This window comes from Microcebus murinus, chromosome 12 (assembly GCF_040939455.1).
Source record: "Microcebus murinus isolate Inina chromosome 12, M.murinus_Inina_mat1.0, whole genome shotgun sequence".
Classification (NCBI taxonomy): Eukaryota; Metazoa; Chordata; class Mammalia; order Primates; family Cheirogaleidae; genus Microcebus; species Microcebus murinus.
In genome coordinates this window covers 8616815-8905172 of record NC_134115.1, presented here as the reverse complement: position 1 = coordinate 8905172, position 288358 = coordinate 8616815, and the positions used below count along the sequence as shown (strand labels likewise).

Here is a 288358-nt window from a genome sequence, read left to right as displayed (position 1 = left end):
TTAATAGTTTTTGTAAAATTCAGATTGATTTCTATAACTCATAATTTAAAATAAAGATTTGAGGATAAAAATCCATTAAGACAGAAATGTTTCACAGGGACAAATCTATGAAGCTTCTTAAAAATAATTGTCAAAGAATGTTATGTTGAAGGAAATTTTCTGCTTATGGCTGTTTATCTGAATATTTAATAATCAACCAAGAGTATCAATGAGTTTAACATTATGCAGAAAACCGGAATATCACATGAGCTCCATCGCTGACTCTGTCCTGTGATTGCTAGATTTGACCAATGGGTCTCTTTGAAAGATTGTTACTGTGTTATTTGTACTGAGGTTCAAATAATTTTGTCAGCTACAGAAAAAATGGATTTTAATTCTTCAATCTGAATTTTAATATTGGAGTCAAAATGTCCACAGGAACTGAAGTTCCTAGGTTAGCTGTTTAGCTGTTTTGTCTCAGATACTAAACCCGAGTCAGAACCCAGATAATGGCATTCAGAGTCTGGTGGAAGAACCGTCTCTGCCAACCGTGCCAACAATAGTCCTAGGGTTCATGGATGGAGAAACTGCAGCTCGCAGCAGAGAGTAACAGCTAAAGAAATTTGAAGGGGTGGACTGGGTATGCTTCTTTTACCCAGGTCAGCCTCAGGTGTCCGGATAAAAGGTTCTGGGTGGACATTCTTAATTTCCCCTCCGGGGTGCAAATATTTCACCTGAAGTTGGAAATGTTAGAAACGCCAAGGGAGGAACACACAAGGCCGGGATAGATGAAAAGAAATTTATTTTAACGTCTGCATACAGACAGGCTGAAATGGCGGGCATCTAGGGCTTTTATGGTTGGGTTTAGGCGGCCTCTCAAAGGGGTGGAGCTGATTTAAATGGAAAATTTCCATGGAGTCTCCCACCAGCCTCTGGGTTCAGCCTGACAGGCATAGTGATTGTTAATTCTTGAAAAATGATGTTGACAGAGATGACACTTCAGTTGAATAACAATAAAATGATTAACTACCTCCGAATTGACATTAACTAGAAGTAAATGAACTATCACCAAGACTGACATACACACTAGCATTAAAATTGACCACAGTCACCAGGATATTTTCTGTGTTTTTATTTCCATTTATTTATACCAAGGGAGGCCCACTGGTGGTCTGGGACTAAACAGACTGATCTTTACTCACTTTGTTTTGTTGTTAAGCCTGACACATTCTTTGGTAAAACAAAAATAATTAGGCAGGTAACATTTTTGGTTCTTAGTTAACTAACAGGCTGTGCCAGTACATTTAGGTTAACGACCTGCCCCAGGCACATTAGGCAACAGCCATTCTAATGCAAGAGTATTGAAAGTATACTTCTTACTCCCTAATTTCATTATTCTAAAATAAAAGAGTCTCTGTCTTTGACTTTCTTTGTAATGTCGCTTTAGTTGCAGGATCAACTGTAAGAAGTCTGATTTAAATCTTCATCCACAGGGAAGCTGTTGCTCAGTGAACCCCTCATCCTGCCCACGCACTTTCTCTTTCATGTAAAATCCACAGACTACTTTGCCAAACACTCGGACAAGGAGTTTTGCAAAGCTGGACAGCAGGACTGTGTGGAACAGACTGTCCAGGTGTTCAGTGTTAACTTTTCTTAGTTTTCACATTCACTGTGAATGGTGTGATTATGATTTCTACCTTATGCACTGAACAAGTCACTGGCAAACGATCAAACATAAATTGGTATGTACAGGAGCATCGACGCTTTTCTTCTTCCTGCACGAGCTATGTTCTAAACAATCTGAAAACAGAGACATAAATTATTTAGCAAAACGTTGTTCTCGCTCATCCCTCCTGATGCCCAGACGCCCAAGCGCCCCCTTGTCCTGGAGCAGATAAGGGCAGCGCCCAGAAGCTGCCGCAGGAACTGCAGCTCCTGGGGACATGTATTGATAATTAATTTTATCAATCGCTGTGCACAGACTTTTTTCTGATTTAAGCTCGATCCGCAGGACACACCACCACAAGCTACACCAGTTTTACTTACATTTATTAAGGGGGAAGAGAAATAGAGAGAAAGTAAGAGAAAAGCACCGCAGGGGAAGAACACAAAAGAGTAATCATGCCCCTAGGATCCCATTACCAGCACCGGAGGCTAATCATCACTGGCGAGTCTCCACACCGAGGCTTATCACCGCAGGCAGTCGCCTCACGGGAGGCTAATCACCGCGGGCAGTCTCAGGCAGCAGTGAGGGCAACACGACGCTGGGATGTCCAGCAGGTAGGCAGCGCCGAGAGGTGGGATAGGAAAATGGCGGCCCCTAGAGCGCTTTTCTATCCTGTTTATATAGGGGTTTGAACAAAGGCTTTGGCGCCAAAAAGGCGTATGCTCTGGTCACGTGAGGTCCCGGATCTGGCCAGGAGCCCTGGCCTATAGTGACTGGTCTCACACAACGCTTCTGGGCTTGAGCCTAGGATAAACATTCCTGCACAGCCGGGGACAAACAGCCTAGGCAGTCCGGCACAGACATTCCCAGGCACACAGCTCAGAGCTGTCAATTCCCATTTCCTCAAGAAGTGGCCAGCTTCTCCAGGGAATGGGTGCTTGCCTTGAGCCTTATATACTTATATGACCCCAAGCAGGCCTTAATATTCTGGACCTCAGTACAGGACGGCAGGGACCGAGTCCCGCCCGGAGCTGCGTTCCCTGCGAAGGGTTCCCCGAGAACGGAGAGAGCCCACCGGGACTGAAACACCAGCCGGACGCAATCGTGCCACGGCGCAGGGTGGCGGCCCCTCCAGAAAGTCTCTCTTCTCCCGGGACTGTGGTTTCTCGCGTGCGGGTTAAGGGTACAGGGCCGGGGTGACGTCCGGTCCCTGCCAGCTCTCTAGTTCCGGTCCCAGGGCCCTTCCGGGAGGTCCCGAGCACGTCACCGCCGTCACCGCCACGCTCGACGCCCTGCCGCACGGCGCCGTGGTTTCACGGGAGCCCCCTCACTGCCGGCGACCGGGGAGGGAAGATGTGCAGGGTGAGCACTTTAGACGAGCAAACTTCGTGGAGGCCATCATGCTTGTGGACATTCTAATGGTGCTGGTGAAATTGAAAATGCCCTGTAAACAAAGGAAACTCATGCAATGGCGACTAATCCAGGGTCTGAAAGAGGCCCTCGCGTTGTTGTTAAACGTGAGCCGTGTTTCTTGTACGAATATAGCTGTTTACACATCGACAAAGTGAGCAAGCGTCCTCATTGGCATCGGAGCTAATGAAGTGGAGATTATATTCTGCAGACACATTGATCCCTTTCTCTGTTCTCTCCCAGGGATTTCCGGGAAACACAAATGCAGACAGCGTGGTGCACTGTAGACTCCAGCCTCCCATCGAAGCCAGGTTCCTGCGCTTCCTCCCTGTAGCCTGGAACCCTAAGGGCAGAATTGGGATGCGGGCGGGGTGTGCATACAGTAAGTGGTGCTGATTCCCCGTGGGAAGTCTCCGTCGGCTGAGATGTTGGAAGAGCCAAACTGTAAAAGCCAACGCTGGCATGAGTTGTTGAACTTGACTTTTTCTGGCTGGGGTTGATTTCTCACGACGACTCAGTTACAGCACTATGTGCCATTCAGACCTGTGTTATTTAGCTATGCTATTGCCAATGAGTCCTTTTCTTATTCACCGTTCTAGCTTCACTTGTGATTAGGCTGAACGGTGTATTTGCCAGGTTTGCAGATCAAATACAGTTGAATATTGGCAGTTTCACATGGATTAACTTAGAGCTATATTGTTCTCTGTAGGAACAACACAAAGCAAGTGGATGTTTTTAGTAAAACAAAATAAATCGTGACTGGAGAAAATAAGCACATTTTATTATCTCCCTTCTAAAATTTTACTTGTGCTTGATTAGATTTTGGGACATGGAAAATTTTCATAACTCATGAGACAGTCGAAGTTCCGTGTTGCCCCGGTGGTGTTCCTCCCTTTCCACACGCCTTTGATTCTCCAGCGCTGTCGCATGTGCGTGTCGTGGTCGCTGGCGTCACTGGCGCCAGCTCTGCAGCCCCCTTGCCAAGGCCTCGGCGTGAGTGGCTTGCGCTTCTCTGCCCGTGTTCCAGTGAGCCGCGTGCTGCTCTGGCTGACGATGGCAGCACTGACGGGCGCCAGTCCCAGCGCCACACCTGCAGGGCCTTGCTCTTTCCCGCTGCTCTCCTCCACGTCCTGCGCCCGCGAGCTGAGCACGCCTGAGCTACTTCGTTTCACTAACATGGAGAGAGACACCTGCTTTACATGGGCTGAAGCTATTTCATTAATGCATATTGATTGGGAATTGTTTTATCTTCTTTAAAAATTGATTGTTTTATCATTATGAAATATCGTTATTTATCTCTAATATGCCTCTTGCCTGTTAGTCTACATTCGCTGATGACAGGAGTGTATAGCTATGCCAGCTTTCTTTTGGTTAGTGTTTGCATGGAATATCTTTTTCTATTCTTTATTTTCAGACTTTCTGTGTCTTTAAGAACTCTCTCTTTATTTCTTAAGTCCAATCTGGATATCATTGAGTTTTAGTTAGTATATTTAGTCCATTTATATTAAATGCAATTCCTGATATATTTGAAATTATAGCTCTTTACTCTTTGTTTCATATTTGGCTCACCCTTTCTTTTATTTATTTATTATTATTTTTTGAGACAGAGTCTCGCTCTGTTGCCCGGGCTAGAGTGCTGTGGCATCAGCCTAGCTCACAGCAACCTCAGACTCCTGGGCTCAAGAAATCCTTCTGCCTCAGCCTCCTGAGTAGTTGGGACTACAGGCATGCACCACCATGACCGACTAATTATTTTTTTCTATATTTTGAGTTATCTAGCTAATTTCTTTCTACTTTTTAGTAGAAACGGGGTCTCGCTCTTGCTCAGGCTGGTCTCGAACTCCTGAGCTCAAACAATCTGCCCACCTCGGCCTCCAGAGTGCTAGCTAGGATTGGCCTCCCAGAGTGCTAGGATTACAGGCGTGAGCCACCGTGCCCGGCCCCTACCTTTTCTATATTACTTTTTTTTCCGTCCTTTCTTCTTTTCTTTTGGGTTAATCCAGTTTTATTTTTCCAGTTTTTCCATTATTGTTTGCTATTTTAATTTTACATTCTCCTGGAGACTTCAAAGTGCACCATCAACTGGTGCTTTTATCCCTTTCCAAACAACACTAGGATTTAAGTTATATCAGTTTAAACCCCTCCTACCTGATGTGCTATGTTGACATACATTTTAGTTTCATATACACACATTTGTGTATATATACTTTTAAATGATAAAATTTAATATGATAATTTTTTATAGTCAGTAGTTCACTTGAATTTACCCACATATTTACCTTCTCTGCATTTTGATATGCTAGAAAAACGCCTTTTAGTACTTTTCTTGGCATAGTTTACATATAACACATTTTCATGGTTTTTGTATGCTTGGGAAATGTCTTTGTTTTATAATTATTTTTGAAGGCTATTTCAGCTTGCTGTAGAATACTGTTTACAATTATTTTCTTTCAGCCTTTTAAAAATGGCATTCCATTGTTTTCATAATTTCTGTTAAGGAATCAACAGACAACTGATTTTTATTCTGTTAAGGAAGTGTATCTTTTTCTTCTGGTTATTTTAAAGATATTTTTGTTCTTTGATTTTTAACAGTTTTACTTTGATGTGGCTATTTTAGTTTCCATTGAACTTATCCTCTTTGGATTTCACTAAATTTCCTTTTTCTATGAATTGATAAATTATCAGTTTGGAAAATTCGCCACTATTATTTCTTCAAATATTGCCTCTGCTTCTCATTCCTTTTCCTTCTTTCGGAAACTTCAGTACATCTATCTGAGATGTTGGCATCTTATTTTCTTCCCCTCTGTTTCTCCCTCCCTCTCCTCTTCCATCCTTTCCTCTGCTTGCGCTGCAGCCTGGATAACATGTACTGCTTTGTGGTCTGTTTTACTAATTTGATCTCTTGCTGTAACCAATCACAACTGGTTGTTAAATACAACAAATGAGTCATTAATTTCAGGTATTGCAATTTTCAGTTTGGGGATTTCTATTGATAGATTCTAGTGAAATTCTCCATCTTGTTATCTATTTTCTTGAAAATGTTAATCACATTCATTTTAAGGATTATTAGCTAATTTCAATGTCTAGATTATTTCTAGCTCTTTTCTATTGTTTGTTTTTTCTCTTGTTCCTGTTTTCAATATCTTGATACTCTTAGTTGCATTCCAAACATTTTGTACAAAAATCTGTGGAGGCTAGAGAGGACAAAATGGTCCTCCAAGAATCGCCATCCCAGCCTGCAATGGGCTCCCAGATGAGGCACAGATCTTAATTCAAGTAAGGGTGTAGCTGATTCAGGCAGGGTCTCCGTCTCTCATAGGCGGGTTTGTATCTCACATCTGCAGTACGGTGGTTCTTCAGTCCCAACTGCAATTTGAGGGTTTTCATCAGAACTTGTCTCTGACAATCCCTGAATTCCACTCTGTGACTCCTAATGACCACGAGTCTGCAGAGACCTGTGCCTCGTGGCCCAGCCTCTCAGCTGTCCTGCCACTTTCCGCTGGGCTTCCTGCTCGCTTGCTCACGGCTCCTCCGGAACCGACAAATGCTTCCAGGGTAAAAGCAGGAGGAAGTGTTCTGAGCTTATCTCCTTTCTAAGATCTTGACATTATCAAGTCCCAGCTGCCTTGGTAGCTCTTCAATACTTTCAAGAAGATTATTTAAACCTCATTTGAGGTTTAAATATTTTCTACTTGTCCTTAGTGAGAAGTTTCAGTCTTCTGCAGGTTTGCCTGTCCTAACTGAAAGTATAACTACATTTATTTTCATGTCATGGAAATGCATTGAGGAAAACAGAGTGTTTACAATATGTATATAATTTCTTCATATAATATGTGTCTTAACATATTATATGAAGTGTGTACTTAATATTATATAAATTATATATAATATATAATAAATTAATATTATATAAACAGTATACTTAATATTTTGAAAATTATCTTGGTACAAAACGCTGAAGTGCTAATTAAATTTCAATAGACATTTAAAAAGAAATAAATAGAAACTCAAAATAAGAAGAAAAAGTCAATCCATGTCTATCAGTAATAAGTTAGAGAACTGGAATGTGAACCAGTTCACAGTGGATTCCAGATGTGTGAGTGACTATTTTATGATACATCTTTACCAGGAGAATGTGAGAAGAGGGAAGAAAAGAAAAGGAGGAGAAAAGTCAAGCATGACAATTGAGAGGGGAGATCAAGGCCTTCCCTGAAATGTAGAACCAAGGCCCGTTTTCCCTGTGTTACTGTCCCCAGAAGGAAAGAACATATATGAGTGAACAAAGGCAAATATTTCCTCGGAAAGCTTTGCATCTTTGTGGATTGGAAAATTGAATATTATTAAGTTATCATCTTCCCCAAATTGATCTATAGAATCCCAATAGACCTATCCCAATCTATTATTACACTAAAACTAACCAACATCACTAGCTGTTAGAGAAATACAAATAAAATCACAATGAGAAACCACTTTACACTTACCAGAATGGCTAAAATTAAAAAAGATGAAAACACCAAGTGTTTAGTAAAGATATGGAACTCTCAAATATTGCTGGTGAGAACATGGAAATATTACTACCACTTTGGAAAACAATTTGACATTCTTCTAAGTTAAATACACACTTACTAAATAACTCAGCAACTCTGCTCCCATGTATTTACTCTTTACTCAGGAGAAATGAACGCACAGGTCAGCACAAAGGTGTGTGCACGAATGTTCACAGCTACTTTGTTTATAAGAGCCAAAACTTGGAAACAGTTCAAATGTCTATCAACAGGTAAATGCATAAACAAACTGTCATGCAGTTGAATACTCTGTAGTAATAAGAAAGAAAAGACTGTGGATAAATGCAGCAGCATGCATACATCTCAGAAACAGTACATCATAACTGCCTGCTTTGCTTATTAAATATGCACATCCCTGGGTCTCACCCACAGAAATCCTGATTCATGGTTTGGTCCAGTCTCCTGTTCTAAAGTCTCCAATTGATGCCTCCTAGTTGATTTAAATGAGGGTGGTTCACAGAGCATTTTAGGAAAATTTCTGTGGATTAGTGGCTTTTTCTTTTTTAAGTTCTCAGTGTTTCCTCCTCATGGAGTCTTGCTTTTTCAATTATCATTTCCCTCTGAGGGTTGATATGTCTCCCATGGGAAGAGATGCAAAGCAGGATTGGGAAGAGACAAGCCCCTTTGGAACTACAGTGAGTAATGAGAAGTCAGAGTTAAGAGTACATTTTGGGTGTGAAACATGTAAAGGTAAAAATATGGTTCAAGGAAATAGCAACTCAAGAAATAAACTATTTCTGCTTTGGCTTTTCAGAGATTTCACACTTCTCAGGAGTGTAAAAAGTAAGTAGACTACTTCCCTATCCATTCTTAGAAGTCATTCTGGGCCAAATGTCTATTTACAGAAGCATCACTGGGAATGTGGCAGAAATAATCCTATTTCAGAATATATATACTGTTTTTTATACTGTATGCTGCTGAAAAGTAATTCATTGCCATATACATTTTTATCTTCTGCTTAGCACTTGGAAGGCTTTCTGTGAATACTAACTGCATGAATAAGGACATAACACATTTTAGCAAAATTACTTCTGACACAGTTCTTCCCAGACATGTGAATGTTTTCTATGACAAAGTTCTTTTTTTTTTTTTTTTTTTTTTTTTTTTTTTTTTTTGAGACAGAGTCTTGCTTTATTGCCTAGGCTAGAGTGAGTGCCGTGGCGTCAGCCTAGCTCACAGCAACCTCAAACTCCTGGGCTCAAGCGATCCTTCTGTCTCAGCCTCCCAAGTAGCTGGGACTACAGGCATGTGCCACAATGCCCGGCTAATTTTTTCTATATATATTAGTTGGCCAATTAGTTTCTTTCTATTTATAGTAGAGACGGGGTCTCGCTCTTGCTCAGGCTGGTTTCGAACTCCTGACCTCGAGCAATCCGCCCGCCTCGGCCTCCCAGAGAGCTAGGATTACAGGCGTGAGCCACCGCGCCCGGCCTATGACAAAGTTCTTTATCTTACAAGAATCAGTGTGTGGGTACCTTGTGAACACATCTGTCCTTAGCTCCTTTCCAATATTCTTGGAGGAAACGATCACATGATAATTGTACCGATAACATTCAAGTATCATTTCTAAACTCTTGTTCTTCTCTAACATGAGAAATGAAGTAGACAGACTTCTAAGTAAGATTTAGGTCACCAGTGACTGAAGTGAGTCAGCTCAGCAACAAGCTGGCAGAGAAGGAGCTGTGTGATTTGAGCAGAGGTGGGGGACCTGCTGCTTCCAGGCCACATGTGGCCCTCCAGGTCCCCAAGTGCGGCTCCTCGACCGAATCCAAACTTCACAGAACAAATCCTTTTTATTACATTTGAAATTTGGATTTAGTCAAAAGGCCACACTCAAGAATAAAGAAGGGCTTTTGGACTACCATACAAGGGTCCACATTGTTAATATTGATAAGAGATTCAGTAGTCAAACTGTAACTTTCATTAATAAAACTAGTAATTATAAACTAAATTCATTTAAAATTAGACAAGCACTTTCTACTTTAAACCAAGAGCTGAGTTTTCCCCATTCATTTTGGATGACAGGTCCCATATTCTGAAAATGTTGAGGAACTTTGGATTCTTTTTATAAACATAATAAGTGACCTCAATTTTTCAGTATCTCACAACATTTCCTATTTATACAATTGAATTTCACACAAAGGAATTTTTTTGCTAAAGGCTTCTGATAAAAGATTATATTAAATGTGATACTGAATAGTATTGTTTTATTTTAGAGTTTCATTCAAATACATATTGTAGTAGATTACTTACATTGATTATAGCTATAAGAAGTTTTGTTTGCTATTACAAGTGCTTTTAAAATGTTAAAAATATGACTTTTGTGGTCAAGTGGGGGGAAGGTTCACCTTTAGAATTACTTCTAAGCACTAAGACTTGAAATTTTGCTTCCCCCTGGGAAGATCGTATTCAAGAGAGACTCCTGGCAGTCTCCCTCACCAGCCCTCAGAGAGCAAGCTGCTGCTTACTTGCGGACTAAATGCTCTCCATCCCAGCCATCGTTTTTGTTTAGTTTCATATTTTTTATGTATTGACTTCACAAATCATAGTGGAGTATTTTATGCTCTTTTTTAAAGCTTGAATTTGTTATTTATCAAATTTTTCTATCTAAAAATACACATAATGAGTTAAAAGCATATAATTGTTAAATTTCTAGTTAAAAGCATTAACAATCACAATGGAGAGAAAATCAAGGCATTATCTAGAGAACAAAAGAGTTTCAAGGTCATTGTTTATGTCTCTTTTACTTGGTAAGCTTTTAACTATTCTATTTTCCTGAAGGAAACATTCCAGGAAATATACTTCATATGCCTTAGAAGATCAATACTGCTATTGCAGAATAATAGTAGTTGAAAACAGAATGAGAAAAGAAAAATAGGTTGAAATAATCTAGGCAAAACCATTTTAGGAAAAAATTTTCTTAGTCAACTAAAAAAAAGAAGGTGACAACAAAGACACAATGAAAACATAGCAATCATGGCATTGCCAAAATGTGAAAGTCTAAAGACCATATGAGTCTCTCAACAGATGCAGGAAAATCATTTGACAAAATCCAGCACACTTTTATGATAAAACTTCTAACATAATAGGCATAGATGGGTCATACCTTAAAATTATTAAAGCCATATATGATAAACCCACAGCAAATATCATACTGAATGGGGAAAAATTGAAAACATTCCTTCTTAGAACTGGAACCAGACAAGCTTGTCCACTATCTCCTCTTGTATTCAACATAGTGCTGGAAGTCCTTGTTAGAGCAATCAGACAGGAGAGAGGAATTAAGGGTGTTCAAATGGGGGCAGAAGAGGTCAAATTCTCACTCTTTGCTGATGATATGATATTATATCTAGAAAATCCCAGGGATTCAACCAAGAGACTCCTGGGATTGATAAATGAGTTCAGTAAAGTCTCAGGATACAAAATTGATGCCCACAAATCAGTGACATTCATATACGCCAATAACAGTCAAGCTGAAAATCAAAGATGCAACACCTTTCACAATAGCATCAAAGAAAATTAAATATTTAGGAATATATTTAATGAAGGAGGTAAGAGATCTATATAGGGACAACTACGAAACACTGAGAAAAGAAATTGTAGAAGATGTAAACAAATGGAAAACCTTACCATCCTCATGGATTGGCAGAATCAATATTGTTACAATGTCCATACTACATAAAGTGATCTACAGAATTAATGCAATCCTTATCAAAATACTGATTATTCTTTGCAGATCTAGAAAAAATAATTCTATGCTTCGTATAGAACCAGAGAAGACCTAGTATAGCCAAAGCAATCTTAAGCAAAAAGAACAAATTGGGAGGCATCAGTCTACCAGATTTCAAGCTTTACTACAAGGCTATAGTAACCAAAACAGTATGGTATTGGCTCAAGGACAGAGATATAGACCTTTGGAACAGGACTGAGAACCCAGATATAAAACCATCCTCATTATTGTCATCTAATCTTTGGCAAAGCAGACAAAAATATACATTGGGGAAAAGAATCCTTATTCAATAAATGGTGCTGGGAAAACTGGATAGCCACATGCAGAAGATTGACATCAGCTAGTCAGCTTCAAAGAGTTCTATAATTTATTGGTTTTTCATGTAACTTCATTTATTACATGAATATATTTTTCAAAGGATAATGGCATCTTTTTCTTCTTTCTTTTGAGAAAGATAAGAAAATGTTCTGGATAATATTAATTCATTTGTATGTCTATTGTTTGGTCTACAATTGATTTTGATGAATGTTCTTTTTTTTATCAGCTAATTTTTTCCATTTTTGGTAGAGATGGGGTCTTGCTCTTGCTCAGGCTGGTCTTGAACTCCTGAGCTCAAACACTCCTCCCGCCTTGGCCTCCCAGAGTGCTAGGATTACAGGCTTGAGCCACTGCTCCCAGTGACAAATGTTGTTTTATATTATTAATAAAATACAACTTGTTTTTTTTTTTTTTTTTTTTTTTTTTTTTTTTTTTTTTTTTTCTTTTTTTTTTTTTTTCTTTTTATCGAACCACTTGTATTGACAACAACTTGTTTTTTTGATCTGCTGAGTGTATGTGACATTTATAGTGAAATCACAGGACCCCTTCAGAAAGCTGAGAGAACGTGGCAGTGCTGTAGTTCTGACAGCTGCAGCAGGAAGATCCAAAATAGTGTCGTTAAGATCATGCTGTCTCGACAAAGCATCCAAGAAAACCAAGCACGGGTCAGTCTGGGGCAGTCAGGGTTCTCCAGAGAAACAGAACCAACAGGATGTGTTTCTCCAGGGAAACAGAAAGAGAGAGAGAGTTATTTTAAGGAACTGGCTCACCCGATCGCAGGGGCTGGCAAGTCTGAAAAATGCAGGCAGATTGCAGATTCCCTGAGACTAATGGAAGAGTTGATGTTGCAGCTTGAGTTCAAAGTCAGTTGGGAGGCAGAATTTCTTCTTCCTTAGAGAACCTATAGTTGTTTTTGTTTCCCCCTCTCAAGGCCTTTGATTGGATGAGGCCCACCTATATTATGGAGGTTAATATGCTTTAATCAAAGTCTACTGATTTATTGTTAATTACCTCTAAAAAGTACCTGCACAACAACATCTAGACGGGCATTTGACCAAAAAATGGGCATGGTGGCCTAGACAAGCTCAAACATCACTGTACCTGTTAGCAGTAAAATTAGCCAAGGGTTAAGAAAAATATTACATAACAACTTATTTAAAACACAGAATATATGCCTTATTATTATAATATGTGCTTTATTCTAGAGACCAGAGAAGCATTCTAGACTATGGAACTGAAGGGTAGAAATATATGAACTTAAACTATCATAAAAGAAATACATGTTCATTTAAGAAATCCAAACAAGGCTGGGCACAGTGGCTCATACCAGTAGTTCCAGAGCTTTGGGAGGCTGAGGCAGGAGGATCACTTTGAGGCCAGGATATGGAGGTTGCAGTGAACTATGGTATGACACAGCAAGACCCTGTCATTATTTTAAAAAAAATGCAAACAAAAAGTATTTTAAGTCATTACTCCCCAATTTCACACCTTAGTGTGAGATTCTAACATCTTTCAATATCCATATGTGTATTATGTACATATATAATATGTTTACGATTATGTGCAGTTTTTGTTTTTATAAAATGGGATCATACTAATATTTTCTGTAACTTGATTTTTTGGCTCATATCATAGACTGCTTTATGTGTTACTACATCCACACTGATAAACCTATAAGCATATTCTGGACTATCTAGATGCTCATGAAATAATTATTCTTTTTTATAGAATGATGAAAAGAAATTGAATTGATCATTTTATTGTTTTCTATGTTTATGCACATAGGAACACGCATGCTCATGTGAAAAGGAACTGCCCATGTTTTCCGTCCAGGACATGAACCAGAAACTCTCAGGCCAAAAACCAAAGGACCAAAAACCCAAGGAAACTGGGTTTTTGCCTCTTTTTATTCTAAGGTTTTTATAAATTTCTCTCGTGGACTTATAATAGGTTGTATGAGCGTCCCAGTCAGGTTTCAGGAAGGCTGAAAAAACACAAGAGTTGTGACTTTTATAAGAATAACCAGGTAAAGACTAACACCAACATGACAGAGTCAGCAACCTCAAGCACTACACGCTGAGTGGCGTCACTGAATAGCGACGAAACAGCCATCTCTCGTCTCTTTAATCTGTTGGTGTTTGCTTCAGTGTGATGACAGTGACAGTCTGATCACTTTAAGACATTCGCTTCCTCTGAGGGAGGAAAGAAGACCACATGCAGGTTATTAGGAACTATGTATGTTGTATTTTCCTTCCCCCACATTAAACTTCTGTTCTGGAGGTGACTGTTAGCTTCTAGAATATCAGAATGACAGCAAAATTTTGTGCATAAAAGCAAGAAAATTCTGCCACTGTCAATACAAGCAATTCTTTCACTAAGTAAGAAGTCTTCAAATTTTTTCCCTTTCCCAACTCACTAGGTTGAACCATATAAAACTACAAAAAATATTCAATCATTGTTCTGGACCAGAAGCAACATCAATTTCATCTGGTCCAAAGTCACACACCTATAAAAGAATAAAGGGTTAACATCAAATAGACACGTCTATTTTACACACCACTTGAGAAAATCTGCCTAGAGCAGAACTTTCTCGAGACAACCGACCGGCCGCCAGTCTGAGGCCGACCGACGCGCGCTGCAGCGCCGCAGCGAGTGCCGCACACGGGAGTCCGCGGGACGTCCCCGATGCCAGCCCGAGGGCCGCGGGCACGAGCCTGTTCTCGCGGCCGCGCGCCCGCCGAGAAGGGCTTCCCCGCAGGCTGAGTCGGCACTTGCTAACCGCCAGGCGGGCCGCTGGGGGCGCAGCCCTGCGGGGGCGAGCTCTGCCCTGGGGGGTGTCTGGCCCCCGTGCCCGCCTGTGACCCTGGGCGTCACCTGGGCCAGTTCCCGCCCGGGTCGGATTCCTTCCCGCGGAGACGCCCGGCGACTCCCGGAGTGTCCCGCCGTCCCGCGGCTCCGAGTCACCGCGTGCGTCCCCGCCGCGCCGGGCCGCAGGCCGCCCGCCCGCCGCCACGCGAGGTCCCCCCCTGCGGGAGAAGCGCGGCCGCCACGCGAGGTCCCCCCCCCCGCGGGAGGAGCGCGGCCGCCACGCGAGGTCCCCCCCCCCCGCGGGAGGAGCGCGGCCGCCACGCGAGGTCCCCCCCTGCGGGAGGAGCGCGGCCGCCACGCGAGGTCCCCCCCCTGCGGGAGGAGCGCGGCCGCCACGCGAGGTCCCCCCCTGCGGGAGGAGCGCGGTCGGGACGCGAGGTCCCCCCCCTGCGGGAGGAGCGCGGCCGCCACGCGAGGTCCCCCCCCTGCGGGAGGAGCGCGGCCGCCACGCGAGGTCCCCCCCTGCGGGAGGAGCGCGGTCGGGACGCGAGGTCCCCCCCTGCGGGAGGAGCGCGGCCGCCACGCGAGGTCCCCCCCCCGCGGGAGGAGCGCGGCCGCCACGACCGCGGGGTCGGCAGAAACCGGTGCGGCCCTCGCCAGGTGTGGGCGCTGAGCGGCGCAGGTCCACCGGGAGGCGGGCGGGCTCGCCCTGCGCTGGTCGGAACCGAGCTTCCGTCGGCGAAGGAAGGGGGCGCTGTCGCGGCGCGACCCTGAGGCTGTCCTAGGGGGCCGGCCAGCTCCCCGCAGCCCGCTCCCCCCAGGTGTGTCCCCATCCCAGGTGCCAGTGGCGACAGCGCCGTGCTCCCCGCGCCGTGCTCCCGCCTCCCGGGCCTGCCCGTCAAGGTCGGAGGAGACGGTCGAAGGTCAACACCACCCCCCCCCCCCCCCCCCCGCAGAGCTGGGGGAGCGGGCTCGGGCCGCACCTGTGCCGGGCAAGCGCCCGCGGCCGCCGCCTCCCCGTGGAGATGCCGCTCGCGGCGCGGCCGGCCTGCAGCCCGGGCCACGCGGGGGCGCTCGGCGGACTTCGCTCGGCCCTCGCCCAGGGGGCGCCGCTGGGGGGGGGGGGGAATGCCGGCCGGGCCCCCACGGAGCCGGCGCGGCGCGGCTCTGCCCGGGGCGTGTAGACACGGCTTCAGCGAGTGAGGACAAGGAGGAAGAGACCCAAGATGCCGACACGGATCGACTTGGTTTATTTACACATTTTGACCTTTGTCACCTGTTATTTTTCTATCGTTTGTAGCCCTAGAACAATAACCAGCAGCCCCGAGAGGACCTGAAACATACGAAGAAACAGACAAAGCGATTTAGGACGAGTCTGTTCTCCGGGAGAATCCGACAAGCTACACCCGACCCGGGTTCCCGCGTTCACACCTGCCATTCGTCGGGCGGCCGCTAGGGGTCAGCAGAGCGCCGCGTCTGGCCGAGCCGCTGTCTGCGCCTGCGCGGGCCGGGACGTCTGATTCTTGTTTTTACACGCAGGCCAGCAAGGCTTTGGGATGGCTCCTTCTCATGACATGTCATCCTGCGTGTGTTAATAATTTCAGCATAGCTGCTTCTTTATTTTGTCACTTGCTTTCTCCCACGGGTAAGAATATCACATGAGAAGCGGCTGACAGGACTGCTGGCGAAGTTTCTTTCCCCAGGTTCATCCTCTGTCCGCTCAGACCTCAGCCCGAATCACGTGGAGCAGGTGCATGCCGTGGCTGCACCTCCAGAGCTCTGCTCTCAGAAAACAGGGTTTTATAAATCGAGATTATTTCCCCCAAAATTTAACATGAATTTTAATGGAAAATTTTTCTCTGTGGCCTAAGTATAAAACTGATGAGGAAGAAAATCAAATATATGTAATTGTCCCGGTATCTAATTCCATTGCCTATGAAACATTCATTCACTCAGAAAACATGGACCAAGGGTCTACTTTGAGCAACAGGGATTAAAAGAAATCACAATAGATCTAGCACGAATTGGAAATCAGTTAATAAAAAAAAAATTATCTTTTTTTGAAAAAACAGATTTATTGAGGTATAATCTACATACCATAACATTCACCCATTTGAAGTATAAACCATCACCACAATACAGTTTTAGAACATTTTTATTACTCCCAAAAAGATCCCCTAGGCCCATTTGCACCCAACTGCTTTTTAAATTAAGTTGTTGCAGGAAGATGCACTTGCAGAGAATTATTTAATACTTAATTTGTTTAGTGGGAAAAACAAGTTTTTCTTCCCTTTGGGAATGTGTCTGCAGGTTACCTACCCGAATTTCGTCCCCAGCCTTTCATCACAAACCGTCTGCCCTAACCATCACATTTCTCTCGTTGTCCCCGCAGCATGAAGGGTCTTTGCTCACGCGGGTCCCTGGCCTCCCGCCCTCCTCGGTCGGTTCACTCACCCAGCTCTTTCCATCCTTGAGGCCGCAGCGCAGACCATGGAGCCCCGGACTACGCAGGTGCCGGCGCCCTGCTTCACAGCCGGAGGTATGAAATCTGTTTTGTGGAACCCGGATGTATTTAATTTCTTTGCGATTTAGCTTTGAAGCTTTGACACTGAGCTGGCCAGATGACACTCTGTCTCCGGCATTCCCGAGCTCCTGGGCTCAATTCAACAAATCCGAGTTGATTGACAGATTGACTGCAGAACAGCAGAAGGAAAATGGGGGAAAGGGGGAGTGGTTGACACTGCTAAATTGCAGTCAAGGTAATTTTAAAATTAGAGGGACAAATCGGCCAGGCCTGGTGGCTCATGTCTGTAATCCTAGCACTTTCACAGACAGAAGCAGGAGGATCACTTGAGGCCGGAAGCTGGAAACCAGCTTGGGCAATGTCCCCGACCCCCGAGCTGCCTCCCTCGCCAACATGGCCCGGAGTGTGTAGAGCCGGCCTGTAGTCCCAGCTACTAGGGAGGCTGAGGCAAGAGGATGGCTTGAGCCCAGGGCTTGGAGGTTGCAGTGAGGAATGATGATGCCACTGCTCTCCAGGCTGAGTGACGGAGCAAGACTGTGTCTCAAAAAAAAAAAAGGCAAATCAATCCTGTGTGCCTAGTGACCTTCTAAAATAGAAAGGAGAGAGGAAGGAAATGAAGTGCTTTCAGGGACTGTTTGCCAAGCTAATTTTGCATACAGTAATTTCCATACTTCCAGCAAATTTGCAGATGAGATAACTGAGGCTCAGAGAAGCTAAGAAACATGACCAAGAACACACAACTCTAAATGAAGTCAGCATCCAAACTCAGGTCTATCTGAACTCAGAGGCCCAGTGTTTTCCGCACCTACCCCTGGGAGAGAACTCCTGGGAGTTCGTGCCTGGTTTCCTCCATGCGCCTTTGCTGATTTGGCTCTGCGACTTTTTCCTGTAATAAGTGTCAGCCATGAGTGTGAGTACGTGCCCAGTCCTGTGAGCACTCCTGGCAAATCATTAAACCTAGGTTGGTCTTGGGGACGCTAACACAGTGACAGAATGGGAAGCACAGTGTGTTTGAAGAGTGGCAAGGTTTAACGGGAATGTAAAGCACTTGGAAGAAAAGGCTGGAAAAATAGACCGAGGTCGTTTTATGAATAGCCTTACTTGCTATCATCTTTCTGTTTTTTATTTCAGACTTATCCCATTTGGGTTAAACACATTTTGCGTGATTTTAATTCTTTTAAATATGGTAAGTTTTCTTCCCATGAAGTGACCCAGGGTATGCTCTCTCTTATTGAGTGTTCCACGTTCACTGAGAAGAATGTGAACTCTGTTTTTGTTGGGTGGAGCGTTCTACAAATGTCAGTTCCATCTAGTTGATTGATGGTTTTGTTCAGTTCTTCTATATCCTGCTGATTTTCAGTCAACTTGATCTATCAATTACTAAGAGAAGAGTTTTGACGTCTCCCACTTTAATTGTGAATTTAACAATTTTCCTTTCAGTTGTATCATTTTTTTGCTTCATCTGTTTTGAAGCTCTCTTGTTAGGAGCATACACATTAGGACTGTTATATCTTCTTGGTGAATTGTCTATTTTATTAAAGTAATTACTTTATAAATGAGGTCAAAACTGAAGACTTTTTGTTTTGTCCCTGGCAAACTCTTTTTGGCTATATCTCTCCAGTAGTTTCCTTCACCTGGTCTGGAATTCCTGAGAAAGAGTTGACACACGTCGCCAGGGGGAAGGGCATAGAGAAACAAGAATTGTTCACAGCGTGTGGCTGCAGCACATTCTTCCACTGGACTCCCAAAATACTAAGCTTTTTATGTAGGTATTACATGTCTCGATCATCTGCCACCCTGTATTGCCATTTTGGTTTACATACTCATCACCACCTCCATTGGTGTTAGAGGCAAGGACCCTCAAAGACCCTCAACTCCCCTATGACTCGTCCTACGCACGGACTTCGCCCTGGAAAATTCCAGCTATAGCTCCAAGAAGAATGCATTCCATGACGTGCTGACCACGGGATGCTCCAGGGAGTGCTGACTGCAATTGTTCCCGACCACCTGCCAGGTTGGAGTTGAGTAAGCAGTCAAAAACAGGATACCGGGCCGGGCGCGGTGGCTCACGCCTGTAATCCTAGCTCTCTGGGAGGCCGAGGCGGGCGGATTGCTCGAGGTCAGGAGTTCGAAACCAGCCTGAGCAAGAGCAAGACCCCGTCTCTACTATAAATAGAAAGAAACTAATTGGCCAACTAATATATATAGAAAAAATTAGCCGGGCATGGTGGCGCATGCCTGTAGTCCCAGCTACTTGGGAGGCTGAGACAGAAGGATTGCTTGAGCCCAGGAGTTTGAGGTTGCTGTGAGCTAGGCTGACGCCACGGCACTCACTCTAGCCTAGGCAACAAAGCCAGACTCTGTCTCAAAACAAAAAACAAAAAACAAAAAAAACCAGGATACCGATAAGACGCTGATTGGGGCTGATTAACCCAGACCCAAGCCTCATCATCGCCCCACTCTATTTTTTTGTTTCTACTTCCTTGTTTCTGTATGCTTATAAAACCTACTAAGACTCTAAGTAAAGCAGACCTTGACAACCATTTGCTTGGTCTCGTTCCTTTCTCTCGCCCATCTCTTTCAGGCAAGGTCCCCCTTGACCCCTGCGAGTAACAGAAGGTCCCATGGGTCGGGACAAGTGGCGCCCAACGTGGGGCCCGAGGTACGGACCTTTGTCGGATGATGCCGTGGTGCGCTCTTCGGCCGAAGGAAACCCTACAGAGACCCTCGTTCTGCTGCTCACAGAGTCAACGGTCTGGTGAGTAAATTTTTACATTGTCACCCCATCGAGATGGGCCATTCATTGTCTAAAGAGGCCGTTTTTATCAAGGATCTCAAGGCCTCACTCAGAGAGAGAGGAATTAGAGTTAAGAAAAAGGATCTAGTAAAGTTTTTTGTGTTCATTGATCATGCTTGTCCTTGGTTTATTGTTGGTGGACCTGAGATTCACCCACACAAATGGCAGAAGGTAGGCAGAGATTTAAACAATTTACTTCTGAATCAAGGCCCAGATGCCGTCCCTGTATATGTTTTCTCGTACTGGGGACTAATCAGAGATATTGTTGAGGGGGCAGATTCAGACCCCAATAAGAAGCAGCTACTCTCCGTAGCGGAATTTTGCCTCCTACCCGTGTTGCGGTCCGCTTCGAGAACGTCGTTAGAGGCGGCCAAAGGGTCGACTCCCCCTAATAATCCTGAGAGACCAACATGCCCTTACCCTTGCTCCTCGGTTTGTATTAATATGCCCCCTCAGGACCCCTCGGCTGAGCTCCAGACATCTAGGGACGAGCCCCTGATTAGTAGGCCAGACACCAAGACCCTCTATCCTCACTTACCCGAGGGTACAGCTCCTCATGCATTTAATTACCCGGTGTTCAAGAAACAACCCCTCCAAGAGTCCCTCGACCCCGCAGAAGAGGCAACCCTCGGAGAGGAAGCGGCCCGATATCACGATCCCGAATGGCCTCCTCCTTACGTGCCCCAAATTTGTGCACCTTCGTTAATGCCTCCCCTTACAATGCCCTTACTTTTGTGTGCCAAAGAAGACTTAAGTCAAAGGGTTATGCAATTAAAGGATGTCTTACAACTTCAAAAAGAGTTTGCCCAGCTTTCCAAAGACTTGTCCTCCCTCCAAGATACGCTTAAAGATTCGGTCTTCATTAGCCACCCACATCATGAGACTGCCCAGTCATACGCCACCTTAAATAAAAAATCCTTAAAGTCCTCCCATAAAGCCCTAGCATTCCCGGTAGTTACCAGGTCTAATAGGCAAGGAGACCTTGCCGCCCCTTCTTCTAGCCAGTCCCCGCCCCAAGATTCAGATAATGAGGATACAGAAGAGAGAGAAAGGGAAAGTGAAGGTGATGACCACCCGGAGGAGGCAGTCCCGGGGCCCACTGCAGAGCCCACTGAGTTCCGCAGACTAAAACTTAAGACTTTAAAAGAATTAAATTCTGCTGTTAGGACGTATGGGCCCAATGCACCCTTTACCTACTCCCTCCTAGAGGCAGCCTCAGGGGGCGGCTACCTGCTCCCCGGAGAATGGGTCAAACTAGTACAGGCGGTCCTTTCTCGCGGACAGTTCCTCTCATGGAAGGCCGACTTTCTCAACCGCTGTCAGGCCACGGCTGCTAATAATTTAAAAAACCCCAATTCTGCATCTTGGACTCTTGAAAAACTTAGTGGACAAGGAAAGTTTGCCACTGAACAGCGCCAAAGGGGACTCCCGATCGGGCTTCTGTCTCAGACCGCCACAGCCGCCTTCGGCGCTTGGCGAACACTTCCCTCTACGGGATCTGTCCTTACTCCCCTGACAAAAATCACCCAGGGAGCTCAAGAGGGTTTTAGTGAATTTTTGGGCAGGCTTTTAGAGTCTGCTGAACGAACCCTCGGACACGAAGATGAGAATAATAGGCTTATTAAACAATTAGCCTATGAAAATGCCAACAGCACCTGTAGGGCCATCCTCAGGGGCAAACTCAAAAATAAAGACCTTAATGACATGATTAGAATGTGTAATGATGTTGACCCCTTCGCCCATAAGGTATCGCAGGCCGTACAGCTTGCGGTTGGGGCCGCCATCCAAGGGACCACGGCACAGAGGGACTGGTTTAAATGCGGTCAACCAGGGCACTTTGCGAGACAGTGTCTCTTAGCCACCTCCTCTGCTGCCCCTAACCTCAGTGGACCACCAGGCAGGCCAACTCAGCCCCCCTCCCTCTGTCCTCGCTGCAAGAGGGGATACCATTGGGCTAGTGAGTGCCACTCTAAGACCGATGCCCTTGGAAATCCCTTGCCCCTCCTTTCGGGAAACGGCCTGAGGGGCCAGCCCCGGGCCCCTCGCCCTATTCAATTTCAGCCGGCCTCAGGGAACAGCCGACAAGAGGATCCCCATCCCCTAGACTCCTCCGAGCAACCACAGGGAGCGCAGGAGTGGACTTGTGTGCCTCCTCCGACACAATATTAAGACCTGAGGATGGTGTTCAAATTTTGTCTACTGGCTCCTTTGGACCCCCCCCCCCCGGGCTAACATGTTCTTTTTTATTCTGGGCCGAGCCTCCTCCACTCTTGCAGGGCTCATAGTCCACCCCTCCATAGTAGATAGTGACTTTACAGGGGAGATTAACATCTTAGCCAGTGCACTTACCGGCTCTGTGTATGTCTCTAAGGGACAGCGCTTAGCTCAGGCACTACCCTTGCCCCTTAATACATCCTTCCCAGCCATCGCCTCTAACCGAGGTGCTTCCTGCCCTGGCTCTTCTGATCTCTATTGGGTCCAAGCTGTCACCAAAGAACGGCCTACCCTGCGGCTAAAATTAGATGGTAAACTTTTTGAAGGCCTTCTTGATTCAGGCGCCGATTCCACGGTTATTGCCCAAGATGCCTGGCCCGATTCATGGCCACTGCAGCCTTCCCTTACGCACTTGCAAGGTATAGGACAGTCTAGAGATACTCTCCAGAGCTCAAAAATTTTGACATGGGAAGACTCTGAGGGAAACAGAGGTACTACTCAACCCTTTGTAGTCCCAAACCTACCCGTTAACTTATGGGGGTGTGATATCCTTGCACAAATGAATGTCATTATGTGCAGCCCCAATGAAGTTGTAGCCAGCCAAATGCTTAAACAGGGATTCCTCCCAGGACAGGGTTTAGGCAAAGAGGGTCAGGGACTAAGAGCACCCCTAACCACCCTCCCTAAGTCAGACAGATCAGGACTAGGGTTCAAAGACCATTTTTCGTAAGGGCCATTGATCCCCCTGCACTTCAGGCAGATAAAATCACTTGGAAGAGTGACTCACCTGTCTGGATCGATCAGTGGCCTCTCCCGTCTAACAAGCTAGCCGCAGCTACAGTGTTAGTGCAGGAACAATTAGCTGCTGGACACATAGAGCCCTCTACTTCACCATGGAACACCCCTATTTTCATCATCCAAAAAAGGACTGGCAAATGGCGGCTGCTACAAGACTTACGGGCTGTTAACCAAACAATGGTTCCCATGGGGGCACTCCAGCCTGGTTTGCCTTCGCCCGTAGCCATCCCCAAAGGCTACTATAAAATAGTCATTGACCTAAAAGACTGCTTCTTCTCCATACCCTTGCACCCAGATGACTGCAAACGCTTCGTGTTCAGTCTCCCAGTAGTAAACTGTATAGGACCCTCTCCGTGCTTTCAATGGCGATTATTGCCTCAAGGCATGGCCAACAGCCCTACCCTTTGCCAAAAATATGTAGCTCAGACAATTGATTCTTTTAGAATTCAACATCCTCAGCTATATATAATTCATTATATGGATGACATTCTTTTTGCCGGAGCCGACGAGGCAACCTTACATCAAGTTACCATGCAGGTTGTCTCGGCCTTACAAGCTTGAGGCCTCCGCCTGTCCCCCGAAAAGATTCAGGTCTGCCCCCCTCACCTGTTCCTAGGTTTTGAATTATTCCCCAACAAGGTCCTCTCCCAAAAAGTACAGATCAGAAAAGATTCTCTTCAATGCCTTAATGATTTTCAGCGCCTTCTAGGCGACATTAATTGGCTTCGCCCATATTTAAAACTCACCACAGGACAGTTAAAACCCCTATTTGACATCCTGCAGGGAGATGCCCATCCAACCTCTCCCCGTTCCCTAACTAAAGAAGGGCAGCAAGCGCTTAGTTTGGTTGAGCAGGCCATAAATGCCCAGGCCATTGGCTACTTCTCCCCCAACTCCCCCTTGTACTTCATTGTCCTTCCTACCCCCTTTTCCTCCACGGGACTCTTTTGGCAGGGCAAGCCTCTCTTTGGGGTTCACCTGTCGGCTTCCCCCCATAAAGTCCTCCCACCTACCCTTACTTAGTAGCTAAGATTATTCACTTGGGGCGAGAAAACTCCCTTAAACTCTTTGGAAAGGATCCAGATATCATAATACTCCCTTACAATGCTTCTCAAATTCGGTGGCTAATACAGAATGATGATGACTGGGCAGTTAACTGTACATCTTTCCAGGGCAAACTAGATAATCATTACCCCCCTGATAAACTAATTCAGTTCCTCTATCGGACACCTGTAATATTTCCCAAAAAAACCAGAGTCTCCCCCATTCCAGGAGCCGTCTTAGTCTTTACCGATGGATCCTCCTCAGGCACCGCGGCCTATAGCATTAATGGCCAGGTCCACAGTTTTCCCACTGGGTTCTCCTCTGCTCAACTCGTTGAGTTAGCAGCCTTAGTCGTGGTCTTCAAAAACGTAGATCAGTCGCCATTTAACTTGTATACTGATAGTTCTTATGTTGCTCATGCTGTCGCCACTTTGGAAACTGTGCCTCATATTCGGCCCTCCAACAATACCACTCAGATGTTCCAGCAACTACAAAGACTCATTCACTTCCGTTCTGCGCCCTTTTTTATAGGTCATATTCGCGCCCACACTGGCCTTCCTGGGCCTCTAGTCGCTGGAAATAATCTTGTTGATCAGGCAACCCGCATTGCAGGCACAGTCCACACTATCACTGTTGACCCTGTTTGCGCTGCACGCCAAGCTCATAATTTACACCATCTCAATGCCCATTACCTCAGGCTTAAATTCTCTATTACTAGAGAACAAGCCAGAGAAATCGTCCGCCAATGCAGGGCCTGTTTCACCCTTCTCCCTGAGCCACACCTAGGAGTCAACCCTCGCGGCCTGATCCCTGGAGAGCTCTGGCAAATGGATGTCACTCACTACCCCCCTTTTGGAAAGCTTAAATATGTACATGTCTCTGTGGACACTTGCAGTGGATTTATCTTTGCTTCCCTACAAATAGGTGAAGCCACCCGCCACGTTATTAGTCATATTATAGCCTGTCTCACCTCCCTCTCTCAGCCTAAAGTTATTAAGACTGACAATGGCCCGGGATATGTCAGCTCCAAATTCAAAAGCTTTTGTGCTCAGCTAGGCGTTAAGCATAGTACAGGCATTCCATATAACCCTCAGGGCCAAGGTATTATAGAGAGAGCTCATCAGACGTTAAAAAATACGCTCTCCAAAGTACAATCGGGAGGAGGAATTTTGTACCCTTTGACAGGTAATTCCAAAACCCTGCTTAATCATGCCTTGTTCATTTTAAATTTTCTCACCTTTGACACCACCGGTAAAACAGCTGCCGACCGCCTTTGGCACCCATCCACCACAGATACTTATGCACAGGCCTTATGGAAGGAGCCGCTTACAGGCAAATGGCTGGGGCCTGACCCTGTCCTCATATGGGGAAAAGGACATGCCTGCATCTACGATACCCAGGCAGGAAACGCCAGATGGCTACCAGAGAGAGCGATTAAGTTATATAACCCACCCAGGGAATCCCCTGAGAAGAATTCTTAATTCTGTTCTCTTCCAGAAATTCAATGACTCCCCGAGAAAAGGCGCTGCCCCTCCTGTGCCTGATTCTAGTCGTGATCAAGAGCACCATCACAACCAACATCCATCAGATCTACAACTATACATGGCAGGTAATTAATGAGGCAGGAGACGTTGTTAATTCCTCCTCACGTCTCTCCGCCGTTATACCATGGGATCCATTAGAAACTGACCTATGCGTATTAGCTCTTGGGGCTAAAGACCCTGCGTGGGGCCTTCCCGCACTTTTCGCCCTTCAGCCAGCTCCTCCAACGGCTGACTCCTCCCCAGGCCTTTGCTCCTCGGGAGCCGGACGCTCTGCGACGAGATATAAAGATTTTTATGTTTGCCCGGGGGCCCATCGACCTCGTACCAACAACTACCAATGTGGTTACGCCCCTGACTTCTTTTGTGCTTCCTGGGGCTGTGAGACCACCGGTGATGCCTACTGGAATCCCTCCTCTTCCTGGGATTATATCACCATCAAAAAGCAGTTTCCCGGTCAAGCTCCTTCGTCCCCTTACGCCCCACAACCACCCACTGACCCTCAGTGTAACAACCAATGGTGCAACCCCCTGTTAATTTCATTCACCGAAGCTGGAAAAAAGGCTTCTTGGGATCAGTCCAGGGGATTTGAATGGGGGCTTAGACTTTACATATCTGGAAAAGACATTGGTCTCACATTTAAAATCAAATTAATTAAAAGCCTCCCCAGAGGTCCTACGGTCGCAATAGGTCCTAACCACGACCTACACCCACCTCGACCTCACGGTCCCTCCAGGGGCCTACCCTCCTCCCCAGCTGTGTCCCCTTTTCCGTTTAGCACCTCCCTATACCGACCTACCCTGCCCGAGGGGCCCCCCTCCTCTGCAGAACTAATTCTCACCTTAGTCAACGCCTCTGTCAGGACCATCCGAGAGGCCAACAATTCAGAATATCAGGAGTGTTGGGTATGCTACTCCCCCGGCCTCCCTTCTATGAGGGTGTCGCTACATTTGGTAAACTATTATTTACTAATGACACCAGCAAACTCAGATGGGGCCTGGAGACCCATGATGGCCTGACACTCAGCCAAGTCACAGGCCTAGGCCTTTGCCTTCTTAGCCCAAGAATGCTTCCCCCCGCACCCTTAGAAAAAATATGTAATCAGTCAATTACTGTCGACTCCACCTTTCAGTATATTCAGGCACCTAACACCTCTTATTTTGCTTGTTCTTCCGGTCTTACCCCGTATGTAGTCACTGCAACGTTTCTTGAGCATAGAGAATATTGTGTGTTAGTCATGCTTTTCCCCAGACTCACTGTACATCCTGCTGACGAATTGCTCAAATTTTGGGAGCGCGGCACCACAATGCCCCGGGAAAAAAGGGAGCCCATCACGACCATAACACTCGCAGTTGTTCTAGGCCTTGGTGCCACAGGGGCTGGAACAGGCATAGCCTCTCTAGTCACCTCCAACCAGCAATACCTGCAGCTCTCTGCTGCCATCGATAACGACCTCCGAGAGCTACAGCAGGGCCTAAAATATCTCAAAGAATCCCTCGCTTCGCTTTCTGAGGTAGTGTTGCAAAATAGAAGAGGTCTAGACTTAGTGTTCCTCCAAGAGGGAGGTTTGTGCACAGCACTTAAAGAGGAATGTTGCTTTTACGCAGACAAAACAGGTCTGGTAGAAGATAGCATTGAGAGAGTTAGAGCCTAGAAGATAGAAAAAAACGGAGAGAACAAAATGAGGCATGGTATCAAAATTGGTTTTCTACATCCCCCTGGCTATCCACATTGCTTCCCAGTGTCTTAGGGCCGCTTGTAGGCTTTCTGTTGCTCCTCACCTTTTGGACTTGGGCTTTCAAAAAACTAACTAATTTTGTCAAGTCACAGGTAGACGCAGCCACACAAAAATCGGTCTCCGTGTTTTACCAACGGCTAGAACAAAGAGGCTCCAAAGAAGACCTCCGTAGAGAGTCTCCCAGTACACCCACTGAAGGTCTAAATTTCTCAGACCTTGCCTCAGACATGGAACGCAGTTGGTTCCAAAGGCTGTGGAGACGCCCATGACGGGATTATCGCGATGCCGCGTACCAGGTGCACACCCCGCCAGCAGTGAGGTAACTCCATGACGGGAATATTGTAGGTCTTGTAGGTCCATGCCCGGGGGCACACTTCATAATCAGAAGTGCCGGAGCAGGATGCCACCTACATAGCCTAAGACAGAGGCCTCACCTTCACATTAACCGCCAGATCTTATATTTGGGGTGCTGGTCACGGAAGCACATTGCGTAGCCTAAGACAGGCTCTCCACCAAATTATATAAACCTCCCTCATATTAATAAAGAGAGGGGGAGATGTTAGAGGCAAGGACCCTCAAAGACCCTCAACTCCCCTATGACTCGTCCTACGCACGGACTTCACCCTGGAAAATTCCAGCTATAGCTCCGAGAAGAATGCATTCCATGACGTGCTGACCACGGGATGCTCCAGGGAGTGCTGACTGCAATTGTTCCCCACCACCTGCCAGGTTGGAGTTGAGTAAGCAGTCAAAAACAGGATACCGATAAGACGCTGATTGGGGCTGATTAACCCAGACCCAAGCCTCATCATCGCCCCACTCTATTTTTTTGTTTCTACTTCCTTGTTTCTGTATGCTTATAAAACCTACTAAGAATCTAAGTAAAGCAGACCTTGGCAACCATTTGCTTGGTCTCGTTCCTTTCTCTCGCCCATCTCTTTCAGGCAAGGTCCCCCTTGACCCCCGCGAGTAACAGAAGGTCCCGCGGGTCGCGACACATTGGATTCTTAGTCCTCATTTCCAGCAGAGTGTTTAGCACACAGTAGGTACTCCATAAGCACTTGAAATTAATGTGCAGTGCTTGCAGTTTACTCATAGCCCTGTGAGGAAGGCATAGCAGGTATTTTGCCCATAAGGAAGATTAGGAAACATAGATTCCAAGTTTAACTGGCTTGCTGTGGTCACACATCTACTTGTTGACAGGCCAGGACTAATTCAGGCCTCTACCATATACTATGATCCTGTTCAGTTTCCATATTTCACATCCGAAGCAAGTGACACCCAAAGGTGCTTGATGAATTACCTAAAGTCACATCATTAGCATTCACGACAGCATCAGGCAGTATGTGGACCAGAGCCCATGCTGCCTGCTTCTTCAATGTAGTCCCCGGATGTCTTGCTATTGTCTCAGGTAGACCCTCAGCCTGGGAGGGTGATCTAGTGCTTACAGAGACACACACAATAAATAGAAGAGTTCTCCTCTCATCCCCAAGTAAATGTAATGTGGAAATGGACTTGTTAGGGGAAGATGTGATTTCAACTTCAATTTTCGTTTTCACCTTTGTGTTCTAGATGTTGGAAATGTCTCAGTCTTGCAGCCTGAACACACACATGCAAGTCCACTCTGGTGACAGACCATACCATACCATTGTATGTAGTGGACAAAGGTGAATGGTACCCCCTTCTAAGGGGTCTGTCTTGAGTCTTGGCTGGGTGTCTATCGGTAAGAGCTTGAAGCATAACGCCTGGCTTTTAGTGAGTTCTTGGTAAATATTAGTCAATTATCAGCCCAATCCCCATTTCTATCCACAAATATGTTCAAGTTGGCTAAGGATGGCCAGATACAACCTCCTATTGTCAAGCTGGCAGTTAGGGCACATGTAATGGAATATACCCCCAATTTATGAGGACCTGGTTATCATAGGCACCATTATATAGTACTTAAGAGCAGGAACTCAATCAGTTTCAAATCCCTCTTATGCTTGCCTAGATGTGCAGCCTTGAGCAAGTCTATTACCTAGCTCTCTGTTTAGTTTCATCATTGGTAAAATGAGAGAAAATAATTAGTCATTACAGAGTCATTGGATTACATGTATAGATGTATGTAAAATTTTGGTAATAGTGCCTACCACATTGTAAATGTTAGCTGCTGTTTGGCCAGGTACAGTGGCTGACACCTGTAATCCTAGAACTTTGGGAAGCTGAGGCAGGAGGATCACTTGAGGCCAGGAGTTTGAGACCAGCCTGGGCAACATGGTGAGATCCCGTCTCTACAAAAATATTTTTAAAAATTAGCTGGGCATGGTGGTATATGCTTGTAGTCTTAGCTACTTGGGAGGCTGAGGCAGAAGGATCACTTGAGCCCTGGAGTTTGAGGTTGCAGTGAGATATGATCATACCACTATACTCCAGCTTGGGAGACAGAGTGAGACCCTGTCTCTAAAAAAATTAATTAAAAAAAATATTTTTACAACTACCATGAGACCCAACAATTGCCCTCCTCACCACTTATCCCAGAGAAATGAAGACCTATATGTTCACACAACAACCTATACACACATGTCAAGAGCTGTTTTATTCATAATAACCCCAAACTGGAAAAACCCAAATGTCCTTCAGTGGGTGAATGATTAAACAGATGGTGATACATCCATTTATTGTTGAATACTACTCAGCAACAAGAAAGGAATGAACTCTTTATAAACACAGCAACCTGTATGAGTCTCCAAAGAATTATGCTCAGTGAGAAAAATAAATCTTAACAGGTTACATATTATATGGTTCCATTTATATAACATTCTTGAAATGATAAAGTTATAGAAATAGAGAACAGATTAGTGGTTGTCATGGCTTAAGAAGGAAGTGGGAGTGGAAGGGAACTCAATGTGCCTGCAAAAGGACAACTGAGGGATCCTTGCCATGAAAGTGTTCTATGTCTTGATTGTATCAATGTCAAATGTCCTGGCTGTGATGCTGTACTATAGTGTCGTAAGATGTAACCATTGAGAGAAACCAGGTAAAGGTTATACAGAATCTTCATTATTTCTTACAACTGCCTATGAATCTACAATTAACCCAAAAAGCTTAAATTTTTAAAAGAAGAATGGGGCCAGATGTGGTGGCACACACCTGTGGTCCCAGCTACTCAGGAGACTGAGGCAGGAGGGTTGTTTGGGCCCAGGAATTCAAGGCTGCGGTGAGCTATGACTGCACCAGTGTACTCCAGCCTGGGGTGACAGAGCGAGACCCTGTCTCAAAACAAAAGCAAAAACAAAAATAAAAACAAAAACAAAAAATCATGTGGGAAACCATGGAAGAAAAAAGAAGCCAGGAAGTTGTGAAATGTGTTTCTTTTCCTGTATTGTCAAAATCCTGGAATCAAAAGATCAGTAAATTCTATATATGCTAGCACAAAAATACACACTGAGCAAGAGGTGTCTGCTGTATTGAAATTGCTTGGTTTGGAAGGTCCAGGGCAAAATAGGTCAGTTTGAACCCAAATATTTATATTTTTTCCCTTATGAAACCCCATTAAAATGATACTAAAAGGCTAAAAAAGGCAGAAATCTATAAGGGCAAAGAGAAAAGAAATGACCCTGGATGAGATATTTCAACAAAATTTTTTGTTGAAGCTTGAAAGCAGATGGCCAAATGGTACCTGATTTAGCTGACCTGAAAGGGCTGACTCCCACGAGGTGGTGAGGGAATTTGATAAGAACCAAGATGACTCCCACCACAGACCCCAGGAAGCCTTAGGAAATGAGACATCAAGTTTTTCTGAAAATAAGAGTGTGGAGTGGGGATGAAGGTAGGAGACTTAGTTGAGGTTTTATAAGGAGCAATTAGACTATCAGATCTCATCCCCAACCTGTGCATCCAGGCACACCTGATGGTAGACAGAACATGCCAAACTGAGTTCCTACATCCTGGACAGGGATTACTAACATTTGAGAAAAGCCTCCAATATACCAGATGGAGATCAAAAGGAGTAAATAGAAAAAGAGGGAGGGAAAGAGCAAGGGAGAGAGAACGTATGGAGCAGGAGAAAACTTTTTAAAAATCTCAGACCTTCAGAGACATACTATAATAGATCTTGCATTTATGAAATACGAACAGGGGGCTACAAAACAGAAACACTGAGGAAAAGAACATTTTGGAAATTAAAAATATGATATTTTTAAATTTTTAAATAGCACAGTTGGAAGAGTAGAAGATGAAGTTGAGGAAATCACTTAGAAGGTAGAACAAAAAGACAAATAAGTGGAAAATGGGAGAAAGAAGATTAAAGATTCAATCCAGGAGACCTCAATTCCAAATAAGAGGATTTATAGTTGCCCCTGCCCCACATGCACATGCATTTTCTTCATAGGCCCTTTCTTAGAACGCTTCGGGAGGATGTTTCACTAAAAGAAAGGCAAAAACCAAGAAAAAGAAAGTCATAGTGTTTGGGAAATAGGGCGCAACACAGAAATCTGTATCCCAGAATAATGGCAAGAGAAGTCGCAGGATGATGGCTATACCAGAGGGCTAGAGAGCAACCAGGGCAGAATGGAAGTGGGTATAGGGTATGCCTATTCCCTCGGGAAGCAGGTATACCCAAGGTATAGGGAAGAAAGTGAGGAAGAAACCCATAGGAAACTGAGCAAGCAACAACCAACTGGAAGGAAGACAGGAACTCCATGGATAAAAAGAAATGGCACAAACAAAGGAAAGTGCACAGTAACTAGTATACTATTGGACTCAGCTGGGAATATTTACTGCCATAATAACAAACAATGTATAATACTGATTAAACTGAAAGGAAGATATAAATATATTGTAAAGAGAGGGAGGGGATAATACATGTAGGACCTGGGAGGATGAGCCTCATCTTCCATAGTAGGAAGACTATAGTTAACAATTAAATCTGAAAAGAAAAGAAGCGGCAGTATATACATGTTATTTAGAAATTTGGAGATAGCTATTGTTGATAGTTTCCTTCAGGAGAATATGAATCAATAATGAGGAAGGCTAAAGTGAGGATCTGCTCATTTTTTTGATATAAACTTTGTAAAATTATATGACTTGTTAAATGGTTTTTATTTCGAAATATTTTAAGTGTAACAAGAAGTTTCAAAAATATTAGAGTTCTCATGTACCATTCACCTTATTTCCCCCAATGATAACATCTTATACAACCATAGGTCATTATCAAAACCAGACAACTGACACTCCTATAATACTATTAACTCTACTTTTAAAATCATGTTCACATATTATTTTCTTTTGAATAAATGTTTAAAAAGGAAGGTCCAAAGCGTACTCCACTCTTAAATGTATTAGTATAAAGCTGTACATATCACTTTTATAATAAAAAACTCCTTATATCTGGATTATGTCTGCTTTGTGTTATTCATATTTCTTCCTTTTTCTTATTCTCTCATCCTCTCTTTTTTTGTGCTAGACTTAAAGTTTTCTCTTTTATTGGTCTTTTATCTTATCAATCAACTCTAGCAGGCTTTTAGCTTCCTATAGAAACATTTTCTGTTTTTATTTTTATTCATTACTGTTCCTATCTTTGTAGAGGGATATTGTGTGGTTCTTTTCCCTAGTTTCTTGAGTTAAAATCCTATTTGTTTTCAGTCTTGTATCAGGCAAAGTTCTAGAAGGCAACTGGTTTGTTTGAAGAGTTTATTAAAAGAACTACTTAAAAGGTGCAGGCAGGCTATGGGAAGCCTTTACCACTCATAGGCCTGAGGGAGAAAAGCAACTATGGCCGCGAACTGGGTAGTTTGGAAGAGTAGACACCTGACCTCTACTCCTCTCTCCCTCTGGCCAGCTGCCGGCACCGACGCTGGAAGGAAGGCCTGCGAGTTCTTTGATGCTGTCCATTGGGCCATTTTCTCTGGGTACCAGGCGGCATGGACCAGGGGGCAAAGTGAATGTGAAAAGACGAGGAAAAGGACCTCAGCACGCTGTTTTCTAATACAGGTGACTGGCCCTGGGCTTGCTCCTGAGGGACCCCGCAGCGCCCGGCCACTGCAGACAGGCGCGTGGCCCTGGCCTGCAGCGCTTCCCCCACGCACACCCCGCGTAGATTTGGCTGCCTGGGCTCCCCCTTCCAGCTGCAGTGCCCTCCCTGGCCACCACGCACCGTTTGCTGACGGGACCCGGCGGGTGGGAGTGGGCGTCGGTGGAGAATCCACGGAAAGCGGTGGTTCCCAGCTGGATTCGGATCGCGTTTCCGAGTAACTCTCTGGTGTTACCTTCTCGAGGTGTCCTTTGTGAGGATTGTTCCCTGTGACGCTTGTCGTGGTTTTCCTCGGCCCTTCTGTAGGAAGGACGAGCAAGTTTGCAGAAGAAGGTACGCGGAAAGCAGGGAAGTTTGCTGCCACTTGACTCCAAAAGAGGAGTCATCCTCTTTGCAGTGGCAGCCAAGGTCTGGAAGCAGCGCCCTGGCAGGGGGCGGTGGCGGTGACCACGGCCTGGCCTGCGGGGTCAGCTGTACGTTGTCCCATCTGGGACTGGAAACTGGAGGGAAAGTGGTGCTCCCTTGTCTGAGAGCAACTCAGGAGCTGCCTGCAAAGGCGCGGGGGTGAGGGATGGAGAAAGCTAAGGGCTCCTGGATTGCTTGGTTCATCCAGTTTGGAGAGCCATGTTTTCCTTTTGTGATATTTATGTGCTTACTGGTGGGGAATGCTTTAACATCTATAAAACTTTCATGCATATGATCTCCATTTTGAGATCAGTCCCCCCTTATTCATGGGGCGTGCATTCCAAGACTCCCAGTGGATACCCGAAACCGTGGATAATACCCCCCCCATTTATACAGTGCAATGGTAACGTACAAATAAAAATGCTCTCTATATTTAAGGTTTCCTTATAGTTGATTTGTTTGCATCAGAATTCTAACTATTTCCATGTGTTGCATTAGGTTGATAATGACTTTTTGTTTGAAATGGGGCCTTGCTTTGTTGCCTAGGCTGGTCTCAATCTCCTGGGCTCAAGCTTCCCTCCACCTCCTGCCTCAGCCTCCCCAGTAGCTGGAACTACAGGTAGATAATATCTTTTAAGTCAGCTTTCATCTAAAACAGATCCCCCTTTTTTCATGTCCTTTATTTGATAAAGAAATCAGGCCATTTGTTTATAAAGTTTTTCAAATTCTAGGTTTGGTCAATTGTACGGTCATCTTGTTGTTGGATTTATTGCCTGTCTGAGGCATTTCCTGTAATTTTCCTATAAAATGGTGGTTCAATCTAGAAGCTTGATTAGATTCAGGTTAAATTTCTAAGCAGGAATACTTCATAAGGAGTGTTGGATTCTTCTTATTTTTTCACATCAGGATGCACATCTTGTTCCATTTTTATTGATTGATAAGTATTTCAGGTGGTGTCATCCTTTCATCTAATTTATTAGCTGAAATTATTCTGTGAAGAACTTTCCTTATCAACCTTGGTTATCACAAAATACAGATAGAAATTTCATGTAGAACAACAGAACCAATACTGATTATTATAACCATATTATGACAAAATTTTATTACACAAGGCTACTGTGTTTCAAGATATGTGGCTTGTCGTGGCCCATTTACAGGACGGAGGATGAACACAAAACACAAACACAGAACACAAAGAAAAACACGGACACACATACAGATGGTTGACTTGAGTCCCAATACACCGGGTCAGTTTTATTTTTATATTCTAAAAAGTTAAAGTCAGTTCCTTGTATGTAACCACCCAGGCATTTCAGCAATGGCCATGAATTCCAGAATACGTAGCCTTAGGGAAGCAGATATCCCCTGGCTCAGAATTTCCAGGTAGTTGCTATAGGCAGCGGGCATAGATCACAGACCGAGATTAGCAAGGATGAGCAAGGTAGCCACAAGGGGCATTTCTCATCCCCAGCTTCTCATAGGGTGACCCCTAAGATCTTAGACTGATCCCTGGAGGCTGTGCCTGGCTTAGGTCACCCCTCCCTTAAGGGGTCTTACCCATCATTGACTAACCAGCCATCTTATGGGGCTCAAGCAGCAATCACAGGAAAAATATGTTTATCGTGTGGCCTCCAGACCCCCATTGCCGTGGGGCTGGACAGCTCTTGCTTACTTTACAGCTCAGGTCCTTTGTTATGCCTCTAGGCAACAGCCTTGTTTGTCACAGAGAACTTGTCCAGAGCACATTGCTTTTAAATGCTCTGGGCAGAACCTGTACATTACTCACTAAATTTAATTCTTAAACTAGGAAAATATATGTCAGTCCCCTACAGTGGCTGAATCTGTGGTTTACCTAATCTGTGAAGTAAAAAATGATGGGAAACTTTTTGAAATTAGAAAAACAAAAACACAACAACTCTATTTTATGTACATGTTTTAGGAAATCCTTTGTTTACCTTGATTATCACATTTTGCACAATGAACAGTCACAGTTTGCTGGTGAACAGGGCCCAGGTTTATTGTTTCCCTTATTACCATATTCCTACTGTTCTTATGCTGAGCCTACTTTAAAAAGACATCCATTTAATACTATGGAGTTGTAATTTATTATCTTGGACACTCAAAGTCTGTAAGAATTAAAACACTCCTAAAAGGGATAGAATAGGATTGAACAAAGAATTTTCTTGGCATAAATAGTACAAATGTTTTATTTGTTTACAAACTGTCCCAATATCTCCTTTGAACTCAGGCAAGAGGGATCCTGTGCTGAGCCTTGACACCCCGTCACGTTTTATACACCCCAACACCAAGTTGCTTTGTTACAGGTATGCACTGCTTCTATCTTTCAGGAGCCGGCACCCATTGCTGGCGCAGCATGACCCAAAGCCCTAAACACCTTCTCTTATGTGTAACACTGTTCACCAAGAGAGTGATTTTCCACGTCTCTTGACCTATGCTCTCAAAACACACGGGGACTGCGTCTGAAGGCCATAGGAATTTGTGGGCTGTGTGCTGCTGTCAAAGCAGACACTGTTCCAATTAGAGGAAAGGTTTGAGAGGAGGAAGCACTTCACTTAGGGAAGAAAAAAAACATAATTAACTTGCCAAATGCTTACACTTGGATAGCACAAATGCAATAGGCTCTTGCTTACACGAAATACTGGTATGACCAGCACTAATTTTCTTGCTTCTTTTCACATTCCAATTCTGATTCCAGAGGTACTTAAAATTACTATGATATTTGCCACAGTTGCACAGGACAGCTGAGAAGCATTTTGCAATACTGAATGACACATAACAATTCTTAAATTTGTGTGTGTACAGAGCTAGATATAACAAGCATCAATGCTGTCAGTACAGAATAAATTATATGCACATTTTGATTATAACAACATAGTAATTTTGCTGAAATGAAGGCCAAGAAAAATTTAATGCAACATGTATGCCTTTATTTTATTCCTCATCCCCAAATCGTTAGCTCATCATTAGAACATTAGACATGTGCAACCATCACACTCAATCACCTAGACATTTTGCCTTTTTTTCTTTTGAGACGGGGTCAGTCTCGAACTCTTGGTCTGAAGTGATCCTCTCACTTCAGCCTCCTGGTATCTGGGACTACAGGTAAACGCCACCACACTGGCTCCAATTTTTACCTTGGAAAAATAGAGCTTTAAACCAATTTTAAAAGTTTAATGTTATAAAGTCACGTGTATCAAGCTGGGAAGATAGAAAATATTATATCTGACTTTTAGTTCAATTTGTAACTTAAATGCCTGGACATAGGGTATTTGGGCCCTTCTTTGCTTTTTTGCTCTGGGCTCTGAACTACTCTAATGGTATAATTTTAAATACTAAGGACCTCAATATTTTTGAAGGCTTACTTGTTTATTACTTTTCTCCCTGGGATCTTTAGACTGTTAAGGCCTATAACTATTAAAACTATTTTCTCTCTCTAGGGTATATGTGATATTTCACTTTCTTTTCACCTGAATGCTATCACTGTTTTGGATTTATCAAGTTTTTGGTCTTAAAAATATTCGACAATGTGGTCAAGAGACCAAATGACTTTATGCATGAGACATTGTAATGAGGAATTTTCCCATAGAAAGGTGACTAGATTTGAGGAGATTATCTAGTCAGTATAAGGATATCTCTGGATTTGTACAGTATAGATTTTACTATGTAGTCTTTCTTAATAAAGTTCCTAATAGATCTGGAAAGGACAAGAAAGAGTAACATCTGCTGCAATACTCTACTTACATGTAGGACAAATGAGGATCTGGGAGATAGGTGACTTGCCCAAACCACAAACTGATTTGGGCGGTATCAGGTAGAACAATGAATCCTTGTCCATAAAGCTCTGTTTAGAATTGTTTTTTCATCTTAATGCAAATTCCGTAGAAAGAAAGGAATGCACACCTGGAAAAACTGAGCTATTTGTAAATACTTTGAATATGAAAGAAGAGAGTAGTTTAAAATGTAAACTGTATCCTTATCATTATCATCAGAATCAGAATCACTCAGTTAATGGTGGCACTTTATTAGTGTGAATAAGGTTGGTATCAAAAGACAAAATGTAGGGAAGTCACCACACCCAAATAAATGATGTGCAGAATTTCCAAGTCATGCTTCTCTGTTTCACTTTCATATTCCTTGAGCTTTTGTCTCATTCTAAGTAACACTTCTATGGAAAATTTTGACTATGTATTCTTTGTCGTATATACTTGAAAATATTCTGTGTGCTCAAATTTACAAGACTACTTCTAGGTTTTTGTTTCTTTGCTTTTGTTTTTTGAGACAGGGTCTTGCTCTGTCACTCAGGTTGGAGTGCAGTGGCAGGATTGTAGTTCACTGCAACCTTGAATTCCTGGGCCCAAGCAAACCTCCTGCCTAAGCCTCCTGAGTAGCTGGGACTACAGTTGTGTGCAACCACAACTCAGCTAATTTTTATTCATTCATTCATTTATTTAGTAGAGACAGTATCTCACTATGTTGCTCAGGCTGGCCTCAAACTCATGGCCTCAAGTGATCCTCTCACCTCGGCCCTCCAAAAGTGCCGGGATTATAGACATAAGCCATCATACCTGGCCTGCTTCTAGTTTTAATATTCCAGAACTTCTCTCACATTTGAGGCTGCAATGGGTAAAGTAGTATCTCTATTCCTTTGTCAAAAATGTATTGAGTGCTAGGCACAGGCCTGGGCACTGGGAAACAGATAAATATAATCATGGCTCTGTCTTCCTCAACATGAGGAAGTTTATAAGACAGGGTCTACTGTGTTTAAGAATATATTTATAACATTAGTGGTTCTGTTTACAGTTGTTTATCTTACCTCACTGTTTCTGCAAATAAAAAACAAGCACTGTTCAATTTTAAGACTTACTGTAAAGCTACAGAAATCAGGTAGTGTGGTATTGGAGAAGAGACAGACACATAAATCTATGGAATAGAATAGAGTCCAGGCATGGATTCTCACCAAATGGCCAATTGATTTTTTAAACTGTGGTAAAATACACATAACATAAAATTTTACCATCTTAACCATTTTGTTAAATATAGTTGCATTGTTGTACAGCTAATATCCATAATGTTCTCATCTTGGGAAACAAACCCTATATCCATTAAACAACAACTTCCCATTTCTCCTCCCCCTATCCTCTGGAAACTCCCATTCTCATTTCTGTTTCTATGAGCTTGACTATTTTAGGCACATTATATAAGTGAAATCGTACAGCATCTGTCTTTTTTGTGATTTGGCTTATTTCTCTTAGCATAATATTCTCAAAGTTCATCCATGTTGCAGCATGTGTCAGAATTTCCTTCTGTTTTAAGCTCAATAATATCCCATTGTATGTATATATCATGTTTTGTTTATCCATTCATCCACTGATGGACACTTGGGTTGCTTTTACCTTTCGGCTATTGTAATGCCTCTGTGAACATGGGTGTACGAATATCTGTTCACTTCTCTGCTTTTAATTCTTTTGGGTATTGTGATATTGTGAAATATATATGTGGTCTTTTTTTCCCCTCTTTCCTGGCATACAACTCCTAAAATCCTTGGACTCTCTAAAGTGATGTCTTTTTGTATGCTAATGAGTTGACTTGATGGATGGATGGCAGCTTGGGGGGGTGGGTAGCTGGTCACCTGAAAAGATTAGAGGATTGGGATTTTTGGCCCCACCCCCAACTTCTGGAGAAGGAAGAGGCTGAAGGTTAAGGTTATTGGATGTTCAATGGCTTGATCAATCATGCCTACATAATGACGTATCTATAAAAACACAAAGGACAGTATTTGAGTATCTTCTAAATAGCTGAATTCATGGAGGTTCTAGAGGGTGGCACACCCAGGGAGAGCATGGAAACTGTGTACCCTTCCCATACCTCACCCTATGCATCTCCCATCTGTGTCCTTTGTAATCTCCTTTATAATAAATTGGTAAATGTCAGGTAAGTGTTTCTCTGAGTTCTGTTAGCAAACCGAAGGAGGAGGGGGTCATGGGAATTCCAATTTATAGTCAGTAGGTCAGAAGCACAGGGGCTTGCAGATAGCATCGAAAGTGGAGGGCAGTCCTGTGGGACTGAGCCCTCAACCTGGAAGATCTGACACTGTCTGCCTAGAGATAGTATCCAGGTAGATAGTATCAGAATTGAATTGAATAGAGGACACCCAGCTGCAGAATGGGTTGCTTACTTGGTATGTGGGGAAAGCCCCACCCCCACCCACCCACATCTGGCATCAGAAGTATTCTGTGTTGTGAGAGTGTAATAGGAGGAGCTGGGTTTGGTTTTTTCCCAGTATGAATACATATATATACCCAGAAGAAGAAGAAGAATTCTATTTTTAATTTTTTGAGGAAACATCTACTGTTCTTAGTGGCTATCCCATTTTTCATTCCCACCAACAGTGTACAAGGGTTAAAATTTCTCCACATGCTCACCAACACTTGTTATTTTCTGTCTTTTGTTTTGTTTTGTTTTGTAGTAGCCATCCTGATGGGTATGAGGTTATGGCCAATTATTTTTTAACAAATGTGCAAAAGCAATTCGAGGGAGAAAGGACAGTTTTTCTGAAAATAGTGCTGGAACACCTGGACATCCTGCAGAGAAATGAACCTCAAACTAAGTCTCACCTTATACAAAAAGTAACTAAAAATTGATCATATATGTAAATGTAAGAAGTAAAACTATACTATATTTAAAAATAAACTATATTTAAAATAACTATATTTAAAATATAGCTATTGTACTATATTTTAAACTATATTTAAAATAACTATATTTAAAAATAAAACACAGAAGAAAATCTTTACAAATTGAGGTTAGGCAGAAAGTTCTTAGATATGACATAAAAAGCATGATCCATTCAAAAAGTGATAAATTGGATTTCATAAAATTAGCACTTTGTTCTGCAAAATACACTGTTAAGAAAATAAAAATACAAGCCACAGACTTGAAGAAAATGTTGGCAAATCACTATCTGACAAAGACTAGCATCCAGAGTATATAATGAAAAGAACTCTCAAACAGAAAAAAAACAAAATGCTTTTTAAAATGGGCGAAAGACTTCAGCAGGCACTTCATCAAAGAAGTTATATGGATGGTCAATAAGCACATAAAAAGATTTCAACATTATTAGTCACTGGGGAAGTGTAAATAAAAAACAGAGTGAGATACCACCACTGGAAGGGCTAAAATAGAAAACGCTGGCATGACAGAGTGACATCAAGAATGTGATGCAACTGGAACTTGCATGCATTGCCGGTGGGAATGCAAAATGGTGCAGTTACTCTGGAAAAAAATTTGGTGGTTTCTTTTTTTTTTTTTTTTTTTTTTTGAGACAGAGTCTCACTTTGTTGTCCAGGCTAGAGTGAGTGCCATGGCGTCAGCCTAGCTCACAGCAACCTCAAACTCCTGGGCTCGAGTGATCCTTCTGCCTCAGCCTCCCGAGTAGCTGGGACTACAGGCATGCGCCACTATGCCCGGCTAATTTTTTTTATATATATATATATATATCAGTTGGCCAATTAATTTCTTTCTGTTTATAGTAGAGACGGGGTCTCGCTCTTGCTCAGGCTGGTTTTGAACTCCTGACCTTGAGCAATCCGCCCGCCTCGGCCTCCCAAGAGCTAGGATTACAGGCGTGAGCCACAGCGCCCGGCCTGGTGGTTTCTTATAAAGTTAAACATACCCCTACTATATGACTCACCAATCCAATTCTAGGTATTTATCTAGGAAAAATGAAAACTTATGTTCACACAAAAACCTATACAGGAGTGTTTCATAAAGCTTTATTTGTAATGCACAAAAATGGGAAAAAAACTTCTTCAACTGATGAACAGATAAACACTTTTTGGTACATCCATATGGTGAATAGAATACTACTCGGCAATAAAAAGGACCCAACAGCTTGGTTAAATGTCAAAGGCATTATGCCGAATGAAAGAAGCCCATCTCAAAGGTTTACATCTGGTATGATTTCATTCATATGACAATTATGATTTCATTCATATGACAATCTCAAAAAGACAAAACTATAGTGGCAGAGAACAGATCAGTGGTTGTCAGGAGTCAGGGTGAAGGGCAAGACCACCAGGGAGCAGCACAAGGGCATTTCTTAGGGTGATGGAGCTGTTCTGGATTGCAGTGGTGGCTACAGGAATCTAAATTTTTAAAACTTATATAACTATACACCAAAAAAAGTCAATTTTACTGTGGGTTAACTTAAAATTAAAATACATAAAATAACAGTAGAAAGTTCATTACATGTTAATATGAATAACATAGTTTTGTGAAAATAACTATATTTCCAAAGGAAAAAATATTTTTGTAATTGTTTTATAATTTTACAAATCTCTTTAATGTCTGCCTTAGTGGGATACATTGGATTCTCATATCTGCTTCTGCATTCAATCTGTTTTGATTTTACATATCTTGTAGCCCCAGGAAAGCTTTACTGTATGCTCATGAGACAGTGAGATGAATTAGGCAAATCATTCCTAATATTTTCTTTCTTTTCTTGAGACAAGGTCTTGCTCTGTCATCCAGGCTGGAGTGAAGTGGTGCAATCATAGTTCACTGCAACCTCAAACTCCTGGGTTCATGTGATCACCCAGCTTCAGCCCTCCAAATGTTAGGACTACAGGTGTACACCACTGGACCTGGCTAATATTTTACTCTTTTTTGTTTTTTTCTGTAGAGATGGGGGTCTCACTATGTTGCCCAAGCTGGTCTCGAACTCCTGGCTTTAAGCAATCCTCTCACCTCAGCCTCCCAAAATGCCAGGATTACAGGCGTGAGCCACCATGCTCAGCTGTTGAGAATACTTTTGAACTCGGGGAACCACCCCCTAAACAAAGGTTTGGTGATTCTCCAGGGTTCCTTAGACCACACTTTGAGAACCACTGGCCTATATAACTTTGCACTAAAGAAAGTGCTTTTCTTCTTATGATTGATATTAGAAAAGAAATACGACTTTATCCTCTGCAGAAATAAAATCATTTTACATATTTATTGTTTGAATTATGATCTATAGTCATAATTTTTAAAGGTAATTTCAAATGTCTATTATAGCTAAATGGTTACTTCGTTTATGATTTCCAGCAATAACCAGCCCTAGGGACATGTCAAAGATGTTGTTTTCATTATACAGGAGTAGGAATATTAATTATTAACTGTCAAAACTTTGTCATTTCTTCTTTTAAGTGACTGTGATTCCTTGTGAGGAGTGACCCCCCATGGTTGAAAAGATTGCCGTGTTATGTAAGCAGTAGTATTCTTCTCGGAAGCCACTTACAGGCTATAAGTCAGAAAGTTTCACTTCCTCAGAAAGTACATGAATCTGTAAGCAGCTCAGTTGAGGATGGCCTTTTGTAATCTGCATGTGACCCCAAAATTCTGAAATTGTGACCAGACCAATTGCAGCATCAGGAAAGAATTTCCTGCCTCTGTGGTTGGGCAATGCAGAGGGTGGGGCGGAGGCCAACACCCGGGGCTGCAACTCAGTGGATTCGCCTGGGACCCGGCTCTGTGAGCTAAACCAGCATCGCAGGTGAGAAAGGCTCTTACGGAGGACACTTTTATCTGGTCTAACCTTTCTTTGTAGTTGGCTGTGTTTCCCCAGTAAGCAGTCTCTTTCTCCATACTTGGAGGGTTACCATCTAGCAAACATCTGTGGGTAGTTAGAATACTTTTCCCAGCCAATCTCTTGGAAACAGTTACGGCAACCAGGGCTTTGGTGGATAAAGGAAAGAAGGCAAGAATACCAAGAATTTCCTCTGTCCTAGGGAATTGTGAATAAAGGGAAAGTGTTTCTACCTTCATAAGGCCTTGTGGGCACACTTGGAGAGTCTGGCCTCCCAGTGAGTACCTGCTATGGCTTTTGAATGTCCCCTTCAAAACTCATGTCGAAACTTGATACCCAATGTGGTGTTGAGAGGTGATTGGACCAGGAGGGTTCTGCCCTCATGAATGGATTAATCTATTAATGGATTGGTGGATTAAAGGGTTAATGGATAAATGAGTTTTCATAAGAGTGGCTTTATAAGAAGAGAGAGACCTGAGGCAGAACATTAGCACACTCAGCCCCTCTCCTTGTGATGCCGGGCACTGCCTGAGGTCTCTTCTGGGAGTCCCCACCAGCAACAAGACTCTCAACAGATGCAGCTCCTCAACCTCGGACTGTAAGAAATAACTTCTTCTTACCCAGTTTCAGGTATTCTGACGTAAATAACAGAAAACGGACTAATACAGTACCCATTGTCCAAGATTTCCTTTAAAGGGAGATCTTGGGTCTAACATCCAGAATTATAACTCAACAACAAAAACGTTGAAATATGGGTGGTAAAAGACATTTCTCCAAAGAAGATACACAAATAGTCAACAAGGACATGAAAAGATGTTTAACGTCATTAGTTAGGGAAATGCAAATCAAAACCACAATGAGATAAATATTAATATAATAAGTTTTTAAGAATGGAAAATAAGTGAGGATGTGGAGAAACTGGAACCCTCTACATTGCTGGTGAAAAGCAATTCCACTTCTAACATACCCAAAGGATTGACAGTAACATTCAAGCAAAAACTTGTACATAAATTTTCATAGCAGTACTGTTCATAATAGTAAAAAGGCAGAAACACCCCAAATGTCCATCAAACAATACATGGACAAACAAATGTGATATATATGTATAATAGAATATTACTCAGCTTAGAAAAGGAAAATGAAAAAGTGCTTTGACATGGATGAAACTTGAAGACATTATGCTAAGTAAGTCAGTCACAAAAGGACAAATACCGTATAGTTCCAATTATATGAGGTGCTTAGAGCAATTGTGATCAGAGAGACAGAGAGTGGAATGGTGGTGGCCAGGGCCTGGGGTTGGGGGATGGGGAATCTATCTTTAACTGATTCAGAGTTTCAGTTTGGGAAGATGAAAAAGTTGAGATGGATGGTGGTGATAATTGTCCAAACATGCCAATGCACTTAAATGCCACAAAACTGTACTCTTGAGAATGGTTAAAATGGTAAATTTTGTTATGTATATTTTATCACAATTTAAAACAAAGAAATGAAGTACTGACACATGCTACAATGTTGGTGAGCCCAGAAAATATGCTAAATAAAAGAAGCCAGAATTTGAAGGTCATATATTGTGTGATTCCATTTATGTGAAACATCCAGAATAGGTAAATACAGACAAACAGAAGGCAGATTGGTGGTTGCCAGGGCTGGGGAGGGGGTACAGGCAGTGACTGCTTGACGGGTACAGGAGTCAGTCAGTCTCCTTTGATGTGATGAAATGTTTTGGAACTAGATAGAGGTGATGGTTGCCACAACCTTGTGAATATACTAAATGCCACTGAAACGTGTGCTTTAAGATGGTTAATTGTATGTTATATGAATTTCACTTCAGTTTTTTGCAGGAGAGTCTCCTTCAGGCCTGAAGGAGCAAAGCCCTGCAGACCGGCATGCAATCACAAAAAGAGATAGAGAGACCATCAGTACATGTGGGTGTCAGCTGGCTGGGAGCCGAGAAGAGTTGCCTGGTCTTTGGCCCCAGCCTTCACTTACAAGGCGGGTATTAACCTTATCATCCTTATCTGAAGCTCAGGTTTTATTTTGTTCTTTTCTTATCTTTAGTACGTAGTGCTTTCCCTAAGCCTATACTAATATTTTCTTACTTAACAACAGCCAGCATCTCACCTTCAGAACTAAGATGCTGAGGAAACCAAGGCAAGGAAGTGTGTGTTGCAAACAGCAGCACCCTGCAGAGAATGGAGCAATAGCTGAGAATAAGAAACAGAACAAAAGAGAGCCAAAAAGTTAGGCAACCTCCTGGAAAGATCCACCGACAAGCATGTATTCAGGGGCTTGATAAAAAGCTAGACTTCCAGCCCCACTTAGATGGGGCTCGATGCATTTGTATATGGAAATATACGAATTAGAGACTAGAGAACTCGGGGACATCTGACTTATGCTGAGAAACACGCACACACAGCAGACGTCTGCCTGTGGGGTGGAGTTTTGGAAAGGCTCATGGCCCAGAACATAATGCAGACTCTCCCAGCCACAGCACCTTCCAATCCTGAAAAGAGTGTTGATTCTCCACGTAGGCACCCACTCTCCCATAACATCAGGGGAGACAAATTCACATAAGGGTCAGACCAATGTCTCCAAATCAAGCTCACAATCCTTGCCTGTTGGTGGCACTTGTGGGTGAAGAGTGAAATCCCCAAAGTTGCGAGGGAGAGAGTATGAAAACAGCCACGATGGCAGTCACCTGGGCAGGTGGGCTTGGTGGAAGTCGTCACTTGGTCTTTTTGGAGGCAAACATGGGATTTGGCATCTTGCTATGACATCAGGAACATGAACCTCTCCAGGGTCCAGGACTGTTGCCAATGACTTCAAAGCACAGCTGGGAGACCCATGCGGCCCAGGCTCCACGCGGGCAGAGCTCAGCTTCAGTCATAGCAGGATTCCTGGTGCCAAGAACACCATCAGCACGTGGCACGTGATCAAAACAACTGTGTGTAGCTGAGTGAGTGAGAGGTAAGAGAGAAGACTTGATCTCAGCTGCACACCACGAGACCTCATTGAAATCTAACTTGTGAGTCTACTAGAAAGAGTAGAAAAGAAAGCTAGTCTTACTGATTTGGGCTCCAACTCCATCTCCGTCCAAGGTGGGAGCACCCCTACAGCTCCTTCGTTACAACCCACTCAAGGTTTTTTTGGTTTGTTTTGTTTTAATCCCTTTATTTTCAGATACTAGTTTATCACTTAATGGTCCATAAAAATTCCCTTCATGCACACACACAAAATAGGAATCAGAAAAATGACTTAAGAAGATGTATGTTGTGTGTCCCTTTCTAGTAGTTTCTTGGACACTCAACAAACTGCAACAACAGGTCCCCTTGTAATATTAGATAAGTTCCAGCTGTGGGAATTGACTTCGAAATACAACCTCACTGGCCACACACCACGAAGGCCAAAGCTGGGTTGAGATAATTATGTGTGTCACAGGTGCCATGTGCTATGAGCTCACCACAACCCCATAGGATTAGTCCTGCTTTGCACATGAATGAGGACCATCAGGGAGGTTAAGGAATTCCTTTAAATTGTAGTGAAGTAGCTAAGTCTTCCTGACTCTCCTACACCATCCGTCAGCTTTGCCACCCAGTGATGTGGGATCCTGCGTAGTCTTCCATTCTAGAACGTCCTCTGCTCACTTCTCAGACAAAGGTCTACATTTTCATTATTAAACACTGTACTTGCATATTGGCAAGTCTGTAAGAGTTCCATGACTACATTTTTTGGAAGGCAGCTTGGCACTCTTAATGAATTACTCTTGATAACAGACCTTTCTCCCAGACACCATGCCAGGAACTCTGAAAATGATAGTACCTGAGGATATGTGCAGTCTGATTCACTATGGCAAAACAGCCAAACAAACAGACAGACAGACAATTCGAAACAAGTTGATGCTGACACATGGGAGAAAGATGAGCAAGCCATGATCTAAGCATAGTGTGAGAAAAATGGACACTGACAAGGATCCTCTGCTTGGTCAAACTTTAGTCAGGCTCTTGAATTTTCTCCTAGACCCAAATGTGAACATCATGTAAAAATCCAGTTTTGGCAAAGAATCTTGCTCAGTCAGTTTGCCAAGAATCCTCCACTCTTGACATCTGATTACCTGCTATATCTGTGAGGGTCCCCCACCCTCCCGCATATGACGTCTGGTCACCCTGGCCTGTCTTCAGCAAGAATCCTGTTAGGTCAGTTGAGCCAGAATCCCCCTTAGCCCTGTTCTTTTCTTTCAGCCACTTTCAGCCACTGACCCCATCCCCAGCTCCTTGGCTATCAATTCCCACTTGCTCCATACTGTGTTTGGAGTTGAGCCCCATGTCTCTCCTCACTGCAAGACCCCATTGCCATGGTCCCTACAGCTCTCATGATGGTCTTGAATAAGGCTGCCTTACTGTACTTTAACAAGTATCATTGAATAATTTTTTTTTCTCTAACAACTTTCACAAGAATGGGTTGGGACCCAAGGTTAGCTCACGTGACTTGGCGCTTGCTCTCTTGCTGAGCCCATCCTGTTCTGGCATCCATAACTATCCCTTGTGTCCCTTGCCTACCTCTGTCACCACCAGAGGAACCACATCCTCACACGTGCAAATCCACATACTCTGCTCGCTCTGGTCTGACTCTGACTCACATCGATGCATCAGGCTCTTTCTCCACACACTTTCAGAAGTCAGTGCTCAGCCAGCCACTGCCACTCCTCACCGGGACCTGGTGTCATCTACCAACCGGTCTCCTTGTGTCCATTCTAGCCCCCACATCCTATCCTCCCCACTAGAATCGGAGAGATTCTGCAAAGCACAGATCAGTGTGTCCTTCTTGAAGACTTGGAAGGTCTCCAGCACACATGGCAAGAAGTCAGCTAGCCTTGTAGGGGCCACTCCTCTTGGCCTCGTCTTCCTCTGTGTGGCACTCAGTTGTGACGTGCCAGCCATACTGGCCTGTGTCTGTCTCTCAGCTGCCCCAAACTTGTTCCGTTTTGGGGCCTTGCACAGGCTGTTCCTTCTGTTTTGGATGCTTTCTCAGCCCCCCTCTCCACAGGTTCCCCTCATCCTCATTCAGATCTTGCCTAAAACATCTGTCCTTTAGAGAGGTTGTCTCAAACACCACCGAAAACCATGCCACAGACTCCAATTTAGCTATTGCATGGTACTTACCAGTGCCTGCAATGGTCTTATTTCTTTGTTTGAATATTTAGCCCCATCTTTTCTCAGCTGGGTATAACCCTGTAAGCAGGACTCTATCTGGCTTGTGTTTAGAACAATACCCAGCTCACAGCAGGGAATCAATACATAGAGGAGTAAACAAAAAGTAACACACCAAATTGTTCATGTTGGTTTTCCTGATCATGGAGAGGGCAGAGGAGATGAGAAAAACAAGACTGTAAAATAAAAAGAAGACTGATAAGAATGCATGCGTAGTGATGAACGTTTTGCACACACATAAAACTAGGTGTGTATGAGTGTATGTGTGTGTATTTATTAAGAAATAAACCAAAAGATGATCCAAAAATGTCAATTGTGCTTACTATGGTGCTGAGATTGCAGTTGATATCTATTTCCTTAGTTATATCTTATGATATCAGAAAAAGAAAAAAAAAAAACCAGTGCAGTTCTATATTCATTGTGGGGGAAAAAGAGCATAACTTTGGAGATATACAAGAGTGGTTTCCGTTCAAATACAGGCTCTGCTCTTTCTGGCTATGTGATATGGGGCAGGTCCAGTGACCAAGCTCAGCCTCAGCTTCTGTATTTGTGAAATGGGCTTGATTCATTACCTACCACACAGGGCTGCCGTAGAAACATATGAATTAATGTTTGTGAAACATTTAGCACAGTGCCTGACACATGGTTCTCAGTAAAAAACTATTATTATTATCAAGTGCTTTGCAGTTCAGTTTTCACAGAGCTAACAATGATTGCTATCTGTCTTTGTGTCTTTGAAGTTCTCTTGAGCTCCAGGAATGCAGAATGCCCTTTAAAAACCTCAACCCTCCTGGAAGAGGTCACACCTTGAGCTGCAATAGCTGGCATTTTTGTCAATTAGTTAACAGTATGCTGAGAGCAAATCCCAGTAGGGGAGTGTCCATGGGCACAAGTCACAGGGAATACAACGTAAGGGCCTATGGTGTAGGAGCTGAGGGTGTCAACAGGGAATGGACAGAGGACCATAGATAAAAGTCACTCAGGATGGCCCTGCCTCGGCTGCCCAGCAGCAGTCTGGTCATCTGGAGATAGAGTTGATGACATCTCTAATGCAAGTGGTGGATGCCCCAGAGATGTGGCTAATTCCTTGGCCACTTCATGCAGCTCCATGACTGCCTGGAAAGCCTTACAGGAAAGCAGGAAAATCCCAGGATAAAGAACATGCAGATCTTTTTTTTTTTTTTTTTTTGACAAAGAGTCTCACTCTGTTGCCCAGGCTAGAGTGCCATGGTGTCAGCCTAGCTCACAGCAACCTCAAACTCCTGGGCTCAAGCGATCCTTCTGCCTCAGCCTCCTGAGTAACTGGGAATACAGGCATGCGCCACCATGTCTGGCTAATTTTTTCTATATATTTTTAGTTGGTCAATTAATTATTTTTAGTAGAGATGGGGTCTCACTCTTGCTCAGGCTGGTCTCAAACTCCTAACCTCCAACTATCTGCCCGCCTCGGCCTTCCAGAGTGCTAGGATTACAGGTGTGAGCCACTGCACCCGGCCTCAGATCTTCCATTTAAAAACATCTAGAGGGGTGGAGAGGACCTGGTATGTCATGGGCTGCCATGGTTTTAATGCTGAAGGTCCCACGCCCTGATAACCCTTAGTCCCAGACAAATCAGACCAGTTGGTTATCAAATGGAAGTCATGAGGCAGGAGATGGATTTCAACATCCCCTTGCCCTCCCTGTTACACTGATACCAGGAGATGCAATTGAACAAACATGATTTGGTTCCCGCAACAAAGCCAGATGGTAATCAAATTGGACAATGTACAGCTTGCATGTTTACCTTATTTTCCATTATATAATGATACCAAATATCACAATGATTTTTTTTTAATTTTTTTTTTCTTTTTAGACTAGTCAAGTGCAGTAGTGAGGAGGGGGGAAAGTACACAATGATTTTTAATAACATATTTACTAGTATATTACTAGATGTTGAAATACTTTATAATATACCATGAAAACATTTGTACAAAGAACTTATCCTCCACATAATATTTAGGAAAGTTTACTCTGAAATTCCTTTACTGAGAGTTCTTGGGGATGGAGGGGTGGGAGGCAATATCTTTTGACTGTTACATTTCTTATACTGCAGTGTCAGTGAAACTACATCATCCTTTGTAAAATCAATAAAATCCTTAATAATTTCTCTGGCCATTTAATATCTATCATCTGTCTAAACATCTATTTGGTTGAAGTGTGTTCACCAATTGATGGACTTTACATCTGTCTGATTTGGCAGTTTACATTGTGTTTTACCCTGAGTTTATCTACACTCTTGTATGGGCTTCAATAGGGTCAATGGTTGTCAAGTTGGATTAAAAGAAACCCCAGCTTTCCACACACGATAAATTTGGTGATTGGTCTTAGGTCATGGCAGAGCAGTTGCATTTCTATGGAAACAAAGCTAAACTTGGGGCTGCACTATGACCAAAGACTCACTAACATCAAATAAGTTATAACATGATATATAAATATCTCAGAGGCAAAAGTCAATAGTAATACACTTTGAGCATTTAAAGGGTAGTCCTCCCAGTCACTGTCTTTGAGATTATGAAAGGATAACAGAAAACAGCTCATCCAGCTACCTTATTTCATAGATGAGCCCATGAAGATGAAGTTACTCTGTCAGAGTGACATTGGTTTCAGTGGCTGAACCTGTGGCAACTGGACACGAATGGGAGTATTGTCAGAGCTTTACAGTGGTATTGAAATCTGGTTTCAAGCCACTGAATCAGGCATGAGGGTATTAACTTCATAAACTCAACAGCAAACATGTCCAAGGAGCAAAAAAAAAAAGATAATTTTACTTAGCACTACTTTTTTTTGGAAAATATTTAAAATAAGAGTAGATTAAAAAAAATGGAGAACTATGGAATACTTTCATAAATTCTTAAAGAACTGTAGTGAAACCAGTCTCAGCCTAAGTAACAGTGCCACCACAAGAACATGAAGCCACAAACTCACAGATCAGAGCCACTCCCCTGACCGCATCTGCTCATGCTGGCATTCAGTCCCTACCAAAGTGGCTAAATCCCCAAGGACTTGCCCAGAGGACTCAAGTGTAAGTCCACCTGTGCTATTGAATCTCTCTCCAGTGATGGTGCCCTTTGCTGCGATGTTTCTGTGCCCTTTGAGCCCTGGATGCAAGGCCAAGCCGCCCCCCAGCCCCCTGGCTGCTGCTGCAGTTCTCCAGATGGGAAGAATGCATTCTCTTCCGTTCTGGTTCACAATAGGTCACTTGGGCCCTGTTCCTCTGAAAGCCTGTTGAATTTTGTTCACTATGCATCTAATATGACAAATCTGATTTATGAGACAGTATTGACTTGTGATCAGAAACTCTGGGGTCATTGTGCCGTGGCTTGAATCCTGGCAGCACCACTTACTGGCTGTGTGGCGGTGGATGCCATAACTAATCTCTTCTATTCTGTTTCCCTGCATTTAAAATGTAGACAATGCCCACAGGTTTGTCCTAATGACTCAATGACTGCTTATTAAAGGGCTTACTTAGCATAGGCCTGGCATGAAGTTAGCTCTCAATAAATGTGCTGTGCTTTTTCTGCGGTGACACTAAGTATACAATTGCAAATAAGGCACATACTTGTCCTTGAGACGCTTGTGGTCTAGTGGGCCAGTTGGATTTATTTCAGTTCAATTATTTGTTGACAGATGAATAATAAAAAGTATTGTTCTCAAAAAGATGAAAGTCTACAAAGAAAGAGAGACTGTCTGGTACTCAAATAACTGCAATAAGTACAACAAAGAAGTCACAGGGAGAATGACCAGGAAACTTAAAACAACAGTAATGTGATCCAGGCTACACTGACCTACATTTTCTATACACTCTCCACAGGGGAACCAGGAGGGGCTCAATGCTAGGACCTTCCCAATCATCCAACTAGAGGTAGTGAGGAATGGGAACAGATAGAAAGTGAGTTTTGAGCCAACACTCAGTGTTAAAATCAAATCAGTGGGAAAAGATCACCTGCTCAGGCTGCAGGGAGAGGCGGCACTAAACAAAGGAGGCACCACAGTGCCCAGCAAGCCAACAGCAAAAAGATGAGGGTCTTGCCTGTGGCTTCAACTGGAGTTCAGATGTCCAGAATTTTCCTCCCATGAAGTGGTCTTCAGAGTTTTGCTTGTTGACCTTTAAAAATTGTTTTAAAAAGCAGAACTATTTAATTTCCCAGGCACTTTTAAGTTGGCATTTAAATTTCTTTATCATTAGTTTATAGATGCAAAGAATGTATTTTCCAGGATATTGCAGACAGGCTTTCAGTATATTTTTGTCAGACTCTTTTTTTTTTAGAGACAGGGTCTCCCTCTGTTGCCCAGGCTGGAGTGTAGTGGCCTGGCCACAGCTCACTGCAATCTCAAACTCCTGGGCTCAAGTGATCCTCCTGCCTCAGCCTTCTGAATATCTGGGACTGCAGGAGTGCACCACTTGCCCGGCTAATTTTTGTCAGACTCTTGAGGCCTGTTTGACTCTTTCACTTAATGGAAAATAAGCACCGTTTAACCTACTTGCCAAAGCCAGTCCTTATTGTCAGCCAGTCTGCCAAATCCAAGTTACATTCTGACAGAAAATTCTTATTCTATAGTTTAATCCAAATAAACATGGCATTAGGAGTCTTTGTGCCTACAGACTTGCCAAGAGTCTATTGCTTAGATGAAAGGAGGTTCTTTCAGGGCAGTGCTTTCTCAAATTGTCCCTTCTTTGGCACTGTGGAGGGATTTAGAGCCCTGGGTGCACCCCTGATCAGGTGGGATGGGTGGGAGGCTTTGATGAGGTGGCAGAAGGGTGACTGCATGGGAGGTGGGAAAGAACTTGCAGAACAGAGACACTTTTGAGTGAAGGTTTGCTATAGGACAGAGTATGCGCCTAGGGTGAGGACCTGGAAATGTCCTCTAAAAGCCACCCATGGCTGTGCAACCCCTGAAAAGTCTTCCCACATCCCAAGGGGTATCCACACCCCTTTCGAACACAAATTCTTAAGTTCCCTCAAGTTCACAGTGTGTGCCAGAATGACTGAATTAAAAAGTATAGCTTCAGGGAAGATAATGATAGTGCGGGGAAAAAGTACTCAAAACTTGGAAATAAAGAAACAAGATGGAGTGTAGAACCGCCATTTCCTCCGTGTTCTTTCTCCGCGCGTTTCGCGGAGCTCTCGGCAGCGCCATGTTGGCACAGAGCATCCGGAGGTTCACAACCTCTGTGGTCCGTAGGAGCCACTATGAGGAGGGCCCGGGGAAGAATTTGCCGTTTTCTGTGGAAAATAATGATGCTATGATGCTATGATGACTGTGTACTTTGGATCTGGATTTGCTGCACCTTTCTTCATTGTAAGACACCAATTGCTTAAGAAGTAAAGATGTTTTAATTCATCCTTTAACAGATATGAAGAGCATTTTAAGAGGTGCAATCTCTTTGAAAAATGGATCAAACTCTTGAACTCATGGCATACTAGGTATGTTTGTAAATAAACATAAGATATGAATAAAAAAAAAAAAGGAAACAAGATGCAATTTCCATCAATGTCATCTAGAAGACAATTGTCCAGCAAGCCCACCCAAGGGTCATTTTACTCTAGGAAAAGGTTTTGACAAGTTATTATTGATTAGGCCCAGATATTTTAAAGATATATGTAAAGTTAGAAATTATCTCATAAGAAACTGATGAGTTGATTTTCTTTTCTGTGATGGAAAAATGAGATAACCCAAATGCTACATTTTAATTGCCCTATAGGACATTAACTAGGGTGGCATCTAATTTAGCAATCTTAATTCATCATTCCATTTTGTTCACATTCATTGTAGTAATCCTCCTTTTTCAAATTCTCTTTTGAACTCACTTCATGAGTTCCTCTATTAATGAGATAACTAAAACGTTGGCATGCTCTCAATATCTCTTTGGGTAAGAATTATGTTTTTAACATTTAGAGAATTATATGTTGACAGAGAAATATACACAAAGTGCACAGAGGGTGCAAGGACAGGGTATGTGATGCAGAAGAGAGGACATGGAGAAGGCCTGGCAGAGACGATGCCTGAACTGAGTCTTGACGTTTAAATAGGAGTTGGATCAATGGCTGGAGGTGAGGGAGAAAGACAATTCCAGACAGGGAGCCTCATAGGGATGGGAGCACAGTGACATGGGCATGGGGTGTGACAGGAGATGAGGCTGGGAGGTGGGCGGAGGCCAGAGCCTGAGCCGTGCATGCATGTAGGAAGAGAGCTAGACCCTTATCTTGCATGAGAACATTAGATCTTGAAGAATTGTTAGCTAGGAAGCGACATAATAAGATGAATTTGTGTTTTAGGAAGACTGGTTTTGTGTGAGGAGTACATGCACAGATGCAAGTGAACCCAAAGATAAAGACATATGCTACTGGGCCATGAGAGGCAGTGGCAGTCGGAATGAGCAGCCACTGAGTGATGGAATAAACAGGGCAGGGTGGTTGCTAGGATGTAGGAGTGGGGAAAGAGAGGTAGGAGGTGAGAGAGGGCATAAGTCAGATTTGATCATTGATTAGGAGGGAGTGGCGAGGAAAAGAAGGGCTGACCTACATCAGCAGCAATTCCTGCTTCAGGCATAGAGCTTGCATCACTTCTGTTGGCACTGACTGATCAACACTGGGGTGCACACACAGTAGTAATATTCTTCGGGGGCTGGGAGGTGGAGGTGGGTAAACTCATAACTAATGGACGGGGTGAGCTTTGTAGGGGGGAAGGACACACCTCCAATCATGGTTTGGGTGTGGCAAAGTCATAACATGTAACCAAAATGTTTGTACCCCCATAATATACTGAAATTAAAACAAAAAAGGACTGCAAGGAGAGCTGGACAGCAGCATATATTTTCAGTATGTGAAACAAGGAGATGTAGGGCAAGGAAAAAGATCCTAAAACGCATAACTTTTTACAGGGTGCACACACATTGTAGAATGCACCTTTTATTTGCTGGGGTCACTCAAAATTCCACCCTCTCTTATAAAACATTTATCCACTAATCTGATTCTGAATCCTCTGGGTATGTATAACAGCCTAACATACTTTTTTCCAGACAGTCAGTCACATCTGCCTTTTAGCCTGGTCTGTGTGGAATGCAAAGCACTGGGGAGATGCAGTAAGGATAGTTCTTCATTAAAGAAAAAAAAAAGCCAGCCTAAGTGACTCCTCTCAAACAGAACTGGTAGTTCATGGTAAATATAGAAAACAAGTTTCGATTACAACTTATCTTTAGCAAAAATTCATTAAAATAAGTTTGACACATTAGAGTATAATTGCAATTATGAACCAGTTGTTGGACACCCCTCCACCATGAGTAAAGCGTGTTTTTATTTTATTTTATTTATTTTTAAATTTTATTCATTTGTTTATTTATTTATTTGACAGAGTCTTGCTCTGTTGCCCAGGTTAGGGTACAGTGATGTCATCATAGCTCACCGCAGCCTCGAACTGTTGGGCTTAAGCTATCCTCTTGCCTCAGCCTCCTGAGTAGCTAGGGCTATAGGCACATGCCACCATGGCCAGCTAAACTTTAAAGTTTTTTATAGTGACAGGATCTCAGTATGTTGCTCAGGCTGGTTTCAAACTCCTGGGCTCAAGTGATCCTCCTGCTTCGTCCTCCCAAAGTGCTAGGATTACAGGTGTGAGCCACCATGCCCAGCCTAAAGCGTGTTTTAAGTGTTTAGATAAACGTGGTAAGACAGTTTGATATCATCTTACACAGGGGATGGTAGGGGGTGGAGAAATAGGCCAACATAGGGCAGATGTAGCTCCACATTTGGCAATGTCAGGAGACTCCTAGACGTTACTGAACAAGCCAATTACATTGTACTTTTAAAAAGATTCAAATTATATAAAAAATGATAAATTGAATAAAATATTCTCCTACCTGTCAATTACAAAGTGACCACACAAGGGAATTCTTAGGGTGAATGAATTATTCTGTAGGGTCTTATTGTGGATGCATAACTCTATCCATTTATCAAAACCTGCAGAACTATACACCACAAAGCATTAACCTTACAGTATGCAAATTAAAGAGGGATGCCAAGATAGAATGATTAGTGTGACAAATGAACATAATTATCTTACAAAGGCTTGGCATAACATCACCCAATGGAGTGGTGAAAAAATAAGCTGATTCAAATAACTTTGGAGAACTGTTTTGATTGGATACTACAAGGATAAGACAAAAAGAACTGTACATAAACACTATAGTTGGTAAATTTGCTGCCACAGAGTTAGAAATTTTGAAACTATTTTACATGTATACTAGAGTGAAGAAAGAAGTTAAATATATACATAGATGTATATATGTTTTTATATTTAGAAAGAGACAGAGATAGAGACAGAGAGAGGCAGAGAGAGTGTGTCAGATTTCTCCCCCTCAAAGAAGTTACAAATAAGCAAGGGGGGAGGATTAAATGAATCTTATAGTATTAGATTAGGGACAGAGACATGAGCTGATATTTATACACACACAAACAGACACAGAAATAAATATGTTTATGACTACACATGAAAGAGTCTAGAAGCATTGACATCTCATTAAGGAAAAACACACCCAGCACCCAAATCTTGGTTTCTAAATATCACTCTCTAATACAAGGGACCAGAAATGGCTGATTGTAGGGCTGGCCTGAGAATATAGAAGATGACCCCGGAGCATCTTATAGTGTCGGAAAGCAACAAAGTTCTAAAAAAAGAAAATAAATTATGAAATAGACACAGGAGAAAACCTGAAAGAACTCATAATGGCCAAAGATAGAACTTGAACAACAAAATAAATAATGATATAATTCTAGGCTGACCTTATTTTTTCTTTTAAGACTCTAAAGATGCTGCTCAATTGTATTCTTGTTTGCATTGTTTTTAGTGAATCATATGCTCTCAACTTTCTCTTCGTTGCTCTATAAAGAATGTGTTTTTTTTTTTCTTGGGCAATTTCTTTTAAGCAATTTGATTATGAAGTGCTTTTGTGTTTTCTTCATGTTTCTTGTGCTTGGGGACTATTGAACTTCTTGGATCTATGGGTTTATAGTTTTTATCAAGTTTGCAAAATTTTGGCCATTATTCCTTTGAACACTTTCTATCCCCCACTCCATTTTTCCCTGCGGTATTCAAATTAGGTTATTCAAATTAGTTATTCAAATTAGGCTATTCAAATTAGGTATTCAAGTTAGGCTGCTTAAAGTTGTCACACACTGAGGTGCTCTTCACTTTTTTTCAGTCTTCTTTCACTTTTTCATTTTGCAAAGTTTCTATTGCTATGTTTTTAAGTTCACTAGTCTTTTCTGCCAAGTCTAAGCTTTCTTAGATTATTTCCATCCAGTGTAATTCTCATCTTAGATATTATATTATAGATTAATAACAACTCCAATAGAAATCACAGCAGGATTTCTTTGTGTAACTTGAAAGGCTGATTTTATGATTCTTCTTAGAAAAGACCTGGTGTTTTCCCAGCAGCTTTGCCTTTGAATAAGAAGGAAGACTGCAGGTCTGCGTATGAGGGTGCAGAAGTGCTTTTGGGTGGCTGTGTATGTGTTTGTTTGTGTGTTAAAGGGGAGGTGATGGGGAGTGGGGAGACATGCTGGGGTACCAAAGGAAGAGGAACCATGCTTCCCGGGTGGTGGACCCCTAGTGTCTTTGCTCCTGCACTCCTGAGTACAGCTCCTTTTACTTTTTACTTTTCTTTAATTTCGAAGTATTACAGGGGTACAAATGTTTTTTGGTTACATTGATAGCTTTTGTAATGAGTCAGAGTTAAAAGTGTGCCTGTCACCCAGGTAGTGTTCATTATACCTGTTAGGTAGGGTTCGCCCATCCCCTCCTCCTCCACCCCCTGCTTGATTTCCATTGAGTTTTATTTTCCTCTATGCACATGAGTGCTCATCAGTTAGTTCCAATTTAGCAGTGAGTACTCCTTTTACTTTAAATTTTATTCTCAAGGTCTGTCATGGCAGCTCACTCATCAAACCTCAGTGATTGCCCTACTTCTCCTTTAAGGCCTGGGATTCCACTAGCAGCACCACTGTCATTAGTGAACAGTTCCCAGACTTTAGCCTCAGTGCACATGCCACGATTCTAGGTATTCCACTCTACACAGAGGGCCTGAGCAACCTGGCTGTTCTATGTGTACTTTCATTAATGCTCCTACGTCCAATCCACAACCAGCCCTCTCGGCCTGTCTCCAGTTGTTCCTTTCTCTCCATGCCCATTGCCATCACCCGGTTCAAGTCACCATACCTTACTGGGACTGCTGACGTAACCTTGTGTATGGCTCTTCCTTCTGCTCTTGCCCTCCTCCAACCCATTCCCTACAAAGCTACCAAATAAGCCTTTAAATATGGATCAGATTGCGTTCTGTCTCTTGCTTTACACTCTCTTGTGATTTTTTTTATTATAATTAAAATGGCCTATATGAACCTATAATTAAAATGGTCCTATACAAACCAGCCCCTTTTTAATTCTCCAATATCATTTTCTCCCAATCTCCTACCACCTCACTCTTCTTTGTATACACTAACCTTTCTGTCCTTGAATAGGCGGTCTTTAACATACTGTCTTTTGCCTGGAACATCCTTTTCTCTCTGCTTGGAAAATACCTAATACTTCTCATTCTTTAGGTCTCTGCTTAGCTATCGTTTATTGAGAAGGATTCCCCAACTACACTATACAGATGACACAATTAATCCTTGTCATATTCTGTTCATTTTCTTCATAGCACTAATTACAATCTATAATCATATTCTCTTTTTTTTGAGACAGAGTCTCACTCTCTTGCCTGGGCTAGAGTGCCGTGGCATCAGCCTAGCTCACAGCAACCTCAGACTCCTGGGCTCAAGCAATCCTGCTGCCTCAGCCTCCCAGGTAGGTGGGACTACAGGCATGTACCACCGTGCCAGGATAATTTTTTCTATTTTTAGTTGTTTAGCTAATTTCTTTCTATTTATAGTAGAGATAGGGTCTCAGTCTTTCTCAGGCTGGTCTTGAACTCCTGAGCTCAAGCAGTCCTCCCACCTCAGCCTTTCAGAGTACTAGGATTACAGGCATAAGCCATCATGCCTGGCCTATAATCATATTCTTTAAAAAATATTTATTCCTTTAGTTGTGATTTTTTTGGAGGGGTATAGACTTCAGTAATGGCGTATCACAAGATGGGGCTCCCAAGGCCCTTCCATTCTTCAAGCATGGAAACTGTATGGAGGAGAGATTCTCAATGTGGTGGGGGACTACCTGGCAGCTGAGGGCCTCACTCTTCCTCTCGTGCTCTCATTGAGGCTGGTGGTCCAGAGGCTTTTACTTCTTGGAGGCTATGTGGACCATAATTTGCTATAGCCAAATTCATTGGCGTACCAGGGAATGAGCTTGACAAAGTGGTTGTTGATGGCAATACCAGTCCCGACATTGAAGGTTGAAGAGTGGGTGTCACTGTTAAAGTCAGAGGAGACAACCTGGTGCTCTGTGTAGCCCAGGATGCTCTTGTGGGTCCCCCCTGATACTTTCTTCACCACCTTCTTGATATCATCATATTTGGCAGGTCTCTCCAGATGGCAGGTCAGGTCCACAACTGACATGTTGGCAATGGGGACACAGAAGGCCATGCCACTGAGCTTCCCATTCATCTCAGGGGTGACCTTTCCCACAGCCTTGGCAGTGCCAGTAGATGCCAAGATGATGTTCTGGAGAGCCCTGTGTCATGCCCCAGTCTCCCAGAGGGCCTGCCCACAGTCCTCTGGGTAGCAGTGATGGTATTGTTTGTGGTCATGGGTCCTCCCATGATGTGAAAGTTGTCATGGATGACCTTGGCCCAGGGGGCGGGGGGAGGGCTGAGTGGTTGGTGGTACAGGAGGCGTTGTTGAGGATCGTGAGGTTGTTTCTATACTTTTCATGGGTCACACCCATCACAAACGTGGGACATCAGCAGAGGGGGCAGAGATGATGACTGTTTTGGCTCCCGCTCTAGGGAGCCCCAGCCTTCTCCGAGTTAGTGGAAACACCTGTGGACTCTGCAACGGAATCAGCACCAGCATCCCCCCATTTGATTTTGGCAGGATCTTGCTTATGGAAAATGTATATGGGATGTCCATTGATGATAAGCTTCCCATTCTCATCCTTGACTGCACCATGGAACTTGCCATGGGTGGAATCATACTAGAACATTGTAGACCATACAGTTGAAGTCAATGATGACAACAATATCCACTTTGCCAGAGTTAAAATCAGTGCTGGTCACCAGGTGCCCAATACAGCCAAATCCATTTACTCTGGGCTCCACTCGCACCATGGTGTCTCAGGGACATCCTGCTGCTGCACAAGAATATCTGGCTGTCTGTTGAACAGGAGGAGTACAGTAGTCATGATTTTTTTTTATCCACATAAATTTAAGTTTCATGAAGGCGAGGGCCTTGTCTGTGTTTTGCTTGAATTCACAGCGGTCCACATCATCCTTCTGCTTTTATTCTTTCCCTGTGCTCAAGTGATCTTCCCCCCCTTAGCTCCCAAAGTGCTGGAATTGCAGGCATGAGCCACTGTGCATGGCCTCCTCAGTTATCGTACATTATTATCATTAGTCCACACAAAGCCCTTGCCTTGTATTATTTACTTTTTCAGCTCTAGTCCTTACTGCATTTGCCCTCCCTATAGGCATCCACTCTAAGGACATGCTGCATATATGTCTTTAATATATCTTACATTTACCTTTGTAAAATACCTAATGTGGATTTTCTTTTAGTGTATGTATTCTCTGTTTACAGTTTCTTATTTTTTTCATACACTATGCTTCATGATCTACTCACATTGTATTAATATGTGCATAGTGTGCTGCTTCTTACTGTTGTGTAGTGTTCCAAGTATGCACCTGTCACATTACATTTATCCATCCTGCTTCAAATGGAGATTTAAGTTGTCTCCAACACTCTCCTCCCACGAATAATGTCACAACAAAAATTCTTGTTGATGTCCTTTTATGGATTGGCATGAGACTATCTCTGGGATACATAAGCATGGGATGTTGAGGTCACTGGGCGATGCATTTTTACTTCACTAAGGCCTGACTGATTGCTTTCCAGATAGGTCTTATCAGCTTAAATTCCCACCATCATCAGAGTAGACTATGGAGACTTGTGTCTTGTTTGGGTACTTACTGGCAGCAAAGCCCAGGCAAGTTTCTTAATATGTCTTATAGAGTTTTCTCCATATGTAAAATGGAGATAAAATACCTGCCTTATAATGTTGAGGTAAGGATTAAAGATAATACAACATGTAAATCACTTAGCACCAATCACTCATTGCATGCTAGCTATATTAGATTGTATACTTTTTAATGGCATGCATAAGGCTTCAACTACTTTTGCCTCTCTCTCTTCTTCCATCCCTAATTGCTATGGGAGTATCCTTAGTAAGCTGACAATGTGAGTCTAGCAGTGGAGGGAGCTGAATTTGACTTGACACATACAGTAGAAAGAGTCTTGATTCTAGCACACATCTTAAAACATTTTGGTAAAAACAAATCACATTTAAGTAGTTTATTTTATTAGATTCTGTGCAGTAAAGGATTTTTTTTTTATATTAGATTCTATGCAGTAAAGGATTAACTTAGCAGGCCAGAGTTAAAACCCTACATATTTTAAAGAAAGGTTGGACTATTGACCAGTTCCTGGAAGATAACCTTTAAGTTCTTGGAATATCCTGCCTGAAGAGTATGTCTCTGTTTAAGTGTGGCCTTATGCTAACAATGTGATTTATGTTAAGGGCTTTGGGCCACATGGTACCAGTTTGCTCTTTGAAGGGGCTAAGGTTAGCCATGTGACTGCTCCATGCCTACATGACTGACCCCCAATAAAAACCCTGGACACTAAGTCTCAGCTGAGTTTCCTGGTTGACAGTACTTGTCTGTATTGTCACACATCATTGCTGGGAGAATTAAGTGCTGTCCATAGATTCCCTTCAGAGTGGACAACTGGAAGCTTGTGCATGGTCTCTCCTGGACTCTGCCCTATCCACTTTTACTATTGCTGATTTTAATTTGTATTCTTTCATTGTAATAGTCATAACTGTGATAGCTTGTCTGAATTTTTCTAGAAAATAATTAAACCTGAGTGTTGTCTTGGGGACTCCTGACCGAGGACTCAGAATCATTACATATGTGATTTTAGCATAATGAAACATTAAATTTACCCCAATCTGGCCAGGGCATGGTCACTTGAGACCAGCCTGGGAAACATATTGAGACCCTGTATCTACAACAATAACAAAATTAGCCAGGCATGGTGTCATGCATCAGTAGTCCCAGCTACTTGGGAGGCTGAGGCAGGAGGATAGCTTGAGCCCAGGAATTCGAGACTGCAGTGAGCTATGATGGTACCACTGCACTCTGGTCTGGGCAACAGAGTGAGACTCTTTCAAAATAAAAGATAAAAAATTTTGCCCCCATCTTAAAATCTAGCTTTAAGACCACACGATTATTTAAATGAAAACTCAACAAAAATATAAAATAGAAATTAGCAAACTTCTTGAATTCTTCCTCTTAGGAAAAAGAACTGTATTAGCACATATTTCTTTAAAATGGCAATATCGATCATCAAGATGTAATGTCGTCATTGTCTTGTCATAATTTAAAAAATTGCCTTAGTAGAATCATACCCTCTTCTACAGTTAAAAATATATACTGCTAATGTTACAGCTATTTTAGTGGGTGTTGTGATAAAGAAAAATAAACTTCAAAAATCTCCACTGTTCCATAAGACATTCTATGATAAAGACATCTGCACCCGAATGTTTATGGCAGCACAATGCATTATTGCAAGGACGTGGAAACAACTCAAGTGCCCGTCAATTCATGAGTGGATTATTAAAATTTGGTATATGTTTACAATGGAATATTACTCAATTCTAAGAAACGACAGTGAACTAGCACCGCTCATATTATCCTGGATTGAGCTTAAGCCCATTATCCAAAGTGAGGTGACACAAGATTGGAAGAACAGGCTCCACTTGTACTCGTCATCAAATTGGTACTGACTGATTAACACTATGGTGCTCAAATGGTGGTGGTGTTCACCAAGGATTCAGGGGTTGGGAGGGTAGACCCACATCTGAGGGATGTGGTGAGCATTGTGGAGGGGAAGGGCATACTTCTAACCCTTGCTAGGGAGAGGCAAAGATATAAAATGCAACCAAAATGTTTGTACTCTCATATTTTCTTGAAATAAATAAAAAAAAGCAATTCCACCTACAATAGCACAAAAAAGAATAAAAGATTTAGTAGTAAATAAAATAAAAAGAAGGAGAAAGCTGAATTTTGCAGAAAGGAAGCATTGAAACAGTCCTTTGAATATGCATGTCCATGTTAGAAGCAAAATAAAATAAAATACCCAAAAACTCTAAAAAAAGAAACTCCATTGTTCCCTCTATAACAACTCCATTGTGAGTCTAATCAAGAAAACAGTCTCCAAAATTTTCTATTTTATAGACCTAAGAATCAGAAAATGATACCCTAGCTCATAAGTGATATAACCATGATAATCAAACAGCATTGTATAATGCATATATTTTCCTTTGTGTTTTGACAACTATTTGTTGGAATATAACATTCACTGAGAAAAGTAGACAAATTGTAAGCATATATCTGATGAATTTTCACCAAAGGTATACATCTGTGTAAGTAGCACCTGAATCCAGAAACAACATCATCAGCCCTTGAGAAACCTTTAGGATAGTGATTACCTTGACATCTAACACCAGAAATTAAGTTTTCCTAGTTTTGATTGTCTTGTAAAAGGAATCACATTGTCTATATTCTTTTATGCCTTGCTTCTCTTGCTCAACATTTCTTTGTGAGATTTAGCCATGTTATTGCAAATAGTTATAGTTCACTTATTTTCATTGTTGTATGGCATTCTATTGCATACACATACCATGATTTATAAGACAACATATATATTTTATTTCTAACACAATATACTGATTGCATTACACTGTACAAATTTCTTTATAAAGAAGGGCTTCCCAACTTTGGCACTACTGACACTTTGGAGCAGATAAGTCTTTGCTATGGGGAACTATCCTGTGCACTGAAGGGTGTTTAGCAGCACCTGCCCTGTTAACACTCTTCCCCACCCCCACCATGCTCACACCCCTCACAGCTCATGATAATAACAAAAAAATGTTCAGATATTGTCAAGTTCCTCCTGGGAAGCAAAATCATCCCTAGTTGAGAACCACTAGTTTGAAGAATGGGACAGTATTAGAACTTTGAGATTTATACATGTGCCACTGAAGAGAACCTCATCTTAATAAAAAAGTTTCCTCTTGTTCTTGTTTTTGCTTAAATATAAACATGTGACCAAACATAGACCACTCACACACAGGTAATGAAACAAATAGCAAAACTCGAGGCTATTTCAACAAAGGAGAAAATGTAATAGCACATTAAAAGAAGAAACAAAGTCAACGACTTCTGCAAAGTGTGCATGTATGTGTGTGTGGGCGCGCGCGATAGAGAGAGAGAGAGAGAGAGAGAGACAGAGAGAGAGCTTCACATGTGATTCAACTGTTCTCATGGTTACTAGGTGGAAGACAGAATATCTAGGAAGAAATAAAAAATAATAGCAAACACACTGAGTGCATACTCTGTTAAGAGCTTTACCTTATCTCACTTAACCATGACAATAGCCTTATAAAATGGATACTTTGTCCATTTTATAGATGAGAAACTGATATTTAGAGTGATTAGAAAGTTCAAACATTAGATAGGGAATTGTAGAAAATTCACTGAAGCAGAGAAAATTTCCTTGTGTTCCAGCTCTGAATAATTCTATCATGATGAAAATTAGAAACATCGATAAATAGGATACAGAAATAAAGTTGACAAAGTCTCATAGATCAATAAAAACTTTCTACAATTGGAAATAGAGAGGATGAGAGTTCAATTGAAATGCAAACTCAGATACAAAGGAGGCGATGGGATGTGTGAATACTGAAGAGGATCCACAGACAGTGATGAGTGAGGTGGATGCAGAGAGAGAATCCTAATAGGACCAGCACTTGGAAATCGCTGAGTAAGAGGGCAGTGCCCTTTAGGGACTGGAAAGCAACTTCAGAACTACTTTATGTTGCTTATAAATGCAGCATATATTTTCATACATAAAATCACTATTATTGACTCTATAAAAATAGTAAACATTTAATAACTATATAAATATAATTAGGTGATATGCTTTACGTAATTAATCTTCACAACAATCTTAAAAAGCTAGGTGTCAATATCTCAAATATATAAATGAGAAGAGCGAACATTAGGGAGGTAAAGTAACTTTTTCAGGATTATACAACCCTGTATCTCTGTCTCTGTCTCTCTCTCTTTCACGCGCGCGCACACACACACACACACACATTAGTGTACATACCCTGTATAATCTTCTATTCTTGGGTGTGGCAAGACCAGTGAACCTGATGGGATATCACTTCTGTGATTGGGTTTCTAATCAGTGGACTTTGACTTAATCAAAAGGGAGATTATCCTTGATGGGCCTGACCTAATCAGGGGAGCCCTTTTTTTTTCTTTTTTTTTGAAACAGAGTGTCACTTTGTTGCCCAGGCCAGAGTGAGTGCCATGGCATCAACCTAGCTCACAGCAACCTCAAACTCCTGGGCTCAAGCAATCCTCCTGCCTCAGCCTCCCAAGTAGCTGGTACTACAGGCATGCGCCACCATGCCCGGCTATTTTTTTTTCTATATATATTAGTTGGCCAATTAATTTCTTTCTATTTATAGTAGAGACGGGGTCTCGCTCTTGCTCAGGCTGGTTTCGAACTCCTGACCTTGAGCAATCTGCCCACCTCAGCCTCCCAGAGAGCTAGGATTACAGGTGTGAGCCACCCTGCCCAGCCAGGAACCCTTTAATAAAAGGTGAAATGTCAGATGGACATTTGAAGTAGCAAACTGGCAAGCTGTGGAGAGAACCATGTGGCAAGGACCTCAGTGTGGCCTGTAGGAAGTGAAAGCAGTGGCTGACAGGTAGCAAGAATATGGGGACCTGAGTCATAGGACCACAAGGAAGTGAATTCTGGCAGTAACTTGAGGGAGCTTTGAACTGGATCTTTACTTAATCAAGTCTCCAGATGAGTTTGTAGTCAGCAGACACCTGAATTTCAGTCTCCTGAGACCCTCAGCAGAGAATGCAAGTAAAATTGTGTGAGACTCTTGACCTACCAACACTGAGGTGATATATTTGTGTTGATTTAAACCACTAAACTTGAGGTAATTTGCCATGTAATAATAGGAAACACAAAGTATATAATTTGTTGTTTTTCAACATCTTTTATAAGCTGGAAAATTATTTATTTTCTTTTTCTGACTATAAAAGTACATTATTACATATCATAGCAAAATCAGCCATTTCAGAAATCTATATGAAAAATATTCTTAGTTCTAGAAACACTGTATATAGAAATACTTTCATTCTTTTCTATTGATGTCTTTAAAAAGAAGAAAATAGATTATTGTTTTATAGTAAACAATACTATATGCTTTAGTAGTAAATGCTTTCAAATTCAATAAATTTAAAAAATAGCAACACTTTCCAAACCATGTCCTACACATTCTGCAAGATATTAACCAATGTTTCAAGAATAAAAACTGTTCTGTTGAAGTAGGTTTGGGAAATATTGCTTATTATATTCTTCTTTTTTTGGAAAATTATACAAAAACTTGAGGAAATCTGGCAACAAATAAAACATTTTAATTTTATTATTTATTTAACATGAAGTTATTTCCCACCAGGTGACTCTACCTCTTTTCGTTAATAACATGAATTCAAATGATGGATAGATCTAAACTACCCCTGGATGAAACAAGATAACACACATATCTTCAGTGAGTGCCATTACTTTCCTAGAGCCTAGGATGTTGAATTAAATTATGTGGAATTCCATGTCTTTGACTTCAATTAGTGTATAATTAATTAGAAGTAAGGGTAAAGGTCTATTTAATTCCTATGGTATAGTTGTCAACATAATGCAATAAACAACCTCTTAAAAATTACTTTTATGACTCTAAATCAAGGGACCAGACCCCATAGTACAATCATCAAATTATTAGTGTTATATTTTTTGCACTGCATTTTAATTGGAATTTACACAAACTGTCATGTGTTTGGAGGATAATCAGAGAAGATGACAGGTTCACCGTGGCATTTTAAACAAGTGGAATTAGACATTTTTTTTTTTTTTGAGACAGAGTCTTACTCTGTTGCTTGGGCTAGAGTGCTGTAGCGTCAGCCTAGCTCACAGAAACCTCAAACTCCGGGCTCAAGTGATCCTACTGCCTCAGCCTCCCGAATAGCTGGGACTACAGGCATGTGCCCCCATGCTGGGCTAATTTTTTCTACATATGTTTTTAGTTGTCCAGCTAGTTTCTTTCTATTTTTAGTAGAGATGAGTGTGTGTGTGGGTGGGGTGTCTTGCTCAGGCTGGTTTCGAACTCCTGACCTTGAGCAATCCTTCCACCTCGGCCTCCCAGAGTGTTAGGATTACAGGTGTGAGCCACCGTGCCCCGCCAGAATTAGACATTTTTGTAAAGTCAGGAAAGGCAGAACCAGAATCAAAACATGGCTGAAATAGTCAGGAAGTCTTTGGCTCAATAAAAGGATGTACTATAATTCCAAAAAATGACAGCTACTCTTAAGTATATTGGGTCTGATTAACATTTATTCTCTGGTATATTTAAGTAAAGGATGTGAACTAAAATAACAGCTTAAGGCTCCCCCCCCCCCCAGACTGAATGGACCCCCTCTTGGCCAAGGGAATATCCTAAAACTAAACTGCCTGCAGACATGCCTCATCGTGTTTCCCTCCTATTTTGGAGACATCCTTTGTAACCCATTAACACACCTAAGGGTATGCAAGACAAACCTGCAAGTCCTCAATTTACACAATAAATATATGTTGAGTGGTTTGTCTTTGATTAACAGCTCCTTATCTTAAAACATTCCAAGCCTTTAGACAAAGCTTCATGTCTTTAACAAATTACAAGGCAAAGAATTTTTAAACCCACCTATAGCTGTAAGCCCTCCCCCACCCCCCTGCCCCCACCACGGCCCACCTTTTCCTGCTAAACCAATGTATGCCTTCCACATATTCATTTATGACTTTACCTATAACCCTTCTCCCTGAAATGTATAAAACCAAACTAGAACCCAGCCACAGCAAGTCCACTTGCTCAAGCCTTCTTGGGCGTGACTCCTGGTCATGGTCCTCAAATTTGGCTCAGAATAAATTTCTTTAACATTATTTTACAGAGTTGGCCTTTTTTCCATTAACAAGGCTAGGGGACAACCTCCTTGAGATATTGTTGGGGGAATTTCCTGCTCTCAGTCTAAGGCTGGTGGCTTCTAAAATCCTATCAGTCGCTCTCCTACTGTGGACTACAGCGTCCTCAACCATAGCCAAGTAGCAGTAAAGTCTGCAATAGGAGGCAGTCTAGGTAGATTACCTAAACTCAAGAAAGCAGTATCTGTGTTTTTACAGGAATGGCCTTTGGACATCAACGTGCTTTGGTAAGAAATGTGTGAACAATGAGTATAAACTGTAACTCTGTACACCAGTCCTAGGCTTGGACGGATGCGTTATAACAGAGCACATTACTATTTGAGATTCTTGTGCACACCCTGTGTGGAAGCCCAACAGTGCAACATGCAAATCGATAGTGGACTGATTGGACTTACCAGGATATAGTATCTCAAGAGGTCCTTTTGGGCTAATAATAATACCGTTTATGGAGCCAAGATTTCTGTAAATCATCACCTTATCCAAAGTAGGTTACTGTCCTCATTTTACAGATGAGGGTCATATTCACGCTATTGGTACGAACAAATGGCTCTTAACTGAAACAGGCGCCTGTGTATTTCTAAGATTTGCCCTTCCCTGGAATCCCAGGGCTAAGATAAGCTCTCAGACACTTTTTCTTTGGATTTTGGAAAGGAGCGACATGTTACAGTTACAGAGCGTATGCCACTTTCCCAGTTCAGGATTTCAGACCCAGGGGCTCTCCTTCTGTGTTAGGGCGTGCATCAAGAAACGTTTATTTACTGAGTTGGCATCACACCAAGACCGCAGCTGTAATCTCTACAAAACCCCAGCATAACTACTCCTAACCTCTCGCTAACCGTGGTCAGTTCGGCTCTGCTTGGCTCTCAGTCTCCGAAAAAAGGAAATAGAGCCTATAGGCTTTGGGAGATGACGTATTTCCCGCGCGCCGCGAAGTCCGGAAGCCCAGGCGGCAGACGCGAGGTGGAGGCCGGGCCTGCAGTGGGCCGGGCGTTTTCAGAGGCAACCTCGGCGGGGGATCTGAGCTAGAGGCGGGAGCTGAGGCGTGGGGCAGGGCTTGCAACCCGGCGACGGCTAGTGGTTAAGCGGGGCGGGGTGAGGCGCGGCCTCCTGACCGCCCAGCCTGCCACTGGCTCTGCTGCCGGCAGCCGGTAGAGCTCGTGTCGGTCCAGTCCGCGCGGCTGCCGGCTCCTGGAGCTGTGGTTCTCTCCCTGCCTCCTTCGCGGCTTCAGCCTCGGCCACCCCCTCAGCCCTCCGGCGCCGCAGCTGGCGCCGCCGCCCGACCCGCAGTCCGCCGCGGGCCGCGGAGCCCATGAAGGCGCGGGCCCCGCCGCCGCCTTCGCGGCGTCGCAGTCGTCCCAGAGCTCCCCGAGCTGGCGCGGGCATGGCCACGGCATGAGCGTGCAGCTGCCGAGGGAGCTGGAGGAGAAGGCGGTGTCGGAGCCCGAGGCGGGAGCTATGCCGGAGAAGCGCGCGGGCCCGCAGGCCGCGGGCAGCAGCAGCTGGGTGAGCGCGGGCGCGGCGTTGGACCGCCGGAGTCCCAGGGAGGCTGGGTGGGGTTGCGTCTGGGGCCCGCGAGCCCGGTGCGCCCGGCGGGACTCCGGCCCTCGGGAAGCCAGTCATTTTCTGGGTGAGCCTAATTCATCACTAAAACAGGCTTTCCCGGCGACTCCACACCGCTAGGCAAAACTTCAGGTGATTTGGTTATTGTTTCAAAAGGAGCCATGCGTATGACTACATACAGTAACTATAGTAATTTGGTTATTTCACAGTTCTCCATCCTTGTGACAGTCGATACAGTTTTCATGGCGCAGTTTCTGCCCAAGGCTACTCAGACAACCAGTAGGGAGTCTTTTGAACCAGATTCGTCCTACAGTACCAAATAGTCGGCTGGGAAGTTGGCAGTGAAGGTTGGGCAGCGCCTTCCTGCTCTTTCTGCCGTTCTCCAGTTCTCCAGTTCTCCAGGCGTCTGAGGAGCTGTCGGCCAATGGGGAGCAGTGTCAGGGGAAGCCACTGATCCCAGGGCCAGCTGAGGAGCAAGTTCAGGCTGGTCTCTTTCTCTGGTTTTACTTGAAATTGAATGGTTTCTGACAGCAGTACAGGGAGCCCTGACATAACTGGCCTGGATTCGGCAGAACAGGCCTTGCCGGTAGTGCCTTGGTTTCACATGGTGGAATACTAAGCATAGAGGGTCTGTCGTTTCTTCAAGGCCTAAACTTAAGTTTTGTTGGGGTCTGTTTAGGACTTGGAATATAGGAAATGTTACAGTGAATAGAAACTGACACCATGGAAGAGTTTTTCCAGAGATAAATATAAATTTTATGAAAAATATATGCGGTCAGCTTTAGGTTTTTAGCTTACATATCTGGTTTTGCTTTAATGCAAATATGCATTAAATGTGCATATTTGGAGATGTGAATCCCCATTAGTAGAATTGGGAGGGCGTGTGAAGTAGAAGTAGCAGTAAGTAATATGGAAGCAGCAGAGCTCGTTTCTAGTCCTGGTTCTACCGGAACAATGCCCACTTCCGGCAGGGTATTGACAGCACCCTGCCACTCAGTGCTTAAACTGTGAAATAAGCACTTAGTAATGTTGAAGACCCCTCCCAGCCCAAATGACTCCTTAGTTTTGAAAAAACATTAGGGGCCCCTGATTTCAAAGATCAAATCTCTGTAATGTAAGAAGTATATCTTGTCAGGGGGAGAGAAGTTGCATAGAATTGGTTTCTCTCATTTTGATTTTGATTAGGTAGACTTGCCCTCTTCTTGTCCCCTAAACAAAACTAAACCACCATCTCCTTCTTCTGCCTTCTCATTACTAACCAGTGGCAAGCTAGTAATCCGAGGGGTAGCTTCCTTCATCCCTTCCCATACCTAACAACCAGAAAGTCCAGCTAAGTTTACCAGGTACAGATTTTAGGTTTTTATCCTATCCTTTGCATTCCTATGGTTCATTTCCTCAGCATTTTTGACCTAGATTTTCACCATCTCTTTTGAGATTCTTGCTTACCCTTCTACATTGTTGATTAATGTGATCTAATATGAAAATGATCATTACTGCTGTCCTTAATTTTTTTCATTGCCTCCCTGTGTCTTACAGAATAAAAAATAAACTGGCAGGTTGAAGCATTGTTAGCATAGTGATTAGGTGAGCATGCTTGGAATCCCAGTTTCCACCTTCATTACTGGTGCAACTTTGGGTAAGTTGCATACCTTCTAATTAAAAAGAGTATTTACCTTATGGAATTGTGAGGGTTGCTGCAACCTGGCACCTAGTAAGCCCTTACGTATTATCTGTTATTGTTATTACTTATAAGTATTTTTTGCATGTATAAATTGAATAGTCACAATATATAGGTGATCCCCCCGACTGTGATAAAATAATTTGTTCTCTCCCATTTCTTAATCTAGACAGGAACTAGACCCCTACCTAAAAATTAAAGTTGCTTATTTTATGTGCTTAGAGCAGGAACTTTTGAGAGATGTTTACTCAAAGAAATGTAGACTTAATTTATTCCCCAGTTTCTTCTCCTTTGTATCCTGGTGCTAAGCTGCTAATTTTGGGCAAAAGTAGATTTCTTCCCAGTCTTTCTTTATCTCTGAGAGTGTATAGAGTCGGTGTTGATAAACTGCAGTGAATACTAAGGAGATTTTCTTGGTGTTTGCTGTAGTTAGTGAGATAACTAGCATGGGCAGGTGGCAGTGCTTGTCTGAGTGTGTGGAAGCTGGGAAAGCAGTGAATGCCTTTAATCCTATGTTCATGTCATATGCCACTACCCTCAAATTATGAATTTTTAATGCTTGCAGTTTCTGTCTAATATCACTTCCAGGTGCCTGTCCTACAGTCCCCATGACTTTCTTTTTAATGTGGTGGAATTTCCTTATAGTTTGGTTCCAGTGACACTCTGGTTTTCAGATGCTACTAACAGTCACAGGGAAGACTGTGCCCATATACAGGGAATCAGCTGACAACTTTTTTCCACCTTGTTTGGCAAAGAGATGTATTGACCTGAAAAAGATACTGGCAAAGAGATGTTATGATATGAAAAATAGAAGGGCGTCAACTCTGAAATCATTTCCCTCTAGAATAGGGAGGTGTGTATTGTCCTCTCTTTGCTCTAGCCCTCCACTGCAGATGTTTTATCAGAATTATTTGTATGTCATTGAATGTAGATTTGCCAGTACACTTATCATTCACAGCCAGGTGAAGGAAAAGTCCTTAATGGAGTTATATGCCCTTCGACATTTGATGAGAATTAAGGATTTGTTGCAAAGACATACATTTCAGATTGTTTATGGACTCCAAGAAGCCAATGCTTGGAGACCAGTTAAGGGCACTGATGTGGGGTCTCAAAGAATCAGTGTCTCTCTTGTGACATTTGATGTCTCTTGAGTTCGTTTTCCTTAGACTGTTTCAGAAGGGACTCTGTGAAGGTTAATGTTGATTTTTTTTTTGAGAACAAGATTATTATATAGGCAAAATGGAAATAATACTGGGGAGTAGCTTCTGTTTACAAAAAGGCTAAGGTATGTTTTGTTTATAAAGAGTAAAAGGAGAGCCACCACAGATCCCCAGCCTCAGGCACACAGTACCTGGGAGCGAAAGAGCAACATGGCGGTGAAGGGCAAACCCGAGAACCTGTCCCTGGTGGTGCATGGCCCCGGGGACCTGCGCCTGGAAAACTATCCTATCCCTGAACCAGACCCACATGAGGTACTACTGAAGATGCATTCTGTTGGAATCTGCGGCTCAGATGTCCACTACTGGCAGCATGGATGAATTGGGAATTTTGTTGTGGAAAACCCATGGTGCTGGGGCATGAAGCTTTGGGAACAGTCGTAAAAGTGGGATCATTGGTGAAGCACCTCAAGCCAGGTGATCGTGTTGCCATTGAGCCTGGGGCTCCCTGAGAAACCGATGAATTCTGCAAGGTTGACCGGTACAATCTGTCACCAACCATCTTCTTCTGGGCTACACCTCCCGATGATGGGAACCTCTGCCGGTTCTACAAGCACAATGCAAACTCTTGCTACAAGCTTCCCGACAATGTCACATTTGAGGAGGGAGCCCTGATTGAGCCACTGTCTGTGGGGATCCATGCCTATAGGCGAGCTGGAGTCACCCTCAGCAACAAGGTCCTTGTGTGCGGAGCTGGGCCAATAGGGCTGGTCTGTTTGCTTGTGGCCAAAACAATGGGAGCAGCTCAAGTAGTGGTGACTGATCTGTCTGCTTCTCGGTTGTCTAAAGCCAAGGAGTCGGGGCTGATTTAGTCCTCCAGGTCTCCAAGGAGACCCCTCAGGAGGTCGCCAGTAAAGTGGAAGGTCTGCTGGGGTGCAAGCCGGAAGTCACCATTCAGTGCACCGGGGCAGAAGCCTGGATCCAGGCCGGCACCTACATCACTTGTTCCAGTGGGACCCTGGTGCTCGTGGGGTTGGGCTCTGAGATGAACACGGTACCCCTTTTGAACGCAGCCGTCCGGGAAGTGGATATGAAGGGTGTGTTCCAATACTGCAACACGTGACCAGTGGCGATTTCGATGCTGGCGTCCAAAACTGTGAATGTAAAACCTTTAGTAACCCATAAGTTTCCTCTGGAGAAAGCTCTGGAGACTTTTAAAATATCCAAGAAGGGATTGGGGGTGAAAGTCATGATCAAATGTGACACCAATGACCAGAATTCGTGATGTTAGTTGGACTTGCCCTCATCCCCCCTCTCAGTACCTCAGAGCCAACAGACTGGACAGGGGTAGGTGTAGGTTTTGATGCGGAAGTTTCTTTTGAATGGTGAGAATAATTAATAGTTATAATTCTTTGTAAATAGAAGGCCTTATCCAGAGGAGTTAGTGTTCCTTAAATACACAAGTAGGGATAGTTTTGGGGAACTTGTAGCCTGAATGACCTGTTCATGCTGAGGTAAGTTCAGCAAACAGAGCAGTGTCTGGCAGGCAGGTGCTGGGAAATGCCCTTGTTCCTGGAGTGCCTTCCATGAATAATGGGAGAAATCGGTCTTTTTGGTTCCTGGTTCCACCACGACTGGGCCAGGAGGCACCTGGAGGCTGAGTTATGAAGAGACAACTTTGTCAAGACTTTACAGGCCCAGAAACTGATTTTCATAAAAATCTGCCACTCCATGTCTGCAGTGAGGGAAGTCAGCAGTTTTAGATTAGAGCACAGTGTTTCTTGAGATAAGTGCCGTTTGGTTTGATGATAAAAGGAGAATAAGAAAAGGGACCTGGCCGGGCACTGTGGCTCACACCTGTAATCCTAGCTCTCTGGGAGGCCGAGACGGCGGATTGCTTAAAGTCAGGAGTTCGAAACCAGCCTGAGCAAGAGCGAGACCTCATCTCTACTATAAATAGAAAGAAATTAATTGGCCAACTAATATATATAGAAAAATTAGCCGGGCATGGTGGTGCATGCCTGTAGTCCCAGCTACTTGGAAGGCTGAGGCAGAAGGATCGCTTGAGCCCAGGAGTTTGAGGTTGCTGTGAGCTAGGCTGACGCCATGGCACTCACTCTAGCCTGGGCAACAAGTGAGACTCTGTCTCAAAAAAAAAGAAAAGGGACTAACTTTCCTGGGTCAAGGATAATTTTAAAAACAATGAAATGAATAGAGCCAAAATTTCATGTGAGATCAAATCAGCTTGCATTCCCCAAATGTGGAAACAATGAGTGGAATTCTTAGCACTTCTTAAAAATCACCTCTTCAGCTGCTGAGAACTGCTATTTCATTTGCCAGGTGAAGAGCCACCTGCTCACCCAATACCCCCACCCCTACCCTTAGGCACCTTCCCTTGTCACTGGATGGCCAGGAATCTCCTAGCTGAGGAGATTTACGGGAAGACCTTAAATAGTGCCTCTGACTAGCCCAGGAGGGTTTGGTCAGCCCATAAACTTCCCCACCCCACAGGATTAGCATCTCCTTGTAGGTTTACACTCTCTGATGATTCTTAGACAGTTCCATTTAATTCTGGTTATTATAAACAGAAGATCTTTCCCCCTCTCATAGCCAGTTAAAAGCTTTCAGTATCTTTCTGTTATTGGAATGATATCTCTGAACTTGTCTTATTTTAATTGTTGAGGTCTTCTATGTAAAATTTTGAGCCAAATTACATCATGCCCACTTGTGACTTTGAGATTATTAATCAAGAATGAGGATATAGCAGCCGTGACATAACTTGGGCTGAGGCCTTTAATCCTTCACTTCAGCTGCGGGTGGAGGGTGAGTTTAAAGAGATTCTGATTTTCTTGTAACTGGATAAGACCTGTGCCTGGAATTTCTGAAACTGCTTTGGGTAATAAATTCTGTCGGTGGAACAACAAAAAAAAAAGAGTGAAAGTAGGGACATTAGGGGAAAAAATTGTAATGATCATTTTTCAGTTTTTCCTTAACACTGTTAGGAACCAGTATGATCATTTCAATAAAAATAAAATAGTACTGGGACATTGCATAGCCAAACTCTAAGTAAATTATAGCAGATAAGGGGAGAAAGCAAAAGCATTTATAAGCAGTTGATACGTTGCAGTTTATAAGAGCAAATATGTCATGCATTTATGGCAGGAACATTTGTATTTCCTATTTAGAGTTATATAAATCTTTAGTTAATTCATCATCTTTAAGCCCAACCTTTGTCATGACAAAGACTTGTTGCTGTTGTGTTGTTCTTAGGCCTGTTATAGGCAGAATTTTGTAGATCTTGCTTCTTAGGACATTTGAACATTCTTTCTCACCATTTTTTGTTAACTAGATTGTTTTTCTAGACAGAGACTATACCTGTGCATCTTTGAATCTGAAATAGTCCTTTAGGAGGTTACCAATAAATATTTGTTAATGAAGAAATAAATCAGTCAAGCCTTAAAGCAGTAATTATGCTTATCAGTGAGATTTAACATGTTGTCTTACTTTTGTATAATGTGCTTTGGTTGGCCTTATAAAACAAATTGGAGAGTTCTGGTTCCCTCTGTTCTCTGGAAGAATTTGTGTAAGATTGGTAATATAGTTCCAGAACTTTATAGTTCTTGACTTTTTGGGGGGTTATTTAGTTATGAAACAATTCAGGTTTTCTTGATTTTCAGTTTTTTTCTGTTAGTTTTAGTCAGTTGTATTTTGCAAGGAATTGTGTCTGTTTTATCTAAAATTTCAAATTAATTGGCATAAACTTGTTCAGAATAACCTTCTCTTAGATTCTTTTTACCTCTGTAAGATCCTTAGTCTACTTTTTTATTGCTGACATTGGTAATTTGTACCTTATCTTTTAAAAAACATTTAATTCTTTAGGATCTTTTGGATAAATATTCACATTTTTTTTTTTTTTTTTTTTTGAGACAGAGTCTCACTTTTGTTGCGCAGGTTAGAGTGAGTGCCGTGGCGTCAGCCTAGCTCACAGCAACCTCAAACTCCTGGGCTCAAGCGATCCTCCTGCCTCAGCCTCCCAAGTAGCTGGGACTACAGGCATGTGCCACCATGCCCGGCTAATTTTTTGTATATATATTTTTAGTTGGTCAATTAATTTCTTTCTATTTTTAGTAGAGACGGGGTCTCGCTCAGGATGGTTTCGAACTCCCAACCTCGAGCAATCCGCCCGCCTCGGCCTCCCAGAGTGCTAGGATTACAGGCGTGAGCCACCGCGCCCGGCCAATATTCACATATTTTAAGTGGTGATAATTTATGTCTTATTTCTATATTACATGAACTAGAATATCCAGGAAAATGTTTAGTAATAATGGTAAAACTGCGCACAACCTTCTCTGCATAACAGGATACATTAATTTTTTCACTGTTAAGGATCTTGTTAGCTGTATGATATAAACATACTTTATTACTCTGTGGAAGCATTTTTGAAATTTCTCATTCTTTTTCTTGCATGTGTTCTCCCTCTCTCTCCTTCTCCTCCCCTCCCCTCCCGTTAACTATCTCTCAGAACTTTGACAAGTGGCTTGTGAAATCTGAGATGTGCTATGGAGAAAGAGGTTATAGCATAGCAAGGTCATTGTTCTGACTGAGAATTGGAGAGAAATCTATCCTTAATAATGTATAATCAACTATAATAAATAGCATTATTTAACCCTGCAAAAACGTATGTATGAAGTTGGATCAACTTTTTATTCAGCTGCCTGATATTTTAATAGTTCTGTATTTGCTTGTTTTTTTAAAACAGCTTTATTCAAGTATAATTGACATAAACTATATGCATTTTGTGTCTATTTGTATACCTCTCTCTTTATTCACCCTTCCCAGGCAATCATTTATCTACCTTCTGTCACTACATATAATACTAGTTTGCATTTTCTAGTTTTATATAAATGGAATCATATACTGTATCATCTTTTTTGTTTGGCTTTGTTCAACCCAGTATAAATTTTTTGAGATTTTTCAATGTTCTTATGTAAATCAGTAGCTTATTCCTTTTTATTGCTGAGTAGTATTCCACTATATGGTTATACCACAATTTGTTTATACATTCACCTGTTGATGGACAGTTGAGTTATCACCAGTTTTGGGTTGTTGTAAATAAAGCTGCTGTGAACATTTGTGTACCAATCTTTGTACAGAATTTAGTTTAAGTAAATACTTTGGAGTGGAATGGCTGGGTCATATGGTAGATGTATTGTTTAATTTTTTAAGAAACTGCCAAACTGTTTGCTAAAGTAATTGTACAGTTTCACATTGCCACTAGGACCTTATGAGAATTCCAGTTTGTCCACATCCTTACCAACACTTGGTCAATTTTAGCTCTTCTAATAGTTCTGTGGTGGTATCTTATTGTGCTTTTAATTTGTACTTCCTTATGGCTAATTATGTTCAACATCTTTCCATTAGCTTATTTACCATCTGCATATCCCTTTTGGCAAAATGTTTGCTCCTGTTTTTTGCCTATTTGTTGTTGTTTTTGGTTGTTTTTCTGTAATTAAGTTTTGAGAGTTCTTTGTATATTTGGGATTCAAGTCCTTTCTCAGATGTTTTGCTTACGGTTATATACTTTTTCCCTATGGTTCATCTTTTCATTCTCTGAGCAATGTCTTGAAGAGCAAAAGTTTTAAATTTTGATCAAATTTATCAACTTGTTCTTTTGTAGACCGTGCTAACCCACTATCACAGGGACTTCTGTTTATGCTTTTTTAAGTTTTACAGTTTTAAGTTTTACAAATTGTGTTTATGTTCCATTTTGATTAATTTTTTTTTATATGGTGCAAGGTACAGACAGAAGTTCATTTGCTTTTGGATCACTAGTTGTGTCATTTGCTGAAAAGACTATTCTTTATTCACTGAATTGCTTTTGTACCTTTGTCAAAAATACATTGTCCATTATGTTTCAGTCTGTTTCTGAACTCTCTATTCTGTTTCTCCGATCTGTTTGTCTGTCTTTACATCAATATCACACAGTCTTGATTACTGGAGGTTCATAATAAGACTTGAAAACTAGTAGAATAGGTCCTTCAATCCTGCTTGTCTTAAAAGTTATTTTAGCTATTCTGTGTCCTTCCATTTTAGAATTTTAGAACCAGCCTGGCAATTTCAACAAGAAAACCTTCTGGGATTTCTGTTGGGATTCTATTGCTTCTGAAGATCAGTTTGGGAAGAATTGATCAAGTCTTCTGATCCATGAATGCAGTATTTCACATTTTATTTTATTTTAATTAATTAACTTATTTTTGAGACAGAGTCTCACTCTGTTGCCCTGAGTAGAGTGTTATGGTGTCAGCCTAGCTCACAGCAACCTCAAACTCCTGGACTCAAGTTTTCCTCCTGCCTCAGTCTCCCGAATAACTGGGACTACAGGTATGCGCCACCATGCCCAGCTGTTTTTTTCTATATATGTTTTTAGTTGTCCAGCTAATTTCTTTCTATTTTTGGTAGAGATATGATCTCGCTCTTGCTCAGGCTAGTCTCGAACTTCTGAGCTCAAACAATCTGCCTGCCTTGGCCTCCCAGAGTGCTAGGATTACAGGCGTGAGCCACGGTGCCCGGCCAGGTCTTCTTAATTTCTTTCAGCTGAATTTTATCGCTTTCAGTTTATAGGTTTTTTACATCTTTTGTCATATTATTCTGTTTCGTATTTCTTGATGCTATTATAAATGGTATCATTATATAAATGTAGATGTAAATTTTTAAGATTTAAATTTATGTTTGTTGTCAGTATATGAAAATGCAACTGATTTTTAAAAAATTGTTTAATTGTGGTAAAATACACATAGTGTAAAATTTATCATCTCAACCATTTTTAGTGTAAAGTTTAGCAGTGTTGAGTATATTCACATTGTTGTGCAACTAATTTCTGGAACTTTTTCTTCTTGGAAAACAAACTCTATACTCATTAAACAACAACTTGTTTTTCCCTTACCCATCCCATATTCCTTGACAACCACCATTTTGGTTCCTGTTTCTATGAGTTTGACCACTCTAGATACCTTATACCTTATACTGGTATCTTACAGTATGTTTATCTTTTTGTGACTAGTTTATTTCACTTAGCATAATGTCCTCAAGGTTCATCCATGTGTGTCATGTGTCAAAATTGCCTTTCTTTTTAAAGGTGAATAGTATTCCATTGTGTGTATATACTGCGTTCTGTTTATCCATTTATTAGTTGTTGAACACTTGGTTTGCTTTTACCTTGTGGCTATTGTGAATAATGCTGCTATGAACATGGGTGTATAGCTATCTGCGAGATCCTGCTTTGAGTTATTTTGGATATATACCCAGAAGTGGAACTGTTGGATCATAGGGTCATTCTATTTTTAATTTTTGAGGAACTGTTTTCCATACAGGCTGTACTGTTTTACATTCCCACCAACAGTGCATAAGGGTTCCAGTTTCTCCACTTGCTTGTCAGCACTTGTTATTTTCTGTGTTTTTTTTTTTTTTAATAGTAGCCATGCTGATGAGTGTGAGGTGGTATCTTGAGGTTTGGATTTGCATTTTCCTTGTGCTTAGTGATGTTGTGCATCTTTGCATATGCTCTTGACCATTTCTGTATCTCCTTTGGAGAAATGTCTATTCAAATCCTTTGCTCATTTTTTAAATTGGGTTATTTTTGTTGTTGTTGTTGTTGAGTTATAGGTGTTCTTTATACATATATTCTGGATATTAACCCTCTGCCATGGTTTGAGTCTTTGTCCCCTCCCAAACTCATGTTGAAACTTAATTGCCATTGTAACAGTATCAAGAGGTGGGACCTTTAAGAGGTGATTAGGCCCTGCCTTCAGGAATGGATTAATGCTGTTATTACAGGAGTGGGTTTCTTATACAAGGATAAGTTTGGCTCTCCTTTCATCTCTTTTCCTTCTGGCTTCTGCCATTGGATAATGTAGCAAAGGCCCTGGCTAGATGCTGGTTCCTTGATCTTGGACTTCCCAGCCTTCAGTACTGTGAGTCTCTGGTATTCTCTTATAGCAGCAAATGGATTGTTACCCCCCTATCAGATAGATGATGTGCAAATTTTCTCCCATTCTGTAGGGTACCTTTTAACACTCCTAGTGATTGTGTCCTTTGATGCACAGAAGTTTTAAATTCTGATAGTCTAATTTTTCTATTATATTTTTACTTTGTTGCCTATGTTTTTGGTGTCATATCTAAGAAAGAAGTCATTGCCAAATCCATTATCATGAAGCTTTTGTCTCTTGTTTTTTTCTATGAGTTTTATAGTTTTAGATCTTTGGTCCTTTTTTCAAATTTGTAGGTTTTTTTTTTTTTTTTTAAGAGTGGATCTTTCTCTTTTGCCTGGGTTAGAGTACAGTTGTGTCATCATAGCTTACTGCAGCTTCAAACTCCCAGGGTCAAGAGATTGCCCTGACTGAGTCTCCTGAGTAGCTGGGACTATCAGTATAAGCCTCTATGCCCAACTGATTTATTTATTTTTTGCAAAGATGGAGTCTTACTGTATTGCTCAGGCTGGTCTTGAACTCCTGGCTTCAAGCGATCCCCCCACCTTGGCCTCCCAAAGTGCTCTTGGTCCTGGCCAAAAGTTTGTAGTTTTGATGAAGCCCAACTTATTTTTCTTTTGTATTTTTGGCATCATGTTTAAGAATCTGTTACCAAATCCAGGATTTACCTCTATATTTTCTCCTAAGAGTTTTATGTTTTTAGCACTTATATGATGTAGCCTTTAATCCCATTGTGTTAATTTTTATATATGATGTGAAGTAGGGTCCAGCTTCATTCTTTTTTTTTTTTTTTTTTTTTTATTTGAGACAGAGTCTCGCTTTGTTGTCCAGGCTAGAGTGAGTGCCGTGGCGTCAGGCTAGCTCACAGCAACCTCAAACTCCTGGGCTCGAGCGATCCTTCTGCCTCAGCCTCCCGAGTAGCTGGGACTACAGGCATGCGCCACCATGCCCGGCTAATTTTTTTATATACATATCAGTTGGCCAATTAATTTCTTTCTATTTATAGTAGAGACGGGGTCTCGCTCTTGCTCAGGCTGGTTTTGAACTCCTGACCTTGAGCAATCCGCCCGCCTCGGCCTCCCAGAGAGCTAGGATTACAGGCGCAGCTTCATTCTTTTACATGTGGAAATTCAGTTGTTCCAGCACCATTTGTGGATGAGACCATTCTTTTTTCTGAATGGATTTGGCAACCTTCCTAAAAATCAGTTGGCTATAGATGGTTTATTTCTGGAGTCTCAATTCTATTCCATTGGTATATATGTCCTTATGCCAGTACCATACTTACTTGATTATTATAGCTTTTTTCTTTTTTTTTTTTCCAAGAGACAAGGTCTTGCTCTCTTGCTCAGGCTGAAGTGCAGTGGCACAGTCATAGCTCATTGCAGCCTTAAATTTCTGAATTCACTGAATGTATCTTTATGTCTCAGCCTCCTGAGCAGGGACTATAGGTGTGTGTCACCATGCTCAACTAATTTTTTTATTTTTTATACAGATGAGGTCTTACTGTGTTGCCAAGAATGGTCTCAAACTCCAGGGCTCCAGCAGTCCTCCTGCCTTGGCCTTTGAAAGTGCTAGGATCATAGGTGTGAACACTGTGTCCAGCGGATTACTGTAGCTTTATAGTAAGTTTTGAAATTGGGAAGTTTGAGTTCTCCAATTTTGTTCTTTTTAAATATTGTTTTGGCTGTTTGGTGTTCTTTGCAATTCCATATGATTTTGAGGATCACCTTTTCCTTTCTGCAAGAAAGTCATTGGGAATTTGATGGGGATTATATTGAATCCATAGATCACCTTGGGTAGTATTGGCATCTTAACAATATTAAGTCTTCCTGTGAATATGATTGTCTTTCTATTTATTTAGGTATTTTGAAATTTATTTTCAGCATTGATTAGTAGTTTTCAGTGTATAAATTTTTCACATCCTTAGTTAAATGTATTCCTAGATATTTTTTTAGATGCCATTATAACTGAAATTACTTTCTTAATTTCCTTCTTGGATTGTTTATTGCACATGTATGGATACACAACTGTTGATCTTGTATTCTGCATCTTTGTTAAATTAAGGTGTCAGTTCTAATAGCTTTTCTGTGGCTTCTTTGGAACTTTCTATATATAGGATCATGTCATCTGCATGAGAATTAGTGTTACTTCTTTCTTTGCAATTTGGATACCTTTTCTTTCTTTTCTTTTTTCTTTTTTTTTGGTCTAATTGCTCTGGCTAGAACTTCCAGTACAATGTTGAATAGCAGTGGTGAAGGCAGACATCTTTGTCTTGTTCCTGATTTTAGGGCATAAGTTTTCAATCTTTGATCATCGAGAATATTAACTATGGGTTTTAACAAATGCCTCTTATCATGTAGAGGAAGATTCCTTTTATCCCTAGTTTTTTGAATGTTTTTATCATGAAAGAGTGTTGAATTTTATCAAATGCTTTTTCCCATTAATTGAGATGATCATGTAGTTTTTTCCCTTCATTTTAATGTGCTGTATTACATTGATTTTCATATGTTGAACTATCTTTGCATTCTAGGAATAAATCTTACTTGCTATTGCATTTGGTTTGTGTTGAGAAATATGATTGAGGAATTAATGAAATGTGGCTCATAAGACCATTATTTTATTGTATAACCCTATATTAAAGACAAAAATAGGAGTTTGCAGGGTTTTGCCCTAAAGGAATGTGTGGACTCAATGGTTCACTTATTAGAGGCTGTTATCATGGGAGAGCTCTCAAATCTCCAATAGGGATGTTTTTCTAGGTAGGTTTCTGAGTATCTCAAAATCTGTGAGCTTCCCTGTGTCTTGAAAGATAAGGCAAATATGGCTCACAGGATGGGAGCCAGAGACAACCAGTGCACTTTGCCCAGAGATGTGCCCCGGTGGTTATAAACAGCCTGTTTATTAGAGATGGGCTTCCTGCTCTCTCCTGTCCGTCTACCTTTAAGTCCACCATAACTAATCAAAGAAATATAGAGTCACTATACCTCTTTTGTTTTACCTTTGTTAATTGACAACTACTTCTTAGAACTTATAAGTTAGCCCCTGAGAGACTTTGTACCTGTTTACTCACCTAGAGTAGGCTGGTCTCAAACTCCTGAGCTCAAATGATCCGCTCGCCTCAGCCTCTCAGAGTGCTAGGATTATAGGCGTGAGCTGCCACACCTGGCCTCTACCAACATTCTTTTTTTTTTACTAGAAAGAAATTTTTTAATATCATCTTTAACATATAAACAAAAGCAACAATTCAATAAGGATCCTTCCATTGTTCTTTATACAGATTTAACTTCTGTCGTGTAGTTTATCAGTTACATTTGTAATTAGTAACCTTCCAATCACTGAGTTTAGAAATTACAGTATTTATTTACTGAGCTAAACTCTCTCACAAAATAAGGCACAACTACATGATCACAAGTAGTAAACATAATACAAATAATGAAACTAAAAACTAAAAGAGAAAATATCCATGCAAAAGTATCTTTTTTTTATTTTATTTTTTTTATTTTTATTTTTTTTGAGACAGAGTCTCGCTTTGTTGCCCAGGCTAGAGTGAGTGCCGTGGCGTCAGCCTAGCTCACAGCAACCTCAAACTCCTGGGCTCCAGTGATCCTTCTGCCTCAGCCTCCCGGGTAGCTGGGACTACAGGCATGTGCCACCATGCCCGGCTAATTTTTTTATATATATATCAGTTGGCCAATTAATTTCTTTCTATTTATAGTAGAGATGGGGTCTCGCTCTTGCTCAGGCTGGTTTTGAACTCCTGACCTTGAGCAATCCGCCCGCCTCGGCCTCCCAAGAGCTAGGATTACAGGTGTGAGCCACAGCGCCCGGCCCAAAAGTATCTACAGAAGCTATGATTCAGTTCAAGGAAGTACAGAATGTCATATACATAACTGTGTCATGTTACAATAAATTCGTCACTTCTACACAGAAAGAATTTAGCAACTTCTGATTCTATATTATATAATTTACATAAATTTAGTAAGTTTATGCACAATATTCACATCTGCAACAATAACAAATTGTTCATTAAAATTCAGGCAAAGGGCAATTAAGACACGATAATGTTTGGCACATTATAATTACAAAACATCATTCATCAGCTCATGTCTAGGAATACTAAATTGATGGCACATTTAAATCTTATGGATCAGAACATTCATGGTTTTATAGCCAAAGTGCATTTTTTTAAAAAAAAACTGCTATAGTCAAATAGGTCATGAATATCAAAACATATAATTTGCTTTCCACTTAAAAGCTAAACATTTTTATTTACATGCAAGGTTAAAAAAAAGTGGCTTTAACATTCTTAAAACTATATAAAATAATCATAAAGGCTTTTTAAGAGAGATGTTGGAAAATAACAAATTTAGCAGTTACTATTTAACATTACTGTGAGGAAACTATTAAACTAGCTAATTCCACATTAAGAGGTAGTTCAACAAATGTTATTTGCATACTGCATTGAGGTTTTTGTGTTTGTTTCCTTTTTTTTTTTTTTCTCAAAAATGAACAAATCCGCCAGGTGCAGTGGCTCACGCCTGTAATCCTAGCACTCTGGGAGGCCATGGCGGGTGGATTGCTCAAGGTCAGGAATTCAAAACCAGCCTAAGCAAGAGCAAGACCCTGTCTCTACTATAAATAGAAAGAAATTAATTGGCTAACTAAGATATATATACAAAAAATTAGCCGGGCATGGTGGCACATGCCTGTAGTCCCAGCTACTTGGGAGGCTGAGGTAGTAGGATAGCTTGAACCCAGGAGTTTGAGGTTGCTGTGAGCTAGGCTGACGCCACGGCACTCACACTAGCTTGGGCAACAAAGTGACTCTGTCTCAAAAAAAAAAAACACAGACCAACATACCTCATAAACATTGATGCAAAAATCCTAAACAAAAAATACTAGCAAATCTTCGGGGGAGTAGTATTTGAGGCAGGCCCGCGAGAAGATTAGCTACTTCTCACACAACCAAGTCCCTAAGATAGGGGTCACCACAGATGATAAGGAAATTGATAGGCAACAGAGAGAAATAAAAGAATACACAGAGACTAAGGTATAGTTTATAGTTTTATATATATATAAAGATCAGATATAAAACAGCAGGGGGCATCTAAGAGACTGGAGTATCTCCAAAGACACCAGCAATATGCTTAGATTCGTACAGGTTTCTATAATCACAGACATCAATTACCAGTTGTCAGGGTAACATATCTGCATATCAGGGAATGCAGTTGCTAGGGGATACAGTTAGTGGGTTAGGGTCAAAAGTCCTCTCAACATTTCTTGGCATTTTTGTTTGCTTTAATTTGGTTGGTAATTAATAAATTGTTTGAAAAGCAGTTATTTTATAAATATTTAATGAATGCTTCTTAGTCTCTCTGACATGTCATCTGTTTAATTATTTAATATAGTGCTGAGAAAATTTTTATAATTTTTGTAGAAAAGTTATTTTATCTGGAAAGATAACCAGTAAAATGGTTTTTCCTGTTTGTATTCTAATATTATTAGGTTATTAAGTATGAAATGTCTGATTTCCTTAAGTTTGACAGTTGATACTTCTGACATTTCACTTTGACACTTCTAGTTTTATTTTTATTGTGAAGGTACATCTTCAGTCTTTCAAACGTACATTTTGTCTTGTGATTATCTTTCAAATAACTTTTTAGAGCAATTTTTGTGAAACCATGGATAAGTAAAAAATTCGTGTTAATTTAGAATCTAAATTCTGTTATGGAACACTGCAGCGTAGACAGCTCAAGATACCAGCGAAGTGTTTGGGAAGGATGTGGCTAATGAATGCACAGTGTGTTAGTGGTTTGAGAAGTTCCATTCTGATTTTAATCTTGAAGTTGAGGCACATGGGCAGCCTGATACCAAGGTGCATAATGAGCTGAAAGCTGTAGCAGAAGCGAATACATCTCAACCTACGTATGAATTAGCAGCAAGGTTTGACATTCCTATTCCAACAATATTGGACCATTTGAAACAAATTGGCAAGGTAAAGAAGCTGGATAGATGGGTTCTTCATGAATTAAATGAGCCTCAGAAGAAAAATCTTCTCAAAGCTTTCCTTTCTTTGCTGTCACAACATAAAGGTGAACCATTACCACACTGTCTTGTTATGTGTGATGAAAAATTGATTGTTTTTGAGAATCTCAAGCATTTGGCACAATGGTTGGATAAAGATGAAGTGCTGAGAAACAGTCCAAACCCACATATTCATCAAAAAAAGCTAATGGTGTCTGTTTGGTGGTCCATCTCTGGTATTGTCCACTACAGCTTCATGAAACCAGGTCAATTGATTACAGTGGATGTCTATTGCAACCAGTTGGATGAATTGTGAGGATGCTTGTGATTAAGTTGTGAGATTGGTTACTGGAGACAGGCCAATCCTCTTGCAAGACAATGCTCGACCAACCACATGTTGCACTAACAACATTGCTCAAAGTACAGAAGCTGGACTTGGAAATTCTTTGTCATCCACTGTATTCACCAGACCTTGCACCAACTGAATACCACTTCTTCCAGGCTTTGGACGACTTCTTGCAAGGAAAAACATTCAGTTCTCAACAAGCTGTGGAAAACGCTTTTCACGATTTCATGGCCACTCACTCTCCAGCCTTCTCCGCTGCTTGCATAAACAAGCTACCATTAAGATAGCAAAACTGTGTTGATAGTTTAGGTGGATACTTTGATTAATTGTACTGCTTCTTGTTTGAGATATAAGAAACTACACTTTTGATTCAAAATCAGACATTTCATATTTAATGACCTAATATTATTAGGTAGGAGGAAGAAAAGCAAAGTCTTCAGATATAGTCATTTATTTGTTTTATAAAATCATTTGTATTCTTCATCCTTGTGTTTATATTAAAAAGCTTTTAGGCAAGGTGCAGTGGCTCATGCTTGTAATCCTAACACGTTGGGAAGCTGAGGCATGAGGATTGCTTGAGGCCAGAAACTCAAAACCAGCCTGGGCAATAGTGAGACCTCATCTCCAAAAAAATTAAAAAATAAGTTGGGCATGGTGGCATGTGTCTGTAGTCTTATGTACTTGGAAGGCTGAGCCAAGATTGCTTGAGCCCAGGAGTTTGAGGTTGTAGTGAGCTATGATTGTGCCACTGTACTCTAGCCTAGGTGACATAGCAAGACCCTGTCCGCCCACTAAAAAACAAAGCTTTCAGATAAAGAATTTTTGTGGATGGAACATATTACTAGCTAGATAGATATGAATGACATAGGCAAAAAGTAGTAAATTTGTGAATTACTAAGATATGGACAACTCATAGTAAAACAGACTTTCATAAATGTCGTCAGTAGTAATGCAGAAATGACTGAATATTATGGCAGTACTTTCCAACTATGGAGCACTAGTTTTAAATTTTATTTTATTTTTTTAAAGACATTATTTATTTTATAGCAGTGTTAGGTTCACAGCAAAATTGAGAAGAAAATACAGAGAATTCTATATACCCTCCACCCCTACATGCATAGCCTATTATCAACATCCACACCAGAGTTACAACTGATGCATTTACACTGACACATCATTGTCACACGAAGTCCATACTTTACATTAGGGTTCACTCTTGTTGTTGTACCCTCTATGGGTTTGGACAAATGCATAGTGGCATGCACCCACCATAGTGGCATACATAATAGTTTCACTGCCCTGAAAATCCTCTATGTTCTGCCCATTCATCCCTCCCTCCCTGCAACTCCTAGAAAATCCTGATCTTTTTGTTGTCTCCATAGTTTTACCTTTTCCAGAATGGCATATAGTTGTAATCATCATGCTGCATGCCTTTTCAGATTGGCTTCTTTCACTTAGTAATATGCATTTAAGTTTCCTCCATGTCTTTTAGTGCTCAATAATATTCCATTGTCTGGATGTACCACAGTTTTATCCACTCACCTATTGAGCATCTTGATTTCTTCCCAAATTTGGCAATTATGAATAAAGCTGATACAAATATCCATATGTAGGTTTTTGGGTGGACATAAGTTTTTAGCTCTTTTGGGTAAATAACCAAGGAGTGTGCTTGCCAGATTGTACAATAAAACTATGTTTTATTTTATAAGAAACCACCAAACTGTCTTTCAAAGTGGTTGTACCATTTTGTATTACCACCAGCAATAAATGAGAGTTCCTGTAGTTTCACATCCTTGCCAGGATTTGGTGTTGTCAGTGTTCTGAATTTTGCTCATTCTAATAGCCGTGTAGTGGTATCTCACAGTAATTTTAATTTGATTTCCCTGATGATGTATGAAATGGAGCATCTTTTCATATGCCTAGTTTACATAAGCACATCTTCTTTGATGTAGTGTCTGTTTTTTTTTTGTTTCGCTTTTTATTTATATTATGGGGGTACAAATATTGTTAGGGTTACATATCTTGCCCCTGTCCTCCCTCCCCCACCCCGCTATGCCAGAGCCTCTAGCGTGTCCAGCCTCCAGGTGGTGCGCACCGAACCCACCATGTAAGTACATACCCTTCCCCTCATCCCCCCTTCCACCTGCGCACTTCCCAATTACAGATTTTTTTTCAGACATTTTGGTTACCATGTATATCTTTACCTCCTCCTAAAAAGGGATAGAGGTAATCCCTTTCCCCCCACAATGCTCAACACTTCTTTAAGATGTCGGTCTCTCCCCCAAATCCCTGTTGAATACTACGGTTTTTTGAGCACTATAGTTTTAGTTAGTACCAATTTGATGGCGAGTAGATATGTAGCCCATTTTCCAGATCTTGTGTCATCTCGCTTTGTATTACGGGCTTAAGCTTAATCCAGGATAGCATAAACGGTGCTAGTTCACCGTCATTTGTTAGGATTGAGTAATATTCCATTGTGAGCATATACCACATTTTCGTTATCCACTCATGAATTGATGGGCACTTGGGTAGTTTCCATGCCCTTGCAATAGTGAATTGTGCCGCCATAACATTTGGGCGCAGATGTCTTTATAATAGAGAGACTTATGTTCTTTTGGGTAGATGCCCAACAATGCTATTGCTGGGTTGAATGGTATTTCTATTTCTAGCTGTTTGAGGTATCTCCAAATTCTTTTCCACAAAGGTTGCACTAATTTTCAGTCCCACCAGCAGTGTAAGAGTGTTCCTGTCTTTCCACATCCTCGCCAGCATTTGTTGTTTTGGGATTTCTTGATACAGGCCATTCTCACTGGTGTTAGGTGGTATCTCATTGTGGTTTTGATTTGCATTTCTCTAATGATTAGAGACGTTGAGCATTTTTTTATATGTTTGCAGGCCATTATTCTGTCTTCTTTGGAGAAGTTTCTGTTCATTTCCATTGCCCATTTCTTGATGGGGTTGTTTGATTTTTTTCTTGTTTATTCTTTTAAGTTCTAGGTAGATTGTTGTTATTAGACCTTTATGAGAAGTGTAGAGAGAGAATAATTTTCTCCTACTCTGTGGGTTGTCTATTTGCTGTAATGATTGTTTCCTTGGCAGTGCAGAAACTTTTTATTTTTATTTATTTATTTATTTTTTGACAGAATCTCACTTTGTTGCCCAGGCTAGAGTGAGTGCCGTGGCGTCAGCCTAGCTCACAGCAACCTCAGACTCCTGGGCTCAAGCGATCCTTCTGTCTCAGCCTCCCAAGTAGCTGGGACTACAGGCATGCGCCACCATGCCCGGCTAATTTTTTCTATATATATTAGTTGGCCAATTAGTTTCTTTCTATTTATAGTAGAGACGGGGTCTCGCTCTTGCTCAGGCTGGTTTTGAACTCCCGACCTCGAGCAATCCGCCCGCCTCGGCCTCCCAGAGAGCTAGGATTACAGGCGTGAGCCACCGCGCCCGGCCGCAGAAACTTTTTAATTTGATCAGATCCCATTTGTTTATTTTTGATGTGGCAGTGATTGCCTTGGGGATCTTCCTCATGAATTCTTTGCCTCGGCCAGTGCCTGATAGAGTTTTCCGAACATCTTCCTCTAGGATTGTTAAAGTTTCATGCCTTAGGTTTAGATCTGTTATCCATCTTGAGTGAATTTTTGTGAGAGGTGAGAGGTTGGGATCCTGATTCGCTCTTTTGCATGTAGCTAACCAGTTTTCCCAACACCATTTATTGAAGAGAGAATCTTTTCCCCAAAGTATATATTTGTCTGCTTTATCAAAGATTAGGTTACCGTATTCAGATGGCTTCATCTCTAGAATCTCAGTTCTATTCCAGATATCGACGTTTCTGTTCTTGTGCCAGTACCAGGCTGATTTAACTATTATTGATTTATAGTACAGCTTGATGTCAGGAAGACTGATGCCTCCCAGTTTGTTCTTTTTACTTAAGATTGCTTTGGCTGTACGTGGTTTTCTCTGGTTCCATACAAAGCGAAGAATTATTTTTTCTAGATCTGTAAAGAATGCTGGTGGTATTTTGATGGGGATTACATTGATTCTGTAGATCACCTTAGGTAATATTGAAATTTTAACAATATTGATTCTACCAATCCATGAACATAGTAGATTTTTCCATCTGTTTAAATCATCTGCAGTTTCTTTTTTTAGTGTTTCGTAGTTCTCCGTATATAAATCTCTCGTTAAGTATACTCCTAGGCATTTAATTTTCTTTGGGGCTATAGTAAAGGGTATTGCATTTTTGATTTGAGTTTCTGCTTGGTGGTTCTTGACATATATGAATGCTTCCAATTTGTGTGTATTGATTTTATACCCGGAAACTTTACTGAATTCATTTATCAAATCTAGGAGTCTCTTGGAAGAATCCATGGGGTTTTAAAAGATATAATATCATATCATCAGCGAAGAGTGAGAGTTTGATCTCATCTGCTCCGACTTGGATGCCCTTAATACCCTCTCTTGCCTGATTGCTATGGCTAGGACTTCGAGCACTATGTTGAATAGGAGGGGAGAGAGTGGGCATCCTTGTCTAGTCCGGGTTTGAAGAGGGAATGAATTCAATTTTTCCCCATTTAAGATGATATTAGCAGTTGGTTTGTCATAAATGGATTTGATAAATTTAAGGTAAGGACCGTCTAGGCCTATTTTGTTAAGGAGTTTTTATGATAAAAGTATGTTGGACTTTGTCAAATGCTTTTTCTGCATATATTGACAGAATCATATGGTCTTTGTTCTTGCTTTTATTTATAAAGTGAATTGCATTTATAGACTTGCATATGTTGAACCAGCCTTGCATCCCAGGAATAAGTCCCACCTGGTCATGGTGAATTATTTTTTTGATGAGCTGCTGAATTCTATTTGCTAAAATTTTATTTAGGTTTTTTGCATCTATATCCATGAGGGATATTGGTCTGTAATTTTCTATTTTTGTTGCATTCTTTCCTGGCTTTGGTATCAGGGTGATATTGGCTTAGTAGAATGAGTTAGGCAGAATACCATCCTTCTCAGTGGTGTGGAATAGTTTCTGTAGTATAGGTATAAGTTCATCTTTGTATGTTTGGTAGAACTCTGAAGTGTAGCCATCTGGCCTGGGACTTTTCCATTTGGGGAGGTTTTTAATTACTGCTTCAATTTCTGAGCATGTGATTGGTCTGTGCAAGAATTCTATTCCCTCCTGGGTGAACTTAGGGAGGTTGTATGAGTCCAGGAATCTGTCCATTTCGTCTCATTCCGTAGTTTTTGGGCATATAGTAGTCAAACATAATGTTTTGTATTTCTGTGGAGTCTTTTGTGATTTGTCCTTTTTCATTTCTAATTGAGTTTATTGGAGTCCTTTCCCTTTGAGTTCTTGTCAGCCTAACGAGAGGGCCATCGAGTTTGTTAATCTTCTTGAAAAACCAGCTTCTGGTTTTGTTGATCTTCCATATAATGCTCTTGTTTTCCATTTCATTTAGTTGAGCTTTGATCTTAGATATCTCTTTTCTTCTGCACAAATTGGAATTGGTTTGCTCTTCTTTTTCCAATTCCTTGGGTATATTCATTAGGTTGTCAGTGTCTACTCTTTCTGTTTTTTGGATGTGAGCATTTATTTATTTTATTTTATTTATTTTATTTTATTTTTTTTTTGAGACAGAGTCCCGCTTTGTTGCCCAGGCTAGAGTGAGTGCCGTGGCGTCAGCCTAGCTCACAGCAACCTCAAACTCCTGGCTCAAGCAATCCTCCTGCCTCAGCCTCCCAAGTAGCTGGGACTACAGGCATTCGCCACCATGCCCGGCTAATTTTTTGTATATATTAGTTGGCCAATTAATTTCTTTCTATTTATAGTAGAGACGGGGTCTCGCTCTTGCTCAGGCTGGTTTCGAACTCCTGACCTCGAGCAATCCGCCCGCCTCGGCCTCCCAGAGAGCTAGGATTACAGGCGTGAGCCACCGCGCCCGGCAAGATAAACACTTACTTGGAATAATTTTCTACAAGATGTCATCTTTGTCATTGATCTTCCTAACTTAAAAAAAAAAAGATCTTTCATTAGAGAAGTTTTTATATACACAGAGAAACATGCAGTGATATGCCCCCCCAGTATACCTCTCACTCTTCTTCACTAACTGTCACTTGTCACCCTTATTTTCTTCATCTATTGCTACTCCTCTTCCTTTTGTTTTATTTAATTTTTTTGCTGTAGATTTTAAACCAGGTTCCAGATATTATCTCATTTCACAAGTAAATATGTTAGTATGTATCTCTAAGAGATAAATACGTTTAAAAAAACTAACTTCAATATTGTCATTACAATGAATATTACTCTTTGTATTCTCTGATGTTCAGTCCATTTTCAAGTTTCCATGATTATCTCAAAATTATCTCTTTTCTAATTATTGGTAGTCAAAACCCAAAGTCCACTTACTGCTTTTGGTTAATATTTTAAAAATTTATTTTAATCACTATACTGTGTAATTCTTTTTTTTTTTTTTTTAACCCATGCCATTTCTTTGTTGAAACTGGGCCATTTGTTCCAAAGATTTTTCTAAATTTTGGGTTTTGCTGTTGAAAATGAAAGAATAGAGAAAAAACGTCAGTCTCAGAAGAGATCCATGCTGCTGTCAGTGGAAAAACTCAAACTCTGTAAAATAATTTTAAGAGGTTTATTCTAAGTCAAATGTGTGTATCTGTGGCCAGGGGAAACATTCCTTCGAGGGGTCTTGAAAAAATGTGCCTTGCGGCTGAGTTGCAATTTGGTTTTTTATACATTCACAGAGATGGGAATTAATACATGGAAGGAATGCATTGGTTCTGCCAGAAAAGGCGGAGCATCTTGAAGCAGGGGTTTATAAATCATAGGTGGGTTTTAGGGATTCTTTAGTTTGCAATTAGTTGCAAGAGTTAACTTTGTTTAAAGACCTGGAGTCAGTAGAAAAGAATGCTTGAGTTAAGATAGAGGTCTCTAGGATGCTTGAGTTAAGTTAAGGGAGTCTTCTCTCTTTTTTGTGATGCTATATGGGAATCAGGCTAGGTAGTAAGCTGCATTATACTTGGTTAATAAAACCTTGTTAGTGAGATTTTATCGTTTGTAGGTATGACTCACCGGGCCTCTTAGAAAGGAATTTGGACTAAAGAAAAAAGGTCAGAGTTCATTCCTCACCACTGTTGTATTGCCAAGTGCTTACCTATAGTGGGGTTAGAGAAGGGCTCTTTGGAGTGGATTACTGAACAAAACAAGAAAAAAAATCCTTTCCCTTGTGGAATTTATATTCTACAGGAGGTAGACAATAAATAAAAATAAATTGTAAAATTTGTTGGAAATCCTCTAGAAAACAATAGGGCATAACAAGAGGATAGAGGGTTGTAGGACCTTGTTGGACATGTAAAATGTGTGATTGAATGCAGTGGGAGCAAGGGAGAGTGGATCAGAGGAGGAACAGGATCTGAGTTACATTTAAAAGGTTCACTCTGGCAACCATGCAGTGGGCGAAGGAGCAAGGATTAGAAGCAGGGGTCCTCTATAGAAAGTTACTCTGTAATCTAGGCAAGAAAGGATAGAGAGAGGATTCGACCAGGGGAGAGCCAGCCAGTGAGAGAGGAGGTAGGCATGAGGGCAAGGTTTCTGACTCTAGCTGCTGGAAGGACTGAGGAGGAAGGAGGGTAATGTAGAGGGTCTCCATCACAGACAGAGCCTGAATAGTTTGCCTCCATTTCTATTCACTATTCTGTTGGTGAAGAACTGGCAAAAACTGGTACTTTTTGAAGGTTGTGCTGATATGTTAAGGGCCTTTTGATTTTTTTTGAGTTGTTAGGTCCTTAAATGGTTCTTTTTCTTTTAAACTTTGTGAAGTGCTTTTTGTTTTGCAAATGTTTTGTTATTGAATGGCTTTAAACAATTGCTAATTATTAGACATTGAGCAATTTACAAGTTTGAATATTTAATAATTATATTTAACACTTTACTCTTGAAAAATTTCACAGCTACAAAATTTTTAAAGCCTTTTGACAGTAGGTTGCAACATCAGGAATACCCAAGGAATCTAACATTAATGCCATAGGATTATCTAATTATAATATAGTTCTTTTTGTATTTTTCTTGTTTTTTCCTTTTCATCCAGGATCTAGTCCAGGAGCACTACTTTGGTCATTCTAGTCTCCTTTAATTTGGACTAGTCTCCTTGCCTTTACTTTTGTTTTTTGCCATTGACATTTTTAAGGACACCAGGCCAGTTGTCTTATAGACTCTCCAATAATCTGCATTTGTCTGTTTCCTCATGATGAGATTCTAGTAAAAGCATGCAGGTGTACATTTTGCCTAAGAGTTGCAAATGTAAGCATATGGGAATAGTGTGGGTTTTACAAAGCCTTTTGTAAATACTATCTCCATTTACTACAAAGTAGTAGCAAAACAATAAGCATTGTTACGTTGAAAGAAATTTTAGATTTTATCCCTGGAAGTCACAGACTGCAGAAAACTAGCAGATTAGGCAAAGTCTTTAAAATAAAACAGAAACAGGCTGCATTTTGACACCTTTAGATATGAAGTATGTTTTCAGATTTGACCTAGCCGCCAATATTTAAATCATATGTGCTGCCTCTGAGGCTTTTGAGCATGTGACCCCCATACCCATCTCTCTTATAATATGGCTAAAGAAACTTCAGTCCCAGAAAGGTTAAGTTGCTGAGGAACACATAATTAGTAAGGGACAGGTCAGGTCCTCAAACCTCAGTCTCTTGAAGACCCAGGTAATTTTCTACCAAAGCTCCATTGATATGCATTTATGGGACAAATATAACGTATAATATTAGCACCTTTAATGATTAAGGGAGGTGAAGGCATCAGGGATACCACAGAATGAAATTCTATCATAAATAATGTAGGTAGATCCTAAATTTATTTTGTACACTTTTATATACCATTTAAAGTAATATTTTATATCTCTTTGCTATTTTTCATAATAACTTTCTTTCTTTTTTAGGTACAAGGCTTTGGCCGACCAAGTGTATACCATGCTGCTATTGTCATCTTCCTTGAATTCTTTGCATGGGGCCTATTGACCACTCCAATGTTGACTGTAAGTATTGCTGAACTGGGTTCTTATTTATAAAAGTGTTCTTAGGCATACATCCCCAAGTCTATGTCTAGGTGTGTGTTTGGGAATAACTCTTAATGGTGATTTAAGAATTCTTATTTCATTAGGTTGTTTCTACTGTGTGGTTTGTGAACCATCTATGACAAAGCCACCTATTTAAATATTCCTGGGTAGCACTGCATTCCCACTGAATCAGAGCCTTGGAGGTGCTGTTATACAAATAAACTGTATATATTTAGGAATATCTTTAAGATATCCTATAGGAAATAATTGCAGAGCATTGTTGAAGTTTGTAACTTCTTTGTGGGGATGTTAATGGCCTTTGACTTAAGGACTTTACTAAAATAGGAAATTGATAGGTTATTTGTAGCAATAAAAGTAATGTAAGACTGTCCATATTTCCAGGTTTTTTTTTTTTTTTTTTTTGAGACAAAGTCTCACTCTGTTGCCCGGACTACAGTGCCATGGCGTCAGCCTAGGTCACAGCAACCTCAAACTCCTGAGCTCAAGCAATCCTACTGCCTCAGCCTCCCAAGTAGCTGGGATTACAGGGATGTGCCACCTTGCCCGACTAATTTTTTTCTATATATTTTTAGTTGTCCAGCTAATTTCTTTCTGTTTTTAGTAGAGACAATCTCTTGCTCAGGCTGGTCTTGAACTCCTGAACTCAAACAATCCACCCGCCTCGGCCTCTCAGAATGTTAGGATTATAGTCATGAGCCACCGCACCCGGCCTATATTTCCATTTTGATAGCTTATGTACAGCCATTGCTTCAGAGGTGGTTTTGAATTTCTTAGCAAGAACTTGAATGTTTGATATATGGTGTGGTTAGTGGGAAGAGAGATGCCAAAGAAAAGATTAGAGGGCAGATTTTAGGTGGCTTGTAACTTAATTTTAATAAAGATGTTTTAAATTGGCCTTAAGTTTCATTGGTCTCAAATTGTTCTTTTAAAATCATTGGTGGGCTGGATGCTGTGGTGCGTGCCTGTAGTCCTAGCTACTGGGGGGGGGGGGCGCTGAGGTGGGAGCCCAGGAGTTTGAGTCCAGCCTGGGAAATGTAGGCAGAACTCTGTCTCAATCAATCAATCAATCAATCAATCAACCAACCAACCAATCAATCAATAAAAATAAATAAATAATAAATTAATTCATTAAAAAAACCCAAACTCATTGGTGGTTAACTTACCAGAAAATCCCTTTGAGTAAAGATAATCTTTGCTCCTTAATTAGGCTTTGAAAATAGAGCACTTGAGTGTGGCTATTACCCAATTAGCCTTACATAAAACCTTGCTCTGGCCCTTTAAAGTTTTTAATCCATCTCACACATTTAAAATACAATTTGATTAATTACAATTATAATTTGGGTGGAACAGTAGACTTAAAAAATTGCCTGTATCTCTAATCCTTTTTTATTCTTATTGCATTGTGTTTTCCTTCATAGTGCTTTGCTGCAGTAGGTAATTAGTCATTAGTTAATGAGGATAGTTAGTCCCATTTTAAATTTCATAGGATCCTACCTTTCTTCACTATGTCCCTAGTGTCTGGTACTGCCTAGGACACAGTTGGTGCTTGATACAACTATTTTCTTTGAACAAGTACATGTGTTGCAGGTACTTATGTGTTCTCATGTGAATGTTTCTCTAAGACTCATTTTTAGTATGAATATAGACAAACCAGGCCACTTTTTAAAAAAAAATTGTGGTAAATAAAAGACACATAACAAATTTACTCTCTTAACCATTTTTGAAGTGTTCAGTTCTGTAGTGTCAAATGCATTCATCATGTTGTGCACCTGTCACTACCGTCCATCTTCAAAACCCTTCATCTTTTAAAAGTGAAACTTTGTTCCCATCCCCTCAAGCTTTGGCAGCTACCATTCTACTGTCTGATTTTGACACCTTTAAGTAGAGCCATACAATATTTGTCTTTTTGTTACTGGTGTATTCCACTTAGCATAATGTTCTTAAGATTCATCCACTTTGTAGCATGTGTCAGAATTTTTTTTTTTTATTTAAGGCTGAATAATATTCACTGCTATGAACATGAATGCATAAAAATCTATTCAAGTCCCGCTTTCAGTTCTTTTTGGATATTGTTTTGGGAAAAACCTGGGTTGGGATGGTATAGAAAAACTGTCCTCTGAGCTGAGATGGTGCTGAGAGATCAAAGAATGATTTGGACAAGTCCAGCTTGGCGAGTTAAATGAGTTTATTAGAGGTTACTTACAAAGGGTGTTCACTCCTGGGTGATAGAGGATTTCTCTGGGGATTAAAATCCGTACTGCCTGCCCATTGTGGAACCTTAAGTTTCTTTTTAGTGAATGATGTGGAGTCTTTCCCGACATCCCTGTATTTACACAGGCTAGACATACTAAGCATGTACAGTATATCCATCATGTGTCTTTATGTGGCTCATGTTATGTTAATGATACTATAATTTTCCCCTGGGCGGAGATTTTAGTAGTAAAATGAGCCAAAGGGTACTGTAGGACAGCAAAAGTGGTTACAAGCAGTTTCAACCGTTTTACAAGGCTGTGCTTACAGGTGCCCTCTCTTGGGCCTTGTGGTTTTTCTTGGTATTTTTAATGTTTATCTTAGGGCATTGCTTTTCTCTTAACCCTTGGATATCAACTATTCCTGGTGGGGAATGTCTTTTTTCCCCCTCAGATATGTATATACTCAGAAGTAGAATTGCTGGATCACAAGAGTAATTCCATTTTTATTTTTTTAAGTTATTTTAAATTTTTTATTTTTAATTATGGGTACATAATAGTTGTATATCTTTTTAGGGACATGGGAGGTTTTGATACAGGCATACATTGTGAATGAATCAAATGAGGGTAATTGGGGTATCTATCCCCTTAGTCATTTAACATTTCTTTATGCTAGGAACATTCCAATTCCACTCTTTTAGTTATTTTAAAGTATACTGTAATTTAGTATTGATTATAGTCACTTTGTTGTGCTATCCAATATTGTTCATTCTATCTATTATCTATTCTATCTATTATCTATCTAGCTAACTATATTTTTGCAACCATTAACCAGTCCCACTTTATCTTTCCCTCTCTACTATCCTTCCCAGCCTCTGGTTACTGTCGTTCTATTCTCTGTTTCCATGGGATCAATTTTTTTAATATTTAGCTTCCATGTATGAGTGAGAACATTCAAGATTTGTCTTTTTGTGCTTGGCTTATGTCAGTTAACATGCTGTTCTCCAGTTCCATCCATGTTGTTGCAAATGGCAGGATTTCATTCTTTTCTGTGGCTATATAATCCATTGTGCATATGTATCACAATTCTTAATTCATTTATCCGTTTATGGGCACTTATGTTGATTCCATGTCTTGATTATTATGAATAGTGCTGCAGTAAACATGAGAGTGCAGATATCTTTCAGTATACTGAATTCCCTTTTTTATGGATATATTCCCAGCAGTGGGATTGCTGGGTCAAATGGTAGTTCTATTTTTAGTTTTCTGAGGAACCTCCCTACTGTTTACCCTAGTGGTCACACTAATTTACATTCCCACTAACAGTATCTGAAAGTTCCCCTTTCTCCACATCCTTGCCAGCATTTGTTATTGCCTGTCTTTCTGACAAAAGCGATTTTAACTGGGGTGAGATGATATCTCATAGTTTTGATTTGCATTTCTATGATGATTGATGATGTTGAACGTTTTTTTCATACACCTATTGGTTTGGTCATTTGTGTGCTTTCTTTTGAGAAAGGTCTATTCGGATCCTCTGCCCATTTTTAATTAGATTATTTGATTTTTTCCTATAGAGCTAGAGCTCACTTTATATTCTAGTTATTAGTCCCCTTGTCAGATGGGTAGTTTTTAGATATTTTCTCCCATTTTGTGGCTTGTCTCTTCACTTTGTTGATTGTTCCTTTTGCTGTGTAGAAGCATTTTAGCTTGATATGATCCCATTTGTCTAATTTTGCTTTGGTTGCCCATGCTTTGAGGGTATTACTCAAGAAGTTCTTGCCCAGAACAATGTCCTGAAGTGTTTCTGCAATGTTTTCTTTTAGTAGTTCATAGTTTCAGGTCTCAGATTTAAGTCTTTAATCCATTTTGATTAGATGTATATGGAGAAATAAGGGATTAGTTTCATTCTTCTGCATATGGATATTCAGTTTTCCCAGCACCATTTATTGAAGAGACTGTCCCTTCCCCACTGTATGTTCTTGCCACCTTTGTCACAAATACGTTTGCTTTAGATGTGTGGATTTATTTCTGTGTTCTCTATTCTGTTCCATTGGTCTGTGTGTCTGTTTTATATCACTACAATGCTGTTTGGATTATTACAGCTCTGTTGTATAACTTAGTCAGATAATGTGATTCCTCCAGTTTTTTTTTTTTTTTTTTTTTTTTTTGCTCAGGATGGCTTTGGCTATTCTGGGTCTTTTGTGGTTCCATATAAATTTTAGGATTATTTTTTCTGTTTCTGTGAAGAATGTCATTGGTATTTTGATGGGTATTGCATTGAATCTGTAGATTGTTTGGGCAATGTGGACATTTGAACAATATTGATTCTTCCAATCCATGAGCATGGACTGTCTTTCCATTTTATTGTGTCCTCTTCAACTTCATTTATCAATGTTTTATAGTTTTATTATAGAAGTCTTTCACTTCTTTGGTTAAGTTTATTCCTAGGTATTTTATTTGTAGCTATTGTAAATGGGATTGATTTTTTGGTTTCTTTTCAGACTGTTTACTGTTGGCATATAGTAATGCTACTGATTTTTGTATCCTGCAACTTTACTGAATATAAGTTCTGATAATTTTTTTGTGGAGTTTTTAGGTTTCTCTAGATATGAGATCATATTATCTGCAAACAAGGATAATTTGATTTCTTCCTTTCCAATTTGAATGCCCTTTATTTCTTTCTCTTGTCTGATTGCTCTAGCTAGAACTTCCAGTACTATGTTGAATAACAGTGGTGAAAGTGGACATCCTTGTCTTCTTGTTCCATACCTTAGAGGAAAGTCTTTTCAGTTTTTCCCTATTCAATATGATATTAGCTGTGGGTCCATCACTAAATGGCTTTTATCATGTTGAGGTAAGTTGGTTCTATACCCAGTTTTTTGAGAGTTTTTATCAGGAAGGGATATTGAATTTTATCGAATGCTTTTTCAGTATCAATTGAAATGATTGTATGGTTTTTGTTCTTCATTCTGTTAATATGATGTGTCAGATTGATTTGCATATGTTGAACCATCCATGCATTCCTGGGATGAATCCCACTTGGTCATGGTGAATAATCTCTTTAATATGTTGTTGAATTCTGTTTGCTAGTATTTTGTTGAGGATTTTTGCATCTCTGTGTTCATCAGAGATGTGGGCCTATAGTTTTCTTTTTTTGTTATGTCTTTGGTTTTGGTATCGGGTTGATATGGGGCTCAAAGAATGAGTTTGGGAGTATCCCCTCATCATCTATTTTTTGGAATAGTTTAAGTAGGATATTAGTTCTTTGAATGCTTGGTTGCATTCAACAGTGAAGCCACTGGGTCCTGGAGTTTTCTTGGATGGGAGGCTTTTCGTTACTCCTATTTCATTACTTGTTATTGGTTTTTTCAGGTTTTGGATTTCTTCCTGGTTCAGTTTAGGTAGCTTGTATGTGTCTAGCGATTTATCCATTTCTTCTACAGTTTCCAATTTATTGACATGTAGTTGCTAATAGTAGTCTCTGATGATCCTTTGGATTTTGGCAGTATAAATTGTGATGTCTTCTTTTTCATCTCTGATTTTATTTATGTGGGTCTTCTCTTTTTTTTTAGTCTGGTTTAAGGTGTTTCTATTTTGTTTTATCAAAACAACATTTGTTTTGTTGATCTGTTTGTATTTTTTTGGTCTCAATTTCTTGTATTTCTGCTCTGATCTTTATTATTTCTTCTAGTAATTTTGGGTTTGGTTTGCTCTTATTTTTCTAGTTCTTGGAGATGCAGTATTAGGTTTTTTCTTTGAAGCTTTTCTACTTTTTTAATGTAGGCACTTACTGTTATAAACTGTCCTCTTATTACTACTTTTATTTTATCCCATTGGTTTTGATATGTTGTGTTTTGATTTTTGTTTGTTTTGAGAATTTTTTAATTTTCTTTATTAATCTCTTCATTGACCCACTGGTCATGCAGGAGCATATTCTTTAATTTCCATGTGTTCTTATACTTTCCAGTGTTCCTCTTATTATTTATTTCTAGTTTTATTCCACTGTGATCACAGAAAATACTTAGTATAATTTCAATTTTTGTTTGAGACTTGTTTTGTGCCCTAATATATGGTCTATCCTTGGGAACGATCCATGAGCTAAGGAGAAGAATGTGAATTCTGTAACTGTTCGTTGAAATGTTCTGTAAATCTATATTACATAGATTTGGTCTATAGTGCAGATTAATTCCAATGTTTCCCTCTTGATTTTCTGTCTGGATGATCTGTCCAATGCTGAAAGTGGAGTGCTGAGGTCTCTAACAATGACTGTATTGGGGTCTATCTCTCTCTCTAGCTCTGATAATATTTGCTTTATATATCTACGTGTTCCAGTTGTGGGCACATATATGTTTTAAAATCGTTATAGTCTCTTGCTGAATCGACCCCTTCATTATTACATAATGACCTTCTTCGTCTTTTTTTACGGTTTTTGTCTTCAAATCTATTTTATCTGATAAAAGTATAGCTACACCAGTTCTTTTTTGGTTTCCATTTGCAGGGAATATGTTTTTCCATGCCTTTATTTTAGAATATGTTTGGGATTCTTTTATTTCAGTCTGTGTGTGTCTTTTTTTTTTAATTTCGGCATATTATGGGGGTATAGATTTTAAGGTTTCAATAAATGCCCATTTCCCCCTCCCCCCACAAGTCTGAGTTTCCATATGACCATCCCCTAGATGGTGCACATCTCACTCATTATGTATGTATATACCTGCCCCCCTCCCACCTGCCCAATACCCTATTACTGTAGTACCTATGTGTCCACTTAGGTGCTGCTCAGTTAATACTAGTTTGCTGGTGAGTATATGTGCTGCTTGTTTTACCATTCTTGGGATACTTCACTTAGTAGTGTGGGTTCCAGCTCTAACCAGGAAAATATAAGATGTGCTATATCACTGTTGTTTCTTAGAGCTGAATAGTACTCCATGGTTTACATATACCACATTTTATTAATCCATTCTTGGATTGATGGGCACTTGGGCTGTTTCCATAGCCTTGCAATTATGAATTGTGCTGCTATAAACATTCGAGTGCAGGTGTCTTTTTTGTAGAGTGTCATTGGATCTTTTGGGTAGATGCCCAGCAATGGGATTGCTGGATCAAATGGTAGATTCACTTGTATCACTTTAAGGTATCTCCATATTGCTCTCCACAGAGGTTGAACTAGTTTGCAGTCCCACCAGCAGTGTAGGAGTGTTCCTCTCTCTCTGCATCCACGCCAGCATTTATTGTTTGGAGACTTTTTGATAAAGGCCATTCTCACTGGGGTTAAGTGATATCTCATTGTGGTTTTGATTTGCATTTCCCTGATGATTAGAGATGTTGAGCATTTTTCATACCTTAGGTTTAAGTCTGTTATCCAGCGTGAGTTGATTTTTGTGAGAGGTGAAAGGTGGGGGTCCTGCTTTAGCCTTCTACAAGTGGCTATCCAGTTTTGCCAGAACCATTTATTGAAAAGGGATTCTTTTCCCCAGCGTATGTTTTTGTCTGCTTTGTCAAAGATTAGATGGCTATATGAGGATGGTTTTATATCAGGATTCTCAGATCTGTTCCACTGGTCAATATTCCTATTTTTGTGTCAATACCAGATTGATTTAATTACTACAGCTTTGTAGTATAGTTTGATATCTGGCATATTAATGCCTCCCATTTTGTTTTTGTTGCCTAGAATTGCTTTTGATATTCGGGGTCTTCTTTGGTTCCATACGAAGCGTAAAATTGTTTTTTCTATATCTGTGAAGAATGCTGATGGGATTTTAATAGGTATTGCATTGAATCTGTACATCAGTTTGGGTAGTATAGACATTTTAATGATGTTGAGTCTGTTGATCCATGAGCATGGTATGGATTTCCATCTGTTTACATCCTCTGCTATTTCCTTCCTCAGTGTTTCATAGTTCTCCCTGTAGAGGTCTTTTACCTCCTTGATTAAGTATATTCCTAGGTACCTTAATTTCTTTGTTGCTATTGTAAAGGGAATTGAGTCTTTGATTTGGTTCTCAATTTGATTTTTGTTGACATATATGAATGCCTCTGATTTCTGTGTATTGATTTTGTATCCTGAGACTTTACTAAATTCATTGATCAGTTCCAGGAGTTTCTTGGTTGAATCTTTGGGGTTTTCTAAATATAATATCATATCATCAGCAAACAGTGAAAGTTTGATGTCTTCTGCCCCTATTAGCATACGTTTAATTCCACTTTCCTGTCTGATTGCTGTAGCCAGGACTTCTAGCACTATGTTGAATAGAAGTGGAGATAGTGAGCAGCCTTGTCTGCTTCCAGTTGTAAGTGGGAATGCTTTCAATCTTTCCCCATTCAGTATGATGTTGGCTATGGGTCTGTCATATATGGCTTGTATCATTTTTAGGTATGTCCCTTCTATGCCTATTTTCTTCAGTGTTCGTATCATGAAAGGGTGTTGAATTTTGTCAAAAGCTTTTTCTGCATCTATTGAAAGAATCATGTGGTCTTTGTTTTTGCTTCTGTTTATGTGGTGAATTGCATTTATAGATTTACATATGTTGAGCCATCCCTGCATCCCTGGGATGAAGCCCACTTGGTCGTGATGGATTATTTTTGTTATAAGCGTCTGGATTCAGTTAGCTAAGATTTTGCTGAAAATTTTTATATCTATATTCATTAGGGATATTGCTCTGTAGTTTTCTTTTTTTGTTGCATCCTTTCCTGGTTTTGGTATCAGAGTCATATTCACTTCATAAAAGGTATCGGGTAGGTTTCCATTCTTCTCGATATTGTGGAATAGTTTCTGCAAGATAGGTACTAATTCTTCTTTGTAAGTACGGTAAAATTTGGTTGTGAAACCATCTGGACCGGGACTTTTCTTTTTAGGGAGATTTTTAATTGCTGTTTCTATTTCAGCTCTTGAGATTGGTCTGTTCACGGAATCTATTTCTTCCTGGTTGAGCCTAGGGAGGCTGTGTGTTTCTAGAAATTTGTCCATTTCCTCCACATTTTCCAGTTTGTGTGCATAAAGATTTTTGTAGTATTCATAAATTGTATTTGTATCTCTTTGGGATCAGTTGTGATATCTCCTTTATTGTTCCTGATGGAGCTTATTAGAGATTTCTCTTTTCTGCTTTTCATTAGCTTAGCCAATGGCGTGTCAATTTTGTTTATTTTTTCAAAGAACCAACTTTTTGTTTTATTAATCTCCTGAATAGCTTCTCTGTTTTCAATTTCGTTTAGTTCTCATTTGATCTTGTTGATTTCACTTCTGCTGGATTTGGGGTTGGTCTATTCTTCTTTTTCCAGCTCTTTGAGTCGTTTCATTAGATTGTCTATTTGTGATCTTTTTGACTTTTGGTTATAGGCATTTATGGAGATAAACTTTCCTCTCAGAACTGCTTTAGCTATGTCCCAGAGAATTTGATAACTTGTCTCTCCATTGTCATTTTCTTCATAGAATTTTTTTATTTCCATCTTGATTTCTTCATTTATGAAGTAATCATTTAGTAAGAGGTTGTTTAATGTCCACGTTTTTGTGTAGAAATGTGAGTTTCTGTTAGGGTTGATTTCTATTTTCATTCCATTGTGATCTGAGAAGGTACATGGTATGATTTCTATTTTTTTAAACTTCTTGAGATTCACTTTGTGTCCTAGGATATGTTCAGTCTCAGAGAATGTCCCGTGAGCTGATGAGAAGAACGTATATTCAGTGGATTTTGGGTAGAATGTCCTGTAAATGTCAGTCATACCCAGTTGTTCTAGAGGTTTGTGTAAGTCCATTTTTTCTTTATTAATTTTCTGTTTAGAGGATCTGTCTTTTGCTCGCAGTGGGGTGTTGAAATCTCCGGTGATTATGTAGTTGCTATTAATCCATTTGCTTGGATCCAGTAAGGTTTGTTTTATGAAACTGGGTGCGCCTAAGTTGGGTGCATATATATTTAAAATTGTTATCTCTTCTTGTTGAAGTGTGTCCTTCACCATTCTATAATGACCCTCTTTGTCTTTCACTACTTTTGTTGGTTTAAAAACTAAATCGTCTGAAATTAGAACTGCCACGCCAGCCTTCTTTTGGCTTCCACTTGCCTGGAGTACTGATCTCCACCCTTTTACTTTTAGTCTATATGCATCCTTGCAGGTTAGATGCATTTCCTGAAGACAGCATATACTTGGCCTGTATTTTCTTATCCATTCAGCCAGCCTATGTCTCTTGAGTGGAGAGTTTAAGCCATTCACATTTATTGAGAGAACTGATAGGTAAGGTAGATTACTGTTCATTCTGTTGGGTTGGATGTTGTTGCTTTGATTTCTCTCTTGAGCCATTGTATTATCTGGCCTTTAATCTTTGGGTTTTGGTTGTTTTTATATTTGTGAGTTTTTATTATGGTGTTCCGTGGGTAACGCTGTTTTGAGTACTTCTTGTAGGGCTGGTCTTGTCTTGGTGAATTCTCTGAGACTTTGCTTGTCTGAGAATGTCTTTATTTCTCCTTCATATATGAAGCTTTGTTTTGCAGGGAATAAGATTCTAGGGTGGGCATTGTTTTGTTTCAGAAGAGTGAGAATGGGACCCCAGTCTCTCCTTGCTTGTAAAGTCTCGTTAGAGAAGTTGGTGTTATTTGAATTGGGTTTTCCTTGTATGTCACTGGCTTCTTTCGTCTTATAGCTCTTAGAAGGGCCTCTTTAGTTGATATTTTGGTCAGTCTGATGACTGCATGTCATGACGTGTTCCTGTTTGCATTGAATCTCCCAGGGGTCCTCTGAGCTTCTTGAACTTGTATATCGAGATTTTGAGCAAGGCCTGGGAAATTTTCCTCTATTTTATCTTCAAACAGCTTGTCCAACCCTTGAGTGTTGTCTTCTTCCCCTTCTGGTAACCCTATGACCCTCACATTAGGTTTCTTCACATAATCCCACATCTCTTGTAGGCTTTGCTCTTTTCTCTTGTTTCTCTGCTCTATCTCTGTGACTGTTTTATTTAGTTGGAGGGTGTTATCTTCAATCTCTGAGATTCTTTCTTCTGTTTGATCTACCCTGTTCTTGAGCCTTCCACTGTATTTTGGAGTTCATTGAATTGATTCTTCATTTCCAGGAGTTCGGTTAAACTTTTCTTCATTGTGTTTATTTCTTTAGTGAACTTTTCTTCTAGGTCCTGGAGGCTTTTTGTGGTTTCTTTCTGTTGGTTATTGAGTTGTTGCAGGTCGGTGAGTGTTCTTATGATCCACATACGAAATTCCTTTTCTGTCATTTTGGTTGCCTGATTTTGGTTGGTGTCCGTTTCTAGGGGGCTGGTGCTCCTCTTTGGGGGTGTGTTTTCCGTTTGGTTCTTCATATTTCCTGAGTTCCTTTGCTGATTTCTTCCCACGTTGATCAGTTGTTGTTTCTTCCTTTAGGTTTTTGTTTGGGTATTCACACACCTTGTTTAGTTTCTGAGCCATTCGGTGGTGTCTGTGGGTGAGATTCGACCACTCCCTGTATAATGAGTCAGTAAGTGCCGTGGAAAGGCTGTGCAAGATGCCGTCCCTGTCAGTAGGTGGCGCTTGCTTGGAGGAACAGGCTATGCTGTTGTTTTTGTGTCCTGTTATCAGCTCTTGTGCTGGACTGAGCTGGGTTGGGTAAGCCTGCCCTCAGGCACCACCAATGCTGTTAGCAGGGGTCAAAGTTCTGTTCTCTGCTTCCAGGAGAAGCTGTCAGGGGGGGACTGGAATGGTCCTGCTCAGCCAGAAAGTCTGCGTGTGGGGGTGGGGCTGTCTGAGACCCGCAGTCTGGAGCGGGCCTCGCTTCTTTCCACCCTCCCCAACTCTGCAGCTACTCCTGGGCCTCTGCCAGCAGGCCAGACCACACGCCACCAGGCCTCCCCAGACTGTGATGCCTGAGGGGAAGTTCCGTGCGCAGGAACGCCACCTGGGCTGGGCTCCCGGCCTCCTTTTGGGAGGAGGGTTGCCCTCTAGGATGCTTATCTGCCCCTGAAGGCATACACACCTCAGTAGGCTGTTCACAATATCCCTCTGTGCCCAGGGCAATGCTAGACCTCGGTGCATGGGATCTGGTCTGCAGGTCCGACCTCTGGGTCCCAGAGTTCAAACTGTATCCCCACCAGGGAGAGGAGTTCCGGTCCCAATTCACCCACAGGGAGCCCAAGCTGGATTTATGTCTCTCAGCCTCTGCGTCGTCACCATTCTCCTGGGAACACCGTGCCAGCAGCACCTGGGAGGGCTGGTGGGTAGGGAGCTCACAGCCTGAATTCCTCTTAGTCAGCTGTAGGGTCCCAAAAGTGAAGGTCCCGTTCCCTGGAGGTGCCTTGGCTGGTGGCTATATTGTCTCGCTGGGCAGCTGCGGGTAGGGTTGGCGGAGGGGAGGAGGAGGCAATATGGCACCTGCCTCGCGGCTCGTGTCTGTGCACAGGGAGGTGCCGGGAGGGAGTTGGGAGCCTGGTGCCGCGTCCGCTACAGGCTCACCGCTAGCTGGCGGCGTCTGTCTCTGGGCTGGTGTCCGTAGGTCTCTCCACCCGCTGGGGAGCCCACCAGCCGTCCCAGATGCAGGGGAGGGGGGAAGGAAAACTCACCTACCCTTGCCGCTGGTCTCCGGGCTGCTCCGGTGGTCTCAGCTTCCAGGCAGCCTCCTCGGCAGCCTCCTCCCGTGGAGTCTCCTGGGGTCTCAGGTACCCTTCCTTCCGGCCCTCGTCCGCTGTATGCTCGTCTTCTGGCTTCTTTTGTCTAATTTCTGCCAGAATCTGTTTTTTCTGCAGAGACATTGTGTCTGGCGGTGTTTCTCGTCCCCCATCTTGATCCACCCTCCAGTATTTCATTTTGATGGTGCTAATGTAGAGGTATTGTGTTTCTAATTTCAAATTCTACTTGGTAGTTGTTTTGTTTTCATCATTTCATTGATGATAGCATGTTCCTTATCTGTGTTCTCTTGTTGCTGTTAAGAAACTATTAGTCTAATTGTTGCTCTTTTGAAGGCAGTCTGTCTTTATTTCTCTCGCTCCTTTTAAAAATTTGCCTTTTGTTTTCTGCAGTGTTAATTTGATTGTGAGTGTGGATTTCTTTTTATACACCTTGGAATTTGTTAGGGTATTTTAATCTCTGCATGATGTCTTGCATGATGTCTTTTATTGGTTCTGGTACAGTTTCAGCCACTGGCTCTGAAGGTATCATCTCTGCCGTATTCTCCTTATAGAATAATCTGTGTTGAATCTGCGTTGGACTATTAGAGTCTCTGTGTCTCTCACTCTTTTTTATATTCTTTTTGTCTTTCCATACTGCATACTGGATAGTTTCTTTTGGCCTATGCTATGGTTTGAATGTCTGTTCCAAAACTCATGTTGAAATTTAATTGCCCTTTTAATGGCATTAAGAGTTAGGACCTTTAAGAGATGGTTTAGGCCATGAGGGCTCTGCTCTCATGGATGGAATTAAGCCTTTATAAAAGGGTAAGTTTGGCTCCCTCTTGCTCTTTTTTGCCCTTTGGCAATGTAATGATGCAGTAAGAAGGCCCTTGCCAGATATAGGTCCTTCAACTTTCCAACCTCTAGAACTGTGAGCCAATAAATTTCTGTTGATTATAAGTTACCTGGGCTCAGGTATTCTGTTATGGCAGCACAAAACAGAATAAGACAGCCTACTTTAGTGTTTAGTAATTCTCTCTTTAGCTGTTTCTAATCTTCTGTTAAACATACCTGCCAACTTCTTAAGTTAGTATATTTTTTTATGCTCTGGATTTTTTTGTGTTCTCTTTTCAATCTGCTAGGTACTTTTGTATAGTTTCTAGTTCAAAAGTTTCAAACATGTCTTCTATATATTGGAACATAGTAAGCATATTCATTTTAAAGTCTTTATTGGATAATTCCAAAATGTGAAGTTGAAGAGGGTCTGTTTTTGTAGGGTTTTTTGGTTTTATTTTTGTTTTATTGTTTGGTGTTTGTTTCTTGCTCATAGTGTCTTCACTTCTTTTTGTATATGATTATCTTTGTGTGTTGGTCATTATATTTTAAAAATTTATTTGTATGGTTGATTTAAAACCCAGAGTATAGCATCTTCAGAAGTGATTTTAGGTTTTTTCTACTAAGCATCTGGAGGTGCTACCTATTTAGAATCATTATAATGTGAATTTAAGGCTTTCGGTTTTTTTGACTACCTAGGTATCATGAAGCTTGGTCCATACCACAGTTTGTATAATTCTTTGCTGGGGGAGTGGGAGGTGGGGGGAGTGGTAGCCACTTAAAGTTGTTGGTAGTTGAGGAGAGTAGCCAATAAAAAATTTATTTTTACTGCAGGTGTTTTGTGACAAAAGCAACTCTTGAGTACTGGGCTTACCTTTTTGGGTTCTTGTCTTCTTTAGATTTTGCTTCACTATTTTGTTGCCTCTTTGCACTCGTAAGATATTTTGTGTATTTCATTGATAATTTGTAATTTTTCATTACAGGGTTCATCTTTTTTATGTAGCCTGCCATTAATAGAGGCAGACATCTTTTCCTTTAACTTGCATTTAAATTTGCCTTGATGTTTGTTTGTTTGTTGTAGGTTCTACATGAAACATTTCCTCAACACACATTCCTTATGAATGGTCTCATTCAAGGTGTGAAGGTAAGAACAATTTTTATGTGATTCATAATAACCAAAGTCAGGAATTTTAACTCTGGAGGTTTAAGTGTGACTTAAGGAAACAATTACTGTTTGTTCTGGAGACTGAAATGTAAATTTTTAGCTGGGTTACCATAGTGAGAATAAACCACAGCACAATACATTAGACGGTTATAGAATGGTTTATTGGCAAAAGCAGTGTATAATACTTTATAGGCTCCCTTCAATTTTTATTAATGTGTACACATCAATTTATAAAGGATGTAGTTATTATGTGAACTTTTAACTGCTCTACCTATCAACAGGATAAGGCAATTGCCACTGTCTTCTTTTTAGATAGTCTTTGAGACTAAAGGAGAAAGATAGATGATGATTTAGTTGGATATTTAGTCTTTTGACTAGGCTCAATGCTCTAGCCATGACTTTGAGTTCTCAACCACTCGTTGAGTGCTCAACCAGCATTAAGTCATTATTTCAATTTTAATATGATATGTGTCAGAAAAGCTTTTAAATAGGCTGTTAAAATATAATGGTGTGTCCCAGTATTACTTTATAGTAAAGTATATGGGCAGAGGGTCTAAATTGTCTTTACCACTTTAGATAATGTCAATCTGTGCATAATTATACTTTGTATTGAACAACACACTTATTAATAAAATTATGCCCTAGTAATTTGCTGAATTCAGCCATAGTAATTTGTTGGATTCACGGCCTTGAGCAATATTAATTGAATTGTTGTGAATATTATTTATTCTTTGCCTACTTTCAAAAAGGATTTGAAGATGCTTATGTGTAAAACAAAGCAATTTAAATAAAGGTTGAAACTGAAGTTTTTGATACTCGTTGAGAAGAAGAGGAATATCTTCAAGAATGTGGTGTGAGGTTTTTTGAGTACCCATTTATTTATAGGCAGTGTAGATGAAAAGAAAAACTAAATTAATGAGAGAGAATACTGATAAAAACATACAATGTAAGTTTATCCTTATAGGAGATTCTAAGGCAAGTTACTCCACAAATCTTTTTTTTTTTTTGAGACAGAGTCTCACTCTGTTGCACCGGCTAGAGTGCCGTGGCATCAGCCTGGCTCACAGCATCCTCCAACTCCTGGGCTCAAGCAATCCTTCTGCCTCAGCCTCCCGAGTAGCTGAGACTACAGGCATGCGCCACCATGCCCGGCTAATTTTTTCTGTATATTTTTAGTTGGCCAGTTTATTTCTTTCTATTTTTAGTAGAAACGGGGTCTTGCTCTTGCTCAGGCTGTTTTCTAACTCCTGATCTTGAGCAATCCTCCCGCCTCGGCCTTCCAGAGTGCTAGGATTACAGGTGCGAGCCACCACGCCCGGCCAAAAAGACACATTCTTTACAGAGCAACAAAGAAAGTTGAGAGCATGTGATTCACTAAAAGCAACAGGTTTATAATCATAATAGGGAAATCGAGAGCAAGAAGACTGATTGTCAGTCTCACACAGCAAATTTGTTCTAGGTCCAAGTAAAATGACAAGTTAGATTAATTATCTGCTTTTTAAAAAGGTATTTTAACATTTAATGAATGTAATCACTTAAAGTCAATAGCAATATCTGAGAAACCCTATTAAACTGTTTAATATAGGATATATTCAATATAGATGGGGACCACATGGCTAGTTCTGTTCTTCTCTATCAGAATTATTTTAAAATGACATTTCAGATAATCTTGATTCATATCTTGGATGCCTCATGTTTCTGAATGATCATTTCCTCAAAGTTGCCCATAGTGAACAAACAGGAAGAAGCATTTATTTGAGTTGTCTTTTTTAACATGAACTATACTTTGTCTTTTTTTTTTTTTTTTTTTTTTTTTTTTTGAGACAGAGTCTCACCGCGTTGCCTGGGCTAGAGTGCCATGGTGTCAGCCTAGCTCACAGCAACCTCAAACTCCTGGACTCAAGCAATCCTTCTGCCTCAGCCTCCCGAGTAGCTGGGACTACAGGCATGCACCACTATGTCCAGCTAATTTTTTCAATATATTTTTAGTTGGCCAATTAATTTCTGTCTATTTTTAGTAGAGACGGGGCTCTTGCTTTTTGCTCAGGCTGGTTTCGAACTCCTGACCTTGAGCAATCTGCCCGCCTTGGCCTCCCAGAGTGCTAGGATTACAGGTGTGAGCCATTGCGCCCAGCCTCCGCAAGTCTTTTGTATTGTGGAGAAGCTGAGAAAATTATTTTAGTGTGGTTCTATCAAATAAAATCAACTAAGTCTACACTCTAAAGATGAGTAAGTAGCATGCTATGCTTTTACCTATTGACATCGGCAATGTTATCCAGAAACAAGAAAGAAAAAGTATTTCAGTTTATTAAAGGGTTTGATTAAGGCCTTAACTGAACTTCAGTAATTATTAGACTTTAATTATTGACCTTCTGTAAGGACTCAAATACTTTATTAGTTGGTTACTGTTTCAGGAGTCGGGATATAAAGATAGAACTCTGTAGTAAAACATAAGATTAAGATGTAGTGTGCATATGAGCACAGTGGAATGAATATGGCCTCATATTGTGTTAGTTTTAAATCCCCTATGTGCACCTTATTAACTATATTACCTTATTCAAATAATTTAACCTCCCTGAACTTGAGTTTCATGATGAAATGGGAAAAAGATTAAAGTACTTTCTAATAGGGTGATTGTGAGCATTAAATGAAATAGGATATATAAAGCTATCAGCATAGTGCATTCATGTGGTAAATACTAAATGAATGTCACAAAGAAAAATATGTTAAAAATAAAACCAAACTATTAGAATGAAATATTGGTTAACATTTTTCTTACCAGTTTGAGAAAGATTTTTTTTTTTTTAAGAATAAGAATTCATAAAGGAACAAATTTGAGTCAGTTACACCAATACTTTAAATTTGGGTAAGTCAAAGTGACCATCATCAAAAGACAAATTAAAAAATATTATATGTAATATCTGTAACAGAAGGGAGAATACTATTCTTGACATAAAAGTGCTATCAAAGTAAAACCACAAGAAAATGATATCTTAGAAGATCAAAGAAGGATGTAAACTGACACCTTATAAAATGTCAGTATAAAAATAAGTTTATCACTAGTAAGCCAAAGAAGCCAAAATTAAATGAGATAATATTTTTGCCTATCAAATTGGTTTAAAAAGTTCAAATTGGGCCACATGTGATGGTTCATGCCTGTAATCCTAGCACTTTGAGAGGCTGACATGGGAGGATCACTTGAGGTCAGGGGTTCAAGACCAGCCTGGGCAACACAGCAAGCCCTGTCTCTATGAAAAATAAGAAAAATTAGCTGGGCATGGTGGCATGCACCTGTTGTCCCATTTACTCAGCAGGCTAAGGCAGGAAAATCGCTTGAACCCAGGAGTTGAGTTATGATATAGTTTATTCACTGTGTGATAAGAAGGTCCCTATGCAGTGCTTATAAGAGAAGATAAATTAATATAGCTTTTTTATAAGGCAGTATTTTAAGTTTTAAAAATATCCATATATTTTAATAAAATAATTACATTTCTAGAAAGTTGTTCTGATCAAATGGAGTTATTCAGAGATTCAGGTAAAAGACTATTTGTTACAGTTTCATTTTTAATGATAAACATGGAAGTAATTAAAATGTCTTAACATTAAAAGAATATCAATTCCATCAGAAACCCTCATCTCTACAGAAGGCCATGGAAACTAAACACCCTTCCGTTGAATGATTATTGTGTTATGGAAGAAATTAAGAAGGAAATCAAAAGATTCTTTGAACTAAATGATAAAGGAGACACAAGTTATCAAAATCTGTGTGACACATCTAAAGTAGTCCTGAGTGGAAAATTTATATCCATAAATGCCTACATCCAAAAGACAGAAAGACCCCAAATCAACAATCTAATGAATTGTCTCAAAGAACTGGAAAAGATGAGCAAAGCCACCCCAAACCCAGCAGAAGAAAAGAAATAACAAAGATCAAAGCAGAACTAAATGAAATCGATAACAAAAAAACTATATGTAAGATTAATAAAACAAAAAGTTGGTTCTTTGACAAAACAAAATTGACACACCTCTTGCTAGATTAATAAGAATCAGAAAAGGCTCTAATAAGCTCAATCAGGAATGAAAAAGGAGAAATTACAGTTGATACCACAGAAATACAAAATATCATCTATGAATACTATAAAAATCTCTATGTACATAAACTTGAAAATGTGGAGGAAATGGACAAATTCTTAGAAAAACACAGCCTCCCTAGGATCAATCAGGAAGAAATAGAATTCCTGAACAGACGAATATCTAGCATAGAAATTGAAGCAACAGTAAAAAACGTTCCTAAAAAGAAATGTCCCGGACCAGATCAATTCACACCTGAATTTTACCAGATCTATAAAAAACTGGTGCCTGTCTTGCAGAAATTATTCCATAACATCGAGAAGGAAGGAATTATCTCCAACACATTTTAGGAAGCCAACACCACCCTGATACCAAAACCAGGAAAGAATGCAACAAAGAAAGAAAACTACAGACCACTATGCCTTATGAATATAGATGCAAAAATTCTGAACAAAATCCTAGCAACCCAAATTCAGGTGCTTATCAAAAAAAATAATCCATCACGACCAATGGCCTTCCTCCCAGAGATGCAGGGATGGTTCAACATACTCAAATCTATAAATGTAATTCACCATGTAAATAGAAGAAACATTCAACAAAATTCAGCACCCTTTTATGATAAGAATGCTTAACAAAATAGGCATAGACAGGACTATATAAAACTGATAAAAGTCATATATGACAAACTCATACCCAACATCATACTAAATGGGGAAAAATTGAAAGCATTCCTGCTTAGAAGTGGAACCAGACAAGGTTGCCCTCTGTCACTGCTTCTATTCAACATGGTGCTGGAAGTCCTAGCCAGAGCAATAAGATAAGATAAGAGAAGGAAATCAAGAGCATCCAAACGGGGGCAGAAGAGGTCAAACTATTGCTCTTTGCTGATGATAATTTTCTTATATCTAGAAAACCCCAAAGATTATACCACGAGACTACTGGAACAGATAAATAAATTCAGCAAAGTCCCAAGTTACAAAATCAATGTACAGAAATCAGTAGCATTCCTATACGCCAACAACAGTCCAACTGAGAACCAAATCAAAGACTTAGTACCCTTCACAATAGCAACAAAGAAAATAAAATACCTAGGAATATATTTAAGGAGGTAAAAGACCTCTACAGGGACAACTATAAAACACTTAGGAAGGAAATAGCAGAGGATGTAAACAGGTGGCAAACCATACCATGCTCGTGGGTTGACAGAGTCAACATCATTAAAATGTCTATACTAACCAAAGTGACCCTATGGAGTCAATGCAATCCCTATTAAAATACCAAGATCATTTTTTGCAGATCTTGAAAAAATAATTCTACACTTCATATAGAAGATGCCATATAGCCAAAGCAATCTTAAGCAAAAAGAATAAATTGGGAAGCATCAATTTATCAGACTTCAAGCTATACTACAATGCTGTAGTAACTAAAAGAGCGTGGTACTGGTATGAAAACAGAGACATAGACCAATGGAACAGAACTGTAAACCCAGATATAAAACCATCCTCATATAATCATCTAATCTTTGATAAAACAGACAAAAGCATACCCTGGGGAAAAGAATCCTTATTCAATAAATGGTGCTGGGAAAACTGGGTAGCCACATATAGACGACTGAAACAGGATCTGCACCTTTCACCTCTCACAAAAATCAACTCACGGTGGATAACAGACTTAAACCTAAGGCATGAAAATAAGAATTCTAGAGGAAAATGTTGGAAAAATTCTGATAGACATTGGCCTAGGCAAAGAATTTATGAAGAAGACCCCAAAGGCAATCACAGCAACAACAAATAAATAATTGGGATGTGATCAAATTAAAAAGCTGCTGCACAGCCAAGAAATCTATCATGAGAACAAACAGACAACCTACAGAATGGGAGAAAATATTCACATGCTGCACATCCAATAAAGGGCTGATAACTAGAATATATATATATAACTCAGGAAAATCAGCAAGACAAAATCAAACAACCCTATAAAAAAGTCTGCAAAAGACAGGAACAAAAACTTTTTGAAAGAAGATAGACTCATGGCCAAGAAACATATGAAAAATTCTTCAACATCTCTAATCAGGGAAATGCAAATCAAAACTACAATGAGATATCACTTAACTCCAGAGAGAATGGCCTTTATCAAAAATTCCCCAAACAATAAATGTTGGTGTAGATGCGGAGAGGTAGGAACACTCATATCCTACTGGTAGGATTGCAAACTAGTATAACCTCTGTAGAAAGCAATATGGAGAGACCTGAAAGAGCTACAAATAGAACTACTGTTTGATCCCATTACTGGGCATCTAGCCAAAGGAAAAAAGACATTCTATAAAAAAGTTATCTGCACTAGAATGTTTAGAGCAGCACAATTCACAAGTGCAAAGATGTGGAAACAACCCAAGTGTCCATCAGTATGTTAGTGGATTAATAAAATGTGGTATATGTATATCACGGAGTTCTACTCAGCCACTAAAAACAATGGTGGTCTAGCACCTCTTGTATTATCCTGGATAGAGCTGGAACCCATTCTATTAAGTGAAGTATCCCAAGAATGGAAAAACAGGCACCACATGTACTCACCTTTAAATTGGTGTTAACTGATCAACACTTAAGTGCACATACAGTAATAACAGTCATTGGCCATTGGGCAGATGGGAGGAGGGAGAGAGGGGATGGGTATATACACACCTAATGGGTGTGGTGTGCACCGTCTGGGAGATGGACATGCTTGAAGCTCTGACTTGGGTTGGGCCAGGGCAACGTATGTAACCTGAATGTTTGTACCCCTATAATATGCTGAAATAAAAAAAATAAATAATACATTAAAAGTAATTATATTGTGATATTGTCATGGTGTCATATAGGCATATATTAATAAAGAACACATTTTGAAGACGTGTGTGAAATGATATAAATATATAGTATAGTTCTAATTTTGTTTTTACATATATACACACGTATATACACATATATACACACATATAAATGAAGTAAAAAAGATTAAAAAGGAATTACCTGAAGTTTGAAATATGTGGATTTATGGATTATTTTAGTTTTATTCTTCACTTTCACTAATCTTTATAGATGTTCTACAGTTAACTATTTTCCCCAATTCTACAGTTGATTTCCACCCCCCTCCAACTCTCTATAATTAATGTTCATTTTGTAAGTTTATTGCCAAAATGCATGGAAGAGAAGGATTATATTTGGGTTAAGTAGCAATACAGGATACAAGATTAAACACTATTATATAAATTCTCCAATTTTGTTATTATTTGCTGTAGCTTTATTGAGGTATAATTCACATACCTACAATTTACCTATTTAAAGTGTACATTCAGTAGTTTTTAGTATATTCCCAGAATTATTCGCTCATTCTGCACAATTTTACAACATTTTCATCACCCTAAAAAGAAATCTGATACCCATTTGCAGCCAATCACTACCTAATTCTCCCCGACTTCTTCAGCCTTAGGCAACTACTAATCTGCTTTCTTTCTCTATAGATACGCATATTCTGGACATCTGATAATACTGAATCATACAATATGTGGTCTTTTGTGATTGACTTCCTTCATTTAGCGTAATGTTTTCTGGGTTCACACATGTTGTAGCATGTTGATACTCCGTTCCTTTTTATAGTTTAACGACAGTCCATAGTTTATTCATCAGTTGTTGGACATTCGAGTTGTTTTCACTTTTTAGCTATTATGAATAATGCTACTATGAACATTTGTGTATAACATTTTATGTGGGCATATGTTTTCAATTCATCCTAGATATATACTTTTATATTATGTATATACCTAGGAGTGGAATTGCTTGATCATATGGTAACATTTTAAAAAACATTGTTTTCAAACTAAATTCTGTCCTAAACGTGATCTGACAAGTAATATGTATTTTTCATCTCTTGGACTTCTAATGCTTTGACCAATAATTTCTTTTATCTATATATTTATTTCCTTGTGATATTATCAAATTCATTGCTTTCAACTCTCAAGTAAATATCTTCCTGGATCTCAGCCCTGAACTTCAGACTTGTATATCCAATTGCCTAATTGACATTTCTATTTCCTTGTCAAATGAGGTTCTAAAAATTAATGCCTTTAAAACTAAGCTTCTGATTTCTCCTCCAGCCTGACCCACTCAAAATTCTTCCCCATTTCAATTGCTAGTTGTGCCATCCTTGCTCAGACCCAAATCCCTGCAGTCAGTCTTGACTTCTCACTCTCCCACTTAAAAACCCAATATATCCGCATATTCTGTGGTTTTACCTTCAGAGTAGATCTTCAATCAAACTTTTTAATATGTGGTCTGGGCCACCATCCCTTCTCTGGACCATGGCAGTACCTTCCTTCTGGGTCCCCTTTCAGTAGAAATCCTAGTAAGATATAAGCCAGTTTGTGGCATTCTTAACTCCCTTCCTTCAGTTTTCTCCTCTAGCATCATCCCTATCCTCCTCTCCTCTAAAGTTGTTCCAGCTCCATCCCCTAAGCCCACACCTGCCTCAGGGCTTTGCAGTTACTATTATTTGCTTAGATTTCTTTCCCCCAGATATTGGCAGTCCTCACTCCCTTATCTCCCTCAGTCTTTACCCAGATGCTGTTTTTTCAGTAGCGCCTTCACTAATGACCAACTTCAATATCCTTTTCTCAATCATTCCCTATCCCCCCTCTCATCTTTCTTTTTCTCCAAAGCATTTATCACCATCTGACCTCTGACATGCTGTATAATTTGCTTTGTGTTTATCTTGTCATCTGTCCTTCTCACCCCTCCTCTTTCAGATTGGAAGTTTCTTGAAGTCAGGGATTTTTGTCTGCTCATTGCTATCTCCACCATCTAGAACAGTTCCTGGCACATGATAGACACTCAGTAAATATTTGTTGAATTAACATTTCTTTCCAGTCTTTTTAAATGAATTTTTATATAGTCAAGATCTAGCTTAAATGTAGATGTAAGATGTAGATTATAATTGTGTATCTTGTTTTTTCATGTAACAGCTGTCACTAATTATATACTAAAATAATTTTACCGTCATATTACATAAATCATGATACAGGCAACCCCTCCTTGTGTGTTACAATAAGCACAATTTCAGATACCATGGTTCCATAAAATAAAGCGAGTTCCCCACTAACACAGTTCAAATATCAGTTCCCACGATATATTGACTGAGTAATTGCATAAAGTAAAAACTGTGTCGATAGCTCCTCAGTCACAAATTAATATATAAATAACTAATGTACATCATGTTCAGTGAATGGTCTCAGCACTTCAAAATGTTGGTGATTGGTCACTGTGCATCTCTTAGTTCCTGCACAGATAGCAAAGGCATGTACTTATGTTGCCTCCCCTCTTCCAGTGATAAACACATGACACTGTACAAATATGGATCACCAGAGGTGGCCAATGAAGATGAAAAGTGCAGCAAAGAAACAAAAAGTGTGATGATGGCAGTTTAAATTGAACATCAGTGGAGTTATAGAAGAAATAGCTGATTGAGCATGTTGATGTTGCTGCTGTAGGAAGTACTCTTGATTTTCAGCCAGAAGAATTTAGTGAAGACAGATTTATCAACATAAATAAGGAAAATGGTCTTGATTAAAAGAATGAAGGTGGCCCAGAGAAAGTGATGCTGGCAGAGAGCTTCACAAAGGATCTCGGATATATTTCATGACATTGAAAGCACAAAGGGCAATTTTATTTTTTTATTTTTTTGAGACACAGTCTTGCTCTATTGCCCAGGCATAGTGCTGTGGAATCAGCCTAGCTCACATCAACCTCAAACTCCTGGGCTGTATCGATCCTCTTGCCTCAGCCTCCCAAGTAGCTGGGACTACAGGTGAATGCCACCATGCCTGGCTAATTTTTTCCATTTTTAGTAGAAGCAGGGCCTCACTTGCTCTTTCTCTGGCTGGTATCAAGCTCCTGATCTCATGCAGTCCTCCCAACTCAGTGTACATCTGTCAGTGGACACTGGGGTTGTTTCCATGTTTAAGCTATTGACAATAATGCTGCTATGAACGTGGTGGACAAATATCTCTTCAGGACTCCAATTTCAATTCTTTTGTGTATATACTCAGAAGTGGAATTGCTGAATTAATAGGTAATACTATTTTTAGTTTTTTAAGGAACCTCTATACTGTTTTCCATAGCAGCTGTACCATTTTACATTCTTACCAACAGTGTATAAGGGTTCCATTCTCCCCATTTGCTTGCCAGCACTTCTTTTCTTATCTTTCTTTTCTTTTTTTCTTCCTTTCTTTTCTCTTTTTCCTTTTCCTCTCTTTCCCTTTCCTAATAGCCATCCTAATAGGTGTGAGCTGGTAACTGTAGTTTTTATTTGCATTTCCCTAATTAGTGGTGCTGAGAATCTTTTTGTGAGCTTATTGGCCATTTGTATATCTTCTTTGGATAACTGTGTTCAGTATCTTTTGAATTGGGTAGTATGTTAGTCTCTTTGTGCTGTTACAACAAAATACCTTAGACTGAGTAATTTATAAAGAACAGAAATTTATTTTCTCACAATTCTGGAGGCTGGCAAGACCAAGATCAAGGGACCAACAGACTTGGTTGGTCAAATCATCTCTAAATTACTTATATTACTTAATACAGTGTACATGCTATGCAAATAGTTGTTTAACTGTATTTATATAAAAATTTGTATTTTTTTTACTGTTGTATTGTTATTTTTAAGTTTGTTTTTTTTTTTCAAATATTTTGGAACCCTGATTGGTTGAATATGTGATGCTGAACCCATGGATATGGAGGGCTGACTGCACACACCTCACAGGGTGCAGTAGATTTATGTTGTGAAAGTTGATCGTACGACTCGGTTCATTCTTGTCATACTCAACTAAAACAGAGTCAAAAGCTAGGGGGCCAAAAGCACTCAGGACACATAACATTGCTGCCACTAGACTGGCTGCTAAAACTGCCTGCTGTAACCTGAAGCTGGTTTTGCCTAAGGGCTACAGAAAAAAACCTGCTGCAACTGAAGACTAGTTTTACCCACCACTGTTACTCACCAGTTTGCTAGCTCCCCAGAACTTTACTAGTGCTGGAAAAAAAATAATACATAACATTTCTCCTTTTTATAAAATCTCTAACTTCCTATTTTTTCTTTGGACATACTGAAGACCACCTGGTCTGTGTGTATGGCCCAAATTGCAATTCTTTTATGCCAAATAAAACTTTAAATTTATAGATTTATCTCTACATATTTTATTTGACTTCAAGAGTGTGAAATGCGTAGAACAGTGTAGCATATGTGAATACTGGCCATTATTATTACTACTTTAAAACATATGCTTAGCTTTCTTGGAATCAGAATTTGAAATAGTGACTCCGTAAGATTAAGGAAAAGCTTGTTTGTTTCTTTATATTTTAATTAAATAAATTTAACTTTCATCCTACTTTTATTTGTTCCTGCTTTCTTTCAGAGAATCTTCTCTTGCTTTTCTCTCCTTACCTCCCCCAGCACCCCCCCCCCCCAAAAAAACCAAAAACAAAACCCTGCTCTAGACCATTCTGAGACTCTGGCAGATGACTTTCTCTGCTTCACAAATCCCCTTTCTTGGCAATCACTTAATTAAACTCACTTTATGTGTTAATTACATTTCTCTTTTGCCCTATTGAACTGATTTACATGCACTCTGGAAAGGAAAATTCTGTACCGTGCAGGGTCTCAGTAGGTCCTAGGTCAGAAAGATGGACTCCTGTTTTATATTGTTTTTGTGTGAAAAGATTAGTATTTCTAGTTATATATTATAAATAAAAATCACAGTCCCATTGGTGTGGGATTTTCCTTTTGATCTACTTTTAAGAAATAAAGATAGAAATTATTAGTAAAATATGAAAATTCAAAGTGAATCCAATTTGGGAATAACCTATATTTACATGTTGTGAGTTCCTCTTGGTTTCTAAAGGAAATAAACTTTGTCATAAAGTGTTAACTTTTCCATGGGAAAATGAAAGTATTCAGAATTAGTTAAATGACTTTGTACTTTATTCTTCCTTGGTGCCATTGTTCCCTCAAACTCAGTTGCAAAGTTAATTATAATATTTGAAGCAAAATTAAAATTATTTTTAGTTTTAAAGCTTTTTTAAGGGTATTGACCTAAATTGTTTTAGTATAATATTTTTCCAACTGCATATGTTAAGGAAAATATGTGCTTGAAACATTTATGATGGCTATATAAATTATAAAATTCATATATATTTGTTTCAGATGAGTTGTACTTGCCATTCTTTGTATACTTTTAAAAATTTATTGGATAATTGCATTTAATTGAACAAGTTTTAATTGCTATTTTGTCAAATTAGGACCTAAAAGGCCATATCAGAATTACTGGCCAGTTAATTATGCCAGCTTAAAACCTGTTTGGAAGCTTATTATACTAAAGTGACTATGATAAACTGTTGGTTAATTTTGCCGTCCACACCATGTTTTATTCAGGTACTTGTTGGGCTATGGTTGCACAATATGAGTATAGTCGATCTTCATTACTTGAGGATTCCGTATTTGTGAATCCGTCTACTCACTTAGTTTATTTCTCACCTCAAAATCAATATAGTGTTTTTGTTGTCATTCACAGATGTGCTCAGAGTAGGGGAAAAATTTGGGTTTCCTGATGTGCATTTTTCCCCTGAGGTCGGCATTCTTGTTTCCCTTAGAAGCAGTGGTTCTGTATTCGCTAATTCGGTGTTTGTGGTGATTTATAGAGTATAACTACTATGAATAGTGAGAATTGCCTGTATTAGAGGTTAAGACTAGGGCTTTGTTTTCAGTCTGGTTTTAATGTTTAAACATTTTGTTCTTACAAATTGTGCTCTGCAGCTTCAGTACTGATGAAGTACTTGCTCAATCAATAAATGACAAAGTGTCCTGGTCAATCTACAGCTCTGATAATATGGCCTGATGGGATCTAAGGCCAGTTTGGGTATTAAAGAAATAACTATGGACAGAAGAAAGTATTTGATAGTAAGGAAATATAAATTTTTCACAGAGCCAAGTATTTTAATAAATTATATTTTGGCATCTTAATAAAATAGTAGGTTCTCCTAGAAGATATTTGTAATATCTGTTTTGGTCAGTAATAATTTAAGGTATATTATTTAAAGAATGGAATAAAATAAAATTTAAATCAATAATCTAGAAAATAATATCTTTTTTCTATAAAACTACATTATTTTAAATATATAAAACATAGTTGGCTTTCTCATATCTTTTTTTAAAAAATAGCATATATTCCGTGTTTTAAGCACTGTATGAAATCTGAAATTAGGACTGTCCAAAAACTTTTCCTGGATTCTTTGTGCTTATAAAGTTTTTGTTACTGCTTTGTGGTGATCGTGGTAGTGGTCATTTCTGTTGCCTTTCTCTCTTAAATTTTTTACATTATTTTCTTTACTAGTTTTATACTACATAGGTACTTAGGTATTTGATACTTAATTTTGAAGCAACATGAAAGATTTTCTTTTTAAAATTCATGAAGTCGATTGTCACATGTCTTAAATTTGAGCCCTGCTTCTGCAGTCTTTTAGTGCCTTAGTTAAAGGAAAATTATTTAATCCTCCTTCTGTTACTGTCTTGAAAAGAGAGCAGGGCAAATGCACTTGAAGTCTACTGTAACTTGGGATCTACAAGGTTTGATTCCTGGGCCATGGATAAATTTGTTTCAGAGGAACCAAAAACTTTTCTCTTCAGCTTGCCTACCCTCCATTGTGTCTTTCTCTCACCCCCCTTACCACCTTACTTAAGTTCACCTTCAGTTTACAGCAGGGGTCCTCAAACTTTTTAAACAAGGGGCCAGTTCACTGTCCCTCAGACTGTTGGAGGGCCATTGGAGAGTGCGGTGCACATTCCACACATGTGCACTGCGAGTCGACTGCTAAGCAGGACAGGCAGCTGTGGCAAAAACAGCTGGATAAATGTCCTCCCTCGCCGGGCTGCATGTGGCCCGCAGGTCGTAGTTTGAGGACACCTGGTTTACAGTGTCTGCTGTCCTGGGTTAACTGGTGGCTCATAGGGGTTAGAATCTATGTGACCTTGTTAACTTATACAAGTTGATTTCCTCTTAGAAGTTATATTCAATTCACCAAACAAATTTGGAAGCCTATGTTCACCAGGCCCTGTGATAGGTACCTAGGAACGGTACAGAGATGAAAAGAAACCTTATCTCTCTGACCTTACTCTCAATTTCTAATCCAGTAGAGAAGATAGACAAATAACAAGTGATTGTAATGGAGTGTTGAAATTAAAATAGAAGTGATATGTACCATGTGGGGGAAGTTTGCTTTGTCCCTGCCTCAGTAGTATGATTAGATTTGCTTAAGTAGTTAAGGGACAAGAGAGAGGAAAAAATGCTTCTCGTCCTTCTCCCCCAAGCTTGGGAATAATGACTTGCAGCTTTTACCAAGTCCAAGTGTGGGAAGAACACGCAGGCATGGCAAAGGCCTTTGCTAAGGCCATCAGTACAAAGGAACATGGTGTGTCCAGAAAATTAGAAGTATTGCATGTAGCTACAGAATAGGGTGTGTTGTCAGGGGCCAGATTTTAGAGGGTCCTATTAAATATTTATATGCTATGCTGAGTAGTTTTTTAAACGTATTTTAATGAAAATTCAGATAACACAAAAGTAAAGAATAATACAATGAATATGCATGTACTCTTCTTCTGTTTCATTATTTATTAACATTTTTCTACTCTTATTCACCCCCATCCATATGAAAGTGGCCAGCAGCCCAGTGACTGGCAAATAGTGGGACAAGTAGTGAAAGTGAGTTACTTGACTTCCTTTGCTTCTGTGTGGTGTTAGCTATCACCACACAGACTTCCGCTAGCCTCAACTCTGTTGTTGTTCAAGTTGAATTATCTCCTTCATCCTAAACTCATCAAGCAGAGAAACTTTATTTTGATTGACAAGGAATCTACTTTTCTTCTGGGCATTTAGCATATGCACACTCATCCTTTTTATTTCTGTGAGACCGTTGGAGTGTGTATGGTGTGTATTCATTTGGGTGTCCTCATTGCAGCAGTTAATGCAGAGAGAGACTTGTGCAGAATACACATGCCATATGTATTTATTAAAAGATTTAATTTTTTGACTTCTTGTATGCTTGGTGTATGTTCTTAAGGGCCAAACATGGGTGTGTGTGTGTGTGTATTTTTCATGTTATCTCTCTCTTCTAATTCCTTCTTGAAAACAAGTTCTTTTATCCTTTCCTTCTCTTTGTAATAGCACATTTAAAATTTTGTTAGAATGTTTTTTAAATATAGCAGTTTGTGTTTAGTGTTTCATCTATTCTGTTTTTGGGCCAATAAATTGAATTAGAGCTAATGCATTTAAAAAATAATAGTTACAAATAATTGGCGGATCATATTCTAGATTTAACTGTTGCTTCTGTTTTCTTCTCCAGGGCCTGCTCTCTTTTCTGAGTGCTCCGCTCATAGGTGCTCTGTCTGATGTGTGGGGGAGGAAGCCCTTTCTCCTCGTTACTGTCTTCTTTACCTGCTTCCCAATCCCACTGATGAGGATCAGCCCATGGTGAGTGGCTTGGGCCTTCACGTTGTGACTGTCTGTTTTTGAGTCATGTGTAAGTTATACTTCCACCTACGGAGCACTTAACCAAAGCAGTTTTACCTGTGTTTTCATTTGCTGTCTTTGGTAATACTGAAAGCCAATTTGGGCAGTTGCCATCATGTTCATTTTATAAATGGAGAAATATAAGACATTACAGAGATAAGCTACTTAGCTGAAGAAATAGAAATAAAAGATGTCTATAAGGTAGCTGTTGTTGCCGTGATGTCAGTTGTAGGAGCTTAATCCTTGGGGTGGGCTCTTCACTGTGGCTTAGTTGACTTTGTAAATATATTGTTATTGTTAGCTCATTGCTTTTGGGGCACTGACATGAACATAGTTTATATCATAATAGGCAGGAATCACTTTTGTACATAATATAGTCAGATTGATAGCCTATTCTAAATTATAATATGAATTTGAATTTGAGTTCATTTTCTCCTGCAACATGATAAATTGGAGAGAGTGTTTAACATGTGACCACAGTTCATTAAGTTACCAAAGGTGGGTTGGAATTTGCATGTGACCTGTGACTTAGTTGTTTTCTGGATGCCAGAGGATGGTATTTTGGCCTGTGTTCATGTTGATGACATGCTCTTCCTATGTGAAGAATGCACTTAAATATGGAAGTTTGTTTTGGTTTTTAATGCTATTAATAGATTTTCTTTTTTGGGTCATGTGAAAATATTTTTGTTTGATTATCTGACAGGGATTTTATGTCAGCATTTGTCACATTCTGAATTTGTTGGGTACCCATAATCATTTTTTTACCAGGTAGTGAATTTTTTTTTTTTTTTTTTTTTTTTTTTTGAGACAGAGTCTCACTCTGTTGCCTGGGCTAGAATGCCGTGGCATCAGCCTAGCTCACAGCAACCTTAAACTCTGGGCTCAAACAATCTTTTCTGTCTCAGCCTCCCAAGTAGCTGGGACTACAGACATGCACCAATCATGCCTGGCTAATTTTTTCTATATATTTTTAGTTGTCCAGCTAATTTCTTTCTATTTTTAGTAGAGACAGGGTCTCACTTTTGCTCAGGCTGGTCTCAAACTGCTTAAACGATCCACCTGCCTCGGCCTCTCAGAGTGCTAGGATTACAGGTGTGAGCCAGCGCACCTGGTCCCAGGTGGTGAATTTTTATAAAATGCTTTTTGGTATTGAGTCTTTATGTCCAAGAACACATGGCTTTTTAAATGTCCTTTGGTAACTTAAAATTTTTTCTTTAGATCTTATACATTTCTTGTTAAGTTTTATGCCTATAAGTTTTATTATTTTTGTTCTATTAAAAATTGGGCTCTTCTAATTGCTTGGTTTTCTAGGCATATTGTCATCTGTCAAAAATTTTACTTCTTCCAGTTTTCTTGCTGTTCACTGCTTTTGGTAATTGTATGGACTCATGGATAATGTTAAATAAAAGTGATGATTGTGGATGTATCTTCTTATATATAAAGGGAGGGAGTGTTATAATGTTTCATCATTAGGTGTTAGGCTAACTTTTGGGTTGAAAAATACTTATTCCTATTTTATCCAGAGATTATTTTTTAAATCAACAGTGAATGTCAAATTTTATTAAATGATATTTTAACATTAATGGAGATTATTTGCTTTTTCTCCTTAAAGCTATTAATGTAATTAATTATATTAATAGATTTTCTAATATTTTCAATTTGTTTTAAGAATATTTTCATATTCTTTTATCCTGGAATAAACCCTACTTTTTGTTCTGTAAGATTTTCTGTGGTAATATTTTAACTAGGTTTCTAAAAATCATCTGTGTATATGATAGAAGTTTTTGGTCTCAATTACATTAATTTTTTTTGTTATACTTTCTGCTTTTGTGTAGATACAGCGGTCCCCACCCTTTTTGGTACCAGGGACTGGTTTCAAGGAAGACAATGGATTGGGGGTTGGTGGGGGGAGATGGTAAGATGCTTACTTGCCACTATAAAGCCTGCCACCAGATGCAATTTAATTGTCACTTGCCTCTCACTGATAGGGTTTTGATATGAGTCTGCAAGCAATTGATTTATTATGGTCTCTATACAGTCAAACCTCTCTGCTAATGGCAATCTGTATTTGCAGCCACTCCCCAATGCTAGTATCACTACTTTAGCTGCACCTCAGATCATCAGGCATTAGATTCTCATAAAGGAGCATGCAACCTAGATCTTTTGCAAGTGCAGTTTACAGTAAGTAGGGTTTACTCTCCTATGAGAATCTAATGCTGCTGGTGATCTGGCAGGAGGCGGAGCTCAGGTGGTGATGAAAACAATGCAGAGTGGCTGTAAATACTGATAAAGCTTCACTACCTCACCCCTTCTTCCTGTGGCTCACCTCCTGCTGTGTGGCCTGGTTCCTAATAGGCCATGGACTGGTACCATTCCTGGCCTAGGGGTTGGGGACTGCAGTTTTAAAATCATTTGTTGTGTATGTCTTTTTCTTACTTAAAGCTAGGAAATTTGAAAAATTTTTACTCTGTTGGCTACCTTTAAAACTATAACTTTTACTTAACTCCCCTTATTCTTTCACTTTTTTCCTACTTTTTTCTGTTCTTTTGTAGACTACATGTAACTGACCCCCTTTGAGCAATGACATAATTAGCATGTATTTACTTCTTCCTCCCCATTTTGATTTTAATTTTTCTATCTTTAAGTATATACACATATACATGTATATTTATTTATTTATTGGTTTGTAATCGTTACATGATATATTTGGCTTGGATTATAAAAGTACAAATACACTGCCTCTCTCCTGGGTAATTAAACCATCTATCTTTTTATAGGTGGTATTTTGCAATGATTTCTGTTTCTGGAGTCTTCTCAGTCACGTTCTCTGTGATATTTGCCTACGTAGCTGATGTCACTAAGGAGCACGCACGGAGTACTGCTTATGGATGGGTAAGATAATAGACTATATATTTTTTTAACCAGAATAATAATTAATATTCTATTAAAAATTCACCAGAAACTGAGATTTAAAATAAGTGGTAAATATATATTTATATAAAAGGAAATCTAAAGCAAATGAAATAAAAAAGGGTTCCTACAAAAAGTTAAAGATAGCAAGATAGAAATTGCTCGTAATTTATTCCCTGGTTTTAGGGTTGGAAGATTGGCAGGAATATGTGAATTGTCAGTTGTAAAGTTTTTTAAAAAGTTGGTTTGATTTATTTCTTATTATCTGACCTCTTGAGAAACCTTAAACAGTCAATAGGTATTAAGATCAGAAGTCTGTGTGTACCTAATTCTAATTGGAGAAGTGCTGGAATCTCAGCAATGTTAATACATTATAACTTTATTGGTGGTTGTGTAGGGCACCCATTTGGGACATACTGTGGAAAAAGGACTCCATTCATTCAACAAATACATAGGCGTTAAATAGATAAGAAAAGTTATAGGAGGCCGGGTACGATGGCTGATTCCTAAAATCCTAGCATTCTGGGAGGCCAAGGTGGGAGAATTGCTTGAGACCAGCCTGAGCAAGAGTGAGACCCTCATCTCTACAAAAAAATAGAAAAATTAGCCAGGTGTGGTGGCATATGCATGTAGTTCCAGACACTTGGGAGGCTGAGGCGAGAGGATCCCTTGAGTCTAGGAGTTTCAGGTTGTAGTGAGCTATGATGATGCCACTGCACTCTAGCCCCGGCAACAGAGCAAGACTCTGTTTCAAAGGGGGAAAAAAAAGGAAATTATAGGAGACTTTTTTTTTTGACAATTTGATATTAGACTATCTTTCTAATTTTCCCAGGCATGATAGTGGAACTGTGGTTATATAGGAGAAGAAAGATCTGTTAGAAGATGGCAGCCAAAGCATTTTGGATCAGAGTGCTGCAACTCTGCAAGTTACTTCAAAATGGTTTTGGGGAAAAGATAGCGTGTGAACACGTGGATGCTCATGTGTTGTCATGTGTTCCATGCCTAAACCTGTAGGACATGGAAGTGTGCTTTGTAATCCCCCACCTTCGTCTGTGTTTGATAATGTTCACAATAAGAAGGTAGAAAAAGATGATCTGGCTGGATTGTGGGGAATAGATTGGAGGGGGATTGAATGCCACAAACTTAGATTATTCCTCTCCTTTCCCTGAGTCTTTGTTTTAAAGTCCACTTCCTGGAAAAGAGTAAGTAGTCATTCACTGCTATTGACCTAATGAATAACGTCATTAATCAGTGATGGACATGTAAGTAAATTACTGCTGTTCCACAAAAGACAAAAATTTTTACTTTGTTGACTTTAGACAGAGTAGTTTGAAAACTTCTCTTTAAACCACACTTCCCCTCTGACTATTGCCTGCTTTCTCCTTGCCGCCTTCCCTCCACCCCTGAATGTCCCCCTCTTGCTATGCCCTAACACGAGACATCTTCAGATTGCTGTGGAGGAAGACAGGCAGAAGGAGAAGCTGATAGGAAGCCTTCAAAGAAGGAAAGGTGTTCAGGGTGGGCTTGTTAGAGTTGGGCAACAGAGAGAGAGAGGTGAAAGATAGCTTTCTTTTACACTGGGGAAAACTCATTGAGATACCCATTTCTTTGCAATTTTGTTCGATTTTGTTCCTTCCTTTTAGCTGGAAAACCATTCACAAAGTTGTTGTGCTGAGTAGCAGTGCTTTAAGGAAAGATTTCAGAGAAGTTCTAACTAGAAGTGACTGTGACTTAATTGCCCTCTCTAACTAGCTCCTCCTTGTAATATGGGAGTTAGGCTTAATGCCTATTCATAGGGGCATTGAGAGAAGTCAGTGAGCATGCACATCAAGGCTGAGACACTGCTTAGCTGAAATGTGCTCCTGGCCAGCATCAGCGACTCAGCATGTAAGGCTTCCTGGATTTGTCATAAGACCTAGGATTTTGGCCAGAGACTACTTTACATTTACCCCTAATGCTAGATGTTAAGATGACAGAATTAAAAGAAGCATCTTGCTGCCTACCTATCTTACAAATATAGGAGAATTTCTTGCCAATTAATTATAGTCAAGTATTAAGGAACATTTTGAGACCCATTAAAGAACAATGTATAAAATATGTGCACCTTCCATACTGAAAGTCTGAAGATGCTGCAGCAGTGTTTCTGTAGTACCAGAGGATTCTGCAGCAGTGCTCTCATAGCACTTCAGGATGCTACAACAGTGCTTCTGTAGATGTGAGGATGCTGTAGCAGTCTTTCTGTAGCACCTGAGGAGACTGTAGAAATGCTCCTATAATTGTTTCATAATGCAGTTATATGGTTGCCTTGAACTTCTCAAAGTGGGCATGCCTGAAGGGCAGGAGGCTCATCAAACTCATTTGGTTCATAGTAGGTACTCAATAAACACTGAATGAAAGAATTCCTGTTCCCCAAATTGGAATTCTCCACATCCTTTTTTCCCCTCTAGAAACTTTTTTTTGATTTATGACTTTTATAATATTTTTAGCGTAATACTAATTTTAAATACATTGTAGTTTTATATTCAGTTGGGGATGATGGATGAAAACAGAATGTCATTGGCATACTAGGAATCATAATTACAGTCACAGATAATGATTTATGTGATTTCTAGTAAAATCAATTAGAAGTTTAAATAGCTAACTTATAGATATGCTTAACACTCAGTCTGGTTATAACTTGGCGACTGCCCATTAAGTTTCTGAACATTCAGATTGCATTCTAAAATACAGCAAGCATTCTACATGCTTATAGGAGTGCAGTGTGAAGAGGCTCACGTGGCTTCAGGTTGCAGCTGTGGTCAGCTGGCTCTGTGGTCTTTGTACTGGACAGCAGTCACATGGCGACAGGGTTAACAGAAATCCACAGCCCTCTAGTCAAAAATCTCCAACCTCTCCTTCAACAAATCCTTTTTTTGTTGTTATTTTTTTCTCTTTCTAAGAATATATATCAGTTTTGGAATTCCCCACCCACCCCTCAGTGTAAGCAAATGGCCACCAAATGATAAAATGGTGAAAGAGTATACGTTTTTGGAAGATGAAACTAAGTACAGTCCCTGACTAATTTGTAGATTTTATCATCAGCCCTATAGGAATGTTCTTTTTCCATATTCTTCTCACATTCCCATCCTCCAGTTAAAGAAGACCAAAGTCTGAATGTTGTATTTGTGGGGAAGGTTTTCATAATTTTTATTTCTAATAGCATTGTTAGGTTAAGTATGAAATGTCCAATTTTCTTAAGTACTAAGTTAGTTGATATCTCTGAAATTTCACTTTGACACTTCATATTTTTATTGCAAAGGTACATCTTTAGTTTTTCAAATGCATGTTTTGGTTTTCAAATTCTTTTTTCAAATTATTTTTTCAGAGCAATTTTTGTGAAACCATGGATAAGTCAAAAATTCGTGTTACTTTTGAATATGAGTTCCATCATGGTCCCAATGCAGCACAGACAGGTTGAAATATTAACAAAGTGTTTGGGAAGTACGTGGCTAATGAATGTACAATGGTTTGAGAAGTTCCATTCTGGTGATTTTAATCTTGAAAATAAGCCATGTGGGTAACCTGAGACCAAGGTGGATAATAATGAGCTGAAAGCTGTAGTGGAAGTGAATCCATCTCACCCTACACATGAATTAGCAGCAAGGTTTGATGTTACTATTCCAATAATATTGGAGCATTTGAAACACATTGGCAAGGTGAAGAAGCAGGATAGATGGGCACCACATGAATTAAACAAATGTCAGAAAAGAAATCATTTCAAAGCTTGCGCTTTTTTGCTGTCACAACATAAAGGCAAACCATTTCTACACCATATTGTTACATGTTATGAAAAATGGATTCTTTTTGACAATCCCAAACTTTTAGCACAATGGTTGGAGAAAGATGAAGTGACAAAACACAGTCCAAAACTGGATATTCATCAAGAAAGAGCTCATGGTGTCTGTTGGTGGTCCAGCACTGATATTATCTATTATAGCTTTTTATGAAACCTGGTCAGTTGATGACAGTGGATATCTACTGCAGTCAATTGGATGAAATGATGAAAATGCTTGCAATTGAGCAGCCAAGATTGGTCACTAGAGACAGGCCAGTCCTCTTGCAAGACAATGCTTGACCAACCACATGTCGCACTAACAACACTGCTCAAACTACAGAAGCTGGACTTAGAAACTCTCTGTCATCCACTATATTCACCAGACTTGCACCAGCTGACTGCCACTTCTTCTAAGCTTTGGACCTCTTCTTATAAGGGAGAAGTATTCAATTCTCAACAAGCTGTGGAAAATGCCTTTTGTGATTTCATGGCCTCTTGTTCTCCAGGCCTCTTTGCTGCTGACATAAACAAGCTACCATTAAGATGGCAAAACTGCCTCGATAGTTTAGATATATACATTGATTAATTGAATAGCTTCTTGTTTGAGATATAATAAACTACACTTACGATTCACAATCAGACATTTCATACTTAATGACCTCCTCTATATATTTTTAAACTCTTGTGGCTCTGGAGGGTATCTCCAATTAGTTAATAGTTTGTGAACAAATTCTTAAAATTACTTTCATTAATTATCTTTCATTCTTAAAAGTTGTATGCAACACATTCTTTTTATCTTGCTTATAGCCATGGAAAATGGCTATAGCTATGCACTTGTGGGACCTTGGTTGAGTGGTGTGCTTTCCCACAGGTATGCCCCTGCAGCACGTGGGACCCTGGATAAGGGTATGCCCAGGTGTTCACCTGTGGGACCCTGGGTGAGAATATGCTTTCTTACAGGTCTCAGCCACTTTTGCAGCTAGTCTGGTCATCAGCCCCGCCATTGGAGCATACCTTTCTGCCAATTATGGAGACAGCCTAGTTGTGCTGGTAGCCACAGTGGTGGCTCTTCTAGACATCTGCTTCATCTTAGTGGCTGTTCCGGAATCTCTGCCTGAGAAAATGAGACCGGTTTCCTGGGGAGCTCAGATTTCTTGGAAACAAGCAGACCCTTTTGCGGTAAATAAAAACATGAAAATATTTACTTTTCTAAATATCTTTCTAAGCCAAGCAAATAATATATGTGTAGCCTCAAGAATCCCAGCAGTTGTTGATCCATTTCTATTTCCAGTAAAAAATAGAGAAAAATTAATTACAAGTAATGGAGTGAGGTAGTCTATGCACTAAGAAATATGTATAATTGGTACTTAAGCATGTCATAAGGAAAGAGAGAATAAATGTCAAATTAATCCTCGATGAAAGTTTGGGAAGGAAATTTCTCTTTTGTATGGTTGTTCGTTGTTTTCATACTTTTTAACAAAATAAATGAAGGTGGTCATTTGAAGTGGGCATTTTCACTGACTTTGATTCAAAAAGGATAAATGCATTTGGTCTTACTAAAGAGCTGTTAACGTACCTCCACTTTGACCAGAGACTTTGAATTTGTGTTTTGCAGAGTGAATAGATTTTTAATATATATAGTGAATAGATTTATATATAATATATATATATGATTTTTTTTTGGTACGGGTGTGTGTGTGTCACACTAACAATTAGAAAAAAAAAGTATCTTATCTCTCATCTTCTTCCCACCTTATCTTTGGTTTGGAACTGTTCTTGAAAAAGATATGTGCAGAAAAAAAGAACCAGAGATTTGATTTTTGCTTTTTGTTCCCAAGTTTACCTTTTAGGAAAGGTATATGAACTTGTCAGAAATTCTTTTCTTAAATACTCACTTAGGACATGACCTGGGGACCCTTCCTGTTCTATTTATGCCACAATGTTAGACAGCAAAAGAGGTATTTAGAAAAGGAAGCCAGGAGTGGACTTGGAGCCGGCCAGTTAGGCTTCCGGCCTTCTTGTCATGCAGTGATCAAGTTACGCATGGAAGCTCCTCTGTGAAATGGAACTACTGTGGCTTTTCAGGGCAGTTGTGAGGATTACAGTTAATGTGTGTAAAATTAAGTAGTCTAGTGTCTGATATGTAGCAAGGTCTCAATAGATATTAGCTTTTATATATTATTAAGTATGTCAAAGTTATGACATGATGACCTAGGAGGTCTGCAGTCTTTTCCACTCCTTCGGTAATAGTATACCTTTTGGTTCTATGGAACAATTCTATGTATATAAGAAGGATTATTAAAAATTTATTTCAAAATATTAAGGGGGTATAAATGTTTTTGTTACATGGATACCTTTTATAATGCTTAAGTCAGGGCTTTTAGTGTTCCCATCACCCAAATAGAGTTCATTGTACTGGATAGGTAAAGTTTTTACCCCGTCCCTGCCCTCGCCCCTTTCCTGATTTCCAATGACCTTTACATCTCTTTTTGCCCATGTGTGCCCATCTATTAGCTCCCAGTTATTAAAGAGCACATGTGGTGGTGGTTTTTCCATTCCTGGTATACTTCATTTAGGATAATGATCTCTAGTTCCATCCAAGTTGCTCTAAAAGACATTATTTTATTCATTTTTATATAAGAAAGATTCAACAAGGTTGTAGCATTCAGAAAGTTCTTACCAGTCTGACCCCATGGCTAGAGCATACTTATTTGTCTACCAGGCTTACAGGCAAATTGGATATTAACATTTTGAAGAATAGAGTGAATTTATGTGTAATGAAAACTTTGTACTGACTATGGCCTTAATGAAATTGTATTATAAATCAAGAGAGAGAAATGATGATCTCAAAAGGTTCTGTAGGCATGTATGTTCAGGATCTGTTCATAGGAGGTTCAGGATCTGTTTAGGGATATGAACCAGTGTTGTTAACAAAGATGAGCATGTGTTTTTTAAAAAGCTATAATATTTGAAATATATACCTCTGAAATTAGAACTTGTAAATTCTATAGAGAGATGATGATAGATTTAATATTAAGGTTTACTTCCTTTTATAATCCAAAGATAATCCATCTTAATAGGTCAAAATAGTGAAGCCAGTGTCCCAGAACATTGGTGATATTTGTGTCTGTTAGCTTTTTATGTGTTTTCTTTTTGCTTATTTCCAGTCACTGAAAAAAGTTGGAAAAGATTCTACTGTCTTACTAATCTGCATCACTGTGTTTCTTTCATACCTTCCTGAAGCTGGACAGTATTCAAGTTTTTTTCTCTATCTCAGGCAGGTGAGTATTTAGTGCCTAGTAGCCTTTGGACATGTGGAAAATCAAAGATTGGGATCTGTCTAAAGAAATTTTGGGGAATCCATTGTAGAGGAAAAATAAAACATGGCATGAACTTGTTTCTAGTTACAAATGTAGGTGCTGGCATATAACTAGTAAATGGTACATTTAATATAATTATTATTTAAAATATAGTAAGATATTCACTATGGAAGAATTTTTCTTAAGAATTATTCAGAGAGAATTAGCAGAAACAGAATTTACCACAATATTTGTTTTAAAGACTTTTTTTTTTTTTTTAGAATAGTTTTAAGTTCACAGCAAAAGTGAGAGTAAGTTGCATGAGAAACTTGAGAAAAGTTTCTGATGTTTCCCCTTCCCCTGTACAGGCACAGCTCCTCCACTATCAATGTCCCTCACCAGTGTGGTACATTGTTATAATTGATGAACCTATTTTGACTCATTAGTATCACCCAAAGTCTGCAGTTTATATTAAGGTTCATGCTTGGTGTTGTATATACTAGGGTTTGGACAAATGTATAATGACATGATGACATGTATCCAATGTCAAAGTATCATACAGAGTATGTTCACTGCCCTGAAAATCCCCTGTGCTCTGCCTATTCATCCCTTCTCCCACTGCAAACCCCTAGTAACCACTGATCTCTTTACTGTCTACATAGTTTTGCCTTTTTCCATACAGTTTATAGCCTTTTCAGATTGGCTTCTTTCACTTAATAATATTCATTTAAGGTTCCTTCATGTCTTGTTTGTTTGTTTGTTTGTTTGTTTGTTTGTTTGTTTTGAGACAGAGTCTCACTTTGTTGCCCAGGCTAGAGTGAGTGCCGTGGTGTCAGTCTAGCTCACAGCAACCTCAAACTCCTAGGCTCAAGCAATCTTTCTTCCTCAGCCTCCCGAGTAGCTGGGACTACAGGCATGCACCACCATGCCTGGCTAATTTTATGTATATATATATGTTAGTTGGCCAATTAATTTCTTTCTATTTATAGTAGAGACGGCGTCTTGCTCTTGCTTAGGCTGGTTCCTGACCTGAGCAGTCCGCCCGCCTCGGCCTCCCAGAGTGCTAGGATTGCAGGCGTGAGCCACCGTGCCCGGCCCCTTCATGTCTTTTTATAGCTTGATAACTCATTTCTTTTTAGCAGTTGTTTGCATGTACATGACACAATTTATCCATTCATCTACTTAAGGATACATTGGTTGGTTCCAAGTTTTGGTAAATATGGACAAAACTGCTATAAACATTTCTGTAATTTAATGTTTTAAATCTTTAATATCCATTAAATTTTATAGAGAGGTATTTTATTTCAGACGCGTTCTAACCTGGGTCCAGTTGCAGCCAGCTTGCTGAGCTGTCCGCAGTATACCATAGCTCAACTGCTGCTATAGACTTCAGGGTGACTCACAAGCAGTAATAAAAGTTTTCCCTCTCTTCTGATTTTTTCCTGTTTAAAATTTTATATAACTATTTTGTCCCTTAAGATAGATAATTTATTTAAGACAATTTAAAAAAAAATAAAAAACTTCCCTTCTCCAACTGTCCTTCAGGCCTCTGGGATTGCTCAGATTTAAGCTGCCTTTCTATTGCATCCTGCCCTGTTTTTTCCTGATTTCATTGGAAGGAAGGCCTTTTCCTAATTGTTTACTCCACTTTGACAGAGCAGGCCTCTTAGATAAATTACTCTATTTTTTAGAGATTTAAAAATGTAATTTGTTATATTCTCCATTCTGATAGTTTTCCCTGAGAGTATGAGACTAATATTTTGTATGGTGGCATGTAAGTAAAGCTTTTTTTGAAGCATTTCTGTGTTTGCTCATGGTGGACAATGGATGCTGGAGATTTAGAGGCAAGTGGTGAGATAATGTGTGTTTAATGGAGAAAATTATACATGCATTTATAATTAATTTACACATTAAATGAAGTATCCATTTAATATAGAAAATAATGTAGGAAAAATAGGAAAGTCCAAGGAAGGAAGCAAAAAAAACCCCAACTCTTTACACAGATAATAAACAACTGTGACTATTTTTACTTCTAGCCTTTTTTTCCTACATGTGTGTTCATGTCATCACCACCACCAATTACAACAAACCAGAATCATTCCATGTTTATTTTATATTTGTGCTTGCTTTTAAGAGTGTTGAACACACAAATTTTAGTTAAAATTCTATTTGATATTTGAAAATCATATATTTGAGAAATAACTTGTGTTCAGAATATGTATATAACTGTTATAATAAAAGACTCAATAATATCTGATAACAGCAAAAAGACAAACCAACTGAAAAAATAGGCAAAGAATTTTGAATAGATTATTCTTCAAGCTCACAAAGGAAGATATATAAAAAGCCAGTGAGCACATGAAAAGATGAATAACATTATTTATCAAGGAAATGCGAACCAAACCAACAATGCCACTTCAAATGCACTATGATGGTTTTAATCAAAAAGACAGACAAAGATGTAGAAAAATCAGAACCGTCTTAAATAAGAGCTAAGAATGTAAAATGGCGTAGCTGCTGTGGAAAAGAGCCTGGCAGTTCCTCATAATGTTCAACATTATGAAAACACATCTAATGTAGAAACTTGTACACAAATCATTATTCATAATGGCCAAAAAGTAGAAACAACTAAAATGTCCATCAGCTGATGAATGGATTAACAAATGTGGTATATCCATACAATAGAATGTTATTATTTGATAGTAAAAAAGTATGGCCAGTGCAGTGGCTCACACCTGTAATCCTAGCACTCTTTGAGGTCAAGGCCAGTGGATCATTTGATCTTAGGAGCTCTCGACCAGCCTGAGCAAGAGTAAGGCCCTGACTCTAGTAAAAAATAGAAAAAATTAGCCGGGCATGGTGATGTATACTGTATTCCCAACTACTCAGGAGGCTGAGGCAGAAGAATCGTTTGAGCCCAGGAGCGTGAGGTTGCTGTGAGCTAGGGTGACGCCACGGCACTCTAACCGGGGCAACAGAGTGAGACTCTGTCTAAAAAAAAAAAAAAAGAGTAATAAAGTATCGATATGTGCTACAACATGAGTCAACCATGAAAACATGAAAGGACCACATATTTTATGATTCAATGTGTATGAAATGCCCAGAATAGGCAAATTCATGGAGATAGGAGGTGGATAGGTTAGGCTGGGGAGCAGAACTCTTTGATGGGTACCATGTTTCTCTGAGGAGTGATAAAAATCTAAAAGTGGTTGTGGTGATAGTTGCCCAAGTCTGTGGATATACTAAAACCATTGACCTGACCACTTAAAATGGGTGAATTGTATGGTATTTCAATTCTATCTCAATAAAGCTATATATAGATATATAAAGATACTTACAAATGTAGGCCGAGAAATAATCTCTACATCTACACTTTGAGGTTTCATTTTTTAAAACTGCATTTGATTAGGTAGTAATAAAATATTGTTAATGTCAGCAGCACTGGATTGGATTGTCTAAGCCCTACCTCTTTCATTAGCTAGTTGTGTGCCTAGAAGCAAGGTACTCATTTATGAAATGAGAAGAATATATAAAATAATTTTTAAGGTCCTTTTCTTGAATTGTATAGAATTTCATAGAGGGAAAAATAATGAACTTTTAAGAAACTGGGTATTTAAAACTTAAAAATTTTAGGCATTTCAGAGATACTGTTAAGGCCAAAGTCTTAGAAATCACTGCCAGCTAACTTTGGCTGCTCATTGGAATTGTCATGGGAGTTTTTAAAAACATACCTGTGCCTGGGCCATATCCCCAGAGATTGTGATTTAATTGGTCTTCAGTGGGTTCCAGTATCTCATTGCTTCCTTCCCTTCTCTTTCCTCCTCTTCCCTTCTCTTCTGCTCACGTGATTTTAATGTGCAGCCAGAGTTGGAAGCCACTGGCTTTACTAATGAGCAATTTTGTTTTGGCAGCATCAAAAAGTCAAATCATTTTCTTTCCAATTCTATTACCTTAGTATTATTGTATTTGTCAATTTGTGGGTTGGGGATGGAGACAGAATATGAAGCAATAGACAGACATATAATAGAAAATATTATCTAAAAACTATTTCACAATTTAAAGTTTGTCTTATAGTGATTTCTTAGATTTAGATATAAATTATTTGTTAAATAGGTTCAGCACTGCCTTAATTTGCCACAGTTTTATCAGATTTCCTCAATTATTTTATCCTATCATTTTAATAGAACATATTAATAATATTTCTTAATTATTTTTATAATATCTAACTTACTAAAGTGTTTTCTTTCCATTTCCATAGGTCATAGGTTTTGAATCTGCTAAAATTGCAGCATTTATAGCTATGGTAGGAATTCTGTCTATTGTGGCTCAGGTGAGTGTCATTTTACTCATACTTTTTCTTCTATAAACATTTTTATCCTGATAACCATAGATTCACAGGAAGCCACATATGAAAGTACAGAGAGATATTCCCTGAACTGCTACCTCCGTGTCTTATACCCTGCCATGGTAACATCTTTACAAATATAGTATACTATCAAATCCAGGAAACTGACTTAGATATGGCTCTCAGAACCATTTCTTTGTAAGTATAATGTTGAGGTTATGATTTAGGAGGAATTTAATACAACTTTTAGTACTTTTTAGGATATTTGTTGTAACCTCTACTGAGTCAATTCTTTTATTTGCTTTTGCAACAATCAAAATTTTAAATAATTACAATCCAACTCTAAATATTGCAACATTAACTTAACCAGGAGAATATTTCAGTGTTATTTTAATGTTGAAAAATAAGTATAGATGAAAAACAGCAATGAAAATCAGTAAATGCTCAAAACCCTACTTTCCCCAGACTGAAGAATGTGCACCAGTACATTAGAATATATGCAACAAATGATGAGCATCAAATATTTCCCATCTGTTATAAATATGAGACCACAAAAGGCGGGGCATATGTCCTTCAGATTAATTCACTGTTGTGCTTAGGTACATTCACTGCATCATATGGGACTGCCTAGAGGCTGTTTCCCTGAAATGGCTACTAGGTTGAGTGGAGTACCCTTCTGTGATAACTATTTCTCAAGGAGAAATAAGAAGGCTTCAAAACTGCTTTACCCAAACAGTGGAATAGATAAGACTCATGGGAATGCATCAAGGCAAAAGGCTTCTTGTCTTTTTGTTTTTGTTGAACCATATTAGCAAATATAAATTATGTTAAACTTTCAAGTTCATCATGATAATTGGTTTGTTTTTTTACATTAATCCTGGTCGATTAGCCCAGAGTTGTCTTGAACTTTTTTTCAGATTATCCCAACTAGTTGTATTTAGCAGAGTATGTATTTATTAAAATCAAATTTACATCAGTTCCAACTTTTTAAAACTGTTAACTTCCAGCAAAATCCTTCAAATTCTATAAATATTCAACAGGAGTTTGCAATTTACAGATAAATGATTGGCATTTCTCCAGAGAGACTAAGAAGTATCCCTTTTTAATTATGATAACTGATGAACAGCTATGATAATCTTTTGGGATGTCCCCGCAGAGCACCAGGTGGTAGACAGGCTTCTCAAGGAGGAAGCTGAAGGTCCTAAGTCTCCCAGTTCAGCCTCTGAAACTCCACCCCTGTAGAGATACGTGACCAGACTCTGTGGCTGCAAGTCAGGCAGTGTGCCATTATAGGTCCTCGGTCATCAGTGAGTAAGCTTGACTCACAGAGCTTGCATTCAAATTCCTTGTTAACATGGTTTCTCAGGGTTGTCTTTTTTACTTTGCAGACATTCTTTCTTAGCATCTTGATGAGATCATTAGGTAATAAGAATACTGTCCTCCTTGGCTTGGGCTTCCAGATGTTCCAGTTAGCCTGGTATGGTTTTGGATCTCAGGCCTGGTAAGTCTCACTCGTAGGTTGTCATGAACTATCAGAAAGGTATGTCTTAGAGGAGCTTGAACTGGTTGGGTGTGATGAGAAGGTGGCAAGGGTTGCTTAACTGGTATGGTGTACTTAACTTTTCAGAGACCATTAGACTTTACTTTGGGGAAGAGTGGAGCTAGGTAACTCAGGATTATTTATAAAGATTGCCTTTATGTCATGTTGCTTAATTGAATGTGTGTCACTCTTTCCCCAGGCCCCTAGTAAATTTCTATATCAACTTTTTAAAACATATTTGTTAATTTTTAGGGACATTGCATATAGTCATCAATAAAATAAGACAAGGCCAAATGACTGGATATAGCATGCCTAACTGCTATCATTAACTGAGCAACCCTGGGGCAATAACATAACCTTTATAAATAAAGGATTTGAGTTAGATGAATGCTAAAATCTCTTCCCAAACCATGTGTATCCTGAGGCTATTATTACTGCTAGCATATTAGATTCCCACAAACAGGAAGGAAGGTCAAAATAAGCCCTGTGGAATAAGAAGAAATAGAAAGAATCCTCATTTGTATTTTGTTGTGTGGCAAGCAAATTTCCCCATGTGCTTGATCACAAAATGCAGAGTGCCTTCTTCATTTTAGACCTCAAATCTGATCTTGGCTTTGCATGTAAACAGACGACATAATTTAGAGGAACTAGAAGAACTTTAGCAGTCCATGTGAAATTCCAAATTTTATTTGAACCATGTGCTCTTTCTGTGTGACTTTTTAATGAGATTAACTTGGTTGATTCTTGTTCTTTTTAATTTTGGTCCTGTGAACTTTGGATCAGTAGCTGATTCAGTGAAACTCATGCAGTGCTGATGAGACTTGTCATCATGAAAGAGTTTTTTTCAGTAAGGACCATCTATAAGGAAAGCCTGACCAAGCCAGTTACAAGCCCATTTGTGGCCTCACTTTACTCACACAAATACTTCATACTGACATACACTTAAGTCTCTTTCATTGAGAAAAGGGACAAAGGTCTAAGGGAAACAGGCTTTGTTTTTTTAATTGGTGGCACACTACGCTCTGTTGAGGGGTAGCAAACTGCACAGCCCAAGGACAGTGTGAAGGTGAGCTTTTGAGAAATACAAAGAAAAAGTAGAAAATCAGTGGGGAAGATGTTTTATAGAAACAAAAGAAATCCCCTTATGAACATAATTGAGCTTATGTCTAAAGATAGTAATAGAGAAACCAGGGAAGAAAAAAAGATTTTGAAAGACCTTCCATCTCCTTCTCAGCCCATGAAGTAATGATTGTTATTAACCGTGTGATGTGTATTTAAAAAAATCCATTTTAAAGAGGGAAGAATAAACTTAATAGGAGAAAACAGAATGCATTTGTACTTTTGCTACTGATTGTAGTCTGAACAGTGAACTCCTTGGGGCTGGCCTACTGCCTGACTGCAGCCTGTCTTGTCATTTCAGGATGATGTGGGCAGCGGGGACTGTGGCCGCCATGTCCAGTATTACGTTTCCAGCAGTCAGCGCTCTTGTCTCTCGGAATGCAGAGTCAGATCAGCAGGGTAAGGCTGCTGCTCTCTCCCTGTTTCTGTCCTTCAGCTCAGACCTCTCCCCAGAAACATGAGAAGTTCTGAGCAGTTGATAGCCATGTGGTCCCTTCTCAAGGATCATACTTAGCCAAATGGAAAGATTCTATTTTCCTCCCTGCTTTGATCTTACCTCATATTTTTAAAACCTGGACTTAGCATGTTTTAAACCTTTAAACCTTAGCAGGTTTTCATATTACTAAGAATTAGAAATAGAACTATCCATTTTCCCTTTGCTGTTTTGATACTTGTTTTGTCCACTACTATGAGAATTAACAAGACCATAACCATACTTTAACAGATGTCTATTAAACAATGGCCAATTAGCCATGAGTTATTTATTTAATCACTATAATCACTAAAATGCCTTTCATTTGGAATAATTCAAAGTCCATGAGCTTAATTAATGGTTCTTTCAGAAGGTAAAGAAGACATGAACCTGTGTGGCTGTTGATAATTGGCTGCAGAGTAATAGATGAAATTAAATTTAATACTGCTATTCGATGAGTAGCATTCCACCATCTAGACTCTTCCATCCTTCCTGTGCTTTAGCTTCCTTGTCAGGTAGTTCACACTGCCAGATTTCATCCTTTTCCATCTCCATCTCTCACCTGACTGTAGTTAGGAAGGTAGAGAATTTTAGAGGGAAAAAATTTGTATATGCCTGAGAGAGCTTTTAAAAGTTTCAATAAAAAACTATATTGGAAAAAATGATTTATTCATTGTACCTGTTTTTCCACATCAGAAATTAGCCATCCTAGGCTGGGTACTGTGGGTAACACCCAATACCAGCACTTGGGGGGAGGCCAGGGCAGGAAGGTTGCTTGAGGCCAGGAGTTCAAGATTAGCCTGGGCAACATAGTGAGACCTTGTCTCTCCAGAGAGAGAGAGAGAGAGAGAGAGAGAGAGAGAAAGCCATCCTACTCATACCCATTTTCAAATAGTATTACTTGAAGACCACAAATTCTGTATATTTCTAAATGTTAGCATATAAAACTATTGGAATATATCATGTTAGGTTAAATTATATTCCCTCATTTTTGACTTACAGAAACATCCATTCCTTGTGGTTCAAGCTATTTTTTACCTGCCATTTAGATAGCAGAGATAACAAGAAATCTACTCAATATCCATGTAGCCTGGGCTGCCTGAAGTAAAAGGTATATTTTTATTGTAAAACCACCATTAAATGAGCAGAACAGGGAAATCTCAACCTGCAAAAATGTGGAAATTCCCTAAAATGGGAGAATATTAAAGCTTTGCATTTTATTCCCCATTTATAGGCAGTTCTAGCTGATGTGAGAAATTCGACCCCCAAACAATTTCAGAACATCATTGTCATAAGATCTTATAGATCTTATAGCGAGTGAGGACAACATTAAGCGGACATAGTGAAACCAAGAAAACATTTATACAATGAAAGAAAGTATGGTGGATTCAGTCTTCCTAATCTGCTCTCCTCAGCATGCTTTCTATTTCATCGAGCTGAATCAGTATATCATGGTTGTAAGAAAGTACTGTTCAGCTCTCCAAATCTTGAGCTGCTTTTCTGAGAAAACTGGCTCTGTGCTCTTTGTTCTGATTTAGGAGTTGCCCAGGGGATCATAACTGGAATAAGAGGACTATGCAATGGCCTGGGGCCAGCACTTTATGGCTTCATATTCTACATGTTCCACGTGGAACTGACCGAATTGGGCCCGAAATTGAATTCTGACAATGCTGTCCTACAGGTAATTTGGTGTTAAGTCTAGTTTTGTAACAGTGGTTGTGTCTGATTATGGCAAAATCTTGTGTCCTTAAATTTGGAAGGCATCCTTACTTGTATATTACTATGGTATCTGAGAACAGTTAAGTGCTGTGTTCATTGCTTCCTAGGGGTCGAGAGGGATCATTTTAGTGATTTAATAGCTTACGTAAAGGATTTTTCAACTTCGTTCAGATTCTGTTTTCACCCACAGAATCATTCTTCTATTCTCTGGCTAAGTCCAGCCTAAATATCATATGCAATGACCTAAAAATCCTGCTAAAAATTAAGGTAGAGGCCTTTTCTACTATTTATTTGAAATGTCTTCCTGCCTTCCTTCTAAGTGATAATTAGTATAGATTTCTATACAAAGCTGAAATTAATATTCATATATATGGTAGTGCATGATCTGAGGCCACAAGATGGGACTATAGAAAAGCAGCTGTCACTTACAGGTTTGGTTAAGCAATTTAGAAGTGGTACAGAAAGCAGTGATTAGTTGCCTTCTCTCATATTCCAAATACCAAACTCTATTAGAGTGTGCCTTGACATTTAATGAAACGTTCATTTATGAGAAAATGATTCACTTTTTGGTGGTGTGCTTTTTGGGTCATTCAGGACTAATTTTGAGTTAAAAATACTAACCAAATTCTTTGTCTCTATTTGTTTTCCACATCCATCAGGGAGTTGTCCCAGGCCCACCATTTTTATTTGGGGCATGTATAGTTCTTATATCTTTTCTGGTTGCCTTATTCATCCCTGAATACAGTAAAGCCAGTGGAGTTCAAAAACATAGCAACAGTGGCAGTGGCAGCCTGACCAACACCCCAGAACGGGGCAGTGATGAGGACATTGAACCACTGCTACAAGACAGCAGCATCTGGGAGCTCTCTTCCTTCGAGGAGCCTGGGAATCAGTGCACTGAGCTGTAAACTCAGCAGAAAAGGGGATTCTGCAGATGCCATCTCTGAGAGCTGAGCCGTGGAGGGACCACACCACATGGAAACCTCATGGTGCTGGAGGGGAGATGCTAGATGCTAGCAGCATCCTCCAGGGCCAAGTTTGATAAATGACCCCCTCCATCATTTTGCCCTTCCTCCTCCTATTTCTTTTCTTCCATTCTTTTTCTTTCTGTGTATACGTTAGCATAAGGTAAGATATGAAGTACTTCCTTGAAAATATTGTGCAACTCTCAAGGTGAAACTCAAATAGAAAAAATGATGGCTTTCCTGTAGTAACTCCAGAATAAGAATGTCAGCAATCTTTCCGTGCCCTTCTCAGCAGAAGGTACAGGATTGTAGTAGGACTGCCATCTCTGGCAAGATTGCAGGTAAAGAATTCCTTCTTATTTTCTTTCTTCCTGTTTCTCTGAATTATTCCTACTTAGCCCATGGGTGTTAATGAGTGGTCACTCTTAATTAAGAGTCACTCAGTATCAGGGATTTATTGTCTTTGTTCAAAGGTCAAATGAAAACCTAGTTTTACTCTCCTTTTATTTTCTCTACTTCCTATTTTTGGCTAGAATGAGATTCAATAAATATACATCTATGGACATTAATAATACCGACCAATGGTTACCTTAATTAACTACATGAAGCAAATTTTTCTTATAAATTTAAATCATACAGAAATCGCAACTCAGATTCCTGGACCTAGTGTCCTAGTCAGATCCAAGGTGATTTTACAGAAGAAAAAAACACATCTAGCATTCTCATGGCAATGTAGAAATTGGAGGCTGCTTCTAAGAAAGTTTTTTAACAATTTGAAAATTCCTAAGTAAGGGCGATAGTAACTAGATACCAGTGGAGTTTATATCCAAGTTCAGACTCATAATGCATTATTACTGTTGGCTCTTTCCCACATCTCCTATGTCCTTCTCAGTTTCTCTCCTCCATCACACTCCTGCCTTAACTGCTTTGTAGTATGCATTTGTTTTTAATAATTTTTATTTCAAGCTGTTTATTTGACTTTTGAATCTCATGGGAATACGCACATCAAATTCCTTTCTAAAATATTATGGTTTAGTGAAGCTCAGTTTCACAAAAAGTGTCTTGCTAATTTTTTGAGGTATTTTATGGACAAAGAAAACTTTACAGATTTATATGTATTTTGCTGCATCAGTAAATGGACCATTATCTATCTAGAGCCTACCTTTAACAGAGCACTCCTTTGAAAGTTTTATAGCTATGACATATATGTAGATATTTGTAAGGGGTTTTAATTTTTTTTTGATGCTGTGTAAATCTTGTATTTATAAATGTAATGAAGGTATTGATAGAAAAAATATATACAACTTTTATAAAGGATTGTGTACTGACTGAATACATTTAAAAGAAAATATATTTTGAAACCTGTTCTGCTATGAACAGAGATAACATATCTTTTTACTATGCTGTTGGTTTTTAGGTTAAGCTTCCTAATGCATAATAAATTTACAATGGATATTTTTATGTCTTCTGTGGTTTTTTTTTTGGTTTTTTTTAAGAAAATAGTATCATTGCTCTTTTGGGTTCCCTTTTGGGTAGCTTTCAACTAAACTAAATTATTAATCCTTCAGCTAATGGAAAAGATGTGTGTATTTTCAAAATATTTTTATCAAACTTCCTTCAATCTCCCTTTAAAAACATAATTATACATGTTCCTTAACTTACAGTGGGGTTATGGCCTGTTAAACCCATTGTAAGTCATAACTTGGAAAATGCATTTAATATACCTTAAAAGCTTCAGCACCTTCAGTACTGGTACTGTAGAGTGTCAGTTGTTGGCACTCATAATCACTGCCACTGCCCAGCATTGCGAGAGAGTATCATACCAGGTATCACTAGCCTGGGAAAAGATAAAAATTCAAAATTTGAAATACAGTTTCCACTGAATGCTATTACTTTTATCCCATCATAAAGTTAAAAAATTGTAAGTTCGATCTTCATAATTCAGTGATTGTAATTTATTTTCAAAAAGTAGGGACAGAACATGTATTTATATACCTATATTCATAGTAGCATTATTCACAGCAGCCAAAAAATGAAACAAAAACCCAAGGAGCCTATTGATTAATGAAGAATGAACAAGCAAAATATTTTCACATATATGTACAATGAAATATTATTCAGCTTTAAAAAGCAAGGAAATAGGCCAGGCGTGGTGGCTCATGCCTGTAATCCTAGCACCTTGGGAGGCTGAGGCGGGAGGATCGCTCAAGGTCAGGGGTTCAAGACCAGACTGAGCAAGAGTGAGACCTTGTCTCTACTAAAAATAGAAAGAAATTAGCTGGACAACTAAAAATACATAGAAAAAATTAGCTGGGCATGGTGGTGCATGCCTGTAGTCCCAGCTACTTGGGAGGCTGAGGCAGGAGGATCACTTAAACCCAGGAGTTTGAGGTTGCTGTGAGCTAGGCTGATGCTATGGCACTGTAGCCCAGGCAATAGAGTGAGACTCTGTCTCAAAATAAATAAATAAAATAATAAAATAAAAAGGAAGGAAATTCTGACACATGCTATGAAATGGATGAGGATTGAAGACATGCTAAGTGAAATAAGACAGTCATAAAAAGACAAATAGTGTACGATTCCACTAATAATGATGTACCTAGGAGTAGTCACATTCATAGAGACAGAAAATAGAATGGTGGTCACCAGGGGCTGGGGGAGGGAGAAGTGGGAAGTTACTTAATGGGTACAGAGTTTCATTTTGCAAGATGAGAAAAGGTCTGGGATGGTGATGGTGGTAGGTTGTACAACAATGTAAATGTACTTAATGCTACTAAACTCTACCCATTAAAATGGTTAAGTCTTATATTTATTTTGTAATTATATATATATAAATTTATATATATATAAGTCTTATATATATTTTATAATTATTAAATTTAGATGTTTAAATAGTGAAAGCAAGTACAGATATTTTGGATCAAAGTACAGTTTATCTTTTAACAACAGGGTTTGAACTGCACAGGTCCAATTATATGATGATTTTTTTCAATAAATATTAGACCAAATGTGCCAGCCTCCCTGCTGCCCTTTCTACCTTCTCCTCCTGTTGAACCTCTGCCACCTCTGAAACAGCAAGACCAACTTCTCCTCTTTCTCTTCCTCCTCCTCAGCCTGCTCAATGTGAAGACAATGAAGACCTTTATGAGGATCCATTTCCACTTTATGAATAGTAAATATATTTTCTTTCATTATGATTTTCTTCATAATATTTTCTTTCCTCTAGCTAACTTTATTGTAAGAATACAGTTACATAATATATGTAACACACAAAATGTGTCTTTATATACTGTTTAAGTTATTGGTGAGGCAATAACTTAAACAGTAGTCTATCAGTAGTAAAATGTTGGGGAATCAAAAGTAATGTGTGGATTTTCAGCTATGTGAAGCAGTCAGCATCACTAACTCCTGTGTGGTTTAAGGGTAAACTGTAATAGAAAAGAGGGTCCTAACACATAGCCTAATTTTAATAAAAGTATAACATATCAATGACCAGGAGGCAATACAAGCATACAGAATAAAGAAATTAATGATTACCTAGTCCTCAAATAAGGATGTGAGGGTAAGTTATAAATTTAGACACTTTCATAATTTGGAGTAAAGTTTGAAATGGCTTCAAAGCTGAATATAAAAGTACAGACATTAATTTTAAAAGATAAATTCACATGGTCACTCTCAAATATAAACCTTTTAATATATACCATACAATTATAAGGGTAAAGTGTATCTGATTTTCTGATGCCAATTAAGTTGGAGATGTTGATAATTTTTCCAATTTTTCTTTTGTTCATAGGATGTTTCTGATATTTTGATTATCTTTAGGGCATGGAATTAGTTTCATTTTATTCCATGGGGATTCTTCCCCACAGCAAAGAAACAGAATGAGGAATGATTCTTAATTGGTCTCTTCATCAGAAGTGATAAATTTGGTCTCTATATTCCTGAAATCAGACAGTTTTTTAAGCAGACTGTGAAAGCAGACAGTAGAACCAGCTTCCTGTAGCCACAGACCACTATCTTGTATCTAGCTAAAGCAAAGATCAACTCCAACAATTATCCAAAGTCACATTAACTGAACTAAAGTCCACCACTATGTTATTTTAAAGGAAGTTGCCTAAAAGTAAGAATTCAATTAACGCTGGGTGAGAAAAATCAAAGTAAGTCACACTCACTAATGAGTTGTCCATATAAGGCCAGTGGATGAGAACGTATCCAACTACACTTGACATGAAGACACTATGCACAAAGCCATACTTGGCGAGTCTGAATTTCTATTAACTACGGGCAGAGTGAGGGAGAGCAAAGAGCTACTTCTGTAACATTTTAGTATCCACATAGTATAGTAGAAACTGTTCCCAGGGATAATGTACACTCCATTAATCACATTGAAGAAAGCAAATGAATTATTCATTTTTCTTTTCTTTTTGTTTGAGAAGCTTGTTGATTTCCCTTTTGGCCATTCCAATGTACTTTGAAATGATTCCATGTTGGTTAAGTCCAGGAAGCAACAGTAAGAAAGTCACTATCAGGTAGGTGAGAAGCAGGTTGTGGACTTGTTGTCCCACCCAAGCAACCGCAGCAAGAGAAATGATCATGGTCATGAAGTACATTTTAGGCTTTTCTTCCTTTAGTGTGAAGAGGCGTTTCCACCAGCCCACAGCTCTGCGCCGAGTTTTTACTAGATTGCTGCAAATTTCATGGAATCTCTGCTGTTGTTTGGTGGTCCACTTATTGGAGCCAAAAATTCTAGGCGCTAGAATGGGAACAAGGTAGTCAGCCAAGCACAAAAACAAAACAGGAAACACCGGACAGAACAGATGGATCTAGATAGTAGATAATCAGAAACACCAAAGAAACCACACCCATGATGGCAGGTGGAAACCAGGCTCTTTCCCATCGGAGGACTTTATCCGTCATCAGCATCACTTCTCCCCATCCTTGCAGCTGCTCTTCCAGACTTGCAGTCTCTGCAGCCAGCAAGTTGGTGCTACGATTATCTCCCTCCGCCATCGTCCCTGAGATGCTGGATCAGCGACTGTAAGCCACCCCTCCAACTCGACCAGCCTCCCTGAGACAGCTCGGCCACCTCAGCGCCGATAGATTTTAATTCACATGATTTTGGTGATTATTTCACTAAATATGTATATTAAATCACCAAATTGTATAACTTAAATATATACGATTTTTCATTGTCAAATGTATATTAATTTTAAAAAGTTGTAAATCAACGATATAATGAAAGAGCAATGAACATGACAAATGGATGAGAATTTAATAGTTTCAAAATTAGTACTTTTACTTTTTCTAATATATTTAAAGATCTAGACAAAATTATAACATTCTAGAAAATGTAAATCACTAATATTGATCTAAAAAAAGTAGAAAATCTTACTAGGCCAATAATCACAGAAAAAATGTAAATTAATGTTAAATGCCTACCCCCAAAGTCACTAAACAAAACATGTGGGGATAGGAAATTTAAAATATATAATATTTAAGGAACTATTCTAGATCATATAAATATGTGAAAAGCTTGCCATCTCAAATGATAAATCTAGCTGGAATGTCAAAACTTGACCTAGATAAAAAACAAAAGGAAAATCCACCCTATTTTATTCATGAAATTATGTTCAGGCATCCTAAATAAGTTAGCCATATAAATTTAGTTAACCAAAAATAAAGCAATATAACACCAGAGAATGTGACATATCTCAGATTAATGATATTTACAGTTATAATAACAGCTAAGGCTATAAGGCAAATGATTTTAAAAAGTTGCTATCGACACCCAGGATATTCTAGATATGTTCTCTTCATTTGTTTTAGGATTAAAAGGGGAACGTATTTTATATATACATATATATCCCTTCTTAATATTTAACACATACATATATAACTAGCATTCAAATTTTTAACCATTAATTTTAAAACCAATGAAAGAATGACCAAAACCTTCAATAATGAGCAATCTATCGTGTCTATTATAATCTATTCCACCCTGCCTTTTTCCCTTGTATTGAACAGTCTTGACATCACAGATGAATCTTTAATCTGTCATAGTCCAGAAGATTCCACCACTGCCTCACACTTTAGTAAATAGTTTTTATTATGATGAACACAAAGCAGAACATAGTAGACACTATTATAAAATAAATCACTGTTAATATAATAATGGGTGGCTTGGAGTACTCACAGGTCACTGTTGTACCCAGTCCAAACTATGCTCACAGGCATGTGATTCGTGATTTTGAGTGTCCTGAGGAGCACTGCTTTACCAACATACTTTTTATAAAAAGGATTCTGTGATGAAACAAGACTCTATAATAAATTTTTCTCTGGGAGAACCAAGTACAGATTAGCATTTCAAAAGGCTTAAAAGTGTTGCAATTTAAGCATAAAAAGTAAGCCAAAAAGCACAATTTACATTTTTAAACCCAGAATAACTCAAATTAATTTGACTTTGAGACCCCCTTTACCTCTAATAGATATTATTATCTTTGGTATTTGAATACAATTTAATATTTACCTAAGAAGTATGGCTGGAAGGATGAAAATTTGGATTCAAAAAGCAAATGACAGAGAGATGTGTGTATAATAATCTTAAAAAATTCCTTAAAGTAGTGATATAACTGAGCACTAAATAGTATCCTGTAGCTTATATTGCAGACAGTGACCTACCTGACCTATGTGTGGGCTGATCCTTTTATGGAGAAGGCAAATGCATATAATCAATGTTTGCAAGGGTAATTTTTCCTTTTTACTTCCTTATTAGGAAGTGCCATGAGAAGAGTTTTTAAAAATAATTTTAAATATTATTATAGTATATTTTAATAGAAAAATATGAGATTGGCATGTGTTCATAAACCAATTTAAGAAATTTGGAGGCATTTAATGTGAAAAATGTCAGGAAATAAAAGAATGGACAGGATAAGTAACTAATTGTAATGTTGACTCTGTCTTTACTTCTGTTTTAATATTTTTCATTACTATTATTAACAATGATCAGAAATGAACATTTCCCTTTTTACTGTGTGAATATTTACAGTCTTTATAAAAAACTCCTTTGCCAATATTTTAAATAATACATTTATGACTAGCAGTAAAGCAATAGATAGATAAGTGAAAAAGAAAATGTTTATCTCCATTTTCATTATATAAACTTCCTACTGTAACCAAAAAAAAAAAAAAATTCATAGTTTGGGGCTCAGTGTACATCTTTTCACAACTTTTCTGAATGCTCCTACAAATATTTACATACAAATGTTGTTTTATTTTTAACAAAAATACATTAGATTATGATACATATATTTCTCTGTGATTTGCTTTTCTAATCCAAAACTGCATCTTGGACATTCCTTCAAGGGTGTGTGTATGTAATCTGGAAAGAACAGTTTTGAAGCAACATTTCTTGTTCTTTCCATCTCTTTTATTTATTAGAAGTGATTTCTTTCAGTGGTGAATTTGGTTTAAAAGCTTGTGCATAGGAGACCAGAACTGGAACTAGAGAGAAGATGGCAGAGTAGGAAGCACCAGGAATCTACTGCATTTGCAGACAAAATTTGCGCCAGCAGAATATGTTTGATATAACTATTTTGGAACTTTGGAGAAGGGTTGATGATAAATTGTGGTTAAATTTTTTCAGTGTCAGCTCTTAGTATGGTAGCAGTTACCCATCCACCAAACCCTATACTCATGGCAGGCAGTCATTGCTCCTACAGGCCAGAAGCAGCTTGTGGGAGCCAAAATGGGCAATAAGGACACTCCAAATAATCAGGGATTGGTGTTCTGACCACTAATTGATATTTCTGATCTCAGAGATGCAGACATAGAGGCAGGAAGCTATTTTTTTTTTTTTTTTTGAGACAGAGTCTCGCTTTCTTGCCCAGGCTAGAGTGAGTGCCGTGGCGTCATCCTAGCTCACAGCAACCTCAAACTCCTGGGCTCAAGCGATCCTCCTGCCTCAGCCTCCCGAGTAGCTGGGACTACAGGCATGAGCCACCATGCCCGGCTGATTTTTATATTATATATATTAGTTGGCCAATTAATTTCTTTCTATTTTTATGGTAGAGACGGGGTCTCGCTCAGGCTGGTTTTGAACTCCTGACCTTGAGCAATCCGCCCGCCTCGGCCTCCCAGAGTGCTAGGATTACAGGCGTGAGCCACCGCGCCCAGCCTGGAAGCTATTTTTGAAAGCCCCTTCCCTTCTTGACAAAGTGATTTCCAGGGAATTTAAAGGAATGGTACTTTCCCTCCATCATTTTTTATTTTTTGTCATTTTGGGAGCCAGACATTTAAGAACTATGGCATCCAACAGCAGCTACATATATGAGGAAATGTACAAAGTCACCAGGAATGCCCAGGAAAGGTGCAAGGCTCAGAAAATATTTAAAGAGACCTTATGTTTACATTTCAGGCTTATCTTCAGAACAGAGACACCATGCAACAATTAAACAAAGCAGCAAACCTGGAGGAAGAGAAAAAAAATCAGATCTCCAGAGTTACCACATTATAAAATTAAAATGTCCAGTTTTCAACAACAACAACAACAAAAATACAAGGCATTCTAAGAAGGAAGAAAGTATAACCCATTCAAGGGAAAAAATAATTCAGCAAAAACTGTTACTGATAAAAACTTTTATAGATGGTCAAACTTACTAGTCAAACTTACTAGACAAAGACTTTTAAACAACTCTCTTACAGAAGCTCAAAGAGATAAAAATAAAAAAGAGGGCAAAGTTAATAAAATGATGTATGAAATGAACAAAATAGAGATACTAATAAAGAGATAGAAAACATAAAAAGGAGCAAAGAGAAAGTCTGGAGCTGAAAAGTACAATAACTAAAATGAAAGTTTACTGGAAGGATTCAAAAGCATATTTGAGCATGCAGAAGAATCAGTGAACTTGAATATAGGACAGTTGAATTTATCAAATTTGAGGAAAAGAAAAAAAATTAGAGAACATTTAACAGAGACTAAGGAACATGTGGGATGCCATCAAGCAGACCAACATATACATTGTAGTATTCCCAGCAGGAGAAGAGAAAAATGGAAAGAGAGATAATTTAAAAAAAACATGTCCAGAAACTTTTCAAATTTGATGAAGGGCATGAATATAAACATCTAAGAGACTCAATGAATTCTAAGAAGGGTAAACTCAAGGATATATATCCCAAGGCACATTATAATCAAATTGAGACAAAGAGAGAATTTTGAAAGCAGCAAGAGAGAAGCAACTCACCACATACAAAGATCCCTAATGGGGCATGGTTGTACATGCCTGTTGTCCTAGCTACTTGGGAGGCTGAGGCAGGAGGATTGCTTGAGCCCAAGAGTTCCAGGTTGCAATGAGCTATGATTGCACCACTGCACTCCAGGCTGGTGGAAGAGTGAGGTCCTCTCCCTAAAAAATCCCCAGAAAACCAGGGATCCCACAATATACCAAAACTATGAAACACAGAAAAAGCCATGCTAAGGGGCGGGGGCGGGGGGGGGGAATTTTATAGCTTTACATGCTTACATTATAAAAGAAAAGAGATTGCAAATCAACAATCTAAGTACAACTTAAGTAATTAAAAAACAATACAACAACAGCAACAAAACTAAACCCAAAGCTATCATAGGTTGAAAATAATAATATTACAGCATAAATAAATAAAATATATAGAGAAAAACAATAGAGAAATTCAACAAAAAGAAAGTTTAGTTCTTTGAAAGACTAACAAAATTGACAAACCTTTAGTTAGACTAAGAAAAAGGGATAGGAGAACCAAATTAATAAAATTGGAAGTGAAAGTGGGGACATTACTACACTTTTACAGAAATAAAAAGGATTATAAAAGAGTACTGAACAATTATACTCCAACAAATTGGATAATCTATGTAAAATGGACAAATTCCTAAAACATGCAAAATACCAAGACTAAATCATGAAGAAATAGAAAATCTGAACAGACCTATAACTAGTAAGGACATACATATACCGTGTTTCCCCAAAAATAAGACGGGGTCTTATATTTCTTTTTCCTCAAGAAGACACCCTAGGGCTTATTTTCAAGGGATGTGTTATTTTCCCCTCAAAGCCTCAGCTTGCAGCATCCACAGGATGGCCGGGACCTGACAGGGGGAGCCGACCTTGTTTGGGGGGGCTGCCCATACCTCTCCAGTCACCTCTGGGATAGTAGCTGTCACAATGGGGCAGATGACAAGGGCTGTTCATCTTATTGCTCCACGACGAAATGCATGGGTTGTGCAGATACACTGCGTAGCCACACCCATCACTAGGTCTTATTTTCGGGGTAGGGCTTATATTGTGCAAATGCTTAGAAATCTTTGCTAGGCCTTATTTTATGGGTAGGTCTTATTTTCAGGGAAAACATGGTAGGTCTGAACAGGCCTATAACTAGTAAGTACTCAAAAACCTTTTGACAAAGAAAAGCCCTGGACCTGATGACTTCACTGGTGAGTTCCACCAAATATTAAAAGAATAAACATCAATCCTTTTCAAACTCTTCCCCTTCAACTGAAGAAGTGAGAATACTTTCAAACTCATTTTATAAAGCCAGCATTGTGAAAAATATCCAAACCAGACAAAGACACTACAAGAAAGAAAACTACAATATCTCTGATAAATATTGGCGCAGAATTTCTCAACAAAATACTAGCAAACTGAATTCAGCAGCATATTAAAAGGATTATGTACCCATGACCAAGTGGCAATTATTCTAGGAATGCAACATAACAAAAGCAATCAATGTAATATACCCTATTTACAGCATAAAGAATAGTATCCACATGATTATCTCCATTGGGGCAGAAAAAGCATTTGACAAAAATCAACATTAAAAAAAAAAACTCAACAATTTAGAATAGAAGGAAACTATCTTAATAAAATAAAAGCAATCTGTGAAAAATCCCACAGCTAACATCATACTCAATGGTAAAAAACTAAAAGCTTTTTTCTAAGATCAGGAACAAGACAAGTGTGCCCACTTTTGCCAATTCTATTCAACATACTATTGAAGGTTCTAGTAAGAGCAGTTAAGCAAGAAATAGAAATGAAAGACATCCTAATTGGAAAGGAAGAAGCAAAATATCTGTGTTATCAGGAGACATGATCTTATGTGTAGAAAGCCCTAAAGATTCTACAAAATAAACTGTTAGAATAAATGAATTCAGGAAAGTAGCAGGATATAAAATCAATGTTGATAAATCAGTTGTGTTTCTATCTTGTACTTAAAAGCACTTAAATACTTAACAAAATTGTCCCATCCTTCACCTTGTGGTTGTGTCATTGAAGCCTACAATCCAACCACTGACAGTGAGGCCACCCAGAGGAGACTCATGGAGGTGGGTTCCCCCTGCTGGTGCCCTTCTATCTGGGCCTCTGGTGGCTGCTGGCTACAGTAGGTACCAGCTGAATGATGATGAAACTCTTGAAGTTTTATTCACAACAATGAATAACTTAGAATAGTCAAATTCATAGAGACAGAAAGTAGAATAGAGGTACCCAGGAGCTGTGGAAGGAGGAATGGAGAGTTATTGTTTAATGAGTCCAAAGTTTCTGTTTGGAATAATAAAAAAGTTCTAAAAATGGATAGTAGTGATTGTTACACACACTGTGAATATACTAATGTCACTGAACTGTACACTTACAAATGGATTAAATGGTAAATTTTGTGTTATGTGTATTTTACCACCACAATAAAAAGAATAATATAAAAATACAGATTCAATTATTATCAATATCACAATGATGTTTTCTGAGAAATAAAAAAATCCAGCCTAAAATTAATATGGAACCTCAAGGGACCACCAATAGCCAAAACAATCTTGAAAAAGAAGAAAAAAGTTGGAGTACTCATACTGCTTGATTTTGCAATTTACTACAAAGCTACAGTATTCAAAACAGGTTGGTTTCTCCTGAGGCCCCTCCCATTGGCTTGCAGACGGCCATCTTCTGTGTACTCATGTGACCACTTTTTTCTATGGGTGCACATCCATGGTTTCTCTGCCTCTTCTTATAAGTACACCATTCATATATTGGATTTGGATCCTACCCTTATGACCTCATGTAACTGTAAATGCCTCACTAAAGGCCCTATCTCCAAACAGTCACTTTGGGGATTAGGGCTTCAACATATGAATGTTGGGGGACACACAATTCAGTTCCCATATCAGTCACTATTTCCATCCAAAAGAAGAGGAGAACAAAGATCAATCTGTTTAAATGTTTCAGAAAAGGGAAGACATATAGTAACATAGTCATTTTTGTCTGTAGCAGTGGATGAATGAAATAAGAAGGCCACTTCTCAAAATCTGTGGCTTGTAATAGAGATTTGAATAACATCAGTTAAAGAATTAGAAGGAGAGATAGGAGGACTTTTTTGCATATCTGAACTAAGAAAATAAGTTCAAGAGTGTTTAGATGGCTCATAGAAGGGGGTAGGCTGTGAAATATTATTACAGAACTTGATTAGGCTACATTAAAGCATTAAAAATGTTGGAGAAAGAGGTAGCAAAGAAATAATAGTGATCAAATTGAGAGAAGAGATAGAGATTCAATATTACGTAATCTCTTTGGAAGATATGTAAAATCAAATCATTTTATTCTATTTGCTCTTACTGACAAATTTTTGGGAAAAATTCAGCAGCTTCACTTTTTTTGTCTTGTTTTTTTGTTTTTTGAGATAGGGTCTTACTCTGTGGCCTGGCGAGAGTGCAGTAGTGTCATCTACTGCAACCTCAAACTCCTGGGCTCGAGTGATCCTCCTGCCTCAGCCTCCCAAGTAGCTGGGACCACAGGTATGTAGTCCAGCCCATGCCCAGCTAATTTTTCAATTTTTTTTTTTTGTAGAAATGGAGTCTTGCTCTTGCTCAGGTTGTTCTTGAACTCCTAGCTTCAAGCAAAGTGCTAGGATTCTAGGTGTGAGCCAATGTGCCTGACCAGCAGCTTCATTTCTGATAATAAACTAGGATTCTTATTAAAGTGTGGTAAGGTAAACTTTAGATTTTGACATTATCTCCACACATGGACAGTGATACACTGAGCCATGATGCCCATACTCCTATATCAATCAATATTTTATGAATGAAAAACTTCCAATTTAAACATTTGAAACTTAGCACCACAATTTTCACCCTGACTGATCTTACACCAGAACATCTTTGAAATAGAGGCAGGCCTCTTTCTACTGCTGGATCATCACTGAGAAGAACAAATTATACTGAAGTGAATTCACTAAGCCTCCTGGTACATTATCAAAAATGCAAACAATTAGATAGCAATTGTTGCAGCAGGCTATTAGAAAAGGCTTCAATCATCAGTAATCATGCTACGGCAGACACCCATCGCCGATGAGGACATTACTGAGCTAAACTATTATTATCACATTGCCCTCTCATCCCTTGATTGCTGCCTCCTTTTGACCAGGCTGGGTCTCCCAGAATAAAAGAAACATCTTTCCTTCCCAGAAGTGAAAATACATTTAGTCACCCAGAAAAAGAAGTGACTGAATAAAAGTCATTTTATCCATGTCTGAAATTAATTTTTAAGTGTTTGAAAATGATTAAATATTTTATGTGTATTTTGATTTCTTATTGGCATGAAAGGAACAAAATTAACTCTCCCTTCTTGCCGAATCCCCGTCTTCCTTGAGGAGCCTTTCCCTCAGGTACTTAGGCAGAATGGGGACTCCACTTTCCAGAACCTGATTTGCAGTCACCAAACTCTTAGGGTTCTATTCTTTATGGACTTCCTGCCTTCTTCCCATGCTACTCTGTTGCAGGCTTGAAAGGGGCAGTTTCCCTGATGCCAAAGTTAATTATATTCTTTGGGTGCAGGGTCTTGCTTGAAATCATAAATCAGGAATATTCACGTTAAGTTGTTAAATTAAGTACCTATCAATGTTGGACCCCATGATGGGTATAGAGGACATGGATCTACCAGCAGACAGGATTCACTGACTCCAGTGGAGGAATCAATAAACACTGCCTTAGTTTGTTGCACTCTCTGGTCACTGGAAACTCTTACTGCCTCAGTAGATGTTAGGAGAATCTAAGGATCTTGGGTCTGACTTGTTTTTCATTTTCTCATTTTTAGCAAACTCATGGGGCATCAAGGTAAATGTATTTCCTAATTTCTTTTATTAATATTTCTTTATCTGCTAAAGTTTTTTGTGATACAAAGTAATTATTCTCTCTACTGCTACTAAGCAGCCCCAGTGACCAGAACTATTGCTGTCAGTGTGCTGTGAAAAACATTACTTATCAATCTGTGTATTTAGGAGAGAGGCCTCTTTTTTCCCACTAATTTATCCTGCTTTTTTGCATGATTTACTATCTCTATCTAGACAAATTTGAATTTTCCTATGGCAAGGGCCTTTACTATGGCTGTGGAAATAGCAATTTAAAAGGCTGACATCGCATTGCCATCTTAGAGCTTACATTCTTAATAAGAACAAAGAAACATGACACATATACACACAAATGCACATACATTAGATAGTGACAAGTGCTATTTTAAAAACCCTACTAAATAGGATAAAGAGTAGGGGATACTTTTTTGACAGTATGATGAACTATGCAAACTGAAAAACTTTGTAGAAAATTCTTACATACATAGGATCTATTGAAAGAGTCCTTTAAAACATATCATAGATTGAAAGAAGGAATGACATGAAAGCATACTATAGCTATTGGAAGCTCCAAGGGGTATCTACTAATCCTATTTTTTATGTCATGATAGCTACATATCTTTAGGGGAAAAGAGAAAAATCCTGGGGCTCACTTATGGCAAGTTGGTAGATAACAAAAACATAAAACTAAAAAACTCAAATGCTTATGCTTATCCTTAGGGAAAGAGGGCAGCAGAAAAAAATCCATCCTACACAGTAAGACAGAAATAACAATATAAGCTTTCACTTTGGTTCTAAGTGGAGGAAAGATATTTCCTTGAAGAATCAGTGGTCACAGGTAGGCCCTCATATGGGTTTAGGAACTGAATACACAGTATATGCAAGGTCTGAAAAACTACAATTCATGAATTTTAACTTAAAATGAACTCATTGCTAATGTCTTCAGGGCATGGTAGGAAAAAGTGCAAATCTTCTCTGAAAAAGACAAAAATATTGAATAAAGGCCTACTCATATTCATTACATTCTGGAGTTTTCTAACACGCAATAAGAGTCAAAAGGCTTTCCTATATTAATAAACAAGGTATTCTCCATTAATCCTCAATGCTTAATAATAATACAAGTCATAGTGATATTTTCAACTTTTCTTTAGAGACAGAGTCCTGCTCTGCCACCCAGGTTGGAGTGCAGTGGCATGATCATAGCTCATCACAGTGTCAAACTCCTGGGCTCAAGCAATCCTCCTGCCTCAGCCTCCAAAGTAGCTAGGACTATAGGCATGCACCACAATGCCTGGCTAATTTTTAATTTTTTTTTTTTTGTAGAGATGAGGTCTCACTATGTTGCCCAGGCTGGTCTCAAACTCTTAGCCTCAAGCGATTCTCCTCCTCTTTCAAAGTGCTGGGATTATAGGCATGAGCCACCACACCTGGCCATTATTTTCAACATTTATGGGAAACATACCAGACTATATACGGGTTAAAATATTTCATTCCTTCCAGTTCACAAATGAAACAGAGCAGGTAAGTTACCTACTCAGTGTTCTAGTAATAAGAGAGTTGTAGAACTAAGAAATGTAACATGGGTCAAAAAAGGTTTTTATTATATAAGAGTTCTCTCAAGTTTAATAAAGTGTAAGTTGTGATGGAAAGATTTCTACAAATATTTATTCAGAATAAATTTTCTAATGCTGAGTAAGGTATAAATATGAAGCAAATGGGACTTATAAGTACAGGATTTTCTAGTAAATTCATTAATGTTACATAACTGATGCATTACAAGTGAAAGCATCCCTATATCAATTTATGAATTTGCTGATGTTAAGTTGTGAATCCTAATAAAAGGTTTCTTTTTGTATTCCTAATGTTCACAGGTTTCTCTCCATTATGAATTATGTGATATTGAGCAGGTCTGATCCATGAATAACATCTTTTCCACATAGCTTATAAAAAGATTCCTTGGCAGTAGGTGAGTGCTGAATAAAGTGATCCCCACTTTCTCAATTTGTCTGTTCTAACCTGTATACAATCTCTTATGTTGTGTACATTGTTAAGTTGTGACTTAAAATTGGGCCTTCCCACATTGTTTACCTTCATAAGAGTTTTTTCCCTCCATTATGAATTCTGTGATGTTTATGTTTTGAGCTAAGACCAATGGCCTTCCCACATTTCTTACATTCATAATATTTATCACAAGTACACAAGTATGAATTTTCTGATGTTGAAGGTGTAAGCTCTAATAAAGGCTTTTCTAAATTACAGATACTCTTTACGGGATTATGTCCTGATAAGCCTGTTGTAAGTCAAGGAGCATACTGAATGTGTGTTGCTTTCATAGCATCATAAGGTTGAAAAATTGTATGCCAAACTATCATAAGCTGGGGACTGTCTGTTTATATTTATAGAGTTACTCAAAGTATGAATTATATACTTTAAAGCTGTGAGCCATCAAGGAAGACCTTTGTACCTTGCTTACTTTCATGGTTTTTTCCCCTCCAAGATGAATTCGCTGATGTTGAGTGAGTCTGGAACTCCAGATGAATGCCTTCCCACATTCCTTACATACATAGGGTTTCTCAACAGCATGAATTCTCTGATGTCGAGTAAGATGTGATTGTTGAATAAAGGCCTTCCCACATTCCTTACAATTATAGGGTTTTCACCACTATGAATTCTCTGATGTTGAACAAGGTGTGAACCATGACTAAGGCCTTCCCACAGTCCTTACACTCATAGGGCTTCTTACTAGTATGAGTTCTCTGATGCTGAGTAAGTTCTGAGCCACAACTAAAGGCCTTCTCACAATCCTTACATTCATAAGGCTTTTCACCAGTATGAACTCTTAGATATCAAATAGGTATGTTAGCTGAATAAAAGCCTTCCCACATTCCTTACATTTATAGGGTCTCTCACTAGAATGAATTTTCTGGTGTTGAGCAAGTTGTGAGGCATGTCTAAAAGTCTTCCCACATTCTTTTTATTCATAAAGCTTTTCTCTAGTGTGAATTCTCTGATGTTGAACAAGGTGTGAACCATGACTGAAGGTTTTCTCACAATCCTTACACTCATAGGGTTTCTCACCAGTATGGATTTTTGGTGCAAAGTAAGTTCTGAGCCACAACTAAAGGCCTTCTCACAGTCCTTATATTCATAAGGCTTCTCAGCAGTATGTATTCTTAGATGTCAAATAAGGTGTGACAGCTGAATAAAGGCCTTCCCACAGTCTCTACATTCATAGTGTTTCTCCCCAGTATGAATTTTTTATGTCTATTAAGCTATGAACCATGACTAAAAGCCTTCCCACATTCTGTACATTCATAAGGTTTCTCTCCAGTATGAATTCTCTGATGTCGAGTAAGTTGTGACTCACAGCTAAAAGCCTTCCTACATTCCTTACATGCATAAGGTCTCCTGTTAGTATGAATTATCTGAGACAGCTCTTGAGAAGTCTTATGAAAAGCCTTATGAATGTATGCTGCTGCTGGGTGCTGGTTAAAAGTAGACATTTTTTGAAAGGTGATTTTTCTTTGCCTGCAATATTCTTCTTCAGTTCTCTGTTGTCTTTCAGATAGGTTTCTGAAAGTGGATCCATCAAAGCTATGTTTTTAAATCTTTAATACCACTGAAATGATTCTTTTTCAAAAATGTTCTGTTTTGGAAATAACTCCTTAATATCACACAAACACTGAAAATCTGAAAAAGAAAAAAGTAATAAAAATGTACATATATATTCCATGAAAAAAAACTTCTGTGGCAGAAACTGGAGATAAGTGAAGCTAATGCTTAATAGAAGTAACAGCTGAAAACATTCTGAAATATTGAGGACTAGTATCCAGGGAGAGAAAACTAGAAAAAAATTTAAGGTGGTAAATAAGTCTACAATGAGTGGAGCATAAACAGAATCCCATGACTACTATATAGCATATTTGCAGAAATTTAAAGACTATTATAAGCTTGTGCTATAATGTCTTTGCGAGAAGAGAGGAGGATCACAGAGAGGGTTCCAGCAGTGACAATTAGAATTGGTTGGTGTGGAGAACAGGATACATCCCTAACAAGTTCCACATAGAAAATGCCCAGAACGCAATTAAGATAGGCTATATTTTCAAGTTCCATTACCTTTATGTCTCAGGCAAATTAAATAATGAATATGACCCTCAAACTCTAATATGATGAATATAAGAATAACTATTCTCATGGAATTATTATGAGAATTAAGATTAAAGATCTTTGGTATAACAGAAATGCTTAATAAGTAGTATCTATTATTAAATTTTGTAACTATGGAATAAGACTTTGGCAACTATGAGACCTATGCAATGAATATTATTTAAACACATCTCTCACATTACTACTCAATAAGTGGTAGTGGTTTTTAATCTTATTATTACAGCAGAATTGTGGAAAATATTAAAGGAATGGGGATTAAGGATGTTAAAATAGACTCCCCAGGGAGTAACACCAGCCAGTTAAGTGTAAATCATTTTATTATTCTCCTATTCCTATCCCCAATACATTGATATTATAACTTTTTCATAGTCCAGTATCTGTCTTGTTCTCATTTTTTCTTATTTATCTTTCATTGCTTGATCTAGCACTATAACTCTTAAATAAATCCCCAAAACTGGTTCAGCCCAACACCCTTTACATCTGAGTGACTGAACATAGCTGGTAAAACATACACCATGAAGATAAGAAGTCCCATTTAAGAAGTCCCATAAGAACACAAATATGAATCTTGGCCACAGCACTAATCAGCAATTTTATTATACATTTCCTTGATCAACTTAAATCAGTGAAGAAGTCACATAGGATATAAAGTTGCCTAATGAAATAGAAGAGAGCCCAGAAAGAGACCCAAGTTTTTACGAGATCTTACTGTGGTAGAGAACTGGACTTCTAAATGATGGAGGAAGAAGTTGGAATAGTTGAACAAACGATAATGAGAAATGGTCATTAAAAATTATTTCCTACTTCATATCATAAATAGAAGTAAACTGCAGATGGATTAAAATCTAACTATAAAACTAAATCTGTAAAATCTGTAAAACTTTTTAAGGCAAAGATCTGTGCCAAATCTTACAAATAAAAATGATACAATGTTACATGTACTCCCATTTTTAAATTTTGTTCCATTTTAAAAATGGGAGTTCATGTAACATTGTATTATTTTACTGCTGTAACTCAAGTTATACTGGAGGTTCTAGCCAACGTAATAAAATAAAAATTTTTAAAGAAAAGAGATAGCTTTTAATAGAAAAGCAGAATGGTAGGGAAAAGAGAAAGGGCAATGTTTTCTAAAAGAATAATAAAGGAGTGGACTTGTTCTATCAAGAATATACACACAGAAAGACACAATATTATACCCTTAATATACATAAATATATAAAGTTCCTAAAGTCATGATAATTCAGTGTTGAACTAGAACAGAAAAGTTAAGTGAAAACATAAGCTTGTTAAAGAATATACTGTATACAGTTTGATACTCTGTGTGTGTATACCAAAACAATACTGCCTATTTTCTGTGAGTAGTTATATATGATCCAATGAAACATCAAGAGATCTATAAAAGTACATATCAAAGATAACAATGATTCCTATGGGGAAGGTGGCAAAGTGGAGTTTATACAAAGTGGAGTTTATATTTATATCTACAATGATTTTAATGTATTACCGTACATTTTATATTGAAAATTGGTTTATACTTAAAGCACTCAAGAGTACTAATATTGAACAGTGCCTTTTGGTGTAGGCTGGTAGCACCTTTGCCAATACAATTCTTTAAACACTTTGTAGGCTTCCTATTTACTGATATAATTTTATTCCTTGCTCCAAAACTCACACCCATTAATATCAGTTATTCACAAGACATGTGTCTCTTTCCAGAACCATTTACTACTTTGAGTATTATTTTCATTGACCATGACTGTATGCTTCCCAGAAAACTTTTCAGGCTAGACTGCCACATTTCTTTCAGATATTTTAATAAGCATGTTTTACTAAAGCAACTTATAGCCACATCCTGGACTTAACCTTTATACTGAGCCCTTCTCTTTCTAATAGTGTTGTGGCTACATATTTAGCCTCACATATTTCATATATATATATATATATATATATATATATATAAAATTTTCCTTTAAAAGGGTTTAATTACATAAATTGTGCTACATTCATGCCTGGAATACCATGAATCCATTAAGATTGACCTAATTCTATGATTATTGCCATGAAAGTTTACAAGAAAACATTGTATATATGGTAGATTAATAGTAAAAATAGCTAAAACTCTCCACCAATTCTTTGCAATCTGACTTGGAAGCACTTTTCATGAAAGGCTAAGGCTATTTCTGCAACCCTTAAATCCAGGCTGCCCTTGAGACTTGCTTTGTCCAAAAGAAAGTAGCCCCTGTCATTTCTCAGTTTATACCTAATTCTCAAGGGATTCTGTGGTCTCCACTGTCTTTCTAAACCTGATTCTGCCATGACAAACCTGCGCTTGTCTGCTAGAGCATGAGAGACTGTGTGGGAACTGTAGTCAACTCAGATGTATTAGGTAAGGTCCGGACATGTGAGCAAGCCTGTCACCTCGGCCTGCTCCAGATCAGCAGAACTGATCAGACTTCCCCATACTCATTAGAAATAACAAAAAGCTTTTATTGCAAATCACTCAATTTTGTGATTGTTTGTTACATAAAAATAGCTAATAAAAAATCGTATCCAGAATGGGGTGCTGCTGAAACAAAACCTAAAACTGTAGCACTGACTTCAGGGCTGGATAGCAGCTGAGTCTGAAAAAAATCAACTGTACTTAACAAGGGCTTGGAAAATGGTGGCCCTGTCACGTGTGGTAGAACATTGGTACAACTATCACACACTAGTCTGGAATAAAAAAAAGAGCGTTCAATAAAGTTTTGAACTTGGATAAGATTTTTGCCGGTCAGGAAGTTTAAGATACCAGATGCTTGTTCCCAGCTTCACATGATAAGGAATTGTAAAATAGAAGCAGACATCTTGCAAATAAATGTAGAGGGCACATAGAGTGCTCAGGAATTGCTATGTTGGAAAATGAAGTTAGTTCTTATCTCCAGCCTCTCAAATCAGTAACATATCAAATTCATAAAACTACCAGAAAGACAAGATCTTGGTATAAAGATCAAATCAAGGTGTGGCTACAAGATGATTTATTAAGACTTCTGAAGTATTATAACAGTCTTAGTCATCCTTCTCAGCCAGACGAAAGGGATTTTTGAAAGCGTAAAGGCATGGTACCATGGGAACTTAATCCTCAAATCAATAAGTAGATTTAAAGAGAGGAGCATCTCTCAAAAATGACTGAAAATGGGTGTTGCTTTTAGAAGCAGGGCAGGAACTGTATCTAGTAAATGGAAAGCTCACAAAGTGTGTAAAGGATTTTTCTGGTAAAGGTGCTGCCAGCCTTAGACTAAAAGAGACTGAGATTATTCAAACTGTAAAAAAGTTCTCTGGGCTCCTAGTACAAGCAAGAAGCAGGTCAAGAAAGCTCAGCTGCTAACGTAGGCCATTTCTTCAAAAGTAGCCAACAAAGGTGAGGGAAAAGGAAAGTCGTCTCAGAGAGCAAATCCAAGAGCCTAGAGGCCAGAGCCAAGAACAGTGGAGACCAATGGGCTGGGAAGTACCCTCAGGGAGCAGGGCTGGAAGGCAATCAAGAAATATTCCTCACCACTGGATTGGGGTACTTGGCAACATTTGCCCAGAGAAAACTAAAAATTGCTTTGGAGCAGTGACTTATGTGGCTCCCAGTCCTCTTTTCCAATGGGCTTATTCACCATGGCTACCCAGCCTGTTTCACCACTGTGTGCTGTGTGTGCCAGGGATGGAGGCTGATAATTTGTCTTTAGCTCACAGGCATGGTACCTGGCAAGAAAAGCTGTATCTGAGGATCCAGTCTAGACCTACCGTAGACTACAAGATCCTGGATTTTGAGGTGGGTGCTATGATGAGAAGTTTGGAGACCCTGGGATGTGGTCAGTGGAGAGCCTGCATGCAGGGGGCATGTGGTCTTTGGGGCCAGAGGGTGGATTACAAAAGTGGCCCTAATTCTGCATCCTTCTTTGCAATGGGACTTTCTGCTCTTCCCATCAAGGCATGATGCCTATTTCCCACTTTTGGTCAAGAGAATCCATCACATCTGTCAAATGATAGAGCACAAGCTCCTAGAGGCCTTGTGGCCCCCACTGTCTCCTGAAATTTGCCTTAGCCATATAACAGCCCAGGCTGCCCGCTGGAAGAGGATAGACCAGCAAACCAAAGTCAACTCAGCCCAGCCTGGCCCAGATCAGCAGATTAGCTCAGCTGATCCTAGAATGGGGAAAGCAATAAATGGTGGTTGTCTTAGGTCATTAGGTTTTAAGGTCATCTATTGTGCAGTAAGAAAAATTGATAAAATAGTTATGTCATTTTGGTGGCAGGGTCTTACTCTGGCGCTCAGGATGGAGTGCTGTGGTACAATCATGGATCACACTCCTGGACTCAAGTGTTCCTCCTGCCTCGGCGTCTGAATAGCTGAAACTATGGGCACATGTCAAATGCCTGGCTAATTTCTTTTATTTTCTGTAGAGATAGGGTTTTGCTATGTTGCCCAGGCTGGTCTCAAACTCTTGGCCTCAAGTGATCCTCCCAACTCAGCCTCCAAAGTGCTGGGATTACAGGTGGGATCCAATACACCCAGCTGTTTCTTTAAAAAAGAACAAATATGGCCGGGCGCGGTGGCTCACGCCTGTAATCCTAGCACTTTGGGAGGCCGAGGCGGGCGGATCGCTCAAGGTCAGGAGTTCGAAACCAGCCTGAGCGAGACCCCGTCTCTACCAAAAATAGAAAGAAACTAATTGACCAACTAAAAATATATATACAAAAAATTAGCCGGGCATGGTGGTGCATGCCTGTAGTCCCAGCTACTCGGGAGGCTGAGGCAGTAGGATCGCTGAGCCCAGGAGATTGAGGTTGCTGTGAGCCAGGCTGACGCCACGGCACTCACTCTAGCCTGGGCAACAAAGTGAGACTCTGTCTCAAAAAAAAAAAAAAAAAAAAAAAAAAAAGAACAAATATTCCTTTTAATAGGTTGTTTCTAACTGGTAAGAATGCAAGTTCACTTTGATTTTTTACCTGGGGATTCTTTTTATTTTCTGAAATTTGTGGTGGTTTTTGTTTTAAATTTGAGACCAGTGAAAAGAAAAAACTGCTATCCCCACTCTGAACCCCCTGTAAAGGAAAAAATGCACTAACAAAATAAAATGCAGTAACTTATAAAATGTAGCAGAGGTACAAATCCAGTCAGACAGATTAATGGAATACCAAAAAATAAAAATAAAAAAATAAAAAGCTCTGAAATAGAAGCATAAAGAAAAGAATAATACATACTCAAAAAAACAATCCAAAACAATGAGTCAAGATGGAATTATTTAATAAAGTTGTGGTGTAGAGATTAAAATTTAGGAGGGAGGTAGTTGTATCATACCCAAGATATCTTTGGCATATTTTTAAAGTTACATATAAAACAACCAATTTACAGGAAAATTAGGGGGGGAAAGGTAAATCTTTGTGGATGTTTTAGAAGTCAGGAAACTTTTCAATAATGAAAGTAAGAAAAATTACAAGGAATTTGTCTACGTGAAAATTGGTACCCACCAAAAATAAAGCAAAGATTTTAATAGAAACCAAAAGACAAACTTGGAGCCACTATGACAATGCATAATTATGTTATTATATACATGGTCATAAAAAGAAAAGTATAAAGACATAAAAATGCAAAATACAGATAAAAAACATGATAATGCACAAAAGCAACCCACACACATGCAAAAGAAACTTGGAAAAATATCTTCACTATTAACAAATAGCTAAAAATTAAATCAATGTGGTATATTTTTTACCTGTTACATTTAGCACAGTTTAAATTAAAAATACCCCTGTCTTGGTGAGTCTAACCAGTACCCCCTATCCCTCTGTAGCATCCTTACTGATATTACCTGCTCCAAATGTCAGCCATCCTTTAGTATTCTGCTCTGTGCACTTGGACACTTATGAAGTTGTTCCCATATTTAACAAACTTGCAATACTTAAATTTATTTTAAGGTTCTATAATTCAGATATATATGAAATATTGGTATAACAAGAAAGAGTTATTTCTATGAAGATTAAATTGAATGGTTTAGGAAAGCTTGAAAAAAGCCAGGCACTTCAAAAAACAATAGTTAAATTATTTGAAAGCAAGATAATAGTAAAGACTACAGCAAAAACAACTGTAAAAGTTCTGCCTTCAGATTGTTCTATATATGTTTAAGTTCTCACTTCCTTTCAAAGAAACTGAAACTGAAATTTATAGATAATGCATTGTCACGGTTTATGCAAAAACAATGAAACAGAACTTCAGTCAATTTAATCCATACTCAAGTCCTCAGCCTGACATCAAAAGCGTGGTATATAAATGTACAATTATCAAGTTAAACTAAAATATTTAAATTATATATAACATTTTTTATGATTCTTCATTTCAAATGACTATTTATTTATTTATTTTTTAGAGATAGGGTCTCATTACGTTCCTCAGGCTAATTTTGAACTCCTGGGCTCAAAGGATCCTCCCACCTCAGCCTCCCAAGTAGCTGGGACTACAGGCATACACCACTGTGCTCAACTTCAAATGACTTTTTAACTGACAAACTACTGGTCTGAAATATGTTATTTAAGGTTAATGGGCATTTACCTTATACACTGTTAAGAATAAAGGTCAAAAGAGCTGTTTAACCCTTGGACCTAGGAATCCCGTATCTTAGAACTAACCCTTTCTGGGACAAGGCCCTCACTCCCCAGCTGCCCAGGGTGTTGGCAGCCAGTGACTCAGCTGAGTCCCCATCTGGGGCTTGTTCTTGGTAGAAGAATCTGCCTCGGCTGAGGTCACACCCCTCCCAGGAGCAGCTGCCTCCAGCGACTGCTCACTGTGGTACAAAGGCCTAACTCTCCTCCCTCGTTTGGGGCAACCTGAAGTGCCGTCCCAGCCCTGGAACTCCTTGCAGTCAGCTGTGGCCTCCGCTGTACCTGCACTGCAGTTCAAAGTGTCCTTCCTGCCTCGCTCCTGTACAGGCTGGACACTGACGGTACTACCTGGGAAACTTCCTGAATGCAAGACTCCATTTATTTCTCTATTTTTCAGGGAAACCAACCTAAGATGCTAATAGCATATAGAAAAAGCCATGCAAATAAAAGATGTGTGTGTATCAGAGTAAAAATTAGCCAGAAATTGCAAAACCAACAGAAGGGTACATATGATATATGTACTTCAATGTATGCCAAAATAAAAAAGGGCAGTGCTCTATGGAAGAAGAAAGACCAAAACTGTATAAATTCAATAATTAGAACAATATATGAAAACATGGATTGTATTTCTGGAACTAAAAAACTTTCCTTTTTTACAAAAAACATAAAATGTATCATCTTTTCCAGATATAAGAGGAAAAAGTCATTCCTCCTCAAATGACATATCAATCTGTCTTCTGCTCAAAAGCGAAAACTCACCGATGACTACCTTTCAACAGGGCCACTTTTTGATGGCCAGGCTCTGTATTCCATGAGGCTAAGCCTACAGCTTGTCCCCTAATCTCCCCATCAGAACTCCTTCCATCCATGCAGACATAAATCCCTTTTCCTGGTTGCTTCCGTATTTGCAACGTTAGTCCTGATTTTCATCTGAGCCTCCTATGAGATCATCTTCTGTGGCAGGCAATTGCTTATGAACCTGTTCTGGCTTTCTTATTAGATGACTCATTTCTTAATAATTTATCCACATTAATTCCCCCAAGACTTGATGTAAGTCTTAATAAATTAAACATCAATACATTTTGGATAAAGAGTGAATGAATAAATTATAAATTACTGAATAAAGGAAAAACTTCTCAAAACAGGAACAAGTCATTGAAGAGTAAAGAAAATATGGCTTTAAATATATATGTATTTTAGAATTCACAATATGACACAAGTGTAAACAACAGGGAGAAGCTGGGAAAGAATCAGTCTCAATGTACAGGTAAAAGAATACTGGTCATAGGGAAGGAGGACAACCGCCTACCACACTGGGAAGGGAGAAAAATAAGTTACTTTTCTCCCTATATCTCAGGCCTTCTCTCCCTCAGGCCTTCGTGCTTGGAGGGGCATGTCCCAACAAAACTGGCCAGGGGTTGCTGCTGTGGGGCTGCTGGCTGCCAAGCCTCCCTCTGCCGCTGAGCTCCCACTCACCTGGGCCAGGTCCTCCTGTCACGCCCCTGGTCACCAGCCACGGCGGCTTCTCTTGCTCCAGTAAGGAGATCACATCTGGATTAAAAATGACAAATCCTACATGCAAGAGAAGGAAAGAAATATGATCCAGATGTACATGTGGTAGAATTAAAATCCAGCTTTTGGTCACTAAAGAAGAGGGACAATCGAGGGAGTAACAAGAGGAAGCTGCGAAGGTTCTAAAGAACGGTGTGCAACAGAGATGCCTCCTCCACAGCCATGAAGTACAGATTGTTCCCTCCTCAGTAGCAGGGAGCAGAAACTCAGACAACCCACAGACCCACAAGGGTGAAGGGAGCACTACCGAAGGGGGGACACTAATGCTGAACCTGCGTGTAAACATCCTTACTGACGGAGAGCAGGCTGCTGCCGTTCTCCAGCGTCACGTCTCTGTACAGTCTCTCTGAGCATCCAGGCAGTCCCACTCCTCCTGAGAGAAGTCTATGGCCACAGCCCCGAATGACATCCACCTCTGAGAAAGGTCAACATATACATCATCAGTGAAATAAAAGACATGTTTTCAATATGGAAAGAAAGATGGAGAAAGGTGTTATAGAAAGTATCAGATGGGGCGAGAGGCATGAGCATGGGGGGACCCAAGGAGGGACCCCCCATCACTGTAGAAACAAGCCTCCTCCAGATGGAAGGGCTGGAAGTGAACAAATACTATCAATTGGAGTTTCCCAAACATATGGAAGAGCACAAAGCACACAGTTTCAAAGAATAAGAAAACAAACTCATGGCCTCCATCCATTCTATGTTATGTCTTAAATTATATTTCTACCTTTGAGGTACAATTTGTACATGATATAATAATTTCCTGGGGACTTTGTATCACTATTATATCAGAATATAAGATCATAAGCATTTTTCTTTGTCAAGATAAATATCTAATAAAGATTTTTATTGCCTGGTATATACAAGATAAATGACATATCTTATGGTTACAACTGACTTAACCATTCTTATGCTTTGTATTTAGACATTTAAAATTTCCCATTATTTCTTAAGGTCTTCACAGATATTTACCTAGTTATCCTATCATATCTACTTTAAAACTCCAGTGGAAGAGATCAAAGCTTTCTTATGTGCAGACCTACGTGGCCATTCATCAAGGCCTTATTCAAGGTTTGGTAAAGGGAGGCTTTAATATTTCTGTTGAGGGAACATGCCCCATCTTCATGGGCAAAAGCTGGGCAAATAAGAGGCATCCAATAATCTGCTGCTGACTGGGCATTCAAGGACATGCCTTTGGAGAGGAAAGGAGGCTCAGGGGAGGCACCAGGATGTGTGACCCAGCACTCACAACAATGGCAGATCTTGGAGCAGGTTCCAGGAAGACAGTCCAGTAGGTATTTCCAGGATAAACAATAAAAACATAGGACAATTCAACTCACATGAGCCATAGCTTTTAGCATTCTGTCTTCTGGGAGATTTTCTGAGATGGCAGAGCTGGATGGAAAAAAGAAGTCAAGCTTTCCTCAGAGTTGCCAAACTGATTGCCACAATGATGCCTTCTCCCTCCCTCACTGAGAGACTAGACACATCTCAGCTCCATCCCAAACCTGAAGGAACTCTGCTGTGCAGAAATGACACAATCATACTCAGGTGCTTTCATAAAACTCTGAATTCCAACTTCTCACAGGAGCCTTCTCTAATATCCAAGTTTCTAGACTTTCCTTTTTAACTTTGTTTAAAATCCCTCAGTGATTGTTTTGATATGTTACCTATAACCTGTAGTTTTGGAGATCATTTTATATTAGTATGTAAGAGCTACTTTATTTTTATTTGGGCTACTAAATATTTCTTCTTACAAAAGACCCACAATTTATTTAACTAGATGCCTTCAATCAATATTTAGATTATTTCCAAGTTATTGCTATTTATTTTACATTGTATCCCATGTGCACATATGTATCTGTATGACAAATATTTAAAAATAGAATTGCAGGGTCTGTGTATTTAAAATTTTGGCAAGAGAATTGCTAAACTGCCTACTAGAAAGGCTCTATTTTCATTTATTACTGCTGAGAGCTTTGTGTATTTTATTAACTGCTAATCCAGACCCACATTAAGGAAAGTTTTATGGTTTCATCTGGCAGAAGAAAATTATCCTAGTTGGAAGCATGGGAATGAAGAAGAACATAAAGGGTAAATAAGTATAAGAGTAAATTTAAATGAATACTAACTAGGCCAAAATATGTTTAAATACATGTAGAATTAAAATTCATTACCAAGAAATACTAGGGGTGTGGGGGAAGAGGAGAAAATGGACAGCAATTATTGTATTAAGCAATAATATATCAGGATGTATGTTGTAATCTATAAACACTAAAATGAACAAAAATGAATGGTAGAACAAACCAACAGAACGGAACAATGGAAAGATAAAATAAATAATTAATTCAAAATGAGGCAAAAGAGAACATAAAGCAGATGCACTAAAAACACATAATAGAATACATATAAACCCGACTATGTAAGTAATTATATTTACTGTAAACTTGATAATGCAAGCCAACAAAAGGCTAAAATTTCCACATTAAACTTAAAAACAAAACCCAACTACAAACTGTTTGTAAGAGGCATGCTTTAAATATAAGGATAGAGAAAGATTGATATTAAAAGGATAGAAAAATCCATAGCATGTAAATATTAACCCCCAAACATCAGGTTTAAATACAGTAATATCAAACAAAATAGACTGAATGTGTACTACTTAATCTTGCCTTAAATAGGAATATTTCACAATAATAAAGACATCAACCCAAATCACAAAATTGTAAATCTGTATGTACACAATAACGTAACTTTTTAAAATATATAATTCAAAAATTGACAAAAGTGAAAGAAAAAAGAGACAAAATGCAAAGATAGTGAGAGATTTAACACACCACTCTTCATAGCAAATAGAAAAAAAAACCAGTAAAGATTAAAAGCCTGACTGACATAAATAGTAAAATTGATCTAACTGACATATGCAGAACACTACAGTCAAATGACAGAATTCACATTCAAGTACAGTTGAGATATTTTCCTAACCTGGCCATATCCTGGGCTATAAAGAAAGGCTCTACAACTTTCAACAAGGAAATTGTTCAGAGTATATTCACAGAACATATGGAACAAAGCCTAAATTCATTAAGAAAAATCCCCAACTGCCTGGAAATTAAACAGTATACTTAAAAATATCCATACATAAAAGAAGAAATCAAAATTGAATTAAGAATATATTATGAATTGAAAAATAATGATGTATGACATACCAAAACTTGAGGGGTGTGCTGAAAAGAGTGCATAGAGAAAAATTTACAGCCTTAAAGAAAGGCAGCCTTAAAGAAAACATATAGCTTTCTTGGGGAAAAAAGGCTGAAAATAAAGTGTTCAAGTTCTCATATGAAGAAGCTAGAAAAGGAACAGTAAATCAAACCTAATGAAAATACCGTGTTTCCCCAAAAATAAGACAGGGTCTTATATTTATTTTTCCTCAAGAAGAGACCCTAGGGCTTATTTTCAGGGGATGTGTTATTTTTTTTAAGTACAGTACAACAATCTATATTTATTCAAATATAGTTAAGTCATCTTCTTCTGCAACATCATCATAACTCTCCAAACCCCAAATTCCATCCTGAATTTCTTGCGACTCTAGTTCCTTTAGAATCATTGGCCCCAGCCTCTCATGTCGAGCAATAGAGCTCTCACTGGGCAGATGAGAAGGGCTGCTCGTCTTCTTTATTGCTCCGGACGAAATGCATGGGTTGTGCAAATACACTGCGTAGCCACGCCCATCACTAGGTCTTGTCTTCGGAGTAGGGCTTCTATTACGCAAATGCTTAGAAATCCTGCTAGGGCTTATTTTATGGGTAGGTCTTATTTTTGGGGAAACACGGTAATAAGAAGAAAGATAAAGAAGGACAACAGTGAAATGGAAAGCAAAGATACAATACAGAGAAATCAACAAAATCCAAAGTTGCTCCTTTATAAATATTAATGACATTGATAAGTCCCTAATAAGGCCAACCAACAACAGTAAAAAAGAGAAACATGAATAATAATAATAGTAAGAATTTAAAAGGTGTGCCTTTGGATCCTACAAATATAAAAAAGTAAAGAATAGTATGAAAAACTTTAATACAATAAATATAAAAAAATTAGGTGAAATGTACAAGTTTCTCAATAAATATAACTTACCAAAACTGCATAAGAAGTAGAAAATATGAATAGTCTATTATGTATTACAGAAATCTGCCATTAAAAATTCCTGCAAAGAAAACCAAAGCCCAGACGATTTCAACAATGACTTCTTCCCAAACACTTAAGGAAGAAATGATATCAATCTTAAACTTTTTTTTAATGAAGTCTACATAACCTTGATATAAAAACCTGAGAAGGGGAAATTACAGATCAATCCCTCTCATGTTCCAAAATCCTAAATAAAATATCAGCAAATCAAAATCAGTAATATATAAAAAGAATAAGGCATCACACTCAAGTGGGGTTAATTTGAAGAATGTAAGGATAGTCTGACACTTGAAAATCAATCATCACCTCATTAATAGAAAAGAAGGGAAAATGACATGATCACCCTGATGCAGAAAAATCATTTGACAAAATTCGACACTTAATTGTGATTTTTAAAAAAATCTGAGCATATCAGAAATAAAAAAGAATGTCACCATTAATCTGATAAAGCATATCTTAAAGTGCTGCCTCAAAACTCATAATTAATGCTAAAATACTGAAAATATTTCCCTTATGATTTGGAAAAAGAAAAGACTTGCCACTTCTATTCAACTAGATTTCTGAGTTAGTGCAATACAGCAAGAACAAAAGACATAAGTACTGAAAAGGAAGAAGTTAATGTTATTCACAGATGACATACTTGTTTACATAAAATATCTAAAAGAATCCACAGATAAACTACTAAAATTGAGTAATTTTATCAAGGTTGCTGGCTATGGGGCAACTTAAAAAGAGTCACCTTGATTCCTATAAATCAAGAACAACCAAACAGAAAACAGCAAATTTTCAATGATGCTCCTTTCAACAATGTAAAATGCAACAAAATAGCTAGGAATAAATCAATTAAGACCCCCAGACTTAAAATGACAGAATATTACTGAAAAAATATATGGAGGTATAGAAACACCATGTTCCTAAATTAGAAGACTTAGAAGACTGTATTATTAGATGGCAATTCTCTCCAAAACTTTATAGATTCAATGCCATCCTAATTTTTAAATCCAGCAATTTTTTTGAGGAAATTGGCAAATTGGTTCTAAAATTCATGTAGACGTGCAAAAGGCCAAGAATAGCCAAGGCAATTTAAAAGAAAGAGAACAAAGTGTAGGGGACTGACATATATTTTCCTAGTATAAGAATTAAATTTAGTGAGTAATGTACATGTTCTGCCCAGAGCGTTTAAAAGCAATGTGCTCCAGACAAGGTCCTTGTGATAAACAAGGCTATTGCCTAGAGGCATAACAAAGACCTGAGTTGCAAATAAGCAAGAGCTGCTCTGCCCCATGGCATTGGGGGTCTGGAGACCACACGTTAAACACATTGTTCCTGTGATTGTTGCGTACACCCCATAAGATGGCTGGTTAGTCAATGATGGGTAAGACCTCTCAAGGGAGGGGCGACCTAAGCCAAGCACAGCCACTGGGGTTCAGCCAAAGATCTTAGGGGTCACCCTAAGAGAAGCTGGGGATGAGAAATGCCCCCTGTGGCTTGCCTTGCCCATCCTTGCTAATCTTGGTCCATGATCTATGCCTAGCACCGAGAGCGACCACCTAGAAACCTTGAGTCAGGGGATATTTGCTTCCCTAAGGCTACATATTCCGGAATTTATGGCCATTGCTGAAATGCCTGGGTGGTTACGTACAAGGAACTAACTTTAATCTTTTAGAGTATAAAAATAAAACTGACCTGGTTTATGACTACTCGAGTCAACCATCTGTACGTGTGTCCGCATTTTTCTTTGTGTTCTGCGTTTGTGTTTTGTGTTCTGTGTTCATCCTCTGTCCTGTAGATGGGCCACAACAAGTGGTGCAGTGAGCAGGGTCTGTGTCATTTCAGGGTGGAGGACTGGGCAGGTACCCCCTTGGCTACTGGTAAGTGGCATCCAACAGGGGACTCTCGGGGGAAAAATGGGAACCACGAGAGCACCCCTTTGGCTAATGGTCACCCAACAGGGGACTGTTGGAAAAAATGGGAAATACCCCCTCTGCCACAGAGCGGGAATACAGAAAGTTAATTCAGGGTTGTTAAACTCTGTGGGAGTGAAAGTAAAAGAAGGGACCCTAAAGCAGTTGTTTCCTTTAGTGCAGAAACATTGTTATTGGTTTCAATCTCAATTGCAAGTTCAGCTAAATTTATGTAGCTGGAAGCAAGTTGTTAAAGCCTTGTGTGTAGTTCATCAGCAAGGGGATATTATTAATTTAAAGATTTGGTCATGTAAAAAAAAATAGCCACCACTGCCGCCTCAGTTGCCGCTGCGTCTGCGTTTGGATCTCTGCCACTACTTCTCTAACATCTGGGCGTGCAGTGTAGTCGACAAGATCTCAGAGAAAACTCAGGATCGCCTAAGGAGCAGCGCAAACTTGGCACCAGGTACTGGCATGACCCTTTTAGGCCCCCCAACTCCGAGCTTCTCCTTTGTCAGGAACTGGTAAGTCCTCCTGAGATCCAGACCTCCCATTTTTGATTGATGGTCTTGGTTTATTCTGAGCTGGTTCCTTTCCTAGGAATTGTTGTTTGGGATCCTAATTTAGGTTTGGAGGTGCATTCTAAAAGGTCTTCTCCATTGTATTTTTATCCTAAAATTAATCTCAATTGGCTTTTCTTTAAGAAAAATAAGAAATCCTTTAAAAACGAGGAAAAACAAAGAAAATGACTGTTGGGTACCCCAGTTGGTTTGCGGTGCCTCTACTTGCAAGTATTTTTGTAAATAAAAAAAAATTCAAAGGCATGCCAGGTTTTCTAGGGCTCCAGAATTCTTGTGCACAAGTTTTTACAAAAGGACAAAATTACATCAAGGAAAATTCAGAGCTAAAATGGTCGACCTACCACTTATTAAAATGTCTCAAGCTTATTTCTCACTCTTCTTTTCTGGCTACTCTAAAATCTGCTAACTTTTTCTATTGATGTTAAGATAACTCATTATTTATGGTATTTATAATTGAAAGACTACCTAAAGGGGTAAAGGTTTTTTAAAAAATAAAATTGCTATAGAAACTGCTTTACCCAAAACTTTGAGCCACAGGCCTAGTTAGGTTACCAATCAGGGAAAGCAACTGAAGTTTGCCATGTAAATAAGTTCCAGTCTCATAAAAAAAAATTTTTTAGATTCAACTTTCTTTTACAGACTGGTGAGTTTGTGTTACCATTTCATGGCTAGAGTTCTAGTGTAAAATTTATTAGAGCTTTGTGTGTGTGTATGTGTGTGAGAGAGCATATATGTTTGGGTATGTTTTATGTCTGTCCATGTATTACTTGTTTGTGCTATATGGTTCCAGACTAGTTCAAAATTAAGGGAGCACTCATAAATTAAACCCAAATGCTTCACATGAATTTAGTAATCTTAGGTAAATAAGCTGTGTTATTATCAAAAAAATAAATAAATAAAAAGGTGTTATTAGTAAAGTAATAGTAAAAATGCTTTCAAATTGTCAGCATACACTTGTTTTTGCCTGAGTTTTACTAGATGTTTTTAACTTCTTGAGGTGTAAAGATTGGATATAAAGGTTATACAAATGTAAACTCAGCCAAAGACAAAGTAATGTGTGATTTTTAATAAGTAAAGTAAATTTAATATTTGGTCAAATGATAATCACTAAATCTGGGTTACCAATAAAAATACTCATGTGTTTAACTTTAAGGTAAAAATGCAAATGTGCCTAAGTGTCAGCAAATTAGAATAAATAAAACACCAAGTAGAGCAGAAAACCAAATTTAATCATCAAAGGTTTATAAAAAACATTTTGGTTTTGGTCTTTCAATCCTAACTGCAGATATAGTTTACTTCCACTGATTCAATGCCTGTAGAGAGGTATGCAAGGTGTGTCTAACTCACCATCATCTAATATTAAAAGTACTGTTAAAAATTCAAAGTTGTCCTAAAAGTTGTAGTTAAACAACTTAAATCAGAAGCTTTAGTTTTCCCTTGGTCTTGTCCATTTTTGTCCTACTCTTTACAAGCTAGCTGGTTATGTGTACATTATGTTACTATAACAGAGTTTTTGCCTAGAAAATTTTTTTTAATTATTAATTTTTGTATAGTAATTTATTTTAAGATAAAAAACGAATGATGGTTAAAATCCATAAAAATCTCAAAGCAGTCTTACTCTATAAATGTGCTCGTTTATACATTAAAAAATTGTTTTGACACTATTTAGATTGTTTTTTTTTAAAAAAAACAGCTTAATCTTGATCCTCATGTAAAAAGCATGTTACCACTTTGTATCATTGTTTGAGGTGCTAACAATTGGTGATAAAGTTTTTTGTTTTTTTTTTAACGTATACATTCTGTTCTCCCTCTAACAATTATCTGCTCCTACTTTTTTTACCGATGCTTCCAGCACTCACAAAACTGGTTATTGGAGTTCCCAGGTGCAAAAGGTTGTTATCTCTCCTTTTCCATCAGTCTAGCAAAGTAAACTTTACTAATGCTAAAAGCCTTCAATGATTTTCTCTCTCTACAAAACAGGTTTTTGTGCTATTGTCCACTCACGTTCCGCCTGCACGCCTCTCGCTCTTCCCTCTCTCCCCCCTGGGTGCAATCCATGAGGATTGCATAGTAATCATATTTGGCAGATATATGTTACCCATGTCACCTCGTTTAAAAAACTTCTTTATGTTCATCATACGATTAACACTTATTCTCATTTTCAGTGGGCTACAGCTCATAGCTCTGAAAAGGCTGACGCGGTTATTACTCATCTTTATTCCTATTTTGCTGTCGTGGGACTTCCGGTGACATTAAAAACAGATAACGCTCCAGCTTATACCTCTCAAAAACTTGCTAACTTTTTAACACTATATTCCATTCAACATATTACTGAAATTCCTTTTAACAGCCAAGGGCAAGCCATCACTGAGTGTGCCAATCGTACCCTCAAGCTTCAATTACAAAAACAAAAAGGAGGAGTCAAGGAATCTGCTCACCGACATTTACTCTGTGCCCTCTATACCCTTAATTTTTTAAATTTTTGGCAGGACCTACATGCTTCGACAGCAGAGCGTCATTTCGCTCCTTCCCCTCCTTTACAAAAGGCCTGTGAGCCCGTGTATGTTGCTACTCCTACTGGAGGATGGACTGAGGAAAAAGTTCTTCAATGGGATCAAGGATATGCTTATGTTTCCACAGGACAAGGTTGTGAGTGGGTTCCTCTACTCAAAAGGTGATATCCCAATCAAGATGCTGCACAAGATGAGAACGCAACATCTAAAACCAAAGAAGAAAAAGCAGGCGGTAACGCTGGCAGTGTGGCTGCCCTTTAGCCTACCTGCCTTTCTACTAATTTTATCCTCCTCTCTGGTTGATCAGGTTGATTCTGTTAATGCTCAGCATGTATATTGGGCCTATGTTCCCTGTCCTCCCCTTTTTAAGGCAGCGTCTTGGGGAGAGCCTGACGTTCTCGTCTATACTAATGATTCAAAATGGATGCCACCTCCATTTCAATATTGGTCACCGCATCCTGAGGACGAAGGAAGGGTAGTTTTCAATTATTCCACTTATGCTCGAGGCTACACTGTTTGCCCCAGGGCCAGGGAACAGTGCTTAATACTCTCATATCAAGCATGAGGTTTGCAATATAATTCCTCCTCATTTGCTACCCGCACTATATTATTATCCATGAAAGGTTTTAAAGGGGTAATGTCTAATTTGACTGAAAGACCTCCCCCCTTACCGCTCTGCTCCATGCCTCATCTTAAACCTCCTGTAACTCATTTTGATTGGAGCATATGTAAAGTTCTAAAAGAAGTACACAATAATCCTAAGATTGTTGACTAGAGCCCCTTATGGCAACTTTAAGAAAAAGTATTCTGGTCACTCCTTACACTGGTGTGTTTATGAAGACACTATCAAGGCCATTGCTAACGAGACGGTTATCTGGCATGATAAAGGCCTTTCCCCTCCACAGCCTCACTTACTCAGGGGGTCAGAAAAACAAGGGCACATCTGGAAACTCTTGGCTACAAGAGGAAACCTTAAAATTTGGGTAGGAAATATGTCCTCAGATGAGAAGGGAGGTGTAAAAGTACACCTCCAGCGTCGCCATTCTAAAACTTTACTGGCGTGCGTTCCTTATCCTTATCTTTTACTCATGGGAAATGTTTATTGGAATCAGTCTACAGGAAAGCTGTCTTGCCCTGGTAATTGTGCCCTATTTACTTGTGTAAACTTCACTTCATGGGCTACTTTTAACAAATCCTTACATAGTCTATATATCCTTAAGGCTCATACAGAGATATGGTTGCCTGTGAACATTTCCCGACCTTGGGGTGACTCTGCTCTAGTTACTCTTTTAAATGAAATAACTTCTCTGGCTCGTAAAACAAAAAGAGTCATTGGTCTGATAATCATGGCAGTAATTGGCTTAATAGCTATTGCTTCCTCAGCTGCTGTTACAGTTCAGTGGCTGGGAGACCAAATTCGGGTTTTGACAATTCAATCTTTTCTCCATTGTGATTGGAATTCTTCCTGTTTTCTGTCACTCTTATTCCTTTCAATGGTAGTTGACATTGGATGTCATTGAGAAAATAGGTAAATCGAGGCTGAAACCTAACCGGTGACTTCCAAAAATTAGAACAAGAAATCACCTCTGCTTTTCAAGACAATTTGCCAGATTTTAATAATGATGAGTTCTTTTCTGGCCTGGCCAGTGGATTGTCGCAGGCCTATCCTTTGGCTTCATTAAAAACTATGCTTAGTAGTATTGGAAACAATTTGGGTGTTCTCCTCCTTGTATTATGTTCTGTGCTCTTAATCTACAGGTGCTGGAGAAAAAGGCAAGCAACTCAGCGACAGCAAGAACAAAACGTCATGGGTGGGTTCCAGCGTGTTCACCTTCAAAATTAAATAAGATAGGGGGAGATGTAGGGGACTGACATATATTTTCCTATTTGAAGAATTAAAGTTAATGAGTAATGTACGTGTTCTGCCCAGAGCATTTGAAAGTAATGTGTTCCAGACAAGGTCCTTGTGATAAACAAGGCTATTGCCTAGCAGCATAACATAGGACCTGAGTTGCAAATAAGCAAGAGCTGCCCTGCCCCATGGCATTGGGGGGGTCTGGAAGCCACACGATAAACACATTGTTCCTGTGATTGCTGCGTACACCCCATAAGATGGCTGGTTAGTCAATGATGGGTAAGACCTCTCAAGGGAGGGGCGACCTAAGCCACGCACAGCCACCGGGGTTCAGCCGAAGACCTTAGGGGTCACCCTAAGAGAAGCTGGGGATGAGAAATGCCCCCTGTGGCTTGCCTTGCCCATCCTTGCTAATCTTAGTCCGTGATCTATGCCTAGTGCCTAGAGCAACCACCTGGAAACCTTGAGTCAGGGGATATCTGCTTCTCTAAGGCTATGTATTCCAGAATTTATGGCCATTGCTGAAATGCCTGGGTGGTTACATACAAGGGACTAACTTTAATTTTTTAGAGTATAAAAATAAAACTGACCTGGTTTATGACTACTCAAGTAAACCATCTGTATGTGTGTCCATGTTCTATTTTGTGTTCTGCGTTTGTGTTTTGTGTTCTGTGTTCATCCTCCATCCTGTAAACGGGCCACAACAGTAATTCCCTCCATTAAACTGGAGGGAGCAGAGGAGACCTTATTTGCAATATTTTATTTTATTTATTTTTATTTATTTTATTTTTTTTTGAGACAGAGTCTCACTTTGTTGCCCAGGCTAGAGTGAGTGCCGTGGCGTCAGCCTGGCTCACACCAACCTCAATCTCTGGGGCTCAGCGATCCTACTGCCTCAGCCTCCCGAGTAGCTGGGACTACAGGCATGCGCCACCATGCCCGGCTAATTTTTTGTATATATATTTTTAGTTGGTCAATTAATTTATTTCTATTTTTGGTAGAGACAGGGTCTCGCTCAGGCTGGTTTCGAACTCCTGACCTTGAGCAATCCGCCCGCCTCAGCCTCCCAAAGTGCTAGGATTACAGGCGTGAACCACCACACCCGGCTGCAATATTTTAACTGGAACTACCTGAGGGACTAGTCTCTGTTTTGTTTGACTTGGAGCTCAGATGGGGGAAAATGGCATGGCATGTGTCTCAGTTTGGGAAAAGCCATGGAAAGCTGCAGGTATTACTCATGAAAGCTACCGTGGTGCTACAGACCCACTGATGCTTCGGAAAGAGTTTATAGGTGGAGGAATATATTAATAATAGAACTTCTAAGGCCCTGAAGTCAAGGTGGGATGACATTCTTCAGGAAATTAAGATAGTTAAAAGTAGCCACATATACAGGGGAGTAGACACACACACACACACACACACACACACTCACAGACACACAGGCCCAGGCAAGATGCATGTTCAGAAAAAACCTGAGAAGACCTTAACCTTTTACCTCGGGCTGACTACAACACTCAGAACAGCCCTTGCTAATCGTGAAGGTCTTCATTGGCACAGAGCTAATCTGCAAAATTGGAATAGGTGAATGTTTTTTCATATGGTCAGTTTCCACCATAAAAATCGCAAGGCATATGAAGAAAACATGCCTACTGAAAGGGAGAAAATAAAGTGGCAGAAAGCATCCCTGAAGAAACACAGGCTTTGGGCATACTAGATGAGGAATTTTTTAAAGCTGTCTTAAGTAAGCTCAAAGAACTAAAGGAAAATATGGACAAACAACTAAAGGAAATCAAGAAAATGATAAATGAATGAAACGAGAATATCAACCAAAAGATAGAAATTGTAAAAAAGCAACCAAAAAGATTCTGGAGCTGGAAAAGTATAATAACTGAATTGAAAATTTTACTAGAACAATTCAGCAGTAGACTCAAACAGGCAGAAGAAAGAATCAGTGAATTTGAAGACAGGACATTTGAAATTATAAAGTCTAAGGAGAAAAAAAAGAATAAAGAAAAGTGAACAAAGCCTGAAGGACTTATATGACACCATCAAGTGGACCAATTTGTATTACATTATGGGTGTTGCGGAAGGAGAAGAGAAAGAAGTGAAATATTTGAAAAAAAAAATTCCCAAATTTGAGGAAAGATATGAATCTATAAATCCAAGAAACTCAAAGAACTCCAAGCATAATAAAACCAAAGAGACCTACACAGAAACACATTATAACCGAACTGTCAAAAAGAGAAAGACAAAGAAAGAATCTGGAAAGCAGCAGAGAAAAGTGGATTGTCATGTACAAGGGATTCACAATAAGATTATCAGCAGAAACCTTGGGAGCCAGAAGGCAGAGAGATGATATATTTCAGGTGCTGAAAGGAAAAGAAACCAACACCGTGTCAATTGGGAATCCTATAATACATATGGCAAATTGTCTTTCAAAAATGAGGGAGAAGCCGGGCGCGGTGGCTCACGCCTGTAATCCTAGCTCTCTGGGAGGCTGAGGCGGGCGGATTGCTCGAAGTCAGGAGTTCGAAACCAGCCTGAGTAAGAGTGAGACCCCGTCTCTACTATAAATAGAAAGAAATTAATTGGCCAACTAATATATATACAAAAAATTAGCCGGGCATGGTGGCACATGCCTGTAGTCCCAGCTACTTGGGAGGCTGAGGCAGGAGGATTGCTTGAGCCCAGGAGTTTGAGGTTGCTGTGAGCTAGGCTGACGCCACGGCACTCACTCTAGCCTGGGCAACAAAGGAGACTCTGTCTCAAAAAAAAAAAAAAAATGAGGGATAAATTAAGACATTCCCAGATAAAGAGAGACAAAACCTGCCCTACAAGAAATGCTAGAGGGAGTCTATCAAGTTGAACTGAAAGGATGCTAGACAGTAACTTGAAATGATATGAAAATTGAAAGATCTTCAGTAAAGGTAAATACATAGACAAAATTGTAGTTTTGTTTGTTAGTCTACTTTTAATTTATATAGGATTTAAAAGATAAATGCATAAAAAATTATAAATCTATGCTAATGGGTACCTAATATGTAAAGATGTAATTTGTGACAATAACATACAATGGGGTAGATAAGAGCTGTAAAGAAGTAGAATTATTGTATACAATGAAGTTAAGCTGGTAACAATATAAGATATAGTGTTATAAATTTATGACATTATATATAATCCCCATGACAACCACAAGGAAAATATCTATAGAGGTTGGGTACAGTGGCTCTCACTTGTGATCCTAGCCTCTGAGTAGCTGAGGCGAGAGGATTGCTTGAGCTCAGGAGTTCGAGACCAGCCTGAGCAAGAACGAGACCCCATCTCTACTATAAATAGAAACAAATTAGCCAAACAACTAAAAATAGAAAAAAAATTAGCTGGGCATGGTGGCGCATGCCTGTAGTCCCAGCTACTTGGGAGTCTGAGGCAGGAGGATTGTTTGAGCCCAAGAGTTTGAGGTTGCTGTGAGGCTGACGCCATGGCATTCTAGCACAGGCAACAGAGTGAGACTCTGTCTCAAAAAATAAATAAAAAAAGAAAATATCTATAGAATATACACAAAAAGAAATGAGAAAAGAATGAAGTCGGTAATGGAGAAAATGACGTACAAAAGCTAAAAGCTACAAGACATACCTTCATTTGAATAACAAATGGTGAAAGTATGTCCTTTCCTGCCAATAATTACTTTATAATGTAAATGGAATCAACTCTTTAATCAAAAGACATAGATTTCCAAGATGGAGGAAAAACCAGGATCCAACTTGTCTGCTGTCTACAAGAGAATAACCTAAGACCTAGCGATACACATACATCGAAAATGAAAAGATGAAAAACGATACAGTAGTCCCCCTTTATCTGTTTGAGATACATTCCAATTCTCCTAGTGGATGCCTGAAACCACAGATAGTATGAGACCCTGTCTATAGTGTGTTTTTCTCTCTCTCTTTTTTTTATTTTAATAGATTTAAGGGGTATGAATGCTTTTTGTTACATGGCGGTATAAAGCTGAAGTCTGGGCTGTCCCCAGAATAGTGTAGTTGCACCTGATAGGTAGATTTTTATCGCTCACCTCCCCCAGACTCCCCTTCTTAGTTTTCAGTGTCCATTACACCACTTTATGACCATATATACCCCTTCTTAGCTCCCACTTATAAATGCAAACATGTGGTATTTGTTTTTCCATTCCTGAGACACTTCACTCATTCTAGCATTACCCTGGTACCAAAGTGAGAAAATGAGACAATGATACTACAAGAAGAGAAAATGGTAGACCGATATCCCTGATGAATATTGATATAAATTTTAAACAAATCTTCAACAAAATAGTAGCAAACAAAATTCAAAGCATACTAAAAAGATTATACACCACGACCAAGTGGGATTTAGTCTCAGAAGACAAAGATAATTTAACATACAAAAAGAATGTAATACACCACATTAACAGAGCAAAGCAGGAAAAAATGCACATGATCATCTCAACTGATGCAGAAAAAAGAATTTGACAAAATCCAATACCCTTTAATGATAAAAATGCTCAACAAACTAGGACAGAATTAAACTACCTCAACACAATAAAAGCCACATATGAAAAACCCAGAGCTAACATCATACTCAATAGTGAAAGGCTAAAACCTTTTTCTCTAAGATGAGAAATAAGACAAGGCCCACATTCACCACTTCTATTCAATATAGTACTGGAAGTTCTAGCCAGAGCAATTAGAAAAAGAAACCAAAAGCGTCCAAATTGGAAAGGAATAAATAAAATTTTTTCTGTTTCCATATAACACAGTTTTGTATGTAGAAAACCCTAAAAATTATACACACACACACACCCGACACACACAGTTAGAACTAATAAATGAGCTCAGGAAAATTGCAGGAAACAAAATCAACACACAAAATTCTGTTGTGTTTCCATATACTAAAAATGAACTATTCAAAAAGAAAATTAAGAAAACAATTCAGTTTTAAAAAGCATAAGAAATACACAGGAATAAACTTAGCTTCACTCTCCTAAAAATCCTCTGTGCTCCATCTGTTAATCACTCCCTCCCTGCCACACCCCTGGCAACCACTGCTCTTTTTTTCTTCATAGTTTTTTCTTTTATGGAATGTCATAGTGTTGGAATCGTACAGTAGCTAGCCTTTTCAGATTTGCTTCTTTGATTTAGTATTACATTTAAGCTTCCTTCATGTCTTTGCTTTGATAACTCATTTTTATTAACAATTGTTTGAAAATACCACAATTTACTTATCCATTCATGTACTGAAGGACACCTTGATTGCTTTTAAATTGTGGCAATTATAAATAAAGCTACCATAAACATCCATGTTTAGGTTTTGGTGTGGACACAAGTTTTCGCCTCATTTAGGTAAATGCTAAAGAATATGATTGCTGGTTCATGTGATAAGAGTGTGCTTAGTTTTATAAGAAAGTGCCAAACTGTCTTCCAAAGTGACTATACCATTTTGCATTCCCATGAGCAATGAATTCAAGTTCTGTTGCTCCACATCCTCATCAGTATTTGGTGTTGTCAGGGTTTTGGATTTCACTATTCTAACATGTGAAAAGTTGTATATCATTATTGTTTTAATTGGTAATTCCCTATTGACTTATGCTTTTTTTTTTTTTTTTTTTTTTGAGACAGAGTCTCACTTTGTTGCCTAGGCTAGAGTGAGTGCCGTGGCGTCAGCCTAGCTCACAGCAACCTCAGACTCCTGGGCTCAAGCGATCCTTCTGTCTCAGCCTCCCAAGTAGCTGGGACTACAGGCATGTGCCACCATGCCCGGCTAATTTTTTCTATATATATTAGTTGGCCAATTAGTTTCTTTCTATTTATAGTAGAGACAGGGTCTCGCTCTTGCTCAGGCTGGTTTTGAACTCCCGACCTCGAGCAATCCGCCCGCCTCGGCCTCCCAGAGAGCTAGGATTACAGGCGTGAGCCACCGCGCCCGGCCCTGACTTATGCTTTTGAGCGTCTTTTTATACGCCCATTTTCCATATGTGTGTCTTCTTTGGTGAGAAGTCTGTCTAGGTCTTTTTCGCAGTTTTTAATCTGGCTATTCATTTTTGTATTATTGAATTTTAAGAGTTTTTTGTATACTTTGGTTAAGGCTTTTATGTCTTTTGCATATGTTTTCTTCCAGTGTGTGACTTGTCTCTTCATTCTCTTGATAGTTTCCTTTGCAGAGCAGAAGTTTTTAATTTTAATTAAGTCCAGCCTATCAATTATTTATTTTATTGGTCATGCCATTGGCATTGTATCTAAAAAGTAATCACCATACATATGCCAAGACTATCTAGGTTTTCTCCTATGTTACCTTCTAGGAAGTTTATAGTTTTGTGTTTACATTTAGGTCTGTGATCCATTTTGAATTAAATTTTTTGAAAAACATAAAGTTTGTATCTAGATTTTTTATTTTTGCACATGGATGTCCAATTGCTCTAGCAGAATTTGTTGATATATTTGTTAGCATTATCCAGAGAAGTAGATTAATAGGAGAGGGGCGAGGAGAGACAGAGAGAAAGAGAGAGAGAGAGAAATTATGATGCATTGGCTCCTGTGATTATGGAGGTTGTGAAGTCCCATTAACTGCTGTGTGCAAAGTGGAGATCCAGGAAAGCCAATGAGGTAATTTAGTCTGAGTCTGAAAGCCAGAGAACCAGAGGAACCAATGATGTAAATCCCAGTCCGTGGGCAGGAGATGAGATGAGATGTCTAAGCTTAAGCTATGAGGAAGGAAAAAGGCGACATATTCCTCCTTCCACCACCTTTTATTTTATTCAGGTTCTCAATGGATTGGATGATGCCCAACCACAGTGGGGAGGAAAATCTGCTTTCCTGAGTCCACCAGTTCAAATGCTAATCTCATCTGAAAATAACCTCACAAACACACCTTGAAACAATCTTTAACCCCATGTAGGCACCCCATGGCCTACTTAAGTCGACACATAAAATTAACCATCACAGTTGAAAAGATTATCTTTTCTCCATTGTATTCCCTTTCCTCCTCTGTAAAAGGTTAGTTGACTCCATTAATGTGGGTTTATTTCTGGGCTTTCTATCCTGTTCCACTCGTCTATTTGTCTATTCTTTTGCTAACACCACAGTGTCATTTACTATAGCGTTCTAGTGAGTCTTGAAGTTGCGTAGCATCAGTCTTATGACTTTGGCTTTCTCCTTCAATATTGTATTGGCTATTTTGGGTCTTTTGCCTCTCCATATAAACTTAAGAAATAGTTTGTTGATATCCATGAAATAACTTGCTGGGATTTTGATTGGTATTGCATTGAGTCTATAGATCAAGATGGGAAGAACTGACATCTTAGCAATATTGAGTCTTCCTATCTATAAACATGAAATATATCTCCATTTATTTAGTTCTTTGACTTCTTTCATCAGTTTTGTTGTTCTCGTCATAAAGATTTTGTCCATATTTTATTAGATTTATACCTAAGTATTTCATTTTTTATGCTAATATAAGTGTTATTCTATTTTAGATTTCCAATTCTACTTGTTCATAGCAGGCATATTGGAAAGCAATTGGCATTTATATATTAACCTTGTATTTTGTAACCTTGCTATAATTGTTAGTTCCAAGAGGTATATTTTTGTCAATCCTTTCATATTTTCCACATAGACAACCATCTCATCTGTGAACAAAGACAGTTTTATTTCTGTTTTCCCAATCTGTGTGCTTTCAATTTCCATTTCTCGTCTTATTATTGCATTAGCTAGGCCTTGCAGTGTGATGTTGAAAAGGAGTGATGAAAAGGGAAATCCTTGCAGTTTTTTATAGATGTTCTTTATCAACTTGAGGAATTTCCTCTCTACTCCTAGTTTGCTGAGAGTTTGTTTTAATCACAAATTGGTATGGAATTTTGTCCAATGCTTTTTATGTATCTATTGATATGGTCATATGATTTTTCTTCTTTAGCTTTTGACGTGATTGATTACATTTATTTATTTTCAAATGTTGAATCAAATTTGCATACTTGGGATAAATCCCACCTGGTCATGGTACATAATTCTTTTTATACATTGTTGGATTCAGTTTGCTAACATTTTGTTGAGGATTTTTGCATCTGTGTTCATTAGACCTATTAGTCTGTAGCTTTCTTGCAAAATTTTTGTCTGGTTTTTGTATTATAGTAATGCTGGCTTCATAGAATGAGTTAGAAAGTCTTCCTTCTGCTTCTATCTTCTGGAAGAGGTTGTGGAGAATTGGTATAATTTCTTACTTAACTATAGCATTTACCAGAGCACTCACCTGGACCTGGTGCCTTCTGTTTTGGAAGGTTATTAATTACTGATTCAATTTTTTAAAATAGACATAGAAATGTTCAAATTGTTCATTTCTTCTTTTGTAATAATTTATAATTGGATGCCCCAGACATTGTTATCATTACCTTGTATGCTGAATATTTTTGTGTTCCCAATAGTAGTTCTGAGATTTGTTTTTGAATGCAGTTCAGTTATTTGACAACATTTTGACCCATTAGGGTCTTGCTTCTAAGGTTTGTTAAGGCAGGACCAGAGCAGCATTTGGCATAGACTAAATTTTCCCAGCTACTGAGGCAAAAACTGACTGGGTACTTTACGCAATGCCACACAAAGTATGAAACTGTCCACTCTGAGTGGCCAGAATAGGAACTATTAGTATTTTCAGCCCTGTGCAATATGTGTGTGTGTGTGTGTGTGTGTATTCTCCTATGTAGTACTTTGCCCTTGGACTCCATTTTGACCTCTCCAGACACACAGTTTATCTTCCCAGGAAATTTTAAAAAAACAATTTGTTTTAGAATAGTTTTAGATTTACCAACAAATTGTGAAAATAGTACACAGAGTTCCTATGTACCCCACACCTCATTTCCTGTATTATTTACCTCTTACATTAGTATGGTATGTTTGTCACTGTTAATGAATGAATATGTATGCATTGTTACATACTTAATACTTTATTCATATTTCCTTACTTTTAAAATCTAATGTCCTTTTTTTGTGTGTTCCAGGATCTCATCTAGGATATTATATATGTTTAGTCATCCTGTCTCCTTAAGCTTCTCTTGGCTGTGACATTTTCTCATACTTTGTTTTTTGATGACAGTTTTAAGGAATATTGGTGAAGTATTTGGTAGAATCTCTATCAATGCAGATTTGTCTAATATTTTTTCACAATTAGACTAGAGTTATGTTTTTGGGGAAGGAAAACTATAGAGGTAAAGTGCCACTCTCACAACATTGTATCAAGAACATATACTATCAACATGACTTATTATTGTAAATGTTAATCTTGATCACCTTGCTGAGCGCTCAAATATTATAAATTTTTGAACATCATGTTTGTATTGTATGTCCTCTGTTTAGAGACAAAAAGAACTCTAAACAAATACAGAACTATAGCTTCTAGGTATTTTTTTTTGCACCACTTCAGATTAGCCATTCTGTGACTATTTCCTATGTAGTTTAGAATTGAGGAAATAAGTAAATATAGTGTGAATAATGGGGGCCATGTTTCTCCCTGTCAGAAAAGGGAGTTACAAATTTGGAAAGAGAGAATGGCATGAACCTTCTCATTTTGAAAACAAATTGGGGATATCAAAATGAATTCATGGTTTTATTTTTATTTTTTTATTTTTTTGAGACAGAGTCTCACTTTGTTGCCCAGTAGAGTGAGTGCCATGGCATCAGTATAGCTCACAGCAACCTCAAACTCCTGGGCTCAAGCAATCCTTCTGCCTCAGCCTCCCGAGTAGCTGGGACTACAGATATGCGCCATCATGCCTGGCTAATTTTTTCTATATATATTAGTTGGCCAATTAATTTCTTTCTATTTATAGTAGAGACGGGGTCTTGCTCTTGCTCAGACTGGTTTTGAACTCCTGACCTCGAGCAATCTGCCCACCTCAGCCTCCCAGAGTGCTAGGATTACAGGTGTGAGCCACTGCGCCCAGCCCATGGTTTTACATAGAGATACTGAAATAGACAGTATGTACATGATTGTATAGGATTGTGCATTTATGTGAATGTAAAATTCATCAATTTCCTACCTCTATTAAGAGAAACTAGAAACTATGATATCTCAATAGCAATGAATACCAAGCATGCAGATTTTGGTTTCTAATATTATCTTCCTCTACAAGCAACCAGAAATTCTTTATAAAATTGCTCACTTCAGGACTGGAAAAAGAAAAATGATCTTGGAACACCTTGTGGCAGAAAATAAGCAGGTACACAAGAAATAATGGGAACACATCAAAAGGGCACAAAATCTAGCCTAAAGGGACTTCCAGAGTCTAATATGGGACAATTTGAGCATCAAAATATATAATGATATTAAAGGAATAAAATAAGACTCTCAGAGTCCTTATAGATGTAATAAATGAATCAATAGGAGTACAGATAACTAAATAAATAAACTACATAGAAGGGAATGATCTTTTTTATAATAGGAAGCCATATAATAGGTGTATAAGAAATGATAGAATTATAAAATTATCATTTTGCAACCATGAGAGTAGTAGTTGATTCAGGCAAGAAGAATCAGTAAATGCTAAGCAGAGTGGATGAATCTCTGAGAAGAAAATGATATTTATATATTCTTAATGTATCTTCCCTAAGTTTTTACTAATATAAATGGAAAACTTCTATGTGGAAAAACTTGGCAGACACCACCTTTAACAAGCACTCAAAGTTAATATGACAAGTAATAAAATAAATTGCTATGTTATGTCTCTTGGTATAATGAAATTAGAATATAGAATCATTTCTATGGCAGTAAAAATTATCTGAATTTAATCATCAGGAAACATCAGACAAAAATAGTTTGAGAGACATTCAGCAAGATATCTACTCTGAACTCTCCATTAAATACATTGATATCATGAAGGACAAAAAGGTTGAGGAGCTGTTTTATATTGAAAGAGACTAAAGAAGCATAGTGACTCCATGTGATACATGATCTACAAGTTTCTTTAGCAATAAAGGATGTTATTTGAATAAGCGAAAAAATTTGAATAAGGGTTGTGGATTAGAAAATAGCACTAAATCTATGTTAATCCCTGCTTTGGTAATTTTACTGTGGTTCTATAGGAGACTGTCCTAGTTATTGGAAAATACAAATGGAATTTGTGGTAAAGGGGAATCATGTCTGCAACTTACTCTCAAAGGTTTAGAAAAAAATTAATGTCTGTGTGAGCATGTGAATGTATATATATATATGACTAGAGAGTTAAAGCAAATGTAGTACAGTGTTAACATTGGGGAATTTTGTAATATTCTTGTAATTTTTCTTTAAGTCTGAATTTATCTCAAAATAAAAATTTAAAAGAAAAAATGCATAGCTGAACATATCACCACCAAACTCAAGATACATGACAGATTAGTAAGATATATATGTGAGGCACATGAGAAAGGGATAATATTCTAAATATATGAAATGAACAAATAAAAAAATAAAACAGTAAAACAGTGGGAAAAGAAAACAAGCAAGCAGTCAATACAAATGGCTTCTAAAACATACACACAGAAAACTCTACTACATCCATATTAAAATACAGTTAAATACACTTATATAATTACTTACCTATTTATATATCTGACAGAAAAAAATAATAATGCTTTAATGACTTTGTTGTATAAAATCAAGATGTCGGCAATGCAGAAATCCCAGTTATAAAAAGAGGATATTATACACTTTGGCATGTATGAATATTAGCTAGGGCTTGAGCAAATAATAATGGTACATCCATTATTAATATATATAGTACATATAAAATAACATTTAAAAAATAAGTGATATAGATATGTGTGAACTAACATAGACTAATCACCAAGGTATGCTGGGTTGAAAACAAAAATGTTTGTGTGTAAATATATATCTAGATAATGTCCCAGGTCTATTTTCTGTTTGTATTAATATTTTCAAAGATTATAATTGGCAGAAGAATATGGGGACTGTCAGATAGTGGTGGTAGGAAGATAACATTTAATACATATTCATTTGTAATGCTTTAAATATGTTAATCAAGCATATATATTTTCAATAAATAGATGAACCAAGCTTCACAGAATTAAATGTATGTTATTTTAAGCCCTCTTGGCATGATAATCTACTCTTATCCTTTATTTTCAATGTTTATATTAATACTTGCATTTTCTCATCCTATTTTATATGCTAGATATTCCAATATGTTAAATAGTTATGGTTGCAGTGGAAACTCTAATCCTGATTTTAATTCAATTTATTATTTCCATTTAAAATATTTGCTATTGTAAGGAGGGGCTTCAAGATGGATTATTGGAGGCATCTGTTACTCACCTGTCCATAAAGAAGAACCAACACAGTGAGTAGATAATCACACTTGGAATAAATCATGTGAGAGCGAACTTTGGAATTCAACAGAAAATTGACAAAAAATAACTAAGGCAAGAAAGGAGAAGGAAATGAGGAATCTTTTTTGGTCAGGATTGGCTAGGACCCCAGAAAGGCTCCCTAGTGTGGGGAAAGGGTAAGTGAGAGACCTTCAGTGGTCCACATTCCCACTGTGGACTCCTGCAATACAACCCTTGTGGGCACTGAAACTAACATGGGGCGCTATCTGCAGACTGCATGATGTCATTGCTCCAGAAAGAGAGCTCATGCTGGGTATCATACAACCCTGAGTCCTAAGCAGCTATGGTATGGTGCCATTTGGAGAACCCAGCCCCACCAGACTACATCCTGACCTGGGACCCAACAGTCCCTGCATCTCCATATCTCTGGAGCCCCGGTGACACCCCCTACTTTCAGCCACTCTTACTGTTGGCTGTGCTGCCAGGTCTGAAGTGCAAGCCATTGGCAGTGACCCTGCCAACCCCAGCAGCACCATGTCATTGTGAGGAGAGGCTTCAAGCACCCTGAGGATATGCTATCCACCTACAACTTCCATCTGGGCCTGAAGTGCACACCCTCAAGCTGAGTCACCTGCCTGGTTGCTGCCACTGAAGGCAATGCTGTCCTCCCAGCAGCAGTGCTACAGTGTAGCCACTGCTTCCCACACTCAAGCATTTCATGGGGGCCTGGGGATTACCCCATCCCTGCTTGCCATATCTAGCACCTGCATACACCATCAGAAGGCCTGAGGTCAGGCCTGCCTCACCCATGTTCACCCAACTTCCAGGGTATTGTCAAACCCTATTTACCACTGTTAAAACTGCTTCTGAGTACTGCTTCTGAGTACTAGTACTGCTTCTGGGGGCCTAAGGTCCAGCCTACCCAACTTGCTGCTGTCACGATAGCCAGTACTTCCCACACACTACCTGTGGGCCAAAGGATTGGCCAACTCATCCTATTGAAACCACTGCCAACACCAGCATAGACCAACCACATGGGAGCCAGACAGTTGTCTTTGGGTGATGACCCAAGCCCCATACACTGTCCAGCTGTCCAAGGACTCACCCACCTGTCCAGCCCACTCCTGCCACTGCTGGCATCCAAGCTAGCTACCTGGAGGCCTGAGAATTGGCCTTCCTGGACCTGCTAACACTGGGGGGCCCAAGGACAGTCATGTTCAGCCCATTGCTTCCACCTCTCAGGCCCAAGGACTGGCCCACCCTTCCTTGTCCTTCCAAAAACTTCACCACTCCACTAACAACCACACACTAAACCAATGAGAAAATCATAGACACCAATGACATTTTTTACAGCCAAAGAAATTATATAAACACTACACTACTGCTCACGCCAACAATAAAAGCCAAAGTGACTTACCCAACCAACACCATAGATATATAGTCAGGAAAAAGTCCTCTCCTGTGAAAGTATATCCAAAAAATTGGAAGTGACTGTTACATCACATGTGCAGATATCAATGTGAGTACATAAGAAACATGAAAAAGAAAAGAAATATGACACCTCCAAAGGAACACAATAATTCTCCAGCGACAGATTCCAATGAAAAAGAATTAAAAATAATGACATTAAGGAAGTTCAGTGACATACAAAAGAATGCAGATAAACAATACAAAGGGAAAAAAATAGTTAAGAACACGAATGAGAAATTTACCAAATTTATAATATATCTCATAAAAAAGACCCAAATAGAAATCCTGAAACTGAAAAGGTCATTGAATGAAATAAAAAACACATTCAAAAGCTTCAATAATAAAATAGGTCATGCAGAAAAAAATTTTTCAGAACTTGAAAACAGATCTTCAGAAATAACACAGTCAGACAAAAATAAAGAAAAAATATAAAAAAGAATGGACATGATTCTGAAAATCATCATTCAAAAATATAATGGACAGGGCCTACGTGACATATGGAACATCATAAAGCAACCAAATATTTGAGTTTTCTGGGTCAAAAAAGATGAAGAGAAAACCAAAGGGATAGAAAACCTATTTAATAAAATAATAGCTGAAAACTTCCCAAGTCTAGCAAGAGATTTATTAATAGAAATTCAGATACAGGAAGCTCAGAGATCCCCAGATAGATACATTTTGAAAAGGTCTTCTCCACAGCATTTTAGAATAAAACCGTCAAAAGTCAAAGACAAAGAATTCTTAAAACAGCAAGATAAAAGCATCTAGTCACTTATAGGGAAACTCCATCAGACTAAGTGAATTTCTCTGCAGAAACCTTACAGGCCAGGAGATAATTGAATGATATATTCAAAATTATGAAAGGAAAAAAAAAAAAAAAACACCTCCAACCAAGGATACTATACCCAGCAAAATTATTTTTCATAAATGAAGGAGAAATAAAATCTTTCCCAGACAGCCAAAAGCTCAGGGAATTCACTACCACTATACTGCTCCTACAAAAAATCCTTAAGGAAGTCCTACATGTGAAAGCAAAAGGATGATATCTACCATCATAAAAACACATGAAAGTATAATACCCATTATAGAACAAACATACAAATAAGGAAGAGAAAGGATTCAAATGTTATCACTACAGAAAACCACCAACCTATAATGTTAAACAATAAGAGAGAAAGAAAGGGACAAAGGATTTACAAAACATATGCAAATTAATACATATGCAAAACAACCAAATGACAGGAATCAGCCTTCATATATCAATAATAACCTTGAATATAAATGGATTAAATTTTTCACTTAAAAAATATAGACTTGCTGAGTGTATTTAGAAAAATGACCCAAATATGTGCTGCCTACAAGAAACTTATCTTACCTGTAAAGACGTAAAGATGGAAAGTTAAAGGGATGGAAAAACATATTCCAGGGAAATGGAATCCAAAATTAAGCAGAAGTAGTTATATCAGATAAAATACTTAGAGTTAAAACTATAGAAAGAGATAAAGAATGTAATTATATAATGACGAAGAGATCATTTCAGCAAGAGGATATAATAATTCTAAACATATATGCACTCAACACAGAAGCACCTAGGTATATAAAGCAAATACGATTAGATGTAAAGAGAGACATAGAGTTCAATACAATAATATTAATAGTTGGGGATTTGAATACCCCACTCTCACCATTAGATATATCACCTAGACAGAAAATCAACAAAGAAAAATTGGATATAAACTGAACTTTATACTAAAGAGACATAACAGACATTTACAGAGCATTTTATCCAATAGCTTCAGAATACACATTCCTCTCCTCAACACATAGAACATTCTTCAAGATAGATCATATGTTAGGAAACAAAACAAGTCTCAATAAATTTTACAAAATTAAAATTATATGAAATATCTTCTCAGACAATAATGCAATAAAAGTAGAAATCATCTACAAGAGGAACTTTGAAAACAGTACAAATACATGGAAAGTAAAGAAAATGCTCCTGAATTTGGGTCAAGGAACAAATTAAGAAGGAAATCAAACATTTCTTCAAACAAATGAAAATCAAAATACAACATAGCAAAATGTATGAGATTCAGTAAAAACAAAGCCAATAGGGAAGTTTATAGCAATGAATTCTTACATCAAAAAAGTAGAAAGATTTGAAACAAACAATCCAATGATATATCATAAGGAACTTGAAAAGCAAGAATAAACCAAACTCAAAATGAAAAAAGATATATTAATGATCAGAGCAGCACTAAGCAAAATAGAGACCAAAAAAAGGGGGAATCAATGAAGTGAAAAATTGTTTTCTTAAAAAAGACAAACAAAATTGATAAACTGCTAGCAAGAATAAACAAAAAAGAGAATACCCAAATAAACAAAATAAGAAATAAAAGAGGAGTTATTACAATTGATATCATAGAAATACAAAAGATCATCAGAAACTATTATGAACATTCCTATGCCAAAAAACTAAAAAACCTAGGGAAGATGGATAAGTTCCTCGACATGTACAACCTGCCAAGATTGAATCAGGAAGAAATAGAAAACTCAAACAGATCAGTAAGGAGTAATGGGATTAAATCAATAATAAAGAAATAGTCTCTCAACAAAGACAGGCCCACAACTGTATGGCTTTATTGCCAAATTCTACCATTAGAACAAAGAAGAGCTAACTTCAGTTCTCCTCAAACTTTTCCAAAAAATTGAAGAGAAGGAAATTCTCCCCAAATCATTCTACAAATCCAGGATCACTTCAATATCAAAACTAGACAAGAATATAACAAAAAAGGAAAACTGCAGGCCAATACCCCTCATGAACATAGACATAAAAATCCTTAATAAAATACCAGAAAATTGAACCCATCGTCATATCTAAAAGATAATACACCATGATCAAGTGGGATATATCCCAGGGATGAAAGGATGGTTCAACATATGCAAATCAATAAAGGCGATATATCACACTAACAGATCCAAGAAAAAACATCATATGAGAATCTCAACAGATGCAGAAAAAGTATTTAATAAAACCCAACATCCCTTCATGCTAAAATTTCTCAACAAACTAGGCATAAAAGGAACATAATTCAACATAATAAAGACCATATATGACAAACCCATTGCTAACATCAGACTGTAGGGGGAAAAGCTGAAGGCTTTTCCTCTAAGAACTAGAACAAGACAAGGATGCCCACTTTCACCACTCCTATTCAATATACTATTTGGAAATACTAGTCAGAGTAATCAGCAAGAGAAGGAAATAAAAGGCATCCAAATTGGAAAAGTACAAGTCGAATTGTTCCTTTTTACAGATGATAAAAACCTAATGACCCCACCCCAAATATCTTAGAACTGATAAATTCAGCAAAGTTGTAGGATACAAAACCATCATCATACAAAAAACAGTAGTGTTTCTATATACCAATAATGAAGTATAGCTGAGAAATAAAAAGAAGAAGGAAATCCCATTTACAATAGCTACCAAAAATATACAGGAATAAATTTAACCAAGGAGGTAAAAGACCTCTGTAAGGAAAACTATAAAGCACTCATGAAAGAAATTGAAATGGACACAAAGAAATCAACTTATTCCATGTTCATGGAGTTGAAGAATCAATATTGTTAAAATGACCATACTTCCTAAAGCCATCTACAAATTTAATGCAATTCCTATCAAAATACCAGTGTCATTTTTCACAGAAAAAAAATCCTAAATTTTGTATGCAACCACAAAAGAGCCAGAATAACCAAAGCAATCCTAAACAAAAAGAACAAATCTGGAGGTGGTATCATACTACCTGGCTTAAAATATATTACAAAGTGTAGTAACCAAAACAGCATGGCATTGGAATAAAAACAGACATGTAGACCAATGGACCAGAACCCAGAAATCAATCCACATATTTATAGCCAAGTGATTTTCAACAAAGGTGCCAAGAATATTCACTGGAGAAAGGACACTCTTTTAAATAAATGATGCTGGGAAAATTGGATGTCCATATACATAAGAAAGAAATCGGGTCCCTATCTCTCACCATATATAAAAATTACTCTATATGGATTAAATACTTAAACAAAAAACCAAAACCTATAAAACTATGGGAAGAAAACTCAGAAAAACACTTAAGGACATTGGTCTAGGCAAAGATTTTATGGCTAATACATCAAAAGCACAAGCAACAAAAACAAAATAACAAATGGGACTATATTAAACTACTAATATAAACCTTCGACACAGCAAAGGAAACAATGAACAGAGCAAGGAGACAACCTGTTGAATAGGAGAAAATATTTGCAAACCATTCAGCTGACAAGCAACTAATATCTAGAATATACAAGGAATTCAAGCAATTCAATAGTAAAACCCCAAATATTCTCATTAATAAATGGGCAAAGGACATGCATAAATATCTCTTAAAAGAAGATGCACAAATGGCCAATGGGTATATTAAAAAATGTTTACCATGATTAATAATCAGGGAAATGCCACTCAAAACCACAATGAGATAGAATCTTACCTCAGTTAGAATGCCTACTATTGAAAAGACAAAAAATAAAGTGCTAGGGAGGTTGCAGAGAAAAGGGAATTTATACACTCTTGGTGGAAATGTAAATTAGTATTGTCACTATGGAAAACAGTATGGAGATTTCTCAAACAACTTAAAATAAAACTACTATATGATCCAGCAATTCCACTACTGGGTATTTATCAAAGAAAAGGAAATAAGTATATCAAAGGGATACCTGCACATCATGTTTATTGCAGCACTATTCACAATAGCAAAGATATAGAATCATCCCAAACATCCATTAATGGGTGAATGAATTTAAAAAATGTAGTATATGTGCACAATGGAATACTATTCAACCATAAAAAAGAATGAAATCCCATAATTTGTGGCAACATAGATGGAACTGCAGATCATTATGTTAAGTGAAATAAGCCAGGGATAGAAAGGCAAATGTCACATTTTCTTACTTATATGTGGGAGTTAAAAGTGTTCATCTCAGGGAGGTAGAGAGTAGAATGACAGATAACAAATGTTGGGAATGGTCTGAGTTAAGGGGATCAAGAGAGATTGGTTAATGGATACAAACATACAATTAGATAGAAGGAATAAGTTCTAATGTTCAATAGCAGGGTAGGGTGACTACAGTTAACAACAATGTATTTTATATTTCAAAATATTAAATAACTAGAAAAAAGACTTGAAATTTTCCCGACACACAGAAATCATAATATTCAAGGTGATGGATATCTTAAATACCCTGATTTGATCATTATATTCTATACATGTAACAAAATATCACATGTGCCCCATAAATATGTAGAAATATCATGTATCAATATAAAAAACAAAGTTGAAAAAAATGCTGTTGCATTTAAGGAAATAAGTATTATATTTAAGTAGTTTTCTACTATGCCTATTTTATTAGGAAAGAATACTGAATTAATCTAATACCTTTCAGTAATTATTGATATAAATATATTAATTTTTTTTCTTTCGGAAATATTTTTATGATCAATTCCAAACACACAGTACAGGGAAGATGGAATGAGTAAGGAAAAAAGTCATATTTTATTTCCCCATTAACACTAAACCATATTATTCAAACTGTGTTTCAAAATAATCAGCCAGTTCACCAATGCTAGTCACTGCCTTAGTTCAAATGTTCACTAATATAGTCAAGCAACAGAAATCCATTATGAGACACTGTCTAGAAAGATAGCTACATTGCTAAATATAATTTATTAACTCAGTAGTTTAGTCTCCCAATATTTAGCAAGTTCATTTAAAAATTACCATTCCCATTGGTTTATAGTAACATTAATATGAATGCATAATTTCAAAGCCAACATTCCTTTCACTGTGAACATAAAACCTCTTAAAAGATAGTTGTGGGTTGGGGTATAGTAATGACTATGACTGCTGCGATACCATTTTTCAAAGCCCAAAAGACTGGCAAGTTTGGAAAGGCATAAACTATATATACACACTCTCATTATGCTACTATTTCCCACATTTTTGCTGTACATACTTGTCTCATAATATGGTATAAATTATTCCCTCAAATTTGAAAAATAAGATGAATTCATTTTCATCTTCAAAATAACACCTTATAAATGAAAAAAAAAGTTCCTCGTATTTATTAAATCTAGTCAAGAGATGGCTTAAATATTTTCTTCATGACATGTACAATTTTTTCACCCCATCTTAGTGCCTCATTACAGTTTGGCAATAAGACTTCCAGTGCTTTATCAAAAACTGCCTTCAATAGATGATAAGATTGTTAAATCTGCACTTGAATCCTTCTTAAAACATAGAATTATAACAAAGTCCAAAAAATATATGAACATTAATCAATACCCTTGGGAACCTGTGTATTACTGCAAATAATCTCACATGTGCATATAATTCAAACAAACTTGGTGGGGAGGGGGTATAAAATAAATACTACAATATTTCTTCAATTCTAATGCTGCCTAGATGGTTAGATGAAAAGATTAGTATTACTAACAGGAAGAGTCAAACTATCTTAAGGACTGTTTTCTAAGTAGTTAGAACAATTTTGAAAACAAAGATAAGCAAGAGCCTATGCCAATACATTTTTCCTGTAGTGTAATATAATTGCTAATATGAGGTATAATCTGTAAGCAATTAATACAAATATAAATAGGTATAAGCCACCACTAAATCACAGTCTGGTGAAAAGCTTCTCAGCTAACATAGTTTGAAAAGGTTAAGGGAAATGGGAAAGGGAAGACAGAGCAGGTTTCCAGTGGGAACATTATTTACGTGCCTTATCATCATCTTGTATGTAAAAGTTCACTGTTGCAGAAAGGTAAATCCTTTCCAAGTATGCTGGCCTGGAATATACTTTATTGTAGCATAGTAAGATTAAGTATTACTAATGCTTCATTTGCATTTTATATTCAGATATACACATAATCATATATGCATACCAAAAACTATAAACAGATTTTTAAAACACTTTTACCTCATTTTGGGAAAGTTAATAGTTAAGATGGAAGAATGTACTACAGAATTTTCTAGAATATCTAAACTCAGGGGTAAAATCAAAGGAAAACATTACTATCTCTTTAGTAAATGGCTTGTGTGAAACTTCAAGCTCACTCATCTTTTTATAGATGGGTTTATTTGATGAGGATTGTGATCCAATGATTGTTTAGCAGCAATTTTACCAAACTGTAAATTCTTTTATTAACAGGCATTATAAACAGATAATACTAATCTTATTTAAAAACCATGAGTGCCACACCAGTGAATATACAGCTTATGAATAACTTAAAAAGTATTTCCCATTTTAAAAGGCAAACACAGCATACAAAATCCTATACTAAACGAAGAAGCTATAATATGGATACATGATTGATGTGTCTAAAATGATATATATACAGTACATAATTAATGTTAATTATGTGATCAGTACATTTTTCTATATGATTCCCTTCATGCTTCACTTTCCCCAGAAACTGAATTCTGAACTTCCTCTTCTAAAATTGGTACAATCAGGTTATCCTTGGACATCAAATTATATTTCATCACAAACTAAGTAAACCGATGACACAAAAATGTTTCATTTTCATATTCATCAAATATCTGCCGGTGATGAAAATAAGCATGTGAAAATATTCTGTAAATCCTACGGCATACTGATCCTAGTTTTGCTACAGATGATTCCTTTATGCTAACCCTGCTGGGAAAATATTTATTGCTATTCAGAAGACATGCAGCACCATCAAGTGTGTGTCTTGTATAGTCTATAGCAGGACACTCTTTTGGAGTTTTATGAGCTGCACAAAGAAAAATCCATTGTTCAGTTGCTGTCATTTGAGTGCAAGTATCTGGATGGCATTCACTCTGAAGTTTGACAGCAAGTCCATTTAGCTCAAGGCAGAATTGCCTTAAATGTTCATACTTCCATACGCCTTCATCTTGGCCTTCAGGTGGTTCAAGAATTTTGTCAATATTGGAGTAATCTGCTCTTATGTTCTGTTGAATATACTGCTGAACAGCTAGTGTACTGTCCATTTCATCAAAGGATTCATCAGGCCAATTATAGAAATCCTGTGCCTTGGTGCCCGGCCTGTTCCGCCTCAGCACTGCCGTCCCCTCCGCCATGACCATAGTGCCAGCGTCGATAAATATATTAATTTTTAAATTTAAAATCATACACTATTTTAATTTCCTGATATTCTATCACTCTTAAATTTTAGAATAAAATCTTTACTAATTTTTAAAATATACTACAAGATTCTATTTGCTAAAATGTCATTTAGAGTTTTGCATCTGTGGTCATAAGTAATTTGAGTCAATAGTTCCTTATTTTGTACTATAGTTTCTATGATGGTCTTAGAGTGACAGCATATTTGGAATGAAGCAATTAAAAAATAATAAAATATATTGGGGTACATTGTATTTCTCTATACCTTGGAGTGATTTGAATTAATAAAATTATCTGATATTTAAACCTGAAGTAAATTCAGATATGGATCCATCTGTTTATGTTTTGTATTTTAAAATATTTTTTTTAATTTCAGTATATTATGGGGATAAAAATGTTTAGGTTATGTATATTGCCCTTGCTCCACCCATGTCATATTGTGTATTTTTTAATCAACTTTATTGAGATATAATTAACAAACAATAAACTGCATCCATTTTGTGACATTCAAGATGTCAATGCATTTTGACAGTTTTGTACACTTGTTAAATCACCAACACAATCAAAATATAGAACATTTTTGTCATATCCAAAAGATTCATGTGCCCCTTTGCTGGCCATACCTCTCTCTGCCCCTATTCCCAGGCAACTGCTGATCTTACTTTTATCACTTCAGCATTAGTTTGCCCTTCTAGAATTTCATATAAATGCAATTATACAGTATGTAATATTTTTTTATGTCTGGTGTCTTTTATTAAAGTGACTTTGAAATTCATCCATGTTGTTACATCTATCGGTAGTCCATTGGTTTTTAATGCTAAGTTGTATTGTAGTTTTCTATTTATGCATATACATTTTATCCATTCACTTGATGATGGACATATAGGTTGTTTCTGTTTGAGGCTATAGTGAGTAAATATGCTATCAACATTCATGTACTAGCCTTTGTATGGACATAGGTTTTCATTTCTCTTGGGTTAAATACTAAAGTGGAATGATTGGATTCTATGATAGCTATGTGTTTAACTTTTTAAGAATTTGCCAAGACTTTGGACTATTTTCCAAAGTCTCTGTTCCATTTTATATCGTTATCTGCCATGTATGAGTTCCAGTTGCTCAATATCTCCCAACAGTTGGTGCTGTCAATCATTTTAGTTTTAGTCATTTTAATGAATGTGTAGATTTCATTGTGGTTTTATTCATTTTTAATTTTGAAAACAGTGTCTTGCTGTGTTGCCCAGGCTGGTCTTGAATTCCTTCCCTTAAGTGATCCTCCCACCTTGGCCTTCCAAAGTGCTGGGATTACAGACATAAGCCACTGTGCCTGACCAACATTGTGGCTTTAATTTGTATTTCCCCAATGGCTAATGTTGAAATCCTTTCTTATACCTATTGGCCATTTCATATGTTAAGATATGGCCAGTAGAGACATCATTTCATATCTTCTCATATCCTATTGTATGAATTATCTCTGTTCAAGTATTTTGGCATTTTTATTGGGCTATCTTCTTACAGTTGGGTTGTAAACATCTTTATATTTTCAGGAAACAAGTATTTTGTCAGAAATATATTGCAAATATTTCCTCCCATTCTGTGTCTTTTCTTCTCACTTTCTTAAGTGTCTTTCAAAGGATAAGAGTTTTTAATTTTGAAAAGTCCAATTTATTTTTTCTTTCTTTTATAAAAGTTTATTATTCATATATCCTATCTAAGGAACATTTCCCTATAGTCTTGGTTACATTTTAAGTGGTAGTCCTGTAGTGATATTTATAATTTCTTTCATTGTTTTTGGGGATTCTTTCCAGTTTTTTATTTCTTCTTCAATTTTGATCAATAGTCTTGCTAGGAAATCAGTCTTTTACTATAGGTAGCATTCTCTTCTGATCCCATCAATTGATATTAATATCTATGGTTCTTTTTTACTTATTACAAATCTTGTAAAATTTTTGCTATCTCTTCAACTTACTTGGATTTGTGTGAGGTATCTAGCTTACTAAGGTTTTTAAACATTTATATTTATTTTAATAGGAAAAGGATGGATTAGTTTATATATTTCAATGGCTAAATTGAATGCCATTTAGGAATACTTTCTTTTGCAGCAAGAGAAACCTAAAATAGAATGGTTTGTGTCAAATGTTTATTTTTACCACGTTGATAAAGTCTACAGACAAGTTGCTGCTAGTGTTGACTCAATAATGTCAGAACCAGGTTTTCTGATTCTTTTGCCCTTTCCATGATAGTTGTAAGAAGGTTACCACTGCTGTGGGAAATATACACACAGCAGGAAGAATTGTAGAATTGATGGCGGCAGCTAAGTCTGTCTGTCTCTAGGAAAGCAAAGGTTTTCCCAGAACATATCTACCAGTGTTTTGTTTCCCTAGGACTGAGACAGGTCACTTGGCCACTACCAGCTTCAAATGATGGTAATGAAGTAAGTAGTGAGAGAGGAGTATTGGGATTGCATGTTGGTTCAGCAAATCAATAGTGTCTGCCACTGCGAAAGTGGCTATCCATGTCCAGGAAAAGAAATTAATCATTTTCCCTTAAGATACATAAATTATGCATGAGAACACTTAAAAAATCTTATAATATGTGAAACTTAAGCCTAGAAATTCAGAAAATGTAAAAGACAAGCATATTTAAACATGTGAAAATTAAAATTATGTGAATGGGAAAATATATGTGAAATTGAGACAAGTAATAGATGTCCTTTAAAAGAAATCGCTACCTTTAAAATATAAAAAGCTGATACAAATTGATAAGACAACTCAAAAAGAAAAATTTATGATTAAATGGTTTATAAAGGCAATTTATAGATTGGGAAATTCAAATGGCCAAGACACATTCAGAGGCATATTAATATGCAAATTAATATCAGTTATCACTTTGAACTCATAAAACTTCTCAATGTTAAAGAGCTACTTTTAGTAAAGGGAAGGGGTAAATTTATACTAATTTTGGAAATATGAAAAACTACAGTCTTATTACAAAGAAATCTGGTAACATCTATTAAAATAACACATAATTTGATCCATAAATCCCACTCCTAAAAGCATAATTTACAGAAAAAAATACTCTCCAGTAGTTAAGAGTATGTTTGTGCCTATCCAATAATCCACTCTCCTATGCTACCTCTTGGGGATGGTTATAAGATTATTTCACCTAGTGATAAAATGTGAATAACCAGTAGCAAAACTATTGAAAAAATTATGAGTATGACCACACCATGGACTCTTTTTAGTTAATTAAGTGACTGTTGAGTGTAAATGATGCAAAAATGTGTATGTGATCCCACTTATATAAGACAATGAAAACACACACTAATATATGTGTGTACAGATAACTTGTGTCTGTATGTGACGTGATTATAGAGAAAAATATAAAGTTGATTAGCATTATCTGTTGACAGACTGTTGATGTGGCTGGAGTTGCCAGGAGTGAAAGTACAAAAATCAGGAAGACATAAAACACATTATAAAAGTCATGTTTATACAAAGTTTTATGTGTGTGCATGTGTGTGTGTTTAAATATATATATTTTTAATTAAAAGAAAGGCAAGTATTGGACTAGTCTATTTGTCCCCACTAGTTCTAGACATGGGCCTGAAATTAAATCAATAAACAAAATGAATTCTATTTCTTATGAAATTTGCTTCTATGGGAAGACTTTTTCCAATGTATCAAACCTACAGTTTCTATGCTATATGAATATTATGGCATTTAAGAAAATGATGTACCCTTAGAATACCCACTCTTCTAAATTATTTATCTGATATACAGTAAGGTGTGACTCATGGACAAAGATTTTTCCATATATGATATATAATGTACAATAAGCACAGGGCTTCTCTGTAGTATGAGTAATTTATAAATGGTTCTGATTTCTGTGCAAGGACTTTCTCATGACAGAGGGAAGACCACCAAAGACACGAGGAGCAGATGGCAATCTATAGCCAAGGAGACAGGCCTCCTAAGAAACCAACCTTGATGACACCTTGATGTTGGACTTCTAACCTCCAGAATCATGAAAAAATAAATTTCTATTCTTTAAGCCAAAAAATAAAAAAAAAGGACTTTCTTACTTTCAGGAAATATATAATTTCATTCATGTATAAATACTTAAAACTGATTTCTGTGTGAAGCCATTCCCATATTACGTGCTTATAGTAGAAATTTTCTAATAAATTCCAAGTGAAGGGCTTTCCAGTCACTTTTGTATGTTTTTTCTCCAAATTGAGTTTCTAATGTGTAATGAGATTTGAACTGTTATTTTTTTCTTTTTGTGTAAATTTGCTAATGTTCAGGTCATTGACTTTTCAGTGGAAGATTTCCTGTAGTTACTATAATCGTAAAATGTTTCTCTCCATCATGATTTCTCTAGTATGTAATAAAGTATGAGTTATGAAGAAAACCCTACCCATATTCCATACAGAACATTACCCTCCACTATAAATTATCTGATGTATAATTGAACGTTGGTTTGAATGCATATTTTCTTAGATTTTCTGAATTCACAGTGATTTCCTTTTGAAAAATGAATTTAAAATGCATTTTTATTAAAAAATTTAAATTGTAAAACTGTTTTATAATAGTTTTGCTGTAAATATAGATTAACTATAACAGCATGCTGGCATAAAAGGATGTGGCTAACCCACACTACTTTCCCCAGTAAAGTCTATACCCCACATATCTTCAATCTATACTGACCTTAGAGTTCTACTTGAGATTTATTGCTCCCATTCCACTCACAGTTTGCCATCATTCATTCCTCAATCAATTCCAGGTGCCTCTTGAGATGCAAAGAAATCCTCAAATGAAAGTCTTCCTTTCCCCTAGAGATTAATACTATATTGACAAAAGGTAAAGTTGCTCTTTTGCCTTTTTTTTTTCTTGGGAGTGTAGAATTCTATTTTTTAAAATGTATCTGAGAATAAAAATGTTTAGTAATCCTACTAAATTAATTTTCCAAATTGCAGAGCTCTTAGACTAGTCTTCTTTTTCTTTTTTGAAACAGAGTCTTGCTTTGTTGCCCAGGCTAGAGTGCTGTGGCATCAGCCTAGCTCATAGCAACCTCAAACTCCTAGGCTCAAGTGGTCCTCCTGCCTCAGCCTCCCAAGTAGCTGGAACTACAGGTGCATGCCACCACACCCAGGTAATTTTTTCTGTTTTTTTTTTTTTGTAGAGATGGGAGTCTTGCTCTTGCTCAGACTGGTCTCCAACTCCTAACCTCAAATGATCCTCCTGCCTCAGCCTCTCAGAGTGCTAGAATTATAGGTGCGAGCCACCATGCCCAGCCTAGACCACTCTTCATTAACCTCATTTTCTATTAGTTATACAAAGGAAAAACCACAGTATTAAAGAAGACATCTGAGAAGCTTTTAGCCAATCTCTCCTTTTGTTAAAGTTTGGCAGCTATCATAATAAAATTTTCTCTTATGTATCAAAATTTGTAAAGTATTTAAAAAAAGAGCAATGCCTTAAGACTTTAAGCAACAAAAGATGATGATAAAGTTGCAAATGAAAGCATTTTCATTTTTAAATCAGTAATTTTGGTAATTTAAAAAATACATTACTGGACTGCAGACTCCTTAAATAGGGGTAGTCATCTCAATGAATTAAAAACTTCTGCCAGTGGCAAAGTAGGTGATACATGCTAGTATTCCCTTTCAGAACTAAAAAAATGTTAAAGAAAATATTCAACACATTTAATTTTTTGAAGGCACATAACTACCAAGACAGTGAGAAATTGCAGAAATAAGATTACAGACAAGACAAAATCTCTGGAATTTGTGACTGTTTATTACTAAGAGGTGTTTGTTAATTTTTAAGGCAAATACTGGGGAAGAGAGGCTGCAGGAAATTTTTCACAAATTCATGTGACTGAAGGCACAAATACTAGAATTCAGGTCCTCCTGAAGCCCTAAGTCCTAATGGTATCCTCGAGGAATAAGGGTGAAGAAAAAAAAATAGACAAGCCTTCACAGAGACTAAAGCCCAGTTTCAAAAAAGCTGAATATATGATTGGATAAAGGAAATCAGGAATTGCTAGTGTTCCAAGCCTGGTCACCTATTAGAAGCGAAGGCAAATCTTCTCAGGAAGAAATTATCCAAACCATCTTATTTCTACAATTTTAATACATAGTGTTTGGTAGTTGATTTAAAAATCACCAAAATATATGAGAAGACATCACTAAAACCCAAGAAAAACAATACTCAATAGACACAGGCCAATAGGGGATCTAGGTAATAGGGATATCCCTAAAAGAAACAGAAAAAGAGAAAGAAGATACATAATTTGAATAGATCATAGCTAAGAATTTCCCAAGATGCATGTGCAAACATTCATGTGCACGCACCACTAAGCAATAGATAAAAAAACTGTATACACCAAGCAGAATAAATACATACAAAATCACACCTAGGCATATCATTGTGCAACTGTTGAAAGGAATAAACAAAGAGATAAATTTTAAAGGTGAGAGAGAGAGAAAAATAAAAGAAGATTACTTTCAAGGTAATTATTTTGACAGCTTACTTTTCAACACAAAAATGAAATATAGACCATAAGTGTAAGAATCTTCAAAATACTGATAGAAAATAACTGCCAACTTAGAATTCTATACTCATTAAAAGTATCCTTCAAAAATAAAGGCAAATTAAAGACATTTCCAATGAACAAAAACAGAATTTGTTACCAGCAAACCCACACTTAAATACTCAAGAGTGTTCTTCAGTTAGAAGAACAATGATTCTGCAGGGAAACAAAGGACAGGATGTAATAAAAAAGTAATGAAAGGACAAATATGTGGGTTAATTTAAATGAATATTGACTCTGAAACAATGATTGGCTTTGTCAACTATATACAGAACTAAAATGTATGACATCAATGCCATGCAAGTCAAGAGAATAAATGGAATTAATGTTAGAACTCCCCCTTTGTCCACAAGTGGTGTACTAATTTATATTAGCCTTTAATAAGTAAAGTTTGCATATAGTATTAATATCTGATATAGTAAATTTTAAGGCAAAAAGCATTATTAGAGATAAAAAGAAGCATTTCATAATGATAAAGTTTCAATTAACCAGGAAAATATCACAATTCTAAATGTGAATGTATGTAAAAATCAAAGACTCAAAATATGTAAAGCAAAAATCAGTAGCTCTAAAGGAGACAAATTCACAATTATTCTGTAAAATTATAATACTTCTTTCAGTATCTGATAGAATAAAAGTCAAAAAAGTCTACTAGCATAAAGAGGATTTGAGAAACATAAATAAGATTAATTCGTAGAGATTGGCAGGGGATAGGAGTACTCTTTCAAATGTTTAACTGTTTACCTTCTAAGAGTCAAACTAAAATGAAAGACAATTGTGCCTTATGGTAATCTAGTATGTAATGAATATGTAGAGAATGTACTAATGAAACTGGAAGCAAAGAATTACAGGCTTTGAAACCTATTTTCTTAAATTTTTTCCCCTTTTCAAACAGGAATCAGTAAAAAAGAAAAAAAAAAGTTCAGGTTTCTGTGGATGAAGCTGAGGACCCAAAATGCTGTTATTTAGATCCGGGCTTGTGTGGCTAAGTTCCATGGTCTTAGGGCCAGTTCTTAGGTGACAAGTAGTTATGTGACTGTCGCATACATCCTTAATCACTTTGGGGATACAAGCTGGGAGCAATTTCAAACCTCTTAGGTACTTGCTGCAACAGCATATAACCAGTACATTTATTGATAACCAATAAATACTATAAACAATAAATAAGGTGACTTTCTAATGAAAAGAAAAAAAAGAGTCCTTTCTTTGTGTCTTCAGTGTTAATTTTCACAAAAACTTCTGGTCTTTTTACATTATTCATCAGATTTTCCTACCTTTTCCCTTGCTTTCAGTGTCCTCAGGGTGCTTAGACAATGTACAATTTTCTCAACACTCTACTCATTATGAAATTATTTGGTCAACATTGAACAGTTTTGCTACCCAGGGCATGAAAAACCCAACAGCCCTAAATGTATATAGCTGCTTACCCAAAAAGTGAAACAAGAAAGACTGCAAGTCATCTCTTTGCGCAATTACTATTATTTGCAGGGGCTTAACTACCCCAGTATCTGCCAAGTTACCAAGCATGACCCCTACACATTGCTTAAACACTTTTCAAAGTATCTAATATATATATATATATATAACCAGACATCAGCTATGTGATCCAGATACTCATAGTTCTGACTAGATAGAAGAAAGTTGGCCTTGGTCACCTTCTCCACACCATAACTGTGGCATTGGGCACTCTACTTCTCCAGTGTGCGATTTCTGATGTATACGGAGTTGTGGCTTCCAGTTTAAGGTTTTCCCAATGTCACTGCATTTATAGGGTTTTTGTTTAGTATGAACTTTCTCGTGTTTAATAAGATTTGATCTGATGGTGAAGGCCTTTCCACACTCAACACACATATATGGTTTCTCTCCTGTGTGAATTCGATGATGCTCATGGAGTTGTGACTTCTTAATGAAAGACTTCCCACAGTCACTGCATTCATAGGGTTTTTCTCCAGTATGAATTCTTCTGTGTCTATTTAAGTGTGACTTTTGGATAAAGGACTTCCCACATTCAGTACAGATATAGGGCTTCTCTCCTGTATGAATTCTCTGATGCATAATTAGTGTTGATTTTCTTGCAAAGGCTTTCCCACATTCACTGCACTCATAATGCCTTTCTCCAGTATGGGATTGCTGATGTATATGGAGGCCTGACTTCCGAGTGAAGGCTTTTCCACAGTCATTACATTTATAGGGTTTCTCTCCAGTGTGAATTTTCTGGTGTGTAAAGAGATTTGATCTGTCAGTGAAAGCCTTTCCACATTCAGCACATCTATAGGGTTTTTCTCCTGTGTGAATCTGCTGATGTACATGGAGTTGTGATTTCTTAGTGAAGGATTTCCCACAATCACTGCATTCATAGGGTTTCTCTCCAGTATGAATTCTCTCATGTGTAATAAAATGTGATTTGTGGAAGAAGGCCTTTCCACATTCAGTGCAAACATAGGGCTTTTCTCCTCTGTGAATTCTCTGATGCATACTTAATGTTGACTTCTGAATGAATGCTTTCCCACACTCATTGCATTCATAATGTCTCTCTCCAGTATGACATTTCTGATGTATCCTCAGCCGTGATTTCCAGATGAATGATTTTCCACAGTCATTACATTTATAGGGTTTCTCTCCAGTATGAATTTTTTGGTGCTTAATGAGATTTGACCTGTCAGTAAAGGCCTTCCCACATTCAGTACACACATACGGTCTTTCTCCAGTATGAATTTTCTGGTGTATAATGAGATTTGTCTTGTGAGTGAAGACTTTCCCACATTCTGAACATATAAAGGGATTCTCTCCTGTGTGAATTCGCTGATGCACATGGAGTTGTGACTTTTTAATAAAGGATTTCCCACAGTCACTGCATTCATAGGGTTTCTCTCCAGTATGAATTCTTTCATGTGTAATAAAATGTGACTTCCGGATAAAGGCCTTCCCACATTCAGTACATACATAGGGTTTTTCTCCTGTATGAATTTTCTGATGCATACTCAATGTTGATTTTCTTGTGAAGGCTTTTCCACATTCAGTACATTCAAAGTGTTTCCCTCCAGTATGATGTTTTTTACATATACTGAGGTCTGAATTTTGAGAGAAGTTTTTCCTGCATTCACTATATTCATAGGGTTTTCCTCCAGTATGAATTCTCTGGCATCCAAACAGATCTGACTTCTGGATAAAGGGTCTTTCATCTTCATTGCATTTATAGTAATTCTCCCCATTGTGAGTTTTCTGATGGTTTGACTTGAGGGGAAAATCCTTCCCATATTCAGTGAATATACAGGGTTTTCCCCTTGCATAAACCCTATGATGTGCAGCAAGTTGGGGCTTCTGAGTGAAGACTGCCTCACATTTGCTGCATTCACACTGTTTTTCTTCAGTGCAAATACTCTGCTGTGCAAAGAGGTGTGACTTCTTGGAGAAAGCTTTTACACAGTCAGAAAACAAATAGAGATTCTCTTCAGTATGAACTTTCTGATGTTGAATAAGAGATTGCTTATGACTCAGAAATTTCCTACATTGATTATATTCATAACCATTCACTTCTGTATGAGAATTCATATGAGTAAAAATATCACCATATCTGACAATCTCATCAAGATTTTCTGTTGCATTGTTCCTATTATAATTATATAAGCTTACAATAGGTGACAAGTTCTTTCCAAATGAGTCATCATTATGGAGTCTTTTTCTTGAAGGAACAAGGTGTGTGTTTATATGAACTATTTTTCCAATGTTCTTATATTTACAGTCCTTCTCATTAGCTACTCTTTCCTTGTTGATGAAGGCAACATGACTTAAAGGTTTGTTCTGGTTTTCCTCATATCTTCTTGTCTGTTTATTATCTTTCAACAATTCTTTTAAAATGGAATATGGATCTTTTCTTGTGAAGAGATTAATTCTCTCAGACTGGAAAGAAACATCTTCAGACATTTCTTGTTGTGAAAGTTTAAAACCAATATCCCCATCTAAAAAGGAAAGAAAAGAGAAAACTGACATAAAGATCAATTAACAAGAAACAGGATTGATAATAGAGTTCAGGGCAAACACAAAGAAATGGGAGAGGTAGTATATAAATATAACAAATATACATAAACATGTAAAACATACATAAATATATAGGTTTAGTAATCTATTAATATATAATATACAATCAATAATATATAGTAATATAATTAATACTTACATTTACCATGAGATAAAGATTAGCATTTAGATGTGCTGTTGTAAGTTCTATATTAATTCAGGTAAACTTTATCACAACCATTTGCTATTATTATTGTCTCTATTTTACAGATGAGGAAACTGAGCTGCAGAAGAGTTCAGCAATTTGCCCAAATAAAATTTTTAGTAATTAGGGAAAGAAGATATTCCAACCCAAGCAAATGTGGTAAATCTATATCATGAAGCAAAGTGTCATGATAAGTGTCAAAAGAACAAAGTGACAAATGGCTTAAAAGAAGTATTTCTGAATCTAGATTCTTATTATCTTTAATCTGCAAAACGTTACTAATCTCCCTGCTTTCTCTTTTCCCTATTATCCACTGTGCCCTAAATACCAATTTATTTATGTTTATAGTAAAACTATTATAGCCTCAGTCCTCTTGACTTGGCCAAATAATAAAATGGATTTCTTTGATTCAATTTTTTTCCCTGGTTTGGGGTACAGGGATACACACATCTAACAGGAAACATAACAGGAGAAATGACCAGTCATCTGAGGCTGAGACTGAAAGTTGTCCATCAAAATCTGTGCCCTTCCTTCACAATATTAAGCATGTAGCCAACTACATGGCTGCCTGAGGACATTAGGTTTGTGCAGCCTCATTTATCACAAGGTGGGACCAAGTAACTCAGTTCTCACAAATCAAATGAAAGTAAAAATCACATTTGTTGTGACAAGACCAATGCCTTAAGGAAGTGGATATATCTCCCACAAGCATCTTCTCTTTCTACCAGTACTTTCCAACTGGTTAACACTCAGCTCTATGTAGCTGGCAAAGCCTTAGGGCAGGGGTCAGAAAATTACAGCCCTCAGGTCAAATCCAGGCCTCTACCCAAAAGCTAAGAATGGGTTTTACATTTTTAAGTGGTCAAAAATATCAAAATCTAAATAATAATAATACTTTATGATATGTAAAAATTAGATGAAATTCAAATTTTTGTGTCCCATAAGTTTTTATTGGAACACAGCCACACCCACTCATTGATATATTGTCTATAGCTGCTTTAGGGCTACAATAGCAAAAATGAGTAGTTATGACACCAACTATATGGACCACAAAGTCTAAAATAATTATTTTTGGGCCTTTACAGAAAATATTTGCCAACCCTTGATCTAGAGGATGGTGATGCAATGACTTTCTAGAAACTTTGTCCCTGAAAGGCGATTGGAAACAGAGTTGCCTGGCAGACTTGGGCCATTCACTCATCTTGGAACTGTCATGTAAGCAGTCAATGTTTATATTCTTTAAGTCACTGTTTATTGGGGTCTCTTAGTTACAGGAGTTTGGTTTTACTTTAATATATTCTTACTGCCCAGAATGGTAGTTACTAATATTCCAAATTCTGGAATAGTGTACAAAACATAGCAGATTATCAGTGAATATTTGCGTAAAAATTCAATTATACTATCATCTTATCTTAATAGAGTTCTTGAATATAGACATAGTCTGACTTCATATCCATTTAATTCTGTCTCTAGGGTCTTGTCGTGTCCCCAAACATACACTTTAGCTGTAATATTACTTTTACTCACATATATTAATGGCTTTCATTAATTCTGAGGACATCTAATACTGAATTCTAAACATGGACTTTTCTTTTGCAACTTTTTACTTTCTTTAGCTTTACAAACTCATTGCTACATCTGAAAACATTTGCTTTACTGGCTATAAGGTTCAATGTAAACACTTTGCTCCTCTTTAAAAGCTTTTTTTACATATAATTCCCCTGTCACCACTGATTCAATGAGTACATTCAATAAAAAGGAGTCATATGTCAGGCCAATAAAACGTGTGTATGCAAGCTATCTTTCCAGTAGTCACTAAAGTCTATTTTATTACCGAATCCAAACAGTCTTTTCATTTTCCCCATTTAAACTTCCTTTTTCTGTTCCTCTGTTTCTATTCAAAACTCAACGTTCTTCATGGATCATTTAGGGGTTCCTGCTTTAAAAGTATCTCAAATCTTACCACAACTCTAGGGAGTTTCTCTTTTTTTTTAATTTAATAACAAACAAATAGATATTCTGAACCATTTATATTTATACTTAAATTGACATAGATGGGAGTATTAACAAATTCAAAATGCACAAAGTTTAAAATTTTTAAGTTCTCATGCAGTTATCTTCTCTTTCCAATTACTATCTTTGGCCCTTTGAATTGCTCCTAGAAGAAAAATTTTAAAATCCTTCTGAAAAGAGCAAACCAACCTTCTCTGCCATAACATAAATTCAAGAATTTAATTTTACTAAATATTTTCTACAAAAATGTTTTTTGAAAGTGCAAAGGTAGGCTGGGAATGGTGGCTCATGCCTGTAATCCCAGCACTTTGGGAGGCTGAGATGGGAGGATCACTTGAGGCCAGGAGTTCAAGACAAACCTAGACAACATAGTGAAACCCCATCTCTACAAAAAATAAAAATATAAGCCAGGTATGGTGGTGTGTGCATGTAGTCCCAGCTATCTGAGAGGCTGAGGCAGGAGGATTGCTTCAGCCTCAGACTTTGAGGCTGCAGAAAGCTATAAAGATGCCATTGCACTCTAGTCTGGACAACAGAGTAAGACCTTATCTCTATAAAACAGAAAAGATAGGCCGGGCGCGGTGGCTCACGCCTGTAATCCTAGCACTCTGGGAGGCCGAGGCGGGCGGATTGCTCAAGGTCAGGAGTTCAAAACCAGCCTGAGCAAGACCCCGTCTCTACCATAAAAATAGAAAGAAATTAATTGGCCAACTAATATATATAATATAAAAATCAGCCAGGCATGGTGGCTCGTGCCTGTAGTCCCAGCTACTCGGGAGGCTGAGGCAGGAGGATCGCTTGAGCCCAGGAGTTTGAGGTTGCTGTGAGCTAGGATGACGCCACGGCACTCACTCTAGCCTGGGCAAGAAAGCGAGACTCTGTCTCAAAAAAAAAAAAAAAAAAAAAAAAAAAACAGAAAAGATTAAACAGTTTCTTGATGGTACCATAAAAAAGAACATCTATAAATATATATAACTATTATGTAACCATAATAATTGTAACAATTTAAAAAAAAGAATATCTTTTTAAAAAGGTACAAGGGTAAAAGACTCAAATGTATAATTTAATGTAGTTTTCTCTGAATTTCTGTGAGTTGGAGAATTAGAAAAGGCAAAAGCAACATAGGCTGTAATAGGTCCAATATAAGGAGCAAGTGAAACCTGAGCACAAAGTATAAGTGAAGTATTTGAAGGGCAGATAGATCACAAAATAATCAGATGCAGTGGGAACATTAAAGAAAATGTTAAATGCAGTAGACATGGTTATAGAAACTAAATAGGGAGAAATGTGGATTATAAAGATGAGACCATGTTCTTTCTTTAGCTTACAAACCCACTGAGAGAAGAATTTGTCTCATGTTAGATAATGAGTAGTAACTTTAGTTTTGCTCCATATAGCTATGACAGGATAAATGTAGTACACAATGTTTTAAGTAATAAAATCTACCAATAACATCTAAGATGAACTGTTAAAAAAATGGGATCATCATATCCAAATAGGGTTAGAATAATCCAGGCATGAGAAAATATAGACATGGCTTTAAGTGATATCACTGAGAAGTAAGAAGAGGAAGGTACCTAAATGGTATTTCCTAAAAGAGAAAAATTAGCAGAAGAGCAGAATGAATTGTTAGAAGATGGATCACATGGAAAAGTCCACAATAGTATGTGACAAAATTTCGAAAGGTGCACCACCTGCTTTTAGCATGCTGCATTGTAACTTGTCTTCCTTCATATAAGCAGCCACTTAGTGATCTCTTACATGCATAAGGCATTGGGCTTTCTCCTGAGAGCTCTATACAATGGGGCCAATGCCTGGCTGAGACATATAACCAACAGTTGCAGAGTAAAAGTTGTTCCCATGAGCCAACCACCAGTCATAGCTTATACCAGAACTGAGACACATAATTCAATCTGAGACATAGATAGGTCCAGGCTGAGACAAATGGCCCGGGTAACTTTAAGGAGGGTCCCAGTCCCTTACATCTGTACTAAATATCAATTATAATTTCTTACATAGGTTGGATACAGATAGGACAGAGGCTAAGTCCATGCTCTCCAGTAGGTAGTAGAGCCAGTCAGGAAAAAGAGAAAGACCCCTAAGTGGGTGGTTGTCTGGACATCCTGCTCACTGCCCCAGCTGTAAGTCACCTGCAGAGGAGAAATGGATCCTATCCCAAACTTGGTTCAGATGTAAGAATGATGATGGGACACACACAATAGGAGGGTATGAAAACGCTTTTGGGGGAGAGAGCAAGGGCAGGGAGGGGTGTTTATGGTGATTGAGGGATGGGGCTGGGCTGACTGTTCCCACATGTGGTTCAAATTCCCCTCAGTGCCAAGGGAGAGAACACTTGGGCTTTCTTATCAGTTTTTCCAAATGTGGGGCAGAGAAGGAAGAGAGAAGGGTGGGGCTTAGAAGATATCAGCAATCAAACATAAAAAATGAAGGATACAGAATAAGCTATACAAAATATTCTGTAATTAGAGAAACGCAAGTTAAAACAATAATTAGAAATTAAAACTCATTAGATTAGCCAAATTCTTAGAAATCTGGATAACAATAAGTATGTGCAGGGATGTGGCGAACTAATACCCTTGTGCAATGTACAAGAGATTGTCAAATGACATACCCAATCTAGAAAATAACGTGGTTATACTTAGTCATATTAAGTATCAGTGAATCCAATGATAAAGCAATCCCACTAGTCTTCCCCAAGAAATTTTCATTTCTCATAAGAATAGTTCATGAAGAAATTTATTGCAGTACTGTTCGTAGTAGCTGAAAAACTGGACAAGTAAAGTGGTATGTATGCATACTGCAGAAAGCTGTACAACAATCAGAAGCAATGGACTAGAAAAACACATTGCAACATGGACCAATTTGAAAAAAAAAAAAAAAGAAAAGAAAAAAGAAAAGGAAAGAAACTGAGTAGGATATATAAGACAGTAGCATTTCTATAAATTAAAAATACCAAAAATTTAGACTTTACAAATAACCCACAAATTCAAGGATAGATGGCAAACATGTCAAATATATTAGAGCAGTTGCCTTTGGGGAGAATAAAAACAAGTATGGAGAGTGGAATTAAAATGAATAAGTAACATAAGAGGGGGGGCTTTAACACATGGATGACAATATTGACTACAAACTCAATCCACTGCACATGAGGTACAAAAACTTTTTGTAAAATATCAAAACAAATAAATTAGATAGAAAGATCAAGTCAGTGTTGTGTTGCACTAGCCAAATAGGAAGAAAACGTCAATGGTAACCTCAGAGTCAACAGTTAGAAAAGAAGCATGGGGAGATGACAAAATAAGCCCATCTCTAGATGAGAATTCTAAAGCACTGAAGAAAAAGAGAGAAAATGAGAAGAAAACAGTAGGAGCCAAGTGTGATCTACAGTAATTTTTAAAGAAAGCAGATCTATAAATATTTGAATGATTAAGAAAAGGATTTAAGACCTTGATGGAGGTCGAAAGAATAAAAATTCTTTATTAAGAAAACAGAAAAAAAAAAAAAAAAGAAGCAAGAAAGCAGGATCCTAGAAGATGCAGGGTAAGATGTGATCCAAAGTACCAGTTATTGTAACATATTCCCTCCTAAAAAGTCAAATAAAGAACAAGGCACTGATATGAGAAGAGGCCATAAGCAGGGACAGCATTTAGATATCCCTGGTGCCATATCAAGTTCATGCAAGCAGTTCTCAAAGTACAGAAATATACCAGGAAACTCATATTAATGGCACCTCAAAGTTGCCAGCCTCTGTCAGTGCAGCTGCAGCTGAGCTGTACTGCCTGGCATGCTCTTGTGCCCTGCTCACCTGAATAGCTCTGACAGGAGAGCCCACCGTCCAACACACACGGCTCCTCTCCTTGCTCCAAGTTGAAGATAACTTCTGGTTTGGGAACTTGACATCCTATTAATGGGAAATGATAGAGGACTTGGTTTCACAGCCCATACACTAAAGCATTCCATTTGCTTTCTAGAAAAGTTCACTGGAAACAGAGGTATATTCACAACACCCAAAAGAGGTTATTAAAAACATGGGACACAATATGGACAAAACCATTACATACTTCAGATGTCCTGCAGTCTTTAGAAGTTCCATATACCTCAGAAAAACCAGATTTCAGAAATTCTACTGAGAAACAAAACATACTCGATTAGGTACAGACTGTTAGATACCCGGCAGAGCTGTGCTTACCCACTGAGATCAAGTTGAAATAGTTTTCCAGTGTCACATCCCTGTATAGGCTTTTCTGAGCAAGGTCCAATTGCTGCCACTCCTCCCTGCTGAAGTCTATAGTTACATCCTTGAATGACACTAATCCCTGTAAAAATAAATTCCTATTCAATGTGAAGGATATAGATTGTGGGATGGAAACAAGATATTTAGGACCTTATTTTTAATATGATACAATATATTATACTATAAAGAACTTCTACAACTCAAAAATAATTAAAAAAACAAAACCAAATAACAAGTAAAAAATGGTCAAAGGGCTTGAATAGACATATTTCTCCAAAGATGACATACAGTCAATAAGCATGAGATGATGTTCAACATCACAAATCACTAGGGAAATGCAAATAAAAACTACAAGATAGCACCTCAAACCCATCAAAATGGTAAAGAAAATGTCTAAAATTGATTATAATGACAATAGAGCAACTTGGTAAATATACTAACAATCAATGAAATATATACTTTCAATGGATAAACTGCCTGATATATGAAGGCGACTGCTCTATTTAGGCACTGCCATTTCCACATGAGATGCAGTAGCTTGTGGCAGTCCAGTGCTTGTTTTAAGAATAACTATAATTAGCAGAAGAAGTACTGAACTAATATGCTCAGTCAATCATGTCCACATGATCAAGCCTCAGTAAAAACTCTGGCCACAAGGCTCAGGGGAGCGCCCCTGGCTGGCAATACTCCATGCACACAGTCACACATCATTGCTGGGAGAAGTAAGTGCTGTCTACATGACTCCACTGGGAGAGGACCACTGGAAGTTCACAACTGGCACTCTCCCTGACCTTGCACTAAGCACCTCTTTCCTTGGCTGATTTTAATCCACATCCTTTCACTGTAATAAACTGTAAACATGAGCATAGTGGCTTTTCTGAGTTCTAGTGAATTACTGAAACTGAGGTGGTCTTGGGGACTCCTGAGCTTGCAATTTGTATCATAAATCAGGGTGGTCTTGAAGATTACTAAATGCTTTGTACTTGGACTAAAATCTAGGAGTCAGTAGGGCTGCATTCCTTCTGGAAAATGTAGGGGAAAATCCCTTTCTTTGATTCTTCCAGCTTCTAGAGGACACCTGCATTTTTTGGCTTTAAAACTACTCAAATTTATTATGTTCACAATTCTGGAGGTCACATGTCCAAAATGAGTCCTACTAGGCTAAAACCGAGATGCTGGTAGGGCTACATTCCTTCTGGAGGCTCTACAGAAGAATCCATTTCCTTACCTTATCCAGTCTTGTTAAGGCTCATAGCCCCTTCCTCTATCTTCAAAGCCAGTAGAGTAGCATCTTCGAATCTCTTCCTAGAGAACTCTAATTCTCTGGCCTCCTTCTCTCACTTATAACCCTTGTGATTACATTAGATACAGGCTAATCTTCCCAGCTCCTTAACTTAAGAACATCTGAGAAACCTTTTTGCCATGTGAAGTAACATATTCATACATTCCCAGGGATTAGGATGTAGATACCATTGGGCTATTATTCTTCCTATCACATTCAGTAAGAGAAGGCAGAGAAATGTGCATATAGGATACTACAAGTGAAAAAAAAATGGCTTAAGAATTCTGAGTAAAAATGATTTACAAACCAGAATTATACAACCAATCAAGCTATGCAGTTAGTGAGGGTAAAATAACAATATTTCCAGACATGCAATGTCTCAAAAAATTTACTTCTCACACATGCTTTCTAGAAAGCTACTGGACAATATGCTCTAAAAATGAAAATATAATCAAGAAGAAGCTAGAAAACAAAGAGATCCAACATTTGAGAAACATGAAGGGAATTTCTCAAATTCCAAAGGGAATTTCTCAAATAGTATCATGTAGAAGGGAGAGCCCACATCAGTAGCTAAGTATCAAATAGAGAGCAGCTATGAGCAGGTCAAAGACTCCAAGAGAAGTTTCTTTGAATAGCATATATTCTAGAGCCAAACTGCCTGGGTTTATTATTTACTAGCTGTGTGATCTTGGGCAAGTTACTTAATGTTTTTGTGCACCTGTTTTCTCCTTTGTAAAATAAGGATAATGATTATAGATAGCCCATAAGAGTTGTGATTAGATTAGTTAATATATATAAAGAGAGTGCTCATAGTGCATGGCATATAATATTTGTGATTATTGTTACTGCTATTTAATATATTAAGAAGATATTTATTTACATGCTTGGTAAGAATGGAGTTGAATTAGTGATCTATCTATCTATCTATCTATCTATCTATCGAAAATGAAACAAATGATTAAGCCAGACAGCTATTAATTCTAGGTAAAACATAAAGCAGTGCATAAAAGGCAAGTAAATGGCTCAGCTATGAAGATAACTAAATTAATCATAATAATACAGCCTATTGATTTACCCAAAATTATGATATATTAGAAGAAGGGTAAAAGAGAAATGTGTATGGGAATGTTGAGGGTCTAAGTATCTGAAAGAGAGCTAACTCCTTATTTTTCATTGTGTTAACTCAGTAGATACTGCTTAAAACTAAAAGCCAAAAAGTACCAATATATGCATGTTATTTTGATATATGAAAGTAAATATTAAAAGAATTAATTAAACTGTGTTCACAGTGATTATCTTTAAGAAGCTGGAATTTAAGGGTAAAGAGAACAGATGACAGCTGCTTTTTCTAAGAAGACTCAAAGAACAATTTGAGTAAATAAAGGTATACCTTTCATGATATTCAAAATGAAATATTTACCTTTAAAAGTTAAAATACAAAGGACAATGAGGTAATTATAATTGAAAAAAACCATATAAGACTATACTTAACATACAAAGTCCTCTACATAAAAATCAATGAACTGACTTCCACTCTTGGAAAGATGGAGTAATGCACTTGTCCTGAGTCATCCTGCTAAGTACATCCACAAACCATAGACATTATTCACAAAACAAACATAAGGAGATTCTGAAAGGTAAAGAAGAAAAGGCATACTGGCTAGGGACCTTGGGAACCAAGAAACTAAACAGCAGTGAGTTCCTGAGTCATTTTTTTCCCCTCATAAACCCCTGACCAAGTGCTCTAAAAGCCTACAACCCAGAAACACCAACAAATATACACAAAAAAGTCCAAAGAAAAGTCTGCTCTCTCTACCTAGAAGACCAGGAAAAGGGCAATCTACAAAGACTAACTTTTAGACAAAAACTACTCTAGCCAAACACCACAGATTAAAAAACAACAACAAACTAAGGCTCATCAGCAAAGACTCAGTGTGTAGCCTAGACTCCTACTCTTGCCTGGCTATATGGAGGTACTCTCTACACTGCAAATGAATAGTGTGGGAAAACCAAGTGGGGAGGATGGATTTCCATTCCTAGCAGTAATGAGACGCTCCTCCAGTCCCCACAGTTATGGTGTCAGAGGAAGACAAGTGGGAATCCAAGACTTTCACCCCTCTGAGAGGTAATGAGGCCCCACCCACCCACCTGGCAGTGTCAGAGAAGACAATATAGAGAACAGAAATGAGGCACTCCCTCTTCCTGACAAGGTGGTATCACCAGAGGTCTACTGGGGAACCTGAACTGCCAACCCTACCCTGTGGTAATGAGGCCTTCCTCTCCTGACAGAGTATTAGTGAAGTTCAAGTAGGGAACCTGGGAATTCACTCTCACTTGGCAGTAGCACAGCAGAGTCACCCTTCCCACACTGGCCCAGAGGACACCTACTAAAAGAGAAGACTTAAATAAGATCAAGAGTCTCATAACATAATGCCCAATATTTCAATAATACATTAAAAAATCATCTGTATAACCAAGAACCAGGAAAACCTCAACTAAATGAAGAAACAACCAATCAACAGATACTAAAACTGAGGTGACACATGTATTGGAATTATCTGATAAGGATTTTAAAGAAGCCCTCATAAAAATATTTCAACAAGTAATTATAAACATACTTGAAACAAATGAAAAAAAAAGTCTCAACAAAGAAATAAAAAGTTCCAGCAAACAAATAGGAGATAAAGGAGAACCAAAGAAAAATTTTGGAACTAAAAAGTAAAATAACCAATATTAAAAACTCAATGAATGGGTTCGGCAAAATAATGGATATTCAGAGAACCAGGAAATAAAATAGAAATAATCCAATTGAAAGAATGGAGAGAAAACAGTCTGAGAAAAAAAAATAAATAAATAAATAAATAAACAGAGCCTCAGGAACATGTGGGAAAATAACAAAAGATCTAACATTTGTGTCATCAGAGTTCCAGAAAAAGAAGAGAAAGGAATGGGGCTGAAAAAGTATTTGAAGAAATAATGAATGAAAATTTCTGACCTACACTTACAAGAAGTTGAGCAGATCCCAAATACGATAAAACTAAAGAAATCCATACCAATAAAGAATCATAGTCAAACTTCTGAAAACTAAAGACAAAGAAAGAATGTTTAAAGCAGTCAGAGAAACTACATATTACCTACAGGAGAAAAAATATTTGAATGACAGTGTGTGATAAAAAGAACAATGACTCCCCAAAGATGTTCACATCCTAATTCCCAGAGACTGTGAATATGTTAGGTTACATGGCAAAAGGGAATTCAGGTTTTAGATGGAATAGAAGTTGATGATAAACTGTCCTTCAAATAATGAAATTAATTATCCTGAATTGTCTGAGTGGGCCTAATATAATCACAAGTGTCCTTATAAGTTAAAGAAGGAGGCAGTAAAAGAGAGTCAGAGAAACAGATGTGACTATGGAGGAGTGGTCAGAGAGATACGGTATTAATGGCCTTGAAGATGGAGGAAGGGGCAAAAAACTAAGAAATGTGTGCAGCCACTAGAAGCTAGAAAAGGCATAAAAAATAGTAACAGATTTTTTCTTAGAGCCTATAGTAAGGAATGCAGCCCTGCTGACACCTTGATTTCAGTTCAGTGAGACTCATGTTGGCCTTCTGAATTATAGAACTGTCAAAAAAAATTGTGTTATTTTAAACTACTAAATTTGTGATAATTTGTTACAGCAGCAATAGAAAACTAACACACAATTTTAATTAAGATCAGCAGCTCTGGAGGCCAGAAGGAAGTAGCACATTTTTGAAGTGCTAAAAGAAAAGAACTGTCAACTTAGAATTTTCTTTCAGGCAAAAACATTCTTCAAGATTATAGGAAAATCAAGACATTCTCAGATGAAGAAAAACTAGTATTTGTCATTAACAGACCTACCCTATAAGAATGGCTAAAGGAGGTCTTGAAACCAAACAGAAATGATGAAACAAAGAGTCTTGGAACATCAGGGAGAAAAGAACAAGGGAAAGAGTATAAATATTGGTAAATACAAAAGATTTCCTTTTTCTTTAGAGTTTCCTAAATGACATTAACAATTGAAGCACAAATTATAACATTGCTTGATTCTGAATGCATATAGAGAAAATATTAAAGACATCTATATTATAAATAAGAAAGCATACAAGGCCTTAAGAGAAAGTAAGATTTCTATACTTCACTCAAACTCATAAAATATAGATACCAGTAGACTTCGATAAGTTATGTGTAATGTAATACTTAGAGCAACCATTAAACAAACTATACAAAGAAATACACTTAAAAAACTGTAGATACATCAAAATGGAATTCCAAAATATGTTCAAATAATCCACAGGAAAACACAGGAAAAAAAGAAACAAACAAAAACAAATGTCTGAGGAAAAAACAGAAAATAAGAAATAAAATGACAGATTTAAGCCATATCATATCAATCATTATGTCAAATGAAGTGGTCAAATGAAAATACACCAATGAAAGGACAGATTAGCAGAATGGATAAACACACTTCACCTAACTATATTCTGTCTACAGGAAAATCACTGCAAATATAGCAATATAGATAGGCTGAAACTAAAAGAACAAAAAAATAATGTCAAGTAGCATTGACATTCTGTGGGAATTTGTGAGGAATGCAAACTCTTATATCCCATCCCATACCTACTAAATTAGAATCTGAATTCATATGCAAGTAAAGTGTGAGAAGCACTACTCTATGACACTAGAAAACCTGTTAGTGCACTTTGAACAGGGTTGCTGTTGAAGACACTGTCTGTCACCATTCAACTGAAGATTTTCTCAAACATCAAGAACCAGGAAATCTTTACCACAGATGAAATAAACTACTTGTTAATAATGTAAACCATGTATCCAATTTCCATTATTGCTATGTCTGTTAGGAAGTTCAGAGACAATTTTACAGTTCAAAGTTCATAATTGTGTAAGACCACATAACTCATATACAGCTATATTTCAAACTTGGCTTGGAATTGATAGTCTCTTCTTCATTTTCTCTGATTTTAGTTTTTATTTATCTATGCATGTCATCTTACCACATGGATTTAGATACCTCCTAAAATTCACTAAAAACATAAACGAAAGCAACAAATAAATTGATGAACAAATAAGAACTCACCAGGGACTTGGTCATTTTGGGCTCTTTTGGGAAAGCAGCAGAGATCTGAGAAAACAGATGAGTACAGGGTACAGATGAGAGAAGGAAGTGTGCCAATGTCACACATGGATATACACCATTTAGTGCCCATGCATCTGTTACCCAAATATTTATTTCTAGAACTACATCATTAAAAAGTATCCCATACCATAGTCCACAAAGATTTAAATATAGGCATTTTACTACAATATGCCTAATAACAAAGGCTAGAAACATTTTGATATCCAATAATTATGGATTGCTTAAATACTTTATCCAAATGACATACTGTTATATAACATTATTATGCTATCTGATTTCACAGGCCCCTCAAGTTATTGCCAACTCTGGCACCTTACTCCTTACTCCCACCAATCTGCTCCAGATGTCAAGTGCTACACAGACCCCATCCCTAGAAGCCATTACTCAGGCCTCAGAATAATCACTGATTCCCACTTCGTGCTGCTGACGGGCCCCAAGTCACTCATCCTCTAGGCTCTGATCACAGAACCTCCAACACCTCTACCCTGATGGTTCATCAATCAATTCTGTGTCTGCGTTACTGGCCTCCAGGCCTGTATTACTACTTACCGTGCATTTCCATCAGCCATCCCAAGAGTCTCAATCTCAGGCACACCTGTACCTGCATGGGCCTTAGAAAGCACCCAAACACACCTCCCACCACTGATACAACCAGGCCTGTGCCATTAGCCTTTCACACTAACTTCTCCACATGTACAAATAGGAAACCAATCAATGTACAAATCTGGGAAAATCCTTGAACATTAAGGATAAATTAAAAATTGAAAACACTTCTAAATCTAAAGCACATGTGAAAAAACAGATTATTTACAAAGAAAGAATGAAGAAAATCAAATTGGTACTGACTGATTAAAACTATGGTTTTCAAATGGTGGCAATGTTCACTAGGGATTGGGGGGGAGAGACCCAATCTTAGGGATGTGGCCAGCATTCTGGAGGGGAAGGGCATAACTTTAACCCTTCTTAGGGAAAGGCAAAAATATACAATGTAATCAAAATGTCAAACAAAAAAGAAAAAGAAAACTTTTTATCGGGTGGTGGGCAGGCGGGAGGGGGGAGGAGGAGAGGGGTGTATACTTACATAACGTGTGTGGTGCACACCACCTGGGGATTGGACACGCTTGAATCTCTGGCACATTGGGGGGAGGGAGGGGGGAAGGGGCAATATTTGTAACCCTAACAATATTTGTACCCCCATAATACGATGAAATAAAAGGAAGAAGAAAAAAAATTGAAAACACTTCTAAATCTAAAGCACACGTGAAAGAACAGATTATTTACAAAGAATGAAAAAATCAAAAGAATCCTTATCTTAGTGATAAAAGCTAAATAACAGAAATAGCATCTAAAAGACCACTCTGTTAGCACCAGAGAGACCTTGTTAACAGTGAAAGCACTTGCAGAGTATCTCTATCTTTATCTAAGGAAAATATTTCAAGGAGCATTCCAAATAAATGTACAATGAATTAGAAGAGAAATCTTAAATAGGAAAATACTATTTGGCAATAATTCTGCAAAAGATATATCATTATTAAAGAGGACAATGGGATGATATGATAAGCAGGCTATTATAGAGAAAATTAACACCATCCTATGACAAAACATTCCTAATTATCTCAGGAAAAAATCAGAATTTATAGGGTGTGTGGAACGGAAACAATGAACAGAAACTTCATCAATCCAATAAAAGAATAAAAATAAAAAGTAGAAAATAAAGAGTAAAATAGTAAACATAAAATGGAAGGCATAAAAATCAGGTAAATTGTTACTACAGTAAGCTGAAGAGGTAAAATCCTCCTATCAATAGACTATAGATTAGATTTGGAACAAACAAAAGGTATCTATTGTTTACAAGTAGTTCATCTAAAACAAAGAGATAAATATTAATATAAAATTATAAAATGAAGCTCTGGGCAAAGATACAGCATCCAAAGGCAACTGAATGGAAAGCAGGGATGGCAATGTAAATATCAAAGTGGAATTCAAAGTTAAAAGTGCTTCTTTTGTTGGAAAAAAGGATCCTATCATAATGGTATCAAATAAATAAAAAATAGTATAAAATGCATTAACTATTAGGTATATGTATTCCCTCCCCCAGACACACACAAATAAAACTAGCAAAAAAACCACATAGAAATACAAAGCGAATTGTTAAAGTGAGAGATTTTTATTGTATCTCTTCCAGAATATGATAAATCAAAACACCAAAATCAGGAAAGACAAAGAAGATTCGAAAAGTACAACCATGCTGGATTTAACATACATAAACAGAACTTTGCACCATACAAACAAAATATACTTTTTCTCTTATATCCATAGAAGGAAGTTCATTGTGGAAGTTCATTGTGTAACGTGGTTTCAAAGAAATCGTGATAAATTTTTAAAAGTTGAGAATTGACAGTCTATATTTTCTGACAATACAATAAGGCTGTTAAAAAGCCCAATTAAAATGTATCTTACTAATTTGGGAATGAACTCTCCTAAATAATGCAAGATCAAAATGGAATATCGAATTGAATTTATATATTTCGTAGACAAAGATGTAGTTAGAGAAACTTTACAACTATAAATGTATCCAGTACAAAACTTATGAAAATAAAGAACAACAAATTACATAAAAAGGGGGAAAAAAGAAGAAAGTATCTAAAAAGAAAAAATTAATATAAAAGGAATAGGGAGTATAAATGAAACTAACAGCCAGTATTTCAAAATGTCCAGTAAAATAGAAGTGAGATGCCTGATTTTTATTTTTAAAATATTTAAGTTTTAGATACGGTGGTCTCACTATGTTACCCAGGCTGAATTCGAACTCTCGGCTCAAGAGATCGTCCTGCCTCCACCTCTCCAGTAGCTGGGACTACACGTGTGCTCTACCGCGCATGGCTAGTGGGGCCCGATTTTTAAAAGAGAAAGAATGAATGATATATAAATATAATGGTAGGAATGATAAAGGAGATACTAATCTGGATATGAAAGAGAACAAAATGGAAATGGAAAGTTACATGCAACCCCATAGCAATATATTTTTAAAATCCCTAACAAAATATAGCATGATGTCAGAAACGAAAATGTAAACAGACCGGTAAGCATAGAGGAGAGAAGAAATCAATTAAGATCTACATTACTCACCTCTCAGATCCCTCCTTACTCAGTCTCCACAATTATCCTCCCCAACAGATTCCACAGGCCACCCTGGAGCCGCCCACAGAGCCACCACCGAGACCCCACAGTCCGCCCTCACTCGCCACAGAGCCACCACCGAGACCCCACTGAGACCCCACAGGCCACCTGGCTCCGCCCACAGATCAGTCCGCCCTCACTCGCCACAGAGCCACCACCGAGACCCCACAGTCCGCCCTCACTCACCACAGAGCCACCACCGAGACTCCACTGAGACCCCACAGGCCACCTGGCTCCGCCCACAGATCCGCCACCGAGACCCCACAGTCCGCCCTCACTCGCCACAGAACCACCACCGAGACCCCACTGGGACCCCACAGGCCACCCTGGCGCCGCCCACAGAGCCACCACCGAGACCCCACAGTCCGCCCTCACTCGCCACAGAGCCACCACCGAGACCCCACTGAGACCCCACAGGCCACCTGGCTCCGCCCACAGATCCGCACCCAGACCCCACTGGGACCCCACAGGCCACCTGGCTCCGCCCACAGATCCGCACCCAGACCCCACTGGGACCCCACAGGCCACCCTGGCGCCGCCCACAGATCCGCCACCCAGACCCCACTGGGACTCCACGGGCCACCTGGCTCCGCCCACAGATCCGCACCCAGACCCCACTGGGACCCCACACGCCACCTGGCTCCGCCCACAGATCCACAATCAGAGATCACTCCAACCCCCACTATTCCATCCGATGACCGCCCCCATCACTAACCCGAAGGCTCATCGGGGACATCAGAGATCGTTCTCACTCAGCCCACTGATGCTCCCATTGCTGCACTCCCAGCCCCTCAGCCACGCTCTCTTAGGATAGCAGTCATTTGCCTCCGGCTGTGATAACAGTCGCCAGAACTAGAAACTGACCTACTTTCTTTTGCATCCCAGGACCCTCAGGACTCAGTACAGCGCTGCCTGGATGTGCGCATGCTCAGCAGAGTCTTTGTGGACGAAGGTTGCCAGTAGTCAACATGGCGCTCGGCCAAACCCGCTACCCATTCAGTGACTTAGGCTTGACGCCACTATGGCGGCGCCCATGCGGATACTCTGAACTGTGGGCGGCCATGTTGAAGAGATGTAGAGATTGTGGGGCTGAGGGTTGTGAGAAGTTAAGAAAGGGAGCGGTGGTATGTCTCCCTGGACTAACCTAGGATTTAACTGAAGCCCGTCACCCCAAGTCACCCACACGGTTTTCCCCGTGCCTTTGTGAATTCAACAACATGATCAACCGATAGGAACTAATCACTATTTATAGAACACTGCACCCCAAAACAGCAGAATACACATTCTATTCAATTCTTCATAGAGCATTTACCAGGATGTGCCATAACCTGAGCTACAAAGCAAATCTCAACAAATTCAAAACAATCAAAATCATTCACAGTGTGTACTCTGAACACAATAGGATCAACCTAGAAATCAACAACAGAAAGATAACAGGAAAATCTCCAAACACTTGAAAACACAATGCTAAATAATTCATAGTTCAGAGAGGTAGTCTCAAAGAAATTTCAAAAATACATTGAAATGAATGAAAATGGAAACACAACATATCAAAATTTGTGGGATGCAGCTAAAACATTAGTGAGAGGAAAATTTATACTACCAAAGGTTTACATTAGAAAAGAAGAAATTCCCAAATCAATAACCAAGTTCCTACCTCAATAAACTAGAACAGAAAAAGCCAAAGAAGCCCAAAGCATGCAAAAGAAAGAAAATAATAAGGATAAAAGCAGAAATCAAGGAAATTGAAAAAGAAAAACAATATAGAAAAATCAAGTAAATGAAAGTTGGTTCTATAAAAAGATCAATAAAGTTGATAAGCCTATAGAGGAGAAGTAAACTGCCAATATCAAGAATGAAACAGGAGATACCACTATGGACTCTGAAGACATCAAAAGAATAAAAAAAGGAATATAAACAACTCCATAAATATACATTTGACAACTTAGATAAAATGTATGAATTCCTCAAAAAGCATAAATTCTCTTACAACATAGTATAGATGTATTGATAGGCCTATAACTGAAGTTATAATTTAAAATACCTGAAAAAAAATCTTCAGGCCCAGATGGCTTCATTGGAGAATTGTAACAAACATTTAAAGATTAACACAAATTCTACACAATCTCTTACAGAATAAAGGATAGGAAGGAACACATTCCAACTCATGTTATGAGGCCAGTATTACTCTAATAACAAAACTAAAGACAGTACAAGAAAAACAATAACAACAAGAAGAAGACAACTAGAGAACAATATCCCTCATGAATATAGATGGAAAAAAATCCTTAACAAATATTAGCAAAAAGAATTCAGCAGTATATAAAAGTAATTACAAACTATGAACAAGTGATGTTTATTCCAGGAATGAAAAGCTGTTTCAATGTAAACTGTTATATATTTTAAATGTTATATATATAATCTTTTATATAATACATGCTGTTTCAGTGTAATCCACCATATTGCATGCTAAAGAAAAATATATCACATGATCATATAAATTGATGCAGGAAAGGAATTTGAAAAAATTCAACACTCACTTATAATTTTTTTTAAACTGCCAGGAATTAGGAATAGAGGTAAACTTCCTAACTTGGTAAGTTTTTAAAAAAACCCGACAAATAACATTAAACTAAATGATGAAAGACTGAATACTCTTGTCCTACGTTTGGAACAGGAAAATATGTCTACCCTCACCACTCTTATTCTTTGTAGTTCTGGAAGATCCAACCAGCTGACAAAACTTCTCTTCTTAACCAAACTCTAGTCAGTCTCTTTCAAACTCTGTTTTCAACTAAATCCTGACTGTTACGCTTCTGTGTTCAAGTATGTATTGTCTAACTTTAGCAAGAGTCCTGCAAAGTCAATTTAGCCAGAATCCTTTATCTTGGTATCTGATCACTGTCGATATCTATTTGGATTCCTCATCCTCCACCATCCCCAGGTGATGCCTGATCATCCTGGAATGCCTTCGGCAACAATCCTGTTATGTTGGTTTAGCCAGAATCCCTCTTGCCCCTGATATTCCCTTTTAGTAATTTTCTATCCGCTGACCACCCCTTCATCCTGCTCTGTGGGTATAAAATCTTATCTTTCCTTACAGTCACAGTTGAGCCCAATCTCTATCCTGTACTGCAAAACCTCATTGCAGTAGTCCCTCTGAACAAAGTCTGTCTTACCATTCTTTAACAAGTGTCATGAATCATTTTTTCTTTAACACAGCTCAGTGAAGTAAGTTTGAAACAGAAGGATAATTTGGGAGGAATTATTCTACCCAATTTTTAGACTTACTATATAGCTGCAGAAATCAAGACAGTGTGGTATTGGTGATAGATAGTTCAAAGGAACAGAATTGAGAACCCAGAAATAGATCCGCCCAAGTACAAAGTACAACCAACTGATATTTGACAAAGGTTCAAAATCAATTGAATAGCAGAGGGATGGTCTTCTCTAACAAGTGGATCTACAGCAATTAGATATCCATAGACAAAATAATGAAACTCAACCTAACCTCACACCTTATACAAAGGAAAAAATTGATCAAAGATTTCAATGTAAATATAAAAATATGAAATTTAAGTTTTTATTTTTTAGAGATGGTCTCAGTATGTTGTCCAGGCTGCTCTCAAACTCCTGGACTCAAGCAATCCTCCCACCTCAGCCTTCCAAGTAGCTGGGACTATAGGTATATGCCACTGTGCCTGGTCCAAGATGTGAAATTTCATGAGAAATTCTTCAGGATCTAGGACTTGGTGAACAATTATATTCTTTCCTTTTTGTTTGAGACAGGGTTTTGCTCTGTCTCACAGCTTGAAGTGCAGGGGCTTGCTCATAGCTCATTATAATCTTGAACTCCTGGGCTTAAGCAATCCTTCTGCCGCAGTCTCCTGAGTAGTTGGGGCCACAGGTATGCACCACCATGCCTCACTAATTTTAAAATTTTTATAGAGATGGGGTCTTACTATATTGCCCAGGCTGGTCTTGAACTCCTGGACTCAAGTGATCCTCCTGTCTCGGCCTCCTGCACACAACAGGAGTACCAGAAGGGGAAGAAAGAAAGGAGCAGACTACATAGCATCCAGTGAAATTACTCTCCCAAACGGAAGGAGACATATTTTCCCAGACAAACAAAAATTGAAGGAATTTGTTGTCAGTAGACATGCTTTCCAATAAATGTTAAAAAAATTCTTTGAAAAGAAGAGAAACAATATTGATCAGAAACTTGGATCTCATAAAGAAAGAACAGTAGCGAAGGAGTAAATGGAGATAAAAATTCTACTGTTTCTTTTCCTGTTTTTAGAGGGAGGGTCTTCCTGTGTTGCTCAGGCTGGAATGCAGTGGCTGTTCACGGGTGCGATCGTGCTCACGCAGCCTTGAACTCCTGGGTGCAAGAGGACCTCCTGCCTCAGCTTCACAAGTAGCCGACACTGCAGGTGTGTGCCACCATGCCTGGCTTGCTCACTTGTTCTTACTCTTAATTGATGTAATATATAACAGTTTATTCAAAATAATAATAGCAACAAAGTATTCAGCTATTATAGTTTATGGATAAGTGAAACGAATGACAGCAATGTTATAAGAGATGGGAGGGAGGAATTGAGAATACTCTTTTATAAGGTATTTGCACTACCCATGGAGTGTTACAGTGTTATTTGAAAGAGGGCTTGGATTAGTCATGAATATATATTGCAAAGTCAGGGCAACCACTAAAAAAAGTTCTAAAAAAATAAATATAATTGATACACTAAGAGAGGAGAGAAAGTGGAACTACATAAAATGCTCAATTAAACCAGAGAAGGCAGAAAAGAGCACAGGCAAAAAAGGAAAGAAACAAGGGCATTAATAAAGAGCAATATGGTAGATATTAATCCAACTACATCAATGATCATTTAAAACATTAATGGTCTAAATCTACCAATTAAAAGACAGAGACTGTCCTAGTGGATTTAAAAAAACCATGACTCATCTACATGTTGTCTACAAAAAACCTGCTTTAAATATAAAGACACAGATTAAAAGGAAAGTAATAGAAAAAGATACACCATGCTAACAATAATCAAAAGAAAGCTATAGTAGCTATATTGATTTGAGACAAAGCAAACTTCAGAGCAAGGGAAATTATCAGGCTAAAGGCAAACACCAATGAATGTAGACAGAAAGGTGCCTCCAAAAGCCAGCTTTCTCTAGCCAAAAGACCAGAAAAAGGCAGCAGAGGACAGAAATATTTCGACCACATCTATAGAACTCCAGGTAAACACCACAAAAAATCTGTGCCCCTTTTCCTCATTAGGTGCTGAGACTCAGAAAATATGGCCTATACTAATAAAGTGACACATCTCCCCCTTGTCGCTTGGTGCTGCACCTGCAGAGATTGTGGGGTGAAGGCTGCGTATCATCTCTGCCTACAGGCTGCGGAGCCCCGGGTACACAGCGCCATCTGACGGGCCTACTTCTTGTGCGGGCTGTTCAACCTAGAACTGTGCCTTCTCCAGACCACACACTTACTTCCTTTATTTTTTCGTATTATAACACTAACTCCTGACTATACCTCATTCCACATTTTGGAATCACAGTGGCTACATTTGTAGAACTTTAATATGTACAAATTGTTCATCTGAGATGCATGTTAAAACAATAGCAACAATAAAGCATTCCTGCTATTCGATGGTCTGTTTAACTGGTATGAGGAGGCCTCAGACACAATTTGGACTAAAAAATTACATCCCTAAAATTTAATTATTAAATTATTAAATAATAATAATGTAATATAATTATTACTTTAGAGATAGGTTCTCAGTCTGGTGCCCAGGCTAGAGTGCAGTGGGATGATTATAGCTCACTATAACCTCAAACTCCTGGTATCAAGCAATCCCCCTACCTCTCAGCCTCCGGAGCACCTGGGACTACAGGTATGCGGCACCATGCCTGGCTAATTTTTTTTCTTTTCTTTCCTTTTTTTTTTCCCTAGAAGGCAGATAACACAAGGAACTGGCAGATTTAAAATTTTTTTTCTAGAGATAGGGTCTTGCTATGTTGCTCAGGCTGGTCTTGAACTCCTGGCCTTAAGTGATCCTCCTACTTTGGCCTAGGATTACCAGCATGAGTCCCTACGCTGGCCCTAAAATATTAATTTAGGTAAAAGTAATGTAAAATATGAGAAAGCATCTCCCTAAACAATATCCTTAGACAATATTCAGAATTAGCTCCTGATGTTGACATTTCCAGTGCCCTACTGACATTTTTCTTGATGGCTTAAAGCCAAAAATTGCACATATGGTATGTAAACAAAAAATTGACTGAAAAAATCATCCCATTGCATGAACTTTACCATTTTGCAAAGCGTTTTATTTTTATTTTATTTTGAGACAGAGTCATACTCTGTTGCCCGGGCTAGAGTGCCGTGGCATCAGCCTAGCTCACAGCAATCTCAAACTCTGGGCTCAAGCGATCCTTCTGCCTCAGCCTCCCAAGTAGCTGGGACTACAGGCATGTAGCACCATGCCTGGCTATTTTTTTCTATTTTTAGTAGAGTCGGGGGGGTCTCGCTCTTGCTCAGGCTGGTCTAGAACTCCTGAGCTCAACAGATCAGCCCGCCTGGGCCTCCCAGAGTGCTAGGATTACAGATGTGAGATACTGCGCCCAGCCCCCAAAGTTTTAAAGAGACTTGACATACCAAAATGAAGAAAACTCTCAGAGGGAAATGTTTTCTTTGTCTAAAAGAGAGATCATTTTGTTTGACATGGAGGCATCCTTGACTTAATTTCTCTACTTTGGGGATTAATAATTGCTGCCTTTTTTATTGTGGTAAAATATATATAACAAAATTTACCATTTTAGCCATTTTAAAGCATACAGTTCAGTGGCATTAAGTACGTTAACATTGTTGTGAAACCATCACCACTATCTATCCCAGATTTTCTTTTTGTCTTCCCAACTGAATCTGTACCTGTTAAACAGTAACTCCCTGTTTTTTCCACTTCAAACCTTGAAACCAGCATTAAACTGTATGTTTGCATGATTTTACTACTCTAGCTACCTCATGTAAGTAGAATCATAAAATCCTCGTCCTTTTGTGTCTGGGTTACTTCACTTAGCGTAACTTCCTCAAGGTTCATCTGCGTGGTAGCATGTATCACAATTTCATTCCTTTCTAGGGCTGAACAATATTCCATAGTATGTATATGCCACCTTTTGTTTATCCATTCCCTGGGGATGGACATTTGGGTTGTTCCCACCTTCTGGCTATTGTGAAATGCTGCTATAAACATGGGGCACTAGTATCTGTTGTAGTCCCTGATTTCAATTGTTTGTGGATATATACCTAGAAGTGGAATTGGTTGATCATGTAATTAATTCTCTGTTTAACTTTTTGAGGAAGGCCCAAACTGTTCTACACAGTGGCCGTAGCATTTTACATTCCTGACTGCAATGTACAAGGGTTCCAGTATTTCCACATCTTCATCAATACTTATTTTCTTTCATTTTTTTTGGTAATACACACTCTAATGGATACAAAATGATATTTCATTGTGGTTTTGAATTGTATTTCCCTAATAATTAGTGATGTTGAGAACTTTTTTATTGTGCTCAGTGACCATTTGTACATCTTCTTTGGAGAAATACCTACTCAAATTTTCTGCTCATTTTTGAATCAGATTTTTTGTTGTTGTTCAGTTGTAGCAGTTCTTTATGTATTCTGCTTATTAATCCTTATCAGATATATGATTTACAAATATTTCCTCACACAAACCATGAGGTGCCTTTTTACTCTGTTGATAGTGTTCTTTGATGCACCAAGTTTTTCATTTTGGTAAAGTCTAATTTATTCTTTTCTTTTGTGTCCCATGCTTTTGGTCATAGAAGAAATCACTGCCAAAGCCAATGTCATAAAACTTTTCCTCTATGTTTTCTTCTAAGACTTTTACAGTTTTAAGTCTTATATTTAGGCCTTTGATCCATTTGAGTTAATTTATGTATATATTAATAGCATAAGGCAAGAAACCAACTTCATCCTTTACATGTAGATACACTGTATCCAGTTTTCCCTACACTATTTGTTGAAAAGACTCTACTTTCTGCATTCAATGGTCTTAGCACCCTGGTCAAAAATCATTTGAACAAATTTGCAAGGGTTTATTTCTGGGCTTTCTATTCTATTCCTTTGGTCTGTATGTCTCTCTTTATGCCAGAACCATGGTATTTTGATTGCTATAGTTTTAAAGTAAGTTTTGAAATTAGGAAAATGTGAGTCCAACTTTATTTTTCTTTTTCCAGATTGTTTTGACTATTTGGAGTTTCTTAAAATTCCATATTAATTTTAGGATGATTTTTCTATTTCAAAAAAAAAAAAAAATTAGGATTTTGATAGGGATTGCATTGAACCTGCAGATTGCTTTGGGTAGTATTGACATCTTAATGATATTAAGAGTTTCAACCCATGAACACAGGATTTCTTTCTATTTATGTGTCTTCAATTTCTTTCAGCAGTGTTTTATGGTTTTTATTTTACAAGTCTTTCACCTCCTTTGTTAAGTTTATTCCTATGTATTACATTATTTTTGATGCTGTTGTAAGTGGAATTATTTTCATAATTTCTTTCTTAGACTATTCATTGCTAGGATATAAAAATGCTCTGGCTAGAATTTCCATTAATATGTTGAGTGGAAGTGGTGAAAGTCTTGTTTCTGATCTTAGTGGAAAAGCTTTCAGTCTTTTCCCATTTGAGTATAATGTTAGCTGTGGATTATCACATGTAGCCTTTATTATGATGGAATGTTCTGTTTATGTCTATTAGGTCCAGTTGGTTTATAGTATTGTTGAAGTCCTCTGTTTTCTTATTGATATTTTTTCTATTCATTATTTTGAATGGAGTACTGAAGTCTCCAACTATTATATTACTGTAGAACTATTTTTAACTTCAATTTTGTCAATGTTGGCCTCACCACTATACCTCAATGTTATTGCAAGGTGATTTAACACTCACAGCTAGGCCATTTTATTTTCCTGTTGGACATAAACAATCTCACAGAAACTTCAGGTTATTCTGAGACCATAATAAATGGAAACAAAAACAAGGGCACTTTATAATGTTGTCTAAGAGCAGACATAAAACAAGGTCACTGTGCCACCCACAAAATACTTAATCTTCATATTGCGCCTGCTTTCTGACAACAACCAATCTAGAGTAAACCTCTACGTTCAGAGACTCTATTCCAAATCATCCAATCAAAGCCTCATCCTATAATACTTTCTTTCTAACTCCTACCAAGACTACCCACAGTACCCCATGTTGTATATTCTTCTTCCTTGCAATGTAATTTATATTTAATTACCAGTGTGTTCCTGGTAGTCTTTAACTGAAGGGCACTGAATAGGTCCCTGGTAAAGCCGCCTAGAAACAGAATCAGGCTCTACCTGAGGCTCCCACACATGATAGAGATCATACAAAGGTCATACAAATGTTTTGAAGAGAACTTAGCCAGTGAATTTTATACTTAGTAACCTCAGATTTCAGATTTAATGAGCACCTGTCATTAGGCAAAGGCTCAGTGGCAGTTAAAGGCTGACCCAGGATTTAGGGGAATGAGGAGAAGGGCCTGGGACAAAGGGGCCCCGTTAGTGGAGCACCCAGGAGGCCAGAAACCATTAACAGTCTCTTGAAAGTTCAGAGTCCAAAGTCTGACTTCCCACAAGATGCCAAGCTCTTCACCTTTAAGTCCCCACTCATCTGGTTTCCTTCTTTGCTGTGGCTGCCTGGAAGCTGTATTTCTAATATAAGCTGTATTTCCCGTGTAAACATCCCTCAGCTATTGTTTTTTCCCCTCTATCTTGATGAGGCTGGAAATTCGTGGGGGTGATGAATACAGCACAGAGGAGAGGTGCAGGTGGTTAAAAGCTAGGCATGCGAGTCTTCCTGAGACTTGGTTTAACGCATCTGACGAATGGGTCACGTGACATCCTGCATGCAGAGCCTGTTACCTGCGGCCTCCCACCTGGACCAGTCCCCCGTCACTCTAGGTCACACGAGTTCATCCCTACAGCCTAACCTGAGGGTGGTGGGGAAGCAGCCCCGCGCGGCCCTCTGCTCTGAGCCTGTACCCTTCACGACAGCCCCGGCCGGTGACTCTCACACAGGACTGGTAAAGGGCCCCGTTCCTGTCTCCAGCGTGCAGATGAGGAAAACCAGACTCAAGCGGCGGCCCTGGGACCGGCGGAGCCCCGGCGCCCACGCTCGGGGCGCCGGCCGCGGCCGCCTCCACGTGCGCGGGGACGACTGCGACGCCCGCGCGGGGCGTGTCCACCCACGTGCGGCCTGGCCGCTGTCCGGATCCGCGACCCGCACCGCCCAGTCCCGCCCCCGCTAGCCGCCGTCGCGTCTCGGCGCGTCCTCCCACAGCTCGCGGCCTTCCGCTCCCACCGGCGTCCTCCCCAGCGCCGGTCTTTGTGCCAGCCGGCGGCTCTAACTCAATGTCGTTGTCTTCCATTCCAGGGCTTTTTTCCAGATCTCAATCCAAACTTTCTCTAGCCGGAATCTGGACCCAAATGCACTTTCTCCCCATTTTCTACTCCCGCAGGAGAGAATCTCCGAGTCCCTAGGAAAGTCCCCCTGTACGGAAGAAACACCACCTCACTATGGCCGTCTCTGGAGCAGAGTTACAAGTGCAAGTCGCCATCTTGTCATTCAGCCCGAGCAGCCGGAGGTCGCCATGTTTGTTACGGGCGGCGCGGCCTCAGGACCACACCGAGCATGCGCAGCCCTAGGCGGGCGGCTCAGCTGTTCTAACAACACCCAGAGGTTCCGGAAGTGGACCTAATTATAAGAGCTATTTTTTCTGTACAAGACCGCTGAGATTAGAGAGTCTGATGTGGTAATAGAGAGACTGTATGTGCGCTCAGTAATGTGTCTCTGGGTCAGGGACCGGGGCTGCGTAGGGTGAGAGAGGGGCCATGGGCGGGCGAATCTCTGGGGACCGTGTCAGGCGTCTGGGGTCGGACGCGGGCAAGAGTGGGGTCAGGGGTGTCCGTGGGCCGAGGGGTTGGGGCGGTCAGCGTCAAGGATCGTTCGTAGACACTCTTCCCGACCAGATCACCAGTGGAGGTTTTAAAATACAGAGCATTCATGAGTTTAGCGATGTCGAGATGTTTAAATGATTTGAAGTTTTTCCAAGTTTCGAGCATCTCATAAGTAATGAAAGTTTCAGAAAATGACAGGTCTTCCCAGTTCGTGATGAGAGTTGGGCAGGAGTCGTTTGCTGGCACCTGGAGAGTTCTTGGCACTTCTCATTGGGGTTGGAGAACTCTGAAGACTGTCCTCAGACAGGCCTGTGCCCTCAGTATGGCCATTTCTAGATTATAAGTTGTTTTCCATGATCTTTTCTGTTCTCCCCCCATAGGAGAATGGCAGGCATCCAGAGTATCCAAGAACTGCGGTCACCAACATTTTTGGCACCAGGGACCAGTTTCATGGAAGACTATTCTTTCTTGGGGGAGGGGGTGCTCCCCATTGCAGCTGTAAATACAGATGAAGGTTCCATCACTCGTACCATGCTCACCTCCTGCTGTGCGTCCACCCTCCCAATTTCCTGGAAGACAATTTTTCCACGGAGTGGGGGTCGGGGAGGAAATGGGAGGGAAAAGGGGGCCGCGGAGCTCTGCGGCCCGGTCCCTAACATGCCGGGGACGGGTACTGGTCTGCCGCCTGGGGGTTCGGGACTGCAGTCCTAGAGGATTGTAAGAGATTCTACCACCTATGTCCTAACAGTTAATTATCCATTCGTGTTAATTGCCCATTTCACTTCCTGTTTGACTGTTAGAGTTTTACTAGACCTCTTTAGAGATATTTGTCCTTTGATTTTCAAATCATGCATATTTTGACTATATAAAAGTTTTTCTTTTTCTTTTTTCGAGGAGTATGACCTGTATAGTTGGGCTTGAGGAGTCCTCCTTATCGACTGGATTTTCTAATATTAACACAGAATTGTATTTTTTCTATATAAGTCTCTATGGGATTTCTTTTCCCATATGATATGTTGTAAGGGTTTAGCCCAGTTAGTGGAGGGGTTAAGAGGTTAGACTGGGGGATCTGTAGCCACATTTGTTTAGGTGTGAGTCCTGGCTCTGGCACTTAAATGTGTGTAACTTTTGTGATGTTACTTGCCTTCTCTGTGCTTTCCTCATCTGCTAAATGAGGAAATAAGGGTAACTGCCCCATAGGGCAGTTGTGTGGTTACATGAGTTAATATGCTTAAATCACAGGCAGATGAGTGAATGATTTGCTGTATTTGCTCTGGAGGCCATTTGCTGGCTCCACTTCCTTTGGTAAACAGAAGTATCTTTCTTTTCTTTCAAAAAATATCAAGCATCTCTATGGTCTAAGAACTGTTGTAGAGCTTTAGATGGTGTGGAGATCTAGGAATTCACGTTATGGCGGCAGGTGACAGATGATATAAAGAGATAAAATAATTTCATATCTTGATATGTTAGGGAAGAGCACTAAAGGAGCCATGCTGTAGAAGGTAACTGGGCAAGCCAGTGTCGTGTTTCTTAAATGATGAGATCTGTTACAAATCCCTATGCTCACCAGGGGACATTGGGTGTGTAACTTCATTCTGTCCCATGGATCTAGTAGTCTATCTTTATCTGTTACCTGATGGAGTACTCTGTTTATTTATGCATAATTAACCACTCCTAGAGTTAGCCGTGTAAACTAATTTCTTATCACTGCTCATTGTCTTGTGGACTAATTGCCCTCAGCTAGGTGGTTCTCAGTTTGGTTGCTCACATGTGCTGTAGTCAGATGTCTGCTGGGGCTGCAGTCATCTGAAAGCTCACTTACATGGCTAGCCATTGATGCTGGCTGTTGACTGGAGAAGGTATATGTGGCCTTTCCATGTGGCATGGTGACTGGGTTCCAAGAAGGAGCTTCCCAGGAACAAGCTTTCCAAGAAGCTTCAGGGTTTTGATCTAATCCTAGCATCTGCAGAACAGAATTTATGTCACATTCTATTGATCAAGTCGCAAGGCAGCCAGATTCAATAGGAGGGGAGTTATTCTCCACCTCTTGATGTGAGAAGCAATGTATTTGAGAGAGGGAAGGAACTGATGGCAACTATATCTTTGACTGTCTACCACATAGAGCAAAGTTTCCCCATCCCACTCTCCCTTAATAATCTTCCCTTTAAGAAACTTCCTTGTGATTTTCACACCTTTATTCTTTCATATACATTTTAGAATCAGTTTTTTTCCTTATCTAGATAACTATGCCAATTTGGATTTGGATTAGAATTGTATTAAATATATATATTATGTTGGGAGGAGAATTGGCATCCTCATAATATTGAATCTTCTCATCTAAGAACATTGTCTGTTTCTCAGTTAACCTAGTTTTTATATTTTCCATAGCATACAAGTTGGTATATTTCTACCCAGGCTTTTCCCTTTGTTTTGTCATGTAACTGCTGAATGGGACTGCACTATTTGTATGTGCACTGATTGCCCCAAGTTTAAGGTGTTACATGCATTAATTTACTTAATCACTCTCCATTTCCCCCTCCTCCCAATCCCCAACAACTACTAATGTGCTTTCTGTCTCTAGATTTGCCTATTCTGGATATTTCATATAAATGCATCATGCAATATCTGGTCTTTTGTGACTGGCTTCTTTCACTTGGCAGAATGGTTTTGAGGTTCATTCATTGTGTAGCATGTATCAGTACTTTATTCCTGTTTATGGCTAAATAATGTTCCATTCTATGTGCATATGTGTGCATATCACATTTTGTTTATCCATTTATTCATTGAAGGATACTCTGGGTTGTTTCCAGTGTATTTCAGGTGTCCCCAATACCATCCTCTCCCTTGATCTACTGCTGTTTGTACTTTATGATAAACTTATGCAGGATTATTTAGCTAGAAATTAGCTGATGGTTAATTAAATCCAGTTCTTCCTCAAGCCAGCCATTTCCCATTGGTATTACATCATGAGGAGGCTTTAACTAAGTCTCCCAAGACATTTGATCATCAATATAAGTATTATCATATGACTTATTTACATTAGATAGTTAAATCTGATCAACAATGTCAGTGTTACACCATATCATGTATTATGGTCATAGATATAACTCATGAAATAAAAATCAAAAGATACTGCCACATTACTAGAGTTCTGCTTAGCCATTAACAAGTGGTACAGTCATCACCTGGAATGACCAAGATCTATCTGAGAGCAATGCTGCTCAGCTTTGTAGACTTCCATTTAACCTTGTCTGGTTCCAAAGCAGGAGTGGTTTTGGTGGTCCTGTTCCCATGTTTTGGCTATTATGAATAATGCTTCTATGAACGTTCATGTACAAGTTTTAGTGTGGACATATTGTTTCATTTCTTTGAGGGATATACCTAAGAATGGAATTACTGGAGCCTACAGTAGCTCTCTGAGAAACTACCAAAATGTTTTCCAAAGCATACACACCATTTTACATTCCCTCAGCATTGAATGAAGGTTTCAGTTTCTCCACATCCGTGTCAGCACTCCTTATTGTTTTTCTTTGGAATTCAGCCATCCTAGTGGGATGAAGTGGTATCTCACTGTTGTTTTGATTTGCATTTCCCTAATAACTAATGATGATATGTACCTTTTCATATGCTTATTGGCCATTTTTATATCTTTTTTTGAGAAATGTCTATTCATCCTTTGGCCATTTTTAAATTGGGTTGTCTTTTTTTTTTTTTTTTTTTTTACATATATAAACTATTTATTAACAGACAAGGCCTACAGACTTATTTCTTCTTGGATACCCCCACAGTACGGCCTCGGCGGCCAGTGGTCTTGGTGTGCTGGCCTCGGACACGAAGGCCCCAAAAGTGGTGCAGCCCTTTATGGGCCCGAATCTTCTTCAGCCACTCCAGGTCTTCACGGAGCTTGTTGTCCAAACCATTGGCCAGGACCTGGCTATATTTTCCATCCTTTACATCCTTCTGCCTGTTCAGAAACCAGTCTGGGATCTTGTACTGCCGTGGATTCTGCATAATGGTGATCACACGTTCCACCTCATCCTCAGTGAGTTCTCCTGCCCTCTTGGTGAGATCAATGTCTGCTTTCCTCAACACCACATGAGCATATCTTCGACCCACACCCTTAATGGCAGTGATGGCAAAAGCTATTTTGCGCCGCTCATCGATGTTGGTGTTGAGTATTCGCAAAATGTGCTGGAACTTCTCAGGGATCACTAGAGACATTGCAGCAGCACAACCAGCGGTGTGTAGGCCTCCTGTAGAAGACTGGGTTGTCTTTTTATTGTGGAATTTTGAGAGTGCTTTATATATAGTCTGAAAACAAGTTTGTTATCAGATATATGACTTACAAAATTTTTCTCCTATTCTGTGATTATCTTTTTATTTTGTTATGTATTTTCTAAAGCACAAAATTTTTAATTTTAATGAAATCCAACTTATCCATTTTTTGTTTTGTTGCTTGAGCTTTTGTTGACTGCTGTGGTTTGAATTGTGTCCCCTCAAAATTTATATGTTTGGCACACTTGTGCACTGTTGGTGGGAATATAAAATGGTACAACCATTATAGTAAACAGTATAGTGCTTCCTCAAAAAATTAACATTAGAATTATCCTATGATCCAGCAATTCCATTTCTGGGTAGGATACCCCGAAGAATTGGAAGCAGGGTCTCAAACAGATATTTGTATACCCATGTTTATGGCAGCATTATTCACAATAGCAAAAATGTCCACTGAGGGATGAATGGATAAGCAAAATTGGTATGTATTAATACATACAATGGAATATTGTTCAACCTTAAAAAGGAAGAAAATTATGACATATGCTATAAGATGGATGAACCTTGAGGATATTATACAAAATAAAATAAGCCAGTCACAAAAAGACAGCTACTTATTTGAGGTACCTAGAATAGTTCAGTTCATAGACACAGAAAGTAAAAGGGTGCTCGTCAAGGACTATAGTCAGTAGAAAGTTAGTGTTTAATAGGTACAGAGTTTCAGTTTTACCAGATGAAGAGAGTTGTGGAGATGGCTGATCAGAGTGGTTGCACGTTATGAAAGTATTTACTATCACTGAACTCTATGTTTAAAATGGTAAATTGTGTGTGTATTTTAACAGAATAAAAATTGAGAGAAAAAGGGATATGTGTTTGCACTAAATTAAAAAAAAATTCATGTTAAATTCCTAACCCCTAGTACCTCAGAATGTGACCTTATTTGGAAATAGGGTCATTGTAAATGTAATTGGTTAAGATGAGGTCTAATCTTAAGATGAGGTGAGCCCCTAATCCAATATGATTGGTGTCCTTATAAAGGGGGAAATTCGTACATAGACGCAACACAGGGAGCACACTATGTGATGAAGGCAGAGTTCTACAAGCCAAGGAATACCAAAGATTTCCAGCAAACCACCAGAAGCTAAGAGAGAGGCATGGATTAGATTCTCTCTCATATTTCTCAAAGGAACCAACCCTGCCAATACCTTGATCTTGGACTTCTAGTTTCCAGAACTTTGAGACAATATATTTCTGTTATATAAGCCACTCAGTTTGTGGGACTTTGTTGTGGCAGCCCTAGTAGATGAATACAAAATGCAACATGCTATCTGCATTATTGGACACTATGGGCTGTATAGTGTGTTCCTTGGTCTGAAGAAATAGAACTTGGTGGTCCAAATTGGTTTAGTATGTTCTGTTCCAGTTCTTTATAGCACTTTTAATATTTGCATACAGGAATTTGCAGAGCCTAGTTGAGACCCATTTATAGCTTCCCGGGTATACTGGCATCAGTCTGGTATGGTCCATTTGTCATCTAGGGTGGTACCTTCCCTCCTGGGGAATCTGCCCCATAGCCACCTGCAGTTTCTGTCTTTCTGCTCTCAGATAGGACAGTTCTTGTTGGCATTTTTTGCCTCAGAGGGTGCAAGAGGGATATGTCGATGAGCAGCCCATCCCTGCATGGCTGCAGCTCCTTTATGTCCACTCATTTGTTGGGCCCAGGTGGCCACCTCGAGTGAGTGCACCAGGATATCCACCTACCGGATCCAGTCACTGGTCCTGGAAAGGGCTCTTCAAGTCGGCATTGACATGTCTTACTTTAATGTGCTCCTTAAGTTCCTGTAGGGCTGTGTCACATATGGGCATCCCTTTAGTAGCACAGTTTGCCATTGCCCCTCTGCTGGATCGCATGGCTAGGCCATTGGCTACCACCCAGGAGTCAGTAAAAACCCAAACATAGGGGCTCCTGTCATTGTTCAGTTTTTCCATCACAGCAAGGAATGCAGTGTGCAGTTCATCTCACTGGGGTGATTTGTTCTTAGCTTTTCCAATTAGTTTTCCCATTCACTGGTCAGCGTGTGGAGGCCTTCAGACCCGTATGTCCATCCACCTTGGAGTTACCATCTGGAAGCCAAGCAGCTCTTTGTCGTACACTTGAAAGCTGTTAATCGGGCACTGTCCACGTGGCCATAAATCTGGCAGACCCGCAGGGGTGCCAAAGCTGGCCCCTTGAGAAAGGAGGCTACCTGTGTGTGAGTACAGTGAGTACCCCTTGCATTTTCCTCCAGATCGTGCTCCTGTATAAACCATTTCCATTTTATTATGGAATTCTCCTGGGCATTGCCTTGCTTATTGGAGTTTTTCTGTGACATTACCCATGTCATTATGGGTGTTTCAGATTTCAATATTACTCTATATCATGCAGTCTTTGGGGCAGTTTCAATTAATGTTTAATGACAATCTAGTAATTGTCTACCAAAGAACATATATATATTGTACCACTGCTACTGGAAATTTTCTGGTCCAAAATCCCAGTGGTCACCACTGGGTGGCACTCATGAGCTTTTGCCATAAACCGGGTCTGCATAAGTGCTCCTTGAGCTGTCTGTCTTTTTCATGGGCCACCCAGTGCTGTTGTACAGAGAACTTGCTGGTACCAGGATTCTAGCTTCTAACATGTCAGTAATTAAAGTAAAACTATCTTTTCCCACCAGGTATTTTATACTGTTTTAAATTAACAACCTGGCTGCGCTTGACCAATGCTGTTGTTTCCCCTTTTGCATGTCCGTCTAATACTGGACAGAAGTTAGGAACTTAGATGTCTTATGTTTTACAATACTAGGAAGGGGAAGTGTTCCTTAGTTAGACACAGCATTCGTCTAAAAAAAGCTACAAAGGAGAACAAGCTGTTTTCCTTTAAATATTCACACGTAGAACACTTCTGACACCAAATGTGTGGGGGCTTTTTCCCATACCAATTCTCCAACTCTGCAGACCCCAACTGGGTGTCACAATTCAGTGATGATACAGACTACCTGACCTTAGTATAGATTCCACAGGGAAGGTAAGAGCTCAGTCCCACGAGACTGCCTCCTTCTATTTAGATGCCAGTTGTAAGTAGTGGGTCCCCAGGTTACCCTTCCTTCTGTCTGACTTGGCTACAAGTTGGGGGTTCCCAAGACTCCCTACTCAGGTTCAATAGCTTGTTTGAGTGCTCCCAGAACTCAGGGAGCACTTTATAATAAACTGTTTACCAGTTTATTATAAAGGATAAGATAAAGGATACAGAAGAATAGCCAGATGAGAGGCACATAGGGTGAGGTCTGGAAGGATCCTGAGCATGGGAGATTCTGTCTTTATGAAGTTGGGGTGTGCCCCCTTCTTGGAAATTCTCCACACTCTGTCTTTCAGGGATTTTTGTGGAGGCTTCATCATATAGGTATGATAAATTATTAACTCAGCCCTTCCTGGAGGATGGGGGTTAGTGTAGGGGACTGACATATATTTTCCTAGTTTAAGAATTAAAGTTAGTGAGTAATGTATGTGTTCTGCCCAGAGTGTTTGAAAGTAATCTGTTCCGGACAAGGTCCTTGTGATAAACAAGGATGTTGCCTAGAGGCATAACAAAAGACCTGAGCTGCGGGTAGCAAGAGCAGCCCCACCCCACGGCATTGGGGGTCTGGAGGCCACATGATAAACATATTGTTCCTGTGATTGCTGTGTACACCCCATAAAATGGCTGGTTAGTCAATGACGGGTAAGACACCTCAAGGGAGGGGCAACATAAGCCAGGCAAAGCCGCTGGGGTCCAGCTGAAGATCTTAGGGGGTCACCCCAAGAGAAGCTGGGGATGAGAAATGCCCCCTGTGGCTTGCCTTGCCCATCCTTGCTAATCTCAGTCCTTTATCTATGCCTAGTGCCTAGGGCAACCACCTTGAAATTCTGAGTCAGCGGATATCTGCTTCCCTAAGGCTATGCTTTCTGGAATTTATGGCTATTGCTGCCACGCCTGGGCGGATACGTACAAGGAACTAACTTTAATTTTTTAGAGTATAAAAATAAAACGGACCCGGTGTATTATTACTCGAGTCAACTGTTAGTGCGTGTGTCGCGTTTTTCTTTGTGTTCTGCACGTTTGTGTTTTATGTTCTGTGTTCATCCTCTGTTCTGTAAAGGGGCCACGACAGGTTAGGGCTGAAATTTGCAAACTTCCAATCATGGCTTGGTATTTCTGTTGCTCTCAGGGAGCCCTGCTCCCTGAGGCCCCATCCTGAAGCTATCCAGGAACTCATGAGTGGTCGCTTTAGTAGAACAAAAGATGCTCCTCTATCACCCAGGAAATTCCAGGGGATATAGGAGCTCTATGTCAGGAACCAGGATCATGGACCAAATATATATTTCTTATTATATCACAATATCACAACATCCCATTAATACATTCAAGTAGATGAAACATAACCACTTTGCATAAAGTCTGTTCAAACATCCCAATTCTTATTCAAGCTTTCATTTTGATCTCATCAATCATTGCATACCCCAATTTAACTATAGCCCCTGTTAGAACATCACCACCAGGTTTTGGAATCACACTACACTGGAGTCCTATGTCAAGGAGTCCTAGAAAAAATTCTTTATCCACACATGTGCCAATGGCCTGGGGTCCAATGCTGGTGCTTGGGTCATAAATACCCCACCCTTTCATTAATCCTTATTCTGATTAATTTGCTGGACGTTGTCCTGAGCAATTTGAAGTTAAATTTCTCACTATCATCTTTGCCTTCCTACTTTTAAAATTCTTCCAAACTAGAGTAAGAAGAGCATCTTGATTTAGGGCCCTTAGATTTTGGGGGACTTTCAGGGGACTGTTCACCCAACCACCAATAGTGTTGCATTAAGATCTTTGTTTTGTCCATCAATATGTTCTTCATTCACCCCATTTCTTTTTTCTTTTTTTGTTCGCTACCTGTATATTTCCTCTTTTATTTATTTAATTTTTTTATTTTAGCGTATTATGGGGGTACAAGTGTTAAGGTTACATATTTTGCCCATGCCCTCCTCCCCCCTCGAGTAAGAGCTTCAAGAGTGTCCATCCTCCAAACGTTGCACATCTTACTCCTTGTGTTTGTATATACCCATCCCTTCCTCCCCCTCCCGCCCTCCCAACACCCGATAAATGTTACTCTTATATGTACACTTAGGTGTTGATCCGTTAATACCAATTTGCTGGTGAGTACATGTATTCACCCCATTACTTACTAACTGTCTAAAGATTTCTGCCTTTTTGGGATGAGTCCCTTGATTCCTTGTTTTTCCCCCTGAATCCCTCTGATTTTCTGTTGTTTCAGCATCATTTTTCCCCCTTTGGTAGATGCCCTGAGGCTAGTGGCTCTAGCTCAGATTGTCTGCTTATTTTGTTTTAGCTACTACAGACAATAACCAAGGGATTGTGTATTTAGCTTGCTTCTTGTTATTTTACATTTTATTATGTAATTAGTGAGCCAACTCTTTGAGAGTTGGTTCTATCATTTCTAGATTCCATGGCAACTTTTATCTCTGTTAACTGATTGCGGCACAGCTGCTGCTTCACATGATGGGTGACCTGGTAGCCATCCAGGATTCAAAGATTTATCAACTCCCACCCTGTCATTCTTCTTTTCCCCAAACTATGCTTTTGTCATGTTTCAGTGAGTCAGGATCATTCCAGCAAATCCCACTTCTGATGCCAACTGTGCTCAGTTTTCCCAAGACCACGTTCAGATTCAATAATTCACTGGAAGGCCGGGCATGGTGGCTCACGCCTGTAATCCTAGCACTCTGGGAGGCCGAGGCGGGCGCATTGCTTGAGGTCAGGAGTTCAAAACCAGCCTGAGGGAGACCCTGTCTCTACTAAAAATAGAAAGAAATTAATTGGCCAACTAAAAAAATATATATATACAAAAAAATTAGCCAGGCATGGTGGCACATGCCTGTAGTCCCAGCTACTCGGGAGGCTGAGGCAGTAGGATTGCTTGAGCCCAGGAGTTTGAGGTTGCTGTGAGCTAGGCTGATGCCACGGCACTCACTCTAGCCTGGGCAACAGAGTGAGACTCTGTCTCAAAAAAATAAATAATAATTTACTGGAAGGACTCACAGAACTCAGAAATGCTGTTTAACTAGTGGTTATAGTTTGTAATAGTGAAAGGCTACACATTAAAATCAGTAAAGGCAAAAGGCACATAGAGCAGAGTCCAGTTGTCTTCTCCTGGCAGGTAGTGCGGAAAGCATCAAATTCTCCCAGCAACCACATGTGACAATTTGTACAGAATACTGCCAAACAGAGGAGCTCAACCAAGGTTTGGGTGCAGGATTCTTACTGGGGGTCTGTCAGTGTGTGGCTTTCCTCAGTTATTCAATCTCTAGTCCCTCCAGGGGTCAGACCACTGCAGTGTGCTCAAGGCCCCCATGGCAAATCACATTGCTAGCATAAACGCTCCAGCATGACCCATAGCCACAGGTTTACAGATACTCTTATGAAGCAGGATAATCCAAGGGTTTAGAGGATTGTTGTCTCTAAAAGCCAGTCAAGGGCCAGTCATTTCTTTGGAATGTGCAGTTTGAACACCCGAAACCTGCTCAGTTAACCTCTTACTGCACTATTTGATAAAAAAGTCATCCTTTCTCCATTGAGTTGCTTTTGTGTTTTTGTCAAAAATCAGTTTGACATATTTGTGTGGGTCTATTTCTGGGTTCTCCTTTCTCTTCCATTGATCCATTTGTCTGTCCCTTCACCAGTACCATACTAGCTTGATATTGTAACTTCAGAGTAAGTTTAAAAGTTAAAAAAATCTAACATAAAGCATGCACTGGATCTGTATTTTGAAAACTACAAAATGCGAGGAAAGAAATTTTAAAAGACGTAAATAGATCAATTTAAGGATAAATGATATCTTTACTACTATAGATTAATTGCAATTCCAACCAAAATCTCAGTTTGTGAATCTTCTTTATTCTTCTTTTTCAGAATTGCTTATACATTCTAGTTTTTCCAACTTTGCATATATATTTTAGAATCAGCTTTTCTATATCTATAAAAAGATAAATTGGTATCAATTCTTATCTTTATTGTTTCCTTAATTCTGCTTGCTTTGAGTTTACTTTTTGGTCTTCATTGTCTGTTAAGGTGTCTGCTTAGTTAATTGATTTGAGATCTAGCTTTTTTTGTAATGTGGGCATTTAGTGCTATCTATTTCCCTTTAAGCACTGCCTTACCTGCATTCCATAAATTTTGACATTTTGTTTAAGCTCAGTATATTTTCCAATTTCCCAAGAGATTTTCTCCTTGACCCATGAACTATTTAGAAGTGAACTGGCTTATTTCTAAGTGTTTAGGGAAATTCAGATTTTTAAGACTGAGGAGGGTACTGAGACTATCAAAGCAATTATAGGTGAATATTTGAGCAATGAGGAATCTTATGCCTTACTGGTGGGAGTATAAATTCTTACAACCAGGCTGGGCACGGTGGCTCATGCCTGTAATCCCAGAGCTTTGGGAGGCTAAGTTGGGAGGATTACCTGAGGCCCGGAGTTTGAGGGTACACTGTGCTGATTATACCACTGCACTCCAGTCTGGGTAGAGAAAAACCCTGTCTCAAAAAAAAATTGAAAAAATCTCTCACACCCACTTGAGGAGGGAAGAAGTAATTGGACAAGATTGCTCACACTGTGACCCAAGAAGGCATCTACCCTGGTGCCCAGTACACAAAGAGACATAAAAAGTGTATTTGCAGCATCACTACTTGCTATTTGCAATAGCAAAAACTCAGAAACAACAGAAGAGATAAGAAAATGTTGGTATATTCATGCAACAGAATACTCTACAGTAGTTAAAATGAATAAATGACATTGTATCCACATGGAAAAATCTTACCCCAAATTTTATTGAATGTGGAAAAAGCGACTTGTGGAAGGATGCACAAAGTACACCATTTGTAAATTGTTTAAAATATATAAAAAAGTCACTGTATTGTTTAGGAATACATACATATGTAATAAAACTGAAAGGGAAATACAGGAATAACGAAGACTAAAGGTTATCACCTTTGGGGAAGATTACCAGATAAATTGAAAGGGGTTGCAATCATATTTTCAAGGTAGGTAGTCAGTTGGTGTTTATGATTTTTAAAAAACTTTTTAGTTTGTTTGAAATATTCAGTAATAAACTCATATGTATATCTGCCCATATACACATACACACACACATACATACACACACACACACACACACACACACACATATATATAAACCAACATCTTAGAAATGTATATTGCTGAGTAATAGGATTGAGTGATTTTTACTTTACTTATTTGTACTTGTATTCTAAAAATTTATTCTACAATGTGAGTTATTTTTAAAAAGTCACACAAGTAGTTTTTGATGAAAGAAATGTTTTATCATAAACAGACATGCAGGAAGAGACGGTTCCACAGCTCCAAGGAAAGGTCACGTTTGGTTTTCTGAAATTCTTTCCATTTCTCCAACATTTCATGCTCCTACTGTAGGGTGCTGCGATCAGATCGTCACGGAGGACTCAGCAATAGCTGAGCCAGTTCATAAATGCTGCGCTTCCTTCCTTCCACACACCCTTAGCCCGTTAGGTTGTGTATTTCTGCAGTTTCTCTGTCGATGGACTTAGGACACTATTCCCAAGCGTTCTTCCCAGCGTCCCCACCTCCCTAGGCAGCCGGGCTGGGCGGCGGGAGGGGCGAGCTGCAGAGGGGCGGCGGGACGGAGGCCCCTCCAGCCCGCCGGCCCGCGTCTCCTGCTTCTCCGCCCAGGTTCTGCCTCTTCTTCCTCACGCGTGCTCGCCTCTGTCCAGAAGAGGGCGCAGGCGAGTCCTGCCCAGTCGGCACAGCCGTGTGTGCAGCGCCCAGGCCCTGCGGCGGGCGGCGGGCCACAGCCGGGAGCCCAGCTCGTGGCTTTTAGGCCCGGAAAGAGGAAGAGCCACAGGTCCCCTTCCCGGCGCCCTCAGCTGCAGCAACGGACGGTTTAACTTCATTTCTCGATTCTACCTATTTAAATCTGCCTGTGGGTGTCTAATTGACCCCAATTAAAAAATAAACAAGCATTTCCTACATGTGTACACACACACACCCAGGACAAGGCCTACAACTGCATGGACCCACGGCAGCCACTGGCCACGCGTGACTTTGAGCCCTGGAAATGTGGCTCCACTGAACTAAGATGTGCTGTGAGGGTAAAATATGCACCCGATTTAGAAGAATTAGTATGCAAATAAGAGTGTAACATATCTTGTTAGTAATTTGAAAGATACTGGTTATATATTGAAATGATCATTTGGACATGTTGGCTTCAATAAAATCTATCATCAAGATGAATTTCACCTGTTTGTTTTCACTTTAAGTCTTTTCTTTTAAAATGTTCTTTCTATTAGATGCCGTAACATCACGGGGAGCTGACAGCTCTCTGTCCCCCACGGGCTCTCTGCACAGGGGGTGCACCACAAGCTTCATGTCGTCGGGCTGACAAGGGAGAAATCTTTACACCTTTCCCAGCAAGTCCAGGTCACTCCTCACCCACTGGATTATCAGACAGTGTGAGTCCATTCCCTGTTTCCGTTTGAAGTTTGTCCCTTCCTTATAATGAATTCTCTTCTGATGAAAAATTTTGTGACAAGTCACTTACAGATGATGGAAAAACTGGTTTCATTGCCTACTTTTTTTGCTTCTGTTTCAGATTTGATTATTTTTTAAGTCTGAATTTTCTTACTATTGTTTAATAAATATTTAAACATAGCCAAAGACTATACCCTTCATATTTGTCCAAATCTGGAGTATGCAGTATTTGTTTTCTTTCAGTGAAGTATTCCAAAAACATTTCAAATTGCAATTAAAAATAGATATTCTGGCTAGGTGTGGCAGCTCACTGGACCCTGGGAGGCTGAGGTGGGAGGATTGCTTGAGGCCAGGAGTTCCAGACCAGCCTGAGCAAGAGTGAGACCGGTGTCTCTACTATAAATAGAAAGAAATTAGCCAAACAACTAAAAATAAAAACAATTAGCCAGGCACAGTGACATGTGCCTATAGTCCCTGGTACCCGGGAGGCTGAGGCAGGAGGATTGCTTGAGCCCAGGAGTTTGAGGTTGCTGTGAGCTAGGCTGACGCCATGGCACTCTAGCTCGGGCAACAGAGTGAGACTCTGTCTCAAAAAAAAAAAAAAAAAAAAAAAAGGAGAAACAGAGACCGGATTTACCCTCCTGCCTGAAACACCCCCTAACAAACAAATGAAATATGTGAAACAATGGTGTTAAGGACTCAGGGATCAGGCAATGAAGGACAGTGATCCCTGGGGACAGGGAACAGATGCAGGGACCCCTGCCATCACCCCAGCTTACTTCCCTGAGAAACGCTGCAGGCTGTGTGGCAGGGAGGGAGAACCCATAGAGCCCGGTGGGTTGAGAAGATGAGGCTGAGAATCAGGGGAGACCAAGGCCGCTGCTAGACACTGAGCACAGAGTGCCGAGATTAGAGAGCTGCACAGGGAGAAAACCTGGGGACCTGCAGGCCCCCCCCCCCAGGCTGAGTACAGATCAACGCAGGCACGTGAGGAATGTACCTGAACTGGATCAAGAACCAGATAAGAAACTTCACGCGAACAGTCCCAGGTGCTCACACAGGGCTGGGGAGGACACTAATTCCTATCAGCTGAGAGCCTTCTAATCCACAGGCAGTAGGCAGAATGCTTGAGGATGGTCTCTTCCCCATAGTGGGGGAAAACTGACCCTAGGGGAAAAAAGTGATTTAATCCCATTGTCTTAAACCTTAAAACCTTAAATATTAAACCTTAAAAGCAAGACCTATAATAACTAAATTGTTTCCAACTAACATAACTATATCCTAGGACAAAGCTTGAGATTATTTACAGGAATACAAAATATTCCGCATTCATCAAGGTAAAACTTATAGTGCCTGGGATCTAACTAAAGGTTACCATGCAGACAAAAAGGAAAACAAAACAAAACCCAGAATGTAGGACCCATACTGAGGAAAAAAGTGAATCGATCAAAATCAAACTAAACTGACACAGATGTTAGGATTAGCAGAAAAGAACATGGCACAGTTATTATAACTTTATTCCAAATCTTTAAAAGGTAAAGGCATGGAAGCTATAAAAAGACCCAAACTGAAATTCTAGAGGTGAAAACTATGCTGTCTGAGATGAAAAACCTATGAGTTGAATTAACAAGGGATTAGATATTAAAAGGATTAATGAATATAAAAACAAAGCAATGAAAACTATCCAAAATGAAATAGAGTTAAAAGAATAAAAAATAAAAAGTGAGAATCAGAGAGCTATGAGAGAACTTCAAATTGTCTGTGTAATACACATGCAATTGGTGTCTCTGCATTGGGAAGGAAGGAAAAGTATAACAATGTATTGAAGAGAAATTTCCCATTTTGATGAAAACTATAAACCTACAGATTCAATATGCTCAAGAAACATGAAGAAAACTGTACCTAGGCACATCATAATCAACTTACACGAAGCCTATGATAAAGAGATAAATCTTTATACTTGGCAAGGAAAAAAATCACATTAGATAAAAACTACGAAGATATGGATGACAGTAGATTTCTCTTAGAAAACAATGCAAACAAGAATAAAATGGAGCAATAGCTTTAAAATAGTACAAGGAAAACAGTCTATACCATGTGAAAAGTCTGTATCAAGTTAAAATGCTGTTCAAAACCAAACTAAAAAAACCAATTTAACACATACAAAACTAAATATATATGTTTTGTGTGTATACATTTATTTTACATATATATATATATATACACACACACACACACATATATTTCTTCACCAGCAGACTTGCAAGAAAGAAAATTTTTAACACGGTTGGTTATGCAAGTTGGAAATAAGGATCCACATAAAAGTACAAAAAGCACTAGAAATAGTAATTGCATGGGACAATGTACATTTTCCTATTACTTAAAACTATTTAAAAGACAATTGATTTTTATAACACCAACAGTAATATATTACAGGTTTATAACATATATGAGTAAAATATATTACAACACTAGCATACAGGCTGGGAAGAAAAATAGAAGCATAGTATTTTAAGGTTTTTATACTCTTCATGAATTGGTATACAGTTACCTAAAAGTAGACTGTGAAAAGCTAAAGTTTTATGCTATAGGTCCCAAAGTAACAACTAAAACAGCAAAGCAACCACTAGTTTTAAAAAACCAAAAACCTCCAAAAAGCCAACAAAGGAGACAAAATGGAATAATAAATATAAAAGAAGGCAGAACAAGAACTAACAAAGCACAGATGGAACAAATAACAGGATGATGGATTTTATCATGTTCCATGTAAAGAGCTGAAGACTATAATTAAAAAGCTTTGATTGTCAGGTTGTATGAGAGCCAAAAGTTGGGCTGGAAAAGTATTTTTAAGAGGTAATAAAGTTAAATGAGGTCGTAGCGGTGGGGCCCTAATCCAGTAGGACTGGTCCTTACAAGAAGGGCAGAGACGCAGAGGTGTGTATGCACCAAGAAGAAGCCAAGCGAACAGGCAGCCGGAGGGAGGCCTCTGTACCCATGGAGAGAGGACTCAGCAGAAACCAGACCTGCAGATGCCTCACATTGCCTTTTAGCCTCCAGAGCTTTGGGAAAATAAATTTCTGTTATTTTAGGCCACCCAGTCTATAGTGTTTTTCTATGGAAGCCCTGGCAGAGTAATACAGAGGGTTAAGCCTACATGTTTTTAAGATTTATTATAAAGTTAATCGAGAACGTGTGATATTGGTATCAAGGTAAGCAAATTCACCAATAAAGCCTAGTAGACAATCTGACAATAAACCCTCACATATACAGGCAGCTGATTTTCCACCAAGGTGCAAAGGCAATCATTGGAGGAAGGAAAGGCTTTTCAACCTGTGGTACTGGAATAACTGGGTAACCATGTGCAAAAAAATGAACTTTGATCCATACCTCACATCACAGAGAGAAATTAACTCGACATGGACCAGACACAAATGTAAAACTTAAATATGTAAAACATTTAGAAGATATTTATTTTTAATAGCTTCAAACTAGACATACAACCCAAATGTCTGCTAACAGATAAATGGATAAAGTGTATTATATTTGTACAATGTAATGTAACTAATAAAAATAAAAACAAATGAACTATTAATAAATGGAAAAACATAGATTAATCTCAAAATACTATTGATGAATGAAAGCAGCAAGACCAAAAACAGTGTGTACTATGTAATTCTATTGCATAAAATTCTTTAAAAAGCAAACTAATCTAGAAAGCAGGTCTGTGGCTGCCTGGGCAGGGCAGTGACGGGCGGGCTGGGAGGCAGGGATTATGAAGGGCATAGAAAACTTTGGAGGCAATAGATATAGTCACTATCTCGATTGTGATGATGGTTGGTTTCACAGGTGTGTACATGTCAAATTATGTCAAACTTATCAAATTGTACACTGTAAATGTATACACTTGATTATGTGTCAGTTATGCCACAGTAAAAAACTGGCATATTTTCTCTGCATATAATGTCTATTACTAATAAGAAACTGAAACTAATTATTACACTAAGTGCAATATTCTGTGTTGATTATAACATCTAGGAAAAAAAAATCATCAAATAACAGTTGATCCTTGAACAACACGAGGGGTAGGGGAACTGACCCCCATGTGGTCGAAAATCTGCAAAAACTTTTGTCTCTGCTAAATCTTAACTGCTGATAACCTACTTTGACTGAAAGACTTACTGATAACATAGTTGATTAACACATATTGTGCTTCTGTATTATATACTGTATAATAAACTAGAGAAAAGAAAATTTTATTAAGAAAATCATAAGGAAGAGAAAATACATTTACAGTACTGTCTGTATTTATTGCTAGCATACATCTGTGTCATCTGTTCACAAATGAATCTTTCGTGTGAAATGGCAGGCAACGGTAGTTGCAGACCTCAAGCCACAGTACATACCAAGTAATTCAGCTTTTTCTTGTACTGTCATGATTTTTCTCTGCTTCTTGGGAGCACTTTCAGGATCTCTAGTGGCATTTCGTATGGGTCCCATGGTATTATTTAAAGATTATGGCTTTGCACCAAACACAATGAAAAATACACAAGAACAGCAAGAGGTCACTTTTTACTTCAATAGGCAACTTACCCAGGATACGAACTGCTTAAGCAGACATGACTAGTGTCACACAGCATTTTAAGTGGATACTCACAACACTTGAGCTCACTGCAACAGCAACAGGTGGTGGCTATGAAATTATTATAGTAGTATAGTATGTACTACATTTAATTTTATGTAGTTATGATTTAATATTGCGTCTTTATATTAATTTTTGCTTACATTTCTCTCTACTGCAAATGCATTCATGACATACCTTTTTCTTAATTTTTTTCAATATTTCTGGGCTATGTGGTTTGTGAGTTTTCTCAAATTGTCACATCTCAAAAAAATTTCCAATATATTTATGGAAAAAAATCCTTGTATAAGTAGACCTGTGCAGTTCAAATGCATACTACAGTTCAAGGGTTAACTGTAGTAAGAACTTAAGAGGGCCAGCATGTCCTCTTGTGACTCTGGCAAAGATTTATGCTATAGACCATGCCCAACAGCTGTGAAGTAGACCTGAGATCTTGCTTCTATCTGCTGTTAGGCTTAACATCGACTTCATTATATTCACATTCCAAACAATTATATCAGCATTACATAGGAGTGCAGTGTAAATAAAATAGCAAGAGAAGTGGGTCATCATTAAATTCCTAAAAAGAAGTCATTAATATTTCCTAGCACATGGTAAATGTTCAATAAATAGTTTAGAATGATTAAACTAAGAATTCTAGTGTTGAAGCTTCACTATCTTATTATCAGAAGGAAGAACAAAACAATGAGGACAATTTTTAGTAGGCCAGAAAGAAACAATGCTGTATGCATGGGTAAAATTCTACTTAACACAGTGCACTATAATTGGATACCAGAGACATGTTAAACAAGAAAAAAAATCAGAGACTAATTGTCTCATTTTGAGCAAAGCATCCCAAAATAAATATAGTTTGTAAATTGCAGCCAAATCTACATAATTCTCGCTCTTTGTAATCTAGCTTTTGAATATATTTGAATATATTTTTGAAAATTTTGTGATTCAGCTTTCAAATATTTTTGAATATATTTTTATAAATTTTCTTGTAACTGCTATGGACAACATAGAGGCTTTCATTTTTATGTGTCAACATAGAGTATAGAATCACTGATGGGTGATCTGTTACACAGCCCTCATTTCATTTTAAGATTTCAACTAAAAAAAATGATGATATCCAAGGCAGAATTCTAAATTTTCATTTTTATTTTCATTATATTATTGCAATACTCTTATTTTTGGTATTACCGTGATTCAAGTTATGCTTCAATGTTCAATGATCATTCATTTAAAATATTTATTGAGCACCTAACAAGTGACAAGTGCTGTCCTAGTTAATGAAGACACAGTAGTAACAAAGCAGACATAGTTCTACCTGCACAGAGTTTACCATCTGACAGGGAAAACCGAAAGACCACACCTGGGTGATGTGGGGTGTCAATCAAGGGGGTGAATGGAGAGGGGCAGGAAGGCCTCGCTCAGGAATATGAGTCAAGGTCACCAGCAGAGGAAGGAGATCAACTTACGGAAAAAGTCTATGAATAGTGAGGCACGTTTGAGGAACTGCAATAAATAAGACATGGCTCAAATGCAGACAGAGAGCTGATTCCCTGGAGCAGAATCTTAACTTCAATACACACTTTTAAGTTTCAGCAATTGTTTAGAATTCATGATCTACTCAGCAATATAAATTGTGATAGTATCATTAAAGTGATTACAGATTTTACTGCACTACTCTAGGAAATCTTTTCCATTTAATATTAAATGTGTTTCATGTGTGACACTTACCCAAATCAATGCATAAAAATGATAGCACGTTGGCATATTACATGCAATGCATTCATGAGCACACTGTGCTTCCTTGCTCTTTATCATGAGCAAAAAGTGGGCTATTACTTTGCCACAATGATAGAGTTATTAAAAAGTACCAGTGTGATGAATGGCTATGTTCCTAGGAACACACAGTTACAGAACAACGTGCCGAAAACGCCTGGGGAGCTCATTTTACACTATAGCAAGCAATTTACACTTTTTTATATTAAAATAAATGCAACTGCATTATGGAGTAGAATGTAAAATTTGTTACAATTAATGAGCCAACAGTGATACATTATTAATAACTAAAATCTATACTTTATTCAAATTTTCTTGGTGTTTACCTAATATTGTTTTTCTGTTCCAGACTCCCATCCAGGATACCACATTCATTCACTTTCATGTCTCCTGGTTCTTACATGTGCATTTTATAGAATTGATTTCTGCTTTTATCTCTCTTATTTATTTTTATTTTGAGTTTATTTTATTTCCTTTTTTCTAACTTTTTTTTTTTTTTTTTTTTGAAACAGAGTCTCACTTTGTTCCCCTGGCTAGAGTGAGTGCCGTGGCGTCAGCCTAGCTCACTGCAACCTCAAACTCCTGGGCTCAAGCGATCCTTCTGCCTCAGTCTCCCAAGTAGCTGGGACTACAGGCATGCGCCACCATGCCCGGGTAATTTTTTGTATATATATTTTTAGCTGGTCAATTAATTTCTTTCTATTTTTAGTAGAGACGGGGTCTCGCTCAGGCTGTTTTTGAACTCCCGACCTCCAGCAATCCGCCCGCCTCGGCCTCCCAGAGTGCTAGGATTACAGACGTGAGCCACCACGACTGGCCCTTTTTTCTAACTTTTTGAACTGGTAGTATATACCACTGTTTTTATTTTTTTCTATTATGTGGATACAAAACTGTACATTTCTAAGTATTGCTTTAGCTGCATTGCACAATTTTGATATTGTGCGTTTTAATTATTATTAAGTTCAAATTATTTTTGGAGTCATTTTGTATTTTATTATTTAAACATATTTATTATGGAATATGTTGTTCAATTTCTAAACTCTGAGGTTTGCTAGTTATTGCTCTGTTATCAGCTTATAGTTAATAAGATAATATAGTTAATTCTGAGAGATTGCATGATTTTAAGCAATTGAAATTTTTGAGGATTTGCTTTATGGCAAGATATTGTCTATTTTGGTGTCTATTTTGGTGTTCCATGTTCACCTGTCAAGAATGAATAATAGCCAGTTTTTGGAAGTAGTATTCTTTGAATACCAACTAGGTCATTTGTATAACTATGTTGCTGAAATCCTTTGTATGTTATTGAACTTTTGTGGTCTGCTTCTTTTATAAAATATTTAGAGGTGTGTTAAAACCTCTAATAATGGTACATTTTCTTCTTTTTTTAAATCTCTACTTTTTGGAATGTATTGAAGGAAATCCTACTAGTGGTCAAGGTTTTGAGCAATATGTCTACTGTTTTATTTTGCCTAGATGAAAAAAATGGCCAAAGACATGGATGTATGCTAATTTTTGAGCAGTGGCTCATAGAGTTACCGCATAAAAAAGACTTAAAATGAACATGATTTGAGTACTGGGGACAAGGAGAGTTAGGGAAGAATTATATGATGGGTTTCTAAGAATGAGGAGGATGGGTATAGTATTTGTATACAATTGAATGTTCACCAAAGGGTCCATTGAAGAGGAGGCTCTCAAGAATCAACAAGAAAAGTTGACCCGTTTTGGGGGATGTATTATCCACTTTTCTCAGCATTCTGGGGTCACATGCTAAGTGGCCCTGGTGGAAGTGATGAGACAACATGGACTCCTTCTGGTCAAAGCTATTCTAGATACCAATTTGTAAAAAAACTGGATAAATTTCTTGCAAAGGCACAGTACGGAAAAAGATATCTAAATGACTAATAAGCACATTAAAAAGGCCGTAATCATCAATACTCATTAAGGAAATGCAAATTAAAATCATAATTAATCACTTAATTTTCACCAGAATAGTTACCATTAATATTTAGAGGACTTAAATCACAAAGAATAAATGAAGAGTAGAGAAACTTGATTTCTTATACAATGCTGGTGGGAGTTTAAATTTGTGTAGTGATTTTGGAAAACTATTTGGTAGTATTCATTGAAAATTAACAGAATATACTTCTGTTACCTCATAGAATATAGAAAGGTGTGAACAATGACATCCATACTCTGACATGAAAAACAGCTTAACAGTCCACAAAACTATAACTTCTCCTGAACATATTAGAGAGCAAACTTTATTAGAGAGACTTTACTGTAGCTATGAAACTTCCTGTCTGGACTGGTGAAAAGTTTTATCCCAATTAATAGTCAGGGGCAAGAGAGAAGGAAATCTCTACCCCTGGGGTTGTGAAAAATCTTCAAATGCTTACATAGTGCCAATTCATGGGAGAGGTCCCTTCAACTGTTACTCATAACTCCTTCCTGGTCCCCAGGGAGAGTTTTATTTTCCTATTTCACTGCATACTTTCAGCTCTGGTGGTGGCTCTGCTCTTTCAACACCACTACTGAAGTCTCTCAATGGCAAAAGGTGATTTACCACACTGTCGTCAGCTCAGACTTTGCCGCTTTCTGGGGGAATCCATCAAAGGCTTTACCAGTTCGCTTGTAACCAAATACAGTCTTCCTCTGGTCTTCAAGAAAACATATCATCGTTCACTAGGGTCTTGATTGCTAAAAAAAAAAAAAAAAAAAAAAAAAAGAAAACATATCATCAGATTCTTTTTCTTTCTCCTCCTTCCCTCCCTCCCTTCCTTCTCTCCTTCCTCTCTGTCTCTCTTTCAACAGGGTCTCACTTGTAGCCCAGGCTGGAGTGCAGTGGTACCATTGTAGCTCACCACTGCCTAGAACTCCTTGGTTCAAGCAATCGCCCTGCCTCAGCCTCCCAAGTAGCTGGGATTACAGGCACGCACCACAATGCCCAGCTTTTTTTTTTTCTTTTTTGTGAAGGTGAAGTCTAGCTATGTTGCCCAGGCTGGTCTTGAACTCCTGCTTTCAAGCAATCCTCCCACCTCAGCCTCCCAAAGTGCTGGGGTTACAGGCATGAGGCTCCGTGTCTGGCTTCTATCTTTCCAAACTGACTCATTCTTCTGCCCCTCATTTGTTATGCTTTAGGCATATTGGCCTAGTCCTAGATCATTCCAAACTCATTCTTACCAGAAGAAATTAATATTGACTTAAAATAGAGAATGAGAATTCAATTTTCTTAAATTCTCAAATGTATAATCAATGTTTTGACCACTATTTGCTAAAATATTCATGATACTTTCATCGTTTGTGTAAAGTATCAATTCTTATATATACATATATATATATATATATAGAGAGAGAGAGAGAGAGACAGAAAGACAGACAGAGAGACAGAGAGAGAGAGTTTTCTGTCTTTTTTTTTATTCTGGATTTTTATTCCATTACTTTGGCCTATTGGTGACTTTATTATACAAAACATTCAATTATTTTGAATTTATATCAAGTTCTTTTTGTCTTTTTAAAAATTATATTTTGTATTGAGCTATAAATTACATACTGGAATTATAAAATCTTGATTGTATAACTCAAACATTTTACATCTGTCTCTTTATGTGTATATATATATATATATATATACACACATGCATATATAAATGTATACACACACGCACCTGTGAAAATCTCCCAGTTCAGGCCTAGAGCATCTTCATCTTCCCAGAAAGTTATCTCATGGCCCTTCCCAATCAATGCATCCTGCCCCTAGCGGTAGCCACTATTCTGATTTCTGTCACCATTAATTAATTTTGCTGGTTCTTGAACTTCAAATAAATTCAGTCATACACTATGTACTCTTTTGTGTCTGGCATTTATTTTTGCTCAACATAAAAGTTGTCAGATCCATTCATGTGTTTGTATATGTTAATTGTTCTTTTTAAATTATGGGTGTGGTGTATGTATAACATTGTTTAGGGTTGCATCTTGATTTTATAGTATTTTCTGGATAGTTTTCTTGGTGGCTGTTCTAGATATTATAATGTACAAATGTCACCACAGGTGTCTTAAGTATTTGACAAAATATCACAAGCAAACTTTTAAGTAAATAGCTGAACTTACAAGTAAATAAGGTTTAAAAACATAATGGAAACTTTTATCCCTAGTTTTCAAGTAAAGTTGAAGCTATATGATGGCCCAAAGTGTTGTCTTTTGTTTGCTTTGGCAGTGCCCTTGATCTGTTAAGGGCTGCAGGGAACAGGAGAAAAGCGTTCGGCTCAGCATGGCAGAGCATGCTTGTTGCCTACCCAATATACTTTCCCCATTAATTGCAATTATTGAACCCCAGTTTTAGTTGGGTGGCAATGTGCCCACCTAAATACTAAATTTCCAGCTGTCCTCCCAGAGAGAAGTAATGAAAGAAACAGGACTCTGGCCAGTGTGGTTCAGTGGTAGTTATTGGGAGGTATCCTACATCTCTTTATAAGAGTCGCTGTTGGGAGCACATCATTCCCTTGCTTTCTTCTCTTTCTGCCAGGAACAGGGAACACATGGGTGCACCAGTTGCTTGCAATTAGGTAGCCTTAGCTATGAATGCCTTATCTTAAAGTTGGCAGAGAATAAATACAGAAGGAAATTGGATTCATAATGACTAAGGAATCATTATGTTGGTCCTGGACTAATTACTTTCAGATTTTTTTTACCTGGGAGAAAATTAATCTATTTTTTGTGTGAGCTAATGCTATTTTGTGTTTTTTTTTCTGTTATATATCACTGGACCTAGTTGTAACTTTCATAAATCTGAGATGCCTGATAAACTCAGGGCTCTCAAATTTAGATAATGGGAGGCCTAGAATAAAATACTTCCCCTTTTAGCATAAGAGAATGAAAATTTATCTTTTTCAGACTAAGATCTGGTTGAGGACCCATGAGCTTTTTAATGCTCATGTCTTCCCTCACTTGGAGACACTGTAATCTTGCTGGTCATTCTGGGAAACCCCAGGCCAGGGAAATAATTTCAAGTCATCCTTTATACAAACTAATTCACAAACAGAAAAATAAATTAAAAACAGCTGTTAAGATAGAAAATATGAGCAATTCAGAATGAGATGGTCTACTATGCACCTAATTGCAGATCCACAAGAAATTAGAAGAAACTGTGGAGAGGTAATTTTGAAAATACAGTAACAAGAAGTTTCAGGACACAATGACATATATGAATCTTCAGATTTAGGAAGCCCAATGGATCACAGATAGCCCAAATAACAGACATTCACACCTAAACAAATCAAGATATAATTATCAAATAATTAAGGAGAGACTCTTAGAAATAGAAAATAAGATTACCTTACAGAAGAAAGACAATTACCCTGATAGCTCAGTTCCAAACAATAATTTTGGAATTAAGGAGACAGTGAAAAAATATTTTGATATTGGTGAAGGCAAATTATTTGCTAAGTTAAAAGTGTAGATGCAGCTAAAATATAAATCAAAGAGAGTAAAATGAAGATTATTCAAACAGAAACTTACTAAATGAACTTCCAGTAGATGAACTTCAAGAAAGAGAAACATGAGTCTTAAAAGTTCATGGATGGCAAGAAAGAACAATGAACAGATACATTAACAAGCATATGGTAATTTCAAACAAATATTGACTACATGAAACAATATTATTCTCATCTAATTTTTGCAGTAAAACACATGGAGGAATTAGCAGAAAAAAATTAAATATTAGAGCAGAAATAAATGAAATAGAGATTAGAAAAATCAACAGACATATAAACAGACATAAAGACCAATGGAACAAAATAAAGAGCCCAGAAAAACCCCCCGCACATATATGGTCAACTTATCTTGAACAAGGAGGCCAAAATACACAAGAGGGAGAGGATAGTTTCTTCAATAAACAGTTTCTTCAATAAACAGTGTTGAGAAAACTGGATAGCCACATGATAAAAAGTAATCATATACCCATCTTACACCATATACAAAAACTGACACAAAATGGGTTAAGGACTTAAATGTAAGCTAAGAGCATAAAACTACTAGAAGACAACACAGGGGAAAATATCCTTAACATTAGTTGGCGTGATTCCTGAGACATGATACTGAAAGCACAGGCTATAAAAGCAATAACAGACAAGTAGGATGACATCAAACTAAAAAGCTTCTTCACAGCATAAGAAACAACCAACACAATGAAAAGACGAACTGCAGAATGGGAGAAAATATTTGCAAACCATATTTCTGGAAAAGGTTAATATCCAAAATACACAGGGAACTTCTGCAACTCAATAGCAACAAAACAAAACAAAAGCAACAAAAAGCCCAATTTAAAAATGGGCAAAGGAATGGAGTAGACATTTCCTCAAAGAAGACATGGAAGTGGCTATCTTAGTCTGTTTTACTTTGCTATAACAGAATACCTGAGACTGGGTAATCTATAAAGAAAAGGAGTTTATTTTGGCTCACAGTTCTGTAGGCCATTAAATTCAAGACCAGGGGCTATATCTGGTGCAGGCCTTGTGCTGCCCCGTGGCAGGCAGAGGAGTGGAAGGGGAGCCAGGGCACCTGTGCACGCCCCTGATAGCTAGCCTGGTCCCGAGAGACAGGCATTAATTCCCTCCTGAGGGCAGAGCCCCCTTGACCCAAACAGCTCTTACAGGTCCCACCATCTCTCAACACTGTTGCACTGGGGAACAAATTTCAACATGGATTTTGCAAGGGCCGGACCATTTCCAAACCATCACAGTAGCCACTATGTGAAGGTGCTCAACATCACTAACCATCAGTGAAAGCACCACAAATCAAATTAGAACCACAACGAGATACCATCTCACACCTGTTAGAAAGACTAATATCAAAAAAACAAATAAATAAAAGACAAAAAGTGTTGGCAAGTACGTGGAGAAAAGACAACCTTTGTACACTGTTGGTGGGAATGTAGATTGGTGCAGCCACTACGGAAAACAGTAAAGAAGTTTATCAAAATATAAAAATAGAACTACCACTTAATCCAGCAATCCCACTTCTGGGTATAAATCCAATGGAATTTAAATTGGTATGTTGAAGAGATACCTGCACTCCCAAGATTATTGCTATTGGCTATTATTCACAATAGCCAAGACAAGGAAGCAACCCAAATGTCCATTGACTGGTGATTGGATAAATAAAATGTGGTTTATATGTACAGTGGACTATTATTCAATGTTAAAAAAAGAAGTTTTGCCATTTGTAACAACATCCATGGACCTGGAGGACACTGAGCTAAATGAAATAGCCTCACACAAAAGGACAAACATTACATGACACCATTTCCATGAGGAACCTAAAATCCGAATGAATGCATTAATGTGCTCTGTGCACAGTGGGCTCCTTCCCCTGCTCTTATAATTATATGGGTTCTGCTTGGAGGACTTATTTTGAAATGTAAAGAATTGTTGAGAAAAAGAAACCTCAAGTTGAAATCAGGTAAACAACCCTATGAGCAAGCCCGCCAAAAATGAAATAGAGCCTCTTTACAGAGAGAGCTGGGGGCTGAGTGAGCAGAATTAATCACAGCCCTGCACAGCCCGGCTTGCATTGTGTGGGTGTAAAAATCTCCACAAGAGCCCTGTTGTGTGAGCTCCAGAGTTGTCTTCCAGAGACACACCCACAAGCTGTTCCTGCATCCTGAATGTGCTTCTTTAGGAAAGAAAGAAACATTTTCTCTGAGTTAATTGAAGAGCTGTTGTGTGCTTCTTGTTTCTGTGAGTCAGAGAAATGACAATGCTGCTAATTAGCAGCTGGAAAATGCCAAAAAAAGATGTGTAAACGTCCTTCAGAAACAACCGTGTGAAAGAAGCTGCTAGGGCCTGTCACAGATTAGCAGTACTCCATCGAACATTCCTCCTGCGGGTTAAGGAAGAGGTAGAAAGCACCAGGACCTGATTTCCATTTGGGGTTGCAACAATCTCTGGCACAAGCTCAAGGTGAAGGGGAAGCTGAGAATCCAGTGGTCAGGGTGATTCCATGGAAACTTCTGGGGCAAAAGCAATTCTCAGGGGTCCTGCCACATGGATGATGCTTCCCATAGAGCCAGACCTGTCCTGGGTCATGTCTGCAATGGGGCACTATGTCTGCCCTCACCCTCTCCGCCATCTTGTTTCTGGTCCTCATAGTCTGGGACCTTGTGACTAACATACACAAGAACGTATGCCATGCCTGTGGCCCCAGAACTCACTCAGTGATGCTTCCCAGAGCTCAGGTTGGAGTGGAAAGAACCCCTGGCCATGGGCCAGCTGTAGGATGCTGCTTCCATGACCAGACACAAGCTCCCCCCAGCACATACTCTTGCTCACTCCTGTTCCTCTGCTGGGAAGTAAACGACAGTCCCCCTTCTTCCCAGATTAGAGGTCACAACCCCCAAACCTGAGAGGCCAGGAAGGTTGTACACCTGAGTGGGCTGGGGAGCAGGGGCCGGTGCACAGCCGGGACACCTGCAGTTACTCCAGGGGCACAGCGGGGCTGATGGGCCCGATGCTGACCACAGGACTCAAGCCCCATCTGAGGTGAGTCCCTGCTGGCTAATGCCATGTGGAAATGTGAAGGTCAGAACAATGGCACTTGGTATGTGATAAGGTTGGAGATATTTTTCCCTTAAATTGGAAATTTTTGTCTAAGTGTATTTATATTGCTTTCAAAAATAATTTTTTAGAAACATAAATGTTAAGTGGAACTTACATCTGTATTCTAGAATTTCTTTATTATATTTTCTTTTCTCTATTTTTTTTAGTTGGGTTTTGTTGTTTTTTTTTCCCTGATTATCAAAATACATTGCTATAATGGAAATCTCAGGAAATATAGAAATCATAAAGACTCTGATTTAAAATTCTCTCTACCACTGGAGTGTACTATTAAAAGTAATAGAATAAACAAAAACTGTGATCCCATGGAAACACCCAAAGGAATGCACCCACAGGTGGGGCTTCATGTACCGTTATTGGGTACCAGAGGCACCTGTCTTCAGGTGCTATGGAAACGTCACTGGTACAGAGGGTGATGGGGTGCTCCTGTTCCACACGGCACCTGTCCTGGGTTTCTTTCAGGTGCTCCAATTCCTTGACTTTTATGGCACATCAGTGACAAACCCACAGTTTTAGAAATGGTTAAAAATCTTAGAAACGGTTAAGATGGTAAATTTTCTGTTATATATATTTTACCATAATTTTAAAAAATCAGCATTTGCCATAATTACCCAGCTGAGTCACTGGCATAATTTGCCCTTGCCTGATCGCCTGCCCTGGGTAGCAAAGGGCCGTCTCCACTGTCAGGTAAGTTAGGTTCACAAGGATGGATGCTCTCCAAGTTCAGCAGCCTGGCTTCTGCAAAGCTTGGCATAAAGAAGAGGGTTGAAAAGGTGAAGTAGGGTCAGGGATTTAGGGAGAGAGGCCACAGTGTGGGCAAAAGAAAGAGTTTTTAAAAACATACGGGAATAGGGAAGTTAAGGGTGCAGAAATAAGGCAACCCCACACCTTCAGACCCTGGAAATCTCAGGGTAGCTCTGTAGGTTTGGCAGGCAGGTGTTCCTGAGACGCGAGGCCCCTCCCCGGAGCATGGGCTGACAAGCAGGCCTGGCTCGAGGCATTCATTCAATATGGCCTCTCACTTCAGCTGTGATCTACAAATGAGCTCGCTGTCCTGCCTGAATAAGAGCAATCTGCCCGACAGTCTTCCATTCTCCCCAAGATCTGCTGAGTGCTGTGCTATGCTGTGGTTTATTTTCTCACAATGTTTACTAAGTGTCACAGGCTGAATTGAATGAAAATCCATAACAATTTGATTCCAACATGCCTTGGCACCTTGAATTTCAGTTAATATTTGGCTTCTATACCAAGCTGCCCAGAAGCTGAGGGGACCTGTCACGGCAGAGGTAGGCCTGGTGGCCCAGAGGGAACAGGGGACTGGCCTTCCCTGAACACCTAGTGTGTGCCAGGCCCAGAGAGGGGCTCTGAACACCAATAAATCTTCCCAACCTGCACAACAGGCCTCAGAGTTAGGCAAAGTGCTTGCCTCTCTTTTATGGGGAGGGAGATAAGACAGAGATGGGTTATATTCCTTGACTACGTCTATAGGCAGGAAGTGACAAGGCTAGGACTGGAATCTTGTCTCTTTGACTCTATAGACTGTGCTCCTGGCCTTATGAAACATCAGAAATTTCAGAGCTGGTCCAGGAGACAGAGAAAGAGGGTCCCAGCGTTCTGTCCGGGGTGCCCCACTGGGAGGTGCAGGGCTTTCCCAGGCCTTGATCAGGGTGTCTACTATTCATGCATGAGATGAGAGGTAGTGGGCTGCCAGGAAGCCCAGGGACCAGGGTTAGAGCCTCAGCTGGCAGCAGAGAGGGATGCTGGATGGGTTCCCAAGAAGCAAACTTGTCTCTACCAACACCCATGGCCCCAATATCCCACAAGCACAGTCTTTCCTGTGTGTCTCAAAGGTTAGGGGTGTGGGAATAAGATAAGATTTGAATGGAAGACATGTGCTCTCAGCAGTCCTCACAACACCTGTCTCACAGGGTTGGTCTCCTGATGTCACCACAGCTGCAGTTCACAGAGCTGGGTGCCCAATGCGGTTGAATGTCATCTTCTTAGATTTTGTGGCCCTGACCTTCCTCTGCTCACCCCCAGTCATATCTGCTGAGTTGACTGGTTTGTCCCAGTTTTTTCTATGAGCCATTTGTTTGAAAACATATTTCAGAGTGTCTTTAGGGTTTCCACCCTCACTGTGTAAGTCACTGTACAATGGCCACAGACTTGTCTTGTAGCACTCACGTGTGTCTCTCCATTGGAGCCGTGAAGAATTCTAGTTACTCGTAGCTGCTCCCATTCTGACCCCCCTGGGGTTGCTTATGAAGCTGAGCATCTCATCTTTGGTCTCGTCGACATTATTCCTTTCACCTACTTTGAAGTCTGATGCTACTTTGTTAATAATGGGGACACCTGCTGTAGCAGGCACTTTTAAATATCTTAGTGAATTAAACCCTCAAAACAACCTTATGAAGTGGGCTTATGAGTCCCATTTTACAGAGGAGGAAACAGAGGCTCAGAAAGTTTGAGTAGTTTTCTTAACTTCACACAAGTTCCTGGCATACCTTGAATCTCAATGGGGACCCCTGCTGCTAAAGTGCATACGCTTGCCTAGTATTCTACTGCGTGCCTCTCCGCCAGTGTCTCCAGGGCACACAGTCCAGTCCAGGTCCATGTTCTGCTTGAAGACTGGAAACCTGCACAGATAGGCCCTTGCTGGGGGAGGGAACTCACTGGAGCTTGGCTTTCCACGTCCTCTGGCTTACCCTGGGCAAGGTTTAGGGTTATTGAATGAGCTGGAACAGTATATATCCTGACCAGGAAGATTTGTTATCATATAAAAATAATCCACTAACTTTTTATAGGTCTGTGTCTTTTGTCTTATTTTTGCTCTGGGCTTTCTCTTACAGGTTCATGCTATCCACTGCCATACAATACAAATATCAATGAAGATAATACTGTTACCCTGCTACCAAATGGTAACAACACTCATTGTCTCTGCTTTCATTGGTTGTGAAAGAAATACCTACTGTTCAAAAAAAGGCAAAATCATCCAAAAGTGAAAGTCTCCCCTTTTGTCCCTTTCCCTACAAACTCACTCCCTTCTCAGAAGGCACTAGTGTTAACAGATTGGTGCTTATTCTTCTGGATGTTTTCCATGAGTTTATAAATACACATAAAGTTTTTTTAAAACATAAATTAGTACATTGTTTTTTAATGTGCTATTTCCCAAGCTGAATATCATTGACCTCTTTACAAATTAGTGCACATAATTTTAGCTTACCATTTTTAATGTTCTGAAGGTATTCCAAAGAATAAGTATATTATGATTTGTTTAATTATTCCTTCTTCAATAGAAATTAGATTATTTCTAGTTTCACTATTATAAATAATGCTGCCGTAAGATCCTTGTGTGTAATTTATTACACTGATATCTAACTGCTCAAATTACCTTGCTTTCTTTTAGTCAGAGAATATAAGTCATATTTTTAACATTTTTTATGGGAATTACTATTTGATTTATAGGATAATTAATTTTATCACTGGATGAAGACACTTCAGAAACTGGACTTCAGAGTCATCCATCTCAGTCTTCTGGGAAAAAGTCATGAAAGTTGGTAAGTATTATGCTCCCTCCAGTAGTTTCTACTAAGTCAGTATTCCTGTAACAATTTAAATGTACATGTTTGAGCCAGGTGCTGTGGCATGTGCCTGTTGTCCAAGCTATTTGACAGACTCGGGCGGGAGAATCTCTTCAGCCCAGGGGTTTGAATCCAGCCTGGGCAACATAGTGAGACCCCATCTCTTAAAGAAAATTTAAATGTTGGCAATGCTTCTGTGAAAAGCATGACTTTTTCTAATATTTAGAACTTCTGACTCAAGAGGTTATTGGTTGGATTTCAGAGGGGATAAGATATTGCTATTGTATCTATTTCTCTTCAGCTCTAGGCTACATCTGATAAAGACCATGGTATTGGACATTCATTAGACGTATATTTTTTTGGTCCCAAAATTTGAAGTAATGAACTCAAGATAGTTGTCCACAACTTTGATTCTTAGTAAAGAATTTCCTTTGATTTCCCTAAGTCTTTATGATTCCTGATAGAAATTCACCCATGAGTAAAGAGATGCGGTTTTGCTGTCAGTGTCTGGCTTGGACATCAATACTTAAGGCCGCCCTGTCCATAGGTGGGTGAGACTTGACCTCCTGAGGACCTCCGCCCTTGGTCTCTTACCTAGGAAAATAATGAATCTAAAACATCTGTTGTTATTAGTGCTCAATGTTAGAAATGCCCATTCAAGGGAGAGTTTGATAAACAAAAAGGAGTATAAGCAGAACCAAATAATTTTTACTATTCATAAAATTTTTAAAGTTTCTGTTTTTTTCAATATAATACTTTTTTACACAGTGCCAACTGTGTATATATGAATGAAATATTTATTCCTCTTTTCATTTTAAAGTTGTTTCCATTGATTTGATGGATTTATCCTTTAACCTCGATTGTAAGAAGTGTGCAAAAGATCTGGTTTTTCAAAGAAGAGAAGCCGGATCCCCTGAGCTCAGGGCTGCCCAGTAGGGGGTGCCTTGGAAGCCCGGGCACCCTCCCTGGTTAGAGCTCCTCTATCTGCCGTACTGGCCTCGGTAACGTTGACCAATGGCAACATTATCATCTCAAATAGCATAATTATCCTTGCTGATGGGAAAATTCTATTGCCAAGTACTTGTCCTTATGAAAAGAAAAAGAGCAGAGCTTCTTGAACATAAACTGCTCATTTATCTTGTTCTGCTCTCCTGGGCCATTTTGGTGCAGGCAAAGTTATACTATCACTTTAGAAAATGGTAATACTCTATGACACAAATTATACTTAAAATCTGTTTTAAGTATTGGAGGCCTGTAAAAAATTTCATTTGGCAATGAGGTAGAAAAAAAGAGAGTTGACCATCTTTAAACCCAGCATCCTTTTCCACATTTATTAGTTTTTTTACTTTGGTTTTCAATAAGAGGTTAGATTTTTTTGAAACCTGGTGAATTATTTTGCAGTGTTTTAATTAACATAGACTCTGAAATCAGTGCTATTAAAAGGAGGGAAACTATTCTTACAAACTTTCTGGGTTTTTTGGTTTTTGTTCATGTAATCTTAAATGATCTTCCAAAGTAAGGGTGAGAACAGCTGAAGTTCATTTTGCATCTTCTACATTAGTTAACCTTTGTCGATTCACAATATGGCATCAGAAATTTAATCTGCCATCTCGTAATTTTTATAAATTAAAGCTAAGGCTTAAGCTTCATCAGAAAAATACCACTTATCCTGGATAAATAAAAACATGAACATTCATAACTCTCCATATTGTTAAGAATTATCTTTCTTTTTCAGTCACTACTTTCATGAACCAAAGCGAGTTTTGTGGGCTTTGTTGTTGGTTCGAGGCTTTGCAGACATCCCTGTTTCATGAAGAGCAAATGAAAATACTTTTAAAAAATGAGGCAAACATTTTTACGACTTTGTAATTTTTAATAATCAGGACTATTGGCTTAGATCGCTGTTGGGGTAAATTATGGCTATCCACCATAAAAATATAAAATTTAAAATCATGTGTTTAAATTTTATGCTTATTTTAGATTTATGCTTATTTTCAGATTTCTTATGGTAAAAAGGCTGCACATCCTCCACTCAGGCTTGTGTGTTGATGACACTTCTCAGACCAGCACTCACCAGCACTGTGCTCTGGACTTAGGGCCCATCTGCCACCACAGCTGGGCTTGTCATTTAGGGAATAGGTCATGGTTGATATCTCTCCGTCAGTGTGAGTGTGGGTGACTGCATGGTAGAGTGGGCCAGGATGGCCAGGGACCAGGGGGTATTGGACCATTGGGTAAGATGTGTGCTGTTACTCAGGCTCATGATTACAGCGTTTTTAGATGATAATAAAAATAAATTATCCTTACTAGTGTCAGCTCCTGTTTTAAGTGCTGTTCATATATTACCTAAGTTAATTCTCACACCAACCTTATCAAGAAACTGAGGCACAGAGTGCCTTATATAAAATGGTACCATCTTTTATGAAATGACTTGGGAGGAGCTGGAAATCCCATTATCTTGACTTCCGCTGAACAAATGTCTGCTTCTCTTTCTGACATCTCATGCTGATGCGCCCCTCACTTAGCTTTTCTTCTCCAGTAAATATGGAGGGGTTTTAGTATGAAAGACAGCTTTGAATTCATTTTCAGGTGATGAGTGGTTGTCAAGCTCACTCCTTTCTATGCACTACGGGAAAATTGCTGTGAGTTACTTGCAAAACAATAGATTTAAAAAGATTAAAAAGAGGATGTAAAATTCAAATAAAAACCTAGAGACTAACTGGGAAAACAGTAAGCCTTAAATTACAAATTGATGCTGGAAAAATAATGGTATATAATCTAAGATAAAAATATTTTGAAGACTAACAGAATATCTCTCTTAAAAGTTATTTTATTTTTGGGAAATATGTATTGAATATTTGTTATATTTTCCTTTATGTTTTATTTAGAAAGTGCTAAAATTAAAGGGAAATAATTAAAAAAAGCAAACCATGTTATTAGTATTTATCATCCCAACTATTTCAGGACTGGAGACAATCTTGAAATATCCCTAAAGTATGACTCATTGAGCTTAAATTTTGCTAACATTAAAAGCACATATTATTCCAAGGATGCCTGCATATTTTGGAAGGGGCTCTTCAGTAACTTGTAATTTCCAGGATTATACATTAACTAAATTCCCTGGCTCCCTCATGGCTTCATTTCATGGGGCTAAGATGCTGTACTAAAATGACCACATTTAACTTCTGAACCACACTGTTTTGTATGGCTAAAATAAGGAGATGATCAAAGTATGATTTTACAAATCACATGGTTTATTGCTATACAAGAGAACTTGCATCCTTAGGTTCGCAATGCTTGAAGAGGGGGAGAACGATGTGATCAAATCTCGCAGGGAATATGCACTTTAACCACATAGTGAGTTGAATCCCCAAATTATTAAAGTCTAGTTGCTCAATTAGGATGGAGGCGGTCACTGTGCAAAGTAAGGTCTAGTTCAAGTTTGCCCTTCTTTTTACAAGTGATTTCTTGGAAGAGATGGTGTCCAACACAGTGGAGATCCTTAAAGACACATACAGTCCCTCAATGCTAGAGTGTGGTGCCCGGGCTGGTGGGCAGGTCCTGCGGCAGCCTGAACTTTTACTCTGCCAAGAAATGGCTAAGAGAGCAGCCCTGCCACAGGATACACTATCTTCCAAGAGACTAAAATCTGCCTAAACTCTCAAGGTGCCTGTCAAACTCTTTGAAGTCCAGTAGTTGAGGTCAGTAACTCACATATAAGGTCTGATAAGGTGTGACATCGCATTCTCTAGGGGGAGGGGGAAGTATGTTCCAAGTTTTTGTCATTATAAAACATGTCACTCACATAGCTAACTATGTAAGTGTTTGGAATCATTTCAAAGCTACATAATATGCATGAACTCCAAGCTTATTGATTGATGTGTGCTCCTTCTCTGAGGAATATCTTTTGCTTATCTTTGCCCAAAATGGTAAATATCTTTCAAAGTGAAAATGAGAAAATTGAATTAGAAAATTATGACTACAGTGATTTGGATCTTTGCAGTGTTCAAGCTATAAATAAGAAAATTTGTGTTTGATAGTTGCCCTCCAACTATCATTTTGTTTGTTTTATTTTTCAGTAGTATCCAAAATGTTTATTGTAAGAGTTAGCATCTCAATGAGTACATCAAGATGCCTATCTTGCACTTCAAGTTTGGCAATTTTGCATATTTGATGTGAAACTCTGTTTTGAACTGTTGCTAGGGGGTCTTTAGTATTGCTTAGTATTGCATATGAATAATAAAAATCAGTTTTTCAGTTTATATTGAAATAAGATATTTAGTATTTTACATGGCAAATGTTTTTCTCCTTTTAAGCAAAGTAGAGAAATATTAAGGTGAATGTTAGTCAAGTAAATCTATTTCAAAGCAACTTTTTAATAGTTGAGAAGTCACTTATCCCATACCTACATGAAGAAAAACGATTGAAATGACTGTCATTTAGTCCAGTGGGCATCAAAACTCTCTAATAGTATGAAAACAAAGCCAGGCCACCTTAAGCATGCTACATGGCAAGTCAAAACCTTAATGCAATACCTGGAAAAGCCTGCATAATACTTCTGACTAACAAGATCTTACTATAGGCGGTGAGAGAGTGATGAAAAATGTAGATGTATCTGTGTGGGTAGTAGCATGTGGATCGGGAGATGAGCACACAAGGAAAACCGTGACTCCTGGCAAATCACTTGTGTCTGTGCTTCTCTTCTCCATTTCTTGATTACGGCAGAAGACTGTATCCAGATTTCTAGCTGTGTAATAAACTCTTTAGTTATCGCATTTCTGCAATACATTAAAATACATTAGGAAATCACATTAAAAAGAGGCATGATTATAGAAACCAAATGATTAATTCTTGGAATTGATCCCTTAACTTTTGTGGTAGCACTAACAAGTGGTTTATTTTATGACTTTTCCCCCCTTGATATCCCTTTACTTTTTCTTTTTATAATCAAAATTGCTCTCCATGTGAATGTTTGCTCCTCTTGGAACAAATTGCTAGGTTAACAGGATGCAAGGAGACAAGTCATCCTGGCAGGCTCAGAAGTCGACACTGTCAAATTTCTTGTATTGGGGAGGATTTTAGTAAGTAGAAGAAAAACCTTTTCCTCCCTGAAATAGATCAAAAGTGTCATGTCACAAGCACAAGAAGCATTTGTCGTGCTGAAGCAAATTTCTCTTCTTAAGTTTGTGAATAATTACATTGTGAGTGACAATCAAGATAAAAACTGTACTTTTGTCTAAGTGCACATGTAATCAGGAGTAAAGTACTTCTGGAAAGATGAGCAAGTTTATTCCTTGAAAAGTAATATTACATTTATCTGTCTTATTTAGCAATCAAGCATAATGAAACGTGGTCTTTCTCTAATAATTCAGGGAAGAAAAACGTGATCAAAGTATGTGTAAAATTCACAGCTCATGTCTGTGAATGTTCAATGCGGAAACTTTCTCTTAATGAGAAAACTAGGATTCAGGTTGTAAGAAAAAAACTATACAGATTAATTTTACAATGCCATTGTATTTATATTCTGACTGATGAACTTCTGCCTCTATTTAATTCTTATGAAACTTGAAATTTTTTAAATTGTAAACTTCTTTTATTATTAATTTCAGAATATTACAGGGGTATAAATGTTTTGGTTACATGGATTGCTTTTGCACTGGAACTTAAATTTTTTGTAAAGAATATTTTTTAGCAAGCTCTGTGGTGGATACAGGATAGCTGGATCCTAGCTCTGGCCTGCCCATTTACAAGCTGCACCACAGTCTTTGGCAAGGCATCCATTCTTCTATATCTCAATTTTTCCATCTGTAAAATTGAGGGGATTTAAATAAATGATGCCTTATATTCTTTCTACTTTTGATGTTTTATGAATCCAGGTTAAACTGTGTAATGCTATTTAAGATGGCTCCTTTTAATATTTGCATATCCATTAAGAACTATTAGCTCAGATGTTAAATATTCACAGTTCAATAACTATATATATGTGTGTGTGTGTATGTATAGCTCACCACCACCCAGATCAACATATAGAACATTTCCATTACCTTGTATCCTTTCTAAAACAATCTTCTATCATCATTGATCAGTTTTGCCCACTTCTGAACTTCATATAAATGGAATGATGTGATACATACCCTTGTGTCTGGCTTGTTTCACTAGACAAAATATTTGGATATTCCTCCAATTCATTGTATATATTTTTAGTTCATTCCTTTCCACTGATATGCACTGATCCATTGTATGAACGTGCTACAATTTGTTTATCCAATATATGTCGATGAACATTTGGATAATTGCCAATTATTGGCTATGAATCTCCTGTATTAGCTTTACAGTTATAGTTAATGTTTGAGTGGTTATCTTCAAGATTAGAATTTGTTCCCTTAACTTAATGGGACTTTTGCCACTTCTGAAAGAGTGTAGGATCCTTACAAGTTTATTTCTACATATGTCTCTCTTTCACCCTTCGAACCATTGTTGTAATAATGCATTTTAATTGTGTTCCCACATGATATTATTATTGCCATAGTTTTAAACAGTTGGCGTATGTTTGTCCTTACTCATGTTTACTCTTTCTGTTTATTTCATTTATTCCTGAATTTCTACAGCTTACTTGCTTTTTGATTTTTGATTGCCAAAAAAGAGCTACAGGAGATCATGAAATGTTTCTTCTAGTTGTTCTTATGCTTATTGTTAGTAACTTTTTGAAACATCTTTCATTCTTCTGAGTGGTTCAACCATAAGTGCTTCTATTTTACATCTCTGAGTTCAGATATGATTTTTTCTTTAAATATGTCATATGTTTTGAAATATATTCCCACCATAAAAAAATGTAAATCCTATTTTTAAATGCACATTTACATTCAAAGCTATCTGTGATTCATTGACCCATATAATTTCTATTTTTAGATATCTGCCCAATATGTCATAATATATTACATTTTAGTTTATTGTAACTTATATGCATTGTGTAGTGGCAAGATAAATCAGAACAGAAGATAAACAATTGAGTGTGACAGATGGCAGCTGTTTTTTGCTTTAGTCCCTGCAGGTGTAAGTTTCAATGAGAATATATTTTAATGCTTTAGTAGTAGTTTTAGAAATAAAATGGTTTTTGTTTTCATCAAATATTCAGTCAAATATTCAAAGTGACTTGACTGTTACAGGGGATGGCAATAGACAATGACCTGGAAAACCATTATCCTTGGTCAAAAGTGGTAAATTGTATTTCCTTAAGGCACTAAAAGGACATATAAAATAAGTGAAGTTGATATTACTCTGTTTTTTCTGCTATTCTTTGTCATGCTTTATTCTTTGTTAATAAAACAAATTAGGTTCTGTCTCTCACTCTTTTTTTTTTTTTTTTTTTTTTTTTTGAGACAGAGTCTCGCTTTCTTGCCTAGGCTAGAGTGAGTGCCGTGGCGTCAGCCTAGCTCACAGCAACCTCAAACTCCTGGGCTTGAGTGATCCTTCTGCCTCAGCCTCCCGGGTAGCTGGGACTACAGGCATGCGCCACCATGCCTGGCTAATTTTTTATATATATATCAGTTGGCCAATTAATTTCTTTCTATTTATAGTAGAGACGGGGTCTCGCTCTTGCTCAGGCTGGTTTTGAACTCCTGACCTTGAGCAATCCGCCCGCCTCGGCCTCCCAAGAGCTAGGATTACAGGCGTGAGCCACAGCGCCCGGCCTTGTCTCTCACTCTTGCCCAAGTTTTCATGTGTCTAAGCTCCATTCTCTCTCACCCCACATATCCACATGTGCATACATAATAACATACACTTCTGAAATTAAAAGTTGAATGATGAAAGAGTATAATAAGGAAGCCCAGATCAGACTGCCCGTGACATAAGTCTGTGATTCCTGAGTTAGCCTGTGGAAAGGTGGCAGGATTCTGTTGCATTGTCCCCCGGAGATGCTAATTTCAAAGAGAACATGTAATTGCTTCTGTCCTAGTTTTCTACGTCCAGTTTCTGCTTTGAGGTCATTCCGCCTGACCGAAGCACTTTCTGTGGCAGCAGGTCCTAGCCACCTAGACTGGCTACACTGACAAAGCCACTTCAGGGAGTGGTCAATTTGCTGAATGATTATTTTGCTAAATTTGTTTGCTAACTATTTGAGGTTGACCAATTTTCATTTGGTATAGTCACACCAAATGTCAAGGACGATCTAAACTGTTTCTGATCCAGCTCCCTGCTTTTACAGCTGGAACCCAAAAGAGAAAGGGACAAATGAATGGTGCATGAGATAAACATATTTATATGAGTTTATTCTTGAATAAAATAATTTCTTTTTAATGTCTTCTTCCCATGAATATATCATTTTCACTGATAAATGTTTAATGTAAATGCTTAATTTTTACTCTAGCTCCTTTTCCTTTGTCTCTGGGTTTTAGCAATTTGAATACATTCCACATCAATTTTACCAGAGTCCTTACACAGGGGTCGTAGGACACATATGGCACAAAAGAATATATGCATTAAGAATCACTCCTAAATAATATATTTTAGATGTATGTATTATTGAGTATGTTTTTAAATGTCAATAATTTCTTGTGAATACATTTTGAGTGATAAAATGTATTAATGAAGAGGTATTCATGCATATTCTTCATATTAAAAATATGTTCCTATAAATATATTAATCTTTCCCTCTCTGTTCTCCAGAGGCAACATCAGAGGCCAGAACAGAGACTTACCACAAATGTTTCTTAAAAAATAAAAATAAAATATGCTCTATTAAAAATAAAATGCCCCATATAAAGAGGGGGGTGGAGCAAGATGGCTGAATAGAAGCCTCTAGCAATTGTTGCTCCACAAAAACACTAATTCAACAATTATCCACACCAGGAAGCACCTTCAGAAGAACCAAAAATCAGGTGACTGATCACAGTACCTAGTTTTAATTTCATATCAAGGAAAGAGGCATTGAAGAGGGAGAAAAGACAATCTTGCATTGCTTATGCCACTTTCCCCCCATGCTCCCACACCTCAACAGCACCCCAGTGGGGAGAGAATCTGTAATGGGAGGAAGGAAATAAAGTGATTGTTGGATTGCTGGACTGAAGCTCGATTGTGGACAGGGCCACCCTGTCACAGGGGAACACAGCACAAGGCCGATTTCTGCCAGTGCCCACATAGGGAACATTTAGACCAGCCCCATCAGAGGGAAATCCTTTGCTTCAAAATCCAAGTTCCAGTTAGCCCCACCCCTGGCTGACAAAATGGCCTGGAGCCTGGCATACATTGTAAGACAGTCAGGCTACAAAGGCTGCAGTTCTTGGGCAGTTCCCGTGGCTGTACTGGCTGAGACCCAGTGGATGTGCAGTGCATGAGAGACCAATGGTGGTGGCCAAGCCAGTGCCTATGTCACTCCTAACCCAGTTACAGGCAGTGTAGTTCAGGGAGAGTCTCCTTCCACTTGGGAAAAGGAAAGGGAAGAGTTCAGAGGACTTTGTTTTGCAACTTGGGTACCAGCTCAGCCACAGTAAAATAAAGTACTAAACAGATTCTGAAAGCCCCTGATTCCAGACATTAGGTTGTGAGTTGTGGGCATTTCTAGATCTACCCTGGGCCAGAAGCAAACATGATATCCTGAAGGGAAGGACCCAGTCCTGGTAGGATTCACCTTCTGCTGACTAAAGAGCCCTTGGGTTTTGAATAAACATCAGAGGTAGCCAGGCAACAGTCAACACAGGCTTTAGGTGAGACTGGGCTGGCTTTAGGTGTGACCTGGTACAGTGCCAGCTACAGTGGCCTTGAAGGAGTGCCCACATCACTCCTATCCCACCTTCAGCAGCCCAGCACAAAGAGTGAAGAAAGAGAGTGAGAGATTTGCCTGGTAATTCAGGGAATTCTCCCTTATCTTACCCAAGTTCACCAGGATGATACCATTAGAGGTCTGAAAGAGTCACAGTATTATTAGGCTGGGGCATCCCCACTGCTGATATGGTTGCAGTGATCAAAGACTTAGATCACAATACTCAATTCCCTTTGAATATCTGGAAAACCTTCTCAAGAAGGAAGCATTCAAACAAGCCCAGATTCTGAAGATTAAAATAAATATATAACTCTTCAATGCCCAGATATTGATGAACATCCACAAGCATCAGGAACACCCAGGAAAACATGACCTCACCAAACAAATTAAATAAGGTACTAGTGACCAATCCTGGAATAATGGAGACCTTTCAGACAAAGAATTCAACATAGCTGTCCTGGAGAAGTTCAGTGAACTTCAAGATAATACAGGGAAGGAATTCAGAAGTCTATCAGAGAAATTTAACAAAGAGTTGAAATAATTTTTTTAAATGAAGCAGAAATTCTGGAGCTGAAGAATTCAATTCACAAACTGAGAAATGTATGAGTCTCTCAACAGCAGAATTAACCAAGCAGAGAAAAGAAATAGCTTGAAGACAGGCTATTTGAAAATATAAAGTCAGAAGAGAAAAAAGAATAAAAAAGAATGAAGCATGCTGACAAAATCTAGACAATAGCCTCAAAAAGGCAAATCTAAGAGTTATTGACCTTATCTAGGAGGTAGAGAGAGAGACTAGGGAAGAAAATTTATTCAAAGAAATAATGACAGAGAACTTTCCAAACCTAGAGAAAGATATCAATATTCAGGTACAAAGTAGTCATAGAACACCAAGCAGATTTAATCCAAACAAGCCTACCTCAAGACAATTCATAATCAAACTCCCAAAGTTCACAGATAAAGAAAAGGGCCCAAGGGGAGCAAGAAAAAAAAATAACATATAAAGAAGCTCAGATATGTCTGGCAGCAGAGTTCTCAGTGGAAACCTTACAGACCAGGAGAGAGTGGCATGACATATTCAAAATGCTGGAAAAAAACAAAACAAAAAACCCTTAACCTAAGAATATTATATTCTGCAAAATATCCTTCAAGCATGAAGGAGAAATAAAGACTTTCTCAGACAAACAAATGCTGACCAGGCCAGTCCTACAAGAAATGCTAAAAGGAGTCCTATCTGAAAGAAAAGGGAATTAATGAACAATAAGAAATCATCTAAAGGTGACTCATTGGTAACAGTAAGTGCACAAACACTGAATACTCTACTGTTATAATTGCAGCGTATAAACCACTTATATCTTGAGCAGAAAAAATAAAAGACAAACTTATCAAAAATAACCACAACAACTTTTTGAGAGATGGACAGTATAGAAGGATATGAATGGAAACAACAAAAATTTAAAAAGTGAGGCAGGATGGAGTTAAAGGGTAGAATTTCAATAAGATTTCTCTTTGCTTATTTGTTTGTAAGCAGAGGTGTCATATGTTTAATGTAATTGGTTATAAAATATTTTTTGCAACCTCATGTTAATCTCAAATCAAAAACACCTACAACAGATACACAAAAAATAAAAAGCAAGAAGTTAAACCACCACCAGACAAATAACAAAGGAAGATAGGAAGAAAGGAAGAAAAAGAGGACCACAAAATAACCATAAATCATATAACAGCATAGC

General features: G+C 38.7%; 3 protein-coding genes, 2 long non-coding RNA genes and 5 pseudogenes across 6 annotated transcripts; 5 read left to right on the top strand and 5 right to left on the bottom strand.

Moving 5' to 3' along the window:
* Positions 1-15623: 15623 nt before the first annotated feature.
* LOC105881353 (uncharacterized) lies at positions 15624-28022 on the top strand. Its single transcript, XR_012922064.1, has 6 exons — positions 15624-17015; positions 18132-18186; positions 18622-18765; positions 18849-19758; positions 25351-25462; positions 27346-28022. It is a non-coding gene; the product is annotated as an uncharacterized LOC105881353 (long non-coding RNA).
* Positions 28023-53455: 25433 nt separating this feature from the next.
* On the top strand, positions 53456-53839 carry LOC109731153 (cytochrome c oxidase subunit 7C, mitochondrial pseudogene; annotated as a pseudogene).
* Positions 53840-59580: 5741 nt separating this feature from the next.
* On the bottom strand, positions 59581-60632 carry LOC105881347 (glyceraldehyde-3-phosphate dehydrogenase pseudogene; annotated as a pseudogene).
* Positions 60633-69650: 9018 nt separating this feature from the next.
* SLC71A2 (solute carrier family 71 member 2) lies at positions 69651-148575 on the top strand. Of its 2 annotated transcripts, none has more exons than XM_012782978.2 (12): positions 69651-70179; positions 96384-96479; positions 111199-111261; positions 126771-126898; positions 129715-129829; positions 134622-134840; positions 136829-136942; positions 141219-141290; positions 142694-142806; positions 144266-144363; positions 145975-146117; positions 146901-147030. In XM_012782978.2, the coding sequence occupies exons 1-12, from the start codon at positions 70069-70071 to the stop codon at positions 146901-146903; spliced, it is 1275 nt and encodes a 424-aa protein (XP_012638432.1). In that variant the 5' UTR covers positions 69651-70068; the 3' UTR covers positions 146904-147030. The 2 variants fall into 2 exon arrangements, with proteins under 2 accessions (XP_012638432.1, XP_012638430.1); XM_012782976.2 differs by having other exon boundaries at positions 69654-70179; positions 146815-148575.
* On the top strand, positions 70186-75053 carry LOC105881346 (sorbitol dehydrogenase pseudogene; annotated as a pseudogene).
* A 1988-nt stretch (positions 148576-150563) lies between the features above and the next one.
* Positions 150564-152273, bottom strand: LOC105881349 (ADP-ribosylation factor-like protein 6-interacting protein 1 pseudogene; annotated as a pseudogene).
* Positions 152274-155481: 3208 nt separating this feature from the next.
* ZNF484 (zinc finger protein 484) lies at positions 155482-234217 on the bottom strand. The gene is made up of 7 exons (XM_012782964.3): positions 234088-234217; positions 230133-230177; positions 223692-223818; positions 223308-223403; positions 214902-217205; positions 173521-173616; positions 155482-155584 (listed from the first exon to the last, which is right to left on the bottom strand). The coding sequence occupies exons 1-7, from the start codon at positions 234106-234108 to the stop codon at positions 155523-155525; spliced, it is 2751 nt and encodes a 916-aa protein (XP_012638418.2). The 5' UTR covers positions 234109-234217; the 3' UTR covers positions 155482-155522.
* On the bottom strand, positions 205664-206654 carry LOC105881348 (MOB-like protein phocein pseudogene; annotated as a pseudogene).
* Positions 234218-244131: 9914 nt separating the features above from the next.
* LOC142874358 (uncharacterized) lies at positions 244132-244912 on the top strand. Its single transcript, XR_012922170.1, has 2 exons — positions 244132-244240; positions 244766-244912. It is a non-coding gene; the product is annotated as an uncharacterized LOC142874358 (long non-coding RNA).
* A 3169-nt stretch (positions 244913-248081) lies between these two features.
* On the bottom strand, positions 248082-248627 carry LOC105881350 (small ribosomal subunit protein uS13-like). Its single transcript, XM_076008495.1, has one exon. It carries the CDS (start codon positions 248604-248606, stop codon positions 248148-248150), a length of 459 nt encoding a protein of 152 aa, XP_075864610.1. The 5' UTR covers positions 248607-248627; the 3' UTR covers positions 248082-248147.
* Positions 248628-288358: the final 39731 nt, after the last annotated feature.

Bases quoted from the DNA above. Each gene is read 5' to 3' on its own strand.
- ZNF484 (XM_012782964.3), bottom strand. From the start codon at position 234,108: ATGTCCCCGATGAGCCTTCGG. The intron at 230,178-234,087 runs GTTAGTGATGGG...CTGTTTTCTCAG, and splicing joins TGTCCCCGATGAGCCTTCGG to ATCTCTGCTGCTTTCCCAAA. The intron at 155,585-173,520 runs GTGAGTGGGAGC...CTCTTCCTCCAG, and splicing joins GACAGGAGGACCTGGCCCAG to GTTTGCTGCTTTGTTTAATT.
- LOC105881350 (XM_076008495.1), bottom strand. From the start codon at position 248,606: ATGTCTCTAGTGATCCCTGAGAAGTTCCAGCACATTTTGCGAATACTC.
- SLC71A2 (XM_012782976.2), top strand. From the start codon at position 70,069: ATGAGCGTGCAGCTGCCGAGGGAGCTGGAGGAGAAGGCGGTGTCGGAG. The intron at 136,943-141,218 runs GTGAGTATTTAG...CCATTTCCATAG, and splicing joins TTTTTCTCTATCTCAGGCAG to GTCATAGGTTTTGAATCTGC. The intron at 142,807-144,265 runs GTAAGTCTCACT...TTGTCATTTCAG, and splicing joins GGTTTTGGATCTCAGGCCTG to GATGATGTGGGCAGCGGGGA.